This window comes from Anser cygnoides, chromosome 25, assembly GCF_040182565.1.
Source record: "Anser cygnoides isolate HZ-2024a breed goose chromosome 25, Taihu_goose_T2T_genome, whole genome shotgun sequence".
NCBI classification, from domain to species: domain Eukaryota; kingdom Metazoa; phylum Chordata; class Aves; order Anseriformes; family Anatidae; genus Anser; species Anser cygnoides.
In genome coordinates this window covers 6,447,037-6,671,468 of record NC_089897.1, presented here as the reverse complement: position 1 = coordinate 6,671,468, position 224,432 = coordinate 6,447,037, and the positions used below count along the sequence as shown (strand labels likewise).

General features: G+C 46.3%; 7 protein-coding genes and 1 long non-coding RNA gene across 21 annotated transcripts in view; 5 read left to right on the top strand and 3 right to left on the bottom strand.

The window, feature by feature from the left end:
• The first annotated feature begins 7,620 nt into the window (after positions 1 to 7,620).
• On the top strand, positions 7,621 to 15,395 carry AP4B1 (adaptor related protein complex 4 subunit beta 1). Of its 2 annotated transcripts, XM_066983225.1 has the most exons (10): positions 7,621 to 7,802; positions 7,898 to 8,122; positions 8,214 to 8,344; positions 8,611 to 8,758; positions 9,423 to 9,919; positions 10,653 to 10,736; positions 11,707 to 11,810; positions 12,028 to 12,235; positions 12,530 to 12,814; positions 13,082 to 15,395. In XM_066983225.1, exons 1-10 carry the CDS (start codon positions 7,690 to 7,692, stop codon positions 13,507 to 13,509), a joined length of 2,223 nt encoding a protein of 740 aa, XP_066839326.1. In that variant the 5' UTR covers positions 7,621 to 7,689; the 3' UTR covers positions 13,510 to 15,395. The 2 variants fall into 2 exon arrangements, with proteins under 2 accessions (XP_066839326.1, XP_066839327.1); XM_066983226.1 differs by lacking the exon at positions 12,530 to 12,814.
• A 641-nt stretch (positions 15,396 to 16,036) lies between these two features.
• On the top strand, positions 16,037 to 20,256 carry BCL2L15 (BCL2 like 15). The gene is made up of 4 exons (XM_013189690.3): positions 16,037 to 16,282; positions 18,368 to 18,510; positions 19,333 to 19,548; positions 20,070 to 20,256. The coding sequence occupies exons 1-4, from the start codon at positions 16,177 to 16,179 to the stop codon at positions 20,085 to 20,087; spliced, it is 483 nt and encodes a 160-aa protein (XP_013045144.1). The 5' UTR covers positions 16,037 to 16,176; the 3' UTR covers positions 20,088 to 20,256.
• A 1,964-nt stretch (positions 20,257 to 22,220) lies between these two features.
• Positions 22,221 to 40,810, top strand: PTPN22 (protein tyrosine phosphatase non-receptor type 22). Of its 2 annotated transcripts, none has more exons than XM_013189768.3 (21): positions 22,221 to 22,608; positions 26,433 to 26,541; positions 27,350 to 27,426; positions 28,345 to 28,440; positions 28,853 to 28,891; positions 29,368 to 29,439; positions 29,529 to 29,588; positions 30,005 to 30,147; positions 30,627 to 30,693; positions 31,568 to 31,645; positions 32,234 to 32,326; positions 33,784 to 33,860; positions 34,723 to 35,447; positions 36,354 to 36,437; positions 36,587 to 36,717; positions 37,252 to 37,279; positions 37,686 to 37,766; positions 38,077 to 38,180; positions 38,804 to 38,834; positions 39,560 to 39,637; positions 40,472 to 40,810. In XM_013189768.3, exons 1-21 carry the CDS (start codon positions 22,462 to 22,464, stop codon positions 40,534 to 40,536), a joined length of 2,385 nt encoding a protein of 794 aa, XP_013045222.3. In that variant the 5' UTR covers positions 22,221 to 22,461; the 3' UTR covers positions 40,537 to 40,810. The 2 variants fall into 2 exon arrangements, with proteins under 2 accessions (XP_013045222.3, XP_013045221.3); XM_013189767.3 differs by having other exon boundaries at positions 22,238 to 22,608; positions 36,327 to 36,437.
• Positions 40,811 to 42,573: 1,763 nt separating this feature from the next.
• Positions 42,574 to 74,995, top strand: LOC106041316 (protein PHTF1). 5 transcript variants are annotated; one of them, XM_066983119.1, is made up of 23 exons: positions 42,579 to 43,020; positions 46,987 to 47,657; positions 52,707 to 52,844; positions 53,283 to 53,425; positions 54,291 to 54,458; positions 55,405 to 55,513; positions 62,009 to 62,065; positions 62,146 to 62,215; positions 62,670 to 62,828; positions 64,138 to 64,192; positions 65,009 to 65,134; positions 65,920 to 66,079; positions 66,869 to 67,039; positions 67,120 to 67,197; positions 67,967 to 68,176; positions 68,577 to 68,705; positions 69,080 to 69,352; positions 69,948 to 70,079; positions 70,212 to 70,298; positions 71,288 to 71,443; positions 71,862 to 71,957; positions 72,597 to 72,722; positions 73,166 to 74,995. In XM_066983119.1, the coding sequence occupies exons 1-23, from the start codon at positions 42,597 to 42,599 to the stop codon at positions 73,184 to 73,186; spliced, it is 3,759 nt and encodes a 1,252-aa protein (XP_066839220.1). In that variant the 5' UTR covers positions 42,579 to 42,596; the 3' UTR covers positions 73,187 to 74,995. The 5 variants fall into 5 exon arrangements, with proteins under 5 accessions (XP_066839221.1, XP_066839220.1, XP_066839219.1 ...); XM_066983118.1 differs by having other exon boundaries at positions 42,580 to 43,020; positions 64,033 to 64,192; XM_048070828.2 differs by lacking the exons at positions 42,579 to 43,020; positions 46,987 to 47,657; positions 52,707 to 52,844; ... (1 more) ...; positions 54,291 to 54,458; positions 55,405 to 55,513 and adding an exon at positions 61,782 to 61,944 and having other exon boundaries at positions 64,033 to 64,192.
• On the bottom strand, positions 74,746 to 148,309 carry MAGI3 (membrane associated guanylate kinase, WW and PDZ domain containing 3). Of its 6 annotated transcripts, XM_066983117.1 has the most exons (22): positions 147,625 to 148,013; positions 110,327 to 110,443; positions 108,315 to 108,434; positions 106,002 to 106,211; positions 104,559 to 104,733; positions 103,634 to 103,713; positions 101,460 to 101,517; positions 100,418 to 100,512; positions 99,428 to 99,616; positions 97,405 to 98,013; positions 96,369 to 96,400; positions 94,183 to 94,336; positions 92,915 to 93,006; positions 90,242 to 90,434; positions 88,849 to 89,034; positions 86,858 to 87,043; positions 83,144 to 83,246; positions 82,901 to 83,033; positions 82,271 to 82,414; positions 79,353 to 79,491; positions 78,347 to 78,436; positions 77,673 to 77,901 (listed from the first exon to the last, which is right to left on the bottom strand). In XM_066983117.1, exons 1-21 carry the CDS (start codon positions 147,944 to 147,946, stop codon positions 78,387 to 78,389), a joined length of 3,387 nt encoding a protein of 1,128 aa, XP_066839218.1. In that variant the 5' UTR covers positions 147,947 to 148,013; the 3' UTR covers positions 77,673 to 77,901; positions 78,347 to 78,386. The 6 variants fall into 6 exon arrangements, with proteins under 6 accessions (XP_066839215.1, XP_066839214.1, XP_066839213.1 ...); XM_066983114.1 differs by lacking the exon at positions 78,347 to 78,436 and having other exon boundaries at positions 74,746 to 77,901; positions 147,905 to 148,309; XM_066983113.1 differs by lacking the exon at positions 78,347 to 78,436 and having other exon boundaries at positions 74,746 to 77,901; positions 94,183 to 94,333.
• Positions 148,310 to 176,755: 28,446 nt separating this feature from the next.
• Positions 176,756 to 200,408, bottom strand: LRIG2 (leucine rich repeats and immunoglobulin like domains 2). Of its 2 annotated transcripts, XM_066983121.1 has the most exons (18): positions 200,145 to 200,406; positions 195,853 to 195,924; positions 195,299 to 195,373; positions 194,677 to 194,811; positions 194,008 to 194,151; positions 193,741 to 193,884; positions 192,912 to 193,055; positions 192,532 to 192,675; positions 189,562 to 189,642; positions 188,670 to 188,741; positions 188,464 to 188,532; positions 186,856 to 187,019; positions 185,484 to 185,804; positions 184,280 to 184,561; positions 183,043 to 183,492; positions 182,404 to 182,553; positions 180,760 to 181,041; positions 176,756 to 180,135 (listed from the first exon to the last, which is right to left on the bottom strand). In XM_066983121.1, the coding sequence occupies exons 1-18, from the start codon at positions 200,381 to 200,383 to the stop codon at positions 179,906 to 179,908; spliced, it is 3,198 nt and encodes a 1,065-aa protein (XP_066839222.1). In that variant the 5' UTR covers positions 200,384 to 200,406; the 3' UTR covers positions 176,756 to 179,905. The 2 variants fall into 2 exon arrangements, with proteins under 2 accessions (XP_066839222.1, XP_066839224.1); XM_066983123.1 differs by lacking the exon at positions 182,404 to 182,553 and having other exon boundaries at positions 200,145 to 200,408.
• Positions 200,409 to 212,815: 12,407 nt separating this feature from the next.
• LOC136786927 (uncharacterized) lies at positions 212,816 to 216,370 on the bottom strand. Its single transcript, XR_010826543.1, has 2 exons — positions 215,570 to 216,370; positions 212,816 to 215,479 (listed from the first exon to the last, which is right to left on the bottom strand). It is a non-coding gene; the product is annotated as an uncharacterized lncRNA (long non-coding RNA).
• Positions 216,371 to 216,439: 69 nt separating this feature from the next.
• Positions 216,440 to 224,432, top strand: part of SLC16A1 (solute carrier family 16 member 1) — a 14,396-nt gene continuing 6,403 nt past the window's right edge. Inside the window, exon 1 of one of the 2 annotated variants that reach the window (XM_066982889.1) lies at positions 216,440 to 216,581. The gene's annotated coding sequence lies outside the window, so the exon portion shown is untranslated. Of the gene's footprint in view, positions 216,582 to 216,863; positions 217,198 to 224,432 lie in introns of those variants that run through there. The other variant, XM_048071129.2, reaches the window with a different exon arrangement.

Sequence of the window (224,432 nt, the reverse complement as noted above, 5' to 3'; positions counted from 1 at the left end):
CGGGGAGCCGGCGAGCGCGGCCCGTACCGGCGGCCCCCTGCGGAGCCGAAACGCAGGAGTTTTGCTGTTTTCATTCGGCCTCCTCTGGAGCCGATCGCGGTAACGTTTCTCGGTCTTCTCGCAGAAGTTGCGAGCGTTCCTCGGTACCGTTTACAAACACTCGTACCGCGATCTCAACTGTCAACCACATCGTCTTTATTCTCCCACGAAGAGCAACGCGACGCGCAGGAACCCGCACCTCGGGGAGCGTAAAGCATCGGGGCTGCCCGTCTGCATCCAGATGGAGGTCGGGGGGGGAAAAAAACCCGCAATGGAAATCACGAGACCTCAGGATACCCCGCTTAAATTGTCTTGGTACAGGCAGAGATGGGGACTAAGGTGAGAGGTGGAGAGAGACTGTGTGCCAGCCCAGCCGAAGCCCCCGGCTGTCATCACCTCGGGCTCCCTGGGGGAATGGAGAGCCCGGTCCTGTAACTGGGACATGGTTCGAGTGGGTCAATGAGACCCAAGGCTGAAGCAGTGATGCCAAGTTTGCAAAACTATGCCTATGGGCCCCCAAATGTTTAGTTAACACAGCACATTGTGTAACAGCTTCACTGAGGCTGTGACAGGTCTCGGTCCCCAGACAAAAAGACCGGAGTTCTAACACTAAGCACAGACTGCATTAACTGGGGATGGTCTCATGTTCATCTTTAAAATGTACCAAGTAACATCTGCTACACATGAAAACATCAGAACAACTACTACTCCACTGATCCCTCTGAAACGCAGCCCCTGTTGGCCCCCGAGACCTGAAAGCAACGTAAGCCTAGTACCCAGGAAGGAAAGCACGCCTGGGGACCTCTGCAGCACCATCTCCATCCCTCCGACACGAGGACTGGACTCTGTGCAGAGCCATACCTGTCCTCCTAACAGCCACATCATCTCCAGCCGCCTCCAGCTAAGGCCTCTGTTCAGCAGCAGTGCTACACCTAACATGGGTGGGAGAATTCATGCAGTCACACGCTAAAATTCAAACCTAGGAATGCACGCAGACAGAGCCTTCATCTGTGTGTTTATTATTACCCAAGTGTATTTCTACGTGATCCTTGGGGCCACTGCCATATCCACTGGGGAAGGGAAGTCTGGGGTCTCCAAGCGGGCTCTCTGCCTTGCAGAAACGTAAGTGTAACCCTTTTCCAAGAGACAGCGCTGGGCAACTCTAACTGCAGCCGGGGGTTGGGGCAGTATGTAACACTGTGATGAGCAGAGATGAGCAGCTGCCCAGCAGGGAACTGCGAATGGGACAGCACTGCTCCTTTTTGTAAAATTGTACAAATAATATGTGTGTTCACACATGAGATTCAAGAAATAAAACTTTCTGTTTTCTTTCCCTAACAAAAGGCTACTCAGAAGCTCACCGCTCTGCTATCTGATGAAGGTATGTCTCTCCCCTTTGCGAAGGACTGCATTTCTCTCAGCCTTATTTTCTTCAAACTTACAATAAACTCCAAAGCAGGAAAGTATAAAACACACTTCAGTGAGGGCTTGGCTTGAAGCCCTTTGAAATCTAAGGGAGCCTTACCTGATTTGTGCCCTGGGCTCACAGTGAAACTCATCCCTTGAGAGAAGGGGGGAAACTTACCTCTCCAGGCTCTCTCTCCTCCTCCCCCATGTAATTTTGCAGCTCTTGTCTGTTGGTGGGGTGAGGAGCATAGCTCTGCACGTGGCCTGATCCCTACACTTCCACCTCTTACTGGCACTGAAGCCTGGAAAGCAAGCATAGGATCAGCTCCACACGGTACTCCATGCTGCATGTCTGTCATGCGTGGAGCACACATACAAAGTTAAAATGACGTCCTTATCTTCCCAGGCACCTGCTCACAAAGTCCCCAGCTCCCCGAGTCTGGGCCAACAGGCTCGCAGTCAAGTAAGGTTTGTCCCAAACAAGTTGCTGCATACCCATGGCTGCTTGTGCTGAGGCAGGCACTTGGCCAAGTGCAATGTGACAGTAGGGAAACTGTAGTAACTTCAGCAAAAGAGCAAAATTTTACCAGAAGGAATTGTGAATGCACATAAAATATCCAGGTGCAGACAGCAGCTCATATAAGGGACCTCACACGATCAGAATGACTTTGCCTTTTCTACATGTTCTATTATTCTTTCAGAAGGGTCCAAAAAAGAATGTAAAGCTAGAGATTTTAGGCTTCAAGTTAGCTTGGCACGAGTCCAACACTACAATATACCAGATAAGAAATTAAGTAAGCTCTCTGAATTAGTTTTCTTGGTGAAGATCTCCCTGTTACACGATTCTTTTTATCTAGAAAAATAGCAACGAGAACCTGTGCTGCAAAAATGCAAAGCAAGTCCACAGCATAGAAGTTGTCCTAAGTGTTTTAGCCTTGTACGATGGGAAGCAGAGTTACAAACACTCCTGAGAAGAGTGCTTTAGGGTGCTCCCTACAAGCCTGCATTATATACTTGTTTGCTGTGGAGCACAAAGTACGTTCTACCTGTGTCGCTTGGCAGCAACCTAAACTGAAAGAGTACGTTTCCTTCTCTCCATAGCATAGGGAGGGTACACCTTCAGGGTTCTCTACTCGGTTACAGAAAAGTTAGAACCAAACAAACAGTTTCATAGTATAGCAACTGGAATTCCACAGGCAACTCTGTGGAAGGAGCTCGGCAGGGCAGCCCTGCTCCCAGAACCATAAACCTGCCCTGCCCTCATGACACACCAGTGTTTGATCACAGCTTGCTAAAACAGTTTTGAAAACTTGCCAAAGGGAACTCAGCTCTGTTCCTAGCTGCTCTGTAGGCTCTGCAAAGCCTTGGGTGAGTTGTTTCATCCCACTGGGGTTTGGTTCTCAACTGTGGGACAGAGATAAACAGCTCAAGCACGTTCTGTGCATATAGATTTGGGAGGGCTTTGGTCTGAACACTATTTTTGTTTTCCTGCAGGGATGACTGTAGCACACAGCCCTAGATATGCCATAGCCAAGCTAATACTTGGCTACAGCTTCTCCTTGTCACTGCTGTGAGCAAAACACACCTACGGTAGCAGTGTTGGCATAGTTCTGTGCAGCTGAGCTGGAAGCAGCATGACAGATGCTCCGGCTCTTGGCTGCACTAACACTTCCCATGTGAGCTAGGTTGCTGGTAGGAGGAGAGGAAAATTTTGGAAGCAAGCATGAAAGACAACAAAACCTAGAGGAGGACAGCTAGATACTACCAGACTTCAGGGGAAGCTGAATGATTCTCGGAAACCTTAGAGCTCAGCAATGCTAGTACCAGTTTTTCCCACTAGGCCGTGTTTGGTTTTCCAGGATTTTAAGATAATACACACAAAAAAAGTATTTCAACACCTAAGATTAAATGGAGGAAACACATCTGGCACCCTAAAATGCTTCATGCATTTTAAACACTGCATCTCCAACATGCTGACTGTTGGTAAAGTGTCTCCTGCTTCCACTGCCTTTTAAATCTGCGGAGACTTTAGTACTTTGGTTCTATACAAGTTGAATAATTTCTTTCTGAAGTGGCAGCAGTTACCATTTACGCTCTAGTAACAGAAACCAGCATTTCTTCAGTAGTTTTAACTAAGTGCTCAGACATGGGGAGCAGATCCCCAGCCTCTGAAGTCTTCGCAATTTTCACTTGTTTGTGTGTTCTAATGACCAGTTGCCTCTGCAAAGAATTAACATTGACAACTCCATTTTGCTCAGAGGTTCACCTGAAGGTTGTCTACTCCATTTAGGGTTGATAAAAAGAGGAAAGGCTGGATGCCACATAACACAAGCGGCAAAATGCATGAGATCTCAGAGGTCATTCGCAATATACCTAAATGGAGCAGTGACTCAGAACGCAAGCATTCATTCTGAGCAATGGAGAAGCTGCACGCTGAGAGCGGGATGTGGAATATGGGAGTGCAGGCAGCATTTCCCTCACCTGCCTGTCAAGCGAGTTACTTACATTTCAACAGCATGAAAGTACAGCCCGTGTCTCCAAGGCAGCCAGCAACAGCAACAACTGCAAACATAAGGCAATTATTTCCCTGTCAGTCTCAGATGTTACAAAAGATGCAGGTGCCTCCACTCGTGCTGACCTGATGGGGCTCTGCAGTTTAATTTTGACTGGCAAATAATCCACAGAGAGGCCTCCAAGAAACAGGAAACACAGACCACAAGAAGAAGTTTGAGTTGCCCTTGCTACCACTTTTGAAGTACATTTCTATGGTAAAATGCAGAACGCTGCTCCATCATTTCCAATATCCCATTTGCAGCTGGCAGGCAGAGTCAACAGGCAGTCCCACTGAAAGGCGCTGCTTTTATTATAGTGATCATGTTACAGTGCCTGGGAAGGCACAGGGTTAGGAGTTAGGACTCGTGTTTGCCAAGTAGCTTTGCAAACATACCCACTCTGGCAGTCATCATGATTACTGTTCACAACAGCCTTGTTTTTAAACAGGTGTGGCTGCTGCATCTATCTACATCTTTGCCTTTCATAAGCCCTAGCTTTCTTAAAGAGCAAACTTTTTTTTTTAATCTCATTTGATTCAGGAAATTCAACCAACCCATCTAGCTGACTGGCCTTGGGAAGACCTCCCAGGACACTACATTCAGAAGAGGCTCCAATCCTGATGAACGCATTTCAAACATTATTTTCAACACAATGAGACGGTTAGGAAAAGCTGAATAACAAATCAGTTTGTTACTCCCAGAAAAGTGCCTAGTGACCATTTCCACTTCACTGTCACTGTCACAACCCTACAGCGAGCCAGTTTGTAATCTGTTGCTAGTGCAGTTCTGCAAGGATAACCACAGTGTCTTCAGACTACACAGAGGGTACCCACTGCCTAGTGACATTAGTGACGCTTCCTGACTGTGCCGGCCACGCTGTGGCTCCCTGCAATTGACCTGGAGTGGTGAAGTGCCGGGCCTCTAAGCTAACAGAGCCAATTTTGCTGTTCAGCCACAGTATTCCTTCCAAACAATGCTGCTAGGACTTAACGTTTTACACCAGTAAGCAGATGTTTCATTATCTTCCATCGCATTGCCTGCTAAGAACAAGAGGTGGATGGGGAAAGCAACGGGTCTAACAGAATGCTAACAGTTACCAGAAGCGCTATGCTGTCAAGAGGAAGAATTCAGGCTTGCAGGCTCGAGTGCAGAGGCTGCAGAGGATACAGCAATCCATTCCAGAATGTCCAGAGCACAGGAATTCACACAAGTCCTATTTTTGCCAGCCAGTGACCTGAAAAAGCTATTTACAGTTAATATGAAAGTGGTGCTTTCAGGAGAGCAGAACCGCATCCAGCTGCAGTTGGCAGGATGCAAAAGCAGTGCTGTCTGGAGGTATTACAGTGATTAACAGACTTTAAGGCACTTAATTTTCTACATTTCTTTAAGCACCAATTTTTGAACGTACCCTAACAAATAATATTTGTAATGCACCTTGAAGTGAACTGCTCATTGTCAATAAGGCATTACAGGTATGTAGAAAGAGGAATCTCCAGGACTGTTAGATTGCCCCCCTTCTTGCTTCTCTCATCACACACAAACCCATTACTTAAAGTGCAGGCAGCTCACGCCCTCTGCTGCTCAACTTGTATCAACCTGGCAAAATCTTTTGCCACGACAGGTAAACCACCGCAAAAAGCTGGTAAAAGGCACAGATGCAGTGGGACCACGCTGCCCGTATATAGCATGGGTACCCAACAGATGTAAACAAAGACATAAAAATAAATAAACAAAAAATAAAACATCTACAAACTACTTCTAGTTTTCTTTCTCCTCTAATAAGAGGTAAAGACAGTAAAGCGCCATAGCTGAGCTCCTCTCTCCTGATGGGAAACTTGAGCTCAAAGAATGGGATGCAGTATTAAGTTAGAATCACCGCTATCAGCTGCATTTGCCCTGGCAGGCACCATGCAATTTTCAGGATGCTTCTCCCCTCCTAATGAAATCTTCTACCACCTTGTCAAATTTCTGTGAGGAATTCCGCTTTAAGACATTTAAAGGAATGAGTAAGTATGACTCTGCAAACCCACTTGGAACATGCTCATCAGAAACAGGCAACTGTCTAACAGCGCCAGGTGCTATTGCTGCTCCTGACTGTTCTCCACTCAGTTCTTCCTTCCCTTTTTCCTTGGACGCGTGACAACCAGTACAACCTTCTTTGGCGCAGAAAGCTGACTCACAGAAGTTCTGCTGAGGAACCTTAATGCCCCTAGACCCATCAGACTCCTCAGTATATTTTTCTGGGGACTCATAGACAACTCCTTGGGACACAGAGCGTCTCTTGAAAAGAGCTTGCTGGCACACAGTCCTCTGTGTCTTTGTTTTGCTTTGCTGCTGCAAAGACTCTTGCACAGGCTTTGGGATTCTGAGGTCAGGAAGTGCCTGGTGGTCAGAACTTAGGTATTTCTGAAAGTAAACCTGGCACATGTTGTCCCTTATAATTGGGATGATTGAGCAGGGTCTCAACCACTTCACAAACTCGCACAACTCTGAAAAGGATGAGTGATCTGAATATGGGATGGGGTAGATGTTGGGGTGGGTGACCTTCACGGGCCTGCCAGTGGGGAGGATAGCAATAGTAGGATGCAACGTGTTCCAGCTGACGAGGGTATCCCAGCGGATCTCAGCGACGTCCACCGCACGGATCCAGCCGGCCCCCTCCTCAGCGGTGAACACGTCGGGCAGCTCCAGCAGCCGCATCTGCTCCAGGCGCGAGGGGCTCACCACCACCCAGGTGCCGAACTCCACCGCCAGGTCCACCAGCAGCGCCTCCTTCCCCAGGCTGTACACACCTGCAAGGGAAACCGTGAGCCACGTGCCGGGGCCGCGGGGGAGGCGCGCGCGCAGCCGGGGCACGAGGCGGCACTCACCGACGACGACGTGGTGGGACGGGTGCGCGCGGATGAGGCGGGCGGCCTGGCGCGTGGCACAGTGCCGCGAGGGCAGGGGCTGGCGCAGGCGGCAGTGCGTGTTGTCCAGGTAGAGGCGGTCGATGCGGCGGCCCCTCAGCGCCGGCTCGTGCTGCATGGTGCCGGCGTAGCGGAAGTCCCCTGCGGGAGCGGGGTGTGAGGGCGCGGCCGGCGCGGCGAGGCCGCGGGGGCCCGCCCCGTACCTGTGTAGAGGATCGTGCCGAAGGCGCCCTCGAAGAGGAACATGACGGAGCCGGGGCAGTGGTTGGAGTCCAGCAGCGTCACCGTCACCTCCTCGCCCAGCGCGTGGCTCTGCCCCACCTCCAGCGGCCGGATCCAGCACATCGGCACCTGCGGGCGGGCGGGGCCGTGACGGGGCCGCGCCGTGACGGGGCCGCGCCGTGACGGGGCCCGTCCCCGCGCACCTACCTGCAGGCGGTGGTGCAGCAGGCGGGCGGTGAGCGGCGAGCAGTACAGCGGCCGGCTCCAGGTGCTGGAGAGCCCCACCGTGTGGTCCGCGTGCATGTGCGACAGGAAGAAGAGCCGGGCGCCGCCCGCCCGCCGCACGCTCCAGAAGTCCACGGCGATGGGCGTGCCGGGGATCACCGTGCCGTTCATGGCGCCGGCCGGGCCCCGCCGCCCGCCGCTTCCCGCCGAACGCGGGGGGCGGTGCCGCGCAGGCGCGGGCGGGGCGGGGCGGGGGCGGCGCGTGCGCGGCGGCGGCGGCGGCGGCGGCGAGGGGCAGCTCCGCCCTGCCGGTCCCGGCCGGTCCCGGCCCGGCCATGCCGTACCTGGGCGGCGAGGAGGCGCTGCGCGACCTGCGCCGGGCCCTGGGCAACCCGCACGTGCAGGCGGACCCGCTGCGGTACCGCGCCGCCGTCCTGCGCGTCATCCGGTGCGGGGCGGCGGGGGGCGGCGGCGGCGGCGGGGGGCGAGGGGCGGCGGCGGGGGGCGGCCGGCGGGTGACGGCCGGCGCTGTCCCCGCCGCAGGCTCATGACGCAGGGCGCGGACGTGTCGGGGCTGTTCGCGGAGATGGTGAAGGCCGGCGCGGCGGCCGACGTGGTGCAGAAGAAGCTGGTGCACCTCTACGTGCGCGCCCACGCGCCGCGCCTGCCGCGCCTGGCGCTGCTGGCCGTCAACACGCTGCGCCGGGACTGCGCCGACCCCAGCCCCGCCGTGCGCGGCCTCGCGCTGCGCAGCCTCTGCAGCCTCAGGTGCGCGCTCCCGCGGCCGGCGCCCCCCCCCCCGGCCCCGGCCCCCCCCGCCCCCCCCCCCCCCCCATCCCTGAGCGTCCCCTCCCCGCAGGGTGCCCGGCGCGCAGGAGTACGTGCGGCAGCCGCTGCTGAGCGGGCTGCGCGACCCGGCCTCCTACGTGAGGCGAGCGGCCGTGCTGGGCTGCGCCAAGGTGCACGAGCTCCAGGGCGACTCCGAAGTGGGTGAGTGGGGCGCGGGGGCGCGCAGCTGCGGGCCCGGGGGGCGGGGGGGGACCGGTGGCACCGCGGCATCCCCCTGCCCCTGTCCTCCCCCCCCCCCCCCGGGCCGTCGGCGAGGAGCAGCGCCCGGGTCGGGCCGCTGCAGAGCCGCAGTGCTCGCCGGCCGGTTCCCCCAGCTCAAGCCTCGTATTTGCGGTAAAGGCCCGTAGGCAGCGGTGAAACCGCGGCGTGCCGGCAGAGCTCGGTACGGGAGCCTTTGGTTTTTGCAGACGGCGCCTTGGTGAACGAGCTGTACAGCTTGCTGCGCGATCAGGACCCCATCGTAGTGGTGAACTGTCTGAGGGCTTTGGAAGAGATCTTGAAGAAAGAGGGAGGAGTCGTTATCAACAAACCCATCGCCCATCACCTCCTCAACAGGTTCGTTTTCGTCCGTGTTAGAGGTTGTGCTGGGACCTTCGTTCTACTTCTCCTGATTTGTACGCTGGTGGAGCGGGTGTCCCAGGGCTCCTGCCAAAACCTGGAGAGAAGAGTCAAAACAGAGGTGCCTGTCCTGAAAAGAAGCTTTGTGCTAAGGTCTTCAGAGAAATCTTAGATGCCCTGCTTTTCCAGGGAGTCTTTGCTTCTGGTTCGTTTGGAATTGCAAGCTAATGTGATTGTTTTATCTTTTTTAATCGTGATAGCGTGCACGATATATTTGTGACATGGGTGTTCTAGTGTATATTTTCCAGTGAACTGAAAGGTATCTGATCCATTAGATATCTGTTACTTGAAGAAATTATTTATTTATTTTTTGCAAATAATTGTACATGATACAGCAAAAGCAAGGTAATTGCTGTGTCCAGGGATCTTTGTTTCTCTGGCTTAGAGCACAAGCAAAAGTGCACAATTGATACAAATTCAAGCCTACATCTGTAAATTGGTCAATCGTCTTGAGGTAAAATTGTGGTATCTACTTCTGAAATATAACATTTGATGTAGAATGGAGCCTGTAAGCAACTGAAAGGCTACGGCCACTACTCTGCACAGCACGGATCTTCATGCACTTCTTGACTCCTGCAAACTGTGTTCATTTTCTTGGCAGGATGGCCGATCTAGATCAGTGGGGGCAAAGTGAGGTACTTGCCTTCCTGCTGCGCTACAGACCCCGCACCGAGGAGGAGCTTTTCGACATTCTAAATTTACTAGACGGATATCTTAAAAGCAGCAGCCCCAGCGTCGTGATGGCAGCCACCAAGCTTTTCCTGGTCCTGGCCAGGGAGTACCCACATGTGCAGGCAGATGTTTTGGTGAGAGTGAAGGGACCGCTGCTGTCTGCCTGCACTTCGGAGAGCAGGGAGCTCTGCTTCACTGCACTGTGTCATGTGCGCCAGATCCTCGGTAGCCTTCCTGGTCATTTTAGCAGCCACTACAAGAAGTTCTTCTGCTCATATTCAGAACCACACTACATCAAATGCCAGAAGATGGAAGTGTTGTGCGAGCTGGTGAATGATGAAAACGTGGTACAAGTGCTGGAGGAGCTGAAAGGCTACTGCACTGATATATCTGAAGAGCTTGCCCAGGGGGCGATCTCTGCTATAGGTAAGAGCTCTGCCTTGCCTCAGAAGCAGCTGCAGCCCTAGATCTTTAAAGTGCGCCTTTCTCTGCTAAAGTATATCCCGGCAAATGCCGAATAACTAATCTGTGCTGAAGCCCTAAGTAAATCACCCTTCCCAGGAGTGTTTTATGGGTGTTTCTAAACCACGATGATGTTGATTCTCTCAGAAGTCCTGGTATTGAACTGTTTCTGACTGAATATAATGTCTTTGAGTCTTTTTCAAGTGTCTGTTCTCTTATGAGATGCTCTAAAGAAATGAACTCTGGACTGAATTAAATCATTTCATCCCATTAATGAGTCTTAATGTTGAGTCTTATTGAAACTGTAGAGCTGCTATAATACCTGCTTGTTTGAGTTGTGATGAAGGCAGAGTTAAGGTGATTTGGGGCAGTTCAGTTTTGGTTTTGCAAGCTTTAAAGTACGTAAGTTTTATAGTGTTCCTCAGGAGAAAGCCTGGGATGCTAAAATGCTTCTCTCGTGTTACGTTTAAGAAAAGTTCAGACTTCTTCTGAGGTAAAAGAAACCTTTTTCTTCAAAAAAGGAATGTATCCCTTACGTTGGGTATATGTGCTCATCTTACTACACTTCTGGAAAGTATTGTCAAAATAGAAGAGGGATTAGTTCTTTCAGATGAGATTGTGATGAATAGTTGGGCTCATGTATCCTATTTCACTCTGATTTAAAGGTTGCCTTTTATGTTCTTTGGTGTCTCTGCAGGCAATATTGCCAGGACATACACTGAACAGTGTGTGGGGATTCTGACAGAGCTCTTGGGGTTTCAGCAGGAGCATATCACCTCAGGTAACCATCTGCAGGTTTTTTTACATGGCTTATGCTTTCAGGAAATGGCCTTGTTGGGGCTTGTGATTCCGAAAATTGAGGCTTTAGAAGGCATGTGGCATTTAATTTAATTGGGATCTTCAGGTGGACGTCTCCCTGGTGGGGTGGGAGTATGTAGTTTTCACTTCCTTGGGAAATGGTTATGGCTGTATTGATGGTCTGATAAGATATGGAGGCTCCCTTCTGTCTGCCATCTGTTGACTCGAGGAGTGAGGGACTCAGCAGAGGTATTTTAGTGGCTATTTGTGAAGACCTAGCTGGTTAAGAGTTCTAATCTTGAATTCTTTCTAACGGGGACCTTTGGCATGTGTCTTTTAAACTTTTGTGATTTCTCTTCAGCTGTCTGATTCAACTTTACCAAGACTTCTTTCTTTTTCTTCTGCTGCCTTCAAATCTAACTTCGTATCTGTGCTATTTCTGCCCCCCCTTTTTTTTAATGCTCTTGCTTTCAGGTTTCCAAGTTGCATGCCTGCAGTCATCTGTTGAATTAGGTCTTAGTAGTTGCTGTAGTTTGTACGTGTGCAACAGAGCATTTAGAATATTGACCTAAAGTTCATGAAACACATTTTGAATTGGTGTTAGTTTCAATTTGTTATTCTAACATCGTATGTCTGAGACATCATGAGTCAGTCTCTTTTTAAAGCCTAGGGAATGTCCAGAAGAGAGATTACTTTCCAGCAGCCAGAGGAACAATCTGAAGTTTCAGTGCTTTATTTTAGACTTTGTGTAACTTTGCACTGACAAGAGCAATGTCATGGGACTTTGAAGAAGGGTGTCTCAAAACATAGTCCTGAGCAATGCACCGACCTGTTTAGCTAAGACTTTGCAGTCTTTTGACTGTTTCATACATTTTTTATTTATTTAATTCTATTTGTTTTGCCTAATGGTTTTATAATTCTTGGGGAATGCTGAAAATTTTGTTTCATTGCAGCGGTAGTTCAAGCTTTTCGGGACCTGGTTTGGCTGTGTCCCCAGTGCACGGATGCAGTGTGTCAGGCGCTGCCTAGCTGTGAGGACACCATCCAGGACAGTGAGGTAAGGTGGCTTTATGCCTTGGGCTAGCAGCTGTTGAGGATGGGTGGAGTCTAACTCCTTGACTTTCCTGTGGCTTATGATTGGCATTACGAAGATCAGAAAGCTTCAAAAGATTCGTGCTCCTGTGTCACTTGATTCCATGTCACCACTGACTTTCTGGTAAACAGAGCATTGCTATCCTGGTAAGCCTGATATGTGCTTTCTGTGGTTCCTTCAGGGCAAGCAAGCACTGATCTGGCTCCTGGGGGCACACGGTGACAAAGTACCCAACGCCCCCTATGTTTTAGAGGACTTTGTGGAGAACGTGAAATCAGAGGTGTTTCCAGCAGTAAAGATGGAGCTTCTAACAGCACTGGTGCGACTTTTCCTGTCTCGTCCTGCTGAATGTCAGGACATGCTAGGGAGACTGCTCTATCATTGCATAGGTGGGTTTCCATTTTCAGCATTCTGTTTCATTACAGTGGTAGTACAGGCTTTTTAGGACCTGGTTTTGCTGTGTCCTCAGAGCATGGATGCAGTGATGGCATCCTAGCTGTGAGGAGACCACTGAGGATGGCAAGGTAAGGTGGCTTTATGCATGAGGCTGCTACGCATTCCTGGTTGGTGGGTGTAACAGCTTTCCGCTCTGTCCCTGGGACTCTGTTCTTAGTAATTAAGGGTTACTTTGGAGAAATCTGAATCCTAGAATTCTCCTAAAACTATGTTCCTCAAATTCCCAGAGGAGGAGAAGGATATGGCAGTACGAGACCGTGGATTGTTCTACTATCGCCTCTTACAGTCTGGTGTGGAAGAAGTGAAGCGGGTCCTGTGCAGCCCTAAGTCTGACCCCTCCTTGGGGCTCCTGGAAGACCAAACTGAACAACCTGTGAATACATGGGCTTCTGAGTTTAATAGTCTTGTACCTGTTTATGGCAGAGCACATTGGGCGCTTGTCACTGCTCAACAGCCAGTGGAATCCTGTTACGCTTTTTCTCCTTGTACCGACTCTGGGAACAGAGGCACAGGTAACCAGCCTCACCCACGTCTGGGTTTCAGTTTCCTCATACATGGATTTCTTGTGAAAAATATCACAGTGCTTTGAGAGTGCTGTTTAGTGTTCTGAATATCTTGTACAGTGTCTGGCTGATCACAACCTCATTAGGCTAGGGAGATGCTGCAGAAGGTGCCATAATTCCAACCTTCTTCATCTGATGGCCTCCTGAAAGGTTCTGTGGGAAACTGGAAGTAGCGCAATATATGCTGCATCTCACATGTTTGTGGTTTCATTTCAGAGTCACTGATTTCTGAAGGGAATAAAGAAGTCCTCAAGGTTCATCCTGATACAGGCAACCTGACCTTAATTCCTGATGTTTACCTGACTGCAGAACAGTTTGAGAAGACCTGGCTGAGCCTGGACATTAGCTGCCAACACTCTGTGCCCTGGGGCAGAACTGTTCATCCAGATACCATACAGACTGCTTTTCATGTCGTCCACATCCATACTATTGCTATGAGCAAAGCTGGTGTCCAGCCATGGAAAGCTTATTTCAGTGCTCAGGATGACACTGGTTGCCTTTTCCTAACAGAGCTATTGCTTGAGACAGAAGATTCGGAGATGCAGGTTTCGGTGAAGCAGAGTGAGGCAAAGCCTGAGGCGCTGCAAGCCTTCATGTCCGTTTTCAGGACTGCCATGGGAGCAGTTGCTGGGCTGAGATCCTGATTCATCTCTGTTCCCAGTGGGATGCTTGCTCAGGGCACAGGCAGAGTTTACTTCTCTGGCTTCAGCTTGCTGTTCCTGATGCTCGTTCTGTACTTTTAAACTGTAGGAGTGTTATCAGCCTTTCCCTGGAGCAGTGTTAGGCACAGAAACCACATGCGGTATGAGGGTAGCTATGGTACAAACTACTGAGGCTGGTGAATGGGGTGAGGTAAATGATGTGTTTCCCCTGGGCTGGGGAAAAGACAAGATTATGTATTTGTTAGCCTGCTAGTTCTGATGTGAGTCACAGAAATGCTGGCACCTGTGGTGATTGTCACAAGACGCTAATGTGACTGATGGAACCAGAAGTGAGCAAGATTCAGGGCAGCGTTTTGGAGTTTTTTTCAAGAGAATTGTAACTAATTAAAAAATGGCTCTGAGACTCCAGGACTCTGCTGCTTATTGTGTATAGAGAGGCGTAATGCGATGAAGGGAGAAGTACCCAGTTCTGTGTTCTCTTTGTATATAATACAGTTTTCTGTCTGATAGATTTCGATAGTAGGCTTCACTTAAAAGTGAATGGAGCTCTGCTTTGTATGGGTGCATGGGGTACATCATGTTTACTTTTTTGAGAGAAAGAAGTGTGTTTTCTATTTGGAGTGGGTTATTCTAATCATGAATCACCCCCAGAAAAGTCTTTTCTCAGCTCCCTGTGGCAAGGGCTTCTTTAAGACAATGCAGGGGTGAGCAAGATACATAAAATGTATATGTGTGAGTTAACGCAGATTGAGTTTTATACCTGGCATCACTTTGACAACCTCAGTCAGCTGTCAGTCCTTACACCAGTAATTGAAGAATTGCTGTTTAGTTGATTAATCTGTATGGAATATCATTTTTTGATTATATTGTGACTTAATTTTTTTTACTTTTTGCTGCTGTCATTTGCAGAATTGTTTGTATTTCAACCTTATTTTGATTTGTAGTTGTGACTTACTTCTGTTAGTTTCCTGTTGGGCAACTGTCATTTCCAGGTAGTGATCACAGTCTTGTACAGGCTTATACTTCCAGACTGGACTGTATTTCTGTATTCCCCATCCCCCCCTTTTTTTTTCCCTTTTTGTGCCTAAATGTCTACTACCCCAGCTTTTTAATGTATGAGACTTTTTCTTTGTTTTTTATATACATACTTTCTGTGTTTCTTACAATTTAAGGAAAGCAAAATAAATGATCCCTAGCTATCTCAGGGCTTGGCTTTCTCTTTCCACCAAATCTGTCCTTCTTTCTCTTTGCTTTATTTTCTGTTTGCTTAGCTTATTAAGTCTTTTCTGAGAAGAAAGTATCACTCACTGTAGCTGGGCCACTTTAATTAGCTAATGTGTTTTTTGCCAAGAATATTGTTACATAAACTAAACTCACCCATTTTCTTTATTTATACAAAAGAGTAATCAGAAATTACTATGACAGCAGTCCCTCTGCTCTACTGAAAGTTGCAGAGAGTTGGGCTTTGCATGGTGTCATGAAAAGTCTCCTTGTCACAGCCAGGAAAACCCTCTCTGGCAGCGTAACCGTTGCTCTTCCCACTTCAGTAGCTTTCAACCAGGGCATGGAGAGAAACAGGAAGCGTTGCTCCAACTCTGCTCTGTGCAGAAGTCCATCGAGTGTTTTATACGACGGCAAAACCCTAGAGAGGGCTCCCTGGTTTAAGATTAAAGTACACCGGTTACTGTAAGTGCAAGGTGTGGCTTTGTTAATCCTATTCTGTAAAATACCTTACAATTTTTAATGACAGTATTGTAGCTGTAAATCGTGATATGCCTTTCATGCCCTTCACAGAAATGCTGCTGTCCCTGTTAAACAACAGGTTTTAGATATTATTTTTGATTTTCCAAATAAAAACATTAATCATTCTTGACTGCTTTCTGATGTACTTATTTGCTGGTCTCTTGGCTGAAGTCTGTAGGATGGATTCAGCCCGATGGTTACAGTGGATCCTGAGATAAGTGCACTCTGTCCTGCCTTTGTTTCACACAGGATTTGTACCTCAGCTTCCCTTGAAGCAAAGCTTTCAAGATTCTTTATCTTTAAAGATTAAATGTGCAATAAGTTATTTCAGTCTTGTACAACAAGTTACTCTAACAGGTGGGCCATCTAAGGGTGAATTCAAATGTAGTTAAGAAGTTGACTGTAGCAGGGCTCCTACTACCAGTTCCTATAAGCACAGGAATACAACATGCACATGGGGAGGTGCATTGCAGGACTCATATTACACAGTTTTCAGGAAAAAAATGATAGCTTGTTGGCAAACTGTCCTTTACTGACCAGCAGCTAGTCTGAATCTAGTGTTGGTCTGGGACAGGGACTTCCAGTTTCCAGCCTTTTGTCCAGGTACCTTTCCTGAAGAATGAGCAGGTGAGCAGTGTTTGGCTTCTTGTAGTTCTTTATTTCAGTTAATCTTCAGGCTAATGGCTTATTTGAAACTAAACCACACCCATAGTTTGAATGATCACAGTTAAGAGAGCAAATATCTGCGTGCTGTGCTGTTTTGGGGAGGAGTCTTCCCAGAAGGAAGGGCCTGTGCAGTTACGGGGAAAAGGAAGCTAAAATTCAGAGACACCTGGGGAGAGGAGCAGCTACAGAGGTACCTGGTCCTGCCTTCAACTTCATTCAGACAGTTGGGAGAAAACCGCAATGACAACGTTTGAGGAACAGACAGAACATGTTGTGAACGCCTTATACTATGATCTCTTACATGGAGATGAAATTGATAATCGATGTCTGCAGACAGATTCAGGAGGTAAGACCTGAAGTTTGGTGGGAAATGGGAGAAAAATCTTGTCTGTTTGCTGAAGATGTTAGAGAAGTGTTGTGACTGAACATTTAAAGGAAGGAGGTTGTAACTTGGCATTGGTTGTTGGGCTTTTTAAAATACAGACCTGTGATGACCTCCGAGTTAGCTCTGTTCTGGTGGAAGAGTTAGAGTGGGGTGGGGTTGTCTGAACCCCATGAAGGCCAAAGCTGTAGCCCGATTTATTGGGCCAGGGAAGTTTGGGGGGGGGGGGGGGGTCCTGTTAGGGAATGACCACACTTCTCCCAGGCGATGGTGAGCACGGGGGCGGGCAGGGCAGGCACTGCCCACGGCTGGGCCCCACAGCTCCCTGCAGCCCGGTGAGCTCGCTGCCTGCTGGGGCTCCCATGGGGAGGGACAGAAAGTTACACCCGGCCAGCCTCGCGACTTCCTTTTGGAGGAGCGTGTAGGCAGCAGTCCCTCTGCTCTACTGAAAGTTGCAGAGAGTTGGGCTTTGCATGGTGTCATGAAAAGTCTCCTTGTCACAGCCACGAAAATCCTCTCTGGCAGCGAAACCATTGCTCTTCCCGCTTGAGTAGCTTTCAGCCAGGGCATGGAGAGAAACAGGAAGCGTTGCTCCAACTCTGCTCTGTGCAGAAGTCCATCGAGTGTTTTATATGACGGCAAAACCCCAGAGAGGGCTCCCTGGCTTAAGATTAAAGTACACTGGTTACTGTAATGGCCTTACTGTAAGTGCAAGGTGTGGCTTTGTTAATCTTATTCTGTAAAATATCTTACAATTTTTAATGACTGTATTGTAACTGTAAATCGTGATAAGCCTTTCACACACTTCACGGAAACGCTGCCGTCCCTGTTAAACAACAGGTTTTAGATGGAAGCTCTATGTCTGTTGTCTTGCCCAGAAAGTCTCCAGTCGGCCTGTTGCGAGTTTCTCTCTCCTGGATCAGGTGCTTTCACATCCCTGAGCGCCGTGCGATGCCCACCGAGGGCCTGCAGCTCTGGCCAGTCGGACGGAGCCGTGGGGCAGCGGCAGCCATGCCAGGGGCTGTGGGCAGAGGAGGGAGGGAAGAAGGCGGCTGGGTCAGGAAGCAACGCTGAAGATAAAGTTGCTCACTACTCTATTTTGAAAGATCCTGCTTTCAGTTCCTTATGGTCTTGTCAAACTTGGAAATATTTTTGCTGAAATTTTCAGTGATGGGTAGCTCCTTCTGGCTGAATATTCAGACATATTAAAAAATAGACTTTTTTTTTTTCTCAGTATTTTTAAGGAAAAATGCTTTAACTGAGGAAGAAAAACCACCACACGTAACCCCCCTATAAGTTGTTTAGCTGAGACATTCTAATGTTTTTTATATAAAATTTTGAAATTTGTGAAGTGTATCTTCTGTTCCTTTGAAAACCTTCCCAAGTTTGGATCACTGTGTGACTTTGAAATGTTGCAACTCACACTTGCTCAGAAGAGACCTTGTTTTTGATATCTAAATTCTCCAAGGCCTCTCCACACACAATGATCTGCAGCCTAGCAATGCTGAGGGAATATAAGCAGGACTTTGCCAGCTGATCGATGGGAGTGTGTCCCTGGAATCAAAGGAGGGAGAGACGAGGTGTTCCCCAAGCCCTCTTCTTCTTGCTTGCTTTTGGAAGCGCAGGAGGAAGGAGCTGCCTGAAACCTGGAAAGGGAAAAGAAAGGCCCTGGGGATGTCTTTGCAGCAAAACTTGGGCGTGAAGCATCTATGGTGAGAGGAGAGACCTGGACAAGTCGATGGTATGGAGCTGCCTGTGGAACCTTAATTTGATCACTCTAAATCTATGAATACTTGAATGACTGTACAGTATTTCCTAAGGACGTTGGTTTTAGATATCCTAATGTGTCTTGTCACAGGTCTACTCTGCATTATTGTCCCAAGTGCTTGAGACACTAACTACCTTAGCTCTCTTTTAAAGTAACTTTGTGAATGGAGTATGCGTTAAATATGCTTGGTTGTAAGCTTATATTCTCACTTTTTCTCTGCCTTTTAATAATATATTATGCCATAATCCCTTACCCTACTCTCTCTCTGCTCATTGTTTTAGGGCCTGTGCCATTTGCAGGAGAACCTCCAAGTGATTTTGACCCAGTTATTATTGCCAGCCGTCTGCGACAGATCGGGGACCAGTGCAACATGGATTTTGAAAGGGTTTCCTCAGAGGTTCTTGCTGAAGTACTCACAGGGAAGGTAAAGGATACCTTGTCCTGCCTGGCCCTGGGCCTGCTCTTTGTCTGTAGGGCAATCTGGAGGTCCTTTTGCGTTGGAGAATAGCAAAAGCTTGGGGAGAAGACCAATTTAAGCTGTATGAGTCAGAGATGTCTGAGGGAAAGGGACATGATAGCCAGCAGCCTGCCTCTGCTCATTTCTGTCTAGCTGGCAGTGTATGAGCCACTGGAACAAAAGCTAAGCAAATGACTGTAGGACCTGCTCAGTCCTTTGCCTTTTTCCAGGTGGGTGATTTCTCACAACTTTTCTCCTTGTCTCTTCCAAGGGAGCTGCCTTTTATCACCTGAGTAGCCCTGGCTCTGCCTGGGCTGATCTGTCATTGCAGTAGATAATCTGCAGTCTGGCACTGGTGGGGGGCAAATACTGTGTGCAGGAGGAAGGCTGTGATGGGAGAAGACCAGGTGCTCCAGGTGGTCTGGCTTGAGCTTGCCCTGAAGTCTTAGATCTCATGCCAGTATGGTTTTGGTGCAAATGCTGCATGTAGTTCTAGCTTAAGGTTTGTTGCAGCTCTGGCTACAGCTGTCCTCCCCAGTCCTTCAAACATGCTTCCTGATGCTGTAGTTTGCACAAGCCACAGTAAAGATAGAACTAAAAGAGAGCCCTTTCTTGAACGTCCTATGCTGTATGGATATCACCAGGGAGTTGCGGGGCCCACCTGCTTTAGTCATAGGTAGAAGAAACAAATGCAGGAATTCAATTGAATGTTGGATGTTGAGCCAAGAGTCACTTATCCTGTGATCATTTAAAAAGGAAAAGCTCAGACTGCCCTCTTGATGCTTGCAGATGGAGAAGTTTGGGGCTGCTGTGGATTCTCTCAGCAGAAGATGGAGTGACCAGAACCCTGAGATGGTCTATGAGAGAGCTTTTCTCTCTGTTTCTGTGAAACTGATGATGTATGTTCTTAAGAAAGTCCCATCTATGTTCCATCCCAGTCAACTCATAACGGTGATTAATGGAAATGCTCAAGTGAAAAACTACATTGAGGCTTCTGGAGGATGGGTAAGCACACGAAGTTCGTTGTGATGTTTGAGCGTTTCTGGCTCTGTCCCTTTGTTTCTCTCAGCTTTCCCATGCAGTGTTCTGCCTGGCACCTATCTTGGCTGGTCACTGACATCCAGCCACCCAGTGTCCCCTCCTTGACCTGTGCATCAGCCAACTCCTCTTGTAGCTGTCAAAACGCAGCTTTGCTAAATACTTTGGTGAAGACTCACTGAAGTCAGTATCAAAATTCCCAACTGCTCCTCTGCGTCAGGATTTAATTCCTTATCTCAGTGCCTTGGGAGCTATTAAGGATGAATCAAACAAAAAGCACTTTCCTGCTGACATAGCTCTATGGACACCACCTGGTACATTTTCTCTGTGGAACAGTGAAATCAGTCCAGAAGAGGGTCACAGTGGAAGACACAAAGCCTGTCTTGCTGTCTCACATCTTTCCCTTCATGCCAGCTCCTTTGAACTTACCTTGAATTCTTCCTCTAAAATACATACACATGGGTTGTTTTTTATTTGTTTGTTTTCAGGAGAAGTTGGACGACTGAGAGGAAGTGTTATACTACTTTCCAAAAAGTTTGGATTTCATTGATTTAAGTGGGACCATTGCTTTCATATTTATTCAGATTGCCAGAAGAATCATACAAATAAGAACTGTGTAAAAGATATTCTATATCACTACAACTAAAAAAACAATAAATATTATTTTTCTTCTTGCATCTCTTAAATGTGTCCATAAAAGTGGGCTTCACTCTTATTCAAAGGTTAAAGGCTTATGCTGCAGTACTAATTTCAGACTCATCAGGTAATATTTGCTTTAAAACGTTTCCATTAGTTATCCTAAACAGATCTGTGTTTTTTGGATCACCTGTCTCAGGTGATTCCAAGGTTTCTTTTGCAAAATTAATATTTGACGTTATTTTAACGGTGAGGGTTCTTTCAGGGTCCTTTGCCTTTTGACAGTTGGACACAGAAATCTTGTAGCTATTTACTGATTATAACTAAACTTGGTACAGATAGTCTGAAGTCTTTCTACAAAATGTGAGATATTGAAAAGATCGAGGTTGTGATACCCATATTTTGTTTGAGGTGGTTGTTTTCAATTTATTTTTATTTCATTTAGTTTTCCCCACCTATGCAAGTAGAGAAAATGGATGGCCTCAGAGAAGTTTGTATCTACTTCCCACTTCAAAATCATTTCCAATTTGCCCTGTAGGGTTTTTTTTTAGAGTACCTGTAAGTATTGCTGACAACAAGTGAGGCGAATTAGGATGGCATAGTTAAGTGGATTTTTATAGTCTTCTGGTACCAGAGGTGGGGAACTCTGGCTGGGAGAGCAGACCTGAGGCATGTTGATAGGTTTTCTTTGTTCAGGAACTGTTGTGCAAGTTCAGAAGAATAAAACGTGCAAGCCAGATTCACGTGCTCAGCATCTGTCTAAAGTATTCCTTCAGAATATTTTGCAGTTAATGTGGAAAGCAGAATAAGTTATAAACATGAAGGGGAACTGTGGATTTTGCACGTCGTTCCAGGGGCTCTTCTAGTTACACCTGTCCTGAGCTTGAAACCTTCCCCCTGGCTACTTGTCAGAGCCCCATGTGCTCGAGCACTCTGCTGACAGCTGCTCCTGATGTCCTCCTCTGCACAGGCAGCACCGTCTTGCTGGAAATCATGCTTGAAAGCTGGGAACGCTTTCTTTTTTTGGGGGGCACAATCCTAAAAGAATGTTGCACGTTGTAATTTAGCAGTTTCCCAGGTACCTTTTGCATCTTGTGCTGTGAAGCACCATTGCATTTCTGAACACGTCGGGGCTCTTTGCGTTGGAGTTGCTGTCGGTGCTGGAGCTGGGCTGCCGCTACGCACTGTGCAGAGGCAGGAGCAGCGCCTCCACCTCTCCAGGCTGGAGCCAGCTGCTGTTTTTAAGTAACTTTCCTCTTACTTTGTTGCCTGTTTCTGTATCTATTTTTCCTCAATAGGGAGAGAAATACTCAATCTAATTAGTCGGTATCCAACGCTTGTTCTTCCTGTGAAAGGGGCACAAACCTCAGCACTGGACTCTGAACCATCATAAGGAATGCTTTTCATCAAGTGTGCCAAAGTTAAGTGATGCGGGCACCTGAAGCAGGTTTTCCATCTGAATCTGTCCATTTTGCTTCCTGGTTCCTGATCTCTTTGCTCTGCGTACCTGACAGTTATTGTCTGAATCCAGGTGACAAGAGGGAATGGTGTAAGCATGTTCCAGCGCCATTGGGCTTCATGGAGCAAGCAAGCAGTGGTTCACTTCTGGCTGCTAATGCAAAAGGACCAGAAAGAATGAATTTGATGCTATTTTTCTTATGCCAAATTTAGGCAGCTCTACAAAGTCTGATGTTTTGCTCACACAGCTGTAAAGCAGCTTTATTTAAAGCTCTTGTAAAAATGAATAGATGATCCTGGATTGATATTCTGCAGCTGAGCCGATCCCAGGAAAGCAGGCTACAGCGTGGGCATGAGGAAAACTGTCCATTTGTGCCAACGCAGGATGAGGAAGACTTGTGACCTGCAGCATGCTATGCCTTGGACAAGTATCTTGGCAAAGATGATCTCATCCTGTTGGCTGCTTGTGAGACTCCAGGGGGATTCTCATCAGCCTGAGGAGTCGGGCGTCAGGGTACCCAGCTCTGGTCTCCAACTTCCGACCCTCTCTGTCACGCGGGGCGCACAGGCTCTGACTCCAGGGCGGTGCTGCTCACCCTCTCCGTGGGGGCACACGTGGAGTGCGTGTGGTTTTAAAAGGAGGCGCTACGGCCCAGGGCTGTGTGTTTTGTTTTGTTATTTGGCCACGATATCTGTTACGTACTAATTTCCTTTAAGACTTGTGATGAAGTCAGTAAACCACAGCCTGCAGCGAGTGCTCTCCGGGCTGGTGCTTTCCGCTATGACATGCACTTGACATGTCCGTTCCTGGGTTCGGCAGGCCAGTCTCGCTCTGTCTCTTGCAACATGGACCAAAGGGAAATTCTGCTGCAGAATCTGGAAAGGACCCAAAGCAAGAAGCTCAACCAAGAAGCATTTGTAGAGGAGTTTTTGGTAAGTTTGCTTAAGGCACGGTTCTGTGTTTCCATTGATTTAAAGGGAACTGCTCAGTTGCCTCTCCCCAAACAGGGACATAATTTGCATGTGTTGATTAGATTTTCTATACATTTTGCAGCAGAAAGAGATGCAGGAGTTAACTAGAGTGAAAATTAAAAAAGGCATAAAGATAGAAGAGTGATTTAATGGTTTGCATTCAAAGTAAAACTGTTTTGTTTTTTTTTTTAAATAATTAACCAAGTGCTTCCTGTTTTCTCCTTAGCGAATACATTTGTTAAGATATGGTTTCACTTTGCCTTGGTACTACAACGGGGTTATAGTAAGGAATACAGAGACAGAGCTGCTTGCTGCCTCTTCTCCCATTGCCACAGGTTACATCTGTGATGTGTTTGTTCCTGTTGGGAATCTCGAGATCCTGCCTGAGACATTTTGTTTCTCTTCTTATTTCACTAGAAATCACCCATCCTACCCCCTATACCACCCTGCAGAGTAAGCAACAGGTGTTCAGATAAATGACGTGTGGGCCTGAGGTTGTCCCGTGTCCCGTGGACATCTGGCACCTTGGCCAAGGCATGAGGGAGGCAGTGACCTGAGCAGCTGCGTCGGCTGCTTCTGCAGCCTCCAGCACTGTGCTAGGTTACGTGGAAGGGATCCAGCACCCATTTGGAATGAGTGCACATGCTCTAATGTCTGTTAGTGCTCCTGGCTCTTCCAGGAAATAAATTTCTTCTTCCATAAAAGCAAAACTAGCAAAAATTGCTGATGGCTCCCACCTTCCCCAGTGTTCTGCAGTGTCTGTCTGGTGGAGATCTGTGCAGTGCCCCAATCTGTTAGGCCTCTGCCAACTTTTGATTTGTTTGGGTGGCAGAGGCTTAGATGGCAATCCACAGTCTCCCAGATAGACCTGATAGCTGGTGACAGCTACTGATGTGTCAGCTGGAGGAAGGCTGTTCTAGCAGACTCTCTGGGCTGCTCTGAGAAGCAAAGGCGTTGATCAGCTTCAGAAGACACAGAGAAAGGCAAAACTGGTGCAGCTGTAATATCTGAGATGTCTCAAACACCAGAATAAGCACTGCCACCCAGCCACCCCACCAGATAGGGGCTGCATCAGGCAGCGAGCCCTGGGGAAGTGCGGGGGTTACTTGGCAGTCCCCATGAGATCCAGCCCTGCTCTGCCATACCAGTGAAGACTTGCACTTCAAACGCTTGGGAAAAGCTTAGTACTTGACTTCCAGGTGTCTGGGTCAGAGGGAAGTGATTAATCTGAGCCTGCAGTAACAGTCTGTTGTTCCATGGAACAAAGCACTGTCACAAGCTGCTGAATTTCCCCCTTACTGCTGGGCTGGGGTTGTACAGTGCCATGTGAGGCAGCAGGGGCGGCGAGCCTGGGTCCACATGCTAGTTCTAGCAGCCAAGTGTACAGCTAATTTTCTGACAAAAACAGCTTGTAGAAGTGGTCAGGGCAACGTTTCCTCTAGGCCTGGGAAGAAATCTTCCCCAAACAGCCCATGCTACAGGCCACTTTTGGAAGTGCAAATGCCTCAACAGGCAACTGAGACGGCTCGTGTTTCCAAGCTTGGTCGAAATGTTCAATGTTATTTCTCCATCCTACTGTTTCCTCTCTCTTTGTGTGAACAAGAACATGCACATACAAATTGTGGTGGTGTTACTGTAAATGACAGAGGTTTTTTTTGTTTGAGTGTCCTTTTTCTGTTCATGCGGTCTCACAGCCAGAGTTTGATCCCTGCTGCTCTCACTTGCTTTGTCATATATAGTCATTTCCCAATCATTTTTGTATCAGTTTATACAGGGGCGGGAGTAAGGAGATTCAGAGCTGTAGCTATGAGAGGACTGGCCCCTGTGCTGAGTGATTCCAGCTCCTTCCATGAAAGCCTACCCCTGAAGGTGGGGTGGCGCTTGAACAAGACAGAGGGAGGATGCAAATAAACACCCGAGGAACCAGCAGGGTATAGGGATGTGCACTGTGCAAAAAACATCCTGCTGCTTGCCAGCTCCCACACCTTCTGTCACACAGTACATGCCCCTTGTTCTTGATTAATAAAGACTGGACACATGGACTGTCCAAGGCCTCCTGTGCCTTCTTCCTCACTCATTCTGACCCTTTAAAAACTCAAGTTTAATACTAAAAAACAGTGACTGACTTAGAACTGAACCTGTATTTCTGTGCACAGAAATACCGTGGAAATGAGATGTACGTTGCTGTTTATACCTCTCATCTGCAGTATTGCGCAGGGGCAGCATGGCTTGGTCAAATAAGCAGAGCTACAAAGCCCTTCATCGCCTGACGCGGCCTTATGGCAAATATCATTGTTCTGCAGCTTCACACACGCAGGCCCTGCAGGGTGTCGCGTCCTGGCGATCGCTCGTCCAGAGCAGGCAAGGGAGCTTTTGGAAGAACTGGAATACAAGCGTGTGTGAGCCCCAGTGCAAAGGTCGCTGGTGGGCTGACCCCTGAGGCGGTGTATGTTGAGCACCCAAAAATCAGTGCCCTGAACTCCCACTGTTCCCCCTGTGCTGCCGTGTTAGAGCTCACTGCCTCCAACGCACTGAGACGGTGTTGCCTGCACCATCAGCACGGCACGGCCATCTCCACAGCACCAACCCATTTGACCACTGAGCTATTTTGGCTCAGCAACCCTGAGACCAGCCTGTTTTTCCTCTGCTATATGGGCAGAGCTGCTGAACCACTGTTTCCACTTCCTGTTAAAATTCACGTGGGTGACCACGAAATACGTGCAAGGCACAAGACGTTCCATCACCTTGCAGCTCAGGTGTGCCAATGGTCCCTTCCCTCTGCTTCTCACCCCTGTAGAACTTTTGTTTGTTAAGGCACCGGGTGCTGAGGGTTTTCCTTGGTTAGCCTAGTTCTCTGGGCTGCAACAACAATGTCCGAGAGGAGGTCTGTAATGGCGTGGCTCCAGAGTGGTGGAAAGTGAGAGACTTGCCCTCTGGAGTGTCAAACCATAGATACTAATTAGAGAAATGACCTTTTGTTTTAAATCAAAACCATCCCTTGTTGGTAAGAAAAGTGGCCAGGTAGACAATAAATTATGAAAGAAAGAATACAGCAAGAATGGTGCTTTCAAAGTCAATGGTCATTAACAGTGCTTGTTACTTAGGGGCTGATGTCAATGAATAAAATTCTACACTTTACAAGGAGAAATATGCTTGAACACTCCAGGAGTGCAGCAGCTTTACCCTAGAAATGAAAGAGACTAAAGATTCATATTTCTGTGGGCCTCTCCTAGGACGACTTCTCCTCCTTTCTTTGTCATCAGCACATATAACTACTTTGCTCTGATTTCTCGTGCCCCTTTTAATTGAGCATTGCTGTTTGCAGCCACAGATAGGAGCATCTCTAGTAAAGTGAGAAAAATCAATTAATTCATCTGTCCCTTCTGCTGTCGTTTATTAGAGGTAGTTTAGTATTGTTAATCCTCTTATCTGGGTGCCATTTATACTGGGAAAGGTCCCCGTGTCTCACCTGCTCATGAGGGCGATGCTTTATGTGCTATATAAATGCAGCATCTCACTTCAGAAGCCTACATGCCTGAGCCTCTTGTGGGTACTGCCTCAGCACACACTTTCCATTCTTCAGAAGTTTGTGCTGAAGCTCTTAGGTGGCTTCTGTCTCTATTCTTGCTCTGAGTACCTTGAGAAAAGCCACTCAGGAAAGAATTAATGGTGCAGATCTTACTTTGTGGTGGTGAGCCTGACCCCTAGAGACCTTCACACATGCTCTCTAGTAGCGTGTTGTATGTAGCACATCTGCTGTAACTTGTTCCATTCTTCTATCACAGAAGCTGAAAAGGCAGTCAACAAAATACAGATCGGATAAAATCTACCCTACAGCAGCATCTGAGCACCCAGAGAACATCAAGAAGAACAGATACAAAGACATCTTACCCTGTAGGTTGGAAATGGCAAATGTTGTTATTCAGCCTTTCTTTTTTTTTCCTAGCTTGACTTTGCCCTCTTCCTCCAGTATCTGCCCGCATAATTGCTTGCATGTGAACATGTCACTGACTGTCTCCTGGCCTTGAATTCAGCTGCTCAGATATAAGGCTTTGTTTCTGACTGTTTCAAAGCATGCTCTGGAAGACTTTGGCATGTATTTCCCAGAGAATGAAGAATGTCAATTCAGTAGGAAACACATCCTCTGCTGATAATCCTTGCAAACTTTCTGGGTAGCATTGCAACCAAGACCTTGTAGAGGAATGGCTTTGGACAAGGACATCTCCATGGTGTACAAAGCAGGCCACAGGCAGGAACTGCTGTGGTTTGTCATTGCTTGGTGCTGGAATTGCCAAAGCAAATTCCGTCCTGGGGCCAGAGCAGACTGTCCCTTCCATCCATTCTAGCTTGAAAAGAAACCTAAATCCACAGATCTCACGCAGGGCAATTCTAGGTTTGGCTTGCTCCATGGTAAAGGAGGACAGTCTTGCCCCGTGGTAGTGGCAGCAGCTGCAGCTCTTGCCGGCTCTGAAGGAGAGCGTGCCGGTCTGCTGCACGCACACAGGCAGTGGCAGCTCTGCGCAGGGCTTTTGTCAGTGCTGGAGGAGGCTCTGGCTGCTTGCACATCCACTTGTCGGCTCTGGAGAAGAGCTCTCTGATGCGTGTGCTCCTCCAAGGCACCTCATGCTGCAGCCCGAGGGGCCCAACTGCTAAGAGAGATGAACGCTAACTGTTGCTGCTGCTTCTGCTTTTGTGCCTGCAGTTGACCACAGCAGAGTGGAGCTGTCCCTGATCACATCAGATGCAGATTCTCATTACATCAATGCCAACTTCATCAAGGTATTGCTTCTTTCATCATGTTTTGCAGTGCAATGGTGTTTGCGGCAGCTGCTAGAGCTGCCTGGTTGACTTGTGCTGGGAGGAGCAGGCCCTGTGCCTGTGGCAGTTTCTGTGCTGTGCATGAGGATAGCTGACGTACAGAAGCCGCACGCCATCAGTGAGCCCTTTAGAACACCTCTTGTACAGAGGCACGAGACAGCAGGGCAAGGGTCACACGTGTGCCGGGACTGGGGGTGGAACACTTTGTGGCTTGCAGCCCCCGCTTCCTGCCTCTGCTGGGCGATGGTGCAAAATTGCCCGCGGCCAGAGTCGCCCAGCCTGAAACCAGCAGGCAGGCAGGAAGCCTTGCACTGCAGCACCGCCGAGACCCGCTGCAGCGGCGAGCAACGGGGCAGGTCACTGTGGGCTCAGCGACCCTTCAGGAGCTCCATGGAGCTGGGACTCACTGCGCCCAGAGCCCTTCTGTGATAGACGGAAGGTTTCCTTCGCTCTCCACCACTGTGAGTGAGGGCTCTGTGCAACGTGTCTGCAGACGGACAGACCTTCACAGGGGATCACAGTTCTCTCTTTGGCCAGCGGCCACAGGAGTGCCAGGCTGCGCTCTGCAGAGCGGGGTCAGCCGTGGGGCCGATACCTGTAGGCTCTCCCAAACGGACTGCAAGGCAGGGGGGCCCCTGGGAGCAGATCTCGCCTCAAGCCCGGCTCCCTGGCTTTGGCTTTGCCTTTGAGAAATTTTCACATCTTGGTTTCTGGTTACTTAATTTAATTCAGGTGCCTAAAATTGAACTAGATAAAAGCCCTCCTAAGTCCTTATTGGGCTCATTGGGTAGAAGTAGTATTCAGAAAGAGGGATGATTTTTATTTCCTTTAGGGAACAATGCAAGTGTGACTACATATCTGATTTGAATGCTGTTTTAGGGCGTCTATGGGCCAAGAGCATACATCGCAACCCAGGGTCCTCTCTCCACTACTGTCATTGACTTTTGGAGGATGATTTGGGAGTATGAAGTCCTGGTAAGGTGCAGATTTGTATGTCTTGTTGCTTGTTTTGTTTTAATAAATAAAAGTTGTCTGTAAAACCAGCTAGAACTCCGTTGTGGCTAAAGAGACAGCGGTAGTATCTGGGTGGTACTCAGATGTTCTGTGTGACCTGCATCCTTCCTGTGAGCCTTTCCCTCACATACGCTGAGACATGACCGCTGCTTGTGGCTGTCTGCTTTTGGGCTCCACGGGGGAAGGTCCTCGCACCTGGGCTGTGGATGATGTCCTCCTGGGTTTGATTTGCGTAATACTGTGGGACTCTGGGGAAGACAGTCCAAGTAGCTTCCTCATTGCTGATAAGTATCCCCAAACGATCAGTTTGATTTTTCTGCCTGGATAAGAAACTTGCCTCCAGGCTTTTCTAGCAAACCTTGTTTTTTTGCAGATCGTGATCATGGCTTGTATGGAGTTTGAAATGGGAAAGGTGAGTAACAAATCAGAGATCGCCCTGCCATGACAGTGACAAGGCAGGGTGGAGAGATGCAGATTTTTATTAAATCTCATTAGGGACAGTGAGTTTCCATTTAATACAAACTGTTTCCTGAGTCTCCTGCAGCAAATTCTTCGGCCATTTCTGGTAGTGTAACTGGCCTCTTTGGCAGGGGAGAACAAGCCAGACCCAAACACCCTGGCACCCGTTGTCCCCTCCCTTGCCACAAATCCCTGTGCGGAGCTGCACCCAGAGACATGGTGCTGGCAGCCAGGAATGAGCACAGGTCACCTGCGGGTGAGAGCGTCACCGGCACGAGTGTGGCCCCGAGGACTCGAGGGAAGGGAAGGGTAGAGACTGGTCAGCAGCAAGAGCTGGGCCTCCTGGCGTGAGATTTGCTGGGCAAAGACAGACAGGAGATGCTGCAGGCAGGCAGCAGGGAATAACCAGACATCTGCTTCTTGCAACAGAAAAAATGTGAGCGGTACTGGGCAGACCTGGGTGACTCCTCCCTGCAGTGTGGGCCCTTCTCCATTGCCTGTGTGAGTATAGCTGCCACTAGCACCACATCATGTGCATTGGAAACTATTGTCATCTGCAGAAAACGTGACCCTAATTTATTGTTCTGCAGGAAGCTGAAGAAAAGAAAAATGAATATGTGATCAGGACTTTAAAAGTGACCCTGAATGAAGTAAGTAGGAAAGGTAGAGGCAGGAAAAGAATCTTGGTTAGGTTTGTTATATCAATATTAAAATATGGTGCATTTTGGAGAAAATTTTACACTCCTCAGAATGCTATTTTGGATTCAGAAGTAGCTGAAGGAATTAAGAAAGTAAAAAAATAATTAACCCAAAGTTCAGTTTCTGAAGCTGTTTATTAGTTGTGGCAAATTAGATCCTGGGTAAGCGAGGTTAACTGGTAATATCAAGAACATCATAAAGTGGCAAGGTGTCCTTTGCAGCAAGAACAGCCACAAAGTGCACTGCTAACCTGCAGCCTTTGCCTACCAACACAGCAGGGAATTAGAGATGTCTGTAGCACATCAGCTTGCGCTTGCTGCGCTGACAGTTAATTCGGTCTCCTGTCAGCACTTTTCTCCTCTTGCAGGAAATCCGCACCATCCACCAATTCCACTATCAAAACTGGCCAGACCATGATGTTCCCTCTTCCATTGACCCCATTCTGGAGCTCATCTGTGAGGTTCGCTGCTACCAGCCAGACGACAGCATTCCCATCTGCATCCACTGCAGGTAGGTGAGCGCTCCCGGCTCCTCCCTGCCTTCCCCACGCTTGCTGAGCGCCCATGGGGGTGGGTGGCACAACCCGCGCAGGACTGGAGTCTCCATCCTCTCCTAGGAAGTCCTAAGGACGAACGTGTCCTCTGAGCCACTGGTATGGCTGGAGAGCAGGAGAGGAGATAGGTGACAGCAGGCCAGTGATAGCAGCTACAGTTGAGACCAAGAACACTGTGCATTCCTGGTCACCACAGGAGGAGGATGTAGGAGGCCTAGGAGTTGTGCCTTCTAGCCTGCAGCAGAGCTGTGGTCAGGTGGAAGTTTATGTGCAGCCAGGTGGAGCTGCCACCAGGAGCGGGAGGGCCGTTGTGTGAGTCTGCACTGCCCAAGGTGTGGGATGCAAGGCTGTGGGTTTTTTGAAATATTCTTGTTGGAGAATACAGCGTGCCCACCGCTACCCTCTACTAGCAACCCTGCTGTGACTCTCATTGCAGTGCTGGCTGTGGGAGAACAGGAGTCATCTGTGCAATCGACTACACCCAGAAGCTGCTGAAGGACGGAGTAGGTGTCAGTCCCGCCATGCATGCTCAAACGGCACGTGTGTAGCACCATGCGATTCCCTGTCTCTCTCCCTCGCCTTCTTCCTCCCCTTAGTCCCAGCTCTACCTCTCTCTGACTGCACGCAGGTGTATTTCAGATAATAACTGTGAATGTAAAGTCCCTGTAGCCCAACTGGCCAAATCGCTGATACCTGACAGCCAGTTTGTGTTGCTTCTCTGTCTGGGCTCTGCACCACCCATGCACTGCCTGTTGTTGGTGCTGCACTCCCTCCCTCTGCATCCTGGTGCAAATAGCCCCGATGCAGCCCGGGGTGTACAGACAGGCTGGAGACCTTCCTGCTCTCTCTCCTCCCTGTCTTGGTCTTAAGATCATTGGGCTAACCTAGGTGCTGGCCTTCAGTCTTCAATACAAGTTTACTGCCTATATTTGTCTCTCCACACTTTAGTATCAGAAATCCAGTGTTTTCAAGTTAACACCTTGCTTTACTCTGACTCTTCATTAAAAATGTATGTTTGAATGTTTTAACAGTAAGTAATCCCTGGCCTTGTGCCAGATTGCTGAGATTCTGCAAAGTGGTTATTTCCTTTATCACAGTAATCCTGAATCCCCTGATCCATGAAATCAGTATCTTGTCCTTCATGATATTCCAAGCTGTTACCAATGTTATAAAAAAGGGTATTTTCTTGGAGTGCAATGCAGGAGGGAGGAGGCAAGACAGTTCATAAAGGTGGCTTGATAAGCAGGTCCTTTGTTAAAGACTCTTGCAGTAGCAGGTCTGAATCTGGGATACTGTTCTAAACATCTAAGCATCACAACGTGGAAGCTCCTTGGAATAACTTGCCTTTAATTTTTCATCTCTTCCCTTTCTTGCAAGATTGTTCCAGTGAACTTCAGTATTTTCAGTCTGATCCAGGAGATGCGCACACAAAGACCTTCAATAGTGCAGACCAAGGTACGCTCAGGAAATTTTAACAACTGGTACTGTTAATATTTCTGTTAATACTTATTGTTAATACTTCTTAATGTTCAGTACTGTTAACTCAGTACTGAAACCTCAATAGTTCCTCAGGAGGGCTTGCAGTAAGGAAGAACAAAATGGTTGCACTGCTGGGAACTAGGCGTGTAGATGTTCTGTAAGGTCCCTTTTCTGAGCAGAAGAATCATTTTGCAGAAATGGATTTCTGACTATTTCCTTGTAGACAGCTGGAATAGCTTAGTGCTTGCAAACTCACTTACTGAATGCTTATGCTGTGAAACAAGTGTCTATCCAGGAAATAAAGCGAGAACTCTTCTCGGCTGAGACAGAATGAAGAGGAAGCTTAGTGCAGAACGGTGTTGTTTGTGCAGCTGACAACAAAACAAATACTTCAGGCTCAACCCTTTGGAAATTGTAGCTTCTACTTCTGATAACTGGTCCTGCCAACAGACCGCAAAGTGTCAGCTTCTATAAGTGGCTGATGTTTGATTTGCGTAATACATGACCATTTACAAGCAATGTGAGTGCTGGCTCTCATGTCTGTTTTATTTGTCCGTGATGCAGGAGCAGTACAAGCTGGTTTATGATGCTGTTATTGAACTCTTCAAAAGACAGATTAAAGCACTTGATGCCCAGGAAAATTCTGCTGCTTCACAGGTAAAGGTCACCAGGATAAACATACTGCCTTCTTGCAGGCTCAGGCACGCAAGCTCTAACCTAGATTCCTACTGCAGAGGTTTCCTCTGTAGACCTGAAATGAATCACCTTTTTGCCCTATTTATTCATAATTGCGTTGTAACAGAAGCCTCCAATTTATGGAGGTGCTTGTGTGGCCCCAAGTATCTTACCTGCTATTTCATTTATACAACTACATTAATTCATTTCTATATACTCTGCAAGGAAGTGTATTAAAGTTACAGAGACAGGGCCCCAGCCCAAACTGAGACTCTCTTCAAGTTAACCATGAGAATCCAGCTGTTTCCTTGATCGCACAACACTTACCACAAGAGTTGGCCTCAAGCGAGAGCTAAACTTTCTTCTGTCTCAAAACCATTATATACTTTTATAATTGTTTAATGTAATGAGTGAATAGAATATTTTCAACCTTCTCCAGCAGTGGCTGATTTTCACGTGGATGTGCTCATGAAACTTGATTTCATGGAGTACTTGCAAGCAACAGAGTGAGATAATTAGCATCACAGACTGTCTGTGGGGGAGAGTGGGCTAAAACATCTTGAGAAAACCCATGTCAAAGTCTTTCAAATCTCAAACACCTTTGAGGAAGAACGACATATTCCTGGTATAAAGTTACATAAACAGGAACATCTGAAACATCCACCGTTAATCGTTTCTTTGTTCTCCTTATTCTTCTCTGACTGCTGGCACGAACGCTGCCTTGTGCACTGCATGTGTAGCTGTTTGCAATCTTGCTGAAGTAAACAGATAGCCATTTTTAAGGCTTACAAGTTAGATAATTTTGTCAGAAGCTTTTGTGTAAAGAATTGGGAACAGGATCCTGCAATGGGACTCTGCTTCAGTTTTGCCATGGTATTTGCCAGAGATCAGTGAGAAAATAGCTGGAAAGTGCCTTTTGTATGTGTTGTGGATAGTCTGTAAGCAAAGGAGATGCAAGACTAGAATGACACAAAATGCACAAAACGGTTCAAATCCGGATGTGGTTTTGTAGCTCCTGGCCAAACCTCTTGCTAAACCTCACTGCCCTTTGAAAGCACCTCACAGAGCATGGGGGGTGGTTGTGCGCCAAAGTGTCACAAATGAAACCAGTGCCTGCACAGCCATGCTGAATGTCCGAGCGGGGTCCTAAAGTCAGAGCTCTCTGCTTAGGCTGTTTTGAAGATGTTTGGCCCAGCTGGACTGTCATTTGGCCCTTGGTAATCTGATTTCAGGAAGGTGTGAACAGAAAGAGCAGTTCAGGGGGATCTGTCCTCAGTTTTCAGCTCCAAACTGGTGTTTTCAAGATGGTATTTGTCACTCCCAAACTCCAGTAATAATTAAAAGTAGTTGGCAGAAATTCCGTCTCCTGAAATAGCATGTTTGTGTTCTTTGCATTCTTCTTCCTTACTCTGTTGTTTACTGACCTTTTCTTTCACTAGATTCAAACCAGGCATCCTGTACCCAAGCCACTTCTGACTTCAGTGGAAGATATTTATTCTCTGAGTTTACTAACCTGGTAAGGTCACAGCACAAGTATCCCGTGGGCTAGTATTTTCAGTTACCCATGTTATTTCAGGAATACATGAAATGCATATTTTGTGACACAGTTCTGTTTAAATTTTGCATTTCAATTGTCAGCAATCTCTGCAGCCTCCCTTGAGTCCCACTTTTTCTCTCACATTTGTTCCTAGTGTAATTCCTGCTCTTCTTACAGATGTGTCTCTGAGACTGAGTCTTAGCCTCTTCCCTGCATGCCAATATCTGTCCCCCTCTTTTGCCCTTCCGTCTGTTTCAAGTTGTGCTTAGAGTGTTTCACATACAAACTTAAAACACATCCAGGGCAGCATAAAAAAAAAAAGGCTAATGAACATGGAGATGAAAAACCCCTGTGCTGGTTCATCTCTGTGCTCTACCTGGAGCCACGCGCCCTGTGGGGTGTTCCTAGCTGGTGCCCATCCTTCCTCTGTGTTTGCCACACAAGTGCCTCCTGCCTAGGAATGGGGAGCCTGAGGAGCCCAGCTTCCAGACTACGGGTTCAGACTACCAGCTTCAAAGGGTGGTGAGATCCTTCCGTGGACATGTTTTGGTTTTCATGTGTGCACTTCCTGTAAATAATTTTATTTTTGAAGATAGTCTGCACTGAAGGAGCCGTTTAGCTGTGTAAAGCGGCTTCCTCTCTTCACCATTTAATGGTGTCCAAATAGGGCACCAGGGTGCATAGTCCTTTACCATGTTCATTGCTTGAGGCTAAACCAGCCTCTGCAATCTGGGGAATGTGCCTGCTCTTAGGGACAATATTGCGGGGCCTTGTTAACAGGCTAACAGAGATTTCTGAGTACTTGACATCTCTGACTTCATGCTGCTGTGCTTGATTGCAGCTCAGGGCAAGAGGACCAGAATGTGCATCAACATTTTTCTCCAGTGGTACGAAACGAAGCATCTTTGTCGTCTTTGTCTGCCAAGGGAGAGCATGGCAGCTCTGGGGGTAGAGTCCCTCCCATCAGACAGGCCATCTCCTTTGGCACTCTGAACTTCAGCAACAGCAGGAACGCAGCTGCTGCCGAGATGTGGGGCACAAGGGAAGCTCTCCAAAAACACCACAGTTTGGAGTTCAGCAGCAGGTCCTCTGGGCAGCTGCTTGTGGACCTGGAGCCGCAGAGAGCAGGAGGGAAAGGGGCTCATGGCAAAGCACCTCTGACACGGACCACATCGACCCCCTTTGTGCTGGAGCAGCACGTAGAAACCTGGGCTTGTGATGGAGCGGATGCGAAGCCCATTGTCAGTTCTCAGTCACCAAATGCCTGTTACTCAAGCTTCCAGGAGAAGCAGCAAGATGGATTTTCCCCTGTTGAGCTGAACCACTCAAGCCGAGTAGCAGAAGCCTCCCGAGGCCACAGGAACTGTGGGCAATGTCCTTATCGTTACTTCTGTTCGGCGGAAGACCCCTACTTCTCTTCACTTTCACCAGATGACCCGCTATCCCCGGAGCTGGCAGCGGGGCAGGACACACAAGGCCCTCCTTGCATGGTGGCCAGCTCCCCACCACCCAGGCCTGCATCCCACCACATTCACTACCCAAGTGCTGGGAGGACGTCCTCGCTGAGTGAGTGCTGCTGGAGCTGCTGGCTCCTGTGGGTATCGGGAGCTGGCAGGGGTGGCAAGCACAGTCCTTCGGCATCCAGCGGGGCCCTTGAGCCGCCTGCCGGGGACCAGCTGGGGAGGGCCTTGCGCAGTTTCATCCAGCCTTACATATTTCCCATAAAAACAGACGATGCTTTTAGAACAGCATGATTCTGGGTTTCACATTATACTACTGTGTCACCTTGGTACAGCTCTCACAGGGAGGCAAGGACCGATGCTGACCAATTCTTAGAGCAGGGCAATCCGAGCAGAAAGCTCCCAAAAATGGTTTTCTTTGAGGAACCAAGGCCAAAAAACAATCCTTTCTGACAAGAGCCATGCAGGGGGATGCTGGCATCCCCTTGAGACTGAGAGAACCAGGACTTCAGTTAGTGTCTGCCTAGGTCTGTCACCTTAAAATCACCTTCCCAGTCTGGGTCTGGTTTGGGCAGACATTTCTCTGTCCGCACCTTCGGCACTGCTCAGCTCTGTCCTGCTTGGGCCCGTCAGGATGCGGTGTCATGAATGTTCTCGTTATCTAGATGCTAGAGACCTTGGGAACATCACAGGAGATGCAGTACAAGCCAAGCAGCAGTGGTACTACCAGCTGAGGGATTGTCTGTGTGCTGGGGTACATGGATAATCTTCCCCTGTGCAATAGGGAGTTCTTGTTAATGCTGCTGGGAGTGTGTGCCTGGGGCATGTATCCAGCAGCAGACGAGTTGGTGCTGAGGACTGGCTGGATTTTAGGTACAGTTTACATATGTTTAGCATAATCTCTGGTGTGCAGCTGGGTTGGAGCAGTTGGTTCTCAGTGTCTTTGCAGAGGTCTGTAGTTCTCCTGTTGTGTTGTGCCATGCAGGTAATCTGACCACATCTCCTCAATTAGACATCCCGCCCCAGCCAGATGATGATGATCCTCCGCCCCTGCCTGAGCGAACCCCTGAGTCCTTCATTGTGGCTAGTGAATCGGGTAAGCGCATTTAACAGAGCAGTGACTGACACCTGCTATGAGGACCCCCGCCCTTCTCACCTTTGTGTGGGATCACAGCATATGGCAGTTGCCTTTGCTCTGGCTGCTTGGGATGAGAAATGACCTCTCTTGTGCTTAATTGTTTCTAGGAGAATTTCCTCTAGCCACTTCTGATTTTCAGCTTCCATCCAGAAATAAAAATATTGGAACCTCTTTGGAGTGGAGTGGGGAGTCTCACTCAGATGTGTTTAATGACACAGTGAGACTGAGACCATGTAAGGTAAATAAGGGACTTTTTATCTCTTCTCATTGTACTAATTTCCTTATCATGTTTCCTTCTGTGAGAAAGACCCTAGTTTTTGCAGTCTATACTTTCCGTAAATTATTTCAGGGTTCAGGACTGGAAGGAAGATATGGTCTCAGTAAGGCTCCTCCTTATAAAGATTAGTTTGCTCCAAACTTTATTTCTTTTGTCCTAAATCCCATACAAGGTAGTAAAAATATCATCCCTATTTTAGAGAAAGATAACAAAGACGGGAAGTTAGTGGTCCACTGAGGTTCACAACACCCTGTGGGACAGACAGGAACAGAACAAAATTTAGGCATCTTTTGATCATCCCATGGGTGACTTATGGCTTTGTAAAGTGAAACAATAAGGTATAAGTCTGTTTTCCATTACATGAGCATGGAGGTGTGTGGGGGAGGGTGTTTGCATGTAACATCATTTCCTCACCCTCTAAGGCTTTCTTGAGTACAAGAGAACCACATTTAGTTATGTGGAATTTCAAATACTTTCCTTGTTTTTTGTTTCCAGAGTATGAAGCTTCGGAGCTCACGATCAGGTAAAGGCTTGATGTTGAGATAAACTTTCTTTCAACGTAAGGTCTACTTTTAACCTAACTTGCTTTAATTTTTCCAGATTTAATGAATGTCTATGGGATCTTTGCTCAGTCCAACAGAAATCTTGTGTTGCTAAATACTTCTGCAACTAAATAGATATAAACAGTTCTGCAACCAAATGAAGTGGTAGTTTTATGTTTCCTAACCACCCACTGCACCACTCTCTATATCTTTATGATGATTTTCCCTGCACTCTCCTCAGGCTAAGGTTTGTCACGTCCTTTTACTGTGTGTTGTTTCCTTTGAGACAATGGAGATGTGCAGGTTAGAGTGCTGTGGCCCTCTTGGTGAAGAGATATATATGTTTTTAAAGGCAGTTATCCAAACCTTCTGTCTTTTCTTTCTCAGAGACAAACCCGGATCGCTCTAACTCTCCTCCCCCGCTTCCTGAAAGAACCCCAGAGTCGTTTGTTCTTGCTGATACAGCAAGTAAGTGACAAGTTATTTTCTCGACATGTAACTGAGATTTTATACTTACACCTAATCCTGTAGATACCTGAGGTGATAGTGGCCCACTTATTCAAAATATTACCAATGTACTTAAATGTAGGAGAGTTCAGCAGGCAGGTAAGTAAGTTAGGTTCTTTTTTACTAAAAGAAGTAAATGTAACCAGGGAATACGCTGGAAATTTCTGCAGTTGCTGCATTAGAGGAAACAATAAGCAGCAACAAAGCACTTAGAAAAAAAGCGAGAGGATTCATTAATCACCACTGGAAATGTTCTGGTATATGTTCCCAGGTATGCAGCCTGCTCCAAGAAATTCTACTAGTTCTCTGGGTTTGAGCAACAATGCTTCTGAAGCATCATCAAAAGAGCCTGTGAAATGCTTTAGGAGAAGCAAGGTAAAATAAATAAATAAATAAATAAAAAATCACATAACAGTTATAGAAAAAGGAGAGGGTGAGAAGAGATCATTCTGGCTATAGCTATTGTTACTTTCTTACTGCTAACCTTGGGAAAATAACATTCTTTGAGACCATTCTCTTCTATTTTGTGCACAGAAACAAGGCTAGTAAAAATATTCTGTTGTAGAACTGTAGAGAGAACTGGCGTGCAGGAGGAACACAGTCACGTCTGTGTGAATGTTTATGCCTCAGCACTCTGTTCACCCGAAGTGCTAATTCCTCTTGGAAAAATTTGCTTGAGTGGAGTCTGAATTCCCATGTAGGACAGACTCTGTTCATCACCGTGGCTCTAGTTAATTATGCTCTTAAGCAATTGTACTTTGAGATGTTATGGTTGAACAGAAAAGCATTTGAGGAAAACGGCAAGAATAAAAACTGGAGGCTTTACTGTTAGTTAGAAAAAAGCGAGAGACAAAGTGAAAGGCAGGAATCTGAAGTCTCAGATGCTAGACAAGATGCTTTTTATGAGATGTGTTATATATACATTTATCATAATAGCTGCTACAATTGCTTGCTACATTTTTTTCACAGTAGCTGCTACCTTTTTTTTTTTTTTCCAGAGTTTGAAAATACTGAAAAACGTGAGAAAAAGTAAGTCTTTCAGACTAATGTGCATCTTCCTGATGGCTTTAAGCAAATATATAAAGATATATCTGGAATTTTTCAAGCACGGGCACTTGTCAAATGTGAAACTCCCTGCATATCTGCTTACTTGGGCATAGAACATTTATGACTGCACTTGCTAGTTGAGTGCCATTTCATCTGGACAGTAATAGTGTTTGTAGGAGTAGCATAATGATGCTGCAGTGCCCTTTGGTTACCTGAGGGGCAGTTCCAGTGTATACAAATTACAAATTCTTCAGGTCATTCAAACCAGTGGGACAAATACTTTCAAAATGCAGGAAAGAGGTGTTGATGGGAATATGATCAACTTGAGTCCCATCCTGGATTCTGCCCTATTTGGAGCAAAAAGAATGAGTTTCTCATTAAGTTCCCTTTGATCTAAAATTAAATGTTTATCTTGAAAATAGGACTGCGAAAAACTGTTTAAAGCACTTCTGAGCCAACGTTTTCCCAGTGGATTTTATTGCAGTAGTACATTCACTCCCTGCTATGAGCAAATAATGTCGTTAAGACTGTGTGGCTTTCAAGCTCTGGCAGTGTGGAAAGTACTTATCTTCATCTTATGCTGAAATAACATCTGTGCCAAGTGTGGTTGTACATGTGGAAGTACGTGTTTCCCCATGGATGTGTAGAAACCTAGTTTTTCAGGGAATTACGATGGTCACTGTGTCAGTATAATTTTGTATTTCTAGGCATCTGTAGTCCATCTTCACTGACAAAACCATCAGAATCTGCCCCGTCAAACCATCTGAGCTCTTTCCTTAATTTTGGTATGTTTTTCTCTTTGCATTTTGGAATAGGAGGTACCCGTTTTTTGAAAGTCTAAGTGCAGGTACCAGGCTGAATGTTAACTCTCAAATGAAGCGATACCCCAAAATAGCATGAAACTGTTTCATGCCTACATAATTTAATGTACCTGTATCCTGTCTGTACTTTTAAAAACATTTCATCTGTTATTGCAGCAATTATCTAACATTCTATCTGTAGAACATGCACAAGAAATACATCTTTGGATTTGTGCAAAACTGTGCTGCCATCTTATTGCAAAATTACAAATAATGCTTATTTTTTAAACATTTACGGCTTTATTCACAATCTGTTTAAGGAACAGGTAGGGTGGAAAACACAGACCCTGAAACCTGCCCTGAAAAATATTTCTCAATGTGTGAGATGCCTTAGCCTTTATGTAGCAGCAGAGACAGCAGAAGACATATACAAAGCTGTACCATTTCCATTAGGCTGCTGTCTAATGTTGTATAATATGGTGGAGGAGAAACACAGTTTTCCATTTTAAATTCTTCTACTTTAGAGAAGTCTTCTGTCAGACTAGGCATAAGATCTAGTTACGTTCTTGATATTCATATTGTAATGGGAGTATGTGTGGATATATACAACGATAGACTGTATTCGCATAGTTTTTGCACCAGTTGACTTACAACTACAGGCTGTTGCTTCAAGTCGACTGTATCTTAAATTTTGGGAAAGCTGAAATTACAAGTATTTTCAAATACCGTATTATTTTAGGGAATTATATGATCAACATCAATAACATACTGAATTTGCACTAAAAATAATAAAAAAAAAACAACACAATTTCTTTGCAGGCTTTGCAAGTCGATTTTCAAAACCAAAAGGACCAAGAAATCCACCACCAGCATGGAATATTTAGATTTGGTGTTACAGATTTGTGAATACCTTCTGCTATGCCTTGAGTGCTCATCCCAGTAAGGTTTCCATCAAAATAAATACATCAAAAGGTGTTGCATGATATATTGCAGATGAAGCACTACTTGCACATTCTTCATGAACTAAAGTTTTAATGTAAAGAAGAACAGGTAAACACGAGCAGCTAGGCACTTTCAGTTAATTTATAACAGGATGGAAATTAAAACCGGGAATAGATATTTTATAATAAATAGTGACATTTTTATTGTGTTTTGGAACCTATTCACTTCAAAATGATGTATTTAAGCTTTCTGAAACAAAACACTGTACATTGGGAATAGATTCCAGGGAGGACTGTTGACTGAAGGGACATCCAATTTGGTCCAAGTACAGACCGGACCAAATCAAAACAAGAAGCTGGAGATCCTGCCAACATAGCATCTGTGTTACTGCAATCACGTGCAGTTTTATTGTAATCAAACACCTGCATTTCCTTATACGTTTACATAAGTTGAATGAACAGAGAATTAGCATCTCAAATTTTAGAAAGAAATTATCTTTCAGTTAATTGAATGTTTTGTTTTTCCATCTGAGTGAATCCAGGTATTTTTTTCTAGATTTTTGGTTAACAAGTCTCAGATGCTGATGGGTCATACAGCAACTGAGCTCGTGTAGCAAGCTGCACAATTAGCTGACCCGACCGTCCTCACTGTATGAAACAAACCAAAAAAACGCAGCAAGGGAAATGTCGATGCCTCCGAGGCGATGCTGTGTGTAAGGACGTGTGACCTTTTAGCACAGACAAACGGTGTGTAAGGACGTGTGACCCTCCAGCAGACACACGGTTGTAAGGACGTGTGACCCTCCAGCAGACACGCGGTGTGTAAGGACGTGTGACCCTCCAGCAGACACACGGTGTGTAAGGGTGTGACCCTCCAGCAGACACACAGTGTGTAAGGACGTGTGACCCTCCAGCAGACACGCGGTGTGTAAGGACGTGTGACCCTCCAGCAGACACACAGTGTGTAAGGACGTGTGACCCTCCAGCACATACACAGTGTGTAAGGACGTGTGACCCTCCAGCAGACACGCGGTGTGTAAGGACGTGTGACCCTCCAGCAGACACACAGTGTGTAAGGACGTGTGACCCTCCAGCACATACACAGTGTGTAAGGACGTGTGACCCTCCAGCAGACACGCGGTGTGTAAGGACGTGTGACCCTCCAGCAGACACACAGTGTGTAAGGACGTGTGACCCTCCAGCACATACACAGTGTGTAAGGACGTGTGACCCTCCAGCAGACACACGGTCGTGTGACCTTTTAGCACAGACACACAGTGTGTAAGGACGTGTGACCCTCCAGCAGACACACAGTGTGTAAGGACGTGTGACCCCCAGCACATACACAGTGTGTAAGGACGTGTGACCCTTCAGCACGGACACACGCGTGTGACCCTCCAGCAGACACGCGGTTGTAAGGACGCCCTCCAGCAGACACACAGTGTGTAAGGACGTGTGACCCTCCAGCAGACACGCGGTGTGTAACTCCCTCCAGCAGACACGCGGTGTGTAAGGACGTGTGACCCTCCAGCATCCACGTTTCTGGGATCCGTGCGGTTCCCTGGCGCAGTCCCTGCGCCCCCCGAGGCGGCCGCGGAGCGCCGCGGAACGCAGGAACTCCCAGTCCACGTCGGGGACGCGCAACCCGCGGAGCGCCCCGTGACACAAGCAAACGAAGTGCGCTGATGCGGCGCCTGACGCGACCTGCGCGAGCCGAGTTTATTCCCGACCCCCACGGGCCCCGCCTCGCGCCGCCACCCTCGATGCGCGGCCCCGCCCCCTCCCGCCGCCCGTTGCGGCCGTTGGCTCGGCGGCGGGCACGTGACCGGCCCCCGTGCCGCCCTCCTCGGCCGGCCGAACCGCGGCCCGCGCCTGCGCGCGCGGGCGGACTACGCTTCCCGGCACGCCGCCGGGAACTACAGCTCCCAGGGGGCGCCGCGCGGCGCCTGCGCGGTGCCTGCTGGCGCTCGGGCCATTTAAATGTGTGTGAGGGAGCCTGTGAAATGGCCGCGCAGGTCGCCGCGGTGCGCGCCGTGTCCCGGGCCGCGGAGGAGCCGCCCCCGCTCCCCTCGGGGGACCGGCCCGGCCGGCCGCGCGGCGCCGGGCGGCGGCGGCGGGGCCCTCCCGGCGAGGCGGCGGCGGGCGGCAAGCGGGCCCGGCTGAGCCAGCAGCTGCTGGCGGGGCCCGGCCCGGCGGAGCCGCTGCCCCCGGCCGCCCTGCCCGGCCTGCCCGCCGCCGCCGGCCTCTTCGCCTTCTCCCCGCTCAGCCTGCCGCCGCCCGCCGCGCTCGAGGAGCGCCGCCACCACCACCACCGGCATCGCCCCGCCGCCGCCGCCCCCGAGCCCGGCCGCCTGGCCGCCGGGCAGCCGCAGAAGGCGAGGCGGGGCAGCCCCGCGGACGGCTCGGCCGGGCGGCCCAGCAAGCGAGGTGAGCGGGGGGGTGGGGGGTAGGGGGGGGCGGCGGGGCCGTCCGCCGCCGCTCGCGGACCCGGGCCCGTCGGTGCGGGCGGTCCCCGGGCAGCCCCGGCGGAGCCCGCCCGCCGCCGCGGCCCTCGGAGGCGGCCCCGCGCGCCGCCTTCGGCCGGCGGGGCTCGGCAGCGGCGCCCCCGGTGCGCGGGCTCGGCCCGTCCCGCCTGGGCGAAGGCGGGCTGAGGGGCAGCGGCTCCCGTGCGTGCTGCTCGCTGAGGGCTCGCGGCGTGTGTGTGTGTGTGCAGAGCAGGCAGCGTAAGCCAGCCGTAGCTCCGGGAGCCCTTGTTCCGTCCTCTTGCAGTGATGCACGGCCCGCTTCCACCTCAGGGCTCAGTGCCGAGCCCGGGTGCGTGTGGCAAAGGGACCCGAGCAGCAGGCTCCGTGTGAGGAACGGGAGCGCTTGTGCTGCTCCGAGCCTGCTGTTATGCCGCTGCTGTTCAGAATTGCCCTCGTTGCAGCTTCAAAATACGAGTGCTTTGATAGTAAAGCTTCCTTCTTACTGTGCTTGCATTAACATATACTAGAAGCGAGAAGCTGCTGGTTTTTATTTTATCTTTTAAATAAATGCCTCAGTTCTTCGGACAGGAGCCTGGATTTAAGGTCCCTCTCTCTCTCAGTACAGTACAGGATAAGCATTTCACAGAAAGCCTCTTGGTATGAGCACACAACGCGATCAGAAGCAATAAAGTTAATATGTTGTGAATTATGCTCCAGGAGTATACATAAAGGTTTTGTGCCAAAGAAACCTAAAACGTATGTTACAAAGGTTAGGTCTGTAGTGTAAACTTGCTAGTGCTGTCTGAAGAATGGGCAAAGCTGTTGTGGAGATGGAGATAGAAGTTGCTTTGTTGATAAAGACTAAGTGATCATGCAAAAGCGCACTTCTCACTGTTGTTCAGTGCTGCTAAACCACTGTCTTTGAATAATAGCTTTAAAAGCTATTAGAATGTAATTTTCAAATTTTAGCTTGATGAGTGTTGATAAAAGCTAAAGCAGTGCGAGGAGTATGCCGTCTTAGCCTGGGAATGCTTCTGCGTGTCAGTTCTGGGCCAATAACCAAATAAGACCTTCTTTAATGAAGGCTTAAACAGTAATTAAAATTACCATCTGAATTCCAGATTTGCAAAGGAAAGCTGTTTGCTAACAAAGTCTAAAGCTCTTCATTATATGTCCTAGACTGCATATATAGTGGGTTTGGGGAGGGGGCTATTTTTTTTCCTTTCACTATTTTTTTCCATGCTTAATTAAGCTGCCTGTTTCTTGCTTATGTTATTCTTGTCTTTGGCCACAGGTGACAATAAACATCTCCAGTGTTTTTGCTGGTACTAGTAGTGATAGTGACTAGTGCGTTCAATTACGTGATAACTTCAGACTAGCTGAGTTATTGGCAGTGCTGTTATTCTACCTCACTGTGGGAACCCGTAGTCTGCTGATGAGGTTTTTCAGTATATGAAATACTGAAGATTTTCCACTTTTTTAAAGTAAAAACTACTGTCACGACTGTTGGGCATTCACCTAATGTCACTGTCAAGCTTCCTCTGATACAGTGGTTACTTCGACTGTAATACTGGGACCCTGTTGTGTTCAGAGGATGCAGCAGTGGAAGGGGGTCTGGGTGGCTTTTATCCTGAAAATGGACCAGTGTTTGATGGATGTTCCAAAATACAGGGTGCTAAGCGTATCCCTGTTATTAGGGAATATCTTCAAACAGGAAGATGTTCTGAATTAGAACTTGTGCATATTTGATTTTTTTAAAAATGTATCTATAATTAGAAACCTTTAAGACACCTTTAATATCTAAAAATTAACTAAGAAACACCTGCAAGGAAGTGTTCCCAGCAGCCCTGTGGTCACTTGAAACTCTTTTGTAGTTTCAGCTTGGACTTGGACTCTCCGGACACATCAGGTCTAAGATCACGTCTGCTTGTTGCAGCTAGCAAAGCAGTATCTATACTTTGTAGCTCAGTGACTGAGTAAGCTTGTGCAAGCTTGACTTCTGAGACTTCCAGAGAAGCTTATTCAAAGAACTGTACCAGTTGTTTTGGTGTCTCAGCTGAAACTTCCTTCTCAAGGTTTCCATGGTTGTAATGAAAAATAAGGGCACTTGCTGTCTGTACGAGCTAAGGCATAACAGCAGTGCTGTGGAAAACTTGTATTTCAGGTCCTAGAACAATTGTATGAAGTTAGCATTAAGCAATCGACTATTTCTTTGCTTCGTGAGTAATTCTGTTCATTACACCAGGCTGTTGTGAAGGTCAGCCATCTCAAGTAAAGAGCACCCAGACCAAATTATTAATGATACAGTTAAACACTGTGGTTAAACTAAATAACTTGAAGCTGCATGTGTTTATTACAGCTTTTCCTCATAGATCAGTGTCATACAATTTTTTCTCTAGCTTCAAGTTACAGCAAGAGAATAAAGATGGAATAGAAACTTTATTGCTTTGTGGGCAAAGAAAGGAAATTGTTAGCACAAGATTTTGTGCTATGGGAAACTGGTGAAAGCTTAGGTATTGCATGTTCTAGTCAGCTATTACCATCAGCAGCGGGTTGTTCTGATCCCCATAATGGTCTTGGCAGTATGGCACTTAGTTATCAGATTAAAACTTTGACAATTGAGCTTTTTAGCAGCTGAGCATCAGCTTACTATCTCTGTCACTTCCTACATTATTTGAATTATTTCTTAACACTAAAAGATAAGCAATTAAGCTACTACATTTTGCTTGACAGAACTGATTCTTTACACTTGTTGCCTGAACCTTTTCAGTCTTTTAACTTGGAAAAACTAAAAAAAAAAAAACTTAAAAAAAAAAAACCCAAGAACTAAGAAAAAACTACACATTTTTTAGCCCTGAGTTAACTAGATAGTTAACTGTAGAACAGGCTAGGACAAGGTGGCTGAAAATATGGATGTGATATTTTGATACTTGTGTTCTGATACAGGCCAGTATGTGGTCTCTCTGTGGATGTATGGGGCCTTTCAGCAAGCTGTTAACTGAGGACTGAATACCTTGGGATAGTTCTTGAAGAACTGCAAAGTCTATTGGCAGTTTAGCAGAGCAGACTTAAAAACACATCTAATCACTAGTATATCTAATAGGCTTCTGCAGTCAGAATAACCTCTTTTTGCCATGTACTTTGCTTTCTGCCATGCCTTGTGCAGCCTGGTAACTGTCAAACTAAGCGGGTTGTGAGAGTAGTGCTGCCAGTGAAAATCCTTTTTTGGGCATTGTCAGACAAAAGATTATGTATTAATGCACAGCACAATTTTATGATGAAACTAGATACCAACTGTGTTACAGATAGCTTTATATTGTACTTTATCTGAAGTGTCAGCTGGATATGAAACTTAATTTTGTTTAGCAATATCCTCAGTGTCTTGGAAATATCAGTTCTAAACTTCAATAAGAAAGATCAGTAGCAAAAGATTTTTTTTGCCAGAAAGTTAACTGCTCTAAGTTTCTGTTTCTTCTAAATGTTAATAACGTTTGTACATCTTTGGCTGCATTCTCGTTTGCTTCTATATTTTGTATCCAAAATCAGGGAGGTATTCTGCAAGGAAAGTCTAAATGTTATGCATAGTTGTTTATCCTCTTCCCATTCACTGCCTTAAATGTCAGAAGTTAATGATGCATCTTAATTTAGATGCTCTGAAATAAGCATTCCTTTTAAAGGTATTCTAATAAAGTTGTTACAAATTAAAATATTTCCAAAATATTAAACTTGAATTTGGGAGTCTTCCTTGCATAACAGAGGTGTACTGCATGTTTTTATTCTATAATTGTCTTGTAAGCCAAAAGACAAGGTGTTACCATTGGTCAGTCTTTGTGGGAACAGATAGCTTTAGGAAATGAGGGCTTCATTCATTTTGAGTGAATATGGTACAATTGCAGAGCTCTAATCTCCTCTCTGTTCTTGCTGCCAGAAACTCAAGACGAAAATGGCAAAACCCAGCGAGCTGACAGTCTTATTATGAAGAAGATAAAGAAAAAAAAGAAAAAGAAACACCGGGAAGATATGAGGGGAAAACGCCTGAAGATGTACAACAAAGAAGTGCAGACGGTGTGTGCTGGACTCACTCGCATTGACAAAGAGACTTTGTCTCAAGGACATTGTGATAACTTAGAAATAAACAAGGAATCCTTCAGGTATCTTAAGGATGAGCAGCTCTGCAGACTGAATTTGGGTATGCAGGAATATCGAGTGCCCCAGGGAGTACAAACGCCATTTGTGACACACCAGGAGCATTCTGTTCGCAGCAGCTTCTTGAAAACTGGCACTAAATTTAGTAACTTCATTCACGAAGAACATCAGTCTAATGGTGGCGCTCTGGTCCTTCATGCTTACATGGATGAACTCTCATTTTTGTCTCCAGTGGAGATGGAGAGATTTGCGGAAGAGTTTCTTGCTTTGTCATTCAGCGAAAATGATAAAAATGCAGCTTACTATGCTTTAGCAATAGTACATGGAGCAGCTGCTTATTTACCAGACTTCCTGGATTACTTTGCTTTTAACTTTCCTAACACTCCAGTGAAAATGGAAATTTTGGGCAAGAAGGACATTGAAACAACAACTATTTCAAATTTTCACTCTCAGGTAAGAACTGCCTTAAAGGCATGCAAGTTGCGTAACACCTGGATTTGAGTAATTTCATTAATACAGAGTGGGGATGGCCTAAAATAGATGAGGCACAATTTTTTCCTTAGCAGGTGAAAAAGATGGTGTTGGGACTTCTACTGTGCTTGTTTCTGCTCAGAGTTCTCTTGTGTGCACAGTGTATCACATTTCAGATACCGCTAACCCTGACCTGTAGACAGATCTCTACTGATCTTGCAAGGTACTGATTTATTTTCTGAGCTGGGAAGAACACTGATGCTGTTCAAACAATAGGCAAGTCTGTATTAAGAGTTGATTACTTTGCTTTTTCCTTCAATAGATCTTTTTTGGTTTGCAATCTTAGTATTTACAGTGACAGTGCCTTTCAGGTTTCAGTATGTCATGCACAATAGATGAGGGTTTTTTAACATCGGTAGCTGATGCAGGGTGTTACTTGGTACTTGCTTTCCAATTTCAGAGAGATGAGTGGAATGGTTTCTAATTTTCATTGAAAAAGATTTTCACTTTACTATGAACATCAAGGTAGTGTATAGGCTTAAACTACCTTAAAATCTGTAGAAGTAAAACCTTTTCATCACTGGTTTAGGGGAGAGAAACTTAGCTCTGAAAGCTAGTCACAAGAGTCAAGTTCTCAAACTATCTCATGCAACTTAACAGGATGCAACAATAGTAACAGCTAACTTTAAGACTCCCTTATGAAAACCCTTTACATTTGACTCCTGTCATCGAGCTTGGAAAAGTCTTGAATATGCAGCAATGTTACAGTTGAGATAAGTTTGTAACAAGTGGAATTAAAATCTTTTCTTGCTCAGTCTAGACTAAAAACAGATTCAAACTGATGCTTCTTTCTAAGCCCTTGGAAGAAGTTAAGGTCTCAAATACTGGTTCATCAGTTGGAAGGAGAAATCTGAAACTCCGCAGTCCGTTGCACTTCAGCACTGCTGGAACAGACATCCTTTAGCAACAGACTTTGAAACTGTAATACTTGTGGTGGGCTGTCTGGATCTCTCTGAGGATTACCAAATAGTTGTAAGCTAGATTTGCGTTGGAAAAGCAGTTACTGCCTTACCGAGTTACTGTATGGTAATATGCAGAGTCTTTTAATACTTTCCAGCACTTAGCATAGTAACCATTAAATTAGTAATTGTACTACTTAGTTTATGAACTTCTTTGACAATTGATAGCTGTGTAGCACTTACTTTAGAACAGATTCTACTTCATGGGTTAAGTAATTCCTTGATCTGACAGCTGCATCAAAGTGCTTATTACTCCAAGATCAGCTCAATGTATGAGCATACAAACAGCTGCTATCAGCAAAGAGCACTTCTACGTAATACACATCTCTGCATGTGCTATACAGACGTGAGACTTGTCTACAAGCTAGGTTTCAAAGTCTTCTGTATTAGTTACTTATACTGTGTTCTTTGATGTCATGATTACATTCTAATTTACTTTGAGTATATGTGATGGTCCCCTAAAATAGCTAAGTGGTGCCAACTGGATATTTAACAATAATACTTTTTCCTGGTGAATGTCTTGGTCTTGTGAACATGAATAGCCTGTACTATAAATATATGTGAGGAATGCATGGTAATGAGTAAGAGGCTTCCCTGGGTTACAGAGTATGCTGGTATTTCAATTCTATTTTAAGTACTCTCTAAACTTGAGTCATGACACTAGGTTCAGTTAGGTTGAAATGCCTCTCTAAACCCAGCTTTGGAATGTCTGGTTAATCTTCCCTGGCTGAAGTATGTTAGTGTGGTTCACACACTGAACAAGCATATATGGAAATAGTTGTCACACTTTTAAGACAAATGAAACATGAGTCTTTAGAGAGTATAGGCAATGCTATAGTAGTTTAAAGATTCACTTAAATGCTTGATGGCTTCATCTATGGCAGATGCATTCTGCTGAAGCTCAAGTCTTACAAACTAGTTTATCTTTAGAGGTGGCTAAAATGCTCTGCTTAAGAGAACAGGGGGGATAAGTCAGGCTTACTGCTATTCCTTGGCAGCACTAAGGAATGACCAATTTGTTTAAGTTACGCTTTTGGACCTTCCTGTATGAGAAAATATACAAAATAATTGTACATTATAGAATGTCATGCCTTTGCAGATTAAGCATATTACAGGAAGACTGTATGCTCTAACACTGATTTTATTGTCAGTTGAGGATGCTCAATTAAATCACCTCAATTTTAAGGTGAACCTTTGGTATGTGTGAACTTGTGTGCTGTACTGAACCATACTGTGTTGTGTCAAGAAATCAAAACTTTGATCTGCAAATTGCAAATTAACTGGAAGTTAACTTGACTGCTGGCTTGTACAACATTCAGCTGGTTTTGTACCTGTTCAGACAAAATGAGTATCAATAGGAAGTGTCTTCCATTCGAAGGAAGGTCTTGAATCTGGAAGACTTCACAAAATCTAATGGTTAGCTCATTTGCAAGGTGAATTTCTCTGTCCTCAGGGCAGTGAGAATAATGCAAACTGAATAATTAAAGCAAATCACTCCAACGTGAATTTATACCATATCATTTTTTGGTTTCTGTATATTAAAATATTTAAGATTGAATGTGCTCTGATTTTTTTGCTTGTATTGGCTCTGGCTTACTTGTTCTAATACTTAAATGCCTGTTCTTTCAGACAGCGATGAACACATTTCTTATTATGCAAGGTCCTAGTGTAGTCCATATTGTTAAGACCACAAATACTAATACCACTGAATTGGGTTAGTGCGGCTCTGAAGGAATTGAGGAGACACAAACTACATATTTGGGAATTTTTTGACACCGTTAAACTGGTGAACTCAATCACTGATGATTGAGGGGCTTGAGATGAATACCCCAGCCTGCTGGGGACTGCAGTGAGTTGGCAGATAGTTTTTAATAACTTAAAGGAATATATACACTTGAGAATTAAAAACAGGATGTGTTTACACTGAAACTAACTAAACAGAAATCTGAGATTTCCTAAAAGTATTTTTAATGTTTTCTTTCTAGCTCTCATTCTCTTCTATTTCTTGAAATTAAAAGTAATGTCAAAGCTCCTAGTCTTCTATTCCTTTTGAAAACACTTCTTAAAGGAAAATCTTGCATATGGTGTTTACCAATTTTGACTTTCATGACAAACACCTGTGAAGTACTAGTGAACCTCTACAAGTCACTTCAGTAGAACATAACTCAGCTCGAAATAGTCTATTTCTCATTTACTTCAATAGCAGCAGGCAGTTAAACTTAACTGGCTTAAGGACCAGGGCATTTCAGTCCTTAGTTCCCTTGCTGCTGCATAGACCCAGACTAATGCAATGTTTTTCCTATACTTTTGCTCTGAATTTCATTCTAGAAAGCTGGTGAAATCATTCCACTTCAGTGACATTAGATATGAACCTTTTCCAGTAATGTTCTAATAGGATTTGAAGTCTTAACTTTCACTGGGGGTAACAGCCCCTGAAGAGCATACCTAGTTCATAAAATCTGTATGGTCAGTACCAAAGTTAGTATATGCTGATTCAGCTTTTAATAATAGTCTTTATGGACTTGAACTCCATTATCTAGCTCAAGCACTCCGCTTTCCTGTGAGTGACTTAGGGTGTAAAGCTCTCTATCTGCAGGTAGAGGTGATGTGGTATAGCAGTGAGCTGTGGGCTGAGGAATAAAGCTGTATGTGAAATCATCTTTGGCTCCTGCTTAGCTTTTCATTGAAGTATAAATGTGTACAATCAATACAGAACTGCCAACTGGCTATACACAAAGCTAAAGAAAGAAAACTCTGGAAGAAGGAGTGAATTGAACTCCTATAATTATGCTAAGTATCTGTGGTTGCTGCTACAGGACAAAATTGCAGCAGTAGCTTTAAGTCTTTATTAATCTATCCTAATTTAGTTTTAACGACTTTACGGAGTAGTTTACATTTGTTTTATTGGCTGAAAAACAAAGTGCAATGCTTTAGAACTAATTACTTCATACATGTCTATAAATGGAGTTACAGAAGGTATCATGCGTTCTATAAATGGCTATAAAATGCAAATTTACCTGTAGTGCTCTCCCCTATGCACCTGTCCCACCATTTTAGTCATGGAGCTGGGCTGCGACTTTTCACCACTAGAACCATGTGATGAATATAGGGAGGCTGCTGAAGGGTGATGGAAGGTTGGAGTTCAGATGAATTTGAGAATACAGACTAATTATTGCAGAATTGGTGATCTTTTAAGACTGAATTGCTGCAGCATCTACATACAATGTACTCTGTGGCAATGTGGCATGTTATATATGGCTGCAGTTCATACAAAAAGCCTAGAGAAAGATGGAATCTTGCTGGTGGTTCTCCTCTGAGAATGGGAAATGGGCAAGAAAAGTATCCAGATGACCTGAGAAAGTGGGACACTCTCTGCTGCACAAATTTTGTAACAATTTTACCATTGTTACAAATGGTAATCCTAAGATTGTAGATAAACACTGAAACATACACCTGACCACTGGATTTCTAGTTAGACCTCTCAGTTCCCGAAGTTCATTGCTGTAGCAATGTTGTCAGAACCACTACCTGCAGGGGGCACAGATTTTTCACTAGTCATAGGGGAAGACCTATAGGACATGACTGAAATGAAGAATGTACGTATTTCAGTAGTATACGTTTTGAAATGTAGAAGCAATACTCAGCTGTGCTAATAAATAGGCTTTTACCAGCAAGCTTAAACTGAGTTGCAAAGAAACTTTGCATGTCAATTTTCTCAAGTCAGCCTGAAAGCGCTGAATTAGTCAAATACTAACTTGCTATTATTCAACCCATAGAAGCATGTGCTATCAGTCATTTAAACAGGAGTTATTTTCTCCTGGGATACCCTACAGATATGGATGTTCTAAACAGTCTCTTTGCATATTCTTAGAGACATCTCTAATGAAATAGATGTAGGTGAGTCTTGGATTTGTATGAACACTGGGCTATGGCCTAGTGCATTATATTAAAAATTAATCTCTTGAAATTTAACTAAAGCAGTGGTGGTGTTTTTTCCTTTCTGGTTACTCAGGTCAATCGAACATACTGCTGTGGAACCTACAGAGCAGGACCAATGCGGCAGATCAGTCTTGTTGGAGCAGTTGATGAAGAAGTTGGGGACTACTTTCCAGAATTTCTAGATATGTTAGAAGAATCTCCGTTTCTGAGAGTAAGCAGTAACTTGTGGTGTTTTCTTTAAAGACCTATAGATATTTAAATGATTACTAAGTTTCATATATTTCAAAGCAATTAGAAACCTTGCAAATATTTTCTCCATTGATGTGTTTATAATTGGAGCTACCAAAGATTGAGGTACGTTCTTTCCTGTGTCCAAATGAAAGATGTTGAACTAACTCGCTACAGTTTTGGAAATAATTCAAAAATCAACTGAAGTTTATTATCATATCTCATATATACAAACATACTACCTAATCATTTATCTACTTCCCTAAAAACTAAGTTTGGTAAAGGTAGCTTGCAATATATTTTACCTCTCAGAACGTCAGTTTTTATACTATTTCTTTGACAGTAGGTTCAAACTAGTTTTACCAAAAGAACACTGTTTAATATATCCATCTCATCCAGTGCTTTGTGCTCTGCTTTTTAGATGACTTTGCCCTGGGGTACTCTTTCTAGTCTCAGACTTCAGTGCAGGTCACAAAGTGATGATGGTCCCATAATGTGGGTGAGACCAGGAGAGCAGATGATCCCAACAGCTGATATGCCAAAATCACCATTCAAGCGACGCCGGTAACACTTTTTTTCTGTATTAAAGGAAAAACATTGCAGTTATGTATGTTTTAGATTTGAGAACAAAACTGCTCTTTTATATATAATTAGTTCTTTCAGAAGGCTAATTCACAGGCTTACGCTTTACATTTTCATTTTTCTTTAAAATTTGCTCAGTGAATTAAGCCAAATATGTTATTTATGATGGTTATTTTATTTCATCACTTTTTATTGTAATATGTCCTTGATCAATGCTTCGTTAACACTGACACCTGTTTTGATTGTCCTTCAGGAGATATGTTTATTCAGCTAACTTCTGTGGAAAGAACTAATTGTGTGGGTGAAATGCTCTAAAACAGATCAGATCCCTAACACCATTAGAGTTGGATTTTAATATTAGCGCTAAAACAGTTGTGATACTGTCTTCCTTCTCAGGAAATACTATGGTACATATACATAGACTTGCTATCTTTCTCAGAAAGAGCATGCTGTAGAACTAATTTTAGGAGATTAAGAATTGGAAGCATATTTTAATCATAATTTCCAGCAGAATTTCTGGAGGTACTTCTAAATAACTAAATAACTTAATATCTTTAAAAATAGCTCTATTCTACTTGCCATTAAATTTCTGGAAGAACATTTTTAGCACAGGTGGAAAAATATATTTTTTTAGCAATTGGATTTGTTATTTTATGAAGTTTGATCTCATAACCTGAATTGTACTTAGTTGTATTTGATTCAATCTTTTATTGTCAAATACCTAGATTAAGTCAGTCTTTGATTTTGAAGCCTGCTGTATACAATACTTTAGGAGGATTTTAATACAAGCATTTATTTTCTGAGTAGTCTGCCATAATTTTTAGTATGTCTTTTAATCATGTTATAGGTCAATGAATGAAATAAAGAATCTCCAGTACCTACCTCGGACCAGTGAGCCCCGTGAGGTTCTGTTTGAAGACCGAACAAGGGCTCACGCTGATCATGTGGGTCAAGGATTTGACTGGCAGAGTACAGCTGCTGTAGGTGTTCTGAAGGCTGTGCAGTTTGGGGAATGGTAAGTGCCACTAAAATGCAACTATTACCATGGGTGTGGGCAAGTCTAAATATTTTTCTCTCTTAAGAAAAGAAAATTCATTGGAAAACGAGCCTAATTAAAGAAATTGTCTAAAGCCTGTAATGAAATAAATGCAGTCTAGAGGTGAGAAATATAGGCTATGTATCTATTATTTTCCCTCTTGTTGAGGCAGTACAGGAGTTGTAACAGCAGTCTGCAGAAAATTTTAGTGACATACAAAAAAAGCCTCAGGATACCACGCCTGCACCATCATCTGTGATTGTTCTTTTCCTGAGCAGGTATATTAGTGCAACTTTGGTAAACAGTAATCGAAGATCTCAGTGATTAACTTCATAGCTATAATGCTTTTTCATTTTGTGTACTTAAGGCATTGCTGTTGACCTTGCATAGAAACTACAGACTTGCATGGTTATTTTGGACAATTACAGTAGAATTTTGGTAGCATCATTAGCAATATTATTAGATTTTCATATAAATAAAAGCTGCCAGAACTTCCTTTACTGATTCACAGCCATTAGATGAAAAACAGCTGACTAATATTGTCCTTATTACAGTTTCAAAGTGCTGCATTGTTACATTTCTTTAATCAGAATTACTCTGTATAATCGTACAATGGAAGAATTGAGGTAAATTTTGGCTCCTAGGATGTACAGGATACTTCGGTATAGCGGCAATTTGAACCTCCTTCTCTGACGTGTCAGTATAGCATTTGTCCACAAAAATCATCACTTCTGTTGTGCGTGCATCAATAAAGTAAAATGAAAAAAAAAACAACCTACAAATAATACCTACTTTCCTGAATAACATACATACTTTTTGAGGAGTGATTAGACTTCATGTCCAGAAGAAAACTGCAGTAGTTTGTTCAATGAAGCAATTATCTATGTCAAGTTGTTTAAAAATTCCTGTAATTATCTCTTTCTAGGAGTGACCAGCCTCGTATAACCAAAGATGTGGTTTGTTTCCATGCTGAAGATTTCACTGATGTTGTGCAGAGACTTCAGTTGGACCTGCATGAACCGCCAGTGTCACAGGTATTTAATCTTTCCTACTGACAGCTTGTTCTTAGTATTTTGGAGATAGCTTCTGATAGTTTTCAGGTTTGCTCTATAGTCAGCCCTTCTGTATCCCCAGTGGCTCTCAGTTCTTGCCTCCCTTAAGCAATTTTCCTTGTTTCCTTTCCACCAAGCTGGGATCTGTGCTGTGAATCACTTTGTGTTCTTCTGCCAGTCTCATCTTAGTTTTACAGTTATGATGACTGAAATAACCTGAGACCAGCAGCCCTCACAGAGCAAAATCTACTGATCTGGGATAAATGCATTACAAAAAGTATACTGTAGAGAAAAAAAATATACCACTGATATGCCTCCAGTATAAAAGTAACTTTTTTGCATAAAAGATTCTGGCAGGTATTTACTTGTAGTTGAGTCCAATGGGAATTACTTCCCAGCTTCATCTCAGATACCCAGGTTTTAACTATACACTTCGGAATTCCTGATGGGTGTCTCAGGTGACTTTTCCACAAGGTCTTTCTTTTTTTAACTTGTCCTAGGGGTTGCAGTGATTGGCATCTTGCCATTGGGACTGGAATGTCAGCTTTTATACTGTATCAATGCCTTTAAACATTCATCTCGCATCTTGACATCTCACATCTCGACATAATGCTTGTGGAATGTTTCATACTTTTAAGTAATTTTTCAATAATGTGTGGATTTTCAATTGCTCCAAGTAATAATTTTGAAGATAAGAAATGGCAGGTATCTTTCACAGAATCACAGATTTACTGAGGTTGGAAGTGACATATTAAGATCGAGTCCAGCCCCTCTGCGCAAGCAGGTTCAGATAGGGCAGGCTGCCCGGGACTATGTGCAATCAGGTTGGGTTGTTATCTCCTAGCACTATTTCTGGGTGGAGGTATCTCTAACTTTAATGTTACTCATTTTCCTTCTTTCTCCTTTGGGTTCGTTTGTTTGTTCTACCTCCTGTTGGTAATAAGAGGTCTATGCAGTATCTAAGTACGGGAGCCTGCTGGGTAGGTAGCTCCCTGTACTAGCTAGTAGTAACGAACAGTGTCTAGAATGTATATGCTATAGAAACGATTTTAAATTGATTAAAAATCACGTATGCCTCTTTCTGTCTTTTTAATACCCTGATGTTGCCTTAGGATATGAAGGCATCTAAACTCAGTCCTGGCAGCCAAAATGATGCAGCCTTGTGTCAAATCCACTGTTTTCAGCTATGACTGTAGAGTGTTTTCAGCTGTTCATCGTCCTCTCAAAGATGTACACATTAGATAAATGAGAATTGGATTTTTTTAATGTAATTTAAAAAAATGAACTTTTACCTGTTTAAATAGCTGCATTCTGATCCAGGTACAAAGTATGTTGAAAATAGGTGGATACTGAATTGTTTACCCTGAACAGAGTATACCACTAACTTTACCATCTTTCCTTCTCTCAGTGTGTTCAATGGGTGGATGAAGCCAAACTAAACCAAATGAGACGGGAAGGCATTCGCTATGCTAGAATTCAGTTATGTGACAATGACATCTACTTCATCCCTAGAAATGTCATTCATCAATTCAAAACAGTGTCAGCAGTCTGCAGCTTAGCTTGGCACATAAGACTTAAACAATATCACCCTGTGGGGGAGACTTCTCAAAGTACAGAAAGCGATTCAAACTTGAACAGTAGCGTTCCTGGGAAGACAGAGTCAGAAGGGGAATCCCAATGTGTGAGTGTAAAAATAGAGTCTGAAGAACCAGGTACAGAAATGCAGCTTACAACAGGGGTGCTTTCTTCCTCTGTTTCTTCAATATCAGGACTTGTGCAACCAGATCAGGTGGCCCAGCCCCTTCCAGGTTTTAAAGTAGAGTCTAATCAGCAACACAATCCACAGGATCATACAGGCTCTTCTGTGTGATATGTATATAATCAAACATTTTTTAACAACTTTTTAAAATTTTGATGTGAAGTTATAGTTTTATAACTGGCTTATGTTTTATTGGAGAAATCTTGCCTATAATTCTATAGAGAAAGGTGACATTCCAAAATGTCAAGCATATCTTTTTTACACAGATTATGCAAAATTCAAGTTGTATTTTAACCCCTTAGTACAACCTGTAACAGTGGTCTACCACTTCTTTCTGTTTCAGTAAAGAGATATTGAATATCTCCTCAAAATCAGAATGAAATTCCTCCAGGAACATAAAATGATTGAACTGTATTGGTCAGTGTTATTTCCCTGTTTTTACTTTATTCTTTGCCAGAAAGTAATGTTTTTGTAGAAGGCTTGCAAAGAACTTTCCCATCTCATTTTAATTGCTTAAAAAAAAGAGAAAGCACAGCACTTTTGTTGATGTTTTGTGAAATTTTTGGTATGTCTGTTGTTGACATGTTGGTTTATATGCAAGTTGGTTTATATACAAGCTCTAGAAATTGATCTGTATTTCTTACAGTTCCTACAAAGGTGATCTGTAAAATTAACTGAAGAAAGTGTCTGATCCTGTTGAAATGCAATGACTTACTGACCTAACACTTTTCATAGCACTGCTTATTACTATTTGGTATGAGGGTTTTGCTTCCAAAGTACATCTTCCCTGAACATGATTAATACTAGTGTCAAAATCAGAGAATCTATTGGTAGTCTTACGGAGGAAACTGCTATCTTTGAGCACTTTAAGGCTTTAAAATGCTAACCAACTTGGCAGCTTGTTTTGATCAGGTCGTAATATATGTCCAATGGAACCACACTTTCCCTTGTACTGATGCACTTAATATAATAGCGTTGAGTTGGTAACTGACTTACACAACAAGAATGTCCTTATTCTAGGAAGTTCTGTATTACTGTTTCACAATAAAAAGTATTATGGCATTGGACTGCTGTTTCCATGTGTAGCTTTCGGGTGCCCAGGTACTGTGGAAAAATCAGTGGCACGTGCTAAATATGTAGAGTGTCAGCTATCAACAGTTTTTGAACAATCTTTCAATATTTCTAAATGTTAACGTGTAATCTGTATTTGACTTTTCACTTACCCCATTTATTATTGCCCTTTCCAGTCATCAAAAGGAAGAGTCCTGTCCCTCTCACCCTCTCCCTTCCCCCTACCCACATTTAGAGTACAAGTTGGGTTTTGGTGTAAGTTAAGCTGTCTCCAGATAACTTTATTTGTCCTGATCCTCAGTGGGGTAGGAAAGATTTGAAACACTATGTTAGACTAGACAAAAGCAAAGATGCTGTGTTAGTTCTGGATGCATCTTTTTAATATCAATTATTACTCTTCTCTTTATAAGGGTCTCTAAAATATGTTACTCTATGATAAATCTTACTTTGTGCAATATTGTTTGTGTAGGCTTTTATATACATATTAGCACCTCAATGTAGAGGTCACTATTTTAAACTGATAGAAAAATAATCATCAGAAGATACTGCAGTGATTAGTTAGAACCTGTATTACTCCTTATGTGTATGTATGTATTGTCTTCGGTACAAAAATGAGGACTAGGAAATATTTCAATTTAAAACTAACTTACAGATTGAAGTGGTAGTGACTTGTTTAGTAATCTGTGTAAATAAGGTGTTAGAATGGAAAGCTTTTATGATAAAATGTGATTCATGCAGGGGTGTAATTTAATCTTAGCAGAAATTCTAGATGATCCAGACTGGTTCATAAATGAGCAGTCTGTTCTCTGGTGGGTTTTTTCCACTTTTTATGTTGAGAGGAATTTCATAGCTTTAAGGGTTGTGCAAAGTAAAATTCCTCACAGGCAATAGTGGTTTCGGTTCATCCTTCACATTTGAAGATTGTATTACCCAAGGGTGTTCTTTCCTTTTAAGAAGTCTGCTAGTCTTCCAAGTGCCCGTTTTCCTTCTCACATGTGCTATTCTTTGGTTGTGTCAGTAGAGGTACATAATAAGGTGGGTGTTCTTTGACAGCCAGCACTGTACAATCACTCAGGAATGGACAAATCTGCAGATACTTCAGTGATTCCACAAACATATCTTTAATGGCACAATAAACAAATTAAGAGCCCCCATACAACAAATTGTCTACTTTATATTAAAAGCTGAAATAGAATGAAGGGGGAATCAATTTGGAAGCCCTCTGTAAATTCTAATAGCATGTTTTAAATGGATAAAGGAAGAAGACCAGAGTGGCTCATGTTGCTTATAGAATTCGAGGTTTAGTGAAATCTGTGCCTATAGCCTGACATACCACAGAAACGCTCTGGCATCTCTTTGGATGGAGGGAAGTGATCCATAGTATCACGCTCTATTTACATTCAGTTCAATTACTAATGTGATATCTATCTAATATCAAATTTAAATATAGAAATGTACCTTCAAATGGCTTGAATGTTGCCGATACTGTTCTAGCATGCTTGGAAGACTGAGGAAGAGAGGAGCAAACTGTATACAATCTTTATAAAAAGCTGTTTCCTACGTAAATTATCAGCTTTGTTATGCTTTAACCAAAAGCATAGTTTACTGCTTTCAAACTCCACCTCAGATCTGGATGTGTAGTAAGGGAGAGATTGCTTATGAAGCTGGTCACCAAACTCTCTACCCATTACTTCAGAAACACTTCAATTCCACTGAAATCAATAGAGCATAGTTAGAACAATGCCTTGATGTGAAAGATGCAAACATTTTCCACAATAATATGTGGAATGTTGATTATTTTTTTAAGCTATGGCTACTTAGAAATGAAGTAATGCATTGAAACCATTTAGTGTACAAGCAAAACAAATCTCTGGTTAAGTCAAAGTAATTATTTCTGAATATATCACACTAAGTAGCTGCTTGAATTTCTCTAAGATTTCATAAAACAGCCTATATGTAGAGATAATCAAACTGGCATATTTCATGAGTTGTTTTAATAGATCTCAGGAGTACCACCAGGAGAGATGCAGAACAGTTCATAAATACCAGTGCTGCTCAGTTACTATAAACTGCCAATTCTCCATTTATGTGGCTCCTGTGATGTTTGTCTAATTTCTTTTTAGCTTATGTCATCGGCAGCTATCTGGAAAAACCCTCCTAGTTTGTACTGGGGACAACTACTCATTGACCAAGTATTCTGTCCACAAAGAGTGATCAGACAGACCTCAGGCTTAGGGTTCTCTTTTAAATACAGTGCTGTTGATAAAAACAACTGTCAGGATAAAGATGAGTGGCTCAGTTGTGCAAGAAGTGAACTAGCAAAACACAGTTTAAAGATGAAGTATCAGTTATCTTCGCTTTCCTCTCTCCTTCAGACATGCTAGAAGTCGTTCTGTGCAGATACTTGACACATTCTCTTCCAGGAAGGTGGGACACTCACTGGAGTGTTCTCAGGGGATTTATAATAACCTTTTTTCATAGGTACAGATCTTGCCATACAGAAAAAGGGCTCTGTACTGTATTCTGTCAGATCTACACATTACAGTTTAGTTCCCCTGGAGGATGCTAATTGTCAGATCTTCTACCACAAACAAAAGTTAAAGTCCATCTCCTGGCATGGCCTGCCATTTTCAGGTCTGAACCACCTGAGTGATAAACTCCTGAAATCCGCATTTCCTAGGAATGCGAAGTGCTTGTAGGCGTTTGCCTGTCTAAGGGGTGCAAGAGGAGCATTTGTTTTTACTCCCAGAAATCAGCCTCTCACCCGAAGCCCCGCGTGCTGTACTTCCATCAGTCCGGCCAGAAATCCCCCCGTTTGCCCCTGTCCTTCCCCGGGGCAGGGCGGCCCTGGGCTGCCATAGCACATGGCCTTGAGAAGGTGTCTCACGGTGGCACTCCGAATTGCGTTTAAAGGAATCCATATGCTTCTGGTTTCTTTGTACAACGTGTAAAGAGAGTTCTGTATTGCTGTTTTTGTGGTTTGATTTGGATTGGCAGCTAAGATTTTTTTTCTGTGGTTTTAATTTATCTAAGGTCTTTGCCTACAGAGGACGTGTACAATTGCCTGGAAGACTGTTTGCTTTGTGCGGCCTTAGTATATTTATTGACATTTAGCAAGTGTTTTAAAGAGGTTTTTACGACGAGTGGTGTAAGCGGATACAGCTCCACAGCCTCTGTGTGAATACTCCTCTGACGCAGTGCATTTCCTTTAGTAGCTGACTGTACAAGAGTGTCAAACTGTTAAGCTATTTCTTTGTAAAATAGTCGAGCGGAATGCATAGATTTTTTTCCTGTAAAGTATTTTTTTAATAAACAAAGTCTGATTTTGTCCCTTCCCTGCCTCGCTCCTTGTTGCGCCGCTGAGGGGGCGGGCCGGGGCCGCTCGGCGCTCCCCTCGCGCTGCCTGCCCGGGCCGGGGCGGCGCCAGGCGGCGGCAGTCGAGCACCGGGCGGGCGGCGCGCGGCGGTCTCCCGGGTAACGGCGGCATCGGCGGGAGCGGGCCGGGGCCGGGGCCGGGGCCGGGGCCGGGCCGCGCCCCATGGCCGCGCGCGACCGTGACGCGATCTCGTGGTACCAGAAGAAGGTGAGTGCGGCGCGGCCGGCGCGGGCGCGGGCCCGGCCGTGCCCTCAGCCTCGTCTCCTTGCAGGTCGGGGCCTACGACCAGCAGATATGGGAGAAGGCCATCGAGCAGACCGAGATGAAGGTAACGGCGGCGGCCCCGCCGCGCTGCCCGGCGCCGCGGCGCTCGCCGGGGCTGACGGGCCTTTGTTTTCGGCTCCGCAGGGCTTCAAAAACAAACCTAAAAAGAAGGGGCACATCCAGCCCGACCTGATCGACGTGGATCTCATCCGAGGTGAGGGGGTGCCGGCGGCGGGCGGGTGCCTCGGCGGGGGCCCGCCCGTCCCTCAGCGCCGCCCGGCTCCGTCTGGGCGCCGCCTTTCGGAGCGGCAGCGCGGCGGGGCGCCGAGGGCCTGCTGCCGAGCTCCTCTGCCGAGCTCTTCTGCGGGCCTGCTGCGGCCCCCGGCGTGCCGCCGGGCGGGGCCGTGCCTGGGGGGAAAGCCGCGGGCAGAGGCAGGAGGGGTTGGGCTCGGCGGGAAGGGAGGGCTCCGCGGCGGGGCGCGCAGGTGAGGTGAGGGCCTGCCTTGGGGCGCACCTGCCCGAGCTGCGGAGGCTGGGACGTCAGGCTGTTTCCCTTTGGAATTGCAGCATCCTGGCGGAGTTTGGCCTTGGCCAAAGAGGAAGTCACAAGTAAGAAAATTCTTATAGTTCACCTATAACGACTTGTTTATTTTTCCTTTCGTTTCAAGGTTCTACGTTTGCCAAAGCTAAGCCTGAAATCCCTTGGACATCGCTAACTAGGAAAGGAATTGTGAGAGTTGTGTTTTTCCCACTATTCAGCCAGTGGTGGATACAGGTTACTTCCCAGCGTATTTTTATGTGGCTCCTGGTACTCTACGTTATGCAAGGTAAGGAGCAGCAGTAGCCTGTGCCACAATCTTTTCTTCTGCAAGGCGCCTGATACTCTTCTGTAGTCCATAATATCAAGGATAAGGCTCCTATCTGAAATTTCTTGTCCGAGCACTGCCTGCAGACACAGGGCAAAGTTTTACCCTCAGTGTGTTTGTGGGTTCCACGCTCCCACCCTTTAAGGTGATGGGCTAACTTCTTGTGCGGTGTTTGCTCTGCCCTGTCTTGCTGATAAGGCACTGGATCAAAACTCAAGAGCCACACTGAGTCCATGACTGCCGTCTTTCCTGTGGAACCTTAGCCAGCTGTGCTTTGGCATTCTGCTTTTTTGTGAGGTTGTGATGGCATATCACTGGTGCGTACAGGACGGTGGAAGATGGGGTAATCATCTAGGTGAGAAGAGTTTTGAATTTTACTTTTGTTATACTGAGGCACCCCTCTTCAGACAGCTTGTTTGTACTTACAACTCTGAGCTGCAGTGGTCTGCACCAGATGTGGATTTGATGTAGGAACATTTAGGTAAGAAGTCTTTGCTTGGTGTTGCACAGATCTGTTTGGAGAAAAGTGCTTGGTCCTTTCTGACAGTAAAATCTATTTTTAGGCAGCCTCTTACTATCTATTGGGCATTAACATTTTAACCAGTGAAATCACAAGCGAATGCTTCTCTGCAGTTCCGCTGTCATCAGTAGCTGATTGTTTATGCTGTTCTTGATTTGTCCTTTGAAGTGATCTTTCAGCTTCCTTTTTCTCTTTGTCCAGTGTTTATTCTGTACCGTATAAAAAGTTACTTATCAAAGGTGCTTTATATCCCAGTGTACTGGAGCATTTTTAATGTAGTGTGAGGATTTATTAGCTCAGGTTTCTTCTATCAGTCCCGGTTCTTTCATTGTTCTTTTCTGAACAGATGTGGAACTTCATCTGCTACAGCTTAGGAGTAGGTCTTTCACAGAGCACAGCGAAAGTGTGTTCTTTCAGTGCATCCAGATTCTTTTCATATGTATTTTTAATTTCCTTCTTTGTGCTTTTTCTTCCTCTTTTGGGAAGACCACTTTGCAGAATAAGCAATTTCTATGAAGCGATGCCTATTGAGATCTATGACAGTAGTATTTGCAGAAGTTATATTTCAGAGTAAAAATAAGTAGTTATGACAGAAGTAAAAACTGGGTCATGCTTTTGCATTTGATACAATTTTCTCTTTTTCAGTCATAGCAGTTGTATTGTATTTCATGATACCTGTTGTGAATGCAAGTGAAGTCATGGGACCAATGTGCCTTATGTTACTGATGGGAACTGTTCACTGTCAAATAGTGTCCACACAGATCAGCAAAACTTCGGGAAACAACGGACTCAGCAGGCGGAGGAGGTGAGAGAGGTAATGGGTTTATTTGTTGGGATCAGAGCATATGATGGATTGCTCATGGGAGAAGTTAATGAGTAAATATTTTCTCTTCTGTTTTTATGTCAATGTTATTTAACTGCAAATGTAAAAAGGAGTATTTTCTGTCTTGCATGTAATCTTCTCATAATGAAGACAAATGCTGCAAAGTTACCAGGCTGCGATAGGTCTGCTTTAGCTGGCATTTGGGCCTTCTTTTCCTAAGGTAGCTTTTTAATATAGTTCCTTTCCATGGCCAGAGGAGGGTATTCTGCATAAAAAGGCACCCTCAAGGTTTTGCAAACCAAACTGGTGTCCTGCTTTGGTTTTAACTACACCAAATTGCTGATGTTTATTGAGAAGAGGCAAATGATGATGGATATGACTGGTGGATTCATTGCTGGCAATTTTCTTTGCGTGTGGGAAATGTTACAGGTCATCTGCTAGGTATTTGACTGTTTGGTGTGTTACTCAGTGCAAATGCAACTGTCATATATCTGAACAGAGAATAAGGGATGTGGTTAGATTTTTGCTGCCGTTAGATTTCTACAGTAAAGACTCTGTCTGGATATTTGTCTGTTGTATCCTTTTCAGTTCCTTTACTAGTGACGCTGATGTCTTGTGTATGCATAAATTCTGCTTATCCATGTAAAATTTATTCTGTTTGGAAGTAAGCCTCCTGTCTGCATGACTCATGTAAAATAGCATCTAAATTGCTGTTCAAATCTGATTCAGATCTTTTAAGAAAGACCTAAAACTAGCTTGCTATGCAAATTGAATTCTCCTTTTATTTCTTCTAATCAGGAAATTACGCAAATCTGTGGGTGTTGATGGGAACAGTGGGTCTTCTCCTGAGAAAGCCAGTAAAGAACAGCAGTCAGAATCTGCATCCATTCTTAACAGTTTATTTGGCATGGTTTTCCGAAGGAGGTATGTGATCTTCGCTGGGTTTGGTGCGTTTGTAATTACAGTGCGTGAACAATTTGATATTTGGAAAATGAGTACAAAATGTGTGCTGTCACTAATGTCCCCAGGGTCTGCCAGCTTTTGAACTAAAAGCATGTTTGGTATTGTAGGAGTCTTTATAATGTCCTTATTAGGAGATTGTACTATATCTCATGCTGTAGCTGAAATTAAGTGGTAGGTGGGTTGCAGAAAGTGACAGAGCTTATTTTTATTTATCAAATAAGTAACAATTCTTGAATGTGTATTCTCAAATTATATTACAGTTTTACCTAATTTTCAGAAGCAATTGTGTCTTCTAGTTAAGGTTGCTCGAATAGTCATCCCACTACACTGTCTTACTTTTTCTCTAAAAATAACCTGGGGGAAAAGGAGGATAGATTGTTTGGGATATTATTTCATTGTCTTTTACTGTTTTCTCAAGCAAGTTTCTAGATGAGTTTTCAATTGACAGATCCTTTCCCTTGATGCAGACTTCTTGCCTTCTGAGTTGCCCTTAGCTAGTTTTTTGAATAAGAAAATATTTCCCTCTTGATTTAGAAGTTTACAGTTACTAAAATGGTGAGAGTGAAGCAGATTTAAGTCTCTTCAACAGAATCAGGCCACAAAGAGCCTGTCAGAAGAAGACAGTTATGTATTCCCTTAGCTATTGTTTAATGTTGTACCTGCATGGCAAGTGACAGAGACCTTGACGTTTTCCTCAAAGAGCTTTTCTCTGACATAAAAGCACTTAATTTTGTTTTCTCTCACAGGGTCAGAAGGGTAAAGATGGTAGCTGAGAAAGGGACTGAGACAGAGAACGGTGTGAATGCTGTGAATAATGGCATAAAGCACAGACATGCCAGATCTGAATACAGGCTGTTGCACTTGAAAGAGAAAAATAAACTTTCCGATGCAGAAAAGAGCCATCAGGTACTGGCAAGAAACATCCATTTGAAGTGGCAAGTTTCAGTATTTTCTGTGTGTGCCCAAAAGTTTGTTGGTCCTTAAGTGTATGGATGGATCCAATTCAAGGTACTCTCTTTCCCAATAAATCTTTGCTTACATGTAGGAAACCTAAAAACCCTTTCTGCTTCTGGACTGAATAGATGGCATGTTGCTAATATTCACTGTGAGCACCTTTTCATGTGTCTGTTACAATAGTCAAGTGTGTTAATCACAGACAGTCCTGGAAAACGTCTGTTTTACCTAACTGCTTATTTAGTTATAGAGATCGCTGATCGTAAGCTGCTCAGTTAAGGAATACTGCTGATAACGATTAAAAATAAATAAATTAGAAATTTTCAAAAGCAGTTCTGTAAAATATTTTCCTTGCAAACAATTCTCACGTTATCCTCTGGAGGTTGGAACACGAAGACTGAAATGTCCTGGGGGGGAGAGAGAGACTAAGTTAAGGCATCGTGATTGTTGTTTAAAGCTCTAAAACAAGCAGCTTGTTGGAGTTACTTTTGAGGCTCCTCTGGGTCAGTAGGGTGTTGCCTCCAATATGAAGAACATAGATTAGAATTTGTTCAGAACAAATTTCTTGAGTCCTACAGGACTGTAGTACTGTGCCGTTCCAACTTCTCTATTTCTAGGCATTTGTAGATAAGAGATTACTGTGTATCGTGGCGTAGTTGCAGCACTTGCTCTGAACCTGCGGTTTGATGCAATTCAGGTTGGTCCTTTTGGTGCCTTCATCTTATTTTGCTGCATTTCTAGGATGATTGCACCAACAGAGATGGTATTTCTGATGACCTTTCAAGTGAGGAGGATGCTGAAGCAATGGCACAAAGGATCTTACTATGCCAGAATGCAGAAGGGGCTTCCAGTGACAATAGCTATGAAGAGAAGAAAAGGCCTCTTGTTTCCCTGAACCAGGCTGTCTCACAGGTACTCATGTTGAATTTATGCCATTTTCCACGCAACTTTCTGCTATGGATCATGGGCTGTTTTTCCTTTGTTTTTGGCAGGTCAAGGAAGCCCTTAAAGGTGCCAGAGACTCGGATAGTGTCGTGGAATCTGAGTTGGAATCCACAATATACAGTCAGGTATGGTGGTAAATTCACAGGCTTAGCTTTTCTGAGCCTGACCAGTGCGGGGATATCCCTCCCATCAGAACAGACCATTACTAAATAATAGTGCTTCAGCATCTTCAGGTGTAACGTGTGGCCTCCCTCCCTGCATGTTTGCAGCTTTGTGGACTTCATTCACAATTGTGACTATTCTATTTTTTTAACAACAATAGCAAAAAAAAAATCATTCTACTAGCAGCACATTATGGTCCAAGCTGCCTTGAATTGCTTGTATTGTTGTTTGGGAGGCAGCACTGTATTGTAGCTTTTATGCTAATAAATTCTAATTCTTGAAGAAATAAATATTTTATTCTGTGATATATACTCATTCACTTAATTACTTGTTTATCTTCCCGACCCACCACTCCCACTACGTAAAAATAAAATATAGATGAAATGTATGGATATAAGTATTTAAATAAATAAAATCTTAACATAGGTTATGCAGAAACAAGAAAAAACTTTGCATTAGAATTAGTGAGTCAGTTTTTATTTTGAAAAATTGAGAATGGAGGTGGGGAACTTATGCTATCCGTGTGACTTTCCATGTAGAAATAACAATTGCAAAAACTGTCACTAAGTAAGATTGCCCTTAGCAGCTCACTCATCAGTCTGTATCAGGTGGGTGTCACTGTAAGTTCTCAACTGAGACTGAGCCGTGGAAGCTGATTTGTCTGATCGCTTGGAGAGGGGAATGCAAATTGGGTGTGGGGCTGTACTGTGTAAATTTTGTTCACCTTCAAAGGACTCAAGATCCTGCATTAGCGTGGGATCCCGGAGCTGTAGTGTGACCCGGAGAGACTCAGAAAGTACTCGCCATGACTCTGAGACAGAAGACATGCTTTGGGATGATCTGCTTCATGGCCCAGAGTGCCGCTCATCCTGCACCAGTGACAGCGAGGAAGTGACTGTGAAAGGTACCAGGCGAGACCTGAAGGAAGATGTTTTCCAGCAGGTTTGTTGTTTTGCATGCAGTAGAGAGTACTGTGAAAGTTTTCGTGTTTTTCTTTCTTTCTTCTTCAATTCAACTACCCCCTCCCCCCCTTCCTCATTTGTCTGCCCAAATAATACAAAAGATGCATCTGAATGCTGTTGGTGTAATGTAAGCAACCTACTGCAGGATGAACCCATTCTGTCAGCTGTGCTAATCACACAGAAGGCTAGAATGATCTAAACAGAATCAACGAACTTCCCCCCACTATCAACTAGACCACTGCTACTCCCAAAACAAAGTGTTTCACTCAAAGACAACTTTGGAATCCCCTTTCGATTTAAATACTTAATAGGAAAAATAATTATTTAGTAGTAAGATAAAAATGCATCATATGCCTGTTGCATTCTTTTTTCTTTTATAGAATCATTTGTTTTGGCTACAGAATACAAGTCCAGCATCTGCAAAAGTGAGTGCACTGATCTGGGAAGGGAATGACTGTAAGAAGGTGGACATGTCTGTGCTGGAGATCAGTGGGATTATCATGAGCAGGGTAAGAGAGCTGTAAAGCATTGCAACCTTTCCCCCTTACACTTTAAAAAACAACAAAAACTGAAAATAGCTACACTGGCAATCAGGGAATGCAGTATAAAACTAGGTCCTCCCACAGCTGCAAATACAGTTGTCCTAAATGTACTTAGGAATTGCATAAACCAAAATTTATCAAGTCTCGGTAAAGACTGGTGAGCATTTTTTGTTTTTAAATTGTGGTGTTTGGACTGAAATGGGTGGAATTACTTTATGCTATGTCCTTTGAGGCAGGGGGGAAAATGAGTGCTCAATTAAATTAATGCTGCCACAGCAGCGTATGTTTCCTTTGATGCAAAAAACCTGGTTGATCATGCTGTTTTTGTTCCTGCCTGCCAGGTTAATGCCTACCAGCAGGGAGTGGGGTATCAAATGCTGGGAAACATCATCACCATTGGATTAGCATTCCTACCATTCCTCTACAGACTCTTCCGCACAGATAACCTGGAGCAGTTGTGCTCCATTTCTCTAAAGGAGCTTTTGCACATCTTTTGTGGAGCACCTGCTAGCATCCCCGTCATTGTTTTGTCTGCAATCAACTTCCTTGAACGTCTTTGCTTAACCTGGATGTTTTTCTTCATGATGTGTGTTGCTGAGAGAACATACAAACAGGTATGCTTAAATATATTGAAACTAAAATATTTCAAGAACCATGGAGCAGTGGTTCTTCCAAAACTATGCTACCAATCAGACAATGGCAAGACAAACATGTCTCAGCAAGCAGAAGTGTTGAATCTGGTAAGATGTGTGAGAAACTTAGGCAGGTGAGTCTGGTAAGACTCTATTTATCAGACGTAAGCTTGTCGATACACTTGCTACTTAGGAAAAAGCATACTTAGCTGGCCCGTTCTAAGGTGTAGCATTAGAGAGTTGGCTACATCACATTCAGCTCTGTCGTGACTGGGCAATAGCTTTGTCAAAATAGTTCTAAATACTGCATGCTATGAGGAAAGGTGTCGTCATTTGCTGGTTTAGCAAGAGCTTTGTGGCTACCCTTGTGTAGCATCAGCAGTTCTACCTCTGCCATGCACAAGATGAAGAAATGTCTGAGAGGTCAAGCCCTGCAGTTAGGCTTTCCCAGAGTGCAGTAAAGCTAAGTCTTTCTGCCAGTTACCACTAAGCAAACCCTAGCAATGTTTTTTCTTTTTATGTTTTATTATGTTTTCTAATTTATGTTTTTGTGTGTATGTGTGTTTTTAATTTGCAGAGGTTTTTATTTGCCAAGCTTTTTAGTCACATTACATCTGCTCGGAAAGCTAGGAAATACGAAATTCCTCACTTCAGACTCAAGAAGGTAGAAAACATTAAGATCTGGTTATCCCTTCGTTCTTATCTAAAGGTGAGTTCTAATCCAAGAATGGGTGCGTTTGGTTATTACAGTGAGTATAAATGAAGTCTCTAGGTACATTACATGTCTCTGCAGATCCTACATCCAAACCTTAGACCTGACTCAGTGTCTTTATTTCTGCAGAGGCGAGGCCCCCAGCGATCTGTGGATGTTGTTGTATCATCCATCTTTTTACTGGCTCTTTCAATTGCTTTTATATGCTGTGCCCAGGTGAGATTTTTTTAAAGTAGTTAAAAAAAAAAAAAGATGATTTTCTTTTGCAGAACCTACACAACGCTTGCGTTGTAGCTGTTGGTCTCCAAAATAGTATGGGGAGTGGAGTTCTGCGTTTTTAAAAACTTTGTGATGTTTAGTTGGTAATAGATGTTCATTCTCTACTTTTGTGGTGGAAAGCTTGGATTTTGTATAATTAGGATTTCAGGACAAAGGCTTTTTGCACAAAATAAAGGACTGCCTAAACACCTCATGTGCTCACAGGACATTTTATTTAAGAGGGCTGATTGCAGCGCCATCTTAAAGAACCCCTGTGGTTGAAATACAGCTCAGTAACTATTACACCTTTTAATTCTTCACTGAACCTTCTGTTACAGTAAGTAGTGTTAGTAAAGGAGCTGTTTCTTGGTTTCTTTGGTTTTCGCAAGAGAGCAATTATGTTTTTTAGGAAAGTTCTTAATACCAAGAAGATGCAGTTGTGATGGAAATAGGACTGATGATTAGTAGATACTGACTCTCACTGCTGTGATTGCTTTTGTAAGCCACAGGTTACTGGAGAAAGCAATGACAATCCCCATCCTGCTGTAATAGACCTGATGAATAAATGCACTCCTAGGAAAGGCAGAATCAGCTTAGCATGGCTAAGGTAGTCTAAGGCCGTGCGAAAAGCACACACAAGGAAAGACATTTAATTACTAGTTAATTGGAAAGAGGGAGGAAAGAGAAAGTACAAGCTTTCAGGCTAACACATATTCTTCTTGGTGGAAAAAAAAAAAAGGCAAATTCCAAGCTAAAACAAGGTTGTAAACAAGTTTTTTTACTTTAACCTTGTTACGTGAACGAATTATACTTCAAAGGAAAAAGCATCAGTCACTATAGCGCATGGATAGCTGTTCAGAAGAGGAACGAGGGCAAGGCTTTTGCATCTCTCCAAAGAATAGGCATGTTAGTTGTTACTGATGTAGATGTTTTTGTTTTCAATACAGGTCCTGAAGGGTCACAAAACATTTCTGAATGCAGCTTACAACTGGGAGTTCTTAATCTGGGAGGCAGCACTTCTCCTCTTTTTACTACGCCTAGCATCCTTGGGATCTGAAACCAACAAGAAATATAGTAATATTTCCATCTTGCTTACTGAGCAGGTACCTCCATGCACTTGTTCTCCCTTTGGCTTTATGCCGTTTTTGGCTATAACTATCGCATTTCAAACCATCTTAAAAAAAATACCAGAATCAAATTTTAAAATTTAAAAACCAACATTTGCGCTGCACTGTAATAAAGCAATATAACTGTATAGCTAGGGAGAGACAAGCTGGTAAACATTAGACAGACTCAAATTTTAAAGTTTTAAATTATTTTTGGCGCGGGCGTTAACGCATTTGCCACGTCAATCAGGAAAATAATGATATATCACTGTTAAAGTCCTCTGCCTGTCGATGTTATTATCACTTCTTTAGGAGTGAAATTGCAAAAATGACTCTACTTTTTCCGAAGTCAGAAATTGTTTGGGGGCTAGTGTTGGAATATTAATCTCCACTCTGTAACGTTTATCTGTCACAGATAAACTTATACCTGAAGATGGAGAAGAAGCCAAACAAGAAAGAACAGCTGTCTCTAGTAAACAATGTTTTGAAACTCTCTACAAAGCTACTGAAGGTAAGTTCATCTCCCTAAAAACAGATAGTTGCTCAGCTTTATGCAAACAGTGGCTAATGACAACAACCGCGTGGTTTTGCTCTTTCCAGGTCCATTGTCTTTTGATTAGGTAAGTTAGGTTTCGCAAAGGGAGTTTTGTCTGTACTCTGACAACAGTGGTATAAGATCTAGTAATACAAGATTCATGTAGCTAATTATGTTGCAAACATTTGACTAATAGTGGCTTGCTACAATTTAGAATGTCATTGTCCTTCAGCAACTTCAAAGTGGAAGTTTCTTGTTGACAGGGGCAGGCTAGCTATTTGAAAAGAAAGGGCATAGTCTAAAAGCCACCTAGAATAGTCTAGACAAATTGTGCAGTCTGTTGCATCAAACTCTTGTTATGAAGCTAGTATTTATACAAAGGAGGTTTTTCAGATCCAGGATGGCTGTTAGAAAACATCTGAGCAGGGAGGCCTGAAATCCGTAGCGGGAATTTTTGCATGAATGTATAAGTAAGGCTACAGAGGCAGCAGAAAGTCTGCCAGAAAGCCAATATTAAGCTAAAAAGCAGATTAATTGCTTCAGGTATGGGCTAACTAATGGCATGTTGTGGGTTGTGTGTTTTTTTTTCTTTTCTCTTTCTTTCTCTTACTGTAGGAATTAGATACCCCATTTAGGCTGTATGGGCTGACCATGAATCCATTAATCTACAATATAACACGTGTTGTAATACTTTCTGCTGTCTCGGGTGTTATAAGTGATCTGCTGGGATTCAATATCAGAGTAAGTATAATTCCCACATAAAGAAGAAAACTCTTGGGCATGCGGGTATGTCACTCTTACACCATTGCCAAATTCCCCTTCACCCAAGCAAAAAGACTTGGTTTGAATTAGGCTCCCTCTGCTTGGTAATTCAGAGAAGGGACCATCCTGAGTCAAGCTCTACCTCCCTGAGCCAGCTGGTAGCACAGGGTGGGGGAAGGACAGCCCTGTCTTAAGTTTCAGCCTTGTTCAGGCTTGCTTAAAGCCGTTAGTCAGAACCCTAAGTTCTGTCTCTTCAGAATACAGGTATGGTCCTCCTGTAGCTCACACTTTTAAATCGTAAGCTCACTGAGCACAGCATTCAGTGCAGGATGGGTGAAGGAGATGGGAGTCTTACCTGTAGATGAAAAGCATTCAGCCCTATGGCTTTCAGGTCTATACTCATTCTCAACATCTCTTTTCAGTTATGGAAGATCAAACCATGAACTGACCAAACATCAGCACTCAGCCATCTCCTCCACCAGAAGGACAGACCAGAGACCAATGGCTTGGGCAGAAAGCAGAGGCGCTCCCACATTACAGAACGATGTAACTGACGAGGTCTTCAACAGAGTCTCAGTGTATGTACTGAAAGTTGTTCCTCTGCTATACTGTTCTATAACTCTGTTGGGCTAATTAATGGTCATCTTATGGCATACGCATGTACAACAGAATAAATGGGGCTACACAGTAGTAGATGAGATTGAAAATATCAGGAATTGCATGCACATACTGTGGGGCAGCGAACGCTATAAAAGTCATGCTACTGCTCTTACTGGAGTGGCGCGATCGGTGCCTTGTTTCTTTAACGAACATCAATCCTGTGCATAAGCTAAACAAAGAGCCCTCCTGTTTCAGTCTGCATCATCATTTTCAGAGAGCACTGGAGCTACACTGACTTCAGAGCTCTGTTCAGTTAGCCAGTACTTACTGGCAGTTACCTGAATGCGCTGAGGAGTATTTTTCTTAGCATCTCAGTGTGTTTTAGGCTTTGCCTCTTTATCCTGAGCTACTGCAGGATGCAGTGAAGTTCAGTCTGCACAAGATGAACGCTGCCCCTACACTGACAGTTGTTAAGCTTGCAGCTGCATAGTAGCTACAACAGATTAATGCTGGTTGGCTTACATTAGGCTTACTGCAAATAAATTATTGTTTTTTTGAAAACATCAGTTACGTGAGAACAACCTTACAACACAAACTACATGTAAAACAGCTATCAGCTAAAAGTATTTTGCTATGTTCATTCCCTCTAACATCTCCATTATGGTTAATCAGCGGGCAGTTAGTAGCACGTGCTATGTGCAAAGGGCATTCTGCTGTAACTTCTGACAACCAGCTTAACTCAGTGTTCTGTGAAGCTGCTGCAGCCACGCACTGCAATAGTGCCTTACACTGGAATACCTAAGGAAGCGTTCTGTTGTGTGGTCAGGTCAGTGGAAGATAAGTTACAAAGACCTTCTCACTTAAAAACAGATTGTTTAGAAAAGGCATAGGAGAGAAAAAAAAAAAAAAGCTATCTGTTAAACTTGCATTTTCCTTAAGTTTTGTGACTATTATCTTCAATTATATTAGCGATGGAAAAAAAAACCAACAACAAAAGAAAACCAACCTTCCCATAGCTTCATTCTTTCACTTAAGGAGTAAGAGGGCATGAGAGTTTTAGGTAGCAAATTGTTTATAGCTATTTTCTGTACAAGGAAAGGTTGTAAGGTGGAAAAGGAAATGACATTTTTATATATCAAAATGTACAAATAAACCTACAGTACAAGTATTTCATCATAAACAACTGTTTCTACATGACTTCATGATTTTTATATTACCTTCGTTGAACATTTGTTATTTGAACCGGGAGTCCAGAAAACTTCCAATAATAAATGGCATTTGTTTTCCAGAAGAGTATTATGTTTGTGGGTAAAATCTGGGTTATAGATTTATCTGTTTAAAGTATCACGCTACTGAAAGTCAGCAGACAATCTATTTTATACAGTGCAGAACCAACAAGCAATGAACTGGACTTTCTTTTTTAATATCTATATAAAAAATAATGAGCGATTTACAGGTCTCTTTCTAGTCAGAACCTCAGAAGTATGTATAAAGGTGCTGTACATTATATAAACATTTACACCCAGTACATCCATACACTGCTTAGCATTCCAAGGCCACATTGCTAAGTCATCTGATACAGTAAGTACAGATACAAGTTCTATGGAAAGAGAATTCACACACAGATAGGACAATAAATCAGGTCACATTAATATATAGAAAAAATAGAGGGGTAGTTGATGACAGGGAAATAATTTCAGTGGTGCTATTTCATCTCTGTACTAAACTTCTGAATCTGTTTCAGCATTCAGTGGTTAGGGCAAGTGCATACAACAACAAAAAACAGACTCTCTTGTTAAGAATACATGGTTAATATCTACATAGACTAACTTTGAAGTATTAAATATTTTCACAGTCATACTCCATAACATGGAGTACTTGTTCATGTTATGCTACACAACAAATCAATGGATCATCCAATGTGAAGCAGCAGAGCACAGTTCAGATCTGCTTTAAAGCCAATGTCATTTTCAAAGTGTTTCTTTAAAAAGCTGTTTGAGTAGTCATCTGTACTTCTAAAGAGTTCTTCAACTCAGAACTGAATCACTGTGCTTCAATTACGCTTTAAAAACATTACATGTTTCAAAGCCTAAACAAGTTTGAATTTTCATGAGTAAGTAACGCTTGACCTGCTACACTTCTTTTTCCTTCTGCAACCTGGACAAATACATTCCTTTTACCACCTTTTTTTTTTTTTTTTTTTTGCAGTAATTACAGACCTATCACATCAGGAAATCACCTCTAAAACTATCATGGAAATAAAACCCTTCAATTTATGCAGTCTGTTGTTCTTACTGCTATAGGTCTAATATATGTCAGAAGATTCTGGTGGTAACATTCCCCAGTATTATTTTTTTAAAAAAATCTGTATTATAGCCCAAACAATAGATACTAGGACTCATGTACCCTGTATATCATACTATTTAGCACTCTTAGACACACGTTTAAAATAAAATATGGGAGACCTAATACACACAGGCAGGAACTTCATTTAAGGAGCTAGTATGGCAGTTGGTTCTGTCCTAAAGATCAATTGTTAGCTCTACAGAGGGAAAGAAAAAATCCAATTCTTAACTAGCATTAAATAAGTAAAGATGTGACTTTTTAGTATACAGCACCACAATGAGGCTGAAAATAAATGCACACTCAATGCTTATGTTTACAAAGAATGCTAAGGAGGACATCGTGCCACAAGTGAAACCAAAAGAATTATGCTATTTAACAGAAACCAGCATTTTCTCCTTTTTGACAGATGTTTGCAAACAGTTGTTATAAGCATCTTCATGAATCAAGAAAATAAAGCAATTTTGTTGTGTTCGTAAAAGGCAAAATTACAAAACATTGATTTATGCCAAATATAATTTTTATCTACACGATTTTATATTAGGTATAAAAATTTAAGAAAAAGACATCAATTGAAACAGCATCAGTGGCTCATTTGCTGCCCTACAATTGATAGAACCAACCCACCCATCTTCTTACTGAACCAGTAAGACATGGGTATTTCCTTATGTAAACATGCAACATGCTCTTGAGAAAATACCCATTTCGACAAAACCTTGACTTTCCTGTGACTGGAATACATATGAGAAGAATTAGATTGACTGGATACAGTAGATAACTTGGCACAAGAACAAGAAGTGAGTCATGATCACATTGGCAATATAGGCATTAAATAATTTTGTTCAGAAACTCACAATACTATCTGAGAAAGCCGTAGCAGTGCAACGTTGAGAGCAGCAGAACACCGCCTTCAAAAGGACAAGGGGACAGCAGCTTATGGAGGCATTTCATTTAAGCAATCCAAACGGTCCTTCATGCAGCTTAGATAATTTAAGAATGAATCAAATACTTTCCACCCTCTAACCAGTTTCTGAAAAATATGACAACTTTGTGAAAAGAAACAATGCTTTTAAATGATCATTATTAGAAACTTGATTACATGTTCTAAAAAAAGTCAGTCAAACCCGTTTTTCAGCCACACCTGCTGTATTGGTGACTTTACATGCACTTGGTACCCTCCAAGGTCCAGGAGTTATTGGTGTTTTCTTGACCGGAGAACTATTTTCAGATTTGGAAATTCCATCATCTTTGGTTTCATCAGGCAGCTCCATGTGTCGCTCTCCATGCTGTCTGTTCAGAATATCAGTCTCCTGTGCGTCTAGCCTTCTTTGTTTCTCCATGGAAAGCAGTGGAATATTGGAAAGACTTGAAGTTTTGAATCTGCTGGAACTCAGTTCTCCAGAGTTTGACTTCCTTATTTTTTCATCTTCGGATGTGTTTCTCTTAGAGTCACTGAATGGAAGGTTGCTCTCCTCAAATGCTGCATATTTTCTCTCTGGAGACCACCCTTCCTTCTTTCCAGAACTCTTCTGCTTCCCTTCTTTCCTTGTGACTCCTATTTTACCATTTCCACCTTTCAGTTGCTCAACAGTCATCTTATCACCGCCAGTTAAGTCAGGATATTCTTGTAACTTGCAGGACGCTTCTATGTTTCCTTGCTTACTGAGATGCTTTTGAGGACTGGCAGACCTGCCTTGATTTCCACTGGAACACTCTTTTTTGCTACTATTGTTCATCCCTATTTCTGTGAGTTTACTCTCACTCTTTCTGGAACTGTCAGGTTTATGTGAGAGATTGCCGTAGTTTTTTTCAGGATCCCCCTTTCTAGGGCTGTGCAAACCTGTGTGATGGTGTCCCTCAGCTGCCCCTAACTTTTTTGGACTTGCAGATCTGTCTCTTCTGGTCCCTAATTCCAAACTACTTTTTGTGATTTCAACGCCAGGACTGGAGGAGAGATCCCATCTGTTCTTTGTTCTCTGGGGAGAAGACAGAGGCTTCATCTCAAACTGGTTTTCAGTTAAAGTGCTTATCTTTTCAGGCACAGTGTTCTTTGCTTGTTCCAGTTTCTCAGACAGTTGAACTTTCATTAAAGCTTCTCCTGGTACTGGTAAATAACACACTTCAGATGGGGAAGCAGAATGTGAAGATGAAGATAATGGTGACTGTTCTTCATATATTACAGTTGATGAAGATGGATTATAACTATCCCAATCACCTGGAAGTAAACAGAGAGAGATTTGATTAAGTTTTTTAAGACTGTTTTAGAAACGTGCATGCTACTGAGGTATCAGGATATTATGTGAAAGCTTCAATTTAAAAAAGATACTGTAGTGGCATCATCTAAAAGTTTTATTTAGTCATTTTTCCATATTGCATTGTTCTACAACCTACAACAATTGTAAGGAAGTGACTTTGGAAAAAGCTTGTGCTTATGCTGGCTGGATTTCTGTGGGACTGACATGGTCTTTTATAAGCATAATTTTAGAGCCTATGCAGCCAAATTGCAAAACAAGTTCCTGACCTACATTGGTTACAAGAAAATCAAATGCTAAAATGCTTTTTTTGCTAAAAGAAAATTGAAAATAATGAGAAGTTGAGGTTATTCATAGCTTTGCACTTTAATAATAGGAAGAGATGAAACACGAGACATGCAGATTTACCAAGTCTTTAAGGAAAACCCAAGAAAAGCACTGAAAGCCCTTAATGTTGCTCAGGTTTCACGTAGGGACACAAACTGGAGGGAGCCAAACCTGAAGGAGGAAGAGAAAAAGCCCAGAACTACATACCAAAATCATAGAGTACAGCAAGCAAGAATTCAATCAGGAACGTATGATTAACAGCAAGACAAGAGGCAAAACCTTTCCCTTCTTTACAGTCACTGATCTAGTAGTCTAACTTGTTTAAGCTATCTCAGGACCTGACTTTGGCAGAGGCCTGGACCAGATGGTCTCTAGAGTTCCTGCCTGACTTTCGATGATTGTGTGTTTCTATGTCAGATTTAAGAAATTTCCATGCACGAGAGGGCCAGCAGTGGTTCCAGATAGCTCTTGTGCTGTCCTCTTGGTGCACGGTAAACATTATTTAGCATTGCTGAAATTACACCAAGCTTAAACAGCTGTTAGTAAGGAGAGAGCTAGAGGTGAACCTCACACTGGTTCCCTCTGTTCTCGCTTGTAAATGCTGATTTAAGAGGACCTCAACAGAAGTTCATCAGAACACAGAGGACTCTATTTAACTTTCACACTTAGTGACAAAGTAATTCAGTGTGAAACACAAATGAAGCCAGTCAGGAAGCTAGCAAGATGGCACAGAACAGATCTCGTAGGTCACAGATGGGCTGTTTCCATGCCATGCACTAATTCACTCTGATTTTACTGTGATGTGCAATTTGGAACAGTAAGATGTTAAGAACCATCTTCTAGCTCTCTGGAGGAAAGAAATGGAGAAACTTCTGAGCAGATTTTATCCCTTGAGCGGATGCCAGTTGCTGCCTGTAAATGACTGAACACAACAAACTATTTGGTAGTTCAAACTGTGTGTTTTGAAATTTTCAAGGGATAAACTCATGGTTAGTTAACTATTATTGAAAGGCTCTTCATCAGAAAAAGTGACCTTACAATTTTAAAGAAATTTACACAAAATGAAACCACACTTCAGATGACATACTGTGATCTGGTATCAAGCCAGTCCCTGGTCTCAGCAGCAGCAAAACTTTATTTCCTCCAGCCTGAATCAGCTCAATAGCTCGTGTGTGTGTGATTCCTTGGGTGGGTTCTCCATTAATTTCAACAATTTGGTCACCAACCTGGTAAGAAAATAACAACCAGTTCAGTTTTTATGAATCACAGCCACCATAAAATAATTTTTAATTTAGAAAGAAAAAACAGAGACAGATGCATCTGTTTTTCCTCTCTCATTAAATCCACATGAAATCAACAATAACAATACCACCCCAGCTGATTATACTGGGGACTGCTGATCATACAACACAACACAACACAACAAGGTGGCAGTTCAGAACTCTTCATGTCAGGTCTCCTATTCAGCCAGCTCAATAAAAAGTCTCAGCTTACTTTAAACATATCTTCCACTTATTTACAAGTGATGAGACAGGTACAGCCATGTTCCTGAGCTTATTTTCATTCTGGATCATCTTACAGAGGGAGATTATTGACAAACCATGAAAAACCTGGCAACATGCATCCGTATGTTTAATAAAAAACTGACTGTTACTATGGCAGAACAAGTTTCATATAAAGGGATGGATTCATTTTTCCAAGTAGGAAAGATCACCTTTATGCAGTTACCTGGGTCTCTGAGGCCAATTACCAACTTATGTAGAAGTTGGGTGGATAATTATACTTCACACCGATTTTGCAGGCTACCAGAACGGGGCTCAAATGGTATCTGTACAAAGCATCGTGAAACCTATTTTGCAATACACGGGTCAGCCAATGGATGTCACCAGTGTTTAAATTTAGCAGTTTAAAGAAACTGGGCTTTGTTAAATAAAACGCCTCTGCCAAAGAAGGTCACTAGCTGGTTACGCATCTGATAGGACAGGGCGCTCTGCACCATGCTACGTGCCTCGCATCATGCTCAGCTGCCATTAACTGGGTGAGAAATTCCTCTCCACTGTTTTAGAGTACAGCCAGAAAAATGACAGCATTTTACAGCTGCAGGAGGGACAAAGTGAACGACACAAAACCCACGAACAATCTCACACTGAGTGAGCTCAGAGCTGCGGGGGCACGCAGCGCAGCACTTCTGGCCCTGCTCCACTGCTCCCACCAGTGCCTGACCTGCAGCTGACTGGCTGCGGACGGGTCCAGACTGCACCCACCATCAGCAAATATATTCACTACGGAATAACAAAAGCACTCATGTGGCCAAAACCCGTGTCCTGAGTGATGCAACAACCAGGGCAGAAGCGGTGCAGACAGCAGCGTGATTTACTTACATTCATATTGTACTAGCACTTTGCCTCCTCTTGCCCCTGACACATCTGAATTAAGCAGCATTTTATTCACACAAATGCACCACCAGAAACGAATAAGGATGAAACACGTTAGGATTCTCCCATGCTGGTGGGACAAGCAGCTGACTCTGTTCTGAATCCACTTTTCAGATGTGATTGCACTACTGTTACACACAGCTTCAGCACAGGAATGGCGTGAGTCTGCAGATGAACTCTGCTCTACTGTACAGTCCATTTGTCTACTAGTCAAAAGTAGGACTTCTGGGAAACAGTAAGATGAAACTTGAGCCTGTTGTTCATGTAGGTTTGAATCTTGCTCTCAGCACCTTTGCCACCTGTGATCACAAGGCACTCCTGTTTTACTGGCCAAAAGGTGATCAGAAACAAAAGAGTAACAAAAAAGATCTGGATGTGACTTTATGAGAAAAAGCATGAAGCTCCAGGTTTGTTTTTATTATTTAATCTGTCTGCTAGGATAGGACTCCTTTCTGTTAAGAGATGAAACTGGAAAACTCAGAAACAGGCAACAGGATGTACTTCACTGTACCACGCTGGACTGAGGAGGAAGAAACTGTGAGCATTTGAGGAGCCTCCTATATACATACATCCTTGGCACAGAAAGGTGCCTGGTGCCAAGTGGTAGGGTGGGCTTTAAAAGACTGCTGAGGAAGCTCCCCGTGGTCCCCCCTCCCTTGGGATCTATTTCTGGGCTCTTTCTTGAACACAGCTATGTAGGCAGAGACCATCGGCTCCCATCATGCTTGTCTTCTCCCCTGGTCAAAGACAACATGCAGTAAATCTTTATCTCTCTCCGAAATTTAATTTCTGCAAAGAATTAGGATAGTGGAAGTTAACAATACATAAAATGTCACATCCAATTGAGAGTCAGAATAGCTCCAGCAAGTATTGAGTGTCAGCTCCATCCTGGTAGACTATGGTACAAACGGAGGCAGAGACGTGTGTCAGTAGCCACGCACAGAGCGAACCACCAAGGGGCTGCATTTCACGGTCACCTGACTCAGTTTTGTGCTCTAGACTGTGAAAGTTCAGCTCTGAACGGAAGTCACAGATATCATGTACCATCAATTCTTTGCTATTGTACCTATATATTTTGTTTTTCCTACAATAACAGAGAGTGAATTTCTTACAAAAACATAAGCATCAGCAGAGTAATCTTTGAAAAAAATATTAGGCTTATATCTTCAAATAATGCACAGAACATCAATAGCACAATGTACACATAGAAACTCACTGACTTGGACAGTGAGTATACTTTCCGTTTTCTGCTCCACCATGCAATTTCTTGTCTGGAGTATCCTGATTTACTGCTGCTAAGCCCAGGGACATTATTATAACTCAGGCACATGGATAGACAGATAGGTCATTTCGGATGGCCAGAGTTACATTTTCTCCTTTAAAAGCCTAGCACCACAGCATTTGCTATCGCTGCACAGTAATAGCTGAAAGGACAGCTGTCCAGATGTTTTTTTGCCTGCTGGGATCCTGAACTCATGAAAAAACAAAGTTTGTTACCACCATAGGCAAATTAAGTATGTCAAAAGGCTGACTTCTGTGCTAACAAACTGATTAGAAAAGACAAACTCACATGTACTCTCCCATCTTTGACAGCTGGTCCATCTTCAGCTAGTCGAAGGATAAATAAGCCCATGTTGTATTCCTTTCCTCCTCGAAGACTGAACCCAAACCCTCGAGGGCCTCTCTCCAATTCTACTGGGAAACAGCCAGAATTCTGTGCAGGAAGTGAGACCAAAGAGAAAAAAAAAGATGAGGACCTATAGGCAGACTTAAATTTTTGTTTCTCTGGAAAAATGCTTTACAAATTTCTACATTTTGAGAAACATGCAATATACAATTTAAAATGAATTCATCACAACTCATGTATGATTAAGTGCAATGGTTTCATTCTAAGTCTAAATATAAATAACATCTTTCTTTCTAAGTTTTAGATATGCGTAAGACTTCTTTAGGAAATGTTGCCAGAGCGTCAGTAGTAGCCCTGTTCCAAGGATTTTGTCTGAGTATTCACCTATGATAAGCAAATAAATATAAATTATTAGCAAAAACATTCTGTGAAATGCTTTAGTGCATTTTTATAAGCAACCTTCTACCCATGTCTGACATGGAAACATTTTACTGTTCTCATTTTGAATACTCTGAGGCAATTTCACTGTAGCGTCTTGATGAACCAGCATTTTGCGTGCCTCTGCATGGTTACCTGCACCTGCGAATGACGACTACCAATAACTGAAGCAATGCCAGCATCCGGTTGTGTCAAGTGCTTATGCTCGGGCCACGAAAGCCTGTAACTATTTGAAACTTCTTTTCCAGCTTCAGCTTCGGTAGCTACCCTACAGAAAAGTAAAAGGAAGCGGATGTTACCTTCGCATTTAAATGATCCCACCAGTCAAGCTTTTCTAGTTGTTTTCAGTTCCTTTTGCCAAATACAAAAGCTCTGTACCTGTCTGTGCTGGAAGGGTTCATCTGTGCTGATCCCAGAGGTCGGTGCTGTGGAGCTGGACTCTGCTTGGCAGAGTTTGTTCCCGATGGAGGACCACGATGTTCTAATAATTCAAACAAAAACAACAGTCAGAGATAATTTTCCAAATATAAAGCGAGGCACACGCAACAAGAGACCACAGTGACCATCAGTGCTATGTCTGCTGCTCTCAACTGCCTGGAACAAAACAGAAGGTTTGCATCTGAAATTTTGGGAAAAACAACCACAGCTTTCAGAGGATGAGCTGAAAGGCAGGTCTGTGTAACAGCTGATGGGCTGCTCACAGTGATGCTACTGCCACAGTCCCTCAGATTGAGCCAAGCTCACACCAGTTACCAGGTGCAGAGGATTTCCCTAGGTTTAGTGCTGTAAGCCAGAAACCAATGGCAGTTCATCAGTTCCACAGCGTACGTTATATAGAAATTTTACTCTTACTTACACTGCTTTTTCTCTGAAAGAAATACACAATTTTAACCAAACCCAACATGAACAAAATGCTTTTAGACGGTCTGCAAGTTGATAAAGAGCAGAAGGTGTTAGAGCCAGTCAGATACACAAGGTTGGTTCAGATGCTCAATATAACAGTAATTTGTAAGGGATGAAGAACAATGACCATTTGAGAACATATCACTTTTATAAGGTAAGAGGAGAATGAGGATTTGCAGGGGCAATTAGGATTCACCGATGAAGGCCTGAACAACAGAGGCAAACTGTCAACTCTTTTAAGCTGCAACACAGAGTCTCCTATAGGCCACCTGGGAGAAAGTTTATGAAACAGTCCCAGAGCTACACTGGAGCGACCAGGTAACTGGCATGTATCAACAAGCATTTTAGTGTTCGGCTTTCTCCCAAAGGCTAAGTAAAAATTAAACTGTAATGACGCTTTAATAAAATCCTTTAAAATAACATGATTTTCTTTACCACACAAAGTAGTGACTGTGCATTTTACAATAAATCCTTTGCATTTATAAAGTAAGACGTTTCAGAATACAAAATGTCTCTCACTTAAAAGAGTAATGAACCATAGTCTATGCAAAAAGCTGCCTCTTAGCTAGAAACTTAAATGGCAAATTGTGGCCCAAGATGAACTTATATACTGAATTATAAACTAATAGATTTATTTTCCTTATACTGTTTTTAAAAAAATCCCAAACAGTCAAAGTGCAGTTGTTCCAGTCCTCTGTTAGGTGCATCTCATTATTCATTTCTGAGTTAAAAACAAAAAACCAAACCCTAGTAAAATATATAAAGCGCTCAAGCATCTTATGGAAAGGAAAACATAATGCGTATTATTAAACTGAATTTCTCAGTTATGCTAGACCTCAGAAATCCTTCATAGGACTTGTTGGTGCTATTACTATGATGCGCCTTAAAGAGGTTTTTCTCTAGAGATAAAATGTCAACTTTTACTTCTGGTTTATACTCAGAATTTTAATTTAGAAGCACAGGCAAAAGAAATGCCATCTGTTTGTACAAATTTTCCAGTCCTCTTTCAGCTTTCTTTCTTGTGTTTCTAGCTAATACATGACAGAAGCTGACAGGCTCCTGCTTTTGTGAAAAATGTTAAAGAATGTCTTCTGGAGCATGAAGTGGAATTCGTTTATTCATATGAAAAGCAAAGACCACAGATCTGTGAAAGCCAGGAGGGAGAGAGGAGTGCTACATGGTAGCATTTTCATTGCCAGTCTCAGAGGACAGCACTGAAGATGAGGCACTGGGGAACATTAAGCTCTAGGAGAGTTTATGTTTTGTGATGCTGTACAGCTTTTGGCAAAACAGGCATTTTTCTCTTTGGAGCTGCATATTATATTCATCCTTGGTGTTATCCACCACCTTGTGAACAATCCCTGTAAAGCTCAGCTCTCTCCCTGGCACCCCAACAGGGGGAAAGGACTAAAGCCCTGACGAATTTATAACCACTCTGGCTTCTTAAGGGATTCTGCTGCATGAAGGGTTATGCTGTGAGCTAAACTCTATTTTTCCAAGTAAATGAGTGAGAATTTTAAAACAGGGATTTATTCCCATTTCTGTGGAACAGGTTCTGCTTCTCTCTTTCATTGTCACAAAATTCTTTACGTCTGAAACATGCAAACTTCAGCTGTTTTAAGTCCCCCACATTTTCTGATTGGTCTCCTCAGTCTAGTGTTACCACCTTTTTTTTTCTCCCCCCCCTTAATTCTCCTCAGGCTCTTGATTTACCTCTACATTTTGGCTCCAAATCTCTAACTGAGGAAAGGAGAAAAGCTAAGTTCTTATACACTGTCCAGGTAAGGTCATGCATAAATGAGGGAAAAAAGATTATATTCAGAAAGCTTATTGTAAAGACAAAGAGCCCCTGAGAAACAGATCTAATGCAACAAACTCAAATTTCAATTGCATTATAAACATTGCCCTGGGCAACTGCTTTGAGGTACATCCCTTCAAACTGCAATGAATTAGATTTGATAGAAATGAAAATCTTAATAGAAAAATAACAATTTATAGAAATCTCTCTGCTTTAAACATTAACAAAAAGGGAAATTAAGTTTTTGAAATTCTGTATTACGGGCTGAGATAGCACGTTAAATATTTGCAATGAATGTGAAATTAGAGAACGATCTGTTGGCTGTATTCACATTCTGGCTTTAGGCATTAATTATTTAAAAGGTGACAAAAGCCAACTTTTTGGCAAAATAATGATAGCAAGTTTAATTAAACCCACAAGCAGCAATCCAGAAAAATGCAGTGGTAAGCAGGGTTAGAAAACAGCTTTTCAGTTCAAATGATTGAATTTTACATATTTATAGTGAACTGTTTGCGTAGGAACAATACCATATTGAACGCAACACTGCATGGGAGCTTTCATTACAAATATCATCTCTGAAGATGGGACTTAGCAGTCACAAACATTCATTTCGCTGCTTAGATGATACAACAGTTGTGTGTGAAGAATTTGCTAGCAGCCTGGAAAACGCCAGACGGGATTTCTGTGGTGGGATGGGACCATTTTTCAAGCTGTATTTTTAGCAGGCAAGAACTACAGGGTGTTTCAATTGTATCCTAGGGATGCAGTACTAGTTCATTTGTGTATTTTAAGACAGCAAGAAGAAAAGACTCAGACTGCCTAAGTGGAGGGGATATGAAACGCACCCAGCTCCCGCCCTGTAGCTGGGTCCTTGCACAGCCCTTGCAGAGCCGCGCCGGATGCTCCGCAATGTTCTGACAGACCACGTCTGGCACAAAGCTTCCTGACAACTACTGCAGCGGCAAGAGACACATGTACCGTCCCATGGGGTGAGGAGGTTTTCCTTCCCAGTGCAGTCCTTTAGTCTGATGTAACTCCCCCAGAAGGGACAACTTCAGTGCAAGAACACAAGGTCTGGACAGGTCGTATTTCCATGTGAGCAGCAGGATCTCTCTCATACGAGAAACCATGAGGGAAATCCCTTACCCCAGATCATGCTGGTATTACTTGTATCTTATTTTTCAATATAACCATCTCAGCAGCTGTCTCTTTCTGCCCCACCTGTGTTCGGTTCTTCCAGAGCAAACAGATGAGCCTCATTCTCCTTCCTTTCATTCCCGAACACCTTAAAATACTCCCTTGTAAGTGAATTGACTTCAGAAGTTACAAACATCAGATCTGGTACGTGTGGTAGGCCACATTCACTCAACTGGGCCGTGCATCCTCCTTACCTTCCTCAGCAACGACGGTCAGAGTCACCACATGGCCTGCATCTTTGATCAGCTGCACTATGCTGTCGTGCGAGAGCTCCACGATGGACTGACCGTTCACCGCGGAGATGCGGTCTCCCACTTTCAGCTTCCCGCACTGATCAGCTGGGCTCCCGTCTATAACACGGCCAATCTTGTGAGGAATCACTAGGGAGTCAAGAGCAGGCACATCAACTTTTTCAGATCACAAATACTATTTGTGTTCAACAAGCACCATACAGTCCCAGAACTGCCACAACCATCCCAGAGACTGTCCCTGCCCTACAGGCTGTCATCGAGGTGATGATTAAGAAAATAAAGAAGGATTTGCAGCAGATTCTCTGTCAAAAATGTTGTCTGTAATAGTTATATAATAATGCCAATTCTGTTTATAACATTTTTCTTAATATCTGACTGTCCAGAAAACACACCAACAACCCACAGCAACTCTAACCCTGAACACAGGCATCTGTGCAGCATCCTGCACCAGAAGGCGACAGTTCATCCTGCGCACTGCCACGGGGACTGGCCCCGCAGCGGGCATCTCCGCGCACAAACTGCGCGCAGCAGCGCTTGCTCGCCGCTGTGCCGTCTCCCACGGCACAGGCTGGCACCAGGCACTTTCAGAATGGCTGTTTTTAAAAATTCTTGCAAAGGTAGCATCTGAGCCAAGATTGCATCATGCACTAACTATATATTGGATGAATTCAGCACAATGTTAGTTAGAAACACCGTCTTCTTCTGTGTTCCTGCTGCTTTTTGTTGTACAGTAAAATGAAGTGGAAAAACAGAGGAAAGTGTTGAGCCCCAGAAGAAAGATTCACTTTCAAGCCATCATTGTATCCATCTGCAACCACTTGAACAAGTTCCAGAGCAGTGATTTCCAATAAGGAACTAAAGGAATTGACTACGGATTTCAGGAGTTACACATTTTTAATGTCAGCTTATGTGTAAACTCACTGAGCTGGCTTGTATTTTGAGGGCTGACACAGACAACCCAAACTTGATGGACAAAAGGAGTGAATCTCAGGAAGAGCATCCTACTCACGATCTCACGCAAAAAAAGTTCAAAATTTCTTCTTGGCACTGCTAGTGACTAGCAGCTATGAGCACAGGGAATACAAATCACTTGATTACACAGAGCAAAACTGATCTTGTGCAGGGGGGTCACTGACCTTACCACTACTTAATTTGGACTCAGAGCTTCCTAAAAGAAGCTTCCAGCTTCTCTCATTCACTTCCGCTCACAACATGTATTTTCCTTTTAACCTTGGTTATTTTGCTGTTTATCTTTACAACTATGCCTGAAGCCGTGCTCATATACCAGAATTGTAATAGCACAGCATGCTACTTTTTCATTTTGATGTTCTAGACAAACACTATCTATTTCTAAATGTCTGACAGTAACAACTTCATTGCTTTCCTCCAAGTGCTGCAGTCTCTACTTTCTCAGATTCCCAAAGTAAGAAATTAGATAATATAAAACCAAGGTTGAAACTAGACTTCCATTTAAATACCTATGAATCAATGCAATGTGGAGAACATACATCACGAACAATCCATGTCCTGGAGACATGTCCTGAAGACATGAAGAAACCTGAAAACAATCTAAGTCCTTAAGACTACCCTGTGACAAGTACTTCACAATCCTGTGTACAGACAGGCTGACCGTGCTTTATTTCCCGTGTTCCCCACTTATGTCACAGTAGGATGAAAAAGATCATAAACATGAAGCAAGACAGACTAAGCTTCAGTTGTTTGGTTTGTGGAAAACTGGGAGTGAAAGAAGACTGTATCTATACAGAATGCTGTGCACATAGCACAGCCATATCAAAGAAAGAAATCACTGAAGAAACTGCAACCCTTAACACACATGCTAGTGACAACAGCAGCTTTGGTATAAGGACCGTGATAAAACAGTCAGGCACCAGTAATGCCAGGCAGTGACAAAACCACCAGCTCATCACACTTACCACCAGGAGGAGGTTTGTTTTTTGAGGTGAGAATGACAAAGCCAAATCCTTCATTCTCCTTCCGTTGCAGACGGACATCATAGACCTCTGGGGTCTGCTGGTTTGCAAACTCTACCCGATTTAGTCGGGGAGAACCATCCTGTGTCACGACAGGCTGTGACTCTTCCTCCTCTGGTTGCTTTTCTCCTTAGAAATAACAGACAAACAACAAATAAGGAAAAAAACCAATACTGCTGTTTTATCAGGTAAATACAACGAAGCTGTACATCTCGGTATCAGCGCTGGCAAAAGGAAACACTGCCTGCCTTGGAAAGTAAGGGACAAGTTCATAAACAACAAAATTTATATCAAATGGAAATCAGATGATGCATGAAGGCCCAGAACCCTACAAAGGTGTATATAGCTATGCAAGGAAAGCCCACTGCAGCCTGATTTTCCACATCAGAACAGACCTGGCAGTTTGTAGAACAAACTTTGTCAGAGTGATGTGATGCCTTTTTTGTAGTAAAATAAAATAGTGACTTTTCTGCAAGCTACATGTACAAAACCTACAGCAGAGATCAAGCCACAGACTAGAACTATTGCTATGTTAAGCGAGCAACAACTGTTTACTTGGAATGACAAGTGTTTTTTAAAGTCTGAAACCCGGCTTTCTAATGGGAAACCCACAGAATTTTGGTCCTGAAACAGTCTGTCCATCTATCAGAAGGCCCCTTAAAGAGACTGAGACTTGATCTTAAAAATAGTTTTCCTTTTACTTGTATATATTCAGAATGAATGGTTGACTAACACATTGGAAAAGCAGTACTGGTTACTAATCAGAGCAGGGGACCATATCAGGATTCCTGAGCTCTATTCCAGCTGTCGTTCACATGATCAAGCACTATTAACTCAAGGATAAATACCCTTCCATACACTGCAGATCTGGACACTGATCTAAAACTGCAGAATTACAAGATGCTGCACTGAACCATCTCTGGTTTGAATGCACTTATCCTTGCTGCACACAGATGCCAACAGACTTCAGAATATAGCATGTTGTCCAGAAAACAGGTTGTGTTATTACTCAATTTGCATAGCATTAATGGCTGTTCTAACTAGTATCTACAAAACGGTTTGAAGAAAACGGCATTGCCATCTTAATTTTCAGAGTCTTATCTGTGTGAGCAGTGCTAGCCAGCAAGCGCCAAGGCGTCAGCTTACTAAATTCTGCTTTTCTCCACTTACTCAGAATTGTAGCTGACACTCCTTAATCTCAGGTTGCTCAATTCTAGTGCAGTAACTGATATGTCTCAGAGCAGCTTTAGTTGATTTGATTACAGCAATGAAAGTGCTCCTTTAGTCACATCTATTTCGTGTGGTACACTCTCCAGACAGACAGACAGACACATACCACCAAAGAAGATCTTCCTCCGGACTGTGAGCAGCACCTGACCATTCCGTGCAGCACTGGTCATTAAGTCCAAAACTTGTTTGTGTGACTTCCCTTTAACAGGGACTCCATCAATACACATCAGTTCATCAGCAGCTCGAAGCCTGCCATCTTTTTCTGCTGCTCCCAGTGGGATTATGGCTCCAATATAGATCTATCAACAGAGCAGAGTCACTGGGTTTGAATGTCAGAACATCAACTCATCAGAACACGTAATGGTTGGAAACTAGGTGAATCCAGACAGAAAAGGTCTTTTGGGAAGATATTTTAAAAGATTATTTGACTGTCCAATTCTAGCAGAAACACAGCCAGTGAGTGTGCTTTGCACTTTTGACATAAGCATAGATTACGTACTTACTACATATACACGATTTACAGACATTATTGAAATAAAAGTCTCTGTTGTTCATTCCACTTTTTAGAATTTTTACTTATTTCTTTAACTAAGACAAGCCCAGAGTGCCTAGGGAAGAAGCAAAAGCATTCAAAAGAACTTGAATTTATTTCTGAAAAGCTGCTCAGTCAGTTCCATGCTTCAAGTTCTTTCAGTGCACAGCTTTTGGTGATTAGATAATGAATTCAAACAGCTGCACTCCCCTTATCAATTTTGTCTACCCTCACCTCTTAAAGTGCTACTAAATATAACCCAGATAAGAAAAACACACTATTTCATATGCTCGAATCACATTCAGGTTAAATGAAAGGTTAAGAATAATCATGGCCGGCAGCTGTCTGCGGTTAAGCAATGGAGAGCAGCTTGCCTGTACGCAGCAGTCATGGCATCGGCTCAGCACCAACAGTTATGGTTGTTATGGAAACAAAACACGAAAAATGCTACGAAGTGCAACAGAAGTAAAACTCTTTGGTTTTGCTCAAGAGAGGCACTGCTCTTCCCTTTCTTTAAATGCATGTTTAAAAAAAACAAAAGGCTTACACTGGATCATAGATGTGAACAGAAAAAAAAGACACCTCTCTTCAACTATAATCAGAAAGCAATCTATGATTATCTACTCCAAAAGTTTTTCTCTCGACAGCTGAAGCAACAGCCCCTGATATATGGTATTAGTCTGACTACTTCTTTGTAGAGAAGAATGTTTGCCTTTTAGGAAATTGAGGGGAGTCTCCTAAAGCCTGCCATAACAGGAACAGACAGCCCAGGGGGTACCAGAAGGGCATTTGCCAGCCTGCCTCCAACTTTGCCATTCCTCAACAATTACCACTCACATCCATGTGAAACTGTGCAACAGCTCTGTAGGCCGAAGCCAGGAAACACTATTACACTGATGACTTCAAACAGTAATTGAACCCTAATCACTGACCAGGTTAAAGCAACCCAGGCTCTAATGAGTATGCTTCCTCTGGAGCAAACATTAGAGCTACATTTTGATGCCACTTGTGAAGCAAAACAATACGTACATCCATTTGCAGGAAGAAGCCAATTTTAATAGCTTCTGCTTCAAGGCTTTTATGCAAATTCTAAAGCACCACATTTTGTATTTTCTGAGATGAGAGGGAAAAACACAAGGCAAATATTAGCCTGAAAGAGTGCACTGGAAAGGCCATGCTTGTATCCTCAAAACGAATCCACCAGAAGCGACACAGGCTGACAAAACAAGATTTTTTTTTTGAAAATTTGGTGGAGCTGGGGGTTGGGGTGAGGGGATGGAAGGGAGGGTGACATCCTCCCAGAATTTGCCTCATTTCATCAGGTTTCAGTCAAAAGAACAGCCTGACAGAGTTTTTCCAGGGTAAGCAGCAGCTTTCTTCTCATCTGCTCCCCAGAAAGCACCGACATGCACGGTAAACTGAGCACTGCCAGCGCACGTTCGGTGCCAAGACCACTAACAGGATTAGGTGGCAAACGTGCAAAGGCTGAGCGCCAGCGTGATCCTTCAAAGCATTCCCAAAATGCAACAACAGTTACAGAAACACACACCTGATGTCAAAGAAAGACTTTGGATAAAGGAAAGGGAATGTGAACCCTGCAGATTAAAGCCAGCCATGAAGAAGAAAGAAAAAAAAAGGTAACCAACCATTTTCTTCCTTTCATTTGGACTTGAACTAGTGAGGTAGAACTGTTTCCCTGTAGCCTCCCATTCAGCTCGTGAAAACCTCCATCCACCCTGCAGCTCTTCAGCTGTGGGCTTCTCACAGACACCCAACTGATCAGAGCCCAAGGCTACCTGCTGGAGTCCTCAGGCTGTGGTCAATGCCTTCGTGGCCTCTGGGAACACACAGTGCTAGCACAAATTCCACCCAAGTGGACACTCTGACAAAGAAACACAAAACTGAATATACACCACAAAGAGTTAGCTTGCTTTCCTAGAGCACTGTTCATGCCCTCTGGCTTTAACCAGGGCTGGATTACACCTTCCAGCTTTAACTAGATTACTCAAAAACATCTCACTGACCGAAGACGAGACTATTCTCTTCTCTTAGGAACTGGAATTAAACTCAGCATGAACCTGGTAATCTGAATCAAGTTTTGATCTTAAAAGGTAGTTACTGAACTGATGATTTTTTCCATCACTAAACTACTTAGAAGGAGAGGGAAAAGTTGATGACAGAGTAGGAGTCATTCTAACAGTAACAAGGTAAGGCAACATGTAAGCAACTACAAACAGTTTCACTTACAGGCTGGTCTGGTCCATCCCCTCCAAGCACCCGGAAACCGAAGCCTGATTCTTGTTTGCGCAGGAAAACGTCCAAATCTCTTGTGTTTGGAGCTGAGAGAAAACATTTCAAAACATGTAACGAGCTATCTTTGATTATTGAAAGATTATTCCTATGTTGTGTATTCCAATTCTTTTTATTGACAGAATGCGGTAACCAGAAGTACGGTGACCAATTTGAACAGCTAAATCTTCAGTGAAGTTCTATTTCCAAAATGGAAAAAACGGTATTCAAGAAAATGCTAAAAAAGGAAAGGATAGATTGATGAACACCAAAGAAGAAATCACAGCTGCATTTGTGTGGTGGGCCAGGATGAAATCCAGTCTGCAACACAACTCAGAGCCACCTTCTATAAACACTGAAATTGTCAGGTTTGAATCACAGAATCACAGAGTATCTTGAGTTGGGAAGGACCCAGAAGGATCATTTGAGTTCACCTCCTAGACTTTGCTTTGGTTTACTTCAGAATTAGGCCAGCTTAGAGACTGAAGAATTGTCAAATGGCTGTGAAAGGGTGCAAGTTCCCTCTTTAATGATCTCATACTAATTTGTAACAAATATAAATCTCCTATTGTATTCAGTGTAGTTACTGTAACTGAATTTTGGCATGTCAAGTTATTTAATGTGTCCAGTTTGCATAATTTTATTTTGCTCCACTTTCTGATGTTACAATCCTTAATTACTTAGGCTAGTTATTTATGAACTTTTTTTTAAATTGTCTGCCAAGTTATTTTATGGGCCTATTTACATACACGTATCTGTAGCAAAGCCCACCCACTTACAAACAAAATGTTCTTGGAGAAAATGTCTCAAGGATTTACACAGGTCAAACAAAAGTTTCTTGATGCAATTCATTAAGTAAAGATGATGCTACAATATGCCATATCTCCCAAACTCCCATCTGTTTTGAAAGAGGAAGTCACATTTGCTTTATCATGTCCACAAATTGACCAATTTGTTCAGAAATTTCTGGACAGGAAATATCATATTAGAACACTATACCATTTCTATGATTATGTTATTGAAACTGGTTGAAACATACTGCATCTTTAAAAAAAGGGCTCCACAGTTCCCTAATTTCTGTATGAATTATGCATTTGTTGAAATATTCGTATCCATACAAGGTTAAATGAACTCAATATGAAAGTCACAGCAGTTTTACTACATATATGACAAAGAAAAAAGCCTGTCATACTTGATTATTTCCAAGTTGATGTTGAAATACTCACGTTTGTCCTCATATATAGTCTTGGACTTCAGGTAGACTTCTGAAGGGTCCAGTTTTGGAGAGCCCGATCTTACAGCAGCGGGTGGGAAAGGCATAGGTTGTGGAATGGGATCGTTGATAGCTTCCAAACTCCCTGAACTGTCCTGCTTATCCTTCTGAAACAGAGCCCCACCCCCCCAAAACATGTATTAAATCAAAAGCCTGACGGAATTTGTGTGTGCAAAGACAATAACCATCATACTGAAGTGACATGCATGGCAAAACATGGGAGTAAGGGAACAATACTGCAGGTGATCTTAGCTTTCCCAGCACGTGAGCTCTGTACGCAGCTTGCATCTGCCTACGCTGCTCAAGTCCTCCAGACAGGTCACAGATTTCTGCCAACCACCGGGCTTAGAAACAGGGTTTGAAATGACTGATGCTCAGAAATGTGTAAACCTTGCAAGCCCCTGCCATTACCGACTCAGCGTTACACATGGCACGCTTGGCGGACCAGCCAAGCCGTTAGGGCAGCCCAGCAGCAGCACAAGGGCATTATAAAACACTCAACAGGAGGGAACAGCTGAGTATCATGAGGCACAGATAAAACTGGGAATAATAATTCCGTATTTGCATTTTTTTCTTCTGCTGTCATAGCTGCAACACTACCATTTCAAGAGGAAAGGACACCAAGTATCCTTGTGGTCTCCCATCCTAATTTCCAGTGGATTATGCACTAACGTAACTCTGGAAAACTAGAACATGGTGGTCTGCATGTGTCTGTGCACGTTAAACAAAAGCACAAGCAGAATAGGCTTAGATATGCCCTTTTAAGAACAGTGGAAGAAAACCCCTCGAAGGAGTTTAGCAGTTTCACACTTCTTGTATGTTTATAAACACAAGAACTTGCCCTTTTTAACTGAATTCATTTGCCATGTTGCTTAATGCCACTGAACATTGAGTGCTCCATGGGAAAGCTGCTACTGCCTGTGTGCTGGAACGCCATTCCCAGGCTCCTAAGTATTTTTAGCATGCCTGCAGAGAGTGTGTGGACACAGGAACCAGGCTGACAAGGCTTGCACCCTCAAGTTGCACAGATTTATGCAACAATTTATTTACTGTAGGCAGCTGTATGCTTGCAAGGAACTGAATCTTCAAATCTTATTGAGTGCAGCTTGTTTCAACCATACACTTGCGCGCTCACGCTATCCCACTGCTTGGATGTGACTACGATATTTGAACTGCACAACATAGAAAAATAAACCATGCCTACATTCTAACAGGATTTTCCTAAAATTAAATAATTTGTTGTGTACAAGGAGTATTTTTGAAGCAGCAGCTCTTTTCTTAGAGGTGTTCACTAACGGGCATTGACTAGGCTATTTCATAAGAGAAGCGCTCATGACAAAAATATGCATTATCATTCACATTATGAGGCTACTTTATTAATCCCAATGATTCTTTACTGAACTAATATATATTAAAGATATCCCAATGGGTCAAACTTTACAAGAATAACAAACATCCAACTAGAAACGCAAAGCTACAGACAGACTTTCCAAAAATATGGATTCAAAGATAAGCAAGCAATTTAAGAAGGAAATACGAACCAGTTCATTTTATGTGGAGATCAAGAAATATTAAAGTAGCTTAAACTTCTTTTAGAAACCCCATTTCACTTTAATACAGGTAATTAGCAATGCATTAAAAAAAAAAAAGTTTTAGATACAGTACTTTGTTTCCCCTTTAACACATACTCTGACAACATTTAGCTATGACAATGGATTTATACCAGCTAAGGGGACACGGCTTTGCTAAATCATCTTGCAGATTACCACAGGGACTAAAATCCAGAGAGGATGAGATTAAAAAAGCAGGTCTACGTATGTACACAGATAGCAATTTCAAGTATAGTGCAAAAAAGAAGGAAATAATGAAAGAACTTAAGGAACAATGTCCTGTTTAACATCACAACTGAGCAGCAATACTTCATGTATTTTCTTACAAGATCTTTGCTCTATTCTTGGTATTTCAGTAGTAGTAAGAAAGAAGAAATCCACTGCATCCATCAAATTACCCAAAAACCCTCAAAGGATTCTGTGGAAGAACTTCTGTGCTAAGTAGATCATATTAATGAGTTTTTTTGCAACTAAAGAAACCTCAACATTCTTCATCAGAAACAAATTTAAATACACCATTAATACTCACCACTCTGCCAGTTTTAGTAGGTGAGGGTGGACCTGAAGAAAATAAAATGTAGAAAGCAATTTCAATTCTAGGTCACCACAAGTTTAAACAGTATTAAGGTAATATAATCGGTTTCTCCTGAGCTGAAAATGATAACTGCTTATTCACGCCTTTTAAACTGCAAAGTGAATGTTCAGTTGACCAAATCCATTACTTAAGTCTCAAATTAGAACTGCTAGCTTTACAACAATGGAAAATGTGTATTTCTCTTTTTGCTAGACACCAAAGCACACATCAGTTCATTGGATAAGGACTCTATGAATTTGCCTGGTGGCATTTCACTTGCTACCAAAGAAATCTGATTGTTTCCTTAGCCGATTAAGAAATAGTCGAATTTATACAGAAAAAGACCTCGTTATGTTTGCAAATATGGATGACCAAAGTGACACTCTCAGGACTACAGTAAATGCTTAAAGGCGCACTAAAGCAACCATGTGTCACTTCATAATTCATTCAGTTCCTTCTGGCAAATGCACACTACCCTACTAGTCAGCTTCTGGGGAGAGAATGCATTCTGGTCTCTAAAAGAGTCAATGAAGAGGTATAAATATGCAAGTGTGAAAATAATAATTTTTCTAGTCTTTTCAGCAATCAGTTCCACCTTACTACTGATGCTTCTTGCCACCTGTAATCACCTGTCCATTACAGCTACAGTTACTGGAATACATTTGTAGAGCCTCAGAAAACTATCTATTGTACCCTTCGGATTATGCTAGAGACTGCATTTTTGCTTTAGCATTCCCCAGACACTTGGAAGAGCCAGCGTTTAAACACACTACTGTAAGATTTTTGTTTAAAAAAATCCCTAGTAGCGTCTTCTCACCCCAAATACTCAGGGATATAGATTAAACCTAGAACATAATGGCTTAGAGGCATAATAAACTGCTAGTTAACTTTCAACGCTGGACGGGTTTTAAATATCACACTAAAAGGGGACTTTAAAAAAGCATATAACCATATATAACCGTATATAACAACTGTAAATGTATGTATATACCTCCTCTTAAGATAAGCAGTGGCACCTCTGTTCCTACTGGAAACTGCTTCAGTACCTCCACCACCTGCAGATGTGTCAAGCTCTGTACGTTCTGATGGCAAATCTCCTTGATTACATCCCCTTTCTGAAGTCCTTGGCACCACTGGCTGTCTAAAATCATTTTTACCTTCTGCCCTGTAGGACTGTCTGCAATGGCAAACCCAAAGCCTTTAGGCCCTTTGACTAGAGGAATGGTGACCAGCTCTGGCTGAGAGCCTCCCGAAGATGCAACAGAGATCCTCTGCTCATTTGTATCCACGGAAGGGCCATTCAGACGACCATTGACCAACATAGGGCCCATTTTTCCATTCTGGTCCAACACGACTGTTCCTGGTATTAAATCCTGGCTGGTCAGACAAACATCTCCTTTAGTCCCAGGTGGTCCATTGATAATAGGTGTAGCTGTCACTATATCTACAACAGGGTCTTCATTGTCATCAGGAAGAGGATAACCACGACACAAAGTCATGTTTACATATTGGTTGACAGGAACTAGCTGAAACATCTGGACAACATCTGCATGGGTATGGCCAAGGACACAATTTCCATTTATGTCTACAATGACATCACCTGTTAAAAGAGGAAGTTCAACAACATCAAAACCAAAAACAGAACCACCCACACCTTTCCAGTGTTCTGAGGCTCAGAAGAAAAGCCTAAGTGGACAAAATCTCAGTGCAGTCTTCAAAAAATAATAATCTATGCTGGCTGTGCCATTACCTGTTGGCTATCTGGTGCCAAAAAGCATAAAGGGTTTCCTCTTTGCATTTTTTTTTATGTCATCTCAGAACACAGTGTGCTAAATATATAAACTTTAATCTGCAGCAGATTTAAAAAAAATGATACTGTACAGCCACAAGAGATGAAGCAATGTGCGCACACATTACTGCAAGCAGATGTTTCTGCTTTAATTCATATTGTACAGCATCCTAATCTCAAACCAAAAATAAATCAGAGTTTTGAGGGAGTTCCTATGTTTATTTTAGGACTGACTGAACTTAAGCTAGGATTGTGCCCACGTATATTTCATACTCTTGCGCTGTTGACACTTGGTTAAGTGTGTATTTTCAAAATGAAGTGGAAGTACATGTCGGATCCTGAAACTTTGTTTCATAATCTGCATCATGAAACTTTGCATATGCAATACAATATTCCTCGGGAGTTAACTCTCTTGCCATCTAAATGCCTAGGTGTTAGTAAAATTTAGTAAAATTCTCCTACTCCACGAAGTGTAACAGGAATAGATATGCATCGAACATATGTATGCACCAAAACACAGTGCTGCACTATTGTCTTTATTTTTACAGAGGATGAAATTGAACTATGTACAAACAAAGGGAAACGTCAGGGAAAAAAAACAAAACAAAAAAACAGAAAAAGGTTTTATTTCATAAGTAAATAGTATTAAATCATTGAAAGCATAAACTGTTCTTACTTGAAGCATTTTGCCTTTTCTAGTATGCAAACCATATGCTACATTAAGCATATAAATAACTTAATTAAGCATATAATAACAATGAAAGTGTCCAATTCTTCATGCATTGCAGGTTCTCTCATCCCTCATTTCCTCACTTGCCCACTTCCTACAGCTTTGCTTGTTCATTCCTACTGTAGTTTTTTTGTTTTGTTTTTCCAATTTTTAATATCTGGTGCTTTTTGATAGTAACAAGAGACCAAGATTCAAATGCACTGTTTTTACTTTACATGTGGAGAGGGAACAAAAACCATTCAGTAAATGGCTATGAAGCCCAAAGCTAAGACAAAACTACTGAAATCTTCAAAAGTGGCCTCAAAATAGATTTGTCCCTAGAACATTGCTTTTTCGCATTTCAGATACTGCTCTGCACGGATCTTTCAAAAATCTGACAACTAGTGAGGTATTCATATTCAGAATCAGCGGATGGCATCATCCAACCTCCTGCACGTCGGAAGCTGCACTCTCTAAAAGCACAAGAAATGGAAGTTTAGAGAAATTGTAATTTACCTGGTGCAATTCTCCCATCTTGTGCAGCAGGTCCGTCTTTTAACACATTCTTCACCTGGAGAAACTCATCAGGCCTGTCTCCTCCAATGATTGTAAAACCAAAACCCATTGTACTTTTTTTTAGTGATGTCCGTATGAGGGCTCCTGTAAGCTGGGATGGATCTCTGGTGAAGAGAGACTTCTCTGGTCCTGTGCATGGTAAGATCCAACACAATCCACCATCAGCAATGCTGCTGTGTGGTGGCATTAAATCCCCAAATGATGCTGACTACAGGCTTGTATAGGATGGATAACCACAGAAAGAAGGAAGGTGTTTTAATGGCTGAATACCGAACCTCTTTAAGTGACTTTTGAATTATGGACTAAAAAGACATGAAGGAAGAAGGATTAGTTTTGATAAGAAAAAAAAAAAAAAAAAAAAGAAAAAAAATATTTTTTTTTTTAAGGTGTCATAAAGATTAATGCTTTGGTTAACTTTGGTTAACTTCCGCAGCACCCTCACAGAGTAAAGCAGACAAAATAATGTTGCTCTCATTTCACAGCTGAGTTAAGTGAATGGAAAAGTTACAGTTTTTCAAGACTGTATTACAAATTAGAACACAACAGGAACTAAAGCTCCTACCTGTCATTTCCAATTGTACTCTCTAACTCTTGAACGTCAAGCTCAAAGTAGACCAAAAGCATAAAAATTCAAGGAGTGGCTTACCCTGCACTTTCCAACTGGCTCTTCTAACCCTCCATTTATTGAAAAACTGCTTATGACAACCAGCTTTAGAATGATTAAAATTCTTTTAAAGCAGTCTCAGGGTCTCAGTTCAATTTTAACATCAAAAAAATCATTCCAAAAATCTTACAGATTCTGGAGGGCAACACCACAATGGCCAGCAGAAAGACAAGGCTAATGCCTTCGTGAATTCCAAAATAGGTTGCATACAATGCTTACTTTTAGATAAAGATATTAGTGACAAAGAACATAATATTTACTGATACCTGATTTTGAAGGGCCGACATCAGTCTGTCCTAGCTGTTTTTTTCTTTTGGCTTCTAATACCGGGTTTTCAAACTGAGTTTTCTGGTTAATATGACTGTAGACAAAAGGTAGAATCAGGAGTTCAGAAGAAAGCATCCTGCCTACTTCACAGAAAAGAAACCACAAAAGACACCCTACAAATACTATTTTTTGTATTATTTATCTCGGATTAATACCCCAGAGGAATGAATGCTAAACTATCATAATCAACATGGAAAGCATTTTTTTTCCTTTCAACAACTTGATTTACTTTAAAAAACAATGTAATTATACTTCTTGCAACTATTAAGTAGAGTGCACATTCATTCCACTCTGCAAACTTCCAAAAGTTTGTACTAGATTAAATAGAGAAAACTTATTTCTTCTCTTGATCCCAGCAATGTGTTGCTTCCATCTACTCATAACGTTTACAAAACTAGCCGTCATCTTTTTAATAGTAGATACTGGAGTAGTATAGCAGAATGGGGAAAAAAACTGTAAGTCTGAGCAGGACTTAAACCTCTGTGTTGCCTTTGCAAAGTCAAAAAATGTTAGCTTGTTCTGTGAAGCTAATATTTTCAACTCTGCTAATTTTCCATCCCATGGTTAAAGAAAGGTGTCATTTCCTCTGACCTGAATTAGACTGAGAAGAGCTCTTACAGCAGTTACTTACTTGTGACGGGCCTTTGGAGACAGCAGTGAGATGTAAGTTACTCTTGCTCTTTTACATTTAACAGGTGCCACTCTTAAATCAAGTGACCCCATTTTTATTACAGCTAAGAAAAATGACATGAGCTCATTCCCATTAATTAATTATTTTGGTTGCTACTTGCTTTCCTTCCCTGGAAGAAATACACTCCAATAAGTCAGTATGGTCACACTAAGGATCTTCAGCGCTTCAGAAATGTGCGCCATGGCCTTTTGAACTGTTTCTACTCAAGATAAACTATATATAATGCTAAACAAGTGCTTCGTTACTTTCTGCTCAATTTATGACTACATCAAATTATAATCAGCACTTACTCAACATAATATGTTCCATATTGTGGGTCTTCTATTTTTTCCCATCCATAAGGAAGTTCTACAATCAGAAAGAACAAAATTATTCATTACAGTTGAAAACTGTATCAGAGCTCTGCAAATATCAGAGCTTTTAATAAAGAGAGGACAGATTACAGGCTCATGAAAAACATTAATTATATAGGGGTAACTTTTTTTCCCTTTATTTGTTTGAGGCTGGTCCTTCTGATGAAAAGATATTAGTCTCTTCCAGGGAATCTGGAACCTTATACATCTCACTCTTTCTTCCACTGGATGAGGAAACTTGTATTTAACAAAATCACATCACTTTAAGCCTATAATAAACTTAAAGACAAGGTACAAGTTAACGTATTTAGAGAAGAAGAAACTCTCTAAAAAAGAAAGGGGAAGAAAAATACCTTATTTTAAAATAATGTAATTATCAATCATCAGTTTGATTTGATAGCTGTTGACTTTTCTAACTAGGCAATATAAGTATGGTTGCACAGTCTCTACCCAGAAACACACAAGAAAGAACTATAAATGCCTCAGTATCACATCTCAAGCTTGTAAAACAATGCACCTCCACTCCTCTTTAACTTTCAATTTAAGACCACCTTGCAGAAGAAATGCCATCTTTATTTATTCTATTAATAACATCAACATATTTCACTGTATTCTGACAACATTTCACTTTGGAGTCAACTCAAGTAACCTTCAGCCAGAAATGTAACAGGCATAAGCGAACCTGATTGTTCTGAGGTTTACAATGTAGTGCCGACACCCCAAAACCAGCCAGTGCTTGTTTAGGTCTGTCAGCATCAAATTCAGCACAGACTGCAAGGCCTGCCAAGACAACGAGAGGCAGTTCTGTACTGCTGCAGTTTGACTGCTGCTGCAGCTGTGGCAAGCTAGCTGGTAGTGCCTAGTGCTGGGACTGCCTTACACTTCCCTACATTTGGGGTCTAAAATAAAAAAAATACTATACCTTGCAAAGATTTTTTTTTAAAAACTATTATAGATTTCAGAAAGCTCCTTTTCATGGCAAATACACAATCTGGTAAGACAGTGCCCAGCAACTGACCATTACCGACCAGAGGTGACAAGCTGTTAAAACTGGGGTCCCGTTATTCTACCTTTATTGTTCTAGTTATTTTGACCGTAGAAATTTAAATATTAGAATACCAGACAGAGTCAGGTAGCTAGACATTTTGAAGGATAAAATTTGTCTAATCTTGTTTGAGGCTGCCCTAAGTTTGAAGGTAACAACAATTTTCCAAGCATATGACAGCATGTTACCTCTTATTAATATCAGCATCACTCCACAGGATTTGACAAAACACCCATTGGGACTATTCATTTAAATGTTGTTCACTTGGATATCCTGCATCTCTCTCTTTAAAGTGCTCTTTTTATCCCGTGGTGAGCTGCACGTATGTTTAATAAGCAGCAGTATGAGTCCGTTGCTCTAGCTGGCTTGATTATGAATACATGATTGCTAGCCTGTGCAATTTAAGAAGACAGGCCATTCTGAGTCTGCCTCAGCTTTTGCAACATATCAGGCATTTGCTGAAGACAGAGCTATTTGGTACTCTTGATTAGCTGACTAAATTGCATGACTATGTAGGAAATGGTTGCAGGAATGTCTGTAGGTCAATCATGAACCTGACCTGTAAGTCTTAAAGCAGCAGCATGAAGAGTTGTTCCCTTTGCTTACACATTCAAATATTACATCGCAACACATGCAAGATGTGTTACTAGCAATAGGCACTATGCTGCATTTTCATTATTCATACATTCTAATACTTATGGACCTTTTCTTCCTGACATATTCCACTCACATAAAAATTTCCAGTGAGATCACCACTGATATATCCAGCTTTCTCCTTAGCGATGATACTTATTGGAACAAAATATACCATTCTCAGGAATGCAGATATATCCATGATTCAGTCAGATTCCACTGCTCCAGGGAAAATATACTACAGTCTTTCCCAGTCTTACGTAAACTCTTATTGCCACCACACTATGGACACTCAGTGCTATACTCTGTTTGCTCCAGAGAGTCAAGTGTCTCAGGAAGAAGCTTCTACCACAGCAGTAATGGATCTTATCCAGCTCTGATAAACTCAGACATTTATCAATCAGAGGTGACAAATGAATTCTGAATATCTCACCTCCATCTTCACAATCTTCAGGAGCTTTGGCTTTCTTACAAAGCCGAGGATCAAGCCACGTGGTTGTCTTGGTGTTGTGACTGTGGAGCAAAATGCAGCCCATTAAAAGAAGAGGATTTTCACAGACTGAAGAAATGTTGGTTTTCTTTAACTTTTAAGTATTTACTACCTTGGGCAAACCGTAATCTTTAGACAATTTAACCTTTATTTATGCCTCAGTCACATCATAAAATGCTAAACAGAAAAGACAACAATGCTGCTCAGAGGTACCAGCACCCTGGAGATCTCCAGGACAGATGTGAAACATTAGTGCTACAAACACCATCCCCTGCCCCTCAAAGCTCATTTGGGAATATTAACTGTTTCAACCTGAAAGGAGAAAACATTTTTAGCCTTCTCTTATGCTTAACGCTCAGTTAGGAGTTTGTTTCTTTTGCCTCAGAATTCATAAATGAGAATTCATAAATTTCACGTGAACTGCTTTCCTATCCTGATCTTTAATCTGTGCTGCTTATCTTTTTAAGCAGGCATTCCAAGCCAGGGAACACATGTGGGGAAGAAAGAATAAACAAACTCACAGATTTCAGAGAAATTTGTCATAGTAAAAGCTTGTACGGTGTTATACCTTACCTAGCAATACCCACCCAGCTTTTCACTTTGTGAAATACATAACTCATATCACAAACAAACTGACTACTCATGTGGAATCATAAGACTTTCCTGCGCGAAGGCAATCATATCAAGTATATAGTATAATGATTATCAGTACGGAACAAAACAGCAGGAACATTCAGAATTCCATGCAGAAATATAAGGAATAAGAAGAGGAGAGGTGTAAGAGCAGTAGGCAGCTTCCCAGACTGCAGCTCATCAGCACGTCTCTCACAATGGCACAGTAACTCCTTGGCGCTGTCGGGCTACTCACTCGATGAAGTAGATCATGCCAGTGTCGGTGTAGGCCATCTCCCAGTTCTTGGGCAGAGGTTCCAGGGTCTCATCCCTTGACAAGTAATTTCTGAAGTCCATGGAGCTGCTTGTCTGGTTGTAACTGGGAACAGGTTTCATCCAGTCAGAAGAATCTGAATGTTTTTCTTTGTTTTCTGCAGTTGTTCAGGGAAAGTGTTACTATTTGTCAGATGCTTATGGTGTTTCTCACTAAGCACCACCCTCTTAATCTGGCTATGAGAGAATGTCAAATACATTCCTGGATGCGATGAGCATTTTTCCACTTTTTTTTTAAGCTATGAACTTTGAAAAGTTGACATGAAAACACTGAACTCCGTTCTGCCCCTGCCAAACAGAATTAACCTTGTATTATTCGTCTGAACCTAGGCTGAAACATCAATGCTGGCAGAAATCCAAGTTGACTACTTGGTTTCCCTTCCCACATAGTGTTTGTAATGCCACTGAAAATAAATTAAAAAAAATCCTGCTAATATTCCTCAAAGCACCAAAACTGAAGTGCGGAAAAGACCCAAACTGCCAATAAAATAAACACAACCCTCCTGCAATCCACAAGAAGAAAAAGCTCCCAAAAATCCCTGTAGAAAACTCTTAACTGCAAGCCTTGGCCCTGCAGTTTAGAGGTTATGCTCGGCGTTCTCAGCTACACGACTATGTCCATGACTTTCACACAACCACCAGCCAGGCCACCGGGCCTCTGCGTGCTGTGGTGCTGCCAGCCCTAAAGCTCGCAAGGCTCAGGCAGGTCCGGTCAATATAAGTCTTACACACACAAATGCAGTGTGACAGCTTCTCTCCACCGTCACTTCTTCCCCCTCAAGATGAGTAACCGTGACAGCAGAAGGAAAAGGGTGTCCTGCCAATCTCTGAAACATCCCAGCGGACACTGGTCCAGTCTCAACGTGCTCTGCTTTACTTCCCTCCACAAACACCCCCTTAGGCAGTTTCAGGTTGTGTGACAGTTCCCTTAACCAGAATAATATGAAAATTTTACAGTATGACTTAGTGTTGCCCCTTAAACTGACTGCTTCACTAAAATCTCCTGCATGCAGTAATCTTACCAAAATGAAATGATTAAATTTACAGGGTATGAGTTATATTCTGCACAGGGATTCTGTCCTACAGATAAATTTTTCCTTCCCTGTTGTAACTGGCCACTACCCAGCACTACATGTTCTCTACTGAGCAGTGCATTTTATGATGCAATTGCACATCTGGCTGAGAGAACAGCTGTTTCTTTTCAAAATCTAATTTCAAAAGAGAGTAAAAACACCCGTCTGAGTAGAAAACCACCTTCAAACTTTACCAAAACTAAGGAAGCGCTTCAAGCAAGCATGAATGCTATCTGTAATGCTTCTTATTCATTCATGAAATACTTCAGGGAATTTCTCCCTTTGTAACCAACCTATCCCTCCGCTGCCATTAACTGCTTCCTTCTCCTCCTCTTCCTCCTCTTCAGGGAGAGAACTGTCCATCCTTTGCATTTTGCTGACTGATGTGGTTCTTTTCCTTTGTGATTCAGTATCAAAGTCATTGTCAAAAAGAACTTGGTCCACTGGATCGGGCTGAAAGGGGCTGGGCTCTGCTGGAGGCTTCGGAGTACCATAAAAATTACCTGACAATGAGACAGAAATCACGATAATGAAGGCACTGGTACTTGCTGAAAGTACTGGCAATTGTAGTGAATGTTTTATTGCCCATGTAATGTCTCTGGTGTCAGGCCTTAACTCTAACTTCCTAAGGAAGACATCAGCACCATCAAAAACCAATCAATACTCAAAAACTATTTATTCCTACAATGTGGTTTTGCTCATGATTATATTGTACATCAGAGAACAAGACGTTTAATTCAAAATTTCTATCCTGCCACAGGTTTTCAAAGAAAATGAATGATTTGTTATTTTGCACGGAATTCACTAATGCTCCAGAAAGAGACTTGGGGAACAGTCTTAGAGAAGTAAAACACTGAAGATCGATTGCTCTTATTCTGTATACTGATTAACTGACTTAGGGTAACGTACATTAATAGAAACATGCTGAAGTCAAAAAACAAAACAGTATGTGCAGAAACATAAAATATCTATTTGCATTAAAAAAATACAACTGATTTTTAAAATACAGTTCTACATTTTTCTACTGACAACATACACGCTGTTAATACAGCTCCATCTAAAAATGATTTGCAGTTAAGAAAAATAAACTGATTTTTTCTTCAGTATTTTCTTTCGAAACACAAAGATTGAGAATCATCTGTTGTTTTCTGGAAAAGAATTTCAGCAACTGACCTCTCTCCTGACTGCTCATATGATTTTTATTAGGGAACTGAGCACACAGCAAGAGAGCATCCCAGAATTCCTGCTGGGTTCACATTTGGTGGCTGGATTTTGATTTGACCGTATTGAAAAAAAAAAAAAAAAAAAAAAGAAAAGAGATAACTCAGGAAAAAAAAGTACCAGTTTACCCCAAATTTTCTTAGGAGATTTTCCCAGACAAGGCAATGTTATCTGACAGCATGCAGCATGAGATACACAAAACGAGGAGGTACAGAGCGTTTCACACAATCTTCTACTTCAGACATTTGTATTTTTTTGTTTTTTGACATATCAATCAAATTAATTCAAGTGCCATTAAAACCACCGCCTACCAGAGAAGTCCTCTAGCAGCATGCTTATAGCTATTTGTATTGTATGTCAAAATCAGGCAGCTTTATAATCTGGTAAACTCAGTTTAGCATCAATGAATGCTGCACATGCTCAGCATTTCTGAAAATTTAGTTGATTTCAAATACAACTACATATTTGAAAAAACCTTAAGCCAGATCATATTTCAGGATTTATAAACTTACATGAAAAAAAGCAATGTCATTTCTTCTGTTTAAAGTGTCAAGAGGTAAATTGCTCCATAGTAAAAAGCAACAGAACACAGGCAATCATTACTTGAAACACATCTGCAACAGGGGAACGCTCTATAGCAGTGCAAGGCTTCTGAGGGTTGAGCCAAACTTGTCCCTCCTCCCTCTTACTGTAAACAAAGATGGGTTTTGGGGCCAGCGCCCCCACCCCCACAATACAGCGATGTGAGGAACCTTAAAGTTATCTCTGGCTGCTATCTAACACTTTAAAACAAAAGAAAACAAAGCAAAGCAAAAGCCCATCACATGATGGCAGTTCCAGAACTCTGGATAATTGCTTCCTGATGGTTCAGTCCCCATTACATTTAAACCAACTTTGCTACAGATTTGGACAACAGAGTCTAGTGCTGTTCGGTTTTTCACTGCAAAATCCTTTCTTCCTATGTATCAAGATTTCTCCTGCCTCCCGTTCTTTTGATGCATGCCTCTGAGAAGAATGTCTCTGTTGTCAACGGTTAAAAAAAACTGACTATGAATTCCTTTATGACAAAATTCTACTAAGTACAGGCAAATATTTTCAGAACACTTCCTCAGAAATGCAACATGGAAAATAATCAGATCATGTAAGACTGGGCAGTAGGAGCAGTTGTGATGCAGTAGCAAAAGCAACGAAGAGCCCAAAGAGAGTTTCAAAACAAGACCTATAGTCCTCTCACAGGTACTCCAATATTGCCTCTCTACTACTCTGAGAACCATCAAAGCGGGCAGGAAAAGCGGCATCTCATGTGTGTGGGGAGCTGTGCTTAGACCACGATTTTGGGTAAGAGCACTGGATATTTATTCCTGTTCCAACAGTCATCAACATACCATCATACGTTCCACTTTCTAGCAAGGCTCCACTTTCTTCAAGTGCTTTGAACTGCTCAACAGGAATAAAATTATAGTCTACCCCAGGGACCTCCCCATCTCTGGGAGCCCTTGTAGTGCCTGGAAAGACAGAGAAAACACACTTGTAAGATACTTAAAATCCTTCTTGCTTACCAAATGCAGCCTGCTATCAAAATAAGTAAAATCAAGATATCTTATTTATTTTCAAGTTTTATACAATGATGACCTCATTCCACTACGGTAAGAGAACATGCAAGTAAGTGAACAATAACGTATAAAAACTAGGCCAATAGCCTGCATAGGAATAACAGTTATGATATGGAGAAAGGAGCAGGAAAAAAAAGCAGGATAAGGCGGTAACTAGAATTTTTTCTTATGCTCATGGAACTGAAAACTTATGCTGTAGATGCTGACAGTGACCCGGGCCAGGCAACAGCAATCTGGGATTGTAGGTAGCTGTTTCACACCTGTGGTATTTTAATGCAGTTGTAGGGGTGTTTCATCTTCCCACTGTCTCGTGACCACCCGTACCCATTCAGTAATTTTTGATGAGGTCAGTGTGACTAAGCATACTTGGTTATTGGGCCACCAAATCCATAACTGGGCACAAGAACTACTTTTTTAACCTTACAGTTGCGAGGACAATTCATCTGTACTCCAAACCCTGGCTATAGGTAAGCTTTTTCAAAATAATCAGTAAATTGCTGTATTAATGCAGAAATTCTCAAAGTTTTTATGTTTATAATTAAGGGACACACATAGTTATAACAGCTTAATTAAAGCTCTCCCGGTAAGGAATTTACTGATTCATTAAATTGCTATTAGGTTAAAAGCAATAAAGGGATACATCATTTGTTTCAGGGAGCAGCATGAACAAGAGCTGCTAGTAAATAAATTGCATTTCACCATGATTATTATCTTTTAAGAAATTCAGAAACTCTTGGGCATACTCAATATGGTAACGATACTAAACTGAGAACAGAATTCCTGTAGTTATAAAATGTCAGCTGACAAACTTTTATGTTTTTAGTGCAATTAATATTTAAATACAATCAGCGATGTGCCTTTCACTCAGTGAACCTCTGAGACAAAGTAAAGGATGGTTTCATGGTAATTTACAAATGAAATGGCACATTAGAGTGAAAACCAAAGACAGGACAGTTGGCAGCTGTCAGAGCATCCTGCACCTTGCTATAAAGGTGCTTGCTATCAACCCTCACTCGTGGCAGCAGTAACCTTTAGGCACCTAGTTAAAGACAGGTTGGCACCTGCGCTGCTTGGACTGGGCGACGCTAGCAGATGCTCAGAGCAGAAGGGCTGGCACGACTGACAAGACCTAGGCCCACCCAGCTCCCTTGGCTAATTAAGCCTTGCTGTGACACCGAAGGCCACGCTTGCCCTGGTCCGTCCTCTTCTTCCTTGGCCAGATTCATGCTCCCTCTTGCTGCCACCTCCTCGCGCTTTCTTCTCAGGATTAGCAAACAACGGGTCCCCTGCACCTCCTGTCACTGCAACCCCTTCTGTACGTAGCCCCTCCTGCACCTCCCCACAGCTGTGCTACCTTGCCTAACTACATGCAGCCCTCTCCAGGTCTCAGCTGTGTGCAAAAAAAACAACACGTTGACAGAAAGCATGATGTGTTTGCACTGCTTGATCGTGCTGAGGAAGATCTGTTTCCCAAGTGGGAAATAATGTGGCCATTCCAACCCCAGCAATAACTGACAAACTTCCAATGAGCTAAAGAGAGGTATTCCTGAAATACTCTAAGCTTTGAATTCTCTATTTTTTGTTGTTCTGTTAGTCGATATTGGGAGTTACTTTTCATCACAACTTTAAGATACGAAGCTATTCTATCTAGCAAAGTCTTTTAACAAAGTTCCTGCTGAAAGGTAAAACTACAAACCAGATTAAGAAAGAAGACGTTTAAATCTCTTGAATTATGCGATGGTTAGCACAAACAGATCAAATGAGGCTGACCTTTACATACTTACAAGGGATGGTTCTCAAGTAGAGGTTGTCTCTGATCACTTGCTGGAGTTTATGGTCTATTGAGCCCTTCTGGAACTGAAGGCTCAAGTAGTGACGCAAGTCTTTGTTGATGACTTTTCCTTAAAAAATTAGAAAAAATAAAATAATAATAACAACTTGTAAAAATTAAGCCAAAATTGCCAACAATGACATTTCACTACTATAAATATGTCAAAAAAAAAAAAAAAAGAAAGAAGCAGCAGCAAGCCTTGGGTTGTTTAAATGCAACAACTTCAACGGAAAATACATTATTAAAGCCTGATTCTCAGCTGGTGTAAATCAGGCCGAGTGATTTTAAGCATAACTGAGCAACAACCACCCAACCTCAGCATCTCCTAAACAAGACAGTGCCAATATTCTGGATGTGTTTTGAAATAAAAAGTATTAACATACAAAATCTATTACCAAAATTAAAACTCCCTACAGATAGAAAATTGCTTCAAAACATACACAGAGATAATATTTTCCATTCGATTTACTGCTATTGTCTAAACACCTGAACTCGGTATTTTGTCACACGTGAGTCTACGTTCTTGGTATTACAAAAAGAAAATATTTTCTTTTTAAAAAACACCGCATGACAGAAGATTTTTTTACAATTATTCCTTTGCAATACTTCTGTCAGGTATCATTAGCAAATCTGTCATATCGCTAGATAGCCATGGCCCCTTTAGCACACAAATAACTGAGCTCTTGTGTTACTGCTTCATCCCTCTGACAGAAGGGTACAAAACAATCTTTTGTACCCTGTCATCTTCCCAGAAAGCACATTAAATAGGGTTCAGTGACCCTGATAAATTTAAGTTACGTACTATAGCAGAACACTCAGGGCTTCGGGGAAAAAGGCTTTTAGTCTTTGTCTTTAAGAACCAATACAGGAGATGGCCAGTAGCATGCCTATGCTGGTGTATCTCAATGGGAACAAAAATTGGAATGGTCCGTACTTATTTTAAGTCAGCAACAGGTTATGAAACTTAAGAAAACTGCCATATGAGTGATTTTAAAAGGGGCCTCTGAAGTCTGCTGAGACCCAGCTGCTGAAGAAACCACTTCAAAGTGCCAAAGAGAAGGGAACGGGGCATCAGACACACGTCAGTCTTAACACAAAGCTCATCTGCACCTTAAAACCAGGCTTATTGTTCTTATACTAAATGTCAATCTGGTGGGTGCGCTGCACAAAAATCCCTTCCACTACTACCAACGGTATTTTCCCAAACCATGTTGTCACTACAGCAAAGTTCATTGCACATTTTCATCTTGCAAGTTTACACCCCCCTTCTCCATACATAACACATCAGTAATTCTACACATCACCTACTAGTACCAGCATTGTTGGGTTTGTTTGTTACATTTAAAAAAAAAAAAAAACTTGAGCAGTTTTAAGTCCTTAACAACTTAACAACATAATGTGGTGATCTGTCTGGAAGAACAAATGACACACAAAAGAATACAGTGGGTATGACAAAATTTATGTGGCTGAACTTCGAACAAAACGCTGAAAAATGTGATAAGAAAACAGATTATTCTTAACACTGAATCTTGTTCAGTAAAGGAGAACTTACGATTTAAAAAAAGCTAAAATTGGTTCTGTAACATCATCAAGAACTAGTTAGAAAATATAGGTAACATGCGGGGAAATCTGAAGTATTCACACGTCTTGACATTTAAGGAAACACCTTGCCTACAGTACTGAAAACCGATTTCCAAACAATCCTGTGTTGAAAATAATCTTCAGCAATTTTCCTGTTCAATTTCCCCACGTTCTACTAAATACGTAATTGCAATGCCAGTAAGATCCCGGGACATCTCAACTCCAGGACCCGACAGGAGCAGTGCCCGGGAGTTCCACGGGACCTTCTCGCCACGCCAGGGGCAGGCAGGCGCCTTGTAAGCGTCTCTCAAACGTCGCCTCGTCTGTCACCATTCGCCAACAGCCAACTGCCCGTCAGGTAGCGTCCCCTCTTCCATCCAAGCAAAACAACGGAATGGAGGAGAACATTCAGAAGGAAAACCGTGCCAGGTTACCTACCAGCCCTCCCTTTGCAGAGGTCTGCCATACAATGGCCTAAACCAGAAAGCGACCGAAAGAGACCCGAAGCCCCCAGAGGAACGAGCAGAAAGCCCACCGCACTCACACCTCCCGCAGCACACGGAGCTCAGGCCGTGCTCAGCTCTAGCCCTCAGCTCCAAAGTCTATTTCTCACCCTCATTTAATTCAGTCATTTATTTTAAAACTACATTCAGAAACATAAAAAGCATCCTACAGCATTAAGAAGACCCCACAGCATAATCCTCACAGCTTGCCAGGAGTAAAACAAATGACAAATAATTACCGCTAATGGGGGCGGAGTGAGCAGCACAACCCTCTGTGCCCTGCTCCTTCCCAAAGAGGAGACCCGCGGTAACGTGCAGTGCTCCCCTGGGTTATGCGTTCTCTGCTGTTAGGACAGCAAGCCCTGAGCTGAATTCCCCATTTTGCCATCACGAGCCTTTCTTTACAAAGCTTTGGGTTTGCTTCCTGCAGCATAATGAGCAAAACATGTCATGGAAAATGAAAACAAATGGTGTAATCTCCAGCAAGAAAAATATTTTCCATTTGTTACCACAAATCTCCTCATTGTTTGTGGACAAGATGGTTTCTCAACATTAAAAAATGTTTTACCACTAAAGCGGTCCATCCGTCTCCCTGCCAAAGCCAGATCTATAGCACTGCACTTGAACAACACGAGCACATCTCACTTAGGCAGATCAATACGCGCGTATTTCACTACGGCAGATGAATCTGGTTGTTAACCATGTTCAGAGTGCTGCATGTAGGGAAAAACTTGGCAAGAGGTAAAAATCTGAAATGGACGTAGACTTGCAGAGGCTTAATTCACTGATCTCCCCCTCATCGTGTTTTAAAATTTAAGAGCTCATGAGCCCTTTTCAATAAATACAACTCAGTCCCAAAAAAAGGAAAACCAAAGCTGTTAGTAAGGCTATGCCGACATTACGGGGTTAATCTTAACACTAAAAACCTTGCACATCAGACTGCATTCTGAGACCAGGAAGACTAAGCTGAAGATTGAAAGGACTGCCGGAGGAAAATAGGAGAAAGTCAAACAACATACTAGGCAGCGAGAAAATGATAGGAGGTCACGTGGAGAACCGTATGCATTACAAAGTAGAAAAATAAAGTAACAGCGAGGATGCTTTAGGCAACCTCTAGGGCTTGTTCTTATGTAAAAGGCAGTTATTTCCTCCTTCTGGAGTTTAACATGCTGCTTTACATCGCTTCACATGGGCTTCTCGGAAGACCTCACGTATCAGACTCTGAAACGACCTAATAAATGCAAGGTTGCTGCTTGTTGTGCTGCTCAGCTGTCTCTTTTGGATGACACATGAAACACAGCGGCCAGTCGAGAGGAATAATGTACTTTATACCATTCGGCTCTCTAAGATGAACAGGCACAAGCCTCTTGCTTTCAGATTTAATTTAAATTAATCACAAGGGAACTGTTTACGTGAGGATATATACACTGCAGTTCAGCAAGGAAAACTAAGCTACTATGAAGGACAAAAAAAGGCTTGAGTAGCACCGCAGCAAAATAAAGTGCTGCGAAGCACAGACGCAAGCATGAGCGAGAGAAACAGAAGAACAGGGGCAGCGGCTTTCATTTCGCTCGTCTCCTCACAAACTGCACAGGTGAGAGCCACTGTTGCTGCTGACCCGAGCAGGGCGACCAACTGGGAGCCGTGGTTAGAGCCAACCTGCCATGGCAGTGATGAAGCGTACCCGGTACAAACAAACGCGTACTGCTACTGCACTGCTAGAAGTCCATACAAAGAAGTCCAGTTCTGAACTACCAATGCTGGTAAAACAGCTAAGGTGAAAGTTTTAACAGGCAAGTAATTGCTAAGAATTCAGTCCGTGAGGATTTTATGTCGCTGCCCAATGATAAGCGACAGCAAAATAATTTCACAAGCATTTCTCAACAGCGCTGCTAATCCACGGACCACCTGACATGCGCCCGCACAAGTCACTTTGAAGGCCTCGTGGAAACGCCACGCTTCCTCTCAAAAAACACCGAGAACTATAAAAGCAGATTTCCACGGCTGCAGCTCGTTCGAGGCACGCCACTTCCCCGCTAGGTCGCAAAGCCGCCGGGGCTGTGCCCTCACCGCGAAGTCGGGCCTGAGGGGGCGGCTGCGGAGCGGGGATCGCGGCCCCGGGGCCCGCAGGCGCTCGGCGCGGGTCCCGCGGGCGAAGCGGAGGGGCCCGGCCCGGCCCTGCCCGACGGGGCCCGGCGGCTCGGGGCCGCCCCCTGCCGGCGGCGCGGGGCCCATCCCGCCGGGCCCAGCCAAGCGGGCCCAGGCCGCCCGCCCCTCGCCGCGGCCTCCGCGGGGTCCCGGGGCCGCTCGGGCCGAGACGAGGCGGCGGCAGGCGGCGGGGCCGGGCCGGGCCGGTGGAGGTGCGCGGGCGCCCGGTCACAGCGCCTACATCCCCTCAGCCCCCCCCCGCTCCCCGGATTAACCTCACGCAGCAGCGCCTAAGAGGGTTTTGGGGGGCATTAAAGAATGACAACGGCGCGGATTAGGTACCGCCACATAAATTATTTTGCTGCATGGGCAGCGCTCGCCAGAGGCTTCGAGCAGCCCGTACCCGCCAGAGCTCCAGGTGAAACACACCGAGGGGCAGCGACACGGCTAAAGGGCCTTGCTCAAAGGCAGCCAGCTGCAACAGGAATTGTCTGGGCTGATCAAATGGAAAACTTCCTATTTAATTAAATCTAGGATATTATTACATAAAGTAAGATTAATTGATCTTTGACTTGAGTATGCAAAAGCCATTTAAAGACACTTGCAGGTACACAAACCAGGTACGTCGCTCTAGGACACCGAAGTTATAATTAGTGTGCAAGACATTAAATGTATGATACACCCCGGCAACTACTCACAGCTGATAATCCAGCATGAGTTACAGATCCAAATACATGGCATTCACTGCATACAATGTTCTTCCTAAAAGCATGAAGAAGAATCACAATATTCACAGAACAAGCAAAACAGAAGACGGAAAAGCTCAGCAGTAACAGCAGGTTTAGTAACTCACATCACAAGGCTGCCCACCTAGCAAACATTCTGCTGCATTCTCAGCACAACACGTAGGAGGTTCAAATTACTTCAATTAAAGATGAAAGAGAAGGCAAAATTTTGAGAATGTCTGACCTACTTAGCAGGTGCAGCTTAGCTAAGATTGCGGGGCAGAAATACAGATAGAGTGCTGTGTAGAAATCGGCTTTTCCTTCATTCAAGAAGAGGAGGCAACAGTCCTGGGACTGCCACGGAGCATGGCTTGGCAGCTGCAGACCACTGAGAGCTCCACGCACGCACCTCCACCAAGCACTTCCCCGTCCCTCGTCAGGGCAGTTCAAACCAGACACACGGACCAAAGGTTTGGACACTGCCTGACACAAAGAGAGGAGCTCACTAGAAAAATTCAGGTCAATAAGAAAGTCAAGGTGGCGACCAGATCTGGGACAGCCATCAGTCCGGAACAGATATCCTGGTCCAGATATGGGCTGATCTCCAATCGAAGCAATTTCTGCTTATTCACTAGGTAACAACAACTTCTTAAAAGAGCAATCAGCTGCTGCATTATTTTCTAGGGGACAACGAGAATTAAATCACTGGGTTCAGTAGACAAAACTTAATAAGCACCTATATGCTACCCAGCAATTACAGGCTGCTTTGGAGTTAGGTTGCTGCAGGACATTCAGAAGACTAAAAGCAGATAATCACCTCAGGAATGTGACATGTGCGCTTCTGCTTGTTTGCCTTTTAACGAGACTCAAACAGCAGTAGGTCCACACTGCTCTGCTCGGAAAGTCTAAATTAATCACGTCTTTTGATTGCCAGATCTGACATCAGAAACTGTCAACCACTTACTGATGTTGAGTATTCAGCTGAGATTCTCCGAACGGCTACAGTGGGCAGGCTTTTTGGCTGAGATATCATAAGGGCATCTTGATTTGCTGTACCACTTCGGTTACGGGTAGTGACATTTAGGTTAGGTAGTGACATTTGTCCTAAAACAGAAATCTGTCAAAAGACCTAAGTTTTCCTCTGCACAATGAACAGAATAGACAAGGTAAAGAATGGAACTTGATTTTCTAGAACGAGAGGAGAGAGAAGATGTGGGAGAAGAGCCAAATACATAAAAAGCATATATATATATATATTTAATTTGAAGTGCAATTGATGTATTTACAAACACAAAACAACAACAACAAAACTTAGATTATTAAAGGCCATGAAAAAAAGAGCAAAAATATATTGTAATCTGTTCTGGCAACAGACTTTTCACCTTCTCCCTCAACGCAAGACTTTCTGGAGATTTAGATTGGGAGCAGACATAGAGGAGACATCAAGAGCTGAGCTCTCCTGAAATTATTGCCACTGCTATCAGCAGAGGGAGAATCAGAGAAAGATTTGGGAAAGTTGTTGGATAGGAAAAGGAAAAGCATCCTGAGGAGACCGGTTCAGCAGCGGCTTGGGGCCTCGCCATAGTGGTGGCCTCACTCCGCGCCCTCATCATGTGGCAGCTCCGCTGCACTTCTCCCTTGGGTCTGCACGGCGGAGGTGCGACGCGTGCAGCAGCCCTGTGCTCTGTTCAGGATACAGAAGTGCCGCTCCCACCATCTTCCTGGGCAGCACGTCCAGGATCCAGCCACCTCATGAAATTCTGCAGAACTGCAGCAAATAGCTACGTTTACAAGATTCGTTTTACAAATCCCATCAAAATAACAGTGCAAGACGAGGCTGGAACAACTGGCAAGGTTGGGAAGCCCCAAAGCATCGGCACAGGAGGGAGGAAGCAGGATGGGCAGAGAAGAAAGCTGGATGAGAAGCTGCAGGACCTGCCTGTGCAGCACAGTAGGGAATGTAATTCCTCCCAGCAACACAACTAATCCATAAACTTTAACTACAATAGCAAACCTTGTTTCTTTGCACTATAAAGAAATCATGGTGAAGAGCATTTGCTGATTACCTGCTGCGCGAATGTTACTAGTGTCAATCTTCTTTAAGGAAAATTGAATTAAGGATCTTTCATGGAACTGAACTATGGCCGTGTCATTAAAGATATTCTGCAAATTCAGAAAAAGTACAGGGTATGCATGTCAGATTCATCTAATTACATGCACATGATAGATGTACAACAATTCACAGAATAATTTACATAGGGTCTTTTGTATATAAAATCTTAAGACATGTCATAGCTGCAAGAGCCCACTAAACTAGACTCGTTTACTATTTGAAAGCTGAAAAAATATTAAAAGATTTATTTTGAAAGGCTTATTTAATTGGACTTTGTTACAGGCTGTCCAACAAAATCTTGATAATATATTTACAGAAATTATGGTAGAGAGAAGCCTTACAGTCTTAATAAACCATTTAGCATAGCTTTCAAAATACTTAGAAGTTTGTTGTACAAACTTCTGAAATAAACGAAAAAAATTTTCTCCAGATTTAAGAAATAAGGTTGCCACAAACTCAAAAATATGTACATCCCACTTCACTTTGGCTCCTCCAATTTTTGTTAGTAACCTGGCATTAATTTCACTCTTTAATTTCTACTAATGTCTGCCTGCAAAACCAGGAACCAGAATAAGCTACTTGCTTGGAACTGAAGGCAAAGCACACGTTTACTGAAGGTACTTTGGCTTTTCCAGGGCATTTTCACCTGAGCTGCATCACACCACCCCTTTGAAAGCAGCATTAAGTATCAAAACATAAAATGCGCTCAGAAAACACCAGTAAATTTGAGTTTTGACTTGTTAAGCCTACAGATTTAAGAGATTGCTCATCGCTAAAAATGATCTAAGGGGTGATCAACACAAGCCTTTGCTGAACATTGCCTTAAGATCTTCAGTGAACGTGGTGACTGATTCAGGGAGACTGTTTCTCAGTTCTCATTCTTGACCATCATGACATATACTGTGTTGTAGTGCTTCCTTGAAATCTTATAGTGGTGGAAACATTCCACCCAATATACGAGTCCCGTGTTGGGAAACCTATGCAAGAATAATTTGACTTTGTGTTTACTTACGAACTTTTTCATTAAAAGCATTTTAACTTCTGAAGATAACTAAAATATGGTTTGAAAGGTACATCCCTAAACAATCTTTAATAAATACAAAAAGCATTGGCAAATAATGCATGGTTTATTCTGAAACAACAAGCAGAGCTGAAAAGGACAAGTGATGAAATGTGAACAGCGGGAGCCTGTATTCTATCCTTCAGTTTTTTATTTTTGGCAGTATAGGAACAGCAAAATCAACTGTAACAGAAGCCTCTAGATAGTGAATGTCTGTGGCTGGGATCCTCATCTACCACGAGAAAAATCCATTGTTTAGTGCAGAAGGAAGAAGAAAGAAAATACTGGCAGAACATAATGGCATTTACAGGGATTCTTTCAGTGCCATTTGGTTGGTATATGAAAATAACACTTGTTACCCAACTAACAATTGCCTCAGTTTGCAAATAGATGTGTCATAGTTGACGATCTTGGAAACAAGGAATAAGGACCCAGCATTATGAATCCAAAAGGTTTTTCACAGATGAAAGAAGCATCTGCTACCATCTACCAAGCGCATCCTCTGCCCAGCTCCACACAGGATGAAGTCGATGGTGGGAAAGGCTCCTCTGCCCCTGCCCACAGCCCGGGTGGCAGCTCCTGTCTAACCACAAACAGCAAGAAATACAGCTTTTCCTTAAACCACCTGAAGGTAAAAGCATTTACCTCACATTCCAGAACACATACCAAACGAATACAGCATCAGTAAGGCTCGAGTTAAAAGCCTTGCACTGCAGGGGCTCTGGTGGCAGAGCACCAGTGGAGCACCTTCCTCCGACCTATTCAGGTGCTGCCAGCAGCTCTTGCAACAGCGTAATGCGGCTTGACGGTGATGTGCGCCAACTGTAAACTGCAGAAGAAGTTGTAAATTAAGTCCAGCTGTATCTGGAAACATGTAGGTAGGAAATCAACATATAAATGCACTACCAGACTCAAAACCTAAACATTTTGAAATACACTAATATAATTACCTGACTCTCCTTCGTCACAGCCCAGCACACTTTTGTCAAGAGGCACTCACCTCTTCATGAAAGTGTAGTATATTTAGTGGGGTTAACATGAAACATGTATTTCAAAAAAAATGAGAGCTGATGAGAAATGCTGGTAATTACTGGTGGACAACACATTCAATTCATTATTTTTCAACGAATGCTATTTTTTCTTTTGCACATCTCATTAAATCTACAGACATTCTCAGCCTGTGCATGGTTTCCGTGAAATGACAGCAGGCATCATTTTAAGTTTGTTCCACGTGATGCACTGGTAGCAAAAGCATAGCCTGATACATTGTCTGCCTACAGCATTAAGGATTTTTAAAATGAAAATCCTTTGAGTGAAGAACTTCAAACTTTCAGATGCCAGCTTCAAATATAATATTATCAGATATAATTACAGTAATACATTGCACACACACAAAAATCCATTAACGATGGAAATAGAGTCAGGAGAATTACGAATGGGTAGGCTTTTCTCTGATAACGCCAAGTATTTTAGTGTAGCTATTATTAAATAGGAGAATGGCAAAGCACAAAGAACTGTACAGCTGTTTCTGATATAAGATCAGAAACTGAAGGAGATATGAGTAGAACTCAAATGATTTAAAATAATGAATGGGTTTCAAATAAAATGCAAACATAACCATTTCCTTCAACTTAACAGTGGGGAAGAAAAATGCAAAAAGAACTTTCCACAAGAGAACAGTTTGACCTTTTACATAATGTATGGAGACTTTCTTCTCTCTTTGATTTCGTATTTTCTTTAAAAAAAAAAAAGCCCTGAACAGATCAACAATCTTTCACCTATTTATAAAGATTTGCTCTTATTTGAATACATATTTTAATTCTCTATTTTTCTCAAGATGCTTCCCACACTTTACTGGGAGGCAGCATATATCACACATCATTCATGGGAAAGATAGAGTGTTTTACAACTTTCTGAAACAACCACAATTCAAGAGAATTTGCTTTTAATTACTGTAGGGTAGTACCTAAAAGCAAAGACGTACATCTTCCCTACTGCTCCCAGCTCTCAGAACAGTATTTTGTATTTTGATACTACAAGATGGTTGCGGGGCAAAAAGTCAGTGGAAGAGTTTCTGTGCGGAAAGTCACCCCTGAGATACTCCTGTTTATACACCAGATTAAGCCGTACTTGCAGGTCAGCAGGGAAAAACCATGATTCTCTCTAGCTACTGCTGGAGCTGCCCTTTTCCCTCGCCTCCAGCACTGCTCTGCTTGTTCCTGTCCTCATTTTTAGCAGTCCCCACAGTACTACATCTGCTGAAATGGCACATGATTTCCATCTCAAATAAGATGTGTTCGCACTGATGACAGAAAACAAGAATCCAGATAAAGTGCCTCTGTCACTGCCCGGTTTGAAACAGAGAAAAGGACTTACACGGATATCCAGAAAGATCAATGAACACAGCTTGAGAGCTTGAAACACCTCACAAAGCAAAACTTAGATTCGCAAGATCTAACTACGCTTCTGAAAGACAGAAACGCAAAGCGTGAGAGACGGCAGGTTTTTGACTTCTCCACAGAAGGTGAATACAAGGCACAATTAGCAGGACAGAATGCGATGCGCTGGGGGGATCGTGCTGCTGATGAAGCCTGTATGGTGACACTGCACAGGGCTGAAGCATATTAAAGGAGCACGCCACAGAAACGTAATGGGACATCACAACAACTAGAATTGGTAATACACAAACTTGTTCAAAAATTTTATAATACTGGGTTGTACTAATAATAGCACTGACTACTTTATTAAGGCTTCCTAATCACACACTCAGTCTCTTGCTGAGTTTTAATCAGTGCATAAATGACTACACCTACAGAGGCTGTCTGGCAGGAGTAGTATCTGTCGCTGCTACTCTTGTACTGTGAGCTACAAAATCAGAATCCTCTGTAGCTGTTAGAGGTTATAATAATACGTTAAAAAATATATAAAAAAATAAAATAAAATAACCCCCCCCCCCATACGCAAAGACAAGCACCCAGACAGAAGTGAATTTCCTCAGGATAGCTGTGGCTTGTTTTTCCCAATTTATAAACAACCTGCCACTCATTTCCTTAAATTTCCAATGTGTGGGGTTTTAGTATATTCACACTAGAGAAAATGATTTATTGAGACTGCAAGGAAACAATTTGCTCTGGAAAGCAGAGTTAACATACACAACTGAACAGAGCGTTGTCTCAAAACTGTTCTAATGCTAATTCTTCCCTTTGATAACCTGCAGCTGATGTGTAAATTTAAAGTTACCAAGCACTTAATGAGTGTTGTTTAAATAGCCCACCCTAAGAAAGGATTCCAAACAGGGCACTTTTACAGGTTAACCTATTGCAGCGTTGGGCAACAGCTGTCTGCCCTGGTGTTTGCCCTAAGTGAGCGTCACATTTCACATACAGACATATGTATAACATACCATATCTTATTGCTTAAGCAGCATGAAGTTCTATAGAATGACACATTTCAGTCATATCCCCAAAGAAAAATGTCCTTGCAGCTGCTCTGTGTTACACAAGCGATTTAATCTGTTTGGGACTTGGCATTGTTTTCCCAGCAGAAGGGTACATGTTCACATGCCAAGACTTTTTTTTTCCTTTTTTTTTTTTCTTCCCAGCGTGCTCTGATTAGAACTTATTCAAATAATATACAGGCTTATTTTTAGCCTGCTTTTCATAGGAAGCAAGACGTGCAATTATACTGTGCATAATTTCTAGGCCCACTAACCTATTTCAGTCTGGAGATTGGCGGAGCAGAGTTTGACAGCGATACCGTGTTTCTGTTCTCCTGAGACACAGCAAACCCCTCCGGTGACTCAGCACCGCAGCCAGCAGCAGCTCGCCGCAGAGCTCGCCACTCGGCTCCGGCCGCGAGCAGCAGGGCGGGCTCCCTCCTGCCTGCCCTCAGCCCGGAGCCCACGGCAGCCCGGGGACACCAGACCCATCCCAACGTCCCCGCTTCACGTCGCTTTAACACAGCTGTTCTTGTTGAGAGCCCAGTCCATTTCCACAAGCTAGCTCATGCCGCTTACGTTTCCTTGTTGAACAGACAGCTCTGTCCATACCAACTCGGGCTAGAGATTTGCTCTCTTACCACAAAAAAACTATTCGCGTACAGTTCAGCTTTGCACACTGGGATCAGATCGGCCACAAAAAATGAAGAATCACCATGAACCGCATCCAAAACTGGCATTTTTCATCCTCTCAGCTTCCTCTCCCTACTGTCTCCAATTGTTCCTCACTCATCACTGACCTTTGTGGAGCAGAGCCATTTACACAATTTTTTTTTTTTTTTTTTTTTTGAAAAGACAGGGATAGCAGCTACCTTATTTTCCATCTGTTACACTCTGGTCTTCTTCCTCACTTTTAAACCAATAAAGCCCATTTCAAGCTATGTGTACCCAAACCCCAGGGCCAGGGGGGCAGCGACTGCAAGACTGTGAGCACTGCCCTGGGCTCGGACAAGCGCAGAACGGGCAGGGTCTGCCTGCCACGCACCCACCACAACTCATGTGGCAAGCAACAGAGCCGCAACGCGGCTGATGGGAGAGAACTCGAGCTTCTCAGACAGGCTTTTCAAGGAATTCAGGAAATCCCAGCATTTCAAAGCACAGGCTGTGACATTCCCTAAGGATAGCTGCTGCTATGCCAGAGAGAGGCAGTGCAGCAATAAATTCAAGCTCCAGAGAACACCGCGGTGCCTCGCTGCGCTCCCAAGGACTCCCAGGAATTTAAAAATATCAGCGTTAAGTTCTAGGTCAGCCCTCCTCTGCATCAAATGAACAAACGTGCTGTGGTCACAGCCGTATTGATTACAGACATCTCAAAGTTTAATTGGAAAACAACAACAACAACACCTCCCACAAAAAGCTCCCTTTGTCTGATGTGTACACTCAGCAAAATCCCTTTAACTCCAGATGTGCACTGGCCATTACTAACACTAATGCCTGACTCACGCACATTTCACATTTCTCTCAATTTTGGAACTGAGGGAAGCGTTATTCAGTCTGCCACAGCAACTAAGGATCAGGATACACCAGCGTGTACTGTAACTCTTGGTAAGAAGCGAAGAGCATCTACCAAAGCAAAGTCCCTACAACCGCCCGGAGACTGAGCATACGGAAAGCCAACACGCGCTGCCGCAGGAGTGAAGGCTGCGAAGTGTTTCTTATAGATGTCCTCTTTTACATAAGCCTGGTTGGAAGGAAACAGGTTTGTGTTTCTCACAGATTGTTCAACACATTTCTCTGCAAAAACAAGCCGGTTAGAGGAAAGTATAAACGGTGACATTTTAAAGTTCTGGCATAAACAGCACTGCAACTTTTAGATTGCCTAAGTCATACCAATTTCATAAAAATAAAATAAGAAAAAGACTTCCTCTCAAAACACAACCTACAAAGCAGCATTTAGTGTCAACTGTAGTTAAGTCAAACCCGTAAGGAATCCAAAAAGACTTAAATTTTTTTCCCCAGAATGCCTCTGCAAATGTACTGAACATCCACTATCTAGCTTTATTGCAAGTGTATCCAAACCACACAGTGTTACTAACAGTAACCTAAAAGACAGAAAAAACACAAGACCTACCAGCATCTTTCAAAATACTTCCAATCTGGGAAATAAGGCAATTCTCTCTTTCACCTGTATGCAGACTTCAGCCACGAACACTTTCTGTCATTTCCTCGGCACCACGTCTATGGGGGAAGCTGCAGCGGCAGAGCCAGGAGGCAGCCCAGGGCCCGCGCCACCAGGCTCACCGGGGTCTGCTCCGGTTCAAAGCTCAGCCCCGGAGCAGCCACAGCCACCCATCACCCTCACGAACCTCACCGACTTCATTCAGTGAACTAGAATTTGTTCTAACTTAATTTTGAACATCTTCTGCAAGGAAAATTGTGTTTATGATCTTAACAGCATGTTGTCAAAGTAATCATGTAAGGAAAGAACATTTCTCTATGCGTTGATCCTTGTGCAGTATTAAAAATGAAAGGAATTTATCTTATCCCTCACACAGCATATCCTATTATCTCATCACTGTTCATTTACTATGATTTATTTTCAGTTATGGCACCCAGGATTTTCAATTAAATAAGAAATACTGCTTTCTCTGGAAAGAGCATGCAAGAAGAGCTAAATGCCAGCAAAGAGGACCTGCTCAGCTTTTGGGATTCCGTTGCTTTCTAGCAAAGTACAAACAAGAACTGAAATAGGACAGACTCCTAGCTCATCCTAGCACAACACTTCCCTGCAGAAGTCCAACTACGATGCAAGGCGCAGATCGGAGCAGTCAGCCCGGTGCAATTACACCGAAGGTGCTGACTCGTGACCTCCAAAGCAGGTCGGGAGCAGTGCACATCATTGCTGCTGACAGCTACTGCCTGTTCAGAAGAGCCGCCAGAAGCGACTCCACGCTCACCTCCGCAGTTCGGCCTATTAACTGGAATTACTAACAAACATAGGCAGGTGATACAGCCCTACTCCCTCCTGCCACCTGTGCTGCAGGAGAGGCGAGGTGAGGCAGATACCTGGGGTCAGCTCCTGCCGTGAGCACCCACTGCCAGCACCCGCTGACAGAATCGCGCTACGGTGAGGTCAAAGGGACCCGACCCTGCAGATCACCCGGGCTGGCCCCCTACCCAAGCAGGGTCCCTTAGAGCAAAAAATTCAATTTAAATCTGCACCTATGGAAACTTCCAGGTGGACTGTGCACAGGACTTCAGTGCAACATGCTCAGTATGTCTGATTCACAAAACCACACTCCGAAAACATGGGTTAATTCCTTTATTTAACTTTAAAATCTAAAGCACTCTCCTCCCATAATCTATTTGCATGAAAACACATCTAAAGATCAAGCAAATTGCCAAAGTAGCTATTGTGGAATCTCATTTGTTCCTCAGCACTGCTGGACAATAACTAGAAGATATCTGCAATAGCAGAAGCCAAACACAAGCTAAGAAGGACCAACAGTACTGTGCTGTCACCACTTGATTTCTGTGATTCTGCAGAGAGGAAAATTAAGTTGTAAGTAATTACACAATCCATTAATACCACAAACCACACAGCACACTAATTATGACATTTCAAAATACATTAAAAAATTAGAAAATGCATATTTATTCTAAACCAGGATTTTGAAGTTCTCTTCCACAGTTATTCCAATGAAATGCTCAAATTTAGCAGTATCTTAACCTGGCATGTCTGGGGAAATGCTGACACTAAAAACCATACCCTCTGAACAATGCAAACAAAAGGCTCTCTCCTTTTTCTAGAGAGAAATGTAATTCAGAACTAACATTCAGAGATTTCTGTAAATACTTCTTCAACCTAATAAATTCCCTCATACCCAACTGCTAAAAAGCAGTGTTATAGTTTCTGAAGTTGCTTAAAAGCAACTTACAAGCTTGCTATATATTTGCTCTCCAGACTGTTATAACCTGTGATGAGTAACCCGTGAGAAAAACAGGTGCAGGGGGTAAAAATGGAAGGGTGGCAACATTCACAGACTAGCGCAAACTAAATCATTTCTCTAACGAGAAATAAAAGGCACTGCAGAAAAAAATATTCCAGAGGACAGACGACTGTACCTGCAGCCCAGCTCTGCTATATATATAGCCAGAAGGTCGTAACGATCTTTATCTTCCTCCTTCACACGCGCTCACCCATATAACAATGGCAACACGGACTTCACCTCAAACTTCACAAGTTAACTTCAGGTGGCTGCCTGTCTTTTCGTCAGTTCCTGTGTTTGCTGGTGTTAACTAAACATCTTTACCTAACAGCAAGTAAAAACTCTACAGTACTTATTTTCCCTTTCTCACAGTCACTCTGTCATTCAAATGAGGATGCACCTCATGCTTAGGAAACAGAAGCGTTACGTTTTACTAACAAAGGGTTAAGGACTTTAAGTCAGTTCAACTGACCTTGGTATGACTTACCCACAACAGTCAGCTCTTCACTAACACAGATGGTTGAACTGATGCTGCCAATGTTTTAAGCTCAGAAAATGCTTTTAATTTTTTTTTTATTATTATTATTATTTCCTCATGCTGTGTTTACTGTTTTACATATGCCTCTGACTGCCAAGGAATTGTTAACTAATCACCATGAGATTCATTTTGTTAATGCACAGCTGGGTACTTGGTCATGCAACATCTGCTTCTCAGCATTTCTGCTTTTCCTTATCTATTAGGAGTTACTAAGAAAGCAGCCTCAACAGAGCATGTGGAAGCTGAAAGTGGTAAATGAGTTTATCAACAAATGGTGATTAATATTGGAACCTTCGGACTACTAATGAGTGCGTGTGTCTCACAGACTGAAGGGACTAACTAGAGCAGACAGGCAGCAGGTAAGAGACATTCTCATTACCCCCTCCCCAGGCATTTATTTGAGGTTACTTCAGCGGAGGAGGAGAGCACGAGGCAGAATCGTGCAAGCTGCCCTCCCAGCAGCAGCCTCACGTTCCCGAGCAGTCTCGGCCGCAGCAGGCGCTGCACCCGCAGCCAGCGGCAGCACCGTCGGACGGGCAGCGCCAGGATGAGCCGCCTCGATGGTGTGCCTGCCGCAGAGTGTGGCAGCGGCTCCTCTCCAACACCCAAGCCCCCTCAGCGACCGCCGGCACAGCTGCCTACCTTACAGAATGTGGCCCGCAGTGCTCAGCGACTTTGAACAGATTTAGCTGCTGCCTCTCATCTGCGCTTTTGCCTGCTAAATATTATCAAAAGAAGCTAAAAGAAAGACCTGTAAGATTTCCAAAGGGAGACTTTTACCAGATAATCTTTTAAGAAGTATTTCTGCTATAAAGTTTCAGAACATCTGCAATTTGAGAGACTGGCAGATTAAAAAGGGCAAGTAACCCATTCATTAAAAGTATAAATCTGGCTTTAATAAACAAAACTTATGAACATTAAATAAAACTCACTCTTTCATTACTACCTACGTAACCTTCTAAGCAGACGCAGATCAGTTCTACAGAAGATTAAATTCTAGCAAGCTGTGTTAGCGTTCATTCATTTATAGAGGGGTCATTCTACATAGGAAACATGGTACGAGTGTCAATTATTTTTATCTTCAGAACAAACTTCCGCTACTTGAAAACATCTTTAAACTAGAACTACCTGAAGAAGAGTGGCTGAACAAAGACAGCAACTTCACAGTAAGACAACTGTCACTTTCATTTTTACCTAGTGCTTTCTATCATAAGAATGAGGCTATGTAAGTCTTATACAACCTAAACAATCTGATTTTAAAAGGTCCTTATCACCCATGACTGTAGTCAAATACAAATAGCAACATATCACCTCACTTACTGGCAACTTCCAAGCCACTCATTCTCCCTTCTTTGTGTACAATAAATGGCCACAAAATTGACGTAGCAGCAGTGAACAAGAATTAAAACCTAAAGAAGAGAAAAAAAAAAAACTGATCTCTGGCAGATATCTAAAATAACTGTGTGAATGATTATCTACTAGATCATCGGTGATCAACTTTCACCAGTTGATTTCAGTTTAATTTTTGCCTCCAGAAGTTCTACACATGGTAGATGTCTTAAACAAAATAGTAATGCTTGTATAGACTATGCGACAGGAAGGGTCATTCAGTTACAATCATAAAAGTTTCACATTGAGAGAGCTTAGCTCTTGGATTGTGGTGCATTCAGTTCGGGAAGCTTGCCAATCATCGTCTTCATGCAGCTGTCTCCAAAGGCTGGACTCATTTATATCTGCTTAAAGAGCTCACTAAATTCAAGACTGACACAGAAATGGAATTCTCATAAGAAAGCACTTCAAATAACAAGACAGCTTTGAAGGCAAAGCCAAATCTAATTTCTGTTCTCAATTCACAATCAATCAGAAGGCAGCTATGTATATACACCCCAATAGGAAAACCAAAACTGACAGCACAGTAGTCTTTTCCTGTATTTATTGCATCATTTGCTTTTCTGTCACCCTTGTCTGACCATATAGATTCTGGAGTAATCTCTTTGAAATGCTTTAGTATTGCCAGAGTACGGTCTTTCACAGAGCAGATATTTCTGCTACCCACAATAAATACTTATTAAAATGCTTCCTTATTCAGAGCCTGTACATGGTACTTTCAGATTTACTTGCACTATTTACTTTCAGATTTACTTGCACTATTTTCTCAAGACAAATGAACTCAAGATTAAAATAAATAAACAAATAAAAATCAGCCTTGAATTGTGAATGCTCCAAAGGTTTTATCACCTCTGGAAAAATTCCATTGCCTGAACCTCATGCCTTGCTGATCTCTCCCTCCTGTCAAAAACGGACAGTGTTAAATGCAGCCTCTTCAGTTGTACAATCCCTCCAGACCATGACCTTAGCACCCAGGCGTCGCTTTGGAGCAGCCAGTCAAACAGCATGGCAGAAGTGGGATTTTGAGTTTGGTCTTGAAATGAACAGAGTCAAAAGAGCACTTCCACCTTTATTAGAAATGCCAAACTGGAGGAACTGCCGTAACTGCTTTCCAGCTTTAGTTGACCTTTAGTACCAAATTTGCATTTCAATCTATGTAATATCTGTTTAAGCATGGCAGAACTACAGAGAAGAACACGGAAAAAAAATCCACAACTATCGCCACCTCCATAGGCCAGAATGAAGTGAAATATTAACAGCAATCCTCAGAATATTTCCTGTAATTTCAGTAATCCCTTCAGAGGTTAATGGGCTGCTCTTTCTTATTCACTCTTTCCTGACAACGGTTGTTTTCCAAAGTTTGTAGTAGATTTCTGCTGTATTTGAAACACTTCCACCTGGCTCTATCCTGATGTCAGTAAAAACATTCTGAACCACCATTTATCTGCGAGACTTCTCAAGATGCCCCAGAGCTGAGGCCCGACGGCCGCAGGCAGCCAGGATGGGCAGGCAGCGCTGTGCAGCTGTGCCCGCACCTTGACAACGGCTGAGGAAAGGCAGCCAAAAGGGACACAATCATAAAGCATTAGCAGCTGCACCTACAAGGTGAACACAAACCAAATACACCGGGTGAGATCCTGTTTTCACTAAAGATGGCAGAAGCCGCACAGTAAATCCAAAGGGGCCAAAAGCTCACCTCTCCGTTTTGGGGTCAGGCCGCCCAGCACGACGGGCCCATGGGCGCAGAGCCCAGGCCTGGCTGCTGCCCGCTGTGCCGGCTCGCAAGGCCTCACCCGCCTCGGCTCTCTCCAAAGGAACTCATTTTCCCTCCTCCGAAGCAATCAAAGGTACCAAGAAAGGTACAGAATTTGGAGGTTTATTTATATATTTCTCTTCACAGAAGTCAAATAATTCTTTGTGGGCCTCTGGAGCAATCTAAACAGAGTTCCCTGTCCCCCGTTTCGTAACACTGACATGTGTGCCACTACTTCCCCAGTACAGTCACTCTGCTTGACAGGTTTTTTCCCCTCAAAGGCTGTAAGAAATTTCCATCTGTTCACATACCTAGGCAGAAAATATGCAGGAAATCCAAATTAGATGCAAGAGGGTAAATACTGTTTTTACCAGAAATTAAAATACTACCCAGATCAAAATCTGCCAAAAGGACAAGTCCTGATGAAAAATACCCAAAAAACTGCAAGTTGCCATTTTATTTGGCTGTAGAATGAATTTGATGCATGAAAACAAAGACTTAATGCCAGCCTGCAAGTTTAAAAGCCATCGACCTGGGCAGTTACACCAAAGACGTGGAACAACCTTCAGGCAAGCTCAGCAGGACTTACTTTGGGCACAGAAACCGCGGCTTCAAAATGGCAACAGCTTTAGGTCAGGCATTTTGCAAGACTAAGCAATGCCCCAGTAAGTGCCCCAGAAAACACCCTACCTTTCTTCTCCTAACAATTTTCTCTTCCCTCCTAATTTTACTCATCATATCAATTCATAATCAGGGAGTAGTTGCATAGCTAGTACTTCCTTGTTATTAAACAAAAGCATTTGAATTCCAAAATTCACAGCTCAGTCCCTATTGGCAGCTATACAGAAACAGCAAAGAGAAGAAAACAGATGTCTTGCTGTTCAAATAAATAATGTGCTGAAACAAAGACTAGCTTTTCTTTGTCTGCCAGTTTAAATTCTTAATAAGAATCTAACTGGGCTTTCCTGAAGGCACTGTCAGAACATGCAGGTGAAATCAACGCTGTATGTGTTTGGTACGATGGACATCAATATATGCTGCGAAAGCTCAGCACCTCTTTACACTGTGCACAGTGGAGGGGTTTACTGTGTCAGGAGGAATATACCTGAAAAGAGGCAACTGCCTGATTTCTTACTGTTATAAAAAAATCCATGACCGATACATAGGTTAAGAATAAATTTTAAAGTGCAATATTTCAAATATCCTCTGCTTAAACAGCAGATTTTATTTTTATCTCCACATAGTTATTAAATATAAGAAAATCTGCACACCTGGCATTTACAACCTCTACTTCCAGGCAACAGCGAATACTAAATCTTTCGAGATCACTGCAACTTGCCAGAAGTAAGGGCCCAATGCATGTCTGAATTCTAAATTCCTCAGGTAAGATTCAAATTTTTGTCAAAGACTGCCTTAAAAAAAAAAAAAAAGAAAAAAACCACTTCCTCATTATTTTTTTTAATTCTACATCTTTTATATATTCTTTTTTTTTTTTTGCTATGAAATGCTGAATATTGATTTTCCATTTTCTCTTCATAAACTCTTTTGCAGAGTTTCTTGGTTCTGTGTAGGATTTTTTTTTATTGTGGTTGTCTTAAAATCTCTCTCAAAACATCAGGTCCCATACTGTGGGTATACTTTACTAAAATTCAGTTTCAAAAATTTTGAGGTACTAAAAAGCTAAAAAAACAGCAAGCCTTTAAAACTACTTTCCCATTTTCCCATAATGATTAATTCTGGAAATAGAAAAACTCGTCTCTCTCCTCTGTTTTTAAACAAACTTTAAACAGTTTTCTTATGCTTAAGTAATAACTGTAAATACTGAACAGCATAGAAGTTACCATGCATGAACAGGCATAGTTTTCCTTTGCAGTTTCCTTAATATCCAACATCTCTGAAACCCTACAAACCAGAAAGAGCAACAGACCTCTTAACAACATAGTTCAATTAAGAAAAAAAAAAATCAGATGTATTTGCCAAAAGGCAACAAATAATGATTTCAGAACAAATTGTATGCCCCCTGAAGGTGATTCAACAAAGCAGAAATTGATTTAAGTCTTTCTTTTTTTTTTTCCTGCACTTCACCCAGTGCAAGAAGAAAAACACAGAAAGAACTTCCTCGGGTAAAAACCCTTTTACTGTTCCTACAGTATGACATTCCACATTATGTATCAGAGATTGATGACTGAATGGAAGAATATTCCATTTTAGTAAACTCTTAACTTGAAAGAAAAAGCAGAGAACGGTTGGTAGTTTCTGAATACTTGAAAACTTCCCTGTGGATGTACTACACACACTCGTGTACAAATACAGACAGATAGAGAGGTTACCAAAAAAAAAAAAAAAACAGGATACAGTAGCACGGGGCTCCTCCTGGCCCCAGAAGGGACCACCAAGATCCCTGAGTACTCTGACAGATGTGCTACTTGCATCAGTCCTACTCCTCACTGTCTGAACAGCGGTCTGCTCCCAAAGGCCAACATTCAGATTCTTGGACCCTTCAATTCTGCAATTAAGCATCCCCTCACGCTCATTCCGTCTCTCCTTTGTTATTTGATACATATTTTCTTAGCCTAAGACTTTTTATGTTTATGGTCATCTTCCAGGACTATAATGTCTTCCCTCACACTTTTCAAAAATGTTGAAATAATTTGATTTTACATAGCATTCAGCACTATATATTAAATAGCAGCCCATTCACAAGCAATTCTATAAACGTTCGTGTTTGTTCCTGAGCAGCGTAGTTCCATGCCTATGGATGAACCAGGAGAAAACCATTACTTTCCCCCTTCCTAACAGACACACTCATGTTGCCATTTTTTTCTTCTGGAATTTGTGCTAAAATCAGAACTGTTTCACAGCTAATCACAGTTTATTAAATCAAACCAAATTACAGGCACAGTACTAGTGATCTCCAGTCACCAGAGAGCTCCAAATCTCAGTAGATAAGGAACCATCTGAATAGCACAAACATTTCTGATGCTCTTTTCAGAAAGGAATTCACAATTCCAATGGCAGACGACTAACACTGGGAAGCAGCTTTACTTCACTGATTCTTCTGGTGGTTGTCCTGTAACAGCATCTGCTCTCTTTAATACAAGAACGAGAGAGGATGAAGATTTTCATTTAAGCAAGTGTCTTCCAGTACCAATGTTCTCTCAAGGCTCTTATATGTCTATGATCACAAATAGATTCCAGTTTCCCTTGGATCTCACATCAAGTTACTTCAATTTACATTAGAAAGGTGGATTTTTTTTCTGGTAATTTCTGCTGGATATTGAACTTGAGTTTACAGGTACCATAATTTCCGCATAATAGTTAGGAATTTACCCTCTTCAAAATGAAGGTAACACAGAAAGTTCAAAATTCACGCAAACAATTTTTCTAATAGAAGTAACGCGATAGTAGAAATTCTATAGTCTAGGAAACACAAGCAGAAAAAAAGGCCAGTGTGCAAATGCATTCATTATCATATGCAAGCAGACAAAAAAGAGATCTAATGCAAAGTTAGATAAAGTGCCAGGAAACATCAAGCAATTAATCACTACATGACCGCTACATGACCAGTATTAAATTAAGAACTGTGCAAATCACTTATCCATGCTCATATCTAAAAAATGTACTAAGAACGTTGTTACAACAAAACAAGTTATCTGTAATTTACAAATATTCATTACTGAAGGTTCAAACCACAAATCTGCATGTTCCACTAAACCCAAAGCAGACCCTGACACAGACAAGGCCTTATAAATATCCACCTACGGGAAGACACCAAATGCAACCCGAGCTGTAACCGCAGTGCACCTAACCAGCTTTTCAAACTGCTACACTTCACTCATCATTTCATTTACATGCGAGGTTACATGTGGGTGACACAATGCATCTGTACTAGTGGGCTGTAGATTACCTAAACTCATATTTATATGATACAGAGACCCTGAGGCAGAAGACAAGTAGTCCACCACTCTCCCACTGCCTTTTGCAAGTTATTTACAAAGGTAGAAAGATTAATATGAAAGATTCGTATTAATCAGACACCAAACTAAGTGGCAGCAACGGTACCTTAAGGCTGAATAGAAAACATACCTTTTTCCCTTACGTTATTCGGTAGCACAGTGACAAAACAGAGAAAGAAATTTAGAGATTTATGCTCAAAACCCAGAACTCATTTTGAATCCATACACTTTACATAAGTTAGAAAAGATGTTACTGGCTCAGGGAGATCCAGATGTCCTGAAATATTTTGGAGAATGGAGCACAACAAAAAGATATAACATGCAGTATAATATAAAACCATACAGTCCCCTGCAATTATTCACTGTTTTTATGAACATTAAGTGTCCTATCCTAATGAATTCATTTAAGTGCTAGTAACATCTCCTAATGGGCATTAATTAAACTTTTCCAGCACCTCTACCTTCACTGGAGAACAGTAATTACTCACTGCTGTCCTACAGAGAGGGAAATAAAATCCACAAGATTAGGTATTTTTACACTGAGTAAGTAGGGCAGACAGGAAAGCCTGCAGTTCAGAGGCAAGTTGCTATAGTCGGTAATTTCACTACATGAGCAATACTTCAGGCCTTGCACTGAGAAAAACAGTTTTCCTGCTGCCCTTCAGTGAGCCACAAACTAGGGTTTGATAGCACATCGGTCTGTCAAGGACATAACTGTCCATCAAAACATCACATAAAACAGTTGGCCATCATCCCAGCTTTTTGATGAAGTTTAACCACAAGTCAGGTAGACACGTCAACCTTTCATACCTATCAATGAATACATTTTAAAATTATTTATAAATATAGCGTATTAATACTTCTACAGTAAGTGATTTAAAACAGGAAAAAAAAACACATACATGAGTAGCAGTTGAAGATGTCAGATCTTGAATAATGGACCAGGGTAATTTTTATTTATCCATACAAAACTGTTTTACACAACAGGGACTAGCTCTCAACCTGAAATATAATCATAGCAATTTTGTCTTCAAGCTTAGGTCATTTGTATTTTTTGTCATATACCAAATACATTGCATTAAAGCTCACATTACAAACATTATCTTCCAAAAACATTGCAAATGTGAAGCACGGTCAGGGTAATACAAATTTCAAAATATTACTCAGCAATGGAGTGACACAGCTTTTTACACATGGGCACTTCCACCTGATGGTACCCACAGCACCAAGCTGTTTTCACAAACACAGTTCTCCCAGCATCAAAGCATTTACAATCTAATCTCACTGCAAAGAAGATTAGTGAAATTACTGAGCAGTAATAGTTCCAGCAACAGAGGTAAAAATACTTCACTGGCACTTTTGGTCAGCTGATTTCTGAGGAATTCTTTAGACCAATAAAGGACAAAACAAGCCATTAAACATCATTCCCCTGGATTAATATGGGACCCTGCTTCCCTCTTACATAACGGGATTTTGAAATTCCTCTGAAGTACATGCATTAGGAGGAAATCGTCTCTACAGACCTAAAACTTTAGGGCTTAGTTATTTCCTGATAGTTTTGTGGTTTTAGAGGAAATAAACTGAACGTTAATCCTCTTGGATTTAATGAGTAGTACCAGCAAACTCTGCTTCTGCCTGTTAGCAAACCTTCAGCCTGGGAGAAGGTCACTGTAAACTTGGCCTATAACCAAACCAAAGTTGCATCTACTGGCAATGAAATCTTAAAGACAGGGGGAAGGCTTACGTGATTTGGGTGTTCTTGTTCTTTATTTCAGCAAAAACTGTGTCAGAATTATTTAAAAATTCACCTATGTCTAGACTTTTTCATACAAATCACTTAGCACAGTAGAAAAATACCTCATCAGCATGCTGACTTACACTGAGCTCAAATTATTTGTCAATGGTTTTATATATATATATATATATATTTAATAATTTCAGAAAAAGAAATAACTTACATAAGTGCATCTCTGAATTCAGCTGCAGGATGAAGCTGGTAGGCCACCAGCTGTGCAAACATAAGAAATGTGCCAAACAGAATAAACCAGCCCTCATTCCTACTTCGATTGTATTTATGTTGCGATCTTCCACTAAATCTTGCAGGAAAAACGAAAATTTATACTGAAGCAGGCGCTTTTGCTTTCTATTTTGATCTGTTTTCCTGCTTAACGCTCACTGAAGTTTTACTCTTGACACCACCCACCTCCTATGCACTTCTTCCTTTCAGAATGCAGTGTATGGGCAAGACACTATACAAATGACTTTTTCTAAAGACTACTACAAGTAGAGCAACTATTTAAGATAAAGAATGCCTTTTAAAGGGGCTTTCTGTACTGAAGGAGACAGCGAACCAGCTAGTCATCTAAAGATTAGCTACACTTCATTTTGCTATCTTTAACTTTTGTTAAAAACATTATGCAAAACAAAAGCACAAAGTTGCTCATCAGTTGCTTTGTCTATTTCTTTTTAACTTTTACTACTAGTCTTAACCACTACAAGAAGTTTATTTTCCAGGATCTTACACAAATAATTTATTTGTGCTTAACACTGAATCAGATTATTTTTTTCTTAGGATATCAAGAAGTAGAACTGGTTTAATTATCTGGTTTCTTCCAGTAGCCTGATTTCATGAGTTAAGAGAACGTTGCAGATCCCCTAAGATCTATTTAATTGCAGATCCAAATACCTTGGGCCATGTTTTAAACTCTACTGGGACCACGTTGGTCAGTCGTTAGCGGCCGCACCACTCTCCGCTACAGATGCTCGGCAGGAGGGGTTCTCAGCTCACGGCCACTGAAGACTGAGACTCCCTGAGTGACTCTTGCAGTGTTCACAAAACGTTTCAGTAAAGCAAACAGACCGAAAAGGGGCTTAACTTTGCTATACGAGATTTGGTGACACTAGAAAATAATGAAGAACCCACAGAGATGAACAAGTTGAAAGTTGCTGCTCTAGAGCAAACACACTTTCTACCCTAAGATTATTTCCACTAACAACTTAATTTGATAAACTACATCACCATATCAAGCCGTAATTAAGCAGCTACTTCAGATGGAATTTTTCTTCTCATCTGTTCTTTCATCATCAACATGAAAGAAGATTTTTTTACAAACATGTTTCTTCTGGCCAAGCACAAAACTGCTGCATATTTTACTGGGCGCCGCTCCCATCTCCACGCGGGCAATCTGCTGGCACGGCAGCGGCGCGTCCGACCTGAGTGCTCCTGGCTGCAGCTGAGCCGGGGCTCGGGCAGATGCTTCTCGCCCCAGCACAAGCGCAGCATTTCCACACCACCTTCCCTCTGCACGCAGCAGCGCAGCACTCGTGCCCGCGGCCCGCCTGCCACAGGTTGAGAGAGACGGCTTTGGAAGACCCTCCGTCCCACCTCCCCGCACCTTCTCCAAGGCGAGGGGAAGACGGCACCTGGAAGATGCCCGTAGGCCACAGCTGGATAGGATTCCAGCACAGTGCTGCAGGGAGAAATAGGCAGCCACAGACCCACAGAGGAAAAGCCCGGGGCTGGTCACAACAGCCACCGCAGGCCCCAGTGCAACCACCCCTGATTATGCCCACAGAACATGCAAAAGCTGATGAACCTTTCAAATGGCAAGCAGATGAGTCCTGGCAAACTGGTCTGCATCAAATCACATGCTATGCCCTCCCCTGCATACTAAAGCAGTCCTTAATAGAAGGGACACAATTTGAATCCCAAAATGTAATGAACACTGAAACTCTCGCAAAACACAACTGTGAAATGATCCAAGTCCAAGGGAAACGCAATTTTCCCTAAACGCTTTGTCAAAATTCCTCTGACAAAGGCACTGGGGACATTTCAGTAGAAACTCAGCTCTAAATCTATTCTTCCATATTTCTATATTCATAGCCTGATGTGCAGGCTACACTACCAAGTAACTATAGCTGCTTTCCAGGGCAATTTTTGGCAGATGACTGCAGAGATCTCCTGCCTTACATTGTAAAATCCAAAAGGGCCTTTAGTGTTCTTCATAGCTCATAGATAGTGGCAGACGTTGCATACCTTAAACTGAATTTGCTTACCAGAAAGTAAACAACACTGGAACATACCAGCCATTCATTTTTATTTCCATGACATGAGATCTTTATTTAAATTTACACTACAAAGAAGTGAAATGTCTAGTGGCCAGGCTTAAAAATGCACGTGGGTTGTTTGCTGGGTGGGCAAGGAGGGGATCATGGTTGTTCTTTCAAGTGACTTCAATGTTTAGTCTGTGATGGATCTTAAATCAAGAACTTCTAGAAGTGTTTTTATGTAAACGCATAATAGCCTGCGAACAGCTACTGAATGTTGCAAACCTACAAGCCAAGAATACGGGATGGATTAAATGTCACTCAGATTCATATTTTCCAGATGCAATAACATGCATTTGGTTAAACGATCATTTAAGAAGGCTAGTTTATTTAAAAAAAATAATAAATCCAATTTCCTATTCTTTACTTCCTGTTAGCAAACCTCACAAATCACCCTCAGAAACAGGCAGGTCTCCACCTGGGGTTGCCCTCTCCGCCACAGGACCGGCCACAGTCTTGGGGCAGTTGCCAGAAGCAGCCCTGCACAGCGCCCATGGGTGCTGCGAGGCTGCAGCCCGGTTCGTGGCTCCTGCAGCAGCACCACAGCCGGGCAGCACCAAGGACGAGGAACCGGGAGGTGAACACCCGGGGCCTGGTGCAGCCCTGGGGCCCTGCGCCCAGGCTGCCCTCGCCCCTCAGCCCTGAGCAGCTACAGAAGGCCCCTCCAACAAAACCAAGGTGGAAGGATATCACATCCCCACTTCACCCAGGAAACCTCAGACACACATATGAATGTTGAGGGCTGCGGTGGTTTCTGGGCGACTCTGACAGACATTTCTGTGATCCAGCCCCAAGACTTGGGGAACAGGTTTTAAAACATCGACACAGAAGCAGCCAGGCTCTGCTCTCTGCTCAGTGCACTTCAAGAACTTTACCCAGGCACAGACGTGTCCGTATGTGTGGGGATCCCACAAGTTTCTACAGCTCCCACTTGGCTGACAAAACGAAGAAGTTGTAAATAACAGTGCATGGGAGGGAAGTGTTCCCAAGTCTTCACTTTGAAGAGTAAACAAAGCAGGAGATATACAGGAATCATAAGAAAAAAGCTAAACATCTGTGCCTTTCTGTACAGTGTTCTGAATTAGCATGTACAAGTCAGTAAAGCTGTAAACGTTACAAGGCTTAGCCAAAGTTCAAACAATTACTGAATCTCGATGAACCCTACTTCAGTGGCTGCTCTAGGCACAGTAACACCTGTAAAAGCATTTTCTGTTATCACCAATTATTTGCTGTCGCTTACCTCCTTCTATTTGTGTTGCGAGAGGAGCAACAAACCCCTAGTCCTGCTCTTCTACACAGCACGTTCCCGTTCCCCGCATTTGTTTCCTTCATGCTCTGCTTCCACCCTTCTCTGTCTCATGGCATAGGGCTTTTTCCACGCGGCCGGCGATCCTTTTCTTCTCATCTCCTCTACCCGTGGCTATCTGCGGTGAGGCGAGCAGTCACCCTCCGAGCGCCCCACGCTCCGACAGCCGCTCGCGCCTTGCTCCGGCCGTGCCCCTGCCAGACCCAAGGCGCCCCACGGACAAGGGGCTGCTACTGGGCTCCTCCGAGCAGTACCGGGCAGATCGCGGCCCGGCCCGGCCGACCGAGCACACCGCACACGTAGGAGCTTTCTGGCAACCGCTGCTGTAGTAAGCCTTTGGTTTAGGTTCTTGTTAGGACAATGCTAGTCTGGATTTATAAGAAAGCATTTTCTCTCTTTCCCAGTGGAGTGGGTTCAAGAAGACAACTTTAGTAATGGGTAATTCACATACAATCACATTAACCTCATGGATTGTCTTCACCACCTTTTTGAAAGAATAATTACCATGCAGGTAGAAACAACATTTATAGACAGCCATACCAAAAAAAGAGGATAATTCTGATACTTATATAGCATCCACAATCCATATTCATAATACATCAGCTGTTAGTCTGATTGTATTTATTACCAAAAGCCAGTAATGAAGCAGCACTGAAGTAGAACACAATAAAAATCAATATTCAAGTGTACCATGATCTGACAGACCTGGAATTCAAGTTTTACTTTTTTAATACAGGTAACTGAAGAGAGATGGTTATCCAGAGCTTAAAGGAATTAACGCATTACTTCCATATTGTAAATTATTTTCATGAGATGAATCAACTTACACTAGCTAGACTACTATTCAGCAACTGAAGAGTGACACAGGATTGATAATAAACACACTAGTGATTTTCAATTTGAGGAAGTTACATTCAATTAAAAGCAGCCAATAATTCACAAAAAAATTACAAGCTCATGAGACATACATATTGAAAAATAGCTTCAAGCAAGCATTTTTGACAGCTCACTCGGAGAAAGCCCACTGTCGTATCTAAAAGCCTTGGTGTGCTTTGCAAATGAAATTACATTTCCACATAAGATCATTACTTTAATACATTGCATTTGTATATGACAAAAGCACGGTGACATAAGTTTGAACAAAGGATTGCTATGATTTTATTTCATCTTGAAAGCTACACCTGAACTAAATCACCCAAATTCGCATCAAATAGCACTGATGCAAATTAGTATAGCTTGTACAGAGGTTTTGACTAGTATGGAAAAATTAAACTCCAGTGTCCCTGCACTCGCAGCACCCACAGTAGCAACCCCTTTCTTCCCTCAGTGCCTTGACAACAATCTCCTTGTTACCACGCAGACGAGCGCCCTTGCTGGATTACTCCCCTTTCCACCAGAAGAATACGCTCTTGATTTTAAGACTGATGAGCTTGGAAGCCAGCCCAACATATTCAGCTACTGCTCGCATGTCACCTGGGAGCTGGTCCCATTCCCCCACCGCAACCCACTAAGGGCCCAAACCAGAATAATTCAGCACAGACTCTAATACCCATCAGCAACAGAGAAGGTGAATTATGGAGAATTCTGGTTTCGAAGACTGGTATAGCAGATCAATACAAATCTGCAGTCTTCCCACTGCATTTCCTCTCACCTCCTGTTCAGCTGAACTAAATAAGGAATTTACTCTCAAATACAAAGTGCTCATATTTTTCTTAATCCAAATCCAGTACTACCAGGAATACCATTGCCTTAAAGAAGAAAACTGTTCCCATTCAGGGAACAATGTGCAATTTAACTCACAGTCCATGAACATTATAAGATATTTCTTAAAAGGAAGCATCTTGAATTAAAAACAAGAACCAGAAGAATGAATTCAAAAGACTTTAAAACAGAGCAACAATCAAAACTAGAGTAATTTTTTCAGCTGTCAATTTGAATGCATAATCCTTTTTATATTTTTAAGACATTTTAAAGAACAATATCTTGAAGCAGATGTTATAATAATAAAGGAGCATGGTGCAAAGCAAGTTAAACAAGCACAGCTTGTTTATTTTGGGAAAATTCTAAAATGACAGTTTTGTTTTGAAGCGCCTTCTAAAAGTAAAAAAAAAAAAAACTTCTTTGAAAAAATTAAGGAAATTGAATCTTCTAAGACAATAAAAAGAATAAAAAGACAGCCATTTTCTACAACTGACTAGCATTTCATTAAAGCCAGCCAGGAATTCAAGAGCAATACTTAGACAAGAACTATGAAGTAATCTGTAGTTGAAATCACAGCTTCTAACAAAGATTCACGTTTTATTTCATTCTTGGCTTCATTCACATAGAAAATAAAGTCTCCTGCTATTGTAGAATAGTGGCAATGGACAGTTTCAAGGATTTCAAACAAGTTAGTTCTATGCCAACGTGTAAACCTAAGCTGCTTTTCTTTTTTTTTTTTAAAGGAAAAAAACCCCTCCTTATTGCAACCAATAAACATATGTGCAAAAACTTCAATCAAAGCTGTCTACCTGAATAAGAAAATTTTCCTTCCAGGAATAACTGGAATACAAGTGCTCAGTTGTTCAGTTCTAGTGTAATTCCCATGCCCCACAAGGAGGAGACAGGGACACTGGTGGCAGCTTTGAAGCTCACAAACTGGGAGAGCAGACGCTGCGCTACCGGCTCCTCCGCCAGCTCAAGGTAAATGCTGGTCTTACTCTGTGCTGTTCTGCCAGGTCTCTCCTGAGAGACATCAGCAAACAAACAGGGAACAGAATGGCTCTCCTGAAGGGAACAAAAAAGTACAAATTAAAACCATGGTGTTAAGCAGCACAGTAGCAAAAACCACATGAGGCCTCGTTATCATTTGAAACTAACACGCTAAGAAAGAATAGAATAATGAGAGCCAGTGAAATCACAGTACTCATTGCAGTGAGATTTAAACAAAGGAGTATGTGAAAGGGAATGGCAGCACGTCCTATGCCAAGAATAACATGTTTATATAAAGATGAATAGGAGAAACAAGACTACAAATTACATACACATACTAATGCTAATACCAATCCCTTGGCAAGCGCTTGATGGTCCCCTGCATCCACACACCTGAGATGCAAACTAAGAGCTTTTAGTGCAAGGTGGCTCTCGCAAACTGCTACGTGATGCACCATCGCTCTTGCCAATGCTGGACGAAAGTGACATCGCCCAGCTGAAAGTTTCTTATTCAGGTTTCTTTATAAAGATAGCACATCTGTCTTCTGCCCACTTTCACTAACCTGAGATACCCTACACATTTGTTATAGGAAACAACATGTACATTTATTTTTTATGTTTTTACCTCCAAGTGTGGTAAAATGAATCAACCTTTTCTTTTTTATGGGTCAGTCTCTCATGCTTTCTCAAACAGGAGGGACCGTTTTTCAGACCAGCACCCAGAAGACCACTGCCCGGTGTGCACGAAGCCTGAAGGACCCGAGCCGACTTCCTCATCTCCCCGGACTAGCACAGTAACACACTGGTCTGTTTAATCACCAAGCTGGCCTACTGCCAGCTTTCAGAGAAACACAGAATTAGGGTAATGCCTTTCCTCAGAGAGGCAAAATTATCCTAGTGTGTATTCTGATCTCTGTTTTAACACGGCACATTTAGAATTCATCAGATTTTGTGAAAACAGCCTCTCAGTGCTGTGTGCGCTCCTCTCTGCCTTAATTGCCAAACATGCAAATGTTTACCCCCACACAGAGGCTCAGCGCCTACCTCAAGCACAAAAGAAAATGTAAATCAATCTTACGTACTCAGCTGCAAGTATTATGTCTGAAGCGCCGCATCCTGGCCTGAGTCACTGCACTGTCATCTCACGCCTCCGGCTTCAGGGGAAGGACCCCGCGCACAACTGGCCTCTGAACGCTTCCCTCCACTCCTTTTGGTAACGGGCACTTCACAGATTAATTACTACACAATTTCACAGTCACGTGAGAAAATGCATCTTACTGTTTTCTGGTAAATCTGTAGTAGACTTTGATCCGGAGAGCATTTTGGTTAGGTAAGGCCTTGATATCCTCAAGATTCCTATATCCTGAGAACGTTACATGATTTAGTGAAAGATATTGACACAAAAACCAAATTAGTTCGGTACCGAGAACTTCAGAGTTCTACATCCACCCGTCGGTCATCTCACTTTGTGTACGAACGCATCGCAAGCCAGAGTAAAGCAACAGACCTGAAGCCGCAACGGACATCGAGAGGCTGCGGGCTGGCTGAGTGCACGCAGCAGCAACGCGCCTCGGCGCCGCACCGGGGGGCAAAGGACCGAAAAAGATCCCGTGAGTGTGAACGGGGAGGTCCTCCAAAAGCCCCATCTGGTAAAAAAAAAAAAAAAAAAATCCTAACCTGAACTGAACTTACTGCATATGTCAGAGAATCCCCAGTGGAGGTCACCGATAATGCCCCCGCTGGAGAAAAAGTCTTAATCACAGCTGAAGCTGTGACAGTCAGCTATGAAATAAACACATAGGAAATCAAGGTTTAGTAGTTTCAGGAGCACCGAGACTTTAAAAAAAAATAAATAAATCAAAAGATAGTCTGAAGGGGACTTTTAATCATTTGGAAGCTCACTGCGTTTCTTGATTACAGACCAATTTAGTTACAACAGAGTTGATATCCGTTCTCCAATAATCAAGGGACAAAACTCCACAGGGTTTGGAAGTGGAAGAGCAGCATGACTCTGCTTGTTTCTTCCCAGATGCTAGTTACATGAAACCATAATAATTGCCACAGAGTAGCTTTATGCATCGAAGCTCCTTAGTTTGGAAGGAAAGCACATTCCTTCCTACATAGTATCTGGCAACTCAGGCTCCAGAAGGAGGAACTTGCAGATAACCAGTAATGCTTGCTGCTTTACAACTTTAAGTCTGCAACCTACTTTTGATGCATTTTAGCCACCATGCTGCCATAAAGAAAAAACGCATTCAAAGTGAGATTGTTAAGTATTTTAGCAAGTAAGCTCAGCTTCACATACAAATATTTTTCAGGCTAAACCTGAATGTCGCATGCAACCAGTCGGTACATTTACAGGATGAGCTGAGCAGTCAGAAAGATGATGGACTGACTTACTGCAAGCAAAATGCTTCGGTTTTTCCATAATGCGAATAAAAAAAATCAGAAACAGTGCCAGCTACTTACAGGGCTAATACAAGTACTAATCCAAGTGACATTGGACAGGGAAGGTCCTTGAGCCACCTGGCAGCCATCGTTTGGATGCACATAAGCAGGTGATTAGCTTGAAACCAGCATTTAACAAGTGTGGCTAAAATACAGATGCGCTCATTACGATGAGCCTGCTCATGTTAGCACGCATGCACGTACACACAAACACCACGTAGCACAAAGAGCCTTACTGCTCTGTACGGCCGTTTTTCCTCATCTGATCAAGATGACGAACGATACAAAAATAACAGCACGGTTGTAATCTCAAGCACCAACTAGAATGAAGCAATACCTAACTTTCATTTGGACAACTCCGATCCCGACATCGGTCCAGGAATACTGGCAGGAAACTCGAGAGCAGCCTTCCTGCAGGCCTCACTGCACGGCCCCTGCTGCCGAGGGGCTCCCAGCCCCAGGGCTGGGCATCTCCCACCGCCTGCGGCCCCGGCCCAGAGCGTGGCTGTGACACCAGCACTGAGCCCCGGTCTGCAGCACACTGGTCTTGTTCTGCTTCACGAGGAAGAACAGAGTGAGAGGGAAGGAAGAACTTCATCAACAAAATGGTCCTTCATTTGTGATGTGCAGTTAACAGATGGTGTTCAATTTAGCATTCATATCTTTCAAGTGTCTTATCAAACAAGACTAAACAGCATCTTGAAATTTCCATTTTAAATTTTCTATGAGATTGCTAGAAGTATCACAGACAGATTTTACTGCTGTCAACTAAAGCTGTTGCTGCCTTCAACGAAGGATGCTCAAAATAAAGCACACGTCCAGGCTCCTGACGTGCTGTCAGAGGCCACTGGGACACCTGCACCAGATTTCACCGAGAAGATGGAGCCAGCTCTCAAACACTGAGGTTGCACTTCTAAGATGTAGATGTAGGCACCGAGCATCAAGGCCTCACACTCTCCCCAAGATCAAGGGATGAGGCAACAAATTCCTCCCTGCCAGGCGGGCGGCAGCAGGACGCGGCACAGGCCCGATGCAGAGGTCACCCAGAAGCAGCGCACTGCCTGCCAGAGGCTCTCCCTGCCTTGCAGCGCATTCGAAAGACAGCATTTGGGGCTGGAGAGTAACATGGAACACGGGACCTTAAGAAGTCTGGCAACTAGGGTCTCTGAGAATTCTGCCATCCCACAAGCACCACACACCACCGCCCCCACAGCCCCTTAGCCATCGGTGCCCGTGGAGCCGCCTCCACCGTTCGGGTCAGCCAGCTTGGACCACCCCGGGCCGCTGTGGATAGAAGGGAAGCCAAAGCCAGAGTCGTGGTGCTTCTCTGAGAACGCCTTGCCAACAGCTCTCATCACACATGCCCTAATTGGAGTACTTCCACCGAGTGCTACTGTGGCAATTGAAAAAAAAAAAAAAAAAAGGCAACAAGAAAAATAGTCTGCTTTAAAATACCGCATTTAAGGACACTGAGTCTAACACCGAAAATGACTGCCAAAATCATCTGATGTGGTAAATAAGCTTGCAATATGTTCTAGTATGGAAAAACTGCTGGATCTGAAGCATGAATTTGATTTGTTCCAAAAGTTACATAAAATCAGCATAAAAATGCTACTTCTCTTTACACAACTCAACCCAGTGTTTAGTTCACAAGCCCAGAATGACTATGCCTAGTAACACCGGTCTTTGCAAGACACCAGCAGGAGTTTCCTTCTGCTGAGAAAACCGCTTCTACCTTTTAGCCAGTTCGTAATCCCCAGGAGAATTCTGCTCTCACCTTCCACCAGCAACACCGGCACGCAACAGCTCCACCCGCACCCGATTCAGTGCCTGGTGATACCTCACCGAAAGCCTGCCCGAAAACCCAGCTACACCAAATCACGTCACTGAACCAGCTGGAGAGCCTTTGAAAGCTAAACGGACTTCCTCCCACAGAAAGAACACACACTACTCACTACGCAGCGTTTATTCACGCGCCCGGTACCTTCGTTCTTCACCATGGCTTTAGCCAGCGTGCTGGCATCAGCCATCGGTGCTGCCGGTTTGCTGGAGCCCAGCACCACCGTCCAGCGGGCACCATGCTCTTCACCTTCTATCCCTCTGCTCCACAAACGACTTAAGGAACAGAACCGCACTCCTGTTTAGTGCCTCACGTTTACGACTCCTAAGGAGCATCATCTGGCTCCGGCAATTTTCTGCTCTTCATTGCATGCATTTATTTCAAATCTTTTCTGCCAGTTTTAACTTGAAAGTTTGAGACATCTCTCTGTTACGGAAAGTCCCAGTACGGGAATATCCCATTTCCCTCCAGAGTAAACACACAAGAATTTCATTTGATATTCTTAATATGGTTTCATCTTCCACTAAGTTTTTTTGAAAAAAAAAAAAAAAAAGATTTATTATTGTCTTGTCTTTAACAATTTGTTCCTTAATTTATTTATTCTTTTATTTAAAATTAGCTTGCAGCAGTTTGTTCTTTTCTAGTTTCTTCATTCAGACAGGATTTCCAATTTTTGAAGACAGACATCTCTCAAAGCCTAGCAGCCTTCTGTAGGTGCTTTTAGGTGCTGCAGGTTTCATTTTTTTAAACAGGCGATACACATCAAGACTAAGTGCTCAATCTCTGTAGCAAAGATAACTTTTAATTAGCGGTCAAAGGAGGAAACTCTGATTTAAGATACGCGTTACCCAGAGTCAAAGAGCAACCCGGGTGTTATGAAAGAAGCACAGAACAGGTGTTACACAGAGAGGCTGTAAAAGAAGTGTTTCAGGTTTCAGCCACTGAAATACTGCTATCGGTTGGGATTCAGACAAGAACAGTTTTAAGACAGCTTCCGCAGAACGCATCGAGCTCACCCCTGGATTGTGAGCAGGAAAGCAGCAGGTCTGCAGCTCGTTACGCTGTGAATCATTAACGTGTGCGATCGCAGGCACTGGTTAGCGCTCAGCACTAACCTGACGTCTGACAGACGCGTTGATAAACGGGGCTTTAGCAGCGCGATCTGATGTCACTCATTAACCGAAGCGCGCTCAGAATTAACCCGAACCCGCGGGGAACGCGAGCACGCGGACCAGGAGCTCCTCCTCGCCCCCCGCTACCGCCGGGCCCCCCCCGCCTCCAGCCGGGCCGAGGGCGCCCGGGGGCCGCGGCCCCGTCCCGCCGCGCTCCGGGAGGCGCCGCGACCCCGGCCCCGGCCGCGCCCCGCGCCCACGGGGGCGGCACCGGGCGGGACGCGGCGGGCCCCAGGGGGGGGGTTCCGAGGGGCAGCGGGAACCCCCCCCCCCGACCCCGCCCAACCGCCGCGCTCGCCCCGGGGCCCCCCGGCCCGCCCCGGGCCCGGCCCCAGCTCCGGGCAGCGCCGCCGGAGGGAGCCGCCCCCCGCCGTCGGGGAGCGCGGCCGGGCCGGGCCGCGGGGCAGGGCCGCGGAGGCGGAGGCGGGCACGGCCCCGCCGCTGCCGGGCCCCGCGCGCTCCCCCGGGCCTGCCCGCGGCCTGCGGCGCGGCTCACCTGGGCGCACGGTCTTGAGGCGCACGGGCTCCCTGAAGTGCCGGATGACGGCCAGCGCGTCGCGGTGCGTGAGGCCGCTGACGGGGGTGCCGTTCACCTCCAGCAGCACGTCGCCCGGCGCCGGCGCCTTGCCCGAGAGCAGCGCGGGGCCCGGCGCGCCCTCGCCGCCCGGCGGCAGGCGCCCCGCCAGGTACGGGAACTCGCCGCGCTCGGCGCCGCCGCGCAGCAGCTCCGGGTCGGGGCCCGCCGCGCCGCCCCAGGACACGACGCACTCCTGCACCTTGCTCAGCCAGTGCCGCTTCTTCCGCAGCGTCTTGGACATGCCGCACCTCGGCCGCCGCCCGCTCCGGCCGCGGCTGCCGCCCGACTGCCGCCCGGCCCCGCCCCTCCCGAGGCCCCGCCCCCTCCCCAGGCCCCGCCCCCTCCCCGGCCGAGCGGACCCCGCCCGCTGCACTCGAGGGGCGGGGCCTGCGCGTCACGGGCAGCGCGGAGGGCGGGGCCCCCACGGAGCGAGGCCCCGCCCGCGCCCCCCCCGCCCCCCGGCCGCAGCGCCTGAGGGGCTGCCCAGGGCTGGGCTCTGCGGGGCCCGGCCCTGAGGGGCTGCCCGGGGCTGGGCTCTGCGGGGCCCGGCCCTGAGGGGCTGCCCGGGGCTGGGCTCGCTGCCGGCCCGAGGGGGAAATTTCCTCTCACACCTGCAGAGTGGAAGCGAGAAGGCTGAGAGCTCTGTGGTGCCCAGGACCCGGACGTTATGCTTTAGGCCCCCAGGGTTGCCGTGTATCTGTCCCGCCCAGCAGAAGGCTCGCCTGCGCTTCACCTCATGAAAACGCAACTCGACCCTTTGGAGTCAGAAAACTTTACTCGCCCAGTAAACAGTGTTGCCAAATGTATTTGTTTTCCCAACGTCGTTCGGTAATCACCAGTCTCCTCCATAACACCCGGGGTGCAGACGCACGAGCGCGCTGTGCAAATTAAACAGATGTGCAAATTAAACAGATGTGCAAAGCCTCTCTCGGGCAGTGACCACAGCCCCCAGGTCTCCCTGGGGCCCTGCCCGGGGATTCCTGCTGCCAGGGTTGGTGCTGGAGGCACCACAAGCCACAGGACTACGTAGGAAAAGTGTTGAATTTTTTTCACACCCAGCTCCATTCTCTCCCAAGATTCTGTTTATCCTTTTGCTCACCATGGCATGTTAGGAAAGGCTTTGTCTGGCCATCTACAATGACTCTCACATCATTATCTTTTGCGTTATACTTAATCATTCATCCTGCTGTACCTTCCCTCAAGGTTGCGAGCGTTCAGGGATGCTGCCATTGAGCTGTGCCGGAGGGTTTCTTCCTTGCTGCTTCTTCCCCACTGCCCGCTTCCCCTCCCTGTTTGCAGGCAGACAAACTACTGAGAACGGAGCACTGCCAAGCAGTCAAACATTAACCCTCCCCGAGTCCTACACCGATGTAGTCGCATGTGTCTATATCTGTGTGTGCGTCACAATATATTCCGTACATGTGAAAGAAAACAGTTAATTTATCATTAAGTACATGAAGATTTTTATATTCTCACTTCTGACTTCCAATTTAATTGCTAACTGAGACACATTGCAATATGTTAACAAACCTCATTAGCCACATATACACAGAACTGGCTGGCCTTACCTCACCTCCCTACCAGGAAATGAAACCAAACCAGGCGTTTTCAAAACTAAAAACGTGACTGGGAAGTACAGAGCAGAATGATTAGACTGGTATTTTGAGGATTTGTGTCAGTCTGCCACCTTTGAAGAAATCTGCCATGGAAGATATTCAGGGAATGAGTTCCTAGACAGAAACTAATACCTCAGTGAAATCCAAAGTAATTTAATGAGTCTGAATTGCTATAAACTGAAAGCTTTATTTACTTCATAGGTATCAGCAAAGACAGCTCCAAGAATCTGTGCTAAGATCAGTGCTCTCAAACCCACTTCCATTATAGCCCTTCATTTTATGCTTTGTGCGTGTGACATTTGCCTTTCTGAATTTAGCTCTGCTTCTGTCGCTAACAAACTTCAAAACGTGAGCAAACTGCTCAGAGAACTGACTGACAATTTTAATTCTCATTTATGCCACGTGACGATGAGTACGTTCGTCCTGCATTCTTTCTCCCCTCTAATTACTGCAGCTCACAGACGTGTGAAGTGTCTGCACCGCCTCGCAGTGATCAGAAGGAGCGGGCTGCGCACTGCCGCCAGCCCCAACCTACTGCGGTGTGAAGAATTAAGTGTTTACTGAGCGCTAGCGTTTGAAATCTCAACTAGCTAAAAGGGGCCATCAAAGCAAAAACAGCGCTCCAGCATCTCCAGTTCATCACATCACGCCATGGCAGCTGCCATCCTTCTCTGCTGTTGGCATTAGCTCACAAACGATGCCATGAAAACACGATGCTGAGCTCTGCTGTATCAGAACTAAGGGAAGAAACTGCTTCAAGAAGCTGCATCTTCCTGGTAGGCAGGGAAGCAACGTTTGTTTATCACAGTGCCAAAGTTCAAAGGCAATCAAAACTGCAAAAACATGTCAAACTGCTGTTTAATTAGAGTGTGAAGACGCTTTATTGGAGAGGACATAAAGGGAATTGTGGTGCTACATTTGGACTCCTACAGAGTCGTTCTCCTAGTGCGCAGCACTTGCAATGCAACTGCCTGTGCTACATGCAATTCGTCAGTCCTGTGTTTAAAGGGAAGACACCCAGACAGAGACAAATACTCATGCAACACTCACATACACAAAATAGGAACAGTTCCACCTCCAGCAAGGACAAAATGAAAGCAAGTTGCACCCATGCAGAGCTATTTGTCTGTGTAGAAGTGTGATGCTGTCTGTCCTCCAAGGGACTGGGCACACAGGAGCTCCGTTTCACAACAATATTGTCTGAGTGCACTGCTCTTAAAACTTTTGGAAGAACCAGCGATGATGGTTGACTGCCCTGCATCAACGGAAAACAAAAATAATTGTCAGGGAGGAGCAGCAGGCACAGTGCTCCTCTCTAAGAGAAGCACTCATCTCAAGCATGGGGTAACAAATTATTCAGTAAGCTAAGTGTCTCTAAGGAAGCCTAAACAAATCACAGTTGGATAGAGTGGTTCAAAGCCAGACACTTGCTATTCTGTAGGCAGACAAATCCAGGATTGTCTATTTGAAAATTGCGTTACCCTAGGATACAGTTATCTGATGGTAAACTTTTAAACACATCATAAATTAACTCGGATGGCAGCAAAAGCTGCTTTGCAAGCAAATCTTACCAGTGAATTTTGTCACAATTCAAAAAAGCCCAGAGAATAAACCCACGTCTTAATAGAGATCTGTGTCAACCAGGGCTGACTAAGCCCCGGTGTCTGAACCGCTCACCTGAGAACAGAAAATGGATCAGCCCCAGCAGGCTGCCGATCAGCATCAACGAACGCCTCACCAATACAAAGCCGCTCTGTCATTCTGTGTTTGGTACATGCCACCACCACAGCATGCAAGCAAGAGGCAATACCAGCAACAACAGCATTCATGCATCGTTTTGTCTTTCTCTCCTGCCTCTGCCCCCCTTCCGAAAATAAAAAACACCCTTGGGCATTGCAGATATTAATTAGTGATCATTACATACAATAGGCACTTAATGACTCTCATAAATAACCACGTTAGGTTTTCAAACAACAGGAGCAGTGGTCTGGGAATTTACTGTGTTTTGGCTAAGATGTTACAGTAAATTAATTCCAGTCATATCTTCACTATGCCTCAATTTCCCAGCCGCATATTCAACACTATTTCATTCCTGAAAGACCGCGAGTTCCTTTAAACTAATGCTTATAAAATGAAAGAAGCCTCTATGAAAGGAGGCTGTGTATAGGCAGATCATTGCTATGGGGAACGTTTAAAAAACCAATAGTTGGTGTGCTTGCTCAATACGGGCATTTTTACCAGCAGGTGAAAAGCGTGGACAACTGACGAGTCTGCTCCTGCCCTGTGCTGCAGACGCGTTGTGCAGTGACAGCTTAGCTGTCCTCCATCTGGCAAAAAAAAAAAATGGGGGGAGAGAACAACAAACAAGGCACTGCTGCAAGAGGGGAAACAATTCCCATCAGCACCTAAAATGGAGATACGTACAGAGCATGCAGCGATATGCTCTCAAGCACTGCTCATCTACTTTGCTGTTTCCTGTGCAGCTCGTGCTGAAGTCAGAAGGTACAAAACAAAGAAGAAACTACAGAGATCGCTCCACATATGCCTGCTCTAAGTGCGGTTGGCTGCCGCTGTAGCTTTCTGTATAGCAGAGTTAAAGAAATGAACTAAGAGGACTTGTCAATGTGAATAAAGCAGCAGCCTATGCAAATACCCCTCTGCTGCTCGCTCTGGGACACACACTAAATGTCTGCGATGCAATGTGATCAAGCACTGGGGATGCCGACAAATGCAAAGCGGGGATAAAGGCCCAAGCAGTGAACCGAGAGAGTCACGCAGTCGCACAGAATCACAGCTAAGCACGGGTTTGAAGTCTGTGTGCTGGATTTAGAGCCTAAAAGTAGTAATGGAGTGTTTAAGTCTGGATCTAGAGCTTAGTGCTTTGCAGAACAATCGGGACTGGAAAAAACCCGTGGGATGCTGAGAGATGACTCTGAGGCAAGCGGGACTGAGGGCTGCAGGGCGGCCTGAGGGCTGCAGTGCCTGCCTGCTCCTGAGGGTCACCCAGGCACCTGCAGCCGGGGCACGGCCAGGAAACAAACGTGATCCCGGCTCCTAGCGAGACCTGACCAGATCTCAGCTGTCCCCATCCGTCACTCGGTGCTCTCCCTTCAGCCTCCCTGGGGGGAGATGTCCCCCTTTTGCCTTGCTGAGGCGCTGGGACCATTTTGCAAGCAGCTACAGGCTTTCACCCACTCTCAGGCCCTTCCTCTGCTGCAGCAGAAGTCCTCCTCACCTTTCCACACGTCATCAGCACAGAGGATGCATGGCTTTTGCTGAATCCATTAACTGGCAATTGGCTGTGCCGACAGCAGGATGCAAGCCCTGGCTCCTGGGTGCTCCAGGCTTGAAGAGCAGCTCTCCCCTGCACCCGAGCCTCGCCAGCTCACCACAGACCAGGGCGGTTTGCAGTGGGTGCCCTCAGGCCTGAACACTCTCAAAGCCTGCTGCACGCTCAGCCTGCTAGGCAAAGGAAAGGCAGATCTTTACTCCCTACAGCATTTTCATATGCTGTATTGTTTAGACTACTGCAAGATCAGGAAGTACCTTTGGACTCGAGCGAGACAATTTAGGCATTGGGAAACCTGGTTGGTCTCTTGCTCTTTCAAACTGGGCTCGCTTGTTTGTCCACTTGCATACTGGAAGGAGAACTTTTCATCCGTGACCCCATAATCATTCACAGGAACAGAATCAGCTGTTGCAAACATTGCCTCGTAAGAGCTTACCTAAAACAAGTCAAACTTCAGAAGCTATCGGTTTTATCGAGTATTACTGTGTTTACCAATTCAGTCGTTACACTCCATTTCTGCGTGTCTCTGACGATCACTTGCTCAAATCCTCTGCTTGAACCTTCTCCCTGGAGTCAGACGACTTCACGAGAAGCCGGGTTAGCATCCGTAAGCAGTTCAGCTCTGTCAGTGGTTTTACATCTTTAATGGGATCTGAAATATCTGAAGCTGACTTGTCAAGTTTCGTAGCCCCATTCACAGGGATTTGGGATAGCTGACACGGCCCAAAAGCCTATCCCAGTCTCTGCCTGATAAATGTAATCCCCAGCTCCTTTCTGATTCCTTTCCACCAGACACTTTCTCTCTCATAACTGGGTATCAGCTGCATGGGCAGCTGGGGAAACAAGGAGGAGCAGCTCACGCTCGCAGAGCAGCACTGCAACCTCTCTGTTAAACACGCGAACTTCCCTACAGAATGCAGAGGGAAAAGCCGGTTTCTTGAGCATGGGTGCCCACTCCTACAAATCGCTGCCTTCCAGGCATTGGACCCCAGTAATCCTACAAGTATTTAAAGGCTGTACTGCAGTCTGCTCCCGTCTCTGAGAGACAAACTATTGCCGTCACAACAACAAAGCTGGATGTGAAGTAGAAATGGGGGGTGAGCAGCCCACTGTCCAGGCCTCTCCAGTTACACCGATCCCACTGAAAGAAGAGCCGTCAGGGAGGAGAGGGGGGTTAAGCTGCAACAGCAGACAGACAGTTTTGTTTGTTTTTTTTTTCTAGAAGACAGGATGAAGGCAAAGCAATGGCTGGCTGGGAGCAGAGACCCAGGTCTCCTTCCCCTCCTGCCCTCGGGAGGACCGGCTGCCTCCTCTGCCCGCGGCTGCGGGCCCTGCAGCCTTCTCCGGGGGTGGCTCCCTGGGAAAGGTGAGCTCTGGCCCGACACAACCGGCCTTTTGTGAGGCTGCTGCCGAGCACGTAGCTGGCTCTGTCGCTGCAAGGATCTCTTCCAACAGCATGGACATTTCAGAAAGGCTCATCTGAGCCAGCAAACCTTGCCCGGCTGAAGAAGGCTGGCCGTGCTGGTTATTCCTAGCACCATAACAACTCATACCTGGCTACATTATTCTGTACGAGGTTATATGATTAAAACATTTCTTGTTTTTCCATGACTAGTATTTAAGCAGCAGCAATGCCATACAAGATTTTTTACAGGCATATTTAGAAAAGGCTGTCCCCATTCTTCTTTTTTTTTTTAATGTTAATAATGTAGTTAGAGTCTCAGTAGATCTGTCACAAAAAATATTATCAAAGGAACTAAGATAAGTGCAGAATTATTTGCTGTTTGGAAAATCCAGACACATCACAGAAAGCAATAACAACACAAAATAACTTTGATAAAAGTTTTAAAGATTTTTTTTATAGCCCTTGAAGTAATTACAGCTTATACTGAAATAAGCTCCTTACACCGAGTTTAAGTTAATTTACATTTTAGCAGAAGAGATCAAATAATGTTCTGACAGAATAGACTTTACCTTGAGGGAGGGGTCATCCAGATAGAGCTATTGTAGATGAAGAACTTGGCAAAAAATATACCTAGGGCTCAGCAGAGATCCGCAGCGAGATTTTTGTCCCCTCCGTTTTGCTCCTTAGCAAACAGCAGCAGATGGCAGAACAGGGGCTCCGAGGACCATGCCAGCAAACCCTCCCCAGGGCCAGCGCTCGCCTCTCGGTGGCCGCTTGCTGCGGGGCCGGGCACCGAGCACCCGCTGGCAGCACGGGGAGCGGGCGCCTTCCCCTGCACCCTGCTCGCAGCGGGCCCAGGGCCCTCCATGTCCCCGTGGCCTTCGGCAGGCTGAGGAGGCCGTCCCGCTTCCAGAGGCCATTCACAAATCCCACCGTTCCTCAAGGAGCACCGGTGAGACACCTTGCTCTAAGATTTTTTTTCCTTCCCTTCCTCTCCATTAGGACATCTGTAGTTCTTGAAGTCCTGTTCTATTTTAATTCAGTGTTAGAATTATTGCTCAAAATACAACAAGAACTATTTTCTAGATTCTTTTTTTTTTTTCCCCGGTGGTGTTTGTATAGCGATACATGTCACTGTGGGCCAAAACCTTATTAGTACTTCTGGTTTTTGTTATCAAGTTAATAGCAAAGGACTCCTTTGGAATAAATGGGACATAATAGCAGCTTCATAGATTTGCCATTACGCTTTACCATTATCATTTAGAGCTAGTTACTTTTGTAGTCATTAATGAATAATGACAATATAATAATCTTCAAAGCTCACTATTCCAGCACCAACCTTTCCTCCAACTTATAATTAAGATGTCAAAATTAATTTCCCTATCAGAAAGCAGGGCCTTTTTCTCCTTTTTGATGGATATTTTGCAGATATCGGTTCTCAGCTTCACCTCCCTGTAAAGGACTGCGTGGTTGAGTGCATGGTTCTCCATTTTTCAGTCTGTCCTCCAAAACCAGCCTCATAAAGAAAGAAGGAAAAGAGAAGGGCCTGTTGGTCTGTGGCCTCCCTGGGCTTTGGAGGCTCCACTGCCACAGCAAGTCCCGTTCTTTTCTCCCACATGCACCGTGAGCATTGCAATTACCTTAGCATCTCACGGGGAGGGGGGGGGGCTGCAAAGCTTAATTAATTTGCAGGGCCTCAGCGGGGCCCCCGGGGCCCAGCCGCCCATACTCCACCACCCGCCCAGCCCACGGGGCACAAGGCTCGGGGAGGCCGTGCCGCGGCCCCCAACGCCCGCAGGCATCGCTGTGAGGAGGACCAAGACACCGGTGTGTGACGGTCAGAGCAGGACGAGGGGATGCAGCACCTGGAGGTGAAGCCAAACCTCTCCTTATCGCACTGCAGCCTTCGTGCTCAGCTGCTTATTAAAGACCTATCAAGACAAAAATGAAACAGGCCATTAAGCAGCACTCCGGTGGATTAACGTTAGTCTGTCTCCCTTACGCTGCAGGATTTTCAAAATTCCTTTGAAGTCTGTGTATTAGAAAATCACTTTCCAAGCCACATAACTTTGAGCTTTAGATGTTTCCTAACAATTCTGGGGCTGATGAACAGCTGACTAATCCTTTAGGATTTAATGAGGTTAACTAACATGCACAGCTTTGTAGGGGAGCTGTAGGTGGTATTTTGGTAGCAAACAGGAAAAACAATGACAATAAGTTGTGCTCTGTAAAGAGCCATTACAGGATTGCAGCATCGATCAGTAACTTCTGCCGAAGCTCCTCTTTCCTTCAAAAAGCACAGGTAGGGGGTTCTGGTCTTGTTCAATCACAACAATTAAGAACGAACAGCTCTGTTTGCTTGTAACTCTCACTGAAGACAATAGGCTCACGCATTTCTGCGCTCTGGGTTAGTTTCTGCTTTGCTGGCATGCTGATGGAGCAGCAGGGGCATTTTGCTAGCAGACGGTAACTTTTAGCAGCTGGGGCAGGTGGCAGAGCACGCCCGGCCCGGGGCTCCGACCGGAGCCTGTGCCCCGCTGGTTGCCCAGCCGAGCCCCAACCTGCTGCCCTGCGAGGCCTGGCACCGAGCCTGGCACCGAGCCCGGCTCTTGGCGGAACACTTAGCACGAGGAAGAGACCGCAGCAAGGAGCCCAGGCTGCCTCCGTGCTGCTGCCCGCTGAGGGCCGTTTGTGAGGTTACTGGCACCCCGCGCGCACTGCTGCTCCTGCGTTGCGGGAACACAGCTGAGCTCGGCTGGGACTGCGCGGGGGCAGCGGCGAGGTGCCCCAGCCTCGCGGGCCTGTGAGGCAGCGCGGCACGGCACCTGTGCCCTGTGTGCCTGAAGCCTGAATGGTGAACTTAATTGGGTATTTACAGAAGATGCCAGAGTTTACACACAGATTCATTAGGATGCAATTACAGAGATCAGAACTCAGGCTACTCAATTATTCTTAGCAAGAACGTGTAATTAACTGCAGGTTCGCGTCAAATGCGACCTAGTGCCTTGGATCAGGTTCAGAGGATTGGCTTGCAGAGAAACAACCAGCAATGGCGTTTTTCTAAGTACAGCCCCCTGGCTGGGAGGCAGCAGGTTAGTGGGAAACAGCAGCGGGCCAGGGAGGGGGCTTGCTCGGTGGGAGGAGAGCCTGAGCAAGGAGAGGAACAGAGCATCTTGTCCGCCCCCGGCAGCCTCCCCCCGCGGGAGGGCTGTAGGCACCCCAGGATAAACAAGGCTCTTTACCTGTGAAGGCACAGCTCCTGACGGGTGTGTACAGCAAAACGTGTGGGAATGACAGAAAGCGTGAGCCTGCCCTGATGGCACTGCTGCGAGTCCCCAGGAGGGACTTCAGGTAAGAGGAGGCAAAAGAAGAGGCACTTGCTGCTCATCGGATTGTTCTGACAAACCGGCCCACACTGTGTTCATAGAGACCAGCAGAGGGAAAGGGTGTGATATGCAGGCTGGTGACATCGTAAAAGCTTAAATTGCTTTCCTGACTGAATGCGCATTAATGAGATGCTAACCAGAACCGACGGACGAATACTCCAGTAGAAAAACTGCTCTTAGCTGAAACATCCTCATCACTTCCAAACTGCTGCTGCTCAATTACCATTTCAACAAAGGCACTCAGCCTCAGCTCACAATGTAGATTTCAAGGCTAATTTTCCTACATGGAGGAGGCTTTGTGTAGCCCTGCTGCTCCATGTAACTGCTGCACCATCAAAGGGAGCTGCAGGGACTGGGGCCGTGAGAGCACACGGGTGCATGGGGCTGATTCTGAGAAGCCCTCGGGAGGGAGCTGTTCCACCCTGGCCGCACGGACACCTCAGACATCTCTTACCTGGACACGAGCAGGACAAGGAGCAGAAAACCAGGCGAGTCCCCATGCTTGGGATAAGCAACAGACCCATCCCAGCTACTCCAGGGAAGCGAACCAAGGGTACTGTAAGTGGGTCGAGTATTCTTGCCTCTGCAATTTTGCTGCCTCATGATTAAGCACCATAAGTATTTATGATTTATTGCTGCTGCTTTGGAAAGATCTGCCTGCTACAGCTCATAGATCATAGTAGCACTAGTGGAAAATAAAACTCCTTAAAACTGTTTGCCTGTTGCTCATTTGTAACTCTCCCCTTCAGCTCACAGGAGCCTAGAGACAGAGGCTGTTCTGTACAAGCACTGTTTCCTCACCATCTTCTCCACTCATGAATTATTTCACGGGAAGATTTCTTTTAATAATAGGAGTGGAAAATTCAGTGCATCCAATTAATATCTCAGTCACCCTCAGGCCTTCACAGTCCCTGAAAAAATATAAAGTACCCAGGTAAAAATCCCTTACAAAGCAGTAGCCAGGCAGGTGATTTTTTAGGGCCTGGACATGAAAAGAAGAAAAAAAAAGAAAGCAAATCTTTCAGGATTTACTGGATGCATAAAGCAGGAAAGTAGTGTGGGCGTGAGCAGTGTAACAGGACTTGGGAGATGGGCGCAGTGCCTTAATTTGGTTAATTGTCCAGCCCTCCATCCCCACGGCCCTACCTCGGGGCGCAGAACTCCTCTCCCCCCACTCCTGTCTCAGCTGCTCAGGAGGAAGGCTTCTGCAAAGAGCCCAATCTTCTCACATCTTATTTGCAACTGGACTTTTAACAGACTCCTACCGTCTGGCGAACAATAAATAACAAGCCTTTACACTGCAACATCCCAGTTATTGTGGAGAGCTTTAACCAAAGCCTAAAGAGAAACTGATTTAAAAAGACGGTTGCGAATGCAGCGCTGCTGGGAGCCACAGCACCTGGGTGAGCGCCTGCAGGAACACACCAGAGCGCAGTGCACAGGCAAGTCCTCAAACACAGAACTTATTTCCAGGCTTAAAGCCATCACTGGAGAGCTTTCATGTGCAGCGATGAAACGAAGGCATGCGAAGCGTTACAGAAAATACCTTATTACAGCAAAATCACGCAGCTCTGGATTTCATCATTTCCCTTACGCTGGGGAAAGCTCTGCCAGGAGGCAGCGGGGCAAGGGCAGGGCGAGTGGCGGCAGCACCTGCGCCGCATCCAGGCGCAGAGCCGCAGGCAGCCGTGCGGGCAGAGCCAAGCAGGCCCACAGGCGCCGCGGGGCAGCGATGGGGCACCGGCCAGCACCAGAGCAGAGTGGAGCCGAGCCCGCGCGCCCACCCACGGCCAGCCCCAGGCAGCCTGGCGGCACCCTGCTCCTGTGGGAGAGCCGTCGGTTCGGGCACCGCTAGCTTGTGCGCGTCCCTGCTGCATAACCCACACCTTTCTAGCAGAGGATGAAAACTTCACAATTGCTATTGTGCAAGTGCCCATTAACGTGGGGACTGTCAGACGGCCCTTGGATTTGGGAAGAGCTTTTGAGAAAGAGCCAAAGCCTGTCCTCTGTAAGCAGAGTTTTGAAAGCTGCTGCCTGGTAGGTAACAGGCTCCAAGCAATTCTCTGGTGGCTGCTGAGCTGCTGCTTCATCTTGGAGTCTCTGAAGAACTTGGAGCTTCACAGAAGCAGAAATAAAGAAATAGACCATTCCCTTTATGTGAAGCTGGGTGCTGGATGTGCTGCATTGTTCCTATTCCTCTCCTTCACAGAGCCGTAAACCAAACACAGAACGGAGGTAAGAGCATTCATTCCCACAAGTAACACAGAGAGGATGAAAAACAACCTCAGAGTCGTGTTCTGTGCAAGGTTGTTTATAATGCCTGTAACTATTTTTAAACCTGGGCAATGAAGGGCTGCTAGCTGAAGAGAGCCCTTCTGGGCAGGTACGTGCGCTGCTGGCAGCACAGGAGCGGGCGCTGGGTGCGGGCAGGGATGGCCGTGACACCAGCAGGGCAGGGTGACACCACGTTGACCTGCCTTCACGGGGACACCACCACAAAACCCTTCCCAAGGACACCGCTCAGGGTCAAAAGCGGTTTCTGGAGCTCCGAGGAGAGGAGGAGCGTGGAAAATCCTGCCAGGTGATGCCATCTGCTGCGTACGACCATCCGGCAGGAGGGAGGCAGGCCGGGCAGGGCGGCTGCATGGGGGGACAAACACAGCACGCGATGCGCCCGCTCCTTGGCAGGGCAAAGAAGAGGGCAGGACGGGCAGCCAGCCCCTTCTCTCTGCATCGTCCACACGTCAGCTCCCAGATGCTGACAGCAGCTATTTTGAACAGCCTCTGGCACGGGTAAAGCGAGAAATCAATTCCCAGAGCCAGAATTCCTGTCTACGGCGTTTTGGAGAGATTTGAGGCCACCCAAGCTCAGGCTGTGGATACCACTGCAGAGCTGCAAGCTCTGTGACGGCCCTTCCCACCGCCCCGGTGAGGGCGATTCCCCACCACCGCTGCAGGGCTTTGCCACGGAGAGGCTCAGCAACCGCGGCGAGGTTCTGGCTTACCGGGGAGTCAGGAGCTGCTTGCAATCTGCTGTCACCTCCTGAAGGCTTGGTGTGTGATCATCAAACTGAAAGGGATTAAAAGAGAAATGAATATCGTAAATATCCTAAATGAGTTGGATCTATAAATGCTTTCCTAGCACACTGTCAATATGTTACAGTATTTAAATTATAAGTTAACAACTTTTGCCTATAGATTAAAATATTTTATTGAAATGTATGCTGATTATGAGGCAAATATCTTTGTTCTAATTATCTTAATTACAGGCTTCTAATGGCAAGAAGCTGTAGAAATAAAAACACACATAAATGGCAGCTTATAATGATGATAGCTGCACCTGCTAGCACTTCTACTGTGTTGTCAGGGTAATTAATGCACCGATTCCCACCGAGGCCGAGGGCTGCGCCGGTCACGTGCAGCCAGGGCGGCAGCTTGGGCTCAGCACCCCCACGGCACAGCGCGTGCCCACGGGGGGATTCGCTGCGCGGAGCGGCTGCTGTGGAGGGAGGGCAGGGGAGGGAGCGCGTGCCGGTGCGACCCACGGCACCACGGCACCCCGACACGATCCCGGCCAGGGCCCTCCCCGCTCCCCCCGGCACGGGCAGCAGCGGCGTGCCCAGGCGCCCGTCCTGGTTCTTCAGCCCCAGGGTCTCAGCCGGGCCACGTCTGAGTCTGCTCCGCTGCAGGCAGCGGCAGCGCCCAGCTTTGGCAAAGGCACGGAGAGGAATTAATTTCCATTTGCTCTGCTCCACTGCTAGTGACTGCATTCAACCTTCCGGGCTCCTGACTCCACTCCCATTGCCTACGCCTGACAAACTAATGAATTTCCTTTGATTCTATGTCTGTGCTGCGTCTACCACCTTCGTTTTATTCTCATTTTACCTCCTTATCTTTCTTCACGCTCCCTTACCTTCAGCCTGTGAATGGCTGCAGCCTTTCTGAGTCGAGGCTGCGTGCCTTGCTCAGGCTCCTTCTCATCTCCGAGAGCACAAGCAGCGATCGCCCCATTGCTGGGTGCTGCACAGCGCTCCCGGAGAGCCAGGACTGGCCTCAGCTGGGGAACACCACCTGGCTGATGAGCAGGGAAAAGAGCCCTTGTGACGCAGGCCCAAGCTGAGGGCTGTGCCTGCAGGCCTGGCTGGCTGCACCGCTGTGCTCAGCAGCTTGGCCGCTGCAGCTGGCTCCAGAGGCGCGGTGGGGAGCCAGCAAGCCGCGCACGGGCAGGGGCTGCGCTCCCGCACCCGCTGCTTGGAGCCACACGAATAAACGCAAAGCGCTGGGAGCAGAAGCGCCCGGGGGGCACCCACCTCTCGGCTCCTGGTGGCAGAGCGTTCTGCAGGACCAGCAGGAGGGCTGTGCCACCTCCTGCTGCTGCAACTCGTAACGGTGTGGACACGGTTTCTGAAAAGCGCAGACCAGAAACAGATCAGAATCAGGTTTTATTTACCTTCAGCTTTATGCAGGCATGGCCATTTTTGCTCTCCAGCTGTGCATTAACCCGCACAGCCTGGGAACATGAAGTCCTGGCCAAACTATTGAAATGGTACAATTTCAAACTGGATTCCCTGTCCAATAATTGCAGATTTTCTGACTCCTTTTCTTACACTTTTGGGCAACCTGCTGTCTTGGCCCAGCTTAGGTTTATTCTCATATTACCAGAGGTACTTAACATCACTCAGAAAAGCTCAGCGCCACCTGTTTACACTCAGTTGCAGGGACATTTTACCTGACAAGGTATTGAGCAGCGCTAGAACCCAAACATGCAAAAGGTTAACTCTGCTGTTCAGAAAAACCCAGCCACCCAAAGCACCATGGGGAAACAAACGCAGCGACAACACTCAAGGCCTGGGTAGCCACAGTTTTTGTCCTTGAGATGAACATGAGAAACCTATTCAGAGGGTCCCACAGCTCATTTATGGCTGGGGAGAGGCGCCCCAGCGCTGTGCATGGCAGAGCCTGGGCAGGTGCCAGGGCTCCTGGGCCCCGGAGCTGGGCATCGGCCCCATGCTGTGCCTCGTGCCCAGCGCGGGATGAGACCAGCCGACGAAGCACCAGCCGTGTCAAGGAGGAGCTTTATGGGCCAGGTATTCGCAGAGGAAATCACCGGTTTGGAGTTTCTGAAATACCATGGAGAGTTTTCAAGTTCCTTTCCCAAAACGTCAGATGACAGGTTTCTTAATCAGGGAGACAGCCCCGATTTCTGGGTACCCATGATGTTTTGCACAATCCCGTTGTTCACTTGGATGGTGAGCGTCCTGCCAGGTCCTCCAGCACAGCGTGGTGCTCGTTTGTTTTGCTTGCCTTCAGATATGCCCCTGAGAAGGGTTCCTGTCCTTTGCACGCGGCTTTGCAAAGTGTTCTGAAGAAAAGCAGTATCGCAGGAGTAGAATGGCACACAGACTTCAGGTTGTTTTTCTTTTCTATCTGGACATATTGATGGAGGAAATCTTTGGAGACCTTGAAAAAGAAAACTGCCTCACTTTGAATTCCTGAACCAACAGCAAGGCTAAGAATAGCCTCCGAAGGGAGCGACGCAGGAGGAATTCAGCACCTTTTCTTACTGTCTAACGTTCATGAAATTTAAAATACCATACAGAATGAAAGAAAAGGAATAGCCAGTCACGTTGAGGACATTTGGAGGAGTGTGCTATTATGTAAAGCGAGCCAAGGAAAGGTTAGTAAATACCACTCCTTCCCCTGGGAGCTCTTCCCTTGCAGGAGTCATTAGTGCACTGGCAGTATAACAGATACTCTCCGCTAACTCTCTAGGTCATAAGCAAATTAAACAGCAAAGCTGATCGTCTCTCAATCTACATTAGGCACGGCTGACCAACTCACCTGCCTGCTAGCTGCCACTGTTACAGCAAGGTTAGGGCTAGAAATATCAAGCTCTTGTCATCAAACCAAGCAAATTTTGCTCTTAACTGTCAGGTAGACCAGGCCAACGGGGCCTTAGAAGACTACAGGGTGCTTGTCCCCATGTGCTCACACCACGATCCGGTCCCTCACGTAACCTCATGGAGGTTACACTTGTACTAAAAAGGCAGTTTTATTCCAAAAAACTGTGATTTCAGTGTTTGCACCATCAGCCTATGTATATAAAGATGTTCATCATGCCACAGCGGCTAAGGAGGACGTTTAACTTTAATAATGTATTTTTTCACCTTTCTGTGAAGCTCTGCCCATCAGCCCACGGCACTGCCCTCCAGTACTGAGGAGCAGCAAAGCCGATCGCTGGAGCGAGCTGGCACGGGGCCAGCCACATCCCACAGGCTGTGGCAGGTCTGACCGCCGCAGACCCGGGCTGCCCGCAGGGGTGTGCAGGGAGCTCACACGGCTCGTGGGAAGGATTACGTGCAGGCCTGGCACATCTCCCCCACAGGAACACAGTGCTGCTCGCTCCGCGAGGGCACCCAGGAGGGCAGGGTGCCGAGCCGGGGGCTGCCGGGCCCCGTGGCTGCAGCCCACCCGGGAACTGCCTGCGAGACGTCGTCGGTGCTGAGTGCCGCAGGGCTTCTGTCGCGCTGGCTCAGCAGGAGGGAGGTGGGGCCCCTCCTGCTTGCGCTACCTTTGCTCCTTCCCTAAGCAGTTTGGTGCAGAGCCCACGGGTGGCTCGGTGTCTGGCCACCCGGCAGACCCCGGCCAGCACCGCCCCACGCTGCGTGCACAACGCTGGCCGTGATCCCTGCGAGCCTGGGCAGCACGCCCAGCCCCACGGTGCTTGGAGAGGCTTGCGCGAGCACTTTGCCGCATGGCAGCTTTGGGGAAGAAGCATCCTTCTTGCTACCTTTGCCTCTGCAAGTAACCTCCTGTTCCAGCTGCTGCAGGACACCGCACAGATGCGCCAAAGCCTATGGAGCAGCAGAGCCAACTTCAAACAGAAACGCTGCCTGTGAAACCTCTGGAGTCGTATTTGCAGTGAACAAAACCACCCACCTGCATGCAACCCACCGTCTCAAATCCTGCCTTTAATCTCGGGTTCCAGCAACAGCCTTCTCTCCATCCAATTACTTGTCTTACAATTGACATCACAATATTAAATTCCTAAGAAGTAAAGCACTTTGAAAATATAACCTACTTTAAAGCAGACAAGATTTATAGCAGAAGTATTTACTTTCTAGTCCTTGACGCTATCAAAGTCGCTGCTGCCTGATCAGCAGCCCCTAAGCGAGGCCCCCAAGTGCACAGGCTGCAGAACACGCGACCGCCGAGCACGCGTCCCACGGCGGGCAGCGTCTGCCGAGGCGCCCTGGGGGCTCTGCTCCCCCAAAAGGCTGCGGCGTGGTTTGTGGCTGCGCTGCAATTTTAGCACTTGAGAGCAGCACAGAAACCACACAGAGAATGCCTTTGCCATTGCAGTGAAACGAGGTCATGGCAGCAAACCTCCGGAAGGGAGGCTCGGAAAAGCCTGCAGCAAGGTGCCGGTCAAGCAAGAGGGTGTCGGGCATGGAAAAGGACTGAAGAGGTGCCCAAAGTGGGTGAGGGGGGCAGCGAGGGCCCCCCAGTAATCACTGGTGGCAGGAGCAAGACAGTGGTTTCCCTCTGCTGCTCCCAGGAACTAGTAAAGCAGCCCAGAGCCACAGCTCTTCTTGCACTTCTCTCCTGTGGCAGCAACGTGTGTCGGGGCTGAGCTGGCAGCCTGAGCGCCACATCCTGCACGGTGCGAACGCCTGCGAACGCCCGGTCCTTCTGACCCTGACAGCCACACGCCGCGGCAGCGTGCCCCCGGAGCCCCTCTCCTGCTGCCGCAGCCGCCAGCGCCTTCCAGCCCAGGGGCGAGGGCGGCACCGCGCTGCCCCACCGTGCTGGGGTGCAGGGGCTCTGGCACCGCAGGCCTGTTACCACGCAGCTGTGACACCCAGAAGCAGCTCAAACGTAAAATGGGAAATCTTTCCGCTGGTGCAAGCGGAAAGTCTCCAGCCAGCAAGGCAGACGGTGGTACTCCTGGTGCACTTTTCTGCCTGGCCTCATCCCTAATCATATATTGCTGCGCTAACCTAAATGGAGTAACATTAACTTTCACTCCTGAAGCAAGGTGCAATTAGTTGGGCATAAAAGAACACTGAAGTGATGCTAATTACCCTCTAAAAGATGAATAGTATTGAGCCAGAGAAGCAGAAAATTACCTTTGCGGGAAATCAGTCTCAGAGTCTATACTGAACCAGTGGCAGCAGCAGGACAGGCACGGCACGGCGCGGCGCAGAGCTGCTTCTCCTCCACGTCCAGCCAAGCCCTGAGCAGCCGAGGAGCTGCAGCAGCAGCCGCATCCCACCCGCGCTGCCCGATAGCCCCAGAGCGAGCCAAGACCCCCTGGGCACAACGCTGACCGGACGGGGTGCTGGGAGCACCCGCTGCTGCTGGGTGGAAGGGGCCCGGCCACATTGCCCCTGTTTCACGTGGCACTGCTCTCTAAAGTATACGGAAGAAAAACACATCAAGCAGCAGCTCAGGGAGGCCACAGCCCTGCAACTTTGCCTGCAGCAGCTGCAGGAACTGCAGCTTACCTGGCGAACACACGCGGGAGGGGCTGTGCCACCGCGGCTGCAGCAGCGCCTGATTTCCTTAACCAGCAGCGCAGGACTTGGCGTGGTGCTGGGACACCGCTCATACCGGTACTGCCATCCCGGCAGCGGGATTCACTTCGCAAAGGCAAACGTTGGCAGCAACCTTACATGCCTCCGTCCCAGCTGGGAGCACGCACAGGGCTGCAGGGCATTTGCAGAGCTGGTTTCTACTTCCCCGTTTATAACAGAGCTACCTGCGGGGCTGCTCCCCGTCTCCCACGGCGCAGCGAATGCGATGCAGCAGCTGCTGTCAGCCGCTGCACGGAGGTCGTGGCTCTGCTCTGCAGGAGATGCACAGGCGTAGGAGGCTGATCGGGAGGGATCGGGAGCAGCCGTGGCTGCCTAGGGAGGGGACATCTGCTCGGGGGGCACTGCGCCCCTGGCCAGGAGGATGCAGCGCGGCGGTGGCACGTCAGCTCAAACCCCTATGTGAAAAAGGTCTTGTAACAAGAGTTCCCTGTTTTGTTTGTTCCTGGAAAGCATCCAGGTTTTTAATTAGACATTAACTATTCCTTACCCATTTAGCAGCTTTCAAAGAATCCAATGCATTTTTTTCCCCTACCATCCAGCAGGTTCCTCAGTTCTGCCTCACGGTGCTTTGCTGAGCAGCACTTGCTTCCAGTAACAGAACGTAATTCCTCGCCGGCAAACCCCTCCTTCCAGCCTGCTCAGAGACGGACAGCGGCTCAGCGGATGGGCAGAAACCCCACGTTATGGGACTCCTGGGGAAGAGGAAGTTCCTCCAAAGCACTGCACAGCTTTGCCACCAAACCACCCCACAGCAGCCCAGTGCCCCAGCTCCACATCCTGGGGTTTGCTCGGGTGCCGCCCCGCGACGGGCTCGCCTGCTGCTGGGGGGCTCCTGCTGAGCAAAGGGCCCCGATCCCTGAGCACACGCAGTGGTGACAGGACTGACAAAAACTGGGATACGCTCCCAGGCTTAATCTCTCGCAGACACTGGGAAATCTGTCCATATGGCAGGAATCCAGCCACACTGGAGTCTAAGGCACCTTTCTGACCTTAAATCCTTTTTTTAGAGAGGTCTGCATGGTGGCCGTGTGCCCAAAGCAGCCCAGGGCACCTGCCCGGGAGCTGGAAACCTAGCGGGACAGCCTCGGGGCTCACACGAGCAACACAAGGTGCAGCAGAGCCGTGCCACAAGCAGCTCCTGCGGTGGCCCTTTGCGCATGTGCTTTATGCAACTTCCACGGCTGAGCAGCTGAGGGGTGGCAATGCTTTTACCCTTCAGACTACAGCAGTGAGACTCGTGGCTGCACCCAGCTCCGCCGGGTCTGCAGAGCGGGGAAGTCCCCAGCGTGCAGGACAGGCCTGCCCAGCACGTCCCGCTCCGGACTGGGCCCCCCCAGGAGAAAGCCTGGGGGCAGGGGGCCTCACCTAGTGCAAAACCACCTGCACCCGAGACCTCAAGGAGCTTCACCCCCATCTGTTCCACTGCAGGCAGGCTGCATTCGATACTCTGCAGCTCCCAGGACTTGTAATAGTAATTAACAGTCTGTTCTGCTCGAGTCCCAGTGGTAAGGGGAGGCAGCCTGCTGGGCTCTGAAGCACGGCACGTACCAGGACAGCTCTGACATGGCTGAAAACGCTCCTGAGAGGGGGCAGAGACCTGTCTCCCTCCGAGGGATAACACCTCGGGAGCCTCCTGCTTTCCCTACTGCTCTGAGTTCATACATATACAACCTGCGTGTTCCCATCAAAGCCTCTCCCTGATTTATGCTTAGGGGAGAAGCTCACGGAGTATGTTGTGGGAACTAAAAATTTAAAAAGGCGAATTGAAAAGCAGTTCAGAAAGCAATCTGCTCCCAGGTACCGTTGCCGTCTGCTCTCCCTGCTCCACCAGACTGGCTGTACCTGCAGCACAGGCTGTTTGTTCCAGCCATGATGTGAACGCTGTTTTCATTTATAAGATGCATTATTTACCAGTCTGACACGCAGCTAATTTAAAAACAAGATTTATCAGCCAAAAAGTAGTGCTTGCTATGGCAGCTTCCAACAAGCGCAGCAGGGCTCTTCGCTGGCCCGCTGCTGACCGTGCAGATTCCTGCCCCATCCACCACCAAACCGCCCTGGCCCGGTGCAAAGTGGCCCCAGGGCTCATCCCCCCGTGCCCAGGGCTCCCCACGCGGTGCCACCGGCCTGCAGCCCCCCTGAACTTGGGATTTAAACAAACGGGTCAAGGATGCCTGCACCAAGGGAGTGGCTTCACAGCGTCGCAGTAACTCCCATGCTAGCAAAGATCCCAGATCCGACAGTCCGGCCCTTTTGGGGGAGCTGCAGCTTGAGCCCGAGGGCAGCGTCACCCTCCTGTGCTGCAGCACCGGCGAGGCAGAGGGCAGCCCACAGCGCACCAGGGCTGCCGCACAGGGGGAGCACCACCTCGCCACGGGGGTGCTGGCCTCTGCCAGCCCCGGGGAGAGGGGCTGTAGAAACAGCCGAGCACGGGCCACGCAGTTACCTGACAAGCGAGGGCATGAAACGTGCGTGGAAAGGTAGGGGCGCTTCCCGCAGAGCTGGGGTACCCCCACCACTGCTCCCCGCCTGCCCTGGCGCTCCGAGCTGCCGTGTTCCCGGTGGGATCTGCCCTGCTCCACTGCTGCCCGCCCCGCGGCGACTGGGGCGTGCTTGCCTTTTGTACCCTGCTTTGCTGGTAGAAACAGCTCCCTCCAGCTCAACAAAGCCGGAGGAACTGCTCCGGTGCCAAGGAATTTTTAGCAAGCCGTGGGAAGTGTCAGTCGCTTTGCAAAGGTGCAACCGTTCTCAACGAGCAAAGCGTAACCGGAGCTCATCGACAGATCAGGATCTGCAACAGGAGACCGGTACTCAGAGGACCAACGTCCTCGCCCTGCGTGTCCCCTTCCTGGCCAGCACCCCACTGCTCCCACTCCTGTGCGCCCAGCTCCTGGGGCCACAAACTTCCCCCCCTCGTCCCTCTCCTCTCCCTGTCCTTGCATCGCTAAGCCAAGGGAAGACGCCACCCTGCTCGCTGGGGTTCATGCTCCCCGCACTGGTCCGAACACCCCGGTGCTGTGCCCGCTTTGAACGGCCGCGTGCCCCGAGCAGCCGGGGCCGTACCTGGGGCCGGCGATCCCGAGGGACCCGCTGCCCCCTCCGACACCCCTGCGCAGTCACTCGGCCACATGCACGTGCTCGATCCTGGCACTGCCGCCCCTCCTCAGCAGCCCGGAGCTGGAACATGCTGTAAACACAGATAAATGTTTAATGCTCAGAGCAAATTTTTTGCAGTGACCTGGATTTCCTTCCCCCAGACTCCACGCTGGGGCCCGAGGGGATTGTGTGGGGCAGGAGCACGGCACAACCCCCAGTGCTCGTAGCAGCCCCCAGCCCACACAACAGATTTGCCCTCCCTGGTGCCCGGTCCTCTCGCAGCTCCAGCCTGAGCCAACGCTGGTGCACACCCGCGGGTGCTGCTTTCTGTATCTGCAACGGGTGAGCACAGAGGAGGGAGGCGAACGCCCCACTTCCTCGCAGGAGCGAGAGGAGCAGCCGGGATGCTCTGGGCAGGACCAGGCCATTTCCCACAGCGGGGGGCTCCCAGGTCAGACAGAGGCCTGCCAAGAGCATCCTGCTGCTCCCTGACTGCCAAAGCCAGGGACGGGCTGACCCCGAGGAGCGCACGAACCTTGTGCCAGGGCGGCCGCAGGGCCCAGGGCTGCTGCTCCTGCACATCGGCACGTGGCCGAGTCACATCCTCCAAAGGCAGCGCTGCCCTATCAATAATAAAAAGCAATTTCCCCGGACAGAGCCGGGAGATTACGCAGGCATTCGCGCTCCTCATCTGCTGCTGACAGGATGGGAAGAACTTTAATAAGATGTGATTTGACAGTAACACAAAACAACAACAGCATTAAGGGAAGAATAATGGCAAAGGCAGCTGTCAAAAACCTCATGTTCTCTAACCAGGAGAAAGAAATCAAAGCTGTCAGGCCTCGGCGGAGGAGCAAAGGGCAGCCAGGACAGGAGCGGGTGGCCAGGTAGAGCTGGCGGCCCCAGGAGGAGGCGTTGGGGCTGGGGACGGGGAGGCTGAGGGGCCCCACAGGGGAGCCCCAGCCCCACCACTGCCTGCTGCCGGGCTGCAGCAGCTGAGAGCGGGGAACGTCCCCACGCACAAGGAGCGGGGCCAGGCGAGCACCGCTGCGTGCCCCCCATCAAGCCGGCGCTCGCGTCACCGTGCACCCACCTGGAAGCTGAGCACCGGGGCCCCGTGCGCTGTGGCCGCTGTGGGGGGACAGGCCCTGAGGGGCAGGCTGGCTGCGGAGGGGGATGGAGCAGGGCCAGACGCTTCTGCGCCAGCCTCTGTGAGCACGAGCCAGAGGACAGCTGACGGATTGAAAGACAGGGAAATGAAACGCATCCAGGAGCCAGGCTCTGCCAGGCTGCGCCAGCTCACCGGCTCCAGGAGCTCACAGCGAGGATTCGCAGCACCCCAACACCTGCAGCACAGTGAGGTCCACCAACACGGCGGGGACACACCAAAGCCCATGGTGGGGAGGAGACCCTGCTCAGCTGGCAGCACCAGCAGCCCCTGGACCACGGCAGGGCTGCAAGCACTGAGCAGCACCCAGCAGTAATCGCTGGCAACTGGGAGGCAGTTGCCGGCTGGAGCAGATGCATCACCACTGATAGCGCCGAAGCACAGCGCCGCACGGCTCGAGGCAATTAGACCTGCCCAGGTTAGGCATGGGGCAAGAGTCCCCATAACAAGGTCACTGGATTTGCAGATGCTCGCCGATTTCCCGTACTTAATTTGAGGTCATGCTCAGTAATTCAATTTTGCTCACAAAAGTTCAGATTACATTAACGGCTGCTCGGGAGAAATCTGCCCGGCGCAATCAAAGCTGCCAGCTGCTCATCAGAGAGGAACCACCGGGCACTGCTGCGCTCCTGGGGAATGCAGATTAGCGGGCGTCACCCACACAGAGCAGAGAGGTTCAGGCCAGACGAGATCTCATTAAGATTCCATTGTGCCTTGATTCTTATAATTAAGAAATGAGGGTGAGAAACTGAGAGGCCCCGGTAAAGACTAGACACCCCCCTCTCCTTTTAATACAGGCTGCGTTTTATGAACCACATTAATACAAAAAACACAGAAATACAACTCTGAGACCTTGGAAAAGTGCCCTGCCCATGAAAAGCAGCACCGCTAGAGCATTTCTGCATGCTATTAGCCTCCTTTAAGTGAGAAAATCCCGGCGAGAGGTTTCTGGGCGAGAAAAGCACAGAATCCATCGCTGAAGCTCACCCCAGGCCTTGCAAGGGCCTCTCTCCGCTGGACCGGGCGTCCCTGAGCTTCGCCAAGGAGGCTGCGACACCCGTAGCTGAGGATCCCGCCCCGAGCGCTGCGGGGTCCCTTCCGCAGGGTCCCACGGGTGGCTGCCAGGGGGGCCTGCCCGGGCCCCAGCCCCAGGGGCAGCTCTGAGCTGTACGGACGCACGAGGCCAGCTGCCTGCAGCCCCACCAAGAAACCCCTCGGCCAAAGCAGCAGCACAGTCACAGCCCCGTGACACGGCTCCCCGTAGTGATGAGAGCATGGGGAGGACAACCAAAGCACGGGTAAGAAAACCTGGGGTTCCACCCGGAGGGACGGCAGGAGCCTCGAGAGCGCTGCCTGCATCAGAAGCGCTTCCCTGAGCAGGAACAGCCCTGAGGAGGACGCCGGGCTCCGATCAGCAGAGGCTCCACCAAAAGCTTCCCTGTTATCGCCCCAAGGAGCGGGGGCTGCCCCGTGCCGCACGCCCTAACGCAGCCTCGCGGTGTCTGCTCCCACGCGGCCGTGCCGGAGCAGCCGAGGGCAGAGGCCAGAGCCTGCCCGAGCCCGGGGAGCCGCTGCCAATCCCAGAGACGTTCAATACAAACCAGTGAAGGGTTTTGATCACGTGTGTGCCTGGAAACACAAACAAACAGGGCTTAATGAAACCTTTATTTTTAAAATATGTTTTTTAATTTAAATGCAAATTTGGTGCTGTGTTATCTGTAAGGTCATTTGAACTGACATACTGCTTAATTAGCAGGGATGAGTCTCAGGAAGCAAAAGCAGCTAATGGCTGGCCCTTTCCTGTGCATTTGTTTTAAGTTAATTAAAATTTTTCAGAAAGGGATCCATCCTGCTCTGCAGAACGGCTCCTGACTCCGTCCAGCCAGTCCTTCCCTAAGCCAAGCGTGCTGCCAGGGATGCTCTCAGCAGGCCATTAGCTATTAATCAAGCAGAGCACATTTATTTCTGCATCCTGAAATCCCCTTTGGCGAGTCACAAATCACAGCCCACCGCTCGATAAACGCGCCTGCAACATCCAGCACCAGGCAGAGCGGTATCAGCAATACATCAGAGCAAGGATGGGGGAGATTTTTCTTAATGCTGGGATGAATTACACGTATAAGTCTTCAGAAGAGACATTAAACCTAATATGAAATCGAACCTTCAAAGCGATGAGCAGAGCAGTTACCCCGTGTTACACACAAGTTATGCGCAAGAGGATCTCATTTAGAGAAAATCTGCCTTTGCCAAGAGAGACGAGCTGGAATCGAGAGCTGCGATCCGTGCCCGTCAGGGACGTGCGTCACAGCTCTGGGGACGGAGTTTAACCCTTCCCTCAGCCCGCCTCTGCCTCGTGCCCCCGTAGCCCGCTGGCCGTGAAGGGTTACAAGCAGAGATCGGGGGCCTGGCTGGGGGTGGGAGACGGGGGAACGGCACCGGGTCGGCGGCCGCAGCTGAACAGGAGCTGGGCCCCGGGACACGGCTGGGCCGGCCCTGCTCCGCCGGGACACAGCCTGGCCTCTGCAGCACCGGGGGGAGAGGCGCAGCGAGCTTCCCCTCCCTGCGGGATGAAGCGGCTGCCAGCTTGCGAGATAAACCCCGAGAGGAAACGCTACGGGCAGAAGGTAGATGCAGAGCGGGAGCGGCCTTGCAGCAGCGACGGCTCCGAGGGTGCACAGAGCGTGGCTCTCTGCAGCACGCGGCGCGGTGCGTCAGCCCTCCGTGCTTGCCAATAAACGCTTACAGTTTAATCAGCATAAACCCCTTCACAGCGCAGATCGATAGCCTCTCATTGGGAGAAAATGAGATAAACGGCGGCCTTAATAGCGCTCCATTTCCCTGCAAATAGGGATCCCAATCAGGGTCTGCCTCCCAGATGCAGGAAGAAAAGGCCCTTAATTAAAAGCCCTGCTCGGAGGTTGCCCGCTCTCCGCAGCGCTGCGTTTCATCCCATCTCCTGTCCTGACCCGCTCCGTGCGGCGGAGCAGACACGGAAATATCTGGGTTCCAGACAGAGGAAGGAAAACCAGGCAGCCCTTACGGCTGAGCAGGCAGAGCACGGGGCTGAACCCAGGGCACACATTTGCTGGGTTTCTGGACAGGCTTTGTGTGTCCATCTGCAGCAGTAAGCTGGAGGCTAGGAGCACACCCGCCCTCTGAAATCCCTGGAAACCAGATGTCAAACACACAGGCAGGAGCTAATAACCGCCTCGCTCTGCTCGCCTGGGATCCAGGGGCAGGTGGGCTCGAGGGACAACGAGCACTGTAACGGAGGGAAGCGGGACGGGCTCGCCCGCTGCCCACCCAGCGCTCCCACGGCCCCCGCACCTGGCTTCAGGCAGCCGCCTGCGTTCTGGAGCAAGGTAACCTGCTTCCACACCGCCGGTTTCCCCAGCTAGCTGTACTTCAGGGCAAAAGCCTTAAAAACTAGGATTTAGATTTCATTTGCTCCCTGTATTATTGGCTGCCTACAAACGACTAGTTTCACTCTGAAGAAGGATCCCGCATTTCCTCCCACTTCCGACATGTGGCAAGCAGCAGCCCACAGCCCAGGGAGGGCTCCTGGAGCAGCCACAGCTGTGCTGGCACCAGGGTTCCCCCTGCCAAAGCCCTCCCAAGGCTGGGGCTCCCACAGCCCAGGCCATCCTGTCCTTCCGTCTCCATTACTTGCTTATTCTCTTATCCAGCACGTGCCCTAAGGACACAAAAGGCTGGGCTCAGAATCCTAGAACACCCTGAGTTGGAAGGGAACCGCAAGGATCATCGCGTCCAGCTCCTGGCTCCACACAGGACCACACAAAAAAAAAATAAAAAAAAAATAAAACCTACAGCTGAGAGCGGTGCTCCAACAGTTCTTGAACTCCACCAGGCTTGGTGCCATGAGCACATCCCCGGGGAGCCCGTTGCAGTGCCCAGCCGCCCTCTCGGTGAAGAACCTTTTCCCAACACCCAGCCCGAAACACTTGACTTGGCAGAAGGCAAAGCTGTCGCCCCAGGAGAAGACCATCACAGCTGGGAGCACAGCTGGGACCCCCGGCTGGCTGCACCCTCAGCCGCTCTGAGCTGGACCCTGTGCTGCTCCGTGGGCACAGCACCGTTTCAAACCACTGAAGGATTAAAGCAAGGAAGGGATAGGATCTTCCACGAAAACTGAAGTCGTTAGCAAAGCCCGAGGGTAGATGCAATTGTTTTCTGTTTTTTCCTCTCTTTGATGACCCAGTTTTTTATTCTCATCAGCACCAGGCTGCAGTGTTAATTTTTAAATATGCTTGGGTAACTGAGAACATTAACTATTCATGATCTTATCTTCAATAGCTGCTGGTTCTCTGACACCGTGCCAAAGTTGAGATGTACATAATAAACCTGGGAGAGCTGAACTTACCGGGAAAGGTGATAGCTGGTTTTTCCTGAGCACCCTGTTGAAATGATCACAGGATGGGGTGGGGTTTCACAATACTTCTCCATAAAGCAAGGCTTGTGGGGCAGACTTGTATCACTGAGGCTATCTTCCTGCAATTACGGTGGCTTGAAAATACTTAGAGCATGCAAAAAGCTGGTATCTGGGGAATGCTGTGGACACACTGTGACTGCTTCAGCTCCAGTCCCCTAGGAAAACCCAAAGCATTCTATAAATACCAGGCAAGCCTCCAGAGGCAGCTGCAGGAGGCAGGCAGCGCTGTGTCTGCTCCCCAGCCAGGGATGGCCCCTCAGGCCAGGTATGGGCACTGAGGAAACCCTGGTTAGCAGGCGTGTGTGCTGACAGACATAAAAGTCAAGAGCCTTTATACAGAGAAAAGGCAGCCCTTTAACTCTTGCTGAAAAAGCAAAGGAATGCAGCATTATGGCAATAAAAGGAAAGCAAAAGTACTGACATTTGCTTACAGCCTGGCTTTGCTTTTTGGTTCCCGCAGTGCAGGACCTCCAAACGCGACACGCTGCCCTGCTTGTGGGAGCAGACACAGGCCACGAGGAATCAAGCAGCGCTGCCAAACACATCGCATGCTGCCGCAGAGAGCCGGGCAGGGACCCAAGGCAGGGCTGCCAGCAGCTGAGCCCCTGCCGAAGAGCGTGCTCCGACAGCTGCCGGCAAGGCAAGGCAGGAGCCTCCGCAGGGGCTGGCCGGCACTCCTGGGAAAGCGGTGCCGAGAGCTGCATCTGGAGCTGCTCTCTGCCAAGCCGCTCCCCTGGGCTGCATCTGGCTGCCACGGCCAGGAGAGAAAAGCCCTGCGCTGGAGGTTGCCACGTGCTGTGCTTCCAACAACAGCAGCGTGCCAAGGCGGGCGGCTCACGTCTGCGTGTTGGGCTGGGGTGAGCTCTAGAGATCCGTGCTTCATGGGCACGGACTTTGCTGGTCAGCAAGAAGAGAGGACCAGGCAGCCACAGGAGCTCCGTTAAGTTTGGGAAAAACTATGTAGTGCTGACAGCTGCGAACAGGTAAAACAGGCAAAATGAAGTGCAGGAACAGTGAAGGTGGTTATCAGACATGAACTAGCAAAATACTGTAGCGATAAAAATAGGGTAGATTATTCAAAGGAACAATAATAAAAAAAACTTACGCAGGTTTTTAGGAAGGATGGTAGCTGGTAGGGTGGGAAGCAGTCGCCTCTCCTCCTGCAGCAGGTATATGGGGACATGCTGTCACTAACGCATTTATGCTGTTGGTCTGTTGCCAGAAAGCAAATCACTTTTGGCACTTCAAAGGATCCGAATAGCAGGACGACAGTGCTATGAGCACAGAGATCGGTGAGTCTTCTCGCTCGGAGACAACAGCCCCGCTGTTGTACGTTTCCAGAAGTACGGTGTGCTTCCTAGTGGAAAACTGAAATAAGAACTATTTGGTAACAAAATCTATTTTTTTAAAAAGGCTTTAATTTTGAAAACAATCATCTGTCAGCTGCCTCCCACCTAGACACAGAAAAATTGGCACCGTTCTCATCTCTCACAGGCAGCAGGTGCCTCAGGTAGCATACACAAGGCACTTGAACCAGGACTGCAAGCAATGAGTTTTCAAGAGAATTGACAACCTAGTAACAAATTCAGATCTCACCTCTGTAACCTTGCCGCAGAATTACTAGTGAACCTATTGAAATATAACATTTTCCTTCCAGACTGCCACTCACCTTCACTCATTTCCTTCCCGCTTGCTCCGTTTGCTCCATGCCTGGGCTGCAGCAGTGCCCATCACTGGCAGAATTAGCCAACAGCCCCATGCCCTGGCGCACAGCCTCTGAGAAAGGGCTGCAAGACCCAGTTCATAATGCCAGCTACCACTTTGTTACCATGTGTGGAAGCTAATTCGTGAGCCAGGCTAAATACCAGGTGCTCTTCCCGTAATGAAAGGAAAGGATTGGTATAATATTCGTGTTAAGAAGACTGGAATCCTACCTGAAACTGCTTTATGAGGCTTACTGCATTTTCTTCCCTACAAAAATTAAGTATCATTGAATAAACACACATTATTTAATCTGCAAACTAACAAAAGTTACAGTGAACGTTCAATGTATATAGCATTTTATTGAATGAAGGTATATTACAATAGACAAACATATATTACACATGCTATACAAAATATACATTCTTATGTGAAAAAAAATATAAATAAACACTAGGAAATAGCAACAGGGAACAAGAGCGTCTTTGCTCATGCTGAACCCCCAGTTCCTGTACCGTTAGTACTTTGGCATTGATTGAAGAAACTGTATTTACTGCAAACAGAATGGCCACTCCGCTATTTGCACCTCCTGGAGGAAAAGGTAAAGAAAAGACACCTGATTTTTTTCTGCAAGTCTGCCTAGTAAGTTTTTCCACAACGTTAAGTACAGCAACATGTTTACCTGTAAATAGCTGCGTGCAACTGGTTTGTGTACTTTCATAGAAGTCAGTGCAGCTTTAGCTCCTAAATTCTTTCAAGAGCTAGGACTTCAGTTTGTTCTGGTGCAGACAGCATCATTTTAAAGCCTTGTTCTGGGCTAAGCACATCTTAATGACCTAACACGAGTTTGATCATACTAGGCAGTTGTGCCTTAAGTACACCTAAGGTTTTGGATGCCCCCCATGCACATCAACAGTTATAATGAGACAGCTGAGAGATCTGTATTAGCTTAACCCCACGGAAGAGAAGGATGAAAGAAAATAAAAGGTAACAAGCATTTGCCAAATGGTGATGGGAGACAAGGCAGCAGTAGTGGTGCTACTTTCTTGCTAGTGGGAAACCACAGCACCGCACATGCTAAGAAGCAACTGTCACATCAGCTTCTGAATATCTGAGTAAAGCAGCAAGCAGCCCAAACGAATGTGTCTTTGCTGCTGCCGTAGTTTCATGACCTGACCTTTCTCATCTGAATTTAAACTGAAAGTTCCTGCAACAGAAACAGGTTTGGATTGAAAATAACCACTAGGTCTTAAATGCTATCTGGGAATGAAAAGCCTGGAGGAAATAAAACCAGGAAGGAACACCCATAAGATTCTTCTTTTAGCATGTATCTTACATGTAAGCCCTTAAAATATTTCAGATGTCAGAGGTCAAAAAGAATTTAACACACCTGTTTCTCCACTTTATCCGAAGGTCAAGGAAAATTAGATCCTCTTCCTACTAAAGCTGCTGGCTACCAAAGCCACCATAGCTGCTTTCAAAACAGGCTAAGAGCCATTAATAATAATTGCTCATTTGCATAGATATGACTACTATTCATGCCCAAAGAGCTGTGGGAAAATAATCACTATTCCCAGCACTTCCTCACTCTTTCACTCAACTAAACCACAGTCTCAGAAGGTTCAGCTGTGATTCTGCAAGACTGCATCTGATAATGCAGTCCCACACCCTTCTATTTAGGAACGGATCAACAGGAAGTCTTACATACTTCTCTTGGGCTTGTCCAAAAAGGTTTTTGTCTCTATAAAAATATACCTTGCAGCTGTTTTCACTTTAGTGCATATCCTATGGCTTGAAAAGATACAACAATGACTAGGAAGAAGGCCCCTTGCTCTTCAAGCCAGGCTATACAGCGTAGCATAGAAGCGCTCTACCTCCGAATGCAAGATACTTGCTGAAAACCCGCTGCTGGTGGGTCATTAACATATTCCACACAAAGACGTATTTTCTTAGAAGAACTTTTCAGGAAGCCCTTGGAAGGTTCTTCCTCCCAACTTTGTCAGCCATGCTCCACTAACAAGTGAAGTTTCTTTGCCTCCTCTGCTTCTCTCAACAAGTACTGGTCTTTCATTAGAGGGGTTCTCTCCCATGTTATTTCATTGCTCACCTGTCAAACACTTACACCTTTTTGCCACCCTGTGGTCTAGGGAACTATTACAGAGTTCAATATGGCAAGAATTTTGCCTGATGTTTTACAAAAGAAAAGGGTGCAAGTGTTTTAAAGTACACGTGCTTCTTGGCTGTGCAGAAGAAACAGAAAATCTAGTGTAGTTCACAGATAATTCATCCAATGCTTCTCCAATTTACCTCATGTTCTTCATCACATTATTCTTTTTAAAAGTTCATTTAACTGTCAGCTATGAAAAATACACATATACCTCTCTGCAACATACACAACACAAAAGCTTTTTAAAGATAAAAGCTTAGATGAACTTCTGAAATAAACCACTCAAAGCTCCCACCTTAAAGCTATTTTAAGAGATGAAAAGAAACATGTTGTGTACTATTTTTTTGTTTGCTATTTACAAAAGCTTCTGAGAAGTTGGATAATACAGCCTGTAGTGTAGGCTAACACCGTTAATGCAGGGTCCATTGGGCTTTATGCTCTGCTAGAAAAGATAGGCAACCTAATATAGAAATTTAAAGGCTCACTCACCACATTAAAGTGTGCCGAACTTGGAATTCTGCTTATCTAATGAAACTGATCAGCTGGCAGTCAGGTCAGCCAAGCTTAATGCGTACAGAGTTGTATGTGACAATGAAATTCATCAATATCACAGTTGCACCACATATCTATAGTAAGTTCACTTCTTTCCAAAACAAAGAAATTTTTGTCCCCCTCAGAAACAAGCTTTCAATACCACAAAAAAAAATATGGCTTGATATGCAGCTGTCAAGACTAACAGTATAATACATACTTTGGCATAATAAAAAATATATTTACATTACAGCCAACACATTTATATGCTTAGTGTATACAAAATATTTATAAATGCAAATTTATTTACAACTAGAGTCCATTATTCATAGGAGAAAACAAGCCCCAAAGTTAGACTGGTAACAAACGCCTGCCAATAGTCTGAGGAACAAAAAGCTGGCCAAGAGTTTTATGCTTACAATTACTGGGGAATTCCATGAGGAGGCCCTGAACATTTGTTTTCAAGCAATGTACTGTGAAATAGCTATGCATTCTTGAGAGATTTTCAAAGCATGCACCAACACAAAGGCTGTTTCCAACATCAGAAGATCCATGTTTTAACACTGTTCTTGTGGATATCACTAATCACCATGTGTACGTCCCACATTCCAATACGGTGAATCCAAGCAAAAAGGGCATGTGCCACCTCCTTCTAGGGAGTCTGTCTTGGTTTACTCAGCCCGTAATTGTAGGCACACGTACAAAAGCATCTTTGGCCTAGGGGTTAGTCCTGAGGTAGTAAATACAAAAAGTCAGTTGGTATGGATTTGCTTCCAAGACTTCATTTTAGTGTCTTACGTGGTTTCGCTATAGTCATGAATGTTCCGTGTCCTATTAAAATCAAAGTTATGTTCACGTAACCTGTGGCAAGGTCGGGGTGAAGCAGCTTGCTCCCGGTCACTGTCAATAATGCCCTCACTTCGAAGAGGTCGTGGGGTCTCACGGGCTGACTGCTGATGCAGGAAGTGTGAATGAGAGAGCGCTAGATCTTTGTTTACTCCCCATAAAGGAAGCTGAAAGGGTTCTGAGGAAGAAAAATTAGCAGATGAACAGGAGTGGGTTCATGATAAATACATTCTAGAATTTAGACAGATTTTTTGAGTTGTATTGCTTAGCAGTAACTGTCTTCCTGAAGTTATTTTCTCTGTTTTTGAGAGCATATTTTAACTGGATACTCTCTCAGCAACCTGTTACAGTAACCAGAAAGCAACATACACCGTTTCAGCGTGAGTTTTTAAAAAGGCTACGTGAAAAAACTCAACATAAACCCAATTAATTTACCAAAAAAATAATTTGGAGCTGTTTGTAACTCAGCCCAGCTCAAACAGAAGGGCCGTTTGAATTTCCTGTGTTAAGCCTTAAATCATGTCTAATAGATGTCCTTGAAGTACATGCAAGGGATCACATTTCACGGGCTTTAAGAGAGGAATTAAGAAATACCATCTTTAGTAACATCACCCGCTTCAACTCTTTGGTATTGGATGCAAACAGAGCTAGCTCTGAGAACAAGTGGTTAACAAACAGATTAATCACTCCACTAACTATGGTATTTGTAAAATTAGCTGTGAACCAACACTGAAAGGCAGCACAACAAGGGCCAGCAACACCAGGGAATACAAAACATCAGAAAGGAAAAGGATATGCTCACCATTAATATGCTGGGAAGAGATTTTCTTCTCACTTATTCTGTCATGGTTGGTAAGGAAGACAGACATGTCTCTGTCTGCTAAAAGATTATCAAGAGTACTGGGTTCATGCTGGGTGCGTGCTGTATACGTTTCCTTAGGCATCTGTACCATGAGATTAGGGAGAGTTTGATCCAGGGGGTCCTCTTCTGTGATGTAGGCATAGGGACAGTACTCTCGTGTCCTGGAGTAGATGTTTGCATTGTCGTAACAGTCTGAGCAGATCACCAATGGCGCTGTACCACCTGATAAACAGTAAGGAAAAACAAAATACTCTCAAAGAGGATAAGGATGCTTAAATTCCATCGACTTTCATGTATTAGGATGATTTCATGATTAGGATGGCATTATAGCAGCACAGTGTGAAAGGCCTCCGTATAAAGTTAACACGGTAACAGAGTATTCAGCTCGACTGTTTACCGAGGAAGTCACATGAGAAATGTTCTGTTTGTCACCATCCGAATTCTCAATAGCATAGCCTTTCAGAAGCTGATTACAAAAAAAAAAAAAACACCACACAAACACAGGAGTGAAAGAATAATCTCATGTTTGCTTTCCTGTTTCAAGGGCAGAAGGGTTCCAGCAGGTCCAACCAGCTTAGGCACCAGGCTGAAACAGTACTGGAATCAAAGCTATCCACACAGGTGTGTGTTGAAAAGTTCACTTTGTATCAGACAAGGCACCTTGGGCTATACCTGTGCTCTGCTATGCTCTGGTCTCAGAGTGGATGATGAAGTGGTTACTGAGACAAGTTGCTTCTCAACTCCTATCCTGATACAGGCTCTAGGGACTGACTGGCCTACAGACTACCGGAATAGATCACGGGATGCATGTGGAAAAACTTGTACTGACGAATCACTTTTGGAAGCCAGGCTGTATAAGGACTGAATGGCTCCTCAGTATTTGTATGGTAAAACATCTCTGTAGACTCAACATCAATATCCTGAAAAGTGTCCAAACAGGGCAGGGAAGTACTGTAGACCCTTTGGTTGTAATCCTAGTCAGCTGACCAGATGTCCAGCAGAGGCAGTAATTTTAGGCTAAGGACAAAAGGTACAGCAAGTCATCTTCCATGCAAACTTTGTTTACACCTCTGTTTCTTATTATTTTTAAGATGCCAAAGGAACGTAGCAGCATAAAAACCTACCTTGACATTTAACCTAGGAATTCTCTAATGGCATCCCTATCTTGCTGGACAGATCACAAACCCTGAAGCAAAGAGCCTCTGGAGGAAAATGTACTACTCTGGGACTTGAAGGATGGCAGTCATGACATCTACATGCAAAGGCACTGAGAGCAGACCAGATGTGAGCCCAGACATTGCTGGACCAAAGCTTAAACTACCTGCATGGAAAGCAGAAGCTTCAATCACAGAAAATAAACAAACACTGGAAGAGAAACAAAAGATGCCTCAAACTCAAAAGAGTCAATGGAAACTTTATGATCAACCTGAATTCTTCTCTAGGAAAAGTGAAGAGCTTTCTACTCTACTAGAGCATTCTTCTCTACTATCCTACATTGTGCAACACTGCTGCCAGCTATGAGGACTAGAGGGTGCACTGGCATCCTGCTGAACTGCAATTGATACATGTGAGGACTTGGCTTACCATCTGTGCCTTTATGCACGTAGCTACCAGCTGGAGGCATAAGCTGCTGATGGCTTCCTGCCTCTGAGTTACTGTAGCCTTCCTGAGGCTCCGACAGAGTTCCTTGAGAGGATAAATAACTGGGAATGTCTGCAGGTAGGTTCATCTCCTCTGCAAGGCAGAATTAACACTGATGACATTAAGAGCTAAGTAGCACCATCGCTATTATGCACATCAACAAAAATATAATACAGAACTTCAGCTCACATATGGTTATCTTTTCTCTACCTCAGTGATCAAAAATCTGTATGTCTAGTTCAAAACTAACAGGGACAGAATAGCTATTTACATACACATTATTCCAGGTCTTGAAAACATTTAAGTTAACTCAAATATTTATTTTCAAATTAGTGTTTTCCCTCGATGCAGAACAAATCTAGTGTGTCAGGAATAAAACAGACTGCTGATACTTAAAAATAAAAACCTAAGCTCGCCTCTTCCCCTAACGGATGAAGCAATTTGAGCAAATCCCTGAATAGATTTTAGAAGGAAATCTTCAATGCTTTGATCTTAGCCAGCTGTAATGAAACCAGAAATATCACCACTCTTAAGTGTTTTGGATTAAAAACATGTCTGAAGCATGTTGATTTGGCACTTTACCTGTGTTAGTGATGCTATAATCCTCATTCTTCCTTCTCATGTGGTAGATCACAATAACCCATACCAGGGAAGTTCCCACAACACAGCAAACCACAACGATAATCACAATGCCTACTGTTGCCCAGCCATCTTCCTCATGGACAATGCCACTCTGGGATGAATCACAATTTGGGGAAGCCAGGACATTTAGGTAAATATGACCACGCTCAGTGCCCAGAGTGTTGGACATAATGCACGTGTACTTTCCAGCATCCTCTAACCCAGCATCCACAATGATAAGGAGTTGATTGGCTGCTGCAAAAAAATGCCGTTCCGTGACTGTCAGAGGCCCATCGTCTTTAGTCCAGTTGAGGCGAGGGGCAGGACTGCCACCAGCTATGCACTGCAGGACAGCAGTTTCACCTCGGGTTACTGTTCTGTCTTCTAGAGGCCTAACGAAGGAAGGAGTTTCTGTAGCAATAGAGGAGGGAAAAAAAAACAGTTGTAAGGTAACTTCACTATGCAAGCACCACTGTGTCACCACTGGGTATTCCATGAGATTTTAAATCTGACTTTACAGCCTGAACATAAACATAAGCAATGAAATACAGGATTCAGGAAATCCTGTGACGTCAGTTATTCTATGGATCACTGCAACAAATGCAAGTACAGCAAACATCCTGAAAACTATGCTAGCCACATTCTGCTTTATGAATTCCAATTCTAAACTTGCCTGTGACCGTAACGTTAAAAGTGTCTTCAAATAAGACTGCTCTCTAGAAGGAACTGTCCTTCCATTATTACTCAGCACGTTTCATGCTGCCTGTGACTAAATTTGTTCCAATACAACAAAAATTCTCATTTACATTGCTGGACTGAGGTATCTCCCTCAATTCTCTCCTGCAAAGATCACACTAACTTCATTGGTCAGCTTCGCTTCTAAAAAGCCTCATTGTTCAGAAATCTTCTCGAGTGCAGCGGTCAAATGCCCCCAAACCCTACAAAGCAGTTAAGAGACGCTGTTCCAGAGGCAGCATGTTTACAGTTTGGCGGGGAGGGTTGCGTGTGGTGCAATCACGGGAAAAGAGTCTCTTGTTCCTTATTACAGAATACCATTAGCATCTAGAGAAAGAAGATACTATGCTCTTTGTATTTTAACTTGATTCTTTAGGACTTAAGCCTGCTACTTACATATAAGCTACACTACCATTGCAGAAGTGAAATGATCCATGCCAGCAGAGATAAGCACATCACTTACCTAACACAGTCAGCGTGGCATTTGCTGACAAACCGCCTGCAGTGTTTTGTGCCATACAGCTATAGATACCCATGTCTTCTATTTTTACATTTGCAATAAAGAACACATCATCCTCAGGCATGACGTGCATTCTCCTCTCTCGTGCAGCAGGGAAGTCTGTGCCACCATCTTTCTGCCAGGAGATCTGAGGAGTAGGGTGGCCCTCTGCAGCACACTCCAGCCGAGCCATAGCCCCAGTACGGATAGTAAGATCCATGGGGGTTTTCAGGAAGGAAGGCAGCTCTGGATCAAAGGAGATACTAAAGCTTTAGTATTTTCAGTAACTGGAAAAAAGCAGCAAAAGCCCCACAGCACAGAATATCTGAAAACAAAAATATGGAATACCTATAGATTTCCCTGGTTAAGGCAGATTCTTAACAGCTACACAAATTTTAGAAGCGGTCACTTCTAAGAGCCTATCCTTCAAATTTAAATATAACACCTATGTTGTTCATTTAAGATGATCTGAACGGTAACATTTCTCATGGGGAAAACACCGGGAAAAGCTTTAGCCTTCTTCATGAGCCCTTTGTCACACTTTTTCTTCACTGGTAATAGGGAAAGCAAACTTCCATCTCCACAGTTGCACCTGTTTTATACAAGCAAAAGCAACACACGCACCTCTGCTCTCCAACACAATGGGGATCAGTGGTCTACTCACTGATGTAAACAGCGCCTTCTCAACTCTCTTAAGTTAAAATAGGGATCCTCTGTTACAGCCAAAAAAAGGGACTTCATGATTTGATTTTTCAGTTTGTTTCCAGTCCCCCAAGTTACTTTTAGTTGAATCTTCCCTAGCTTTACAAACACGTGGGGAAGGTGCTTAGTTATGAAGAGACAGCAGAGGGAGCTTTTAGTTTAAGAGAGTTCTACCTTCATTCAGCCAGATGAACAATTCAGTTCCAGTGAAAGCATGGGAGATATCTGCCCCTTTTCAAAAGTAAACAGAAGGCCTTTCACGCCCAATATCACTTATCTGCTTTATAAAGAGATGTTTGATGCATTTAAATACAATTGAGACACTATTGCAAGGCTATTTTGAGCCAGCTCTATCTGAGAACTAAGGAATTCTAATGGGTTTTATAAATCAAAATGAAAACAGGAAAAACAGACTCATTACACTTCAGGGTAAAAACATTTCTTCTTTGTTACTGTTATTGCTTACCATTAACGGTCAGCTTGGCTTTGTTGGAATAGTTGGAGCCAAAGTGATTGGTGACAATGCACTGATACCTCCCTTCATCAGTGAAGTTCACATTGAAAAGATGCAGGACAGTGGTGTACTCAACAACCTCACCACTTTGCTGCTGATATCTGGCAAAATTCTCAACCTCTGCATCATACAAGACTTCGCTGTCCTTACGCCAGGCTGTGGACATGGGTGAATCACTGCTGCTCACAGCAGTGCAAGTCAGAGTCACATTCATGCCTCGCAGAGCAATCGTGGTCTCAGGATGTACTCTTATCTGTGGTTTAGGGAAATTATCTGAAAAGAAAAGCACCAATATTAGCTACTTTGCTCTCCGACATGCAATTAATATTGCAGGAAAACTCACTGAAAAGACAATGTAAACAGAATGAAACCTGTAGGAACAATATGTGCATCCCAAGCAGGATATCTATGTTATTTCCATATTTTCAAGCTAGAAAAAGGATTAGAACCACAGGCAGAAGTACAGAAAAAGCACTGAGGTCAATACAGAAGCATGATCTTGAACAGCACCCTGCAATTTCTACAACTGTCTAGAACTTGCTCTATTTAGATTACAAACAAAGACCATGCTTGGCTGAAGAACTAGGTTATTTTATGAAAGACTGAAGACTTACTTTCAGAGCGTTTATATATCTTGAAGAGTCTTTAAGTTATACAAATAAAGAATAGCAAGCTAGCAGGTCACACTGAAGTTACCTCGACACCTATTATTTCATCGAAGGCATTCTCACAGGTACACAGTGTTCAGTGTCAGGCACAATGGTGGTAACCTTAGAATAGGGAAGCTGATGCTTGTGCCTACATGATGGTATTGTAGCCTTTGCCACAGAAAGAATGAAAGAATTATGCATACACAAGTAACAGTTGTTAAACTGTTCATCTGGAAAACAGAACACCAGACTATTTCCAGGCCTGCCAGAGACTTCACACCTGATTCTGTGCAAAGAGTCTCTCAGTTTTCCATCTCACAGTTTTGTTACAGAAATAAATAGGCTTATATTTGAGACTGTAGTGGCACAGAGACAGGTAAATGTTACGGATATGGAGCATCAGAAAATATACCAGAGTATTAAATATCCTAGCCTTGCTGGTAGGGACAGGAACGAGTAAGAAAGTGCCAAATAGCTCTTATAAAGAGAAAGACATTCGTAGTCAGGAAGAATGGAAACATGATCAGTTTTTAACAGTAATCTAAATGAAAAACAATGCAGTCTTACAGAATTAAAGACCAAGCACCTGCAGCTGTGTTACAGCTGGGTTCCAGAAAGGTACCTGCACAGATTTGCGTTATGTTTTGATATCAAAATTCATTAAAAATACAAACCACAGACAAAGTCATCGGGGTCCACGCTGAGAAGGCTTTGTCCTGCTAACCATTCAGGATGAGCACAGCTAACATTTACAGCCTGCTGTAAATGACTGTCAGTGAGCCACTGTGGCAGCCATTTCAACTGGCAATCACAAAGCAAGCTGCTAGTGTTCAAAAGTCTGCAGAAACAACGCAAAATGAAAGTGCGATTAAAGTTTATGTATTTCACAGTCCTACATGTGATTTCACTAAGCAAAACAACTTTAAAGCATGTATTTCCAGAAATTACAAGATTTACAGTATTCTTTTATGCCCATGGGTGTTTACTATACCATGTTAGTCATATATGCTATAAACAGTCCAGGAAAAAAAAAAAAACTTTCCTTCTACTATCAGTGTTAAAACCTTACATTTCTTTTTAATTCTAAGGAAATTAGCCTTGGATCTGCAGCTTCTAAATATATATGTATGGTCTCTCTTTAAAGCAATTAAAAAACCTGTAATACTGCAGAGCAGCTCTGTATCTCAAACTAGACACATTATGAAATGAGTCTAAGTCTCAATATTCGTTTTCATACCAGCTAATAAATATTTAAGAACTAAAGTGATTTGTTTCACAGAAGCATCTGCTGCAGATTGTTTTCTTCTCTGCTCCACATGAAAACTGAGGAGGGAGAAGAGGAAACAATGACAGGTCAACTTTTTCCTCACTGCCTGCTTTCAAAATTTCTTAAATATTATATAGGAACATAATTGATTAGAGAGAAAGTACAGTATTGTAACAAAAAGCGATCTTCCACTTAGATGAATCTGATAGAGCTGCAGTGAGAGAGTAGAGGCACACAAACAAGCCAGAACTCTAAGCTGCTGTTTGCCCATACATACCAGTGATTTCTCACTTTTAAGATAAATAAGAAAATCCAATGGAAGTCTTGTCTTTAACACCTAAAACGTGTCTCATCGCCTTCCTCCTCAAACTGTCAGACCTTGCAGACTAACAGTCCATATGGCCAAGATTATCTAACTGGATAACAGTTTTAAAACAGATTATATGATATTCAGAGACCTTATCTCACAGAGACGACTGTGTTACACTAGGATTAGTCTTGGGCGTGAAGGTCACTTCACATAATACTTTACATGTCTGAAGATCACAAGTCTCTAGCAGCTTAAGCATCTGCTGAGCAACTAAAAGTTGTTGTCGAGCTTTGATTTTTAAGGCCTTTCCCTAGGCAAAAAAAGGGAACAACAAAAACGTAGGGTTTGTTAAACCCCCTGAAAGACTCTTGATGAATCATTTATGTTCATTGTCTAAATACTAGTGTGTTCGGAGTTTGCTGCAAAATTTTAAGATACAAAAACTTACGGTTCACTACGTCAAGAAAAAAATCCTTTTCTACTAAATTGCAACTAAGGAAATGGATTTTCATATTTTTATCAAACCTCAAACCAAACCAAGTATACTGCCGATACCTTTTAGTTGATAATTTATTAGCTTTGTTTTACATATTTCAGGATGAAAATGGGATGCACTACAGTCAACTTCAGCTAATCCTGCAACAGCTGAAGGATTCTTAACACGGTAAGAATTGTACAGAATCTGTAAAGAACTGTCAAACTTACAGCTCCTTCAATTGAGCCTGTGCAAACGCATTTTCTTGGATGGACATTACTGCGTTGTTGCTTAAATCTCTGCAAGTTAAGCAAAGAACAATAACGTAAGTGTAACTTCATATGCTACCTTCAGTTTAATTCCTGAATATTTGAGAGAGAATACAAGGCTGAAGTTGATAAACAACTAGGAGTTCTACACAAAGCAGAGTACTTACAGATGTTCAAGTCTTTCAAGACCAGAGAATGCTTTCTTCATAATTGATTTAATCTGGTTTCCTTGCAAGATTCTGAAAGACAACCCCCCCCCAAACCCAACAAGCAGCTTGAATGTCAATATGAGCTCATAAGACAGACATAAAAAGTTTTCCTATGATGTTTAACTAAAGTTTTCTTCTTTCTAGAAGAGATGAATGACTGAATACCATTTTCTGAGCTTGAAGGCTCATCTAATTTTCTTATGGATAGTGTTTCTTTTCCATCCTTAACTTTGAGATCTGGGTCTGAGATGGGCCAGAAGATAACTCAAGCCAGCAGAATGGAAAAGCGATAAACAGAACTTGGGAGCAGAACAATAATATCCTAATACCAATGTGCCACAACCACATTAGTTCCTGAGACTGCACACTCATACTATTTGTTATAAACAGCATCTGTAGTTCCACAGGATTGCATAGCTTCCTGCAAAGCACACAGCACCGGATACAAAGTGCATAGCCAAAGTACTGAAAAGCTGCTAAATCAATATTGTCTCATATTTGGACACCCCCCCCTAAGAAACAGTAACTTTTACCAAACTAAAGCAAACAAAAGTAACAGTCACCATACAAGACCGTGCTGTTCTAATAATAAATGCAGTCAAATATTCATGCTTAATTTCTTCAATATGGTCCCATAAAATGATCCAGTACTACTACACAGATCCAATGCACGAACATGGAACCCAAGCCTCTGAAGGTCATAGCATGGAAGGGGAAATACACTGACTACAGCTGCCAATTAGAAAGTCTTTCTGCCTCATATCATTGATTTCACAATTAATATTTTGCATTTTCCCTCTGTTCTGTTTGCCTGAGAAGTACTGTCATTACAACGTTTTGTAATACATACAGTTTATCCAGCCTGCTGAGTCCTGCAAACGCTTCATTTGCATCTTCTATGGCCCATGAGATCTCATTGTTCCTCAAGTCCCTGCAGGAGCAGAAGAGCCTGATTACAAACCTTGCAACATCATTGCGACCACTGCTTGTGCTTAGCTATGGAAGAGAACCTACTGTTATTTATGCCTGGTAATGGTGTTCTGGGTCAGGCACCCGAACAGGCTCCCCAGGAAAGTGGTCACAGCACCAAGCCTGCCAGAGTTCAAGAAGCGTTTGTACAACGCTCTTAGACACGTGTTTTAATTTTTTAGGAAATCCTGTGTGGAGCCAGGAGTTGGGAGTGATGATTCTTGTGGATCCCTTCCAACTTGGGATATTCTATGATTCTATGGGACAGTGTCACCTGGAAGGTCTCAAAACTTGTATAAAACTGTGTTTGTCAGAAGATGACTATTCCATTTCAGAGATGCAAGGGAAAATAGGATTGTTCGAGATCAATGCCTCAGACAGAACCACAAACAAATTCTGAAGTACAAATTCTTGATGTGGTATTAAAGGAAAGACCCAGTCTGACTCGCAATTGTCATGTGATGGACTGTTTACCAGAAGCTGGGAGAGGCTCCTGAAGCAAGTTGGTTCATGTAAGCGAATTAACCAATACACTAGCAGCATTAATCCTCCTGAGTAACAGGCTTATAATAGCATTAGCATATTAAGAGATTACACACAGGTTATAGTGTAAGGCTGCCAAGCACAATGTAGTAGGTTTTCAGAATGAAGTTGATATTCTGCTCACAGATCTTGTTAGCAGCTAATGGGATTTCTGTTTGACCTCTGCATAGCACTTCTGCCCCTCACACAGAACAGTGGCCTAAGCAGAAAAAGCAATATAGCAGCACTGTTTGTAGAGAATTACACGCTTTTTAGAGAGAAGGTGAAATAAATCCAACAGTATTTTTAGCTGGAATAGCATGGATTGAGCAAAGAGTTTCTGATAAAGCCAGTTTTCATCTGGCTTAATACAACCACACATAGAATTGCAGGCACTTGTGTGTTTAAAGGTACACTGATGAAAAGTAGTCTACGCTGCGCTTTATCAGATATTATATGGATCAGCTTGATAAAGCTTCTGAAGAAGTTATGACACAGAAAGCTAACTACCTATACAATTGTGTGTGTCATCTCATAGAAACACTTCTTTTCTTGTGCTAGTGGTGGAAAAATGCAGCATCTACTTTTCCTTGAGTGAGATTGTAAAATGTGTAGATTACTATTCTGGGAGAGACTGGGATCAACCTCCAGGATGTCATCAGTGGTAACACGTTGTCATTTTTTTCTTACTTTCAAAGACAGAATGCTTGTTTTTAATACCTCGGAGGAGACATTTCCACAATACGTGTACTTTAAAGATTAGGACAAAAAGAAAAGAGTGCTTGTAATTCCACAATTCATGTATTGCAAGGATCGGAATACAGCCCTGAAGCTTGCTCACGTTAAGATTTTTCCTCTTTGAAAAGTATTCAGCTTAATGTACTGGACACTGAAATCATCTACCGAGAAAAATGACGAGATGAGTAACATGCCTAATTTATTTCCAAGTTGCTTGCTCTTGTGATTTAAAAGTAGTTTCTATAATTCTCTCCAGGTCTGCTTCAGAGTTTTAGATTGTGAATGCATGAGTGGTATCAATGCCAAGCTAAAATATTACGAAGTAATGAATGTTTTTAAAATTTAGAACTTCAAATCTTCAGTGCTATCCTTTGATACACCTTCAATCTTTTGCTCTTATTACCTTGTGGTTTATATACAGTTTTTACAGTTTGTTCTAAGTTATTAAAGCTACCTTGCAGAACAGTGACAGGAGCTGAACATACAGAGAAATACTTATGTCAGCCTCAGCACGGAAACAAATACTATACAGGCAACAATGGAAGTAAGCCGACAGCACCACAGTATCTAGTTCGAAGTGTTTTTACATTCAACTACTCCAACCACTTAGCCAAGCGAGTGAGCAACCCAAAAGAAAAGCCCCTCATTGTGTGAGTGGAGGAGTTGGCTCCTTATGCTTGGCTGGGCACGAATGCTTGGAGCTTTGTTCATCACCACTGCCCTCTGTCCTGCACATTCCAGCCCTGAAGCAAACGGCGAGCTTTTCAACTGTTTGTCGCCCCTCAGGAGCCCAGGAAAACCTACTAATTAATCTGCTCTTGTTCTTCTTCATCCTACTCTAGATCTAAGAAATTAGTTTTAATTATTCCATTAAAAGGTTGCATTAAGGCTAACAGAATATGACCGCTTACATAAGTCTGATAAATTTGCTTATTTAAGCATTTATTTAATGAACTGACAGAGGGGCTATAGACTTTCACTCCTTTCTCAGCCACCATTGTTCAGGATGACTACAAGTTTTCAGATCTACTTGGGAAGTGTTTTTATTATTATTAAAAGCCAGGATTGAGTTTTCTAAAAAAAAAAAAATATTGAACGGCTAGAGCTGGTAACAAAAGTCCTGACAAAAGCAGAGCTGTGCCTCAGATGGCGAGTAATCCTACTCCTCTCCTACACCCTGTGTGACTTCCGCTCACGTGCAGGGTGGGCTAAACAGCACCTTCTGTGACTAGCAGGATTCACAATGTGGTTTGATAGTTATCCAACCTTGAGAAAACCACCTCGAATAAAGAGAGGTCCAGACTGGCATTTCTGCAAGCTGACTATCCACACCTTCTCAGAACTGGTAGGATATGCAGCTGAGTGCTTAAGGTCACTAAACCACTGTTTCTCATCACCACACTAAGCCAGAATTCTGTTATCTCAGCATACCAAATGATGGTCAGCCCCTGCCATACCTGAAGGCAGGACAGCATACACCAACGCCAAAACAATGATTTCGGACCATGCCGAGTGCAACATTCATCATCATTACTTCCAAAAGTGTTGCTGCATTAAATTGAGATTCTAGCTAGAGGTTTTCTGTACTTACAAGATTTGAAGATTCGTCAGACCTCTGAACACACCATCAGCAATATGACTAATGCGATTGTCACCCAGGTTTAGTTTCTCCAATAAACCAAGTCCCACGAAGGCAGATTCCTTGAGGCGAGTTAGCTGGTTGTACGACAAGTCTCTGAAAATATTGAACAAGACAAGTGGGGGGATTAATACTATCGAACTTGATTAACTATGGAATCTTGATAAATTTCTACTAGAACACTTATCAGAGAAGTAAAACACACAGCATTACCATGGGCCTAACACAGAAATTGAGTACTTCTCCCTCAGTAACTCACTCTTACTATGTACTATCCAATACGTTACTTGCAACATTACAAAATCCCCACTGAAAAGCAGCCCAGGACTTACAGCTCAGAAAGTCTTTGGCAGAACTCCCATGCATCTGGACTGATCCTGTTAATGGCATTCTGGCTAACTTGGAGTTGTTGCAATGTCCGCAGACCATACAGCCAGCCCTTGTTTATTTCTGTTAAGTTATTATGTTCCAGTTCTCTAAGGAAAATAGATGGAAAAACATTTGCAAAACAGGTAATAAATGAAAGCATATTTACAAAGTTTTACCTAGTGGATATTGAAATGATTTACTAACATTAAGCCTTACAGAACTTGAAATTCATGATTGCATTCGTTCCATGGAAACCAAGAGTGAATAAAAGTACACAAAAAATCCAGCAGCAGAAGTGAAATTGTAGTTTGTCCTAGAAGATTACTTTTAAAAAACAACTTTTGCTAATGTTGCATTGCATACCCCTGTGCTATGTCAAGACATTACCTGATAAAGAACCATCCCACACTACAGAGAACACAAATGCTTTCTTGCAAAGCAAGAAGTGCTGAGTTTTGACTACTCCTGTATTTGCTATCCTACTGGTACTAAAGTGGAAAAGCAATTCAACTAAGCATGCTAAAATCAGAAAACTGAAAAATATTCACAAGTACACAAAAAAAGCTATCGACAGTGACAAAGCGTTCTTGATCACCAAGTGGAAAGAAGGTGGAGAGACACAGTATCTTTACACCTCTAAAGTAACCAGATGTGATATCAACATAATGGGAAAACGCAGATCTATAAACTCTCATCTTGTGGCACTCATCAATATTTCAGCAGTCTCAGTGTGAGGGTAACAATACAGGACATTACCCTACACAAAGAAATTCCAGGACTGGGTATACTCACAATTCTTCTATGTTATTCAGGCCAAAGAATGCTCCATCCATTAGTCTGCTAATCCCGTTGCGTTGCATTTTTAAAGATTTTAGGGACTCCAGTCCTTGGAATGTAAGACTTTCCACTATTTTAATCCTGTTCCTCTTCAGTTCCCTTATATAAAGATGTCAGTAAAATATTAAGATGTATTTAATAAGCAACATTTTGTGACCATCAAGAACACATACTGAGATAGCGTAAACACTATCTTTTTAACCTTTCAAGACTGCTACTTACAGAAACTGCACATGAGGCAATTTGAAGATCTTTGGTGGGATCACGCTAATCCTATTTCTGTTCAGCTTTACCACTATTAGAGAGCTAGATAAATTATCAAGACAGCCTGCTTCTAGGGTAGTTATTCTGTTGTTACTCAGATTCCTATGGAAGAAGAGGAAAAAGGCCTTTCAGAATGTGCAATATTTTATGAACAAAACTGCACAAGCACGTTGGAGCAACCACTTATTACTAGAACTCAAGTTCCTTGTGAAGTCATATCAGAAATCTGAGTCCTAGCATAACAGAAAGCTGCATGATTTTTTTCCCCAAAATAACCCATGGTAGGAGCTGATTTTGACTGCATGCCATGCTTCAGTTAGACATGGTTAAGACAATGTCAACACGAATCTACACAAGATGAGCTGAAACCATTCCACGTCCCTGCGGGCTGAAGTGCCAGCACTTTGGTAACAGCAGTTATTGTTTTCCATACTACCTGAGGAAAAGCAATACGGATTGCTATGAAAAGTATTTAATTTCAAGCACATTTGTAGCTACATTGAGTGCTCCTAGCAGTTCAAAGCCACACAAGGCAGCCTGCATTAAGACAGTAACTTAGAGTAGATGAGGTATTCAACAACGTTGAAGAAACAGGAACCCCAGCCATGGCAGACCACTCATACTTACAGGTACTTTAGTTGCATCCGTGGAAAAGAAGCAGCTTTAATTTCTGAGATAAGATTAGAACTAAGATCTAGATTTTCCAATGAAAGGTAAACTTGGAGTTGCTCAGCATTTATTTCTGGAATGGTATTGTGTACCCTGAAAAACACAAGCAACAGAGATGGTTACCAAAACATCCCATCCTTCACACCGCATGGCTATACAGCTACAGGATTCTGTGTATCAACATCACCAGTGAGTCTCTTACGCTGGAAGTGTAGCACGCACTGCAGAACATTAATTCTTAAAGCAATACTGAAAATCCAAGACCGATTTGCCGCTCTGACATACAAATAGATTCAAGTTCTGGGGACTGTAACGGGGCTGTATCTCATGGGAACTGTCAGTGCTAGACTGAATCCCTCCCCTTCAAAGCTGCCTGTCTTGGTGGACTGCATTTTATCGATAATTTAGGGTGACTTGATTGTCTAACTGATTTGTATTTCTTTAAAGAGTGCTTACATATTCCCTAAAGCACTTTAGAGGAGTAGCATTTCAGACGAAAGAAATTACACTTTCCTACAACTCGACAGCAAAATTCTCACTTTTGTTAAAACAAGAAAAAGGCAGACAAGCTGTTACTTACAATGAGAGAAGAGTTATATTTGAAGTTGTTTCTCCAAAATAAGGAATTTCACTTAGCTCATTGTAATTCATTTTCCTTAAAGAAAAGTTAAAAAAAAAATCTTTACTGACACCTCTAAGAGAAAAACCCTTCTATATACAGCAGAAAACTCATATCACAAGACATTTAACAATTTAATGTTAATAATAGTTGTTGACAAAACAGGTTGTGTAAGAGCTTAAATCCTAATAACTTGAAAAACGTAACAGTGAAGCACACAAGTTTTTACCATTTTTAATGGTTACTATTACTTCTCTTTAACTTCAGACCAGCCATAGTGAAAACAAACAGCTCATTTCTTTTTAACATATTGGCCTGCTAAACTTTTATGAAAAAGCATTCTGCACACAAAACACCAGTTTTACATAAAATTTGCTGCCAGCAAAGCATCCATTTTTAATTAACTAGCATCAAATATTTTTGCAAGTCAGACCAGACAGCGAGATATGCAATGAAGTGTACTAATCAGAATCACGGAGGAAATCTTCAGTTTATCGTCATAAAAACCAACTTACACTTCTTGTAGCGTGCGAACAGATAAATCAATGCTCCAGTTGGACGACGACAGATGATTATGACTTAAATCCCTAGAGGAAAAAAAAGAGAAGTCATTCTAGAAGTTATTCTAGATGGCACTCGGTCCAGCAAAACAACCAAGGCCTTTTGACGCCTTCCTGGCACTAGCCCAGAACAGAGATGAGTCCCAGACACTTGTGCCGGCAGCCCCAGCATCTCTGTTTGCTGGACGAGGCCCGACTCCGAGACGGGGCCCGCGGCACGCTGCCGATACCCCCGCCGCAGGGAGCACGCTGCCGATACCCACACACGCACCTCAGCACTGCCTAGGAAATCAGGGAGCCCGCCTGCGGCGGCGAGCTGTGCCTATCGGCGCGGCGCCACGCTGGCCACGCCACTTGCAATCCTCACACCACGCGCGGGGCTACAGCGAGCTGTTTCCAGCAACAGCTGTTCGCCTCCTGATTAATTCCTCCCTGGTGCAGCCCTGTGGCAGGGATTCTCTCTCACGACCACGGACGTAACAGCGCGCTCGCATCGCGGCTGCTTTTATCATCGTCAGACAGGGCTGCGGTTACGCCGACACAGGAGACAGTTATCCTTTAGGAACAGAACTGCCACGGATCTACTAAAAACACTAAAATGTAACCGGCCACAGTCAGAAATATTTCCGCTGACGAGCAGGCCCAGTGACAGCACCACGGGCGCAGCCGCTCCTGCACTCTGGACCCGGGGACAACTCCACCTACACCGAGATCCGGCGGGACGCGAGGCTCTCCGGGAACGACGATGGGGGGGAGAAAACAAAGCCTGCAATGCCCCTGCTGAGGAGGGGGTCCCAGCACGGATTCAGCCCTCACTGGGCACAGCGAGCGTCCGCAGGGTCGGCACAGGAAGGCCTCCAACGGGGGGCGGCCCAACGGGGGGCTGGGGGCTGCGGGACCCTGCCGGCCACCGGCCGGTCCGCGGCGGACCCAGCGGAGACACAGTTCTAGCAGGGAATTACTAAAAACTTGGGAAATTGTAAGATATATCTCTATTGCGCTCAGCAGTGGCTCAAGTAGCACAGGAATAGGCGAAAGTTTAAGGTGGTTCCTGGCTTTGACTTCAAAAAGGTCAGAATTTTGAAGTCCTGCTGCCTGTATTTGCTCAAGATTTGCAGTTTACACTTAAAGAACCAGCGACATACAAGCCAAAATTCAGTTACAAATGACAACAAGAAACCACATTTTAATTCCCACGGGGTTTAATTGGGTCATTATGGTAATGCAGCAACCTGTTCTTCTAAGACAGTTTTTCAGCATGTCAGTTATTTCTCCATGAGGCCGCTGCCTGGTGCCATCCTCAGAGAAACGCGCCCGTTCTGCACTGCAACAAACGAAACACCATCGTGAACAGGATCTAAGAGATGCCCAACTGTACCCCAAAAAATCTAAGCTAATGTAAGCCAGAAAGTCAGCCGACCACATGAAGATCTGCTCCTGTCCCAAGTCACCCTTTTCCAGAAGAAACTTTCCTACCACTATCGCACCGCAGGAGCAAAGGGTGCCTGAGGTGCCCCGAGGGAACCTAAAAAGCAGGGACAACCGAAGTGAGTAAAGCCCGAACGTCACTTAACAGCCACAAACCGTTCCAGCCTACGTAAGCGATAAAGCAAGCAGGCACTGAGGAGAGGTTCAGAGATGTGGCCACACGGACTCCCGGATCCAGGCTGAACTAGTTCCCTCTTCCTGTAGCTCTGGACGATGTCCTACGGCTTCGCAGAGCCACAGCCTCGCAGTGGAGAGGCCGTGGTGCACGGCTGCGGCCCCGGTTCCTCCCCGGTGCCGGGGACCCCCCCGTCCCCTAACGCAGCCCGCCCATCCCGGCACCACGCGTCCTGTCGCAATGGCAGCCAACGCTTTCTTCCGTGACCACCCCTAACGCCCTGGTCAATGAGTCTGCCAACAACCAGGTACCCTTCCAGAAGCCTACTGCCTTAAGAGGAAATCAGAGATTAGGATTTTAATTTAGAAAGCCCAGGAAGAGCACGCCCCAAGTACTGAACACGTTTGGACTACGCCATAGTTTTCATTAGGTCCTCTTTCAAGAAGTTCTGTACGTAGTCCATACCTAAAACAGCTCTGGTGTTATTTGTATCTCATTACTGTTCCTGATGCTTTCCTTTTTGAAGTAGGACAATGGATAGCTAAATATTAAATGAAAAACATTGAATGATCGATCTATAAACATAAAAAAAAAAATCAGACATTCACATGGCTAAGTTTTCTGCTTTCATACAGAACCAAATTCCCATGTCCTGAAAAAGCAAAAAACCAAAGCAGCCCTGTCATTCTAAAAGCACTTGGACTTTTACTGCGAGGCCCGCGTTACAGAAGATGTAGAGCAAACATGCAAAACTTGTATTTTAGAGACTCATCTGGTATTGTATATAAAATCATCTAAACATTCATTTTGAGCTGAACTGGTGTTCATCTCTCACGTAAATAAAACGGAACCCAGACAGCAGATTGATTACCGCGTGCCTAGCCCCGGAGAAGGACGGTAACTCAGCCCAGCTGAGCACGGCCGCGTCCCCCCCACGTCCCCGGGCAGGACAGGTGCTACTGCAGCCACCCAGCAAGCCGTCCGCGCTGAGAAGTACACAGGCTAACCAAAACGCACCGCTGCAAATGGAACTGTTACTGACTTTATGACTGTTAACACGCAGACACACCAAAAAGGGTTTGCTGGCTCCCTGACTTCTCTACACTCTTCACCACCCTGCAGGTCACCCACAAAGCATACGCATTTCAGCAGGAAAAGTGCAGTTGCCTGAATACTTTCACTACGAAGAAGAGCTCTGAGGGTGCTTTCCTGGCTGTAACAGCACAAACCACCACCACGCTGGTAACATCAGCTGCAAGGAGCTTAAGAGTTATGAAAAACAAGATTTTTCAGTCCACGAAGTTAGGTGAAGCGAGAACTGAGAGGGAAAAGCCCATCAGGGACTTTTTCATGTGAGGGGAAAAAAAAAAAAAAAGCTTTGATTAATTTTAAACAGCTTTTATGTATTACGGCTTATTTAAAGTCAGAACTGCTAGAGCTGTCTTAGGGAAGAAAAAATTCCCCCCCCCCACATGCTTCGTGTGCCAAAATCCTGAAAGCCACAACAGAGAATATACACTTAATTATTGTTTGCAGCATATGGCAGATTGCATAACTTAGCACAGCGCCAACACCACTTCTTCCCATTGCAGTTTGCGCCAAGCCATTCGAAACGCACCCTCTATTGGCTTGGAGAAAGATACGAGCGCTCCGAAGCTTGGAAACTCGCTCTCAAATACAACAGTTATCGGTTTGCCTGTTAGCCACCTGATGAACTTCCAGCCTACCTGTCCAGGCCCTGACAAGTGCTACGTTAAGATATCCTCGTACCTTTCTAACGTGAAATATTTTAAATGACAAATTAACTGCATTTCTGTGCTGAGCTATACGTTTCCTCCTCAACGTTTCTGATTGTTTATCGTATGGGGAAAGAAGAGAACTACAAAACCAGAAAGTGGCAATAAAGTGACAAACTCCCTTATGCGTGCCCAGCTTTTATTATAAACCAGACTCTTAAGTCCTGCCAAAAGGGAGTCCTGCAGGTACCCAAACACTGCCTTCTACGCTCCTGGGATCTACCAGGCCAGTTCTTTACGTTGCCCTGGAGCACCGTCCTTCCAGCCTGCTGCAGGACAGCTACGGACTGGGAATCACGCTGGCTCCAAGAGGGGCTGGGGACTCCTGTGAGCAGAGGGGGATCTGAACACCCCCGGGGCACAAACCGGCGGCGAGTGCTGAGTAACGGCCGGGGGCACCCTGCGCCGGCCCTGGGGGACACCGCTCAGCGCGGCGCCGGTCACCCCTGGCGCTGAGCGAGGGCTGCCACCCGCCTCGGGCTGCTGTTTCCCTTCCCGAAGCAGCAGCGGCCGCAGAGCCCAGGGCAGCCCGCAGGCTCTCCCCGAGGGAGGCGAGGCCCAGGCCGCCCGGCAGCGGCGGAGCTCGGGGCCGGGCGCTGCAAGGCGCGGCTCGAGGCGCCGCCGGCAGGGGCCGGGAGGGGCCGAGGCCTGCGACGGGCCCGGGGGCACCCCGAGCCCCGCTCCCGCCCCCCGCCGCTCCGCCGCGGGCAGAGCCGTGCCCCGGGGCCGCTCCCGCCCCGCCCGCCCGCCGCCCCGGGAGGCGGCCGCAGGCCCGTTAGGCCCGGCCCGGCCTCGCCTCGCCGCCGGGCCCCGGCCGGTCCCGCCCCGCCCCGCGGCCCCCGACTCACAGCGCCGTGGTGCCGGCGGGCAGCGGCGGGATCCTGCGCGGGCCGGGCCCGCCGGGCAGGCGGTGCCGGCTGCAGTCCAGCAGGCCGCGGCGGCAGGAGCAGGGCGCGGCGCAGGGCTCGGCGGCGGCCCCCAGCGCCCCCAGCGCCGTCGCCGCCGCCGCCGCCAGCAGCAGCAGCAGGGGCACGGCCCGCGGCAGCGCCCCGCGGGGGGGCCCCGCGCCCGGCCCCGCGCCCCGCATCCCCCGGCACGGCGCGGCCCGCACCGCTCCGCCCGCCCCGCCCGCCCCCCGCGTCACCGCGCAGCGCGCCGGGGGCGGGGCCGGCGTGTGGGGGCGGGGCCAACGGAGGGGGCGGGGCCGACGGACGCCCCGCCCCCTGGCCGCCGCCGAGCGGCGCAAGGCGCAGCCGCCGCCGCGGGGACCGGGCGGGGGCGGGGCCGTGGCGGGGCCGGGGGCGGGGCCGTGGCAGAGGCCGCTGGGGGGGCGGTGGGCGGGCTGCCCGTGGCTGCCGGGTCCCCGTGGTGCTTGGTGCCGGCGTGCCCGGTTCCCGGCGGTGCTGGCGGTGCCGCCGGCTCCCGGGGTGCCCCGTGAGGAGCCCCGCTCGCAGCCCCCGCGCAGACGCAGCCCCCGCAGTCTCCCCGACCGCGGCTCCCCGCCGTTCGCCTTTCTGAGCGCGGCGCCGTGGCGGCCCCCATCGGCACGTTAATGGGGGCCGTCCCTCACTGCCGGGCCGCTCCCCACGCCCGCTGTGTCCGGGGGCCCTGCCCTCCCGCCGGGCTCCCTCCGGCTCTCCCAGCGCCCCGGCGGGCCCCCCGAACCCCCGGCGCCGCCGTGGCTGCGGCCGGGCGCGGCTCTCCCTGTCCCCGGCCGCCCTGCCGGGAGGGCTCAGCCTGCGCCGGGCCGGGCCTTGGCCGCTGGATGGCACGCGAGCCCCGGCGGAGGAGCCCGGGCCGGGCCTGGGGCGCTGCGCAGCGCGGAGCTCTGGGCCGGGGGGGGCCCGTACCGGGGGGGGCCCGAAATGCAGCGCTGCGGCTTCGCCCCGGTGCCCCTCCGGTCCCCGGGTACCCCGGCCGTGCCCGGGAGGGGAGCGGGCCGGAGGTTGGGGGCGCAGGATGTCGCCCTGCCGCCCTCAGCCCCGTCGTTCTCAGCGTCAAGGGGAGCTGGGAGAGGAAACGGGGGTTAAGGAGGTGCCGAGCCCCCCGCTGCTGGAGGGAAGACGAGGAGGGAGGGGGCAGTACTGGCCTTCCTGGGGTGGGCGCGGGGGGGATGCAGCAGGGTCCCCTGCGGGGTGCGAGAGGGACGGCGGGGTGTCCCCCCGTGTGCCGCCACGCGCACGGCGAGCGGTGACAGCGAATCCACGGGATCCTCAGGCGATGGTGTGTTCAGGCCAGACTTTGTGAAAATTTGAAAAAGATGCAAGTGGCTTGTAGGGCCTGGCCTGAGAAGCCATGGGGAGGCCTGGCACTGCGGCGGGGGCTCCCTCACGCACAGACCCGCCCTCCTGACGGCATGGCGCTGGCCAAGGAGCGAGGCCGGGCCACAGGCTGGGGGCTCGGCGGGGCGGCCCCTTCTCCTCCAGCCTCTCCCCAGGGTGGCAGCCCCAGCCCGGCCCCAAGGCACGAGATGCTGGTGGGCAGCCACAGCTCCGTGTGCCCGTGGCCCGCACGGCTGGGGGCAGTCAGGTTGGCCTGCAGAAAGGGGAGAGCGCTGCGGGCTGGCAGCACCAGGGCCCCTCTGAGCGCCGCCGGGATGCAGCAGCACGCTCCATGCCTGCACCGGGGGCTCCCGATGTCCCGCAGGCACCCTGCCCGCAAACAGCCCCTCGAAGAGGGGTGGCAAAGTCCAGAGGACAGAGGCCGTGTGCCTGGCCAGGGCTCACAGGTCCGGCTCAGAGCACGCACGGAGACAACCCCTGGTCCTGCAGAGTGTGCTGCGGGAGCCGGGCACTGGCACCCCATCAGCCGCTGCCACAATGGAGCAGGGAGAAGCAGAACTGCAGTTCTGCATGAACGCATTGCCGTTTGCTGTTCCTGGCCTGGGCCGCACCCTCTGTGCTCTCTGCTCAGCCACCTTCCCCAGCCCGCTGTGCCCCAGGGCTGCAGCTCTGCCAGTGCTCTGCACGGAGCGGCAGCAGCCACTGGTTGCCCCTGCTGACATGAGTAGCGCTGCGTGCAGCGTCTGCTGCCTGCCTTCCACGTTTTCTACCTATGTCTGCAATGGACCCCTTTGATTTGCAGATCTTAGCTCAACTTCCTTGCATGGCAGAGGCAGACATTAAAGCGCTTTCTGGTGTCTGCGTTTGCCTCATCTCTCGAGTCGTTCACAGTATCATTCATGACATCTTTGTAAAGTAACAGCAAAAGCTTCAAACACGCAGCCCTGCAGCCTCCTGTGGCTGCCCCAGCCATGAATCCACACCCTCCTGGTCATAAAGCACTTCCCAGGAACAGTGAGGAGATCTCCAAGCCTGTTTTTCCAGGGAAATGACTGCAACATAATAGCATCTTCAGCTGGAGCCCGGCTCAGGCTCTGAAGACATGTGGCCAACACCTACAGCCCTTCCTCTCCCTCCCTTTCCAGTGGTTATGCTTGTTTCCTTGAACATGTATGGGTCAGCCAGAGTCAAGATTGCTAATGAGCGGGGTGATTATGGCCCAGAGCACTTCTCAAGCCATTCCCGATGGGGTGCTGCACAGAGGACAGGGACGGGGACGGGGATGGGGATGGGGACAGGTCAGCCTGGGGAAGGCTCCCGCAGTGCGCAGTGGTGTCGGGCAACCCTGCCTGCCTGAGGCAGCCCTGGTGCACTGCGTGGCATTTCAGTGGTAGTGAGGGCCCTGGTCAGGCTGTAAAATTGGGAGTGAACTTTCTCCCTAAGTCGGGTTTTATGAGCAACAAATTAGGAGCAGTTCAATATTTATCCCAGCATGGAGATCAAATACTGTCATAAACTGAACAATAAAATACAGCTGTTATATCATAACCTTTAAGCTACATTTAAACTAAATGTAAATCAATATTTTAAAAGATCTGTTTTTATTCAGATTTACATTTCTATTACCAGATTAGATCAAAGGATTTCCTGGGGAAGATTATTTTAGGAACGTTTTTGGGCCATACACCTGTGGCGCGGCTCTAATTTGGACCAGTCATGGCTCTTCCTCAGTGCCACCCAGGATTAATTCCAGCAGTAGAATAGGAATCACCCCATGGCTCTGCTCTCCTGTGTGGAAAAGCGCCGGATTTGGGCAAGGATACCGATGAACTCCCCAGCACCTCCATCAGAGCACCGCACCATGCTCACCCCGGCCAGGGGCCCAGCACAGGGGGAGCTGTCAAGCCAAAGGCTCTGCAAAACCATCCCCTGGTCCCCTGCTGCTGGCAGGTCCTGCTCAGAGGACTCAGGGACTGGTGACGATCAGGATCAGAGCAGCCAACTGTAACGGCAGAGCTGTGTGAGCCTGGGGCCTTCTCTCGCCCGTCCGCCCCGCGGCGGGGTCCTGCCCGCGACCCTGAGGCCCCCTCACGCTGCGGCCATGGGAGCTCCCAGAGCCGGTGCGGGATCCAAAGAGCACATCAACGTCAGAGCCAGGGCAAAGTCTGGCAGGACGCAGAGAGGTGTGAAAGGCAAAATGCCGTCACATGTGTACGGTACACATGACTGCCAGTGGAGGACCAGCGCCCGCACTGCCTGCCGAGTGCTCTGCAGTGCCCTGTCCGCATCCTGGCAGCGTGCTGGGGCAGCAGGAGGAGAGCAGGGCCAGGACGGGGACGTGTCCCACCAAACACGTCTCCTGGAGCTGGCAGCGGGAGAAGGAGAAGCATCCTTCTCTGCCACGTACCTGTGGCACACAGTTGCACTGGTGCTGCGGGCACCTTGCGGCTGTGCCGTGCGGTGCGTCCCAAATTCACCGTGGCCCCCGAGCTCTGCCCTGGGATGACCGCGGCACTGCGGGCTGGCTGCCTTTTGCCGGCGGGGTGCAGGGACGAGCGTGAGCATGTGAGGGTGCCTGAGCACCCCAGCCAGGGCATCGTCTTTCATGAGGCTTTGTCTGCATCATCACTAATAATATCAAGGTGTTCTGCCAAGTTCCTTCCAGCAACCCCATGACTTCATTCAAAGTGACAGGGGACCTGATTTATTATACTAACGAGCCACTGATAAATAAACATGACCTGAGAGAATCCCAATCCCACAATTCCATTCTTGTTCGGTTCCTTGAGGGAGATGAAAGGTTTCCTGCAATTTCCCAATGCTACCCAGAATCTCCCCTACTTGGTCTGCCAAAGCTTTCTACTGCTGTCGAGCCTGGCATTTGATTGAATTGACAGAAGCAGCTTATTAATTGCACTAATGAGGGGCTCAGAAATATGGAGCGGTGGAGAGAGTCCAGTGTGGCTAATAAAATGCTCAAAGCTGAGCAGAGCATAAGGTCACCGTGTTGCCAGGCTACTGGCTAAGCTGCCTGGAAAAATAATATGTGAACCAGTAGGTGACTCTGGGAAAAATATTGCTCCATAACTCACATAATTAATAGGACAGTGATGCTTTATTTTCTTAGGAAGAATATACAGTAGGAAAGTCTGAGCGCACAGACGTCGCAGCCTTCCTGCTTGGTGCGCGCAGGGGCTGGCAGGGGCCGAGCAGCTGGGGCGGTGGGGGCTGCGGCCAGGCGGGCAGCGCTGGCCCTCGCTGCGTGCAGGGTCCTGCGGCACCGCTGGGCTTCTTCGGGCGGCTCCGCTAACCTGTGCGCAGTAATGGCACAGATAAGCAAGAGCCCCAGGCCAGGCTCCAGAAAAAGGCGGTGGGAAGGTATCCACACCATGAACCATCTCCGTGTGTGACCTGAAGGTAGATTACAGATATCTGGTAACATCGAGGACTCTGTCCTGTGTTTGACCTGTGCTAGTTTCCCAAATACCATCACAGAGAGAGATAAACAAGGCTGATTAGAGCTAACAGTAACTGTAAATTTGGCAAGGGGATGTTCTCGGGACCTCTGATCTCTTGAGACATTGATTCCCACTGGGAGTTTACCATACAGCTCCTCAGGGTTTATAGCAATAAACAGGAATATTTTTGCTCCAGTAGGAAGGAAAAAGGAAAAAAAAAAAAAGGGATAAATACCGATCTTAATCTTTTTCTTTGCATTCAATTTTGGAGCCCCCATTCAAGTTCTCCAAATTGCACCTCACCAGGGAGCTCATCCTCATACCGAGACTGTTATCTTAATGAAGCCCTGCACAACAAGCCCTCTGGTTTGCAGTGACAGCCCTGCCTAAAGCACTGTTCATTGCTTCCCCTGGCTCTTTCAGGCTCGTTTGGGCCTTGGAGCCGTGGCACCGGGGGCTGCTGTGCATGCTGTGGGAGGGGAGGTGCCCGGCCCCGTGTCCCTGGGGTGCTGTGACACCCGTCCCAGCAGCTTGGCATGGGCATCGACTGCGGGGCAGCGGGGTGCGGACATGGGGGCAGGAGGCAGGAGGAAGGGCAGCCTCACCCCTGGGGCTGCCGAACAATGGCAGGGAAGGCAGCAGGGCGCTGGGAAGCACGGGGAGGGGGGGGGGGGACAGAGCCTGGCAGGCTGCCTCCCTCCCCACTGGCCTGCCCTGCTGACCCCTCCTAGCCATCCCCATCCTGTCCTGGCCCCTGCCCCATGGCCCCTGCCCTCTGCGCTTCTGGAAGCCCGAGGGCCTGTGGCCCCTCTCCTCCCGGCCCTCTGAGGCAGCTGCCTGGCCCTTCCCTCTGAAAGCCTTTGTTTCTCTTCTCTGGAGGGAAATGGAGCTACAGCTCAGGTTTCCAAGGTGGAAAAGCAATGTCTTCCCTTGCAAATTGCCCCTATTTTGTTTTGTTTCCTAATCACTGCTGACTGGGCTTGCACAGGCCGGGAGGACTGGGGGCAGCTGCCTGCTGTGCAGCTCACAGGCGCCATGGTGGCTGCCCGCCAGCCCCAGGAACAGCCCCAACCCGGCGCCCGCACGCTCCCCACAGTTCTTGTGGCACCATGGCCGGGTGTAGGGAGCCCTGGGGCTGGCCCTGGGGAGCTGGGGCACCCCTGGGCTCAGCTACTGCAACCTGTCTGAGCACACAGCTGCAGCTGCGACGTGGGGGGTGCCCGCGCAGCGTGGGGTGGGCACACAGCACCTGGATGTGTCTGCAGGGCCCGGCGTGGTGCGGGTCAGGCCCGGCCAGGGCACAGAGCTCAGCCTCAGCCCTGGGCTCGGGCAGGCATGTCAGTGTTCACAGGCTGGGGTTACAGCCCCCTGCCCAGCCGGGGGCTCCAGCCCAGGGACACAGGCTTCTCACCGCGAAGCCATGTGCGGAGGGGCCGCAGGGCAGGGACAGAGCGGGGCAGCGGCAGGGCTGGGCCTGGGGAAGGGGGAGGCAGGGCTGGACCTGCTGGCTGCGGGGCGCTGGGATTTTCGCTTGTATTCCCACTGCAGCTGAGGCGAAACTCGAGGTTTCCTGGCACGAGGGCTCATCCGGCCGTGCTGCAGCCTCCGTCCTGCCGCCCAGGGTCTCCCGGGCAGGGCAGCCCACGCCACTGCCTCATGCCCATGGGCCCCCGCCAAGCTCCCTCTGCTGGCTCCTCTTGCCAGCTTGAAATTCACTTGGGAAAAAAAAAACAACACTTAAAGAGACTAACAAATAACAAACCTGGCAGATGGCCAGTGATTGAAGGGCTCCAAAAATGAAGCCTAAATTTGCAGCTGGCCACGCTCCCTGCCTGGTTTGGCAGCAGCGCTGGTGTCTGAACACCTGCCAGGGGCAGGAACAACTGCGGAGCCTTCGGCAGGGTGCGCTGCTCGGCGCTGGGGCAGCCGGCCTGCCCTGGCTCCGCCGCTGTGGCCACAGCAGGCGGGTGTACTGGTGTTACCAGTGCCCTGGGCTTTATTCTCACAGAAAGGGACACGCTGGCTGCAGGGAGCAGGTGCTGGGCCAAGGAACATGCCCTGCAGAAACGTTTGCAAACAGCTGGGAGAGGCACGGTGCGTGCGGCAGGCAGAGCAGCGGGGTTCGTCTCAGCCACAGCAGCGAGGCTCAGCGCAGCCATGTCACACAGCTCCCTGAGTCCTGCCGGCCTCCAGCCCGGCCGAGCCAGCTCTGCTCCCTGCCCTGGACAGACCGGCATCACCGGGCTGCCCAAACACTGCCAGATCTGGTGCTGCCCGGGGCCGGTGGGGAGGGAGGCACGTCCAGACCGGCTGCGTGGTGGGGAGGCACATGAGAGCTGCCGGTCAGGCCGGCACTCTGCGGGATAAGGCAAACTCTGCTAATGCCAAGTGACACCGAGATGCAGAGGTGCGAGAGGGCAGAGGGGCCGCGGGCTGCGGCCAGAGGAGCGGTGGGGGGGGGGGCGCTGCCTGGCCTCCCGCTCCCGGGCACGGTGTCATGTGAAACGGTAATTGGATCCCGGGATTTGCTGAATGATACCGTGGATTATTTCACAGCCATCATGTCTCAGTGTAATCTTGTTATGGTATTACGCAGCCACGTGTACACACAGCTCTGCGGTGCCCACGGCTGGTGATGCATGGGGACCTGCCCAGCATGCCCTTTTTCCAAAGCTTGGTCTGAAACCAAATGGCAGAGGTGGCATTTGGCTGCTGAGGGAGGGTGCCTCCTGCCACCCTGCCTCCTGAAGATGGGCTGGCAAGCTGCTGCTGGCTCGGTGACAGATAATTCCTCTCCCTCGGCACCCTGCCGTCCTCCTGAGCCACAGCCAGCCGATCCCACCGCTGGGACGGCGTAAACGCTCCCCTGACGGCACAGCCCATGGCGCTGGTGAAGCGAGTGTTGGCAGGTTTGCAAGAATAGCACTCGAGCTGGGACAGAAAAACAGCCTCCACCACAGCTTCCTGCTGTGGTCCGGCAGCCCTGTGGAAGTGGAGATGCTCCCCGCGTTTTGGAGAGCCTAGAGCCAGCTGGGGGCTCAGTGCTACAGTGGAGCTCCTGGGCAGAACGGGGAGCACTTGCCAGGCTAGCACAAGCCCCTGGGGTTCCAGGGGCACGGCTGGAAACCTCAGGGTCCTCCTCCTCCCTTGTCCCTCTGGTTTGGGATGGGGAAGTGGGAGCCATGGGGCAGCTGCGTGAAGCGGCTGCAGGCTGAGCCATAGCACAGCCCACGCCCTGGGCACAAATTCTGTATTTTACCGAGGGATTAACGATCTTTGGTGCTTGTGTCCCAATGAACTTCCACCTACAAATAAGTATTTGCGCCTGGCAGCAACGAGTTTAATCAAAAACAAGCTTTTATAGCATTTTTTTGGTTTGTTTGTGCCCAGCTAAAACATTGCAGATGCAGCCAACTCTCCCACAGCAGATTTCTAGCAGGTTAACTTTGGACTAAGATGATAACAAATTATCTGCTAAACACACATTTGAAGGGAAGTTAATGCTAGCATGTTTGACATGTCTCTAGCTGCTCCTACTCTAATTTTCTCTGACTTTTTTTTAAGCCTGAAGACCAGGGGAAGGGGTACAGTGTCTTTATCCTAAGATGGAACATGACCTCCTGCTTAAACACAAGGCTGGCTTTATTTATCCTGAAGTTGGGCTTGAGGAATAACAGAAATGTTTGTTGTCCCACAGAAGACTAGCTTATCAGCTGTTATTAGAGCAGGGATGATAACTCAGAATGAACAATTATTGGGCACATTTAACCCCATTCTATGTTTATGAAACATCTGAGATTTGTTAAGATTATAACTGTGGTCACTGCAAGAATTTTCTTCTGAATCTCTTTGGAGCCAGCACATGCATGTGTCCTGCGTGTATGCCAGCATTCTTGCCATGGGCTGTTGTGTAGCTGTGACTGTGTAGGTAGGTCAAAAGACATTTCATAGGGCACTTGTCCAGGTGAGAAAGCAGTTCTGGCTTGTACATAGGAGTCATTAAATTGTTTTATGTAACTTCTCTTGCCTTTACAGCCCAACCACAAGAGTTTGTGTAAACTAAACACAAAAAGCACATGAAGAAAACAGAACTGAATTGGTCAGCAGTGAGAGCTAGCTTTCACAGGTACTTTGCAGTATTTACCCAAACCTTATCCCTGGTAATGTGGACTTGGAGGGCAGAACTCAGGGTGTGTTTTGTGTTGACTCCCCCATCACAGCTTTCTTGTTGCTCACCACTACAGACAGCACTATCTCACAGAGAGCAGCTGTTGGGCCTGCCGCTCAGCAGTACAAACGCTGACAGCGTTTCTGTGAGGGCATTTCGGATGAAGTACAGACAGGGGAGTGGGATTTGCTGAACACAGAGAGTCCGCAGCCAGAGAGAGCAAAGCATCCCTGAGGGGAGGCAGGAGGGAGGTGCGGACAAGCGGTGGGATGCAGCAGGCAGGGCCCACAGCAGCTGGCAAAGCAGCAGCCGCTGCTCGGGCAAAAAGTCACCCTACTCTGACTCGCTGCTGGCAGAGCACAAAATCCTGGCCTTCACTGCAGCAAAAGGCAAAGTCCCATCGGCTGTACCAGGGCCAGGACTTCCTCCAGCGCTCAGTGCACTTTGGTGGTGCTGGACTTAGGCCTGTGTTTGCACAGGGACAGGACCTGACCCGCTTCAGAAGGTGCCGGCTCTGCACGGGCATCCAGCCAGTGCCCAGGGCGCTGCCGCCTCCTCTCCCCTCTGCCCCACCGCAGGCACTGGCCTCGCTCGTTCTGTCCCAGCACTGGGGCTCGCGGGGGCCCATGGGGACCGTGCTGCGTGTGGCCACGGGGAGCCGTCAGGCTGCCCAGCCCTCGGCTGGGCTCACCAGGACTGCTCGCGCGTCAGCAGCCGGTATGTGTTGCAGCACGCAGCGGCTGCGAGCTCCTCTCCAGGGATCTTTCCTCCAAGTAAGCAGAGTTGAACAAAGCCAGGGGATAGAGGCTTTCCTGACATTGTCCATCCTGGCTCTTTGGGAACAGAACAAGTGGGGTTTTGGAATGAGCAACGCAAATGTGTATTTACACATGCACACAATAGGTCGTGTGTTCACCAGTGCTGAATGAGGAGCTAAACGTGGCTGTGCTGCTGCCAAATCCTGCCAGCAAGGGGAAGGCCAGGAGAGCAGCACTGGTACGCTCAGCCACGGAGAAGCTGCCAGCACGCGGAGCACTGCGTTCGCTTTCCTTGCACCCGTGCTCACATCCGTGCAGCCTGGGAGGCTGCGGGCGAACAGCAGTGTATTTAGAAACTGCTCCTCAGCCTCACTGCTCCTCCAAGTTGCACTCTACCATCCCCAGCGCCTGGCTGATCTCACACTGCCGCCGTCCCCGTGGGCAGGCAGCACCACGGGGGCAGCGGGGCAGGGCTGGCAGGGGACAGACACACGGACCAATGTCCGTGCTGGCTCTCCATGGCCCCAGTGGGGCCCAAGCCCAGGCGTGCAGCTGTGAGTGGACGTGAATGTGCTCTATCAGCCCCAGAGCTGCCCTACTTGGACACCCAGTCTGAACAACCAGGAGCTCACCTCGGGATCTGCATCCCCCTGACTGGTGTAGGACACAATGAGCATGTCCCTGACCTCCTCCCTGCAACTTCTGCCTTCCCTTCCCAGATGTCACCTGGGTGCGGAGCAGCCCAGGCTGGGCAGTTCCTGGGGCTCTGCCCTGCTCCCAGCCTGGCCGAGGAGGTGCCTCCTGCAAGGACAGGCACTCAGCCCCACTGCTTGCTGCAGGAGCATGCACGAGGCCCAGGGCCTGTGAGCACAGCCATCCGGCAGGTGACTTCCTTCCCAAAGCACCTTCCAGCTTGGTCACCTTCATTCACCCCACATGCGGGGACCAGGGCTTCCCAGATGGCGTGGAGGGAGCAGGCTCCTTGTCATCCACAACCAGTGTGCTCAGACCAGGAAATCCCAGCCCTCTGGTGCTTGCCAGGCTCCAGGTTTAAAAATACTTAAGGAAAATAATCCTCCAGCCTTACTGAGGCCAAAAAAAAATTCTGGGCAGGTTTCAGAACAAATATTGGTGGTTGTGTTTCGTCTCCTCGGCAGGCTCCCGCGCTCTGGCCCTTGGCTCGGCGCTCGCTGCCTCCCCGGGGACTTGCGCAGCAGCGACGTCCCGGTGGCAGCCCTCGGCCACATCTCGACGTGGGAGGGGAGCGCGCCAGACAAGACATCCGCTGCGTGCTGCAAGGCAGAAGTGCGCGGCCATGCTGACGAACCAGGAGCAGCCCCATGGTGGCTGATGCTGTCGGTGGAGTTTGGGACTTCGGCATTTCACAGCCACAGCTGTGATGTGAACCCAGCCAGTGCTCACCCTCTGCTCCAGCTTCCCCTGGAAGGCAACTGCTGGCCCTGCAGCCTGGCCTCGCCGCTGCCTGCAGTCAACACATGCAAACGCCAAAGCACAGAGCAAGCGAGGGCGCCTGGGCAGGGGAGGAGGAGGAGCTCAGTGCTCTGCTGCCAGCTCCCTGCACCGGCACTGGCGGTCAGCTGGGGCAGCAGCAATGCCTGCCCCCAGTGCAGCCCTGGGCAGCTGTGAGGTGGGACCAGTGCACCCAGAGGCCGAGAGGCTTCTCCATGGTGTCCTGAGCCAGCCAGGCTGTGCCCGGAGGGAGGCTGTTTCACACCTCTGAGAGCGTGCTAAGCTCCCCCAGGATGATGTAGAACCAAAAATATCAAGTATTACACAGAGCAATAGTGTGTTGTGCAACATCTCAAGGAAACAGCTGCTGCAGCTGCTGCAGTGCAGGGCTGGAGCTGGAGAACAGCCTGGAGCTCCAGATTTTCCCCTTGGTGAGACTATCCTGAGATCATCACATGAATAACCGAACTTGCCATCCTCCCAGGAGCAGCCCAGTCACCAAATGTGCAGGCAGTGGAAGCTGACCCTGGTGGTGCCTTGTGTGGAGAGGGAGCAGAGCTGCAGCCAGATCGAAGATCAAGGGACATGGCAACGGATGCCACCAGCATCCGACAGCTGTGGGCCACCCAAGGCTGAAACAGGTTCTCTGGACGGGGATACAAGGGAGAGTACAATGCAGGTGAGGCAGTGCTATTGACCCATGAAGTTATTTGATGTGGAATATGGTTAAATTATTTGCAGAGCCCCCACCTTTTCCTCCCCACCCCAAGAACAGGAATAGAGTCATTAAAACAGCATGTTCTGGGACAGCAGCGATCCCGCGGGAGGGCTGTACACGGTGAGAAGTACGCCCACCGCTGTGGCCTGACGCCGTACCCCTGCCTCCTCCCTTGGGGATCCCTAGGGCTGCCCGAGAGCTCTGCGAGGAAGATCATCCCAGTGGCTGGTGAAATGTCACAGAATGGGATCCTGTGGCCGGTTGGACTGGTCTGGGTGTCCCTGAGGGCGCTGACCCCAGTGTGAGGGGGATGGCGGGTGGGGTGTTCCGCTGCCTGCACCACCCTGAGAACGGGGTCTCCGTGCCCTGCACAATCCCGGTGCCGTCCCATCCCAGGACACAACCCCGCTGAGGTGAGATTCGCCTCCAGGCAGAGCTCCGAGCCGCTCCTTGCCAGGGAAAGCTTTGGCCCCTCAGGTGTGGAGGCACTGACCCCTGCCAGCCAGCCCGCAGGCGGGGTGCTGCCCTGTGCTTTCCCCAGGGAGAACACTTGAGCAGAAGACTGCCACTGCCAAGATGTGCTGTCAGGCAGCCAGCACTCGGGAGGCGAGCATGGAGAGCGTGGAGGGAACGAGCTGCTGTGCCGTGAACATATGGGGCAGCAATCTGCAGGGAAGGACGGCAGCCCCCACGTTCCTGGAGGAGCGAGCAGAGACCTTTCGAGTCCCCACAGAGCAGGAGTCAGCACTGAAAGTACATCGAGCACCAGCACCTTCCCCCGGCTGCAAGGACAGCAAGGAAGGAGGAACAGAGATACAATTTCTTGTGCCAGATAAGCTTCTTGGCAAAAGGCAACAGGCTGCTATACTCTGTACCAGCAGCGGCCCAAGGAGACGAGCCAGAGCGTGCTCACCTCAGGAGACGAGGAAGAGGCGCAGTGCAAGGGTCGAGGCAGGACCACGGTGTGCACATGGCATCTCTTAGGGCTTGCCGTGTGGTCTCCACGTGGCCAAGGACCCCTTACTTCTAGGCAAGCGCCCTGCCCCGGCCTCGAGGACCCACACGTGCGCAGCAGGCGAAGGATCCCCCCGGAGCAGCCGCCCTCAGCCCCGCACCGCAGCGTTGGGCCCAGCCGCAGGGGGGTCAGGGCTGCCCTGGGAGACACTCCGTGAGGCCATCCTCTGCCTGCTGCCGCATGTCGTCTGACGCCCAAGTTAATGTATTTGTCTCACCACATGCCCCTGCAACTCATTTTTGTAAGGAATTTGTTCTGCTGCCATTGTTAACACGTACTGGTGCAATTAATATGGTGAGGGAGGGTAAGAAAAATGTCAACTCCCATCCCGCTGGCAGGGCAGCAGATGCAGCTCTCTCTGAAGCCGTCATTAGCACCTGGACTCGGGAGCACGGGAGCACTTTGCAGAATACGATCCTGTTAATCCTTCGTTTGCTTCCCAAGGGAGGACGTGTTTGTGTACCTGGGAGCAACCAAGTTCCATGTGAGCTGGAGGAAAAGCTTCTTCACTCGGAGGGTGACCGAGCACTGGCGCAGGTTGCCCGTGCTCGTGGAGTCTCCTTCTCTGTAGGTATTCAAAGCCACCTGGATGTTATCCTGGGTAATGCGCTCTAAGGGACCCTGCTTGGGCAGGAGGGCTGGAGTGGATGATCTGCAGGGGTCTCTTCCAACCTCACCATTCTGCGATTCTATGAAATAGGCAGAGGACAGAGCAGGGAAGGAGCCCAGGCCCTTGTCTGGATTGACTGAGAGCAGTGTTAGCCTCAGTGAGCGTACAGAAGACCACATTTGCAAAGGTTTTCTATTGATTATTAGTGGCCATTTAAAACATTTTATCAACAATTTCTTCCTAAGACATATTATTTTCTAAACAATGACAGAAGCTGTTACACACCCCTAAACAATGTCATGCCTTTGTCATCTGACGGAGGCAGACCCCCCACGCTCCCCAAGGACGGCGCTCCGACGCCTTCTCTTCCACAGCCATTGTCACAGGGTCGCGAGGATGGGTGAACTCACGGCCTGGAAGCTCAGTTAAAGTTAAATGTGAACCCAAAAGTTCAGAAAGCCTTTTTTTCCGAAGCCTAGTCAGGAAACTAGAATGGATATCTTGAAAGAACAGGCTTTCCCAAGAGATTTCCAATAATTCCTGGATTTGGACTCCTGTTTGTTACCTCTCTTATCAAGCAGGACACACGTATTCATCACAGATGAGAGGGATAGCCTTTTACACCTGTTGGAGACATTAATTCCAATGGAAACCAAAGCTAGTGATTATATTTTAAGATTACTATAAGTCCTTAGTGTTTACAATGGGATACAGAAAACCTGAACTTGAATTACTCTGCTGTGACCTCTCACTCATTCTGGAAGTAAAATGGCTTGGCTGTACCCAATTTTAAACTCGATTAACAACAAACGCAGCCAGTAGTAAGGACTGCAAGGCTGCTTATAGTTGCTTTTCAAGGGCAGCTTTGTTGCCCAATATCCTGAAACAATATCCTGTTTTCCTCACAAGAAAAAAATTCCTGAAGGGATTAATATTAAATCTGCCTTTTAAAGGAGACAGAAGAGCAGAGGCACAGAACATGGACTCCTTCCCGCTGTCTACAAGATGAAGCAGCAGCAGCAGCAGCAGCAGCACCGTCCCACAGCTTCCACCGGCTGGCCAAGCCCGTGCAGCTCCGGCAGTCCCCTGCCCCTGAGCTCCGCTGTGCCTGGCCCCTTGTTTTCTGCACTCCCCCAGCACGCAGCCGTGCCCGGGGGGCACTGTCCAGCAGTGCCCAGGACATGGCGCGGCCTCCCCCGTCACGACGGCACTGCGTCCCCGCGCCGCCTGCCACGCTTCTTCCAGGCGGCGCAGAGCACTGGCTCCTAGTTAAGGTGTTACAGGATGACAAAGCTAAGTGGCACTTCGAGTTTGATCCCAAATCGCCCTTTTTAATTATTATTTGTCTTGTTGTCTAAGCAAAACGGAGTGCGGACCTACCCCTGTTTACTAAGTTGCACGGTAGATGCACCAAGAAAACCTTCCACCCGCCCACTCCTTGGTTCACGTCGTCTTGCTTCAGAAGTGGGTGAGTGAGTTTGCTGCAGTGCCTGGTGTTCTTTTATCGAGTGCACCTGGCCCATTAAGTGCCTTGACACAGAGCACACCCATGCACACGCTTGCTGTGGTGAAGAGGAACCGTGGTTGCCTTTGATATGAAAGGGATTGCACCTCCCCTGCGGCTGCCCCAGCTCCCATCTGCTGAGTGTCACTGCCTTTTTGCCTCTCATGGCTCCGAGGTGAACTACACCACACTTTTCTGCTCTAAAACAAATTAGAGCATTAGACAGGCGACCCAGAAGACAATTAACTTCGTTAGGCCGCAGGAGCCAGCAGCTCCAGAAAAGCACTCACAGGTAACAGCCCCCTCGTGCAGGATTTGTTACGCACGGGGAGCGCGGTGCTCGATGCGTCGCTGCCACCATTTTGCATCCGGACAGCGAGGGGCTCTGCGCGTGGGCAGCTTCCAGCACCTTCCAGCCCCTTCCGCGCTCCGTCAGTGAGCCGGCCGGGCCCGGGCCATTACCTGCGGAACCGACGGGCACAGCCCCAGAATCTGCGAGGGGCGAGCGGGGCACCCGGCAGCACGTCCCAGCTCCCGGCCCAGGGCTCCGAGCACGGCCCCGCGCCGCCGGGCCCCAGCGGGGCCTCTCCCGGCTGCCGCCACCGGGCTCCGGGGCAGCGCCGGGGGTCGCGGCCTGCGCGGGGCCGGCCCGGGGCAGGCTCCCTGCTGCGGGGCCCGCTGCTCGCCCGTCCCCGCCGACACCCCCGGGTCGTTTCCCGCTGGCAGCTCCTCGCCGCCTTCTTGGCAGCGCTGCCCGCGGCTCGGCCGGCGGCACCACCGGGTCCCCCGGCGGCAGGGCTGGAGGGGCTGCGCCGCCGCGCCCCCCGCCCGAGCGGAGCCCCCCGGGAACCAAACGGAGAAGCCCCGGGGGATGCCGCAGCGGGCGGCCCGGCGGTGCCCCCACTGCACCCGTCCCGGTCCCGGTCCCGGTCCCGGTCCCGGTCCCGGTCCCGGTCCCCGTCCCCGCGGGGCTCAGGGCAGCCGCGGCCGGCGTCGCTCCATGTGCCCGCTCCGCGCCGGCGCCGCGTTTCCCGCCCGTCCCGGCGGATGGCGGTGGGGCGGGGCGGGGCGGGGCGGGGGGCGGTAGTGGGGGGGGCCCGGTACGTGCCGGGGCACACGGCGGCGGCGGAGGGGCCGGAGGGGGCTCGGGCGGGGGCCGCGCGCTGGGGGCCGGGGCGCGCACGTGGCGGGGGGGCGGGGCCGTGCCCAGGCCCCACCAGCGGCTCCGCCCGCCGCGCGGCCCCGCCGCCCTTATAACGGGCGGGGGCGGGGGATGCGCTCGGCTGGCGGCTGCACGCGCAGGTAGGGCCCGGCGGGGCCACGTGGCGGGGGCACCGGACCGGACCGAGACGGGGCGGGGATGGGGGGCCCCGGGTTGGGGGGCTCGGGGCGGGCGGCGCGGCCCCGCGATCCCGGTGCCCCGGGGCTGCCGCTCCCGGCCTGGCGGGGGCGCGGGGCGCTGCCGGGACCTCGTGGAGGGACCTCGTGGAGGGCGCTGCGGCGGCGCCGCTCGCACCTGCGGCGGGGACGCGCGTGGCCGGGAGGGGGACGCGAGCGTAGCCGGCGGGCACCGAGCTCCTGCGGGCCGGGCCGGTAGCTGCCGCCCCGTGCCGCCGGGGGATGCGAGGCGGCCGGCCCCGGGCCCCCCCTCGTGGCCTGCGGGCACGGTCTGCGCGGTGCCGCTGCTCCCTCCCCGTAGCTCCAGGGCCGGCCCCCGGACCGCGTGCCCGGGGATCCACAGCCGCCGGTCGGCGCCGGGCCGGGGCGCTCGACGCGCAGCCGGGGATGCCCAGCCCTCGTTCCGTGACCTTTCCCGTTAGAGGATTCCGGTTCCCGGGCCCGCGTTCACCCCCTGCCCCCGCGAAGGGCCAAGGGCAGGCGGCGCTGTCCGACGGAGCGCCTCGGGAGCCGCCGAGAGGTGAACGGGGACCGGGAGGGGCGCCTCGGGGAGCGGCCGGTGACCGGCGGGGCCGTGGAACGGAGCCGTCCCGGGGCGCCGCAGCCCTCGGGCCTCCCGGTAGCGGGGAGGGCGAACCCGCACCTTGTGAGCGGCAGATAGGGGGGGGGAGCCGGGGCTGAGGCGATTACAGCCCGCTCCGGGCGGCCGATAACAGCGGGGAAGGGGACCCGGGGCCCGGCAGCACCTGGGGCCTGGGCCCGGGGCGGCGGGGGGGGGGACCGGGCCCCTTGGGCTGCTGCTCCTCGCCCGTGCTTCGCGGCCCCCCAGCCGGGGCCGTCGATACACCCCCGACCCGGTGGCTCCGGCCGTGCTCGGTCGCTCCGCAGCGCGGTTCGGGACTGGCGGTGGGCCCTGGGGGGGCTGTGGGCAGCCTGGAGGCCTCCGGCGAGCTCCAGGAGCGCGGTGCTCGGGGGTCGGAGCGGGGCCCGGGGGCCCCGAGCTGCTGGGGGTGCGCGGGCCCCGGCCCCCGGCACGGCCCGCGGCGGGGGCACAGCGTGCGGGGGCGAGCGGCGCTCACGGGGCTTGCGAGCGACCTGAGGAGAGTCACGAACAGGGGGGCCACGAGGAGAGCTGTAGCTCCCCTTGGGGAGGCTCAGAGGGGACAGAGCCGTGTCCTTTGTCCTCCCCGGGACAGCAAGTCCTCAGAGCATAACGCCTCAGTGCTGTCCTCCCCTCTGCCAGGCTCCTGCTGCCCCCTGAGCTGGGGCGGTCTGCACGAGGTGTTCTTGGGCTTTAATTTTCGAAGGGGGAGGGGGCTAAAAAACAAGTCTTTTTTAGTTTCATCACAAGACACCTGAAATCCAATGATACTGTTTTCTTGCTTTTCTGTGTGCCTGGAGCCTTTCTGTGGTGCACAAGCATCCTATTTTCATGCTAAGTGAGGTAATTTAGTGCAGGCTGACTCTCCTGGGCGTCTTCGCTCTGAGGCTTTTTTGACTCTTCAGAAGTGCAGGGCTGAGAAATGCGCTGGTGCGGGGAAGAGCCACTGCGTGCCTGGGCTGGGCGGGTGGCTGGGGCTGCAGGCAGAGACCCCGCAGCTCCTGTTTGCTGCCTTTGTGAGGAGTCTTCTCACTTACCCACCGGTGTGGTGGATCCTCTGGTTACAGGCAAGTGTTTTGCTCCTGCGCTGCGAACTTCCCTGCCATGCCACGAACGTGACCGTATTCTTTCTGCCCTGGCCCTTCAGGCAGAGGGGTGAGAGCATCACCCCCTTCTGTGAAAGCCAGGAGGTGGTTCCCACTAAAAAGGTGCCAATGGCTCATGTGACTTCTGCTGCACTCAAATCTCTCGCTTGTCTTGATTTAATCTGGCAGCTAAGGTGGAAAATACCCAGTGACTTTTATAGGCTGGAGACTTCCAGTGCTTTACTTTATATATCCCTTGTGAGGAGTTGAAAAGTTGCACGTAGGCTACGCAGGCAAGCTGTATCCGAGCATTATAGCGCTAATCTCACAGTTTTATAACTTCTATTTCCTTCTGTGGAGTCAGCCTATAACAGTAATCTTAAGAAGGCAGGAGCCTCTTCCCATTATTGTCTGTAAAAGTCGTTATGAAATTGCTTCCTTTAAAGCTGTTGCTGTATAATTGTGCTGTAGCCCAAGAAGGTCTGTGTGAGGCTGTAGTTGATTCCTGAAACCACAGTCACCCAGGTGCTGTCGGGCGGTCTCATCCGCGGAGCTGGAGCTGCTTTAGCCCTGCTTCGGAGGCTCTAAAGAGGCAAGGATACAGAGGTGGCTGAGAACAAAGAGCTCAGGCTGATGCCCTTAGGAAAAGGAGCAGTAATGTTTTGACTGTAGCAACTGTGTGACACTCTGGATTTCTGCAGCCTCACGCAAACGTGCTCTGCAGCGAAATCTGGAGGGGATGTGTCTTTGGTGGTATTGATGTCTGATGAAAGAATGCCGATGCTACTTGGTACCACATTTTTCTCATTCTGAGCATTTCTTGTTGAGGCACAGGTCATCTCCGAGGCTCTGAGGAGGAGCCCCTGGCACCCAGGCCCTCGCTGCCTGCACCTGGGACATGCTGCCGCACAGCCGGGAGGTGCCGGGCTGGGGGGCTGTGTGTCTGCAGCCCTCACAGCTCTGGTTGTGGGTGAGCTTACGGCTTCGTGCCGGGGACACAGCACGAGAGGCACGGCCATGGAGCCTGGCAGCCCTGCCTGGTGCGGGAGGCGGCTGTGCCCGGGCTGGCCTCTTGCTGTTGTGTTTGCAGGGGCTGTGCTGGGCGTGCAGCTGATCTGGGCAGTAATGCTCCTGTAACCTGTGCGTGAGGTTTGCCTGTGGTTGTGGGTCAAAGGGTTCTGGGAGAGCTTCGCTTGAGTCATGGCAATTGCCAGGCAGCAATGTAAGAAAACAGCCAAGGTTTTCCCCTTGATCTTTTTGATAGCTTGCTTAAGCTTGCTTCATGCTTTCTCATACCAGTGCTTGGTATGAGAAATACCATACTCCCATACCCTCGGTCCTTGCTCAGGCAGGCTGAGCATCACTGGTGGTAACAGCAGCCTGGAATGGGTGCTTGTAATGCACCCATTCTGGAGGGAGAAATCGTTGCCTGTTTCGTTTGTTCCCCCCCAATCCCCCCTTGTGCTCCTGACAAAGGGTCTCGATGTCCCGCTCCCTCAGCCAGCTTGCTGAGTGGTCTCAGGAGGGTGGGCAGCGCCGAGGGCTGCAGACAGCGAGGGTGGCTGGTGACCTGTGGCGCAGCCTTTCTGTAGCCTGCGAACCAGGTGCGGTGGCTGCTGTGCAGGGGATTATCTTCAAATCCCTGGCGTGCTCTGTCCTCAGCAGACGGTGTTTGTAGTGGCTGATGTTCAAGGAGAGCCTCCAGCGTGCGCGGCAGCCCTGCCCAGGTGAGTGCTCGCCCGCTGGGTGCCGGTGAGTGGGCTGCCGCGCACCTCTGCTCCCGCTGCTGCAGGCTGGGGCTTGCACCACTGCGGGATCCAGCTCTGAGCTAAAGATGAAGGCAGCTGCCACTTGCTCCTTCCTTTATGAGTGCAAAAGTCTTGCCTTTTGGCGTCTAGCTGTCTGCTCTCCAGGCTGGCTCACCAGGCTGGCAGACTGGAGCATGTCTAGGGATATGCTGGCCGCTTTCTGGTAGAGGAGGGGTGCTGAGCAGGCTGTGCAGCTGCTGGCAAAAGAACCTTGAGCTCATCTGTGTGGGCTGCTGTCCTTGGGCAAACTCTTTACATGCTGCTGACCTCGCTTCACCCTGGGAACAAACGCTTCAGCTGAGCAGGACCTCAATTGAGTATTGTTTTGGTGCAGAGCCCTTGCAAATGCTGGGTCGTCACGTATGCCATGTACAGCCAGGTTAAACCCTCGGCTGGGGGTGCTCGCTAGAATTACATCCCCATGCTTAATTCTGTAAACCTGCTTTAAACCAGTGGAAGCAGCATCTCGTTAGCTTATAACAATCTGTGTTTGATCTTTCCTTTAGCCAGAAAAAGTCCAAATCTGAAGCTATGAAGCGTTATTCACCATAAACAGCTTGCAGCTGCTAGCAGCTCCATCTCCCCAGCAATGAGCACAAGACTTCAGCTCAGGCGAAGGGATGCTTGGTTTCTGTTGTGGGTGCTGCCTGCCTGTGGCTGCCAAGCGAGTCCTGCTGCTCTGGGAGAGGTTTTAAAAGCACCCAAGGCAGTGGGTGCAATGTGGATGTGTGCCTGGTGAGGTAAAACCCTGAGCTGGAAGGATGGGAGTGAGAGGGGACGGGCGGGGACCTGCGGGGAGAAGCCTCTTCTCTTCCTGCCCTGAAAAAGCATTTTGAGGATACTTTGCTAAAGGGCTTGCCCCAGAAATATTTTTCAGCATTTGCAGTGCCTTATAAATGTGATCCTCTGTCTTTCTGCTGTGGAATCCTGCCAATCTGGGGCTTATAAAAGCACAGTAATTTGCTGCATTATGTAAGCAGAAGTCTCAAAATCTTCCTGATCCAGGCAGCTTCAAGGAAGGAATCGCAGTACCAGTGCGTGGGACCTGGGAGGAGGAAAGGATCCTGGTCTTCTCCAGGGCCTGTTCCTGGATGGTACGGTGCGGATTGCCTCAGTTTCTGCTCCCACCATTGCTATGTGGGAAGAGGGCTTGCTGTAGGCTACCCATTCCTGCAGATTTGTCAAGAAGTTTACAGGCTGGCAGATGTGATACTTGCAGTCATTACTCGGGCTCATCAGTCTTAATTACTGCAAATATGGTTATTTTATTTCCTAATAGGGCAAACTGTAGCTGCTGCCTGGCAGCTGTGAATTTGATTTCCAAACACGTCTTACACGTTGCAGCTCTTCCAAAACAGAACTGCAAATGTCATAACTACATTGTTTTTTTCAAAGGGGAGGGAAGCTTTCCTTTTGGACTGACTGCCTCGCATGTGCTTTTTTCCACTCATTTGAAACTACGTCTGTGTGGGGGCAAGGAGGAAATCAGAAAGAAACTTTAATGCGGTAGAACGAAAAGCTTTCTAAAACTGCTCTGTCTTAATAAGGATTTGTAATGAGTCAGGGAAAAATGTTGTGGCACGCAGAACTCATGTAAACCCTCTGGCGTCAGACTTCGGGAATCTAGCTTAATGGTCTCAAACTTCCTAGAGCTGCTTTCAGGCCAAGGCTTTTCACCAAGCATTGGCAATGCAAGAGAGGTTATGTTTAACCCCCCAGAAGTATCTTCTTTTATAGGAAGATGCCACCTGAACAGCCATAGGAAGAGGAATGCTGCTTGCAGAGGAAGAACAAATAAATGAACCAAGCCACAGTAATTTTGGCACAGCTGAGCTTCTCGGGAGTGATAGAAGAATCAAACCTGTGTTCTGTCTCAGAAGCAAAGTGGAAAAATCCCTAACCTCATCAACACCCCCCAGCTTTTTGATTTGATACCTTTTATTGCCAGTAGCTTTTATTTGTGCTATCGGGTAGTTCTTACTACTTGCTAGTAGCTGGTAGTTTTTATCAAAATGTGCTAGTTTCTCTTTTTTAAGAATGTTTCAGGCAAATCAGGATAGTTAGATGATGCCTTAAATCTTACTGAATGCTGTGAAAGCTCAGTCTGACTCAGAAAGCAAGAGCAAGCAGGAAACTTCAGTGTGCACTGTCCGGGAGGTGGTGTTAAACCCCAATATTCATATCAGCTTTCCAGAAAGTACGTAACTTCTGGGTGAGTTGCCTCAATGGCCAGAGGGCAAAGTGCACGGTGGCTGCTTGTCGTGCAGGGCTTGGCTGGCACCGTCCTTGCCGGTGGCTGCGGTGAGTCGGGCCGATGGGGGGGCTCGCTTTGGGGAGCGTCCTGTCAATGATTTGTTTGTTTGAAGGGGCAGCGTGCTTGTGACAGTCATGTGCCGCATTGGCCAGGGCGCAGGCAAAATACCCTTCCAGCAGGGAAGCTCCGTGCCTGGGCCAGGCTAAACCAGTCTTAAGGGCTTAGGGAAGGCAGCCTGCAGCGCCGCCTCCCTCCTGCCGCCGCTCAGGGCGTCCTGGGCCTGTGGCCGGGAGGCCTCTGCTTGGCAGGAGGAGCTGCGGGGCGGTGGTGGAGTGAAAGAGCAAATGAAAGCGATATGGGTACCTGCGGTAATGCACGGGCTGCCAGGAGCGGGAGGGAGTGTGCCAGGTGGATGCTGGCATGCAAGTGGCCGTGGATGAGATAGTAATCGCCGTGAGCCCAAACGGATGCGTGCTATAAATAGGACACGTTGCAGCTTTGTTTGACTTAGCATGCCGCTTTGCATTTGAAGTTATCGCTGCGTCGCGTTGTGACTTACAGGAGCTCTGAAGAAAGGTCTTGTGCTTGAAGACGACTTTTTCTTCAACGGAAAACCTGAGCAGCAGAGCAGAAAACTAGCAGGAGGGTTTAGATTCTGCCAAAGGAGCCTGCCGCCCCCTCCATGGCTCGCAAGGCTCGCTCTGAGCAGAGCGTGGCCTGGCAGTGCTGCAGCCGTCGCAGTGGGCCCGAGCTGCCTGGCTCTGAGCTCTGCCTCTCCCTGGCTGGGCTGTCTGCTGGCCTGGCCGCCTCCAGCAGATGTCCTGCTGCAGCAGGCAGGATCCCGGCACCGAGAGCATCTTGAAATCTGCAGGGGCACGCCGGAGTTTCAGGGACTGTGGCAGTTCCTGCTGTTTTGCATATTGTGAAATGTGTATGTGAGCAGCTGGTCTGGTTGTGCTTCCTCTCTGGGGTGGTTTGTGCTGCTCTCTGCTGCCTGGAGCAGCCTTGTTTTTTTCAAATAACCACAGCTTCGGTGTGTGAGCAGGCCGTACAGCAAGTACAGGAGCCGCAGTACTGGAAATGCACGAGCAGCCTTCCTCTTGGACTGAACCAGCCTTTCCATGCTCTGTCTCTCTAAGAAGGATCCCATGGTTCGGCAGATACAGCTGAAATTTATTTTGTTTTCTAATCCTGTCTGTTTTTGAACTTTTAAGGTCAATGCTGCTTGTATTTGGGTGCTCTCATGAAATCTGCTGCAGCTTTTTTTGGTATCGGAGAGGAAGTGTTTGGCTATGGCTCGGTTACGGGGTGGGTGTGGAGACGTCCTGTAGGGGCAGAGCCCTGGGGAGGCCGGCCTGGAGCGAATCCACCTCCCGCCCCGGGGCTGCGGTGAGCGCAGGGAGCCCTGGCAGCATCCCGGGAAGCTTCTCGCTGTTGTTGCTCGTGGCTAAGTTTAGCTGCGGCCTGTGACCTTCAGGGGGGTGTGCTGGGGTGGCACCTGTCTGTCTGCCTCTTCTGTTTTTTCCTGGTGTGCGTGCACTTAATAACCTGGGTGTGCTGCCCCTGCTCCGGGCAGCCCTCCAGAGCGTGGGGTGGCTGCTCGAGGTGGCCTCCTGGGGTCCCTGCCTGCCTCTGGGGTTTCCCCTCCGGCCCTTGCCTGCCTGCAGGGGAGCACTTGCCACTGCCTGGAGCTCCGGCACCTCGCTGGCCTTCCCTGGGTGAGGGTCAGGAAGGCTGTGGACCTGCTGGGACACTGCTGGGGGCTGTCAGGGCTTGGTTTTAGCGTTGCCAGTGGGGATTAATTAATGGGTCTCACTGATAGCAGATTTCCTGAAAACCTGTGTGAGCAGCTCAGTGCTGGGGGTGCCCAGTGCCCCGCTCCTGGTGTGTGCTGGGTGGTTTTGGCACTGCCCCGGGGCCACGCCAGGGACCGCGAGCCCCATCCTGATGTGTGCTGCCCCGGCGGACCCTCCAGGGGCCCGGCCCGGTGCTGCTGGTAGCATGGCC

What these genes read in the sequence shown, in the direction of transcription:
- MAGI3 (XM_066983112.1), bottom strand. Translation starts at nt 147,946, where the DNA reads ATGTCCAAGACGCTGCGGAAGAAGCGGCACTGGCTGAGCAAGGTGCAG. An exon ending in GACCGTCGTTGCTGAGGAAG is followed by an intron (nt 83,247 to 86,857) that starts GTAAGGAGGATG and finishes TTGAATTATTAG; the next exon opens with AACATCGTGGTCCTCCATCG. An exon ending in TCAAAGATGGGAGAGTACAT is followed by an intron (nt 79,492 to 82,270) that starts GTGAGTTTGTCT and finishes TTTTCTTACCAG; the next exon opens with GTTGGTGACCAAATTGTTGA.
- LRIG2 (XM_066983121.1), bottom strand. Translation starts at nt 200,383, where the DNA reads ATGCGGGGCGCGGGGCCGGGCGCGGGGCCCCCCCGCGGGGCGCTGCCG. An exon ending in CGTGCATAAAGGCACAGATG is followed by an intron (nt 181,042 to 182,403) that starts GTAAGCCAAGTC and finishes ACTGTTTATCAG; the next exon opens with GTGGTACAGCGCCATTGGTG. An exon ending in CTCTTCCCAGCATATTAATG is followed by an intron (nt 180,136 to 180,759) that starts GTGAGCATATCC and finishes TTTCTTCCTCAG; the next exon opens with AACCCTTTCAGCTTCCTTTA.
- BCL2L15 (XM_013189690.3), top strand. Translation starts at nt 16,177, where the DNA reads ATGACAACGTTTGAGGAACAGACAGAACATGTTGTGAACGCCTTATAC. An exon ending in TCTGCAGACAGATTCAGGAG is followed by an intron (nt 16,283 to 18,367) that starts GTAAGACCTGAA and finishes TCATTGTTTTAG; the next exon opens with GGCCTGTGCCATTTGCAGGA. An exon ending in CTGAAGTACTCACAGGGAAG is followed by an intron (nt 18,511 to 19,332) that starts GTAAAGGATACC and finishes TGATGCTTGCAG; the next exon opens with ATGGAGAAGTTTGGGGCTGC.
- PTPN22 (XM_013189767.3), top strand. Translation starts at nt 22,462, where the DNA reads ATGCACTTGACATGTCCGTTCCTGGGTTCGGCAGGCCAGTCTCGCTCT. An exon ending in ATACAAAGACATCTTACCCT is followed by an intron (nt 26,542 to 27,349) that starts GTAGGTTGGAAA and finishes TTGTGCCTGCAG; the next exon opens with TTGACCACAGCAGAGTGGAG. An exon ending in TTTGGGAGTATGAAGTCCTG is followed by an intron (nt 28,441 to 28,852) that starts GTAAGGTGCAGA and finishes GTTTTTTTGCAG; the next exon opens with ATCGTGATCATGGCTTGTAT.
- LOC106041316 (XM_066983118.1), top strand. Translation starts at nt 42,597, where the DNA reads ATGGCCGCGCAGGTCGCCGCGGTGCGCGCCGTGTCCCGGGCCGCGGAG. An exon ending in ATGCAGAAAAGAGCCATCAG is followed by an intron (nt 66,080 to 66,868) that starts GTACTGGCAAGA and finishes CTGCATTTCTAG; the next exon opens with GATGATTGCACCAACAGAGA. An exon ending in AGGAAGATGTTTTCCAGCAG is followed by an intron (nt 68,177 to 68,576) that starts GTTTGTTGTTTT and finishes TTTCTTTTATAG; the next exon opens with AATCATTTGTTTTGGCTACA.
- AP4B1 (XM_066983225.1), top strand. Translation starts at nt 7,690, where the DNA reads ATGCCGTACCTGGGCGGCGAGGAGGCGCTGCGCGACCTGCGCCGGGCC. An exon ending in CGCAGCCTCTGCAGCCTCAG is followed by an intron (nt 8,123 to 8,213) that starts GTGCGCGCTCCC and finishes CCCTCCCCGCAG; the next exon opens with GGTGCCCGGCGCGCAGGAGT. An exon ending in ACACCATCCAGGACAGTGAG is followed by an intron (nt 11,811 to 12,027) that starts GTAAGGTGGCTT and finishes TGGTTCCTTCAG; the next exon opens with GGCAAGCAAGCACTGATCTG.